Source organism: Arvicanthis niloticus, chromosome 4, assembly GCF_011762505.2.
Source record: "Arvicanthis niloticus isolate mArvNil1 chromosome 4, mArvNil1.pat.X, whole genome shotgun sequence".
NCBI lineage: Eukaryota > Metazoa > Chordata > Mammalia > Rodentia > Muridae > Arvicanthis > Arvicanthis niloticus.
In genome coordinates, this window is record NC_047661.1 from 80,403,262 (window position 1) to 80,643,124 (window position 239,863).

The following is a 239,863-nucleotide window of genomic DNA, read 5'->3' on the forward strand; positions in this document are numbered from 1 at the left end:
TCTCCCAGCTCTTCTAGGGCGTCCCCTAGGGTTGTAGCCTGTCCGCGGGTCCACAGACACAGAAACCAAAACACAGAGACATAGACAGCAGCGCTGCACTCAGACACACTCTACTCATTGTCTCCTCTCGAAACGAATGGTTTACTGCCCCTCACGAGACAGAAACAGCTGCCAGTCCAAACTGAAGTGCACTTTTCAGAAACCAAATAATCTAGACAGACGGGCACAAACAACTTAGAAATCAAATAACTTAAACAAACCTAGACAAAACAGCACGCAATTTAGGCAACCCTATCACACGAGAAAGCAGACGATTTGGACAAAAGGTCACACAACAACTAGACAGAAAAAAAACCGCGGTGTCCCTTTACCTCCCAGCGTGGTTCTTGGATTAAGGTGGTCGCATATCCTGGACGAGCCCCCAAATGAAGACCCCCATACTCGGAGACCCTTCCTCAAGCCTCCGGATCGTGACCACCCAAAAATCACAAGAAACCATACCTGGATGCAATCAGCAGAGGTTTATTAGGGGAGGAGCCGGCGGTCAAAAACGACATGCTCTTTAGCTCCAAGAGCAGGGTTTTTGGCCACGTGTGGTGGGTTAAAGGGTCTTTTATAGCATGGGGTGGGGGGAGGAAGGCATTTTCGCGCGCTTACACATGATTGGATATTTCAAACATCAGCAACTTGCAGAACTGGCAGAACTTGTAGAAACTCGGACCTCCCAGAAAAGGGAGGGAGAGAGAAGTAAACACCAGATAGCCCATTACTCAGTTGGGCTTGTTTGGACTTGTCTGGGCACGCCCTTGCATGCCTTTATTTTTTTGTCACCCTGCCCCTGCAGGAGCTTAATATTTTTATTATGACTATATTTAACAAATTGTTGGTGGTCTTTGCTGACCATGAATTTTTGTTATTGTTACAATGCTGCTTTCAAATTTTGTTCTCACACTACCCATGATGCTCCCCTGACCTAAGCCAACAGCTGGCTTCAGAAAGCACCAGAAGCACAAACAGAAATCCACTGGGTAAGGGCAGGGCTCTCAAAAGGCCTGGCTTTCCCCTCCTAGCAGAAGTCTGCACCCACAGCTGTATCCAGCTCTCCCTCCCCCACCAGTTATGAGGAACTAAATTCCAAACCGCTGGAGATGGCTGAACATGGGAGAAACAGAATATGCTGGGGTGTCATGAGGAACTCAACTAACCAGGGCTGGAGCTTTCATAGCTGGACTCCTCTCATTATAGAGCATAAGAAATGTCATTATTTTTAAGCCATTTGTAGCAGGTTTCTCTTGTAACAACCAAAGGCATGTGATGTTCCTTGGTGGCTGCCCTGCCTGGAGAGTGGATCCCACTGGTTTTGTCTGCCAGGCGTCATGTCAAGGGAAGATGAATTTGTACACTGGCTCCTTGGCATCATTCACACGTCCAGCACACATGCATCCATCGATGAATGTTCTGGCATTCATTGTAAAGAGAGACTAAAGAAGGACTCTTGCATTAGTTCTCACCTCTGATACAAAATACCTGATGAAAGCAACTTAAAGAAGGGCCTCACATTTTAGAGACACACCCCATTGATTGGCAGAGAAGCCATGGTAACAGGAGCCTGGGACAGCTGGTCACATAGCATCTGCAATCTAAATGCCCATGCTTATCTTTCACTAACCCCGCCCCCTCTTTTTTCTTTTTCTTTTCTTTCTTTCTTTTTTTTTTTTTTTTTGCTAAATCTGGAACTCCAGGCCATGGGATGGTTCCTCCCACATTCAGGGTTGGTTTTTCCTCCTCTTCCATTTAAAACCTCTCCAGACCCTCACAGACATGCCCAGAGGTATGTTCCCCAGGTGATTCCAAATCCAGTCAGCTTGTCAATGAATATTAACTCATCATAGCCCTGGAGTCCAGGGAAAGAAAGACAAGGGGCTGGCAGGGCAGAGTGGCATGCTTCGGTAGAAGGGTGCACAAGAAGCCACTGCACTGGCTGGGCATGGGTGGAGCAGACAGAGGGGAAGGGGGGTGAGGGGTAAGGGGTGAGGGGCGAGGGGCTATTTTCAGGAAACATCTTGTATCTGAGCTGAAGCTTGAATGGAAAGCAAGAATTAGGCAGGTGGATGAATTAGACACTAATCTCTCGGTTAGAGAGGAGCTGTCGAGTCCCAGAGTAAGCAGGACCTCGTTTGAAGTGGCTATGATGAGCAAGGATCTGTGAGAGGCGATTTCATCTACGTTTCCCCGGTAATTCTTACTATGTGCTTAGAAGATGAATAAGCTCACCCTGTTTATAATATGAAAGCCAAGGCTGTACGTACCAAGGGACTGGCTGCATCACAGGCTGAAAGTGGCAGAGTTGGGCTTTGAATACTCACAGTCTGGCTGGGGAGCCCATGTCCTTCCTTCATCTCAACAGGAGTATGTAGGTATGTAGGAAACACAGGGAGATTGACCCAGTGACTGACAGGTAGGAGAGAATACACCTTGTTGGGAGCAGCAGGCAATGAGTTCTGGGAGGGTCAGTGACCAGGTGACTGGGTACCAGGACAGGGGCCGAGAAGAGAAAACATGGGTGATCCCAAAACATCAGTGTCTTCTACTGTATCTGTTCCAAATTGAGTGGCCAGGCTCAGGGGTCCCCATCTCCCAAGCTTTCTCATTTAAATTGCCCTTGAAGCTAAATATTATCCTAACAATTTGCCAGCCCACAAATTTTTGTTAAACCTACTTGCCACAACTATTATCCAGATGGCAAAATAAATAAAACCCATCAGCAGTTACAACTAGCCTCCTTGAAATGATAGCGGGCCAGGTGCCCGCAGGGAATGTCTTTGAGAAGCCTGCCTTAAATTACAAAGTAGCAGATGAATCAAATGTTGGTTTGTGGCACCATGTGCCCCCCCAAAAGCAGGTGCCCCAGATCTTCGAATGCCTTTGGCTTGCAAGCTCCCCTTTCTGTGATGGGGAGGAGGCATGCAAGACACCCTCATCATAATAAAATAAGGGGACCAGCTAATTTCCTGAGGCTTCTGTCCCAGCAGGGAAGGATACAATATTGCAAGCCAGCAGAAGCCAGGAGTGGTGATGCTGTGGTTCTGTTTTACATTACATTAAATGTTACTATTTCTGCAGGGAATATCTGTGGAGCACTGGCGTAACCCATAGCAACCAGCTAATAAATTGTAACTTACACTGGCTCAGCTTATTGTAGGGGTGGAGAGCAGCACGTGGGGAGGAGGACCTCCAAAAAAAGGCAAATGCTGGCAACAACAACAACAAAAGCCATAGTTTTCTCTCTCTCCTACACACACACACACACACACACACACACACACACACACACACACACACACAGGTTGTTAGCATTCTGTAGCAAAATTACTTAAGGTGAAGGGGAACAATTAGCAGACAGGGTTTTAGAAATCATGACCTCTTTGTTGCCCTTATATAGGATGTCTCTTTTAAAACCCAGTAGGTACACTTTAAGTGTTTCTGACTTCGGGCCCAGAGTGCCCCCTCAGCATCATTTCAGAACCTCTATTGATGGTGACAGGGCTCAACATCCAGCTGCATGAGGCACTGAGCAGTTTGGCTCACCTTTTCCCTCTGTCTGCAAATAGCTCACACCTAATTGCCCCTGTATTTCAAATTCACAGCAGGCTCCAAGTCTTGGCTACACTGAGCCTACACTTTGGCCTCAACCCCAATAGATTCCTTCCTTCCATTAGCTCCTGTGCCCTGAACTGTCTTTCGCATGTTCAGTCAGCCCCTCTGAAACCTGGACATTGGATTCTTGCTTATGGGGGAATTATTCATGGGGCACCCTGTGGCCTCAGACAGACCACTCATCTGTTTGGGCTGATTAACTGGGGACACCCACTCCTTGTCCAGGTGAACCATACTGAATTTAATGAAAGGGCTTTCCATCTGTCAGAGCCCTGGCTGCTGAGTGATGCCACAGGCATCTTCCTTTTGCCCTGCCATCTCTGCTCTATGTATGGACATGGACTGCCAGGAAAAGACCTCAGCTCCCACAGGGACGCCTCCGTATGTCCCCATGAGACACCATAGTGTGCAAACAACAAAGAGAGAGTTGGAACCAACTGTCACACTGACACATATAAGCTAAGTGTCATACAGAAAAAAAAATTCATTTTACTTCAAGGGCCTTAATTCCCATGCCTTCCATGTTAGGATGCCCACCAGGTAAGGGACATTAGCTGCAGGTACCACACCCCAGTAGACAGGTCTTTAGAAAGGAGGAAATTGTTTTTTTTCTGCTCCTCCATGACCTTGCTTTACATGCATGTGTGCATTCGTGCATGTGTGTGTGTGTGATTTATTTATTTATTTATTTATTTATTATTTGGGACAGGGTCTCCCACTGTAGAGTCCTTGCTGTCCCAGAGAACTCATCATGTAGACCAGGCTGACCTCCTACTCAACAAAGATCCTTCTGCTTCTGCTTTCCCAGTGCTGGGATTAAAGGGATGCATTACCACACATGGCTTATAATTTTCTTCTCAATTATTTCTTCTCTTCCCCAGGATCTCCACACCGAGGCCTTCTCCACTCAAGTACCTGCTGAAGTTTGGAAAGAGACCTGTGCTGTTGTCTTCACCTGTGTCAGATCCGAGGGACCCCTGCTGCTAACCCAGTGCCTCCTAGGTGTACAGGATTTGACCGGTGACTGAGAATATGAATTCTCTGAATAGGCTCATTCCTATACAAGGAAGAGAAAATTAGAGGGAGGTCAAAAGCTGCAGTATGTGTGAAGATGCTCTATAAACTGTAAAATGGTATAAAAACATTAGGAAATGTTATGATTCTTAATTATTACCTTCGCAAATCTTCATGCCAGGAGAAGCAGCCCCGAATGTCATTCCATTGGGGGTGTTGAAGGGATAAGGGAAGAAAGGGACTTTCCCCAAAAAGGTGGCTGATGTTTACCCCGGAGGCTGGGGCAAACTTTAACACCCACAGTGTCAACTATTCATTACAAGGCATAAAGGTATACCCACAGAGGAGAAATCTGAGGTTGCGTTAGCCAAATAATTCAACTTTCCAGGTGTGGTGACCAGCACTCTGCAGTAGGAATCTGAGGCTGGAGGATTGGGAATTTAAGGCCAACCTGGACCACCTAGCAAGAATCTTCTCAAGCAAACAAACAGCAAAGGACAAAACACCACACACACCACACACACACACACACACACACACACACACACACACACACACAGGAGTAAGCCTCTCAAGCCTGAGGGGACATGACCTCAGGAGACCTCCAGACAGGGAGAGCTTTGCCCCTGTTTCATTTTCGTTTTCAAGTGTTTTTTGTTTGTTTGTTGTTGAGTGTTTTCCTGTCTTATTGCAGTTTTGTTCTGGGTTTTTGTGGTGCAGGGGATGGAGACCAGGGCCTTGTCCATGCTGAGCAGGCACAGTCTACCTTGGAGTATAGCCCACCTGTTTCATTCTCTTTCCTCTGCCATTTAGCTTGAATATAATCATGAAAAATCAGTGTACAAAAACCAAATTGTGGGACGTTCTGGACAGCTGCTGGACTCTTTAAATAATGGTAGTGTCATTAACCACACAGAGAACTAAAACAAAACAAAACAAAACAAAAAACCCAAACAACAAAAAACCCAGGGGTAGCTCTCCTAGATTGAAAACAAAACAAAACAAAAACTGAAATATAACAGTCAAATTGTCATGAGTAATAAAAATGAAATAAAACACATTTTTAGATAGTTGGACTCTACATCAAAGAATACTACTACATTAATGTTAAATTTATTTTTTTAGAAGTATTCTTATGCAGTCCTGGAGAGACAGCCCCATGGTTAAGGGCGCTCACTGTGTGTAAGGAGCTTCCCGAGGACCTAAGCTCCATTCCCAGCTCTGAACTGAGAGCTGAGAAATGAGTCCAGAAGATGACACAGAGGTGGCCACAGAAGCACATGGCTGAGACAGGAGCTCAGTCACAGCCTGTTTCCCAAAGGACAAAGGCCTCTTGCTGATGGCTGTTAGGATGAGCTCACAACCTCCTGTAGCTCCAGCTCACGGTGTCCAGTACCCTTTCTGGCCTCTGAGCACCTGAATGCACAGGGCATACATATATATAATAAAAAATATTATTTTAACCTTTGAGGCAGAATCTCACTATGGCTGACTAAGAACTCCATATGTAGACCAGGCTGGCCTAGAATTCACAGAGATCCACCTGCTTCTGTCTCTAGAGTGCTTGAAAAGTACATCTTAAAACATCTGTGCATTCAGGTGCTCTTAGTAGGTCAGTAGTGAAGTGTCACAATGTATGTGGCTTACTTTGAAATACTTTAGCAAAAACCACATGTATACATATGGCTACTTATGTACATGCACACATATGTATATACTGAGGTCATCTGCACACCGTGCAGGCTTTACAAACACAAAGGCTAAGGACAGTATAATGGTTTGAATAAAAATGGCATCCATTGTTCCATAAGCACTGGCACTATTAGGAGATGTGGCCTTGTTGGAGGAAGTGTGGCTTTGCTGGAGGAAGTACATCAATAGAGAGTGGGCTTTGAGGTCCCAGAAGCTCAAGCCAGCCCCAGGGGCTCACTGTCTCTTCCTGTTGCCTGCTGATTTCCTCTCAGCTACCTTTCCAGTACCATGTCTGCCTGTATGCTACCATGCTTCCCTCCATGATGAGAATGGATTAAATCTCTGAAACCGTAAGCTAGCCTCACTTTAAATGTGTTCCTTCATAAGAGTTTCATGGTCATGGTGTCTCTCTCTTCACAGCAATAGCAACCCTAAGTGAAGAACGGTAAACAATGATGCTTAAGAAGGGAATACATAATGTTTGTCCAGTCTCCATGTTTTCTGAAGCTTTGAGCCTTTTCATCCATAAGAAGTTGGAAGAGATTTAACAGTGATTGAAAAAAACTAAGCTTGCTGGCTGAGCCACGGTTATATCAGACACATTTTGCCCATTCTGATTTGCTTGACCATCTGTGGCCAAGCCACTTTGAAAGCACCTGCTCTTGTCTGACTTCACTCCGACTTCTTTTTTTTTTTTTTTTTTAAAGTATAAAGTTGTATTGATGTACACAGTAATGGGTTTCGTAAAGATGTCATTACACACATATGTTAATTCTCATGTTTCACCACCACATGACTATCTTTAGACTTTGGTGTTAGGTCAAGTAGAAAACCCAGGGCTATATATCACAAGAATTTTTGAGACTGCATAATCTTCCAGGCTCCTGCTGTGTATTTCTAGGTGTCTCCTTGCTTCCTCCTCTCCTTCTCCTGCTTCATCCTCCTCTCCACCTCCTTACCTTTATCTTCATTTCTTCTTTTCTGTCCCCTATGTCTTTTCCACCATTGATCTCCAATGCTGAACTTTTAAATGACCTTAGTTCCTGCTCTTCAGCTGCATATATCCTAGATAAGACTTGCTTTGAGCAGAAGCTGGTCTCACAGGCAACCTATTCACCACACACAGACTCCTGAAGCATGAAATTCTTAGTTATCCAGTCCTAGGCCACAGAGGGAACTGGCTTGTAAGGGAGGAGGGGATCTGGGTTGTAGCCTGGACCTGGCTGATAAAATGTAGATCAGGCCTACTCCAGAATGCCAGGCCATCTGGCAGTTTCTAGACAGCAGGTCTTTGCTGCTTTCAGTCCCCATAGCCAGAAGTGGGCAGCCTGTCCCAGCAGCCGTTGGCAAGAAGCCCTTTGCCCTGTGGACAACCAGTCCTGGCCAAGCTTGAGTCTCAGTCATGTGTATCTGTGGGTACCTCTATGGCATCTTGTTGACTTAATCCTCAGCCTTTTCTCTTGTGTTTCCCAAGTCTCTGTTCTTCTTTGTGGGCTGCACAGGGGTTGGGAGAGATTCTGCTACACAAAGCCTCTTGGGGATCCTGGCCACACCACTGACTGATGCCTAAAATTTAGAACTGTCCAGAATGACCTATATGATAGGCAGGGTCACAGACTCACATGTCAAAAACTTGGTGAGCTGAAGTTATAGTCTTTGTCTTAGTCAGGGTTTCTATTCCTGCACAAACATCATGACCAAGAAGCAAGTTGGGGAGGAAAGGGTTTATTCAGCTTTCACATTCACATTGCTGTTCATCATCAAAGGAAGTCAGAACTGGAACTCACACAGGGAAGGAAACAGGAGCTGATGCAGAGGCCATGGAGAGATGTTACTTACTGGCTTGCTTCCCCTGGCTTGCTCAGCTTGCTTTCTTATAGAACCTAAGACAGCACCACCCACAATGGACTGGGCCCTTCCCTCTTGATCACTAATTGAGAAAATGTCTTACAGCTGGATCTCATGGAGGCATTTCCACAAGGGAGACTCCTTTCTCTATGATAACTCGAGCTTGTGTCAAGTTGACACACAAAACCAGCCAGTACAGTCTTCCATAATACCAATACGGACACAATATTTTTATTAGTTTTACCCACAAAGACCCGCTCACTTCTAACACATACACACTTCAAACAAAGTATATAACCCGGGAACGGCCTGTTGGTTCCGTTCTCCTGACACTTCCTCCCAAACTTGGGGTTCCTAGAACCTTAGCAGCAGCAGCAACAGCAGCAGCAACAACAAAAATACAGAGCTGAGTATGTTGGCAAACACCTTTAATACCAGCTCTCTGGAGGTAAAAGCAATCAGAACTCTGAGTTCAAGACCACCCTGATCTACATAGCCAGTTCCAGGACAGCCAGAGCTACAAAATGAGACCCTGTCTCAAAAAACAAACAAACAAAACCCCAAACAACAACAAAACCAATACAGCCACAAAAACATGGAGGATGGGTACCTGGGCCCTCTGCCCTGACTTCCTTGTGTTTGGGACACCTCTTCTGCTCCCCTCTCAACACATGCCAGTGCATCCAAGTTAAAGGCACAGATCTGAGCTGGTGTGGTGGGTTCTGCCCAAAGCTGCATTTTAAAGGACAATTAAAGGACAGCTCTTTTTCCTGAAGTAATGTCCTTTAATATTTTGTTTCTTTTTTTCGAAATGCTGAGATATAAATGATAGGAGATGCTGTTTTGGTGTAACCTCCTGCAGAAGGTCCCGACAGACCAAGCTAAAAATAAAAACGAGTCGTTTAAAATGAAGTTCTGTGTCACCAAAGTGAGACTAAGCTGTTTATCTGACCTTGTCAGGAATCAGGGCGACAGATAGCCATGCTCGAAACAGCCAGGTTCAGGCAGCAGAATAACAAGGCTACTGTGCCCTAATCTGAATGCCCCCTCCCCCACAAAAGTACCTGAAGTTAAGGAGCCCCTTGGTTTTTTGTTGCTTTGTCTCTCGGCCCTGCCTTACAAGGCCAGGGCTTTGGTACAGCCAGTCTGCCTTCTGTTCTTTGTTTCTGCTTCCTCCTGCCTTTTCTTTCTAGGGAAACCGAGCTTGTTCCGGCTCAGTCCGTTGGAACACAGTCTACTCTGTGCAGCAAAAGTGCCTGAATCTAGAATCACAAAGCAAAGGGAAGGCTTTAGACTTGCTTCAATTTTGTCCTCAGACAATACTAAAATGCCCTTTCTTCTCTAAAGTTGTGACCCTAGCAGATGGCCATTTGAGTAAATGGTGCACAAAATGGCAAAAATTGATAACCCTGAGCTGGCCCTGACCGCCCCTCCCCCAACTCCATGGACAGTGGGCTGGTCTGTGTAATCCTGTGTGAGAAACACTGGTTTAGACAGACAGTCTTCTGACCCATCCTCTCCTAAGCTTTGTGACTCTGTCTAATCCCAACCCCTTGGCTCCTCAGGCCCCAGTATTTCTTCTTCTAGAGTACAACACTCCCTTCCTGGGTGTTCTATAGTCACTGTTGGGGACAGAACCCATGGCCTGACCCATGTGAGCAAGCACTGTCCTCCTGAGCCACATTGTCAGCTCTCTTTCCAGAATTTGTTTGTTTTGAGGCAGAGACTCACCAAGTTATCCAGGCTGGCTTTGAACTTGAGTTAGCCCAGGCAGCCACTGGAACTTACATTCTGCTTTCAGTGGGGATCATAGGCCTACACCACCAGACCGGGCTCTTCTAGTGATCTTCTGGAAGTCAGGACCGGTTCCAGACTGGTTTCTGTGTTTGGCTCGGTGTCTGGCACACGGTAACTGCTCAATCAATCTCCAAGTGAATAACAAAATATATTAATTCCCAGAAAAATTAAGTTAATGGGTAGAATTTCTTCTGCTTTTAGTGTTCTTTCTCGCTACATTTTTATTAAATCTCTGGCACCTGTTATTACTTGTCCACTGGCCAGATGACAAGGAGAATTAGCAAGTAGCAAATGAATATTAATGGGACCAGACCCAACCCATGGTGCTCAGTCTGACAGATTGGTTTGTTTTTTTAAATATAGACAGGTGTTTGGGCTTATGGTTGTGGTTTTATATTGTCTGCTAGTGTCTGTAAATTTAATTAAATTTAACATTTGTAAGCAACTTAAGCATAAAGGTGCTAAGTATATAATTTTGTGCTAATTCATAGGCTGCAGCCTGACTTGAATCTATCAGTATTTCACAGTGCTCTGCAAGGGCAGTGTAACTGATTGGACAGGCTTGTGGTGTGAAAACGCTCGAGCAAGTTGGGCTGGGAGGCAGATTCTGGTTGGAATGGGTAACCACAGGGTTACATGGAGCTGGAGCAGGTAAGATACAGAGAAAAGGGCTGAAGGGGTTTGTCTGAGGCGAAGGTGAATTCTCAGCCCCTCCCACCTCCACTTGCTCCTCCCACTGCTTGGGTCTAAAGTGTAATTCTGTCGTGTTTACCCATATGGAGGCTTTAGGTGTGTCTGTCTTCCACATCTGTGGATTCTGAGGGTGCGGTTAATGTCCAAAACAATTATTTATTAGTGGGTAACAAAGAAGTGCTTCCCATCCCCCTTCTACCATGCTCAGCTCGGCTTATATTTCTTCTCTATTTAAAAAAAAAAAAAAAAAATCCGGCCAAAGCTACATAGTAAGATCTTGTCTCAAAAATCAAAACAACAACAAAAATCTTTCCCAGCCACTGTTTCCAATCTAAGCCAAGCTTTGACTTCTTGGTGTCGTCTTTAAGGCTTCCCCAATCCTGAGCCTCCGGAGCTCTGGGCCATTATCGCCATGGCCTCTTCAGACCAAGGCTGGCGGTCGGCCAAACTGGGCTGCCCACTTGATTTCCCAGAGCACCCAGACACTTGCTCCGACACCTGTTGTTGCTATGTCCTAGTTTCTAGGGATCCCCTGTCCCCTTGATGAACACTACCCCACAGCTTCTTTGACATCTCAAATCTCTTTCAAGGTCCCTAACAGTTTCTACATTTTCAGTTTCCACATTTGGTTATCCCAACTCTCTGCTACAGACTTTTGTGTAGAATAATCATGGCCGGAAGGTTTGCTCATCTGTGTCTAGACTGTGTCTGGCATGTTGTTCCTGTTTTGTTTTGTTTTGTTTTTTCTACCAAATTCAATTTCTGTCCTCAATGATGCTAGACTGGATTCTGTGTTGGTTTTGCTGACGTTCTGCATCTTGATTTTTCCAGTTGCAAATTACACATCAGTCAATACGAAAGGGCATTGTCAGTGAGAAAAATATGTAACCGTTATCGTATAAAAACTGTCACATATAAAGAGATCTGGAGGGAGGGGGGGCTCCAGGGTTGCACCTGATGTTCAGCAACATCATTAAAGACTGCTAGGCTATTGGCCAGCCTTGGTCATACTGTAGTTGCTGCGGAGTCCTGTTTCTGTTTGTACACAGCAGTGAAAAGCAAAGAAGCCAGTACTTCTGGGACTATCTTCTTATCTTTACCAAGAACGAGCCAGGAGACTTGTATATTATTGATCAGAATTGCAATGCATTCCTGTCTCAGGAGCTGGAATCCTTTTGATAGACTCACACTAGTCAAGATCAACAGTTTTGGTCAAGAAAAAGGTTAGATTAGCCTAAGTTCATGTCCATCATGTGTCTGAACAAGATTAGGCTTGTGTGGTTTGAATGGGAACAGCAACATAGCTTCATATCTTTGCATGCTTGGTCCCCAGTTGGTGGAACTATTTGGGAAGGATTAGGAGGTGTTGCCTTATTGGAGAAGACACGTCTTTGCTGTGTGTGTGTGGTGGGGGGTCACACTGGGGGTAGCCTTGAATTTTCAAAAAGCCCATGCTATTCCCAGTTCGCTCCATCTGCCTCATGCTTGTGGATCAGATATAAGCTCTCAATTGCTGTCCCAGCACCATGTCTGCTGCCATGCTCCCTGCCATGATGGTCATGGACTCTCACCCTCTGGATCTGTGAACCCCAAATTAGATGCTTACTTTTATAAGTTATCTTGGTCCTGGTGTTTTTCTCACAGCAATTGAGAAGTAACTAAAACAGTGTTGACTCAACTTTTAGAGTCTCTTAGCAACCAACCTTCATCTACTTTCTCCAGTTCCCCAAAATCTGTTGCCCTTGTTTCTCCCATTCTTCCTTTCCTGTGGCTCATGCCTTTGGTGTTTATTGAGTTTCATGTAATGATGTGGAGCTTCAGGGGAGAGTAAAAGCTGGTGCATTGGGTGAGTTGCTAGCCTTCACTGGGAACCTGTGCCCTCTACAGGGAGGGATATAACAGCAAAGAATACTCCTGATGTTCCTATCTCCGTCTCCTGAATCCTCTAAAATATCCTCATCCATCCTTGTCTCTGCCAAGAAATCTCACACTCTTGTACTGAGATACATTAGTGACTCACTGCCTTTCCTCCAGCATTCTCTGTGACGCGCCCTTGCTCCAGCACAGGCCACTGCTTGTACTCACACCAGGAGCCCCAGTCCAGTCACTTACTCAAGGACATCTTCCATTTGATCATCTTCCTGTCTCCTGCATCACTGATATTCTCCTCCCTATTAGCCCCTTCTGTTACTAAAGTTTTAGGGTAAAAAGCCAGGTCTGTCTGACAGGCTAAGCTTGGTCACCTGTTGCATTGGGCCAATGAAAAAGAAGAGTAGCCAGCAGTGGTGGCGCATGTCTTTAATTCCAGCACTTGGGAGGCAGAGGCAGGCAGATCTCTATGAATTCATAGCCAGCCTGGTCTACAAAGAAAGTTCTAGGACAGCAAGGGGCTACACAAAGAAATCCAGTCTTGAAAAACAAGACAGACAGACAGAGAGAGAGAAAGAGAAAAGAGAGAGGGGGGAGTAACATTGAAAATCAAAGAGATTTATTCAATGTGGTCATACTGGGAAAAAAACAAATAAAGGCGTACAACCCCCACCCCCTACCCCAAACCCCAAGTCTGGGTGTGCTTTGGGTTGTGCTACCATGAGGTTTAGGCTTCATAGAGGAAGAATTAGGAAAGGGGGCAGGAAGTCTCACAATTAAGCAGTCCTGGTAAAGGTGTGGTCCTGTCCTTTGTTGTCTCAGTTCTGGTTTGGCAAGGTGACTCAAAGAAGTTCTTATCCTTGCCATTACTTGAGGGGTTGCTCCAAGATGGTCACGTCTGCTACAGGACAACCTCCCTTACACAGATGACTGCCCTCAACTGGGGATGGTCCATCCTGCCAAGTTTTCTTCTACCTGGAACTGAAGATAATTTCAAGTTTAAGGTGAATGGTTTCTGCGTTTGCAGCCTCGAAGGGGTGGGGCAGGCCTAGAAACATATTCCTTGAGTGATGAATATGCTGACCCGCAGAAATAAGTGGGTGAGCCAAAGTAAAGGAGCCAGACACCAAACAAAGGTGCCAGGCTTTCATCTGTGTTTAGTTACTTAAGCTGTGTGTGGACCTAAGTGAGGGACTCAATGTTTTTATTTGGTTGGTTTGGTTTAGGAAAGAAGTTTCTAAACACCTGTTTAAGTTCTGTCCATGGACAACATGCTCTGGGCCTTAAATGCTCTCTGAACCTTGCTCCTTCTCTTGCTATGAGCCATTTCTATAAATGGAAATGTCTAAAATTTCTCAAAGGGGTTATCCGTCATCTTAATTCTAACTCCTTCGCTCCGTTCTTTTGGTAACATCTCCTGGGCAGGCTTCCACACTTGCTCTACTGAAACTTTCAAAGCACCAAAGCATTCACTGGCCAAGTCCAGTGATCCGTTCTTGGTCCCTACCTATTTCAGTTACTCTTCTCATTGAAAGGGCAAAATACCCATCAAAGCAACTTAAGGGTTTATTTGGGCTCGAGGTCTGAAGGCATGCAGTCCATGACGGTGGGGAAAGCATGATGACAGGGGCTTGGAAGTTCACCTTGCAATCAAGAAGCAGACAGAAATGAATGCCAGTGAGTTGCTGGCTTTCTCCTTTGTATTCAGTCCAGGAACCCAGACTAGGGGAGGGGGTGGAGCCACCCACATTTAGGGTGACTCTTCTTTCTTCAGTAAAGCTTTTCTGGAGACACCCTCGTAGACACCCCAGAAATGAGTTCTAAATCTAATCAGGTTGTTGATGAAGTTTAGTCATCATAGCCTCTTACGTAATTACTTAGAGATTTTCAACACAATGAGTTCTCCTTTCTCCCAGAAGCTCGTTGGGTACTTTGTTCTCACAGGTGCCTGGTGTTTTACCTATTGGATGGCCCTTCTTGTCACATGTGCAGAGTTCCCCTTCCTTTTCAGGAGCTCCAGGTCTCTGTCCTTGGACCTCGTCCTTCCTCGATGTGTCTCATCACCCCTGTGATTAAACTATTGTCCATATGCTTGGGACTCTCAATGTGTCTTTTCAGTCTGGATAACTTTCCTGGAATCTAAACTCAGCCAACTAACTGCCCACATGGCACCTTAATTTAAACGTCCACCTAACATCTCAAATGTCACACCATTTACTCATGACTACTAAACAGTGTGAATCTTAGTGGCAAATTGTGCTTGGCTTGGCTGCATGACTCTGACCTCTCCTGGCTTTACCCATACAAAAGAAGTCCCCAGAAGCAGTACTGGGGCTAGGTGGTTCATGAGGTCCATTGGTTGGGCTTGTTGGGTGGGGCATTCCTCTTTTCCTTCAGTGGTGTTCCAGCAGAATTGCTAGAGGTTCTTATGTGACTAAGGCAACCTTCAAAGGAATGCATCAATATGTAAATCCCAGTGAGTGATTTGGGGGGTGGGGTGGGGCTGGTAAAGCTAATAATCTCTCACAAAGCCCGAGAAAAACTGATAACATTTGCCATCTTCTACTCCACCACTGTTTTAGTTAGGGTTTTGTTGCTGTGAGGAGATGCTATGACTCTTAGAAAGGAAAACATTTAATTGGGAGTATGCTTACAGTTCAGAGGTTTAGGCCATTTTCATCATGGTGGGAAGCATGTCAGCATGCAGGTAGACATGGTGCTGGAGAGGTAGCTGAATTCTAAATCTTGGTCCACAGGCAGCAGGAAGGTATTGAGATACACTGGCTTGTCTTGAGCTTCTGAGACGTCAAAGCCTGCCCCCACTGACACACTTCATCCAACAAGGCCACACCTACTCCAACAAGGCCTCCAACACCTCCTAATAGTGCCACTGCCTCTGAGTGCCACTTATGGGAGCCATTTTCTTCCAAACCACTACAACCACCAAGCCCAAATCTACTTCACTTGGTATGGGGACACCTCAAATCCTATGTTTCTGCTGAGAGGATTTCACTGGGACCCACAGAATCTGAGGAAGCAGATTATTAGAGGAAAAGCATACTCTTGTAGACAGGACCAGAAGGGGAAGGGTTAGTCCACAGGGCCTCAGGCTTCATGGATTTTTTTTCCTTTGTGTTGACATTTGTGTTTTTCAAGACAGGTTCTCATTATGTAGCCCATTTGGCCTGCAACCTGCTATATAAACTAGACTGGTTTCAGACTCAGAGATATCCAACTGCCTCTGACTCCTGAGCATTGGGATTAAAGGGGTGTGTCATCAGGCCCGATCAGTCTACATGCTTGAAACTTGTTCTGTGTCATTTAACTGTATCATCTATCCATCTCCCTTTTCGTCGGCAGCTTTAAGATGGGCGATTTTGAAGTTTATCTCCCCAGTGCAAGTCCCCACTCACAGCCAGCTTGCATCAAGAATGCTCACAATTCTGTGACCAGATCATGAAACAGAACTCTATGGTGTCCTGACACATGGAGTTCAACAACGCAATGCAAGCACACCAATACATGCATATCCTTAGCAGAGAATCCTTCATCATGTGTCCTTTCACGTGCTTGCTTTAGCAAAACATCCTTTCACCTGTGTCTGCTTCAGGACAACACATGAAGTGTTTGCCCCATCAAAACACCATCCGACACAGCTGACTTTCCAGGGCAGCCTTAAGCTTCCACTTTAGTTTAGTTTAGTTTTATTTTGTCTTTAAGCGGGTTTTTATTCTACAGTTCATGCTGGCCTGGTGAGGCCCCACACCAAGTACTATGGTATTCCTTTGTTCCCCATCGTGGCTCTTTTGAAAGTATTTTCCATTGTCTGATGTGCTTTATAGTTTAGTTTTTTCCCCTTTAATATGTCAGACATTTCAGTGATTTGCTGGCTCGTTCGTTCTTGTGGAGCGTTAGTTCCATGAGGGCAGGGTGTCTTTCTGTCTTCTCTTCTTTCAGTGGTCCCTGGAGTAGAACACCGCACTTAGCAGGCGCCTAACCACATTTGTTCAATGGCTGATTCTGAACATGTCCTGAGTGCTGTTATTTCCCATGCTAACTATATCAGTCACTCTTTTTAATATCGTGACAAAATGCCCGACAAAGGCAACTAAGGTGGATGTGCGGGTTATGCTCCTTTTATGCAGGGGCAGGCTATGACTGGTCGTAGTGTGTTTGGTCCCAGGAAGCAGGGTGGTAAGAACCCAATACTCAGCTCACTTCTTTTTCTTCAGAGCAGGACCTCAGGCCAGTGATCAGTGCCACCCATATTCAGGGTGTGTCTTCCCACCTCATATTCTCAGGAAACCCCCTGAGACACACACCTCTGAATGTCCCCTAGGCAACTCCAAGCCAAGCTGCCAGTGTAGACAAGCCATTCTCTAACCGTGCTCAGGATAAAGCAGATGTACTGGTCTCCACTCTGCAGATGAGGTAACAGGATGACTGAGATCATTCTCCCAAGGGCTGGAGAGACTGCTCTGTGGCTAAAAGTGTTCGCTGATCCTCCAGAGGATGAAGTTCTGTTTCCAGAATCCACATTGGATGATTCTCAACCTCTTCTGGCTTCTTCGGTCATACGCACAGACATATTCAAACACATAAAACAAACATAATTCTTTTTTTAAGTGAGGAAGGGGGTAGAAATGGTTCATCAGTTAAGAACATTTGCTGGGTTTTGTTTTTGCAGGACACAGGTTTGGTTCCCAGTACCCATGTGTTAGTTCTATTAATCTTAAGGAGGAAAAAGAAGAAGAGGAAGAGGAAGAGGAGGAGGAGGGGGAAGAGGAGGAGGAAGAGGAAGAGGGAGAGGGAGGAGGAGGAGGAGGAAGAGAAGGAGAAGGAGAAGGAGAAGGAGAAGGAGAAGGAGAAGGAGAAGGAGAAGGAGAAGGAGAAGGAGAAGGAGAAGGAGAAGGAGAAGGAGAAGAAGAAGAAGAAGAAGAAGAAGAAGAAGAAGAAGAAGAAGAAGAAGAAGAAGAAGAAGAAGAAGAAGAAGAAGTTGTTGTTGTTCTAGCTGGGCAGTGGTGACTCACACCTTAAACCTAGCACTGGAGGGATAAAGGCAGGCAGATCTCTGAGAATTCAAGGGCAGCCTGATCTACAGATCCAGTTCTAGGACAGCAAGGGCTGTTACAGAGAGAAACTCGGTCTCCAAAAACCAAAACCAAACCAAACAAACAAAAATTCTGAGGCCATACAACTAATGTTAAGAACCCAGAAAATGATGCTTCATGGACTGACCCTTTGACCCAGCTGAAAGGCTTAGGATTTACCTCAGAATCAAGCTCTCTTTGACCTGCCCTTTCCCAGTTTTACTACATGCAGGGAGAGATTTTCTCAGGAATTCCTCTGTATGACTGGAAAGCTTTTTCCAGAAGGAAAAAAAAAAAGGGGGGGGGGAGTGGTAATTAATTGTCTTCTGTCTGCTCTGGAAGAATCTCACTGAATAACTAGGAAAGCTTAAGCCTCCCTAGAAAGAGCAGGAAGCATCTAAGCCCTAGAATTGGTCGCCTAGATCCTGCATCTGACAGTTCTTCCCCAAGACAGGAGAGGTTACTCAGGAGACTTCATCTGCATAATAAGATGACCTTTCTTGCATCCCAGTGTTCAAGCTCTGAAGTTACTTAAGCCTTCACCATCTGGCCCTTGGGGAGATTCAGAGCTTATATGCACTGTGATTTCTTTCCACCTCCTGTTCCTGTTAATGAATTTATATTCCTTTTCTTTCTATTAATCTGTCTATTGTTGATTCATTTCAATGAACCTTTGAGAGGCAGGAGAAACTTTTTTTTTACCCCTCCAACAGTGAAATAGAATATCTTAGTTGTTTTAATTTTTTTTCCTTCCTGTTTCTGTGATAAAATATCCTGCCAAGAATGGCTTAAGGAAGAAAAGGTCTGTTCTGGGTCCCAGTTCAAGGCATTCTGGTGGGGAAGGCAAAGCCCAAGGAGCTTAAAGCAGCTGGTCACAGCATAACCACAGTCAAGTCACTGAGGGCAGCCAATGGATGCTTGTGTTCAGCTCCCTTTTCCCATTTCACACAGTTCAGGATCCCCTTCCACAGTTATGATGGGTTTTGCACACCAATTAACATAATCAGGATAATCCCAGTCAGGCATGGTGGAGGGGGCAAATGTCTTTAATTCCAGCACTTGGGAGGGAAGCAGAGCCATCTGGGTCTTTGTGAGTTAGTTCAAGGCCAACTTGGTCTACATTTAAAATTCCAGGCTAGCCAGGATTATCTAGTGAGAGAGGGGTAGGAAGGGAGGGGAGAAGGAAGGTGCCTCAGAGACCTGGCTAGAGGCTTGCCTTCCAGTTTAAGAACCTGTCAGTTTGACAGTTAACAGAGGAAGTGTCTGAGTTAACTGTTGAGCATAATGTTACCTGTCTTTCTCTGTCCCTTCATATCCTTGCAGAAGGACCACCGGCTCTGTGGCCCTCAGATTGACATAAGTGTATTTGTGACTACCTCGCTCTGATTCTGTTACTGTAAATCAGTAGCTATGAAAGAAAAGAAAGAAGAAAAAAGGGAGGGGTGGGTAAAACATGCATTTCATGCAAAAATCAGAAGAGAAAAAGATGGAGAAGCTGGTTGAAGGGATGATGTCTTAGAATCATACGGGTCCTAGTGTACAGTTGTGGAAAAAAAAAAAAAAAAAAAACACAGAGCAATCACCCTCAGGAAAGGAACCCTGGTCCCTGCTCTCTTCCTCATCCTCTGCTTACAAGGCTCCACACATATCCTGGGATCGTGTTCATCCTCATTTTCTCCTGGTGACCATGGCCAGACTCCCAGACAGAGCAAGCGTTCATCAAGCAGCAGCTGCTGGACCTTTGGCACAAATCTCCTCTTGTCTACTCCTACTCCCAGGTGGCTCTTCTCTCTTTCCCCCCATAGCAGGCCTCAGGCAAGATCAGGCCTCATTCAAAATAGCAGGCCTCATTTGTGGTGGAGCCCACAAATGCCTGTGAACCCCTCCACCATGAAGCTAAAATGGCTCTGTGGTAGGTAAGGATGAAAGGAAGGCTGGCTTGCCTGACTGACATCTGGTGGTCAGGGGTGGCTAGGGGAGTTACTGAGGAATTCCACATGGCAGCCATTGCTGTAATAAACGATACTTTTACACACACACACACACACACACACACACACACACACACACCATATGCGGAGAGAGAGAGAGAGAGAGAGAGCGAGAGAGAGAGAGAGAGAGAGAGAGAGAGAGAGAGAGAGAGAGAGAGAGAGAGAGAGAGAGAGAGAGAGAGACTCACATGTGAAGGAAAAAAATGGTTTTGAACAGCTCAGGACAAGACAGATGGCTTTAGTTGATAGAGTCTGGAAAAAAATAGCATTTCCTGCATTTGGGTTATCATATGAGCGATCGCTAAAAAAAATGGCTTTGTTCTGTGCTGGATTCTCTGGGCAATTAATTGTGGAAGATCTGCCGTGAGGTCCCTGCTGGGTTTGAAATACTTCAGACATATTTCACAGATATCCATGGTTACTTCAAGCCTGCCTCCTTCCCTCTCTCCCTCTCTCCCTCCCTCCCTCCTTCCCTCCCTCACTCCCTCTCTCTCTCCCTCCTTCCCTTGTTCTTCCTCCTCTTCTCTGGTTTTTTTTTTTTTTTTTTTTTTTTTTTTTTTTTTTTTTTTTTTTTGCTTCTGTCCCTTCTGATCCTCTGTATTGGCCCCTTCCAATTCTCCTTTGGTTTGCCCTTTTCCCAGCAATTTTCTTCCTTTTCTGTGGCTTCCCAGCCCTCATCCATAAATAGCAAATCATATGTAAGTAAAGAGAAGAGGAAGATGAGGGGATCGTTGGATGTTGTGAAAATTACAAGTGACTTTGGGGAAAGTTTGTTGGCATCCATAAGGGATAATTTGCACTGTGAACTTAAGGTCCACATGTGGGCTTCTAAGTGCCAGGCAGCACTGGAGCCTGGAGGAGGGGGAGGGTGCTGCTGCTACTGGTTGCTTCCCAAGTGCCTCTGGGACTAGGCTGGGTATGGAAGGACCAGCAGATGGTCCTTTCCAGCTCTGATAGATGAACTAAAGAGAGCAATCAGCAATTAAAGTTCTTTGTAAAAGTCAAAACAAAAAGTTTGGTCACCAGTGTCTGTGTGAATCACCTCCCACAGCTGCTAAGAAGAGAGTCAGATACTGTGGTCAAGCCATTCAACTTGAAAACTTACAAGATTTCCTCATTCCCACTACCTAAGCATCATAGAGCCCAGGGGCTAAAGGCCCACTCTGTGGTGAAAGTAACTTCAAGGACATTCCTTCATTGGATCAGTTAATTATCCTGGATCCATTCTGTAATGCTTCCGTTGCATGCCTGCATGCTTACACAGTTACAGTGGGCAGTCTCTGGCCTCGAGAACTTACTAGGAAAAACCACATATTAAACAAAGAGCCTAAGTCAATGGGAAAGCATTGCCCTGGACATCTCTACCGAGCACAGAGCTGGTGAAGACATGAACTCACTCCGGAAGAAGGGGAGGAAAGGTGGTTTGTTTGGTTTTTTTCTCTACCCATAAAAAGGGTGAGAGTTTGTCAAACTAGTGGCAGCGGCCACAGAAGGCAGCACTCACCTCACACAGTACCTGGCACACACACAGGCATGGCTGGGAAACCACAGCTTACTGGTAACTCCAGTTCATAACAGGTGGAACCAAGAACGTAGGGAAGTTGGGGAGCAATCAGGGAGACCGGAGAGATGCTCAGAACCCACTGGAGGAAGCCTGAGTCTTACCTAAGCATGTGACAGCCTCAGAAGGATCTTCTCTGTACTTTAGAAACATGTACACACTTTTTGGAATGGTTGTGTTTTGTTTTGTTTTTGTTTGAAGCAAGGTTTCAACTATGTAGCCTAGGCTAGTCTAAACTGGCACTTACAGTACTACTGCCTCAGCTGCCTCAAGTCCTGAGATAAGATGCATATTTTGGAAGGACAGATAGAAGAGAGTGAGCATTCAAACAGATATTAAGCCTTGTCACTTTACAGCTCTGAAGTATCTGATGGTCTCCCTGCCCTGATCCCCACACAGAAGAAAACCCAGAATCCCACAAGACCACACGATCTGTGTTTGCCTTCCTCCCATACCACCCTCCTGCCTTGATCATTCCCACCACTTTAACTTTCTCTAATAAGTCAAGCCTAGCCTTCCCAATTGTCCTCTTAGCCATGAAAGCGCCCCATCCACCATAGTACAGGTTTGTGTTTCTTCAAACATTATTTGATCTTCTCTTTTTAAAAAATACATGGTCTCACTGTGTAGCCCCAGATGACATGGAACTTGCTAGAGACCAGGTTGACCTTGAACTCAGATATCCCCCTGCCTCTGCCTCCTGGATGCCACCACATCCAGCTTTGGCAGCATCTCTCTTTGCTGACTTGTCATGTCTCTCACACTTCAGCTAGATTTTACTTATTCGACTTTCCTTCGACTAGTATTTTTTGAGCATGGACTGTGCATTAGCCTTGATTCTAAGTGTGTTGAGCACACCCTGGAGAACCAGGCAGGGCAGAACTAGCGACTCTGAGCTTCCATCCTCCTGGAAAAACACAATAAACAGAGAAGCATACAGAAACAGAATCTCACAGGGATAAAAATCAGGGCAGCCTTTTTTTGTTGTTGTTTTAATTAAGATTTATTTCTATTTATCTATATATGTGTCTCTGTGGTACCGATGGCAGCCAGAAGAAGGTATTGGATCTCCTAGAGCTGGAATCACAGGTAGTTGGGAATTGCCTGATGTAGGTGCTGAAAACCAAATCTAGGTCCTCTGTAAGAGCAGCAAGTGCTCCTAACCGCTGAGTGATTTCTCCAGCCCCAAGGACTACCTTCCTTAACACCCTAGGCCATAAAGCACTGCTTTCGGCTAACTGAATATTTAGTCTTTCTCCTTTTCAAAAGACCAATGCCTTGCATCCGTGTTATTTTCCAGTATTATTGAGTGCCTGGTGTTTCAACTGCATTGTTGGTTCATTGCTTCTTTTTTTCCTTTCTTCAATAGGCACCATTTTGGCGTGTGAAGGGTTAAGCACACTTGCTTGTCATTCTGGAAATATAATCGGCATCTATCATATCACTGTTATGGAAAAATATGCTCTGAGTTCCAAATAATTAACTTGCAAGTGAATTTTGAAACTGTCAGCCAGGCTCATGTATATTTGGGGGAGGTTTTGCCAAAGTCTTTGCACTCTTTTACGGGGAGGGGCAGCATGCCAGCCAAATCAGCCCAGACAGCCCTGGCGATCATGGGGTAACAGATGTCTCAGAAAAATCACCCCATTCAAAGGTTCTGCTAGGCTTTGCGCTCAATGTTGCGATTCTTAGAATCTCAGACCTGTGCTAACACATCTCCCGGTGTACAAGGACAGGCATTGTAATCCAGTGTTCTTTCTTCACCAGAGGGACCAAGATAAAATTTTTCAGAGTTCTTCACCTGGACCGCAGCATGGCTGAAAGTGGCAGCCAACCTGGGCACTCGGCCCAGCAGCCCTGCGACACGGAGCAGGAGAAAGCTTGGGGATCAGCCAGTCTAATGCTGAGAAGTCATTCTGACATGACAAGCAGCATGGCATCTAGCCTACTCGAAGCCTCCAGGGCCTCTCAGTATTTTAGCAAAGGGAGGAATCTCACAAAGGGAAGAGCTGGGTATGAGAAGGAGGTGATGTAAGGCTGTTAGGTTACAAACAAAACAAAAGAGGATGTGCTGTAGATTGTGATTCAAGAAGGGGGACCAATCAAACGCTCAGTGTTGGACGATGGGAGCAAGGATGCTCTCTAGACCGTACTTGGGATTAACACTGGCTTTTCTGATTCTTTGGCTCCAGGTGATGCTATGTAGCTGAGAGGCTCCTTAGTCAAACCAGAGACGATGCGATTGGGAATCTGTTTTTAGTCCTTCCGTTGCTGTAAAATCTCTCCTAAGACTACGAGATAAACCAGGCTAAGTGGCACACACACCTGTAGTGACAATTTTGGAATATTGGTTGCTTTCAAAAGCACAGAAACACTGTAAGAATGTGTTTTCCTTTTAATTCCAGGTGTGGGATATGGGGCTGCTTCAGATTGTCCACAGCAGCTATGATGCTTTGTGCTCCAGCAAGAGTGTGACTTGACTAGCTGCCGACAGTTTTTGCCATTATGTAACATCTGGAAAACTAGGAACTTTTCAGAGGGTATATAAATGCTACCCCGAGAGAGGGTAGTGGGTTTATAGCTGGTGGCTGTAGATCGAGGTTTAAGTAGTTGTGTGCAACGAAGAAAAAAGAAGAAATTAGAAATCCTGATGTTGAAGATCAAACTTGCCCCTAATCAGTAGGAAGTTGTCTAAATATAACACTGCCTTCTTTCCTTTTTATTCCCTGTTCTCTCCTATCTAGTGTTTGAGGATTGAAAGGATGGAGAAGGATAGAAGAAAGAACCCACAGAGTAGCAAAAGACATCCACACACCCCCTTAATCCCAGCACTCAGGAGGCAGAGCCAGTTGATCTTTGTGAGTTTGAAGCCGGTCTCGTCTGTATAGTGAAGCACATACCCCACCACCACCACTACCAGGGGATAAATAAAAAAGGACTGGGTGACTTATAAACTTTCATTAAGCTTGTGGTTTTGGGGATCTAAGACAGTGGCGTTGACATGAACTTCTGGTGAGGACCCTGTGACATACTGGCACACGTTGGCAAAGGAAAAGGGAAGCGGGGATCTGCTGGAAAGCCTGTGTGGGAGACTGAGCTAGAGGGCAAGCAGCATGCTCTGCACAGCCTGATTTCTTTCCTGTGGTGTGACCCCCTCACAGAGGTGGAGCATCACGATTTGATTACCTCTTCATGGTCCCACCATCTCTTAAGAGTATGCCATTGGCAGCCAAATACAAAGAACCACATTCAAACTGTAGCCAGCACATCCCATAGCCAGCACGTCCCAAACACTTTGGCTTTTAGGAGTCTTCCGAAGCCAAGCTTCAAGCAGGTCTTGAGAAATAGAATCTTCTAGGTTGGCCAGGGACCTATACTTGTTTTGGTTTTACCAGACAGGGTTTCTCTGTGTAGCCTTGGGTGTCCTGGAACTGACTCTGTAGACCAGGCTGGCCTTGAACTTGGCTTGCCTCTGCCTCTGAATGCTGGAATTAAAGGTGTGTGCCACCACTGTTCATCGAACCTATGGATTTAACTGTGTCTGCAGTAACTCATGCATAGCCAGTTAAAGAGCTTCTAGCTAGTATAACCAACCTCATTTTGCAGAAGTTGGGGTCCAGAGGGTTTGTAGAGCATCACTTAAGGATCAACGTTTGGATGGGAAGCTGGAATTTCTGACTCTGGGCCCATAGCGCATTGGAGATTGGTAAGTACACGTTAGTATAGAAAATAGCTCGTGAGGCATTTGGCTAGGTTCTTTCCACTTATCAGACCACTAACTCAACCTCACTTGAGGGTGGCTTCTACTGTAACTCACATTTATAAAGAGGAACCTCGGGCAACAAAGGATAAGTAGCTGAGAATGGAGGTTCACACTCAAAATCCTTGCACTTTGAGCATAAGAACTGCTTCAAGCTGGAGGCTAACATGGACCACATAGTGAGTTCCAGGAAGTCTGGGATACAGAGTAAGAACCTATCTCAACAAAACAAAACATAAAAGCTTGACGCAGAGTTAGGTGTCAACAAACACGGACCTGGGCATCTGTATTATCTTTTAGAACCACTGTTCTCTATCAGGAATGAAAGACGCAAGCCTAGTTTTGTGGCGAATGGGGAATGTTCTCTCAATAAAGTCACCCCCCCCCTCCCTCCCCGGGATAATCCAGCCATCAGAGCTCCAGGAGGCAAACCTACTCACTTCTCTAACGCTAGGTGGCGCATCCAAGGTTCTGAGCACCCACCTGTGGGCGAAGCCTTTGGGAACTACCCACTCCCTACCCTGGTCTCAAGATATTATAGTCTCTCTGTGTTTGAAGACAGATGGCAGCCAGTGTAAGCTATTCCTAGTCTCAGCTCCGGGGATCCTTGTCTGTGTAGGAGGGTAATCACTGAGGAAGGCTGGCTTTCAGGAGAATTGTTCGGCACACACTTCGAGCCTTGCTTAGGCTGAGCTGTGAGGTAGGAGGCTCTGCTCTTTTCACAGGACACTTCCTGGCTCATTGAAGAGCAGTCGGCACTAACAGTGGGGAGGGGGAAAGGGGCTTAGCCTGTGCCTGCTATCTTTAGACAAAATGCTTTGCCCCCAACTTTCTTTCAGGTGACAGAATAACTTTGGTAGACAACTGTTTATGTTTTTCCTTAAAACTTGGAACATTTTGCTGTTTTAGTTTATAATTGATTCTTTTGAGTATAAGTGTCTGGGGGGGTCTGGAAGTCTCAAACTCATAGAATCTCTTGGTCATACCTTATCCAACAATGAATTTTGTTCCTCACAGCATTTAATTTAATTACTGGGTCTGTGGTGTAGGCAAGCCTGTAACCTCAGCTACTCAGGAGGCTCAGGCGATTCCAGATCAGAGTGGGTAATTTAGTACCCCTGTCTCAAAATCAAAAGGGGGCTGTGGGTGTGCATCAGTGGTAGAATACATGCTAATGTGTAGGCAGCCCTATTCAGTCCCTAGGATTGTCAACGCAGCAATAAAGAACACGTTAATTTTCTCTTTTTTTCTTTTTCTTTTTTTTGGTTTTTCGAGACAGGGTTTCTCTGTGTAGCACTGGCTGTCCTGGAACTAACTCTGTAGACCAGGCTGGCCTCGAACTCAGAAATCCGCCTGCCTCTTCCTCCCAAGTGCTGGGATTAAAGGCGTGTGCCACCACCACCCGGCAACACGTTAATTTTCAGCTGATAAAGATAGGAAACATTTAGCTGTTGATATAGTTTTAGTAGGCAAAGGGGCTTGCTGCCAATCCTGATGACCTGAGTTTGACATCCAGAACACACATGGTAGAGAAGAAAAATGGCTCCTATACGTTGTCTGTCGATCTCCACATGTGCACACAAAATAATAAATATTTTAAAGAATTAGAAGTCAAGAAGAATTCTAGGAAAGTCTAGATTTCCTGATTCTCTTGAAGTAGGAAATTCAGAGACCAGGATCCTTCATGCCCAATGGCAGTACTTGGCTGGGATTCTTAGGACTATGTCTTCAGTGTACTTGACCCCAGCTCTCCTTATTGCTGGTTCCATCTGAGTTGAGCTCTCTGATGGAGATTAAGGGATCTTCCAAGACTCACAAAAATACTCACCTTGTTCCAGGCCAATTCGGGAGAGGATTGGAGGTTGAATTGTAAAGTGTTGTGAGGCAAGCCACTAATGTGCAGACGGGGGTGTGGTGGGTGGATGGACTGGGTGGCTGGGTGGTGGCACAGGGTGGATTTGCTGACTGGTCATCTGTACCTTCCTTTCTGTTGATGTCTTTGCTGCCCTAAGAACCCCGCCCAGCTCAGTTCTGAACCTGCTGCTGATCTCCTGGACGGGCCACCAGGTTCCAGCTCACACTGGCTTCATCTCATGGCTTCTGTGTCTGGGAAACAAAGGAATTCTTTTAGTTGTGCCTTTCTCTCCTGTCCAGCACTTAGCACAAATCTCTGCATAGTCCTTGATGTGGAATGTAGAAAGAACCCAGTGCTAGCAATCTGCTATGGTGATGCAGGCCAAAGGCTGAAAGCCAAAGTTGCCTGGCATCCAGGTGGTAGAGGATGGGCAGATCGAGAAGGGAAAACCTGGGAACAGACCAGGGATTATGGAGTGAAGAGAGTCAAGATTGGAGGTCCAGGGAGAGGACCCAAGACACTGTGAGTTTTGAGAAGGGGCAGGGCAGCTTGATAGGACCAGAGAGCTCTCAAGCTGGCTGAGATGGACCCTCAAAGAGTCCTTGATCTCTCTCTCTCTCTCTCTCTCTCTCTCTCTCTCTCTCTCTCTCTCTCTTTCTCTCTCTCTCTCTTTCTCTCTCTCTCCAGTTCTTCAGAGAGTGCGATTGAAAGGTTCTCAGACTCCATCCCTTCATTACAACCTTCACATTTACTACCCTTAGCGGAGCTATGGCGCTCACCTAACTCACCTGCCCCTGTCAGAGGCCCCTGTCCGTCTTCTGTCATCTCCCTTCCTCTTCTGTCCCATTGCTCTCCTTTCTCAATAGCCCACGACCCGAAGTGCTTCCCAGACTGCAAGGTTCTAGGGTCTTTGTCCTCTGTGGCTTCTTGGGTCACACTCCTCCCAATTCTCCTTTATGCTATGTTAGAAATACTTTTAATTTCAGAACAGGCTAACTGGCCTAGCACATGCCATCTCCTCAAGCTGGGACTCTTCCTTCAGACATTGCCATCTTCTCCTCCTCCCTAACTCTAAATCAGGTTTCTGTTCTAATACCTCTCTGAGACATCCTCCTTCACCAACCCACCTAGAACAGAGTTTCTCTCCCCACCTCACCCACTAGACACACACACACACACACACACACACACACAATTCTGTCACCTCACTTTCTTTAGAACACATGCCATTGTGTTATATATTTATTTGTTTCATTGTCTGTGTTTCTCACAAGAAGGTACTAAGAGAACAGAGACATTGCTTCACACATAGATGTTTAGGAAATAAACACAGAGATCCAGTAGGCAAGAGCTGAGAGACACCAGGGCCACTGTTGTCTTGAGGCAAAGAGGGACTATGTAACATACAAGAGGAGATTTTTAAATACAATACTTTAAATATGTGATTAATATTCAATTTGATATGATAGTCGTATTTATAGTTCAATTACACATGCAGATCAAATGCCAAGAGTTGTTTGGGGTACATGATAATTACAGGGCAGACTGCCTTCAAGAAATTTCCAGTCAAGGGGGAGGGGAGAGGACAGATAAAGACTTCTCAGTTATCTGGGCAACCCCTGTGACAAGGTCTTCATTGTCTTGTACAATAGAGGAGTTGAATTTTGAGGGGTGAGTGAGTTATCAGTATATTCGTTTTGTTTATAGATATGTGTCCATATATATGCCCAAGTGTGTAGAACCCAGAGGACAACAACCTCAGGCACGGTCCCTCAAGTACCAGCCACATTTTTGCTTTTTGTTTTTTGCATGGATTCTGAGGACCAAACTCACAGTTCCATGACAGGTGCTTTAGCAAACAAGCCCTTTCCCCAGCCCATCGATGTATTCTTTCAGTACAGTGTTTTGCTGTCAGGCAGTCCAATAGGATGGAAACACTTAGTAAGTCCCTCTCTGAGTTCTGAAACCCACTGGTTGTTTCTTTGGACATGGCTGTCAATCATATAAAGGGCTTGGACCTCTCAAACTCCAACCTTCATCCTCTGTCTCCTCTGAATCCTGATCTCAGACACTGAGTCTCTCTCACACCCACCTAGACATTCCATGGAGCCCACCTCTTGACGCCAAGGCCTCTCCGTCCCCATAGCTGCCTGTGTGGTTACTTCCATTTCCTGGATTTTTCAACCATCCTGCACCACAACATCTTCAGTCTTCCGGAAAACTCTCCCACCCTCCATCTACACCTAGGTCAAGTGGTTTTTCTAAAATGCAGCTCTGATGGCCACAGTTTTTTACTCAAACCATTTGGGGGCTTTCTCCTGGACATAAGCTTAAAGCCAGCTCTTAGCCCCTCTGGCTTCCCATTCTTTGTTGCAGTTCTTCTTGTCAGTCTTCCCTCCAGTCTCCTTAGGGCCCCACAGAGCGTTTTCTCATAGGTACTGAGTCTGTCCTCTCTGGGCAGATAAAGTTATGTTTCCAGGGCCCATGATTGTCCTCTGTACCTCCTCCCACCTTGTTCTTCGGTTTTATACTCAGTTTTCTCTAGAAGAAGGTTTCCTAGGCCTTATCTTACCTACCATTTCACCCCAGGAACACAGAGTCGAAAGCCTTCTTCCACACCATTTATGCGTGGCCTACTGTTAGTGTTCCCAAGTAGATCACAAGTTCTGCAAGGGCAGTACGATCCAACCTGCTCCTGCAATAAATCGGTTTTTGTTTGTTTGTTTGTTTGCTTTTTAAGCACCTTGTGTTTGGGAATATTGAATAAATATGGAGGCGCTTGCATGGATAGCACTGTTATAAACTAATGACAGTTCATTTTTAACTGAGTGCTTTTGACATATGAGGCATTCCGCTAAGTGCTTTACAAGTATGACCTCACACAACCCTATTAAGCAGAGTTTATTTACTCTTTGTAACAGATGAGCAAACTGAGGCACAGAGAGGTTAAGCAACTGGGCTAAGGCCCACAGCTACCAACCCAGGCTGTCTTTGGGATCCAGATTCTATGCTAGAGTGAAGCACAATGTAGAGGTTCGTTATAAAATTAGATTCAAGTCTCCAGCGAAGTGTTTTGCTATTGTTTATCGGGCAAAAGATGTGTCCCCTAGTGCCTGGGCTTTAAGAAGGGTCCTTGGTGCGCGAACCCGGGGTTAACTTTCCATCAGCTCGTCCCAGGTGGTCCGCAGCTGCTTGCCGGAGCAGCCAGAGTGCCGGGGCGGTGGGCGGGGCGTGCCGGGGGCGTGTCCCCGTGAGGCCACCGCCTTCGCTCCTGCTCGCCTGGCCTGGAGCTGCAGGCCAGGCCCGAGCTAGAGGGCGGGGCCTGGGGCGGGGCGGGAGCAGGAGGGCCTGAGCCGCTGCGGGAGGCTAGGAGGAAGCGGCGCGTCTTGGGAGGCGTGCGGGACACAGACGGGCGAACGTTCGGTTGCTGGGAGCTGCGGGGCTCCGGGCGAGGTGAGCGCGGGCGGGCAAGGATCGGGGTCGGGGGCGCGGGAGCGGTGGAGTGGCGATCGGCGTCCCGCCCCGGGCCCAAGCCCCTTTCTCCGTTGGACCCGGATCGCGCGGAGCGGGCTGAGCCTGCCGCAAGCGGAGCCCCGAGCCCCGAGCCCCCTTCTCAGAGCCTTTTCTTTGCCGATGTCTCAGACTCAACCGCCGGGGAGGTAAAACAATAGCGGGCCACCTGGGACGCGGCGCGCCCCGGCTCCCACGGCCGGCGCCCCGAGTCGCGGCCCCGCGCCAGCCCCGCGGCGACCCGCGCTGCCGAGGGTGGGGCTGCTCGCCGCGCCCCGCTCCGTAGACCGCGACGGGAAAAGCCCGCGAGTGAGAGAGGCATTTGGTGAAAGTGTTTTGAGAACAATCATAATTGCCCTGCTCTGGGCTGGGAAACTGAGGCGTAGGGCAGGAAGGTAAGATTTGTACAAGGTCAGGATGCACACATGGGCTGCCCTCGCCCAGGGAGGGGACCCAGGTGGCTCGGCTAGCCAATCGGGCGCTTTGGCCTCTCTCGGTTTTGCGGTGGTTGTGTTGGCCTTAGATAAATGTCTGTTGTGTTTGTTTTAGGAATCTGCGGGCTTTTGTGGGACCACTGTCGGGCTACCAAATGCCAGCTTACTTCGCGTGCTCTGGCAGGTTCTGGGGCAGGTGACGGCACTTTGACCTATCACTATGGAGGGAGATGGACTTTTTGATGAAGAAATCCGAAGTATCTTCACCAGTCAGGATGTTTTGGCTGTCTTGGGTTTTGACAAAACCTGCCTGGTTCCCTTTGGGGGATCCGAATGAGAGATCTCAGACACCTTCACCGCGAAGCCAAGGACATTTCTGTATAATCAGCGCATGAAAGGATTTTTTCAGACTCTTTCCTCCCATTTTCCTCGAGGATTAATCCACCAGAATCCACAGTTCCGGTGGAGACAGCAAGGCATATACAATGTGGCAGAAACCAAGAGCGCCTTCGGAATTGCTCTGGACCCTGCCTTAGGCATAGAGGACTCTATTGCACACGCCATTCCCCTCCCCTGCCCCCAACTCCCTCTGACTACTCTCTTTGACTGGCTCTCATTTTCCCGGTGAAGTTCTGTTTCCAAACTGTTCCCTGGAGCTATAAGTGGATTGGCAGTAATGAGAGATTAGGCGTTGGGAAAAGCACGGTGCCCTGTGCTGTGTCCTTTTCCTGCTGCCGCCACCGCCGACATGAAGTGCTTTTTCCCAGTGTTGAGCTGTCTGGCTGTGCTGGGTAAGTGACTGCTTATCAGTTCTATAGCTGTGAAAGTTTAACCCGATCTCATTGCTAATTCCTGTGGTTCTCTCACATCAATACTGGGTTTTGGGAGGCAGAAGAGGGCAGCCAGAGTGTGACAGAGTGGATTAAAGTACCAAGAGGGTCCGTTTGTTTCTGACCCAGGAAGAACGGTGGAATACTGGTTGTCTAAGCTGTCCTGGGCCTTTGGATGAAGCCCCTCACTGCAAGGCTGTGGCTTGGGGATGGTGTGTGGATTGAGGGCTTCCAGTGTCTTTACTTTTGTGTTGGTCTGCATCAGCTCCAGGGAAGTTACAACATGATTCTTACTGTGTTGGGAATGGTGGTTTCATGAATGGTGGTGCTTTTTTTTAATTGTTGTTTTTGGAGGAGAAAGGTGGAAGTGGGTGGGATGGGGGCTGAAGGGATGCTTTGTTTTGCCTAAGAAGTCCGTAGGCTAAGTGTGTATTGAAGACACTAGTTCTGTGTCTCCTCACCAAGGAAGCTCAGCTCATAGTCCTTGCAGGAGGTGAAGCTGAAGACAGGGAGCTGTCTGACAAGGGGGTGTGTTAGGATTGGTTTTCATGCCCTCAGAGAAAAAAAAATCTGAAGGCTCAGAGTAGGAGGGAGAAGCTGTGGTCTCAGAAGTGAGCCCTCAACTCCTCTCTGCAGGCCTCCATCCCCAGTACAGATCCTCAGACCCTTGTCTCTTCTGGTATGATGTCGAGCAATCTCCACTATGTATTTTCCAGTGCTCTGGTTTATCATAAACTCGATAGCTGGCACCTGGTGCATTCGCACCTCAGACCTCAAGAATGGACACACCCCCTACGTTCTCTGTGTGGCACTCCATCCTCTGCATTTAGAGAAGTTACTGTTGCTGGCCACTTAGCTTCTCCATTCTAGGTTTCTTGCACTTACAGAATTTATCCATGGAGATTGTCTCTGAATTATCTGCACCCTTATAAAAGTTAACTGGCATCCGGAATGAGGATGGACTTCAGTCTTGAAATTCCTATCTCAGCTTCATCTTGATTCATGTGTGAGTTTCAGTAAGACATCCAAAGTCTTCATTTAAGAGATGTAAGATGTCCTTAAAAAATAAATAAATAAAAACCTTGATTGCCTTGAAACATGTTTGAAACTCCAATCAATGTGTTCATTCGGAGGTGCTCAAACTTAGGCATGGGTTGGTATCTTTAAGGCATCTTAAAAGAAAATCTTGATATTCTGGCAACCACATCAGAGCAGTAAAACCAAATTCTCTGGATTGTGAGTTCATTAGTGCCAGCCCTTCCCTGCTCACACACATATGCATAGGCACACATGTGGCTGTACGTTTAGTGAGTTTGACCTGTTGTCAGGGTATAGAATCTCCATGTCTCCTGTGTGCTCAGGTAAAGGAAATCAGGAGCAAGGCTTCTCTTGGCCAGCCTCTTTATGAGACTATATTTATATGTGTTGTACAGTATTTGTCACTGTGTCTCAGCTTGAATCAGCAGTTGGTGAATCATGGAGATTGAAAAGGACACAAACTGGGAAAGCCCCACCCCCGCAGCACATTTCCCAGGCCTGGCTATGTGCTTGAGGGTGGGGCTTAGGGCAGAAGGAGCCACCAATGGGAAGACAGGGAACTATGACATTTGTGCCTTTTGTTTCTTTTCTTTCTTTCTTTTATTTCTTTCTTTCTTTCTTTTTTTTTTTTTTTTTTTTTTTTTGGCTGTTGAGGAAATCTGAGGTTGCCTGCTGGTCTCCCTACTGTCCCCTCTAGGTCCCTCTGTGGAGGGGAGCTGGGACCCTAGCACCTAGTGAGTGCAGTCATTTTCCCTCCACGCCACTCTACCCTCTCCAGAGAGGCCCTGGAGGAAGCTGAGTCTCCAGGTGACTGGAAAGGGTTCCTGGGGTGGAAGGACAGACCTGTGTGACACTGGAGAGATTTGGAACCATGGACAGGGGTACTCATGTACCCCATTCTGAGCCCCTTGGAGGAACTCTCAAGCTCCTGGCCTATTATCTGAGAGCTGACAACATGGTTTGGGAGGCCTGCCTTATACTAGTCTGGGAGAAGCACAGGGTGTTTGGGGAGGGAACAAAAACACTCCAGTCTGGTGGCTGCCTGGTATGGTCTGATTCATGTTGTCAGCATTCCCGCTGTGTGATGTGAATTAATGTGTAGTGTGAATTTAAAACAGTAATAAAGAAACCCAAGGTTTTGAACCCATGTGGGTCACATACCTGGAATAAAAGTGTCTAAAAGTTGAGTCAGGCTAAGCACTGTGAAAGGGAGGCAGATAGAGGAAATGACCTTCCAGATTTGAGCTAGAAAATCTTGTGACACTCTGGGAGAAGGACCACTGGGTGAATCTGCGAGATTATCTGACCTTTAGGTTTGTGTATTTCTGCTCCCTTCCTTTGCGGATGTCTGGAGTTTGGTTCAGGTTTCTCTTTTATTGCCTGTTTAGGACACTGATAATTCAAGTCTTTGTCCCTATTCTCCTGACTGCTGAGTCTCCTGTCCTTTTGGAGTCCCAGGTGGCTCCTCCAAGCTCAGTCATTGGCTGCTACCATTCCTCATTTCCATTCCAAAGGCATCTTAGGCCTGGGCTGGTGAACAGCAGAGTCTCCTCTGTCTGGAATAGATGGAGCAAGAGGGGCAGAAGAGTCGAGAGAAAAAGGGGGGGAGCCCTCATCTGAGTGTGAAGAAGGGGTGACTGGCACTGTGTCTGTGCCTGGGTGAAGCCCATGTGTGTAAATGTAGCATGGAAAGATGGCAGCAGCAGGAGAGAAGGTAAGAGTTGTGTCACCTTAAACAGTAGGAAACCACTCCACAAAGATGCTTGTAGGCTGTAGACACAGAAAGCATGGTTCAATTTTTGAGTACCATGAAGAGTTATACTCCCAGACCAGTCCAGATGTTACAAACAAGACGATGCACAGAGGAGAACCTCTGGATGGTTAGCGGGCGTTTGTGTTCTTCTCCAGTGAACCCACACACTGTTTATAGAGTTGGAGAAGCCTTGTGTTCGAACAGGATGGGATCAAGTTATCACTTCCAGTGATTAGGCAGAGAGCAGAGGGTGCTTCCAAAAGAGATGGAAGGAAACTTTGATGTCTTGATAGGCATGAACTCAGAGGCAGGATCAAGGTGATCAAAGGCAGAGGAGAAGGAGGAAGCAGATGACAGAGGAGGGGGTTTACATCATTGGGGATGGGTGGCTGGGATGAGTGGCACAATTAATGGATGAACCGGCACTACTGGTCCTAACACTGTTGAAAAGGTGGTACACTTGGCTTCGTAAGACTATCTGATGAAAGTGCTGGAAAAAGGAATTCTTGCCAGGACTGGCTAGGCTGCCTCTTGTGGTAGTCTGTTTTACACCATTATAACAAAACATCTGACATAACTAACTCAGAACAGGTTCATTTGGGCTCACAGCTTTAAGGGTTGGCTCTGTTGCTTTTGGGCAGAACATCATGAAGATGGTGGAACAGTTTTGGGGGGAGGGGCACCACTCACCTCATTGCTGAGGAATGAAAAGGAGGAGAAGGAAATGGGCTTTACTGTACTCTTTAAGGGCCTGTTCACAATGTCCCCAAGATTTCCCACTAGACCTGCCTCTGAAAGGTGCTCTCTTCTCCCAATACGACCACCCTGTGTTCCAGACCTTTGGGTGTATAAGAGTCATTTAAGATCCAAACAATAGCATCATTAGACTGTAAAATAGTTGAGTCATCTCTCTGTACCCAGGGCTATGCTCTGCCCCCACTTGCTATGGTGTCCACTGCAGCAGAGCTGCAGTTATTACTATAGCAGTGATATTATCAGCTCTCTGAACTCCAATCCTTATTGTGAACCAAGCCCATCATTCAGTCTCCAGAGCAACCCTAAGCAGTAGGCACCTTACATTTCCATCCTTTTATAGACGGTGATCCTGAAGTCCAAGGAGATTAACTTTCCTAAGATGGATTGCTGGCCAAGTTAATGTATTGCACAGTATTTGGGCCCCAGGCTCCTTCTGGCTTGTTTCCTGTGCATGGCATTTACTCCCAGTATTACCGCAGGGTTCAATATGGCCATTCTGGCTCCAGCCATCAGGAGGGAAGAAAGGATTAATGAAGGATTCATGATGAAATTTGTATATTAAGGATACTTACTGGAAGGTATGTACATTTCTTCTGCTTATATTCTCATTGACTTGAACTTGAACATAATGGCTATACTTAACTGCAAGGGAGGCTGGGAAGTATGCTCGTTCTAAGTGCTGGGGCCATGCTTAAAATCTGGGGTTGTATTGCTTTAAGGAAAGTGCAGGTTTAGCCTGACAAATATTGGCCTCTACTAGCCACAGGCTTGTAAATGGCAGAATAGAGTATTGAAACCAGGACTGTCAGTATCAAATCCTGTGTTCTTTTATTAAACAAGCAGTACCTTCTGTGAATGAGGCCCAGGCTCTGGCCAGTAAGGAGCCTTATTGGGGAGACATGAGCTAGACAAACCAACAGTTGTTGCCGAGGAAGCAACATAAGCCAGCATATAATTACAAAGAGCGTTTGTAACGTTTGAAGTGAATACTGTGTTTATAGGGTGTTCTGTGCCAACACTTCCAATACAGTGGCTTTCTGTATAAAATGCTTAAGGATGGTGTCTGTACACGAGCCGAGCCCCAGAACTGCCTTGTGCCTGCCACCAAATAAGTAGGAGTTCATTTAATTTTTGGTCAGTGAGTTCATAGTGTGCTTATGAGAGACCTGAGCTAACACTTTTCATACTATGGCCTCCGGTATAAAGTGCTTAAGGATGATCTCTGTACCTGAGCTTCAGAATTGTCTTGTTTCTGCCACCAAGTAAGTAGGGGTTCAGTTCATTTTGGTCAGTGAGTTCACAAGGTAAATATACATGCTTTTGTTTGGTTAGCTTTCCAGTGCTGGGGTTGGATTCCAGGGCCTGGGATACCCAAGGTGCTTTGATTACCACTGAGCTATGCTCCCAGCCCTCACAAAATAAATACTGTTTTTCCATTTGCTGTCACTTTCACACTGAGGAAATTCAGAGTTGGGCGAGAGGAAGTAATTTTGCTCTAGAAAGAGCTGGAAGTTGGCAGGGTCTGGATTTAAATCCAGGTGTCTTAGACTGTGAGACTCAAGCCTTCAATCTACTGAACATGGCTGCTGGATCTTTTCTGTTCTGTGAGAATCCTTTGGGCAGTCCCACCTGACCCCAAGGAAATCAGCTGTATTGAAATAGAGCTATTGAAATAGTTAAACAGAACTATGTGATATAGTAGCACGCCTACTTTTAAACTAACAACCCCTAGCAGCGGGTCTAGTAAGTGTCAGTGTTGGTATGGTGACAAGTGTTTGGTATTTTGGGGGTGTATCTACTTAACTGAGTATAAAAAGTATGTGATTTGTACTTGGAGAAACCACTGATTCTAGAAACATTACTGGGGCAATCAAAGGGATTGTTAAGGTTCACTTAGAGGCTAGTGAGAATAAAGATATGATTTCCCCACTTCAGGTTTACATACACACTGAATTCTCCCCACAGGCCTGCAGGGTTCAAAAGCAAGCCCAGCAGGGCTATGCAGTGCTGGTTAGTGGAGAAGCCAGGAGAATCTAATTCCTAAATGTTGCCTTTGCAGTTCCAGGAAATTTAGATCACCTGTGTATGAGTGCCTCCTTGGTTTTCAAAGCCTCTCTAATGCAGGACCTTTCCTAGTGTTTAGAATGGACAGGGTGTGGTGTGGTGGACAGGCGTGAGCAGTTACAGTGGCGAGTGATGGGGGTGACAGTTTAGGGCTGATGATCCAGTGACCTGAGGTTGAAGTGTAAGCTTTCCGGTTTAGGTTGGATGGTGCTAGAAAGAGGATGGCTGTGGCTTGGAATGAATTTGTGATTTGGACTTAGAATCCAGAGCCCAGCCTGCTCTCACTAAGTGGGGGGAAGAGGGCCAGCTGAGAACCGAAGTGTTCTCAGGCATCACTCCTGGGCATTACTCCCAGGCCCACAGTTTTAGCTTCCTTTGGGAATTCAGCATTTGCCACAAGCAGACACCTGTTTCTTTGCAGCTTCACAGTGAGACACAGCAATTCCTTATAAAACGTTGATTTTTCAATTTAAGGAAATTTGGGACACCTGTGTGTGAATGCCCCCCTGATTTTCAAAGAAATGAACAGTTACATAAAAATCAGGCGTGCAGTTGTTGAAAATCACATGTTGCCAAATTCCCTCACCAAGAACCGTTTATTAAGTGACTAATTGTGAACCACAGAGGTAGGTATTCAACAAAGACCTTAGCAGAGGGCTCCCTTTACCTCAGAGTGGAATTTGTTTCCGTTTTTTAACTCGGCCTTCAGAAGGGCAAAACTCACAAACTAGAGGCGTATTATGCAATTTAGTTTCCAAGCAATTGTCCACCCAGTCTGTCTTGCATCTGTAATTATAGTAGTAGGAGAGAATGATGAGCCTGGGACCCTGCAAGATCCTAAATCGAAGATTGAATTATATTAACTCTACCCGGCTCGAAGGTGGTCAGATGCATTTTTTAAAAAGCTTTATAATAGGCTTTATAATAATGAGAGTTCAGGCGAAGTTCTGCCCAGCCCTTTAATTAAGCTCACCGGCTAGTGTCTTTCCCCCATCCAGGTGAGGCTTTGCTGAGTCTGCCCAGCCCTCTAGGACATAATAATCCAAGACACTGGTTCTCAACCTTCTAACGCTGTGACCCTTTAATATACAGTTCCTCATGTTGTGGTGACCCCCAACCATAAAATCATTTTCACTGCCACTTCATAGCTTTAACTTTGCTATCGTTATGAATCGTAAATATCTGATACACAGGATATCTGATATGTGACTCAGAGGGATCTCAAGCCACAGGTTTAGAGCCACTGGTGGAAGGCCACCAGAAAAAAACGGTAAATTGATTAGCAAATAGACTGGCCAATATTGACATCACACACTCTTAGAGGACGGGTATCTTTTGTTGGGGGTGGGGAAGCAAGGCTGGTGTGTGCCTTGGAAGAGCAGCAAAGAGAATTCTTTCAGGAGAGAAAGATGCTAGAGAAGCTTATCATTGTTCCATCTGAAAATGTTTTCTGAAACAGCTTACATTTTAGACATTTTAGGGAAGGGACATTTCTGGCAGGATTATGGGAACTTCTAGGAGGGCAGGGAAGACTTGTCAGTGAGCCAGGTCCTCGTGGTGCCAGTTGGTAAGAATTGGAGCAGACAGTCGGTATGGAAACTGGGTTTTGGGGTCAGAGACAGGTGGAAGAGACCAGAAAGTTGCCAGTGGGAATCTTGATGGGTCCCTGGGAGAAGTAGTCAGGGAGTTAGTCCTCAGGTGGTCACCAGAGCTGGAGAAGTCCAGAGTTAGATGGGAAGGTACCTGCCTGTTCCTGAGCCAGACAGGTGTGGAGGAGTCCAGAGGTAGACAGGAAGGTACCTGCCCGTTCCTGAGCCAGATGGAGTTCAGTGTTCATTACCAGATAACCAGAGCAAAAGCAACCAACAGAACTGGGAATTCAGAGAAGGTAATGTCTTATTTTGCCCCCCTTGCCTGCAGGTGCTCATACATATGAACACTCTTTATTGAAACAGGGAAAAAAACAAAACCCAAAGTGATTCTGGTCTTGTGTTCTTTTCTGTGGTGATTCTCTGATGCTTTGTCCAGGCTTGTCTTAGGTTGGTGTTATTTTGCATACAGATCAGTGTTTGCCTGTAGCACCATTATCTGACACTCTAGAGTGCTGGCCGCTGCCACCTCTGCTCTCTGTAGGACCTGGATCTAGAGGCAGGCTTCCAACCTCCATATTTCTCAAGGGGCCTGTTGTGTCAATTCTTCATTCCTGAGAGCTGAAATCTTTTTCTCAGAGGCAGTGTCTATTAATAATAAATAATAATTAGTGTGCTTTTCCTATGTGATAATCAGGAGGCTAGCTCACCTTCATATGATCCTGCTATCCGGCCTTTGCTGTGGGCAGCAAAGAGGTTGAAGTCTACATACACCTATATATGGGAGTGTTGGCACCTTGGCCCTGGTCTTGGAGTGGTAGCACTCTTAAGTGTTTTGAAATCACCTTCAAGATGGCCAACCTGACCACAGTGCAGCTTGAGGCCTCTAGGACCTGGGGTAAGTCAATAGTTTGCATCCCTTATGTGCATTACTGACCTTGATTGACTTGAGCCAGGAAGCACTTTCCATGGAGAGAGGGAGAGGAACCTGGAGCTGAGTTATCACCTGGTGCTGCAGGTCAGGTTGCTCATGCCCTGCCCTGCCCTGCCCTGCCCAGCCCCGAGGACTCTCCTACTGTTTGCTAAAAGACTTCTAGAGAATGTACACATTGTGTAATCAGAAGCCAGTCACTCCATAAATAGGAGTCACTGTTCCATCAGTCCAAAGGGGAAGCAAGGAGAGAAAGAGAAAAAGACTTTCAGAGGGTGAAATGTCAGTCTCTTAGCTAGGACCCGCCCATAGGAAATGTAGAGGTTTTTTTGTTTTTTGTTTTTTTTCTTTTTAAACAGCATTTGGTTTGAATTAAGCCATAATTTAAAACAGTTAATAAAATGCTGTAGGCTAGAGTATTGTATAAAAGTAAGATGAGATACTGGTTTTAATTTAGATGATAGCATATATTTACTTTATTATTTTTTAATTTTGAGGCCTTTGTTTTTTGGCAGAGGTAACAAGAACATAACTCTGTTGTAAGATATATAGGAAGTGAGGGCTGGGGCTGGCTCAGTGGTATAGCACTCACTTTCCATTGGGGGTGGCTAAGTGCCATCCACTGAAAGAGAAGAAAGAGAACTAGAAATTAAAAATGTGTACATAGCAGTCTTCGTCCCACACCCCTTATTGGTTTTGATATATCTTCCTTATGATTAGTATATAGTCTCTCAGACACTTCTGTGTGTATACTCAAATGCACATTTTTCTGACATAAATGGAACCATACAGAACATTCTGTTCCACAACATGATTTTAAAGGGTGATTTACCTCAGTTCTTTTTTTCAGGCTTAATTTTATAGTCATATCAGAAATGATTTGCTTATTTTATAGCTAGCTGAAGCTGTAATTTGTAAAGTCACTGGGGAATCGTGAACTCATTCGGTAGCTATACAACGGAATAATTTCGTCTCCCCATCATCAGGCAACCAAGAGTCATAATAAAAACTCTGGCCTTAAACGGTAGTGTATTTAATGAGAATAATCGACTTGTTTATCCTGAATATTTTCTCTGAAAAACACATAAATTTGACAAATTAAGTACTTTCATGTTTTACTGACCAGTTTGTCATAATGTTGAAATAATGTTAGATTAAAACGAAACCCGTTGAGAATTTGTTAAGGAGACAGCAGTAAACACTGGGTTTTGAGTCTGACTCAGTCAAACGTTCTTGTTTGTTTGCGAGCTGGAAAGGAACTGAGTTTTCCATTTCCACAAGATTCCCCCAACTCACAGTGAAGGCAACTGGCCTCCAAGCTCAGGGTGGCCCCTCACTAAAGGCTCATCCAAGGAAGAGACCTTCCCCTGCTGCCTGCAGTGTGGCAGCAGAGGCAGCAGCTGCTGCTAAGATGTTACCTTCTCTGCCTCAGAGCATGGGTTACTTCTCAGGCTCACTGGTGTGACTTTGCAGAGCCTGGCTCACCTTTCTGCTGCCTTAAAAATAGCTGCTGTTTTGGAGGAATGGATGGTTGTCGGATTCACATATCCTAGTGGAAACTCTTAAACATCAGAGTCTGACCTTCTGTCACCCTTCCCGAGACCACCAGAGGAGGCCTTTTCTGTTAGAATCTACTTTAAGACTCTGAAATCTTTTATCCATTCACCCAGCAAACATTTGAGTGCCTACTCCAAGTGTTCATTGTCTCCAATGCCACAGAATTGAAGTTAGCACCGTGATGGACATTTTCAGTGGTCACCTGATAAGTATTTTTTAATTGGTAATAAATAGGAGGATTAATTTAAAACACTCTGATACAAAGAGTCTCTCTTCTCCACCTCCCCACCTTCTTTCCTTCCCCTCCCCCTCCTCCATCTCTAAAGTAAACCTGGTTTTTTGGCTGTCACTTTGACATCTTTACTTCCTGTTTGTTTGGTTTTGGTTTCTTGCCCCTCAGTGTTTTTGATGGCCATGGATTACTAATACCCAGGGCAGCCACGACAGAGGACCTTTAGGAAAAGGATTTAGAATACTGCTGATTGTTGAGAGATGGAAGTAATAGATGATACAGGGGCAATTCTTCTTGTTGCTTGCTGGGGATGCTGTTTGGATACAGGGATTGACTGTTGTTTGACTATTGAGGATGCTATCTAGATATGGACATTGTTATCTTGGCTGGGATGCTGTCCAGTATGGGGACTGACTTGTTACTGACTATTGGAGCTGTTTGGATATGGGGACTGACTTTTTTTTTTTTTTTTTTTTAAATCATTTTATTTGTTTACATTTCAAATGTTATTCCCCTTCCCGGTCTCCTCTCCATGAACTCCCCATCCCAAATTCCTCCCCTTTGCCTCTAAGAGGATGCTTCCCCACCCACCACCCACTCCCTCCTCACCCCTTTAGCATCCCCCTTTGCTGGGGCATCATGCCTCCACAGAACCAAGCACATCCCCTCCCACTGAGGCCAGATGAGGCAGTCCTCTGCTACATATGTAGTGGGAGCCATGGAGCAGCCCATGTATACTCTTTGGTTGGTGGTTTAGTCCCTGGGAGCCCTGGCTGATCTGGTTAGTTGATACTGTTGTTGTTCATATGGGCTTGCAATTCCCTTCAGCTCCTTCAGCTCTTCCCTTAACTCTTCCATGGGGGATGGGGGGATAACGTTTTATTGACTGTCAGGAATGCCATCTTTCTTTCAGGAACTGGGAGTTTCACCCTTGCCTAAGGAATTCCTAGGAAACCAGAATAAAAGAGAAGTAGAAAAAAAGACATGCTTCCCATCAGGTGGGAGACAGTGTCCACACCCGCCTTTCTCCATGACTTAGAGTTTTGGTGGTAGGGTTGCTTCCTCTTCTGTGCCTTCTATCTGTCTCAGTCTGCCATGGGACTTGTGTCCACATCACTGCTGGGCTTCACCCTTGCTGGGCATATTTACAGCCTTGGTGGCAACTCTGGGAAGGCATACTTCTGCACTTTTCCTACGTTCCTGTTGGCCTCCAGTGTAGCCAGGGTCTTCTCTCTCCTCCAGTAATCTCTAAGTCTAGAAGTTCAAGCTGTTTAAACTGTGCCTGGTGGACATGGCTGTGGCCCAGCACAGGCAGCTGTTGCCCGAGAGCCTTTGTGCCAGGTCTGCTTCCCCCTCTCCCCGCTGTGAGCAGTGCTTGCCTGAGGCCTTTCTGGTTTTCCTCATCGGCTTTCTTTGGCAGTGGAAATTCTGTTGTACAGATGCACATACACTTGTTATTTTGTTGGGGGTTGGGGCATTATGCATCTGTTCCAGGCTTACCCTCAAACTAGATAGCCCTTTTTGACTCTGCTTAGAGATGATTTGCTGGACAGTTTTGTATTGTCTTCTGATGTTTAAGAATGAAAAATTGTACACTGGACAGTCTTGTGGGCTGTCTTGCGGTATTGCATTATGAAGAACAAGCAAGATCCCATTCTGAGCACTCAGCCTGGCTCATCCTCTGTGCCTCTCTGGGAATGGATGATAGTCTCTGGCTGGGAGACTAGAACAGTGGACTTCTGGGAAGGAGAGGTAAACCATAACTAATGTGTCCCTAGAGCTGAACTTATTTCAAAAGAATCCTGGCAAATCTCCTGTGAAGTCCTCTTAATTATAGGGGTAAATTATTCTAGAGCTGAAGGAAAGGCTGGTGGTAGTCTTGAGGGAGGAGAGGGAAGGGATGGAAGTAGACCTAGAAAATTTCTCTAATGTGATCTCTGCACATCACCTTTGTTGTACTTAAAACACCACACCAGATAAACTGCCTGTCCACTCTTAGCCCCACTGTGGAGGAGTTTCCCATATTTGGTTTTTGGGGAGAACAGGGCCTCATTTGGGAACAAATCCAGATTCCATCTGTGATATCTCTGTTTTTGGGGAAAGGAAGCGAACACAAGAGCCTGGCATTGCTACTGAACATACGATTCCTATACATGCCTCCCTGTCCCTGTTACCCAGCTCCCATCCTGGAGCTGGTACTGTGCCCATCAGGAATCCGACCGACTCTTGCTTTCTTCTGCATATTTTCCCTTCTGCTAGTGCATAGGCATTTGGCTTTAATCAAGGAGGCTTTTACTCGGTGATCTGTGGCAGGGATGACTGAAGTCACGGAGAGGATTTTAAGTAACTAATCTCTTAAGACATTCAGAATGTAATCTCCCCAGCCCATGAGCATCCTGCCTGCATCTGGGAGATTTGTAAGGGCTCTGCAGAGGAGGATGGATATGGCCATTCTTTGGAAAGGCTGGGTGTCTTGCTGTTCTGGCGGCAGGTTTTTGCGTGCTACTGGCACAGGGACAAGGCCTGATGTTCATTGGCCGTGTCAAGAAAGTTCAGGATGCCCCATGAATGTGACCAGTGTGCTTCTAAACCTCTATGCCAGAATCCAGAATAATAAAAAAACAAAACTGGAGTGAAGCTCACTCATGATTCTGCCGTGTGTGTCCAGAGCTGGCTTCCAGAGAAGATGCAGTTAAATACATGAGAGGTTCTCTGCCCACAAATGAGATTGGGTTGATCAAACATCGGAGGGCAGAAGCTGACATTTCCATGCGCTTTGCTTATGGCTTGGATGTCTCCTCACAGGGATGCTGTGTGCTGGACTAAATTGGATCACAGTGGCTCTTTAAGTTGTCATGTATTGATTTTCTGTTTCCGCACACTTTGAATGTGAGCTCACGTTCCCACTACCACAGGTACCCTTTGAAAGGATTTGGTGGCCAAGACCCCGAGTGCAGCCCCAGTCATTTCTCTTGGAAGAAAGATTGAATCCCCAACAATTGAGACTAATGAGGAAGATTAGTTCAAATTAGTGAAATGCCTGAATTACCAAATATTTTTCAAGAAATTCACCGTTATTACTTGTAAGTAAATATTGTAACTCAGACTAGGCTAATGGAGTGTCTAATAAAGATCCTTGGGGGACCCGCTATAGGAGAGAAGTAGGAATGATTTGCAATTAGCAGACCCATTGTTGATGCAAATGGAGTTTCTGCAATACTAGATTGTGCCTGAGAACCGTTTGTTCTCCTAAGTATTTTAAATAGTCCCCGTGAAACTCCTGGATGCGGGTAGTTTATATGCTGTGTTAGGATCTGTATTGTGAAGACGTAACTCAGCCATATCGGCAGTATCAGAGTTTTCATGTTAGTGATGCCTCCAGTCCTTGCCTCCTAAAGATTAGGTTAGTTTTCCTTCCAAATGCCTCCACACGCCTATATTTGTCTGTCACGATATAAGCCAATGCACTTGGTGCATGTGTGGAGTGTTGTGTGTGTTTGGCAGTGTGTATGCATATGGCGGGGACCCCGCTGTCAGTGCCAGCCTATACAGAGTCCTAGCAGGCAGTCCATAGGATGCCATTTATAGATGATTGGTGTACTTGCCTTTGATGACAGCAATGAGACTCCAGTACCCAGTATTCTGTGGGTGACTTTTGTAATTAATGGTTTAACACTAGACTGTACACTCTTATTCTTACAGAGACTGTATCTGTTACTTCTTGTAATGTCTCAAGATTCTCGATCTTGCTTGGCACAATGTTGATATTAAGATGAACTGTGTTATGTTACCAGTTTCAAAGGTCAGAAAAAGAGCCAAGTATCAGCAGGGCCATAGGGTTCAACCTCGTACTTGTTCATTAATATGTATTGAAGGTTGAATGCATGATCCAGGCGTGGCCAACCTTTAGATAATTGCGACATGACCTTGTCATTTACAAAGGTGATGCCGGAAGATGGCGCAGCCAAGTTGAATAATGCTTTAGATGACTTTGTGATGTTGTGCTGGGCCATACTCATGCAGGCTGTGGGCTGTGGGTTGGACATGCCTGCTGGTTTACATCTTAATAGTTCCTGCAACTCTCTTTAGCCAAGGAAATGTCAGCTACAGTACTTAGAAAGGATCTCCAAAACCTCAAGTAGCTAGAATGCATAGTCTTCTGATGCAGCTTGGAGACATGCGGGCAAGGAGAGGTACTGGAGAACCCTGCTTCCTATGTGGCTCCCATAAAGGTTTTAGGTCCCTTTATAGCCAGCCCCATGTGGGGACATATGTGTTTGGGGTCTGGGGTGCCGTCAGTTGCCAGAGAAGCTAAGAGAGTATGCAGGAAATTTGAGCTGGAAGCAAGGGGTAGCTGGCCTGGGTGGAGAAAAGAGAAGGCATGTCTGAGGAGCTCTCTCCAGCCAGCACTCCTGCACCTGTGCATTCTCTGGCAGATTTGTGTGGCCACAGAGCTGTGGTTTGAATCTGACTGTCTCTCAAAGGCCCTGGTAATAAAAAGATTGGGTCACTAGCCTTTGATGTTACTGGGAAGCCATGGAACCTTTTAGGGGGTGTGGTTTAATGGGAGGAAGTTAGGTCTTCAGAGCCATGCTCTTCAAAAGACCACTTTCTGTCGTTATTGGCTTGCCCCTTGATTCTGCCTTTGCTCCCTGCCATGGTGTTCTGCCTTTCCACAAGCCTGGAAGCAAAAGGACCAAGCAACTATGAAATCTGAAATCTGGAGCTCAAAGTAGCCTTTCTTTCTTCAAGTTGATTGTCTCAGCCATCTTGTCATAGTAAAGGAGAACCGACAGGTACACACAGGATGCCCAGGTACTTGATGGACATTCAGGTTCCTCCCTATGAACCTCCTTTGAGCCTGGAACTTCTGTGTGGTGAGTTATGGGCTGGTGTGGGGCCCACTAGTCCATCAGAGACAAGAGTTGAACTGAGGAAAAAGCCCAGCTGGGCCTGTTGGAAGCCCAGCTTCTGGCCAGGGTCCCAGTTCCTATCTGTGGAACTGGGAGTTGGGCCCAGGCTAGAGTTGGATCAGAGCTACCCCAACCTTCTCTTATGAGAATGTCTCTGCATCTGTTAGGATTTCATGGCTGTCTTTGTAGTTTCTGTACACAAATGTCCAATTGTACCATCATGCTGTGATGCTCAGCATTTTCTCACACACATGGGGTAATTTCTAGTTCTGCTCAAGCCCACAGTTATTTGCCGAGCATCCTCCTGTGCCAGCACAGGATGGGGCTGCAGCATGAGGGGAAACGCAGATGCATGACCTGGCCTCTGCTGGTACAGAGACAACCGATGGTTCATGGAACAGCTATTCCTTCCTCTTCCTGCTGATGGGGCCTAATTTGGTTTGGATGCTGCATCTCCCTGCATTGCCACTCCAGGAAAGATGATCCTCCTTCGAGCTCTGGAGTAAGTGCTGATCCATCTAAGCTAGTCACAGCAGTCTGCCCCTCAGATTCCAGCCAATAAAATTGGCCCACGAGACTTGAGAAGTCTGCTGAGGGATTCTGGGAAAAGCATTTTCTCATAGGAATCATAGGAAAAGGAAAAGCTCCTCCCACTAGATGCTTGGAGATGAAGCAGCTCTTTTGTCACCAGGAGGAAGGCAGGTTTGTCAAGATGGGCAGAGAAGAAACTACGAGGGATTATGCTGCTTGACTGAGGTCTCTGAGACCCAGCAGTCCAGACTCCATACTTTCTGTTCTCGGTGTTTATCAGATGAGTTGATATTTTTGACTGCTCATAGTTGGAGGCAACCTATATCAGACACTCCCTGAGTGAGCATGAAATGGGATTTCTTTTCATAAAACAGTGCCATTCAGATTGTCATCAAAAAGCATATTGTTTGGAGCTAGTGCTTAGCCCTGCAGTAAGCCGGAAAGAGAAGCGGAAAATGCGCTGACAGGGAACACAGGAGCGAGGAGATTGCATCTGGAGTGGATTCTGAAGAAGGATTAGGATTTGTGTGGAAAAGGCGGGAGGGGGCATCTGAGGAGGGGGCTAGCATGAACAGACCCGTGGAGACAGGTGTGGGTGTCGAGGTGGCACGGAATGCTGGCATTAGGTCTCAATTTCATCGGGATTCTATAGTACCTCAGGTTGTGCGTGTAGACGTGGATGTTTGATTTATCCATGGAAAGTATTGTGGGCCCTTGGGCAGGGGAGCGGCTAGTGAGCAGGGACCCTGGGGTGGGAATAGGATTAAGGAGCTGTGAACAGAGGCTGCCTGGAAGGGGAGGGAGTCAAAGCTAAGTGGCCAGTGGAAGCATTCCTTTGTAGGGGTGAGTTCTGAGTTGGGAGGTGTAGGGAATGGGGGTGGTGGTGAAGCTATCCCAGGAGGATTGTAAAGGAATAGAGCCGCCATCAAACCCAAGGCTTGGCTGCTGAGGGACACTGAAACCTGCAAGCTGACTCTGGGGGGCGTGTGTGTAATGACTTGGAAAATGACATGCAATGGAAATTTGGAAGAGGTGGATTTTAGGGAGATGGTATTTGGTTTTTGCCACTGGGGCTTTGAGATTGTGATGGGCAATCCAAGTAAAGAGACCTTGAATTCAGTGAAATGATGAGTGAGACTCTGTGAATGAGAGGCCAGGAGCTACTGTGACATGACAAACCATGGATCAGAAGACACACCGGACTGTGGAGGGCACTGTTGGTGGCTGTGGGTGCAGGGTCTGACTGGCATGTGGTCTTCAGGCTGTAGTTGCTTTCCTCGGCTGTCTGGATTCCCTCAGGGTTCTGCAACAAATGGGCTAGACCTTACTGGCCAACTTCATTTTATCCTTGGGATTCTCGATGTCTTGGACAGCAGGTTTGTGCCCTGGCTTCAGGTCCCTTCAGCTATCCAGGGAGGGAATCCTTGTTCATGAGTGACGTGGCTACTGTCTCCATGGGTCAGTAGAAAGTCAAGTGTCTGCAGAGGGCACTGTGTGGTGTCTAGTGTCTATTGGTGACCATGATGGGCTTGTCAGTCAGGGAAATGTGGACTTTCAGGAAACAGCTCTAGTCCTAACTAGGCTGAATTTTTACTCACATCTTGTTTTTCCCTGCTCTGAAGACATCTAAAAGGCACCCTTTGTTAAAGGGTCTGGAGTCCAGAGCAAGTGCTGTCAGCCTACGCTCCACACTTAGTTAAGGTGAAATCTGCATGCTGTCTGGCTCCCATTACTTTCCTAAAAGCACGGGCCCATGAGTGCTGGGGGCAATGGAGGGGGGGCACTAGGCATCTGGTTTCCATCAGGCAGCAAGTGAGTGCATGTGGAGGAGTCTGGGCTCTTTCTTTAAACAAAGCCGAGGCAGAGGGGAGCCCCTCTCCTTCTCACTCTTAGCTCTGGGAGCTCCCGTTGTTGACTGCAGAAGCCCCCAGAAGAAAACCCTTTAGGCTAGGGATACAGATACCATTGCACTCTTGGAACTTTTCTCTTTGAGTTGAAAAATATAAAGAAGGGCCCAGCACTGTCTGTCTTCCTGATGGAGCGCTGTTCCCTCTGCTCTCTTGTAACCCAGAGCATCATGAGTGTTTGTCAAGGCCATTTTGCTCACTGGCAGCCACTCGTATTTTATGCCCTGGGCTTTTTTTCTTCTTTCTTCTGATAGCCCATGTCTAGGTTCAGTCCCTGAATAGGGCAATACTATCAGCCCAACTAGTCTTTCAATTGTCTGTCTGTCTGTCTAGTCATCTACCCTTTGAGCATTCAGCAAACATTTTGAGACAGAAGCATGCATTTGGGCAAATTATTGAACCCCTTTTCCTAGCCTGTAAACGAGGAGATGTGAGTATGTAGGTGAGAGGTAGCTGGAGCCCTCAGGGAAAGCACTTGGCATGGGATTTGCTGCACAGCTTTTGCCCTAGTTGGTGGTAGGCACCATTGGTGTTGGCCAGGCCAGGGTTGCCACCCTCCTCAGCTGACGAGCCACAGGTTGTCTTCAGCATGGTATGGCTATTTGGAGCTTGGATTTATGCCCTAGTACATAGTTCCAAGCCATAAAGATGTGACCTTTGATCATATTGCTACCTCCCTTGGGATTTCTTTCTTGTTTCAGTCTTGATAAGGCCATTGTGACCACACTCCAGAAGGCTGAACCCATGGAGTCCAGTGCAGAACATGACAGGTGAGTGCAGGCAGCATGGAGGCGGCTCCTCAGCATCCTTGTTAGGGTGTCACTGACTGAGTCTCTGTTGCCCTTCGGTGTGACCTTTGTGAGCACTTGTCACTTGAACATTTCTGCTTCTACTCTTTGTCTTCCCAGGCTCCTGGCAGTCTTGTCCTTAGGCCTGGTGTCGAGGATTTCTTTTGTTTGCCTTTTTCACTGAACAGGGCTGACCCCTCCTGCCCTAGGCTGTGTGTGAAGCTGGAACCAGCAGTGCCCTGTTGAGTGTAGGGCAGTGTTAGAGCACTTAGTAGAGGTGATTGGGGAAAATGCGTTGTTGATCACTGGGAGGCGAGGGCCACTCTGCTGCCTGAGGTAGAGCTGTGGTATGGCAGGCAGGTAAACAGCAGGAGGGCAGGCTGGCCTGCAGGCTGGCCTTGCTGGAGGCAGTGGCCTCAGGCAGGTTCTCTCAGGCATCTTTCACGTCTCAGTTGAGCTCCATCTTCCTCTGAGTGTCACAGATGACAACTCACTCACTTCTGCCCTTGGCCATCTGAGACACCTGGAATGTGCCTCAACACCACTTTTACCTGGTTCCCAGCTCCCTTCAGTTAATTGCGGACATTTGTCTCACCGATGGTGAGACAAGCTCTGCCGTTGTCTTCATGGTTAAGTCACGTTGTGCTAAGAGGCGTGAGCTCCGCATCTTGCTGTGTGTGAACTCGTGTGTCCTCACGTTTTCAAGTTTCTTGAAGTGTCTAGAGATGTTCTGTTGGGGGCTCATCTCCCACAAAGCCTCCGTCTTCCTAGATTAAAAAAAAGCATTCCATTCAAGGCTAGACCAAGGAGTACTCCGCCTGCACTGATGATGCCTGTGGGAGACGACAGAGAACTGCTGAAGCCGGAGTCCGTGCTACAGCCGCAGGGGTCAAACCGAACAAGGGGAGAACAAGCTGCCGGTCACAGCAAGTTATAAAGGGAACTTTGTGCTGCACTTGGGGCGGGGCAGGGCATGTGCACAACCCCTCTTAAGGGTCCAGGAAGTGAGATGCTGAAGCCAGTAGTTGACCCTGAATAGAGTGGTTGGTTGATGCCACCAAACCCCTGCTTTGTGCTGTTCCTGTACCCCACACTCCAGCAAGCAGCTCTTCCGTGTGTCTTCTGACTTCCATGCGTCTTTGGTTTCCCCACATCCATGGCTTCCCTGAGTCCAGAGATTTCCCAAGTCCATGGCTTCTGGGCCACATGTTTTCCATGCAGAAGCAGCTGGACATTTGTGTTGCTTCCAGTTTGTGGCTATTAAGAATGAAGCTGCCCTGACACTTAGGTGTTTGAGTGGACCTAGGTTTTTGTTTCTCTTGTGTAAATGCCTAGGGGTATGATTGCTGCCACCCAGTAACTTTACACTTAACTTTATAAGGAGTATCCGGGCTGTTTTCCAAAGTGGCCATACCAGCCCGCATGATTACCAGTCTGATAAGAAAAGAACCAGAAATCTGACTTAGAACCCAGAGCCTCTCCTGTTACATTACAGTGTCCCTGGCTGATGAGTGCCCCTGTGCTGTGAGCCTGCCTTTTTTTAACATAGGGTATCAGGGAGAGCATAAACCCCAGGGAGCCAGTTGATGGTAGAGATGTTTCCTTGGGGAAACCCTTAGCCAGTACAGGGGCTGCTTTCCCCAAAGGGTGCCCCACTTCTGCTGCTGGCTTTCATTTCTGTGGTGGCCTTGGCTGTCATTAAGATTCACTGGTAGAGTTCCCTCTTCTCAGATGGGGACCCACTTGCACTCTGTGGACGACACCGGAACAATCCATGCTGTGTGGCCTACTTCCCATGTTTTTGTGGACACCTAAGATGCTGGCTCCTGGCCAAAGATGGAGTTACAGACACCTGAGTGAAGAAGCTATGGGACGCTGGGGGCTGTAGCTCTCTCTCTCTCTGTCTCTCTCTGTCTCTCTCTGTCTCTCTCTGTCTCTCTCTGTCTCTGTGTGTGTGTGTGTGTGTCTGTGTGTCTGTGTCTGTCTGTCTGTGTTGCTGTTTGCTGGTGTGCAGGCTGTGAAGGACCGTCCCTGCTTTATGGCCCATTTCAGGCCTAGCTCACCCTGCTCAGGGCTCCTCTTGACTGGCAGCCAGACTGTAGTTTCCTGCATTGCTTTCCTGCTAGGTCCCCTGTGTTTTGAAAGAGCCAAAACCAGACGGGGCACTATCAGGTTACAGCTCTGCTCTGTGTGGAGTCTGAAAAGGAGAGGGAACGCAGGAACATGTGGTTGGATTTACTTTTTTTTTCTTTATTTGAGGCAGCATTTCCTGAGGGTACCCACTTATAATTAGGCTCTCTCTGATTCAGAGGCCCCATTGAAAGAAAGCACAAGTCTTGTTTTCTGAAGGACTGTTGTTGCAGCCAGTGTACCTACTGTGAAGTCCATCCTGCAGTATGTAAGGCTGGAAGCAGCCTCACCAAACTAATGCATGTTTGGGAAAGCCAGAGGCAGGCAGGTGAGCTCACCGCCTACTGGGATGAAGATCTGAGACTGAAAGTTCTTCCTGGCCCCTCCCTAGTCCTGCCAGCACCAACAATTGTGGATTGATCTGGCCTTTCCAGATAGAAGAATGAATAGAAGTTCCATTTAGTTGTACAAGGGGAGAGGGGCTATGTCACCTCAGAAGCCCTTTAACCTATGTGACAGTGTGACATCTAGAGGTGGCCCTGTCTCTGAGCATGTATGTGCTTAACTGGAGGCAAAGGCAGCACTCAGAAAGCCACCTACTGTTTCTTCCTGTAACCCATTGGTCCCTGTGACTGTCCATCCACGAGGACCATGTGCACAGGATTGATTTTGGCAGGCTGGCTCCCTCTTGCCTTTGAGCATAGGCAGGTGTGGAAATGTCAGTGGCCTGGAAGTGTTAGGGGAGATGTAGCTGTGATGCTACACAGGGGGCGGGGGGGGGGGGGCGGGGGGGGGGGGGAGGGGGGGCGCGGGCGGGCGGAGTGACTTCTAGATAGGTCTTGAGAGCAGAGACAAGAGCAGGCCAGGAAACCTAGGTTCCTGGGTCCTTAGGACAGGCAGGGGGGCCTTGCAAAGGTTGGGCTCACAGTTACTTTTCTGTAAAATGAGAGAACAGGATCAGATGATCTCATTGCACCAGGGAGTGAAGCTACAGAGAGGTGCTGCCTCCTCTGGCAGCCTCTTGGGTGGGAAGTCCCTGTGGTTAGTAGATAATTGCTTCAGGGGCAGAGCTGGGGATGGGAAGATTGCCCACCTGGGGACAGAGAGGGTCCAGGTAGGGAGATGTTCTCAGACTGGGCAGAGGTACCCAAGAAAGATGTTGCTAAGCAGTTTTGCCCATTGCTTCTTGGCAAGTGGCCCTGCTGACGGCCCTGCTGACATCTGCTACTGGGACTCCCAAGGTCTAGCACAGGGAAGTGATGGATGGTACTGCTGCAGAAGTGCTTCTGCAGAGCAGCCCTGTGCCATGATTGCTGCATGCCAGGGCCCTGGCTTCCGGACACCAGCTGATGATCTCCCGTTCCCTGTTCCAGTCCATGGGCTCAAGTTCCTGTTAAGGCTTTTCCTTGTGTACCTTCTTGCCTTGTTGAACAAGTGTGCTACTTACTGGTACGAGAAGAACTTTTGTTTCCTTCCAGGACAAATGTTTTGAATCCCACTCTGGTTGTCTTTTTTTTTTTTTTTTTTAGATAGGGTCTCATTCTGTGGCCCAGGATGGCCTGGAATTCATATTCTTGCTGTCTCAGTCTCTCTTCCCAGTCCTGGGTCACTAATGTGACTCACCATGCTATGCTGTTCTGTTTGATGTTTCTCAGCTCCTGCTGGGAGCCCTGACCAACTCCAGCTCCTGGACCCCTTTCATTAGGCAAGGGTTCCCTCCCAGATGCCAAGAGGATTCAGAATTCTGGTGTTCTTGACTATTACTGCGTTTCCATTTGGAAGAAGATAGCTTGATCTCTTATCCTTGCCAAGTGATCCCAGACTTACCCTCCTCCCTAGAACCCAGCAACCTCAAATGCCCCTCCCCCCAGGTGAAGAGTTTTGTATCTATAAGTGTGTGTGTGCCTGCATGTTTGTGCACACACTTGTGTGCATCCTTGTGCTTTTACAGGCTTGGGTGCAAATGTGGAGGTTAGAGGACAGGTTTTTGATAGTGGATTCTTTCTGTCCACTTGTTTCTGCTGCCTTGTCTTATGTTTGTGTATAGCTGGCCTGTGAGCTTCCAGGTGATTCTCCTGTCTCTGCCTGAGTGCTGGGACTACAGATGTTCCCCAGCACACTGTGGGCTCTAGGGATTGTATGTTAGGTTGCTAGGCTTGTGTGGCAAGTGCTTTTACATGTGGAGACGTTTCTCTGGCCTCTGTTTCAAATAATAATTCAGACAGATTTTTTTAAAAATGAAGACTATAAAAACAAATGAAATGGTCTGTATTTCAGATAAAACATTTTAGTGCTAAAAATTTGAGTTCTTCCTCTTTCTTTCTTTCTCTCTCTCTCTCTTTCTTTCTACAGGATTTTACTATGTAGACAATGCTAGCCTTGAACTTATGATCTTAGAGAGATCTGCCTGTGTCTGTTTCTGTTTTTGTGTCTGTATGTCACAATCCCTGGCTTTAGTGATTTTTAAAAAGATTTATTTAGTTTTCAAATTCATTCTCATTCTCTCTCTCTCTCTCTCTGTGTGTGTGTGTGTGTGTGTCTGTATGCTTGTGCATAAGAGTGCAGGTGCCCATAGAGGGCACAGGTGTCAGAGTCAGCAGAACTTTAGTTGTGAACTGCCTAATGTGGGTGCTGGAATCTGAACTCAAGAACAGCACATGCTCTTAACTACTGAACCATCTCTCCAGCCTTAGGGTTTTAAAAAACATCTCAAAACATTTTGCTGAGTGTTGCCAGGTTGTACAGGGTCACTGGGAATGTGAGTTTGCTAGTGTTAGTAACTTCTGAGTGGAAACAACACAACTCACCAACTTCTGGCCTCCTTTTCCTGTCCTGTAGCCTCACCTGCAGACATTACCTCTACTTGTAGAAGCCTCTGCCTCCGGCAGTCACTGCTGCCTTCTCTGGACATCGGGGCAGATACATCACAGCTTCCCTTCCTTTACTACTGTGAAAAAGTCAGATGGACACCAAGAGCAAGGGTAGGGTAGGGGGAGGGGGTAAGATAATGAAATGCCATGTGCCCGCTTCTCACAGTTGTCAGCTCATGGCTCAACTTGTTTTACATACACTACCCTCCCATATGATGTCCAAGAAAATACAAGGTCTGCTAGTGTATTCCCATATACTGTTCAAAACTCTTGTCTGTTAAGCTGAGTGTATTAGGCATTTATTTTTCCACTTAAAAATTCATTTTCAGAGTAACAAGAATGTAACCTTTCAATCCCACTAGATCGGTAGAAATGTCAAACAATAGCTTGAGTTGCGGAAGACACAAGTTCAGAACACTGGAATGCTGTCTGGGGACTATAAATCAGGGCAGCATAGTTGCAGAGATCTGAACAATGCCTGGTGTGGGCAAAAGGACCCTCGGGGACAGTTAGAAGACTCTAGATTGCACTGGAAAGTCGCAGGCTGGATGAAGGTTCATCAGTTGGAACATGAGTTCATTGGGCAGCACCTACTGTTAGTACAGCAGACTCTGACACCCAGCAGCACCCACTGTTAGTATAGCAGACTCTGACACCCAGCAGCACCCACTGTTACTGCAGCAGACTCTGACACCCAGCAGCACCCACTGTTAGTACAGCAGACTCTGACACCCAGCAGCACCCACTGTTAGTACAGCAGACTCTGACACTCAGCAGCACCCACTGTTAGTACACCAGACTCTGACACTCAGCAGTACCCACTGTTACTGCAGCAGACTCTGACCCCCAGCAGCACCCACTGTTACTGCAGCAGACTCTGACACCCAGAAGCACCCACTTTTAGTACACCAGACTCTGACCCCCAGCAGCACCCACTGTTACTGCAGCAGACTCTGACACCCAGAAGCACCCACTTTTAGTACACCAGACTCTGACACCCAGCAGCACCCACTGTTACTGCAGTAGACTCTGACACCCAGCAGCACCTACTGTTAGTACAGCAGACTCTGACTCCCAGCAGCACCCACTGTTAGTACGGCAAACTCTCACACCCAGCAGCACCCACTGTTAGTACACCAGACTCTGACACCCAGCAGTCGAACCAAATGCTTTGACCTGTGTCAACAGGATTACTGTAGAAAATGCTTCCTCAAGTCAAAAAAGAACGATGTAGAATGGTACCTGCAGAGGATTGCCATTTTTGATGGTTTTAAGATATGCAAAGCTCTGTGTTGTTTACGACTGTGCAGTAAAAGTGTAAGTGTGTAAGACTGATAACTATGGCTGCTCTGGGGCAGGTGGGACTGACAGGATTGGGAAAGTGGCAAGATAGGGACCTGAGCCGAATCTACAGTGCTTTCCTCCTGGGGACAAAGCTTAGAGCAGCAGTTCCCAACCTGTGGGTCATAACCCCTTTGGGAGCCTAATGACCCTTTCACAGGGGTCACCTAAGACCGTCTGCATATCAGATATATGAAGTGCTAATGAAATAATTTTTTGATTGGAGTCACCACTACATGAACTGTATATATTAAGGGGTCACAGCATTAGGAAGGTTGAGAACCACTGGCCTAGAGCAAAGGGAACAAAATGTTAGGGTTTGGCACACCATGAATGTGCATGGGTATTTGTTATTTATATTTGCTGAACGTTTAAAATTTTCCCTATTGAAAAAGTAAGCTAAGCATAGCAGCGCTTGTCTGTAGGCTCAGCTACTCAGAGGGTGGAGGAAGAAGTTTCAGACTAGCCTGGCCAACGTAGCAAAACTCTGACTCCAAATAGAGGCTGGTGAGATGGCCCAGTGGGTAAAAGTCCATGACACCAAATCTGATGGCCTAGAGTCTGACTCCCAGGAACCAGTTGATTGAAGGAGAGAACGGACTCCTGTAAGTTGTCCTCTAACACCCATGCTTTGTGACATGTGCTACATGCACACGTACACGCACGCACGCACGCACGCACGTACATAATAAAGAATTTAAAATAAGTGGCTTGAGATGGCCAGTGGGTGGGTAGGGTGCATGTGCTTGTAGTAGTCTCAGCTACTGAGGGCGGCTGAGGCGGGACAGTTGTGAATTTAAGACCAGCCTGATCAAAATCAGCAACGTAGGAGACCCATATCTCCAAAAAGGGGGGTGGGGGTGTCACTGTGTCTTCTGGCGTTTACTCTCTAGACAGGTCAGATAACTCAGCGTCTTTTGGTCTTCTGATCCCAAGGAAATGTGTTTCTTTATCACCCGAGGATAGCGCATGGCTTTGTTGGCGTGTACTGAGTTCCTAGAGGCTCATGACTCCAGGTGTTTCCTAGCCGTCTGTATGGAAGGGTAGAGAAAGCAAAGCTACACAGCCTGGTGATCCCGGGAAGCCTCATTGCTGGGCTTTCACCTTTCCTCCTGGAGAAGGTAGGAACAGTGGTGACAGAAGGCTGAGCCAGGAGTGTTTCAGGCCTCCTCTAGTCAGAAAGGCAGCTTCCCGTCTGTCACCTGAGGTTGGCTCACACCTGTCTCCACACCTGTGGTTTGCACACAAGTAGGGAGGATGGGTGTGAGAGAAATAGGATTGAGCTGAGCCTTGCTGAGGAACAGTGTCTAGACGGGTAAGAAGGAAGTGTTGAATAGATGCTACAGGAGAGAGGATCTGTCTCTAGCCAGTCACCAACAGGCCTCTCCCTGGCTGTCCACTCACCTCTGCTGCTTCCCGTGTTCAACCCCGTCCAGCAGACCCCACACCCTATCTCAGTGATTGCACTGTTGTCCCTAGCTCCACAAAGGTCCTGACTGATCACATAGAATGGAATGGTGCTCCCTGGTACCTGCTCCTGGGCTGTGAGACTTGCGTGCTCACTCCAGACTCTAGCTAAGGTGTCTCCTGAGTGAGCCACCCTCCCATCGTACATTGGCACCAACTCTGCTTTTGTCCTTAATCCCACGCTTGTCTCCTTTCCTGGGACTTCCCTGGAAAGCCGTGTGTGTGGAGATGGAATGGCTCAGGCTGCGCATGCTCTGTGGGACCCTAGGCAGATATGCTGGCCCAGCTAGACTCGTGGTATCTACAAGTATGGCTGTGGTGGAGCTGAATGCAGTCACATGGAACGCCCTTAGTGGAGGGCCTGGGCTGTCAGAGCTGGTTGCTGTCTTTCCCATTGTTCCTTCTGCTCTCTCTTCTGTACTTCATCCCTTCCTTTCTCTTCCTTGTGGTTTTCTGTTTGCTCTCAAACAACAGTATACGGGAAAACCTAGAGGTGTGAATTATAAATGGTGGGCTTGGGGGTGATGGCTTCAGCTCACCAGGTCACAAACTAGTGTTTGGAGGGGTCAGTGGGCCTCAGGCAGCAGAGCTGGAATGGGGCCAGAAAAATCAAAACCTTGAGCCAGGTGTACTAGTGCATATCTGTGATTCATCCCGGCTGCCTAGAGGCTCAGGTGCAGGATTCTCCACAGCTATATAATGAGTTTCTGGTCAGCCTGGGCTACATGAGATACTATTTTTTTTTTTTAAATGTCAAAGCCTTAAGTGTCCAGATGTAGTTTGTACTTGATGTTTGTACCAACCATATTGGACCTGCCTGGTGGTGTTTGGTGGGGTAGATTGATGGAGCGAGTGCAGTTGAGATTACCTCCAAAGTACAGTAAGACCTTGAACACTGCAGAGAAAGAATTTTTCCAGAATTCTGTCTTGGTGTGTTGAGGGAGTCTACTCTTAACTGCATTTTCCTAGTAAATTTGATGAAAGTAGGAATTGCACTAATTTGAGTGCCTGTCTGCCTGCCTGCCTGCCTGCCTGCCTGCCTGTGTCTGTTGGTCTTCATAGTCTTGGGGAGTAAGTCCAGAGTCTCCCCATGCTAGTTCAGTGCTCCACAACAGGCCATGTGCCCAGTCCTTATCTGTATGATTCTAAAGCAAGAAGGGCAGCTGGTGTTCAGATTGGCCAGAAGGGGAAGGTGGACGGTTTGGGTCTGTTGAACTCTGAATCCAGATGCACACTGTATGCGGTGGAGACTGTTGGGATAGATAGATGGAAGGTTTTACTTGGCAGGCATTGCCCGTGTAATGAAGTCCCCAAACAACACTGTCTTGTCTCCCTGGGTCTGCTTGCTCCATCCTGATCCGACCTGGAGAGAAACAGCATGTAGTTCTGACAACACACTGAGGGTCACCGACAGGTTGGAGCCTGTGTGTAAGAGGTGTGGAATGGCCCTGGCCAGTAAGAGCAGACTGTGCCCGTGATGTCCTGGAGTGTTGGTTCCAGTGCCAGCATCCTGTTGGTGGTGCGCACTCAGCTGCTACCCACTGAATAGATACATGAGATTGAGCTTGTCCCGTATCCAAGACCTCAGAGCCCTGTTGGTGTTGGCTCAAAAGCAGACTTTCTTTTCTTTCCCTTTTCCCCCTCCCCTCTTCTCCTCTTCTTTCATATTTCCCTCCCCATCCTCTCCCCTCCCCCTTTCCTTCCTCTTACCTCTTGACTTTCCCCCCTTTTCCCACCTTCTATTCCCTTTCTTTCTCTCCTCTTCCCTTCTACCCTTTCTCCCCCTCTTCTTTCTCTTCCTCTTTGCTCCCCCCACCCCCTCTCTCCCTGGTTGGAACCTGGCCTGGGTCTTACACCCAGCTTCTTACCACTGAGCAGTATCCCCAGGGTCCCAAAGGGAGAGCTCCTCACCTGGCCTGTTGTCAGTAGAGACCTCACATTCATGGAGAGATGTCTGTACAGACAGGGCATTCAAGCTTGTGGGGGTGGGGAGGTTACTTTACAACCCTACACCCTAGAAACCCATCCTCCTTTGCCTTTGGGCTTTTTGGTCAGGGGACATAAAGGAGATCGAGGGAACTCTTTGATCAGTGAAGGCAGCTGGCAAACTTACAAGTGTAATCCAACCCCCAAACAATGCTTTTTATAAAATTTCTAGATAAAATGCCCTGATTTGAAAGAGTATTAGATGGAATTTGAGCTGGTGGTGTGAATTGTAGTTCCATCTGCTCTGTACCATGGCCCAGTAGATCGGCAGCGCCATTTGTCACACTTTGTTTTAAAGCCTGGAAGATAAATAGTCCTGGATGCTGTCCAGACCCTCCCGTGGAATCCTGCACTTGGATCATGGAAGGGGTGGGCGGTGAGAAATCCAGGGCTGATCAGAGGAGGGAGCTGTGTTGCCAGGAAGATGTACCTGGCATCCCCTCGTGGGCTTGCTGGTGATCGCCGAGGTACCTGGTGCCGAGGGGACAGGGCAGACCTCATTCTCTCTAAAGCAGGCTGACTATTCATTTGTTCATTCATTCATTCAACCAATTTTTTTTTTTTTTTTGAGCTCTTATTATCTAGGACACTACACTCTAGGGACTGGGGATCTAGTACCAGTATTTCTAGCCTTTAGACCCAACATGCCACATAGATCACCCTTATTTTATTAGTGACTTAAGTGCATTTCTTCAGATGTAGGACCTGAGCTCAGAAGTCTCTAGCCTTTGCTCTTGATGCGTTTGAAGCCCAAATAGGAAAGAAGTGTTCATGACACTCGGATAGCAGGGTACACTTGTGACACAGAGAAAGGTAGAGGGGGGAGGATCTCCTGAGGCACGGAGGGGACACAGGATGAGGTAAGATAAGGCTCTGGGTGATGGTGGCCTTCTTCAACCAAGTGAGGTAGGTATGGAGGGAGATTTCAGTATAGCGTGAACTCACAGCTCTGGAGGACTTCCTGGGGGGAGGAGGTCCAGGCATTTTTCCAGCAGAGTAGATAGAAGGGCTTTAAATTCTCAACTAGCCATGAGCTGGGTGAAGCATGGAGAACAGGTCTTGTCCCAGGTGAAGGACTTCAAGTGCTTTGAGTTCCCCATCCCCTTGTGGATATGGGCCGGAGAATCCAGGTATTCATTAATTCTTGCAATGATGGATCTCTAGTTCAATGCTTCCAAAGGAGGGGCATTACAGTGTTTGAAGAGGAGAATTCTTAGTGTGTGAGCCGTTGCCTTAAGTCTTTTCTGGAACATTGTGGGTGGGAAATAAAAAAATAGTCTTTTTTTTTTTTTCCCTCTGTGTGTAGGGAGTTGGAAAGAGTGATGTTCTGGAAGGCGGCTGATGCAGCCCCAGGTGCAGGTGCCTGGGGAGGTGGCCAGGCTGTGACAGGAGGGCCATGGCTACCAGGAGTTAGAGTGAGCAGAGTTAGGGACAATTCTTGAGTGAGGGTCAACTTGGGAAATGGAGGGGGGGGGGAGCAAGGGGAAGCCATGACGAAGGACTGTCTGGGAGGTGCAGGCAGAGCAAACTGAGGTGGGGAATTTATCTAGTGTCTGGAATTGTGGCTCTAGGCTTTGAGTCCAGTAAGAGTGAGTAAAGGGAAGGGAAAGGGGCGGGGCTCCAGGCCTACTGCTTAGAGGCAGAAGGAAGGCCACAGTTACCTTAAATCTTAGTCTTTCAGGAGCTGGTTCTGGCTCAGGTTGCAGATAGGTCTGGGGACCCTGGGAACTGAAGTTGGGTGCTGGCTCAGGGTTCTTCAGAGTATGGTGGACTTAGAGCCAGAGTTTGCACAGCAGCTCCTGGCTCCAGAGTAGCATCCTAGACTACCTGCCGAAGTTGTATAACTTTTATTATCTAGACTTGAAGTCCCAGTATGTGATTTCTGCTAGAATTCTAGCTCATCCAGACTGCACGGAGCCCACCCCTCCAGTGGGAATCAGTGTCACTTATCAGCTGGGCGAGGAATTGGGCATTGTTGGGACCAGCTTGAGAAGCACACCCTTGGCTCAAGTGGGGAAATGGCGTGAACAGGTGAGCTGCCTCATTGCATGGTTAGAGGTGGAGGAATGTGCCAGGCATTGGCTGGGGATGGTGGCAGCCAGGAGACAGGAAAACAACAGAACGACCCAGGGCTGTGTGGGGGATGGAGGAAAATCAGGAGGCATTCTGGGCATGAGCCAGGGTAGGCATGGGTGTTTGATGTGGGCAAGAGGGGACTGGAAGGAGGCGGGCTGGGTTGGACCATGTTCTTGTTTTCTAGTGTTTTCTCTGCTTGTTCCAGCCACCCCCTCAACCTCTATTTTTCTCTCTTTGTTGTCCAAAGTTTTTTTAAAAGCAGTATTTTATTAGAAAAAGTTTAAAATTATTTTTGCCTGTTTTTACCCTCTTCCTGGTTGACTTTAGCTTGAATTTTTATTCATGTATTTTTGAGTAGGCAGTACATGCATATGCTCTTACTTAACAGGAGTATAAGAAAGCTGGGTGGGGTGATACAAACCTCTAACCCCATCATGTGGGAGGCAGAGGCAGGTGGATCTCTCTGAGCTTAAGGCCAGTATGGTTCATCGTGAGTTCCAGGGGCTGCATAGTGAGACCCCGTCTCCAAAAAAAAAAATGTAGTTGGCTTGGAATTAAGTCAGCTTCTCATGCCTTCCAAACCCTCCTCACATCTGGGTTCTGTGTATGTCCTCTACCAGTTTTAACTTGTACGTGAACTGCTCACACCTGAACTGAGCCCATCTTGAGCCACCTTGGCATGGAGGTCTTGCCATGGCCATGGGCATCCATCTGCTCCAGACCAGGCTACCCATCTTCAGAGAAGGCAGGACCTGCAGGCTCAGGGATAACCTCAGCTCTAGATTCTGCCCAGCCATGCCTAAACCTGCAGTTTTAAGTGCTGCTGCTTCTAATTCCAGTCAGATCCTTCCACTCTGTTCTTCATCTGGCTTTTTATGGTTTCTCAGAGTTGTTTTGATCCTGAGACCATGAGTCTGCATGCCCCCTCCCGTCATGTAAGGGAGTGTCTTTTTCTGGCAGGGAGGAGTGTGCAAGTTAGGAAACACAGGTGCTTTGAATTGCACAGTTCAGTTCTTGGAATTAACACTGTCTTGGAGCTCAGATGAGATTTTAAGGATTATGTTCCTTTTTTTAAAAATGGTATATAGAGAATTCATCCCTAGAAAGGAAATTGTAATGTCAAATCTCCACCCCTGCAACACACAATGCCCTCAAACCCAAAGGAACCCTGGGTGAATATTATGGGGTAGATTGTGACATTCTGTGAGGCTCCCTCCCCCCTCAGCCACTACCCCGGAAGAGGAGAGAAACGCTTGATTCAGCTATGAGAGGAATGCTTGAGCTCTGGGCATCCACGGTGGCAGGATTGTGGGACTGTGTGCCCTGCCTAGGCCCAGGACTGACTTCTTAGCTGGCCTTTAAGGGACAGATTGCCACTGAACTCTGGGTAATACCCAAAAGTAGCTGGAGGAAGCCGAGAGCTGGGTTTCTGCAGTGCGCACCATCAATCCATAGTATTTGAAGCTATTTTTCTCCGCAAGTGTCCACAAAATTCATTACTTTACAATGAGCCTGGCAGGGATTGTGGCAGTGGGAAACTCTACACAGGTCCCACGCTCTCTTTCTTCTGGAATTTTGCCTTGGCAAGTAAATCAAATACCCAGTAAACACACTTGTGAACTTCCCCAAAGCCCCTTCTGTCCGTGGCCTTGTCTGTTCCTCATGGTGGCCTTTCATTTTCCTGGGCTTGGCCTGCTCCCCGCCATGCACTGGGGCTGAGCCTGCGGCTGTACAGGTATGGCCAGCTAATCCTGCCAGACAAGGTCAGCCACAGTTAATGGGCATCATCACTTTTTTTACCTGCTAGAGCCCAACTTCCTTTGGTGGCTCTCCTAAATCTGGAGAAAGGAATGAGAGGAGAATTGAACTTACCCTTCAGATGCACATACCCTTTCCTTGCTCTGTGGGTCTGTGCTGCTCCCCCACCCCCGCCGGGCTGTTCATTCTGAATGCTGAAGCCTTAGGTGGCAGTTATGTTGGAGCTGGTGCCTGACGTGCTGTTAAATCATATCTCTGGTACACTGCCGATAGCAGTCTGCCTTGCTGCTGCCAAGGGATGCTGGCCCCCTCCTCAGATTCCTAATCTTACGTTGCTGTACACAAAAGAGCTCCGTTTTTTCAGCAGCAGATAGAGTGGGAGTCCTCTGGGGGAACTGATCAGTTCTGAGTTTTGGTTCTCAAAAAGGCATCGTGCAGCTCGTCAGTGTCAGCCATCACAGCTGTCAGTCACTCTTGGGTTGTTTTCTCTCCCCCTCTCTTTTTTGCATGGGGTGTGTGTGTTGCTGGAGATGGAACCCAGTCCCCTCCCCTAGGCTAAGCGCTTGGCCTGCTGCTGAGGCCAACCTCCTTCCTCCTGCCAGGGTTATTTTCCAGCATGAATGCCTCCTCTCAGTCAGTGTTCTGAGCCCTTCCTTGGTTGAATAAATTTGGAGTCCACTGCTTTCCAGGAACAGGCCCTGCCTTGGTGACTCTTCCTCTGTCTTGACCTTTGTGGCCAGCAAAGCTCTGCGGGAGCTTCAGGGTGTGCAGCTGATTTGGGACTGGGAGGGGATCGAATGACAGGTATTTTAAAGTGGCCTTGAATGGACTGTCTTCTGTCATCCTTCTGCAATCGATGGGCAGGTTAGTGTGGCCTGTGAAGGCACCTGCCGTCAGGAAGCTTGCCATCCCAGCAGCTCTGTGATTGTTGTCTCTTCTCCTTCCTCCTTGCTGAGTGCTGGCTGTAGGTGATGATTTTTAGAGCCACAAGACCAGGTGGATTTCTTCCCTGCAGAGCCGACTCTCAAGACATCCCTGTGAACTTCTGTCTCCTGTCCACACTTCTGTTACATCTCCCTGCAGACTCCCACTCCCTGCTCCCCCCATTCCAGCCCTAACTGCTCTAGCTGAGACCCCAGCAGCTCTGGACTTGATCATTCCTTGTAGAACCTTCTTCTAAGAGAGTTTGAAATGCCCCCCACCCCTTTTCCTCCTCAGTGGTCCTCTACTGTGCACAGGCTGAAGCTCACCAGCCAGCATCCTGGGGCCCCTAGATCTAGCTGCTAAGCCCTGCTGCTTCATGGTTTTCCTCTAAGCCTGTATGTACCTGCCATTCAACAATACAAGCCATTGTCCTCTGGACCTCCAGGTCCCCAGTGTGGTGCCTTTATCTTTAGGCTGCCTTGAGATCCTGTGTCCCTGTGTGGAAATAATCCCTCTTGTGAGGCCCTTTTTCACTCCACCCCTTCCCTACTTAACCCAACCCCCTCTGTGAGGCCTTTTTGACTCCGCCCCTTCCCTACTTACCCACTTCTGTGAGGCCTGACTCTGCCTCCCTTTTTGGGAAGGACTCCTCACTTAGTCTAATATGTGTCCTTCAAAGCACCATTTATATAACTTTTCTCCTTCCTCGATTGAGGATATGGTCTTGTAGTTTGACCAGGTAGCATCGTGTTCAGCAGAGAAGAGGCACCATTAAAAGTATTTGTGGGATGAATGACTTGAGCTTGGGAGTTGGGAAGGGCTGACAACAGCAGTCTGGAGTGAGAGGCGACAGTGGTGGCCCATAGGCACAGTTTATAAAGGTAAAGAGGGAACCCCGTGTTTGGATGAGGTGTTTACTTTTAATTGGACCTGTTAATTAGGGCTGCAAAGGGGGCTTTGATTCCTGGACCTTAATACTTTAATAGCTGGATCTTGGTCGTCAGCCTCAGGAAGAGGAAGTGGCTAAATAAGGGAATAGGCCTTGGCAGCTTTAGGAATGTGATCTAATGGTTTTTAGCCAGGCAGTGTCTGAGTTAAATAAAGTGTTATTGCTGTGAAGAGACACCTTGACCAAGGCAACTCTTATAAAGGACAACATTTAACTGGGGCTGGCTTACAGGTTCAAAGGTTTAGTCCATTATCATCATGGCGGGAACATGGCAGTGTGCAGGCAGGCATGGTGCTGGAGGAGCTAAGAGTTCTACATCTTGTTCTGAAGGCAAACAGGAGAAGACTGGCTTCTAGGCAGCTAGGACGAGGGTCTCAAAGCCCACACCCACAGTGACACATGTCTTCCAACAAGGCCACGCCTCCAAATAGTGCCACTTCCTGGGCCAAGCATATTCAAACCACCACACAGAGGGAATGGGGAGAGCCACATTGGGCATGCTTGGGCTGGATAGAGTCGCTTCAGTCTGTGAAGTGGGAGCAGCACACCTTTCCACACGATGCTTATGTAGTTTACATGAGGAGGCCCCTGTGGAAGTGCTGGTGTGGTTTGGGTGGTGCCTGGGATGACAGCTCCTCAGGCCCCATTTCTCCTGGTGAAAACCTTAAGCTGGGTGAGGTGGGGCTTGCCTCTGGGAAGTGGGTGAACTCTTGAAAGGCTGTGTTTGGACATGAGCACAGCCATGGGAAGGACCCCAGTGCCCTAGACCATGGTTATGGCAAAGCCTTCTCCTGTTCCCAGGAGAGCTATTGACAAGTGTGTACAGAAAATCTCACTGCAGCCTCCTCCTCCCTCTGGGATGTTTACAGCCTGAGACTTGCCCTTGCAGAGACCCCCTACCGAGATTAGCTAAGCCTGCCTCCTACTCCCTGTAGAAACCTATCTACTCAATTCAGAGTAAAACCAATGCAGTTTCTGAGTTGCTGCTGGTGTGGCTCCATGAGAGCGCCAGGCCCATCGTGTTCTAGCTTTGTTGTGTCTGAGTTTGTCTCTTCTTTGTTCCCTCATTTCCCTAGTCAGGTTTTCAGGATCCAGCTACATGGCCCATTCCTTTCATGGTAACACTCAGGAGGCTGAGGCAGGCTGATTTCTGAGAGCTGAAGGCCAGCCTGGCTTATATCTTATCTCAAAAAACAAGCCCCACTCCCAGCAAAACAAACAGAAAAACTACCACCCCTACCAAGAACAAATGAAACCCTGGCAAGGGCTGCTTGCTTCAGATAATGCTTCTCATACCTTTTGTTGTCTTCTAGAGAAGGTTTGAACTACTCTGAAACAGGAGGGTGCACATTGGGGAGTAGATTCTGAGTCTGTATCATGGTGGGTGGAGGCTTTGAACTCTCATTGCTGGGTCAGCCCCTGCTGCCCAGCCCAAATCCTGCAATCTCTGTTGCTGCAGGGCCCTCGCTGCAGGGGTTTAGAAAGAGCCCTGTAGTGTGTGTCCCATCCTTGGCCTATAGAGTCAGTCAGAGGAAGCCTGCACATAAACGCTCCAGCTTCTGCTTTCTCAGGAATCTGGGGGCCATCTTCCATCAGGTATCCTCTATGTGTCCTGAAGGGTGATCAGAATCTGGGTTCTGGCATCTGTTAATGCTGTCTGGAGGCATCCAACTGGGAGATGTCAACAGCAGAGATGTGTTTGAAGGCTCAGAGGGGATCAACATGGAATTGAAAGTTTAATAACTCAGAAAATAAGGAGTTTTCAGAAAAGTGACTGAGCTTAAAAAATATAAGTAAATGAGGTCACATCTGTCCCTCCAGGCAGCAGCTAGAATCTGAAGCAGAGGACCGCTGACACCCACACACCACAGAGGGCCACTGGCACCCACTCACCTGCCTGGCTTACCCAGCTGGCCATCTTGGCTCCAGACAGCCTTTTCTTTCTATCTCTGTTCCCAGCCCCCACCTCTCGCCTTTGGTCACAATTCCTGTCATATTTTCACAAACCTCAGAGTGGTCTGCAAATACTGCCCTGCAACTCCTTTTGTGGGCTCTACAAAGCAGGTAATTTGAGAAATTTATCCATTGCTGTGATCATAGGTGACCAGTGTGGTGGTGACCCTCGTGGTGTGTAATTGGAACACACACAGTACAGGGAAGGAATGCAGCCACCCAGTGGCATTCTCCTACAGATGCTACAAAGCCCAGTGCTTCCCCATGCACTTGGAAGGTGAGGGGTAGTTTTCTTTCAGAAAATTACTTTCAACTTCTTGTATAACTTCTTTTCCCTTTTACTTGATAATATGCTTTAAGCAATTTTAGATGTTTACATTTTTCTCTATGATTTTTTTTGGGGGGGGAGTTGGTGGGTGGACTGAACTCAGTCACTTTTCTGAAAACTCTTTATTTTCTGAGTTATTAAACTTTCAATTCCATGTTTCCCCTCTGAGCCTTCAAACACATCTCTGCAAAGCACTTAACTTCAGCGCTAACTCCCTCAGTATCTTTTCTGTGATTTTTAATGGCCAGATAATACTTTGATAGTGAGGAGATGCTGTGATTTACTTAATATGTTCTTTGGTTTGCTTCTTTTTTTTTTTTTTTTTTTTTTTTTTTTTCCTGAGGAGTTGCAACAAGGTCTCACTATACAGCCCAGGCTGGCCTCAAATTCTTGATCCTTCCAAGCCTGTCTGATCCGTTGTTTCTTAGTGAAGCTCCTCTCTCCTCTTCCTCCTCCTTCTCCTTCCCCCTCCCTTTTTAGTGAATTCCTCCCACAGTACAGTTTGCCACATCCACCCTCCTAGCCCATGCTCTCCTCTCTGGATTGCTACAGAATTTCTCTCTGCCCCAGAGTTACTTTGTGTGTCTGTGATGCTGACTACCATTGTTCCTTAGAACAAGCCAGGTGGGCCCCAGAGGTCACTCCCTATGTGTAGTCATGTTCAGTGTGTCCTCCTTGAGTTGTGCAACCCCAGAGCTTCCCACAGGTGAGGGCACTGTGCCTCAGCTTGGACCACCAACTGTGAACACTAGGGATGGAGGGAAAGAGAATGATGAATGTTCACACAAGCGATAGGTGCACAGGGAATCCCCAGGGGCCGGCTCGGAGCTGGCGGCTATTTATTTTTAGTTGAGTGCAGAGACTGCTCTCAGGAAAATGCTGGATGTGTTTCAGAGGCCTGACCACCCATGCTTAAGCATAAGGATGGATTCTATCGAGGAGGATGAAAAGTACACGGGTACGCAGTTAAGTCTGGATGGCAGACTCCAGGTGCCCATCTGACCACACACAGCTCAATCTGGGTAGAATGAATCCATGCCATAAATGGGCCCAAACCCATGATATTGAGGAGTGTTTTAAAAGAAAAAGCTGAAGGAACCCCAAAACTGAGCCATTGAGATGGCTCAGGAGTTGAGGCGCTTGCTGCACAGGCCTGATACCCACAGTGGAGGAGAGAACAGACTCACAGAGTTGCCCATGGCATCCACACATTGTACCCCTGCCCACACACATCATGAGCACATTCACACATCACTGAGAGCAGCAACGATGGCTAATGACAATGAAAGTAAGCCAAGCCCTTGGAGCTCGGACTCTGTCTGGGTGAAGGCCATGGGCCCTGCAGACTGTCACTGCCGGCAGGGAACCTACCTAGCAGCATGACATGAAGAATGAAACTTGGGTTAGCATAGCATCACCTTAGCAGACACAAGCCAAAACTTCCAGAGTCTCACCTCACGGTCTGTTTTTTTTTTTTTTTTTTTTTTTTTTTTTTGACACATTTAAGCACAGTAAAACCTTGCAAGGAGGTTTCCACATGACAATTATCACAACTAATCTTTAGGTATAGCGACATAGAAACTCCCCAGCAAAGTAGCAAAGCACCTGTGTGACCTTTACAGTAAGAATGTGTTCTGTTGATTGATAAACCTTGCTCAGGGTAAGGGCCTAAGGAGGAAGGATTTGTAATAAGCATAAAGATGGATTCTATTGAGGGGGATGCAAAGTACACGGGGCATCTCTCATAAGGAGGGGTTCTCACCGAAAGACAAAGCTCAGGGCCTAAACAATGCTCAGGAGGATCCTGGAAAGCTTGCTCAGTAGAATAGCAAAAAGATCACCAGGTTGCCAGACAACATCCACTCCAGCCTTCTGGGTGACCAGGTGTCGGTAATTTTCTGCCTTTGAAGCAAATAACCCTGAGTGTTTAACACGTCTGGTTCCTCTAAGCTGTGCCTCCTACATCAGGGGGACAAGGTGACAAACCCTTGGATGGGCAGGGGTACAGTTTTCCTTCCTCCCCCAGCTGACAAGTGACATTGATCCTTTGGGCTGCTCTCAAATCCTGCTGTGCATCAGTTCATGTGCTGGCCTGCTGTTTGTCCTCCGTGCTCCTCCCTCACCTCAGACTCTCCGTGGTGGTCATCAGTGGTGGCATCCCTGCTCACTCCACCTGACTACTGGGAGGCCCCTGCCAGCACTTCCCGGGGACCAGAGGGACTTTGTCAGGAAGACTGTGGCCCCCAGAGCCTGCCATGGAGTGAGAAGAACACTAGAGATTTGCACAGGGGCATTTGTGAGAGCAAGAGGAGGGCTTCCTGGATCAGGGAAGGCTCCACTTCTCCAACCATACCTACTGAAAGCCTGTTACTCCTCAAGGGCTGTATACACCAATTTCTAACTCCACTGCCTGGGTACTGGGAGACAGAATGAAGACAATGTGTTGATGGATATAGCAGACCGAATTTCCCAGACCAGTGGTAACTTGGAGAAGGCCTTCTCACCCTGCTGCCTCCCCCTTGCCTAGGGAAACACCCCGGCTTGTTTTCAGCAAGGGCCAGGCCTAGCAGCCTCCCTTAGAGGCCACATTGGGTATCACGCACCGAGGGCATGCAGATGACATTCTGCCTCTTTTGGGAGGACACACAGGAAGGGACTAAATGCCGGTTGATGCGGTGGAGTTAGTTTTTCTAGGCCTCCTTGTATGGGTTGGGTGGTAGGGCCAGTGAAGATGCAGAGCCCCTGCAGCCTCCTCAGAGATGGAGAATCTGGGGAGACTGGGGTTGTGTATATGTGTGTCCAGGGGCTGAAATAGTGGCAGCAGGAGTTAGGGATGCACTGTGGTGGGGAGCCTGGCCTGCACTGGTTTTCTCTGGAAGTCCTTTACAGGAACTCACACTAAGCCTGTGGTCCATTAGGCCCAGACTGTGGTGCCACGAGGCTGCCCTTTGCAGCAAGCAGCCTAAACCTTCCCTATTTTCTGTCAATTTTGAGACCAGACAGAGCAGGAGTGGGCAGGGTAATTATAAGGCGAGCGTTTACAGGCAAGTAATCTGATCCTGTCCTTTAATTTCCACCATCTAGAAAACAAAGCATTCAGATACTTACATTCTAACAGAAAGGTGGTGATTGACAGCTGCTTTGACTCCAAGTGGAATGGAGAGAAGTATCTACCCTGTGGCCGTGGGCATTGGGTTTTAGGAGAGGCTGCCAATTGCCTACTGCTGCCCATCCTTCTGGAATCTTCTTTTATGCCATCTTTAGCCTGGGCATAATAGGGAGAGAAGGAGAGGGATGAGAGGGAAGTAGGACTCTGGGCTACTTCCCCTGACTTTTCAGGAGTGGGAAAGGAGGGGCAGAATTGACAGTGAGGGAGATGTGGTCTTTGAGCTGTATGATGCTGAGCCTGCCACAGAAGGAAAGTGAGGGCCTCTGGAAGCGAGCCTGAGCAACAAAGTCCTCTTACTGGAACACATACTAATAGGTCACTGAAACAAAAATGAGGGAATCATACCAATTCAGATGAGGAAAAGGCAAAAAAAAGGAGTTTGTCAGTAATAAGAAAAAATACATTCATACATATATATGATCCAGATATCCATCAATCAGAGATGACCCTAAGATGGTATACTATATAGCTATATAAAGAAATATACATTGATAAAAAGTATATTTATTTAAACGCTTTAAGATTTTTTTTATTCATGCGTGTGTGTGCGCACACACACACACACACACGTGTGTGTGTGTACCACATGATCGTCTGGTGCCGTTGGAGGTCAGAAGAGGGTCCTGGATCACCTCAAACTATAGTCATGGCTGGTTTTGAGCTACCATGTGGATAATAGCAACCCACCTGGGGTCCTCTGCAAGAGCAACACGTGCTCCTAACTCTCGAGCCGTCTCTTCAGCCCCTAAAGTATAATAGTTACGTAAAAGTTTTGAACGATACTGTATGTTTTTACTGGTTATGTGCACACAGCCCTTTATCGAAAGTGAGAGAGTTGCCCCTGAGGTTCATTTGTGACAATCTGAGGAGCTAAAGAAGGACAGGATTAGTATTATGATCAGAAGAGTTCGTGATACTCTGATTTAAAAAAAAAAAAAGGCAAACAAAAACCCCAGGCAAAGCTGGTCTTCTAACCTAAGAGCTCAGCGTCTCCTGTGTTTCCAAGCTGTGGCTTAGCATTGGAAGCAGAGACCCACCCAGCCCATAAACAGGAGCTGAGCATCTGTGTGGACTGGCCATGTGCTAGGTCACTCAGCAGTGCAGGTGTCAGGGACATAAAGTCATCTGGGGGCAAAGTGAATCATTGGTAGTTACACCTTCTTAGATGTGACATTAATAATTTAACATTTATTCATCATCTCTAGGCCATTTCTATTTTGGGTACCCACTGGAGGAAATTCACTTTTTTTTTTTTTTAAGACTGAAAAGATGAATGGATGATACTCTTGCCCTTGAGTTTCTCAGCAGGCAGGCCTCCTGTTGGCTCCTTCTACCCTTAATTTGGTATCCTTGCTTCTAAAGCCTTGCCCTTTGCTCTGTCTTCTAGCTGCCCCTAGAGCAATGATTCAGAATTATGAATCTGATCCGTCTACCTGTTTACCTCAGTGCCTTCCTCAACTCCCCAGTCCTGGAGGAAGATCCGCCTTTACTGATATGTCTCTCAGTGCCATCTCCTGACCAAAGTGGAAGTACCCTGAAGTCACAGGCTAGATCTAGGCTGGCTTCCTGCTCAGCCTGGAACAGCAGCGATGCTGTCATGTGTCAAGTTCCGCTCCACACCCTTTGAGACATAGTTCAGATGCTGCCAGCTTCTGTGAAGCTTTTTGGACCAGGCTGGGGGTTCAATGGCAGCCACCTTGCTGCCAATCATACCTTGTTGAAGTATAGTAGTCACTGTCATTTCTATTGGGAACACCAAATTAGATGAAACCATCTTATTTATCCTCCCCTCATGTTCGTGTCTTGGCACCCATCACATGATGGGCTCTGAAACCACGGTGAGGGAGAGAGGAGCGAGTGCACTGGTTAGCTTTGCTGTGTAACAAACGGCTCCAAGACTCAGTGGCTTAGAGCAGAGTTGGTGGATTGGAAAGTTTGGGTTGAGCACAGTAGGTGTGGCTGAGGCCTCAGTTGGGCAGGGGTCTAGGCTGGGAGAGACATCGCTTACTTGGATCATACTTGTCACCCCTAATCCCAGTGCCCTTTTTTGTCTTACCTCTCCCGCTCCTGTTCTCGTCTGAAGGGACAGTTGTGAGGACGCATACAGGTCCATGTGCCTGTGGCGTTCCACAGTGATCCTCGGCTATCTCTGCACCCCACGTGTCATACCTAGAGCCTAGTTAGCCTGACACAGCACTGACCCAGCCATGACCCTCGTTTTTAATGTACTTTATTTAGTGCACATGCTGTGCCTTTAGCCCCACTTGCTCACCCTCCAGTCTTTGCCTCAGGCCCTGCCTCTGCACTGTACCACCACCAAGGGAGTGTAACTCATAACTGCAGTGAGGGTTAAGTTATCTGTGCAGAGTATGTAGAACAGTGTCACATACTGTCCAAGGCTCAGTGAGGCCAGCTAACACGAGTATGTCTGCCGGTGCTCTGACCTGGAAGGGGTTTGGTGCACTTCTGGCTCTCTCTTGGCTAAGGCTCGCAGTTGAAACTCCCCAGATGCAGTCTCCAAGGTGTTGGTTTTAACATCCTTTGTGCCTTTTGCTATCCAGAGACTGTGTCTTGAAGTTAGCCTGGTTTAGATTCCCCTAGACACCTGAGGCTCTCTGAGTGCCCCACCATTTCCTTTAAGGCCAGCAAGGCTACAGGGCAGATGGGCGCCTTGTCACTTATCTCGGAGATTCACCAAGCCATGGCGCCGGGGAAAGCCATTAGTCATGTTCGGTGTCATGGAGAAAGTTACTTAACCTTGAAGACCATTTCCTCCTCTGGTAAGTGTGGCTATAATGAAATCGACCTCATTCAGTCGAGGACGAGTCCAGGTGAGGCGATGCACGCAAAGCCGCGAGGGCAGGCCCTTCACCGGCCTCATCCATCTTCATCTTCAAGTGCTGTATACCTGCTAATTTAAAAACTGGGGGGTGGGGGAGACTAGAAAATGGAAAAGAGGAGATGTCGCTGTTCTTGTAACAAACAGGTGAGAGGCAGCCCTGCCCTTGCCACTCAGCAGCTCAGTACAATATTGTGAGTGCTTCATTACTTTCCAGGGACAGGGTTTCAACACATTTTCACTGTGTACATATGCACTGTGTATATTTTGCATCTTTAACTCAAAGTTAAATGTTAATGTTCCTTTTAATACTTCTATACTTAGAGCTTTCATGAGACCCATTTTTAGATCAATATCTCATATTGGTAGGAGATGAAATTTTAAAATGCTCATTTGTTGGTTTTCAAGTATTATTTGCTCTCTAGGGTTCCCCAGGAGACTGATACATGATACATTACATCATCCCCATATTCTATTTCTATACCTGTGTGTGTGTATGGCCAGGTGTGTGCCTGTGTGTGTGCATGCGCACACCTGGAGGTCAGAAGTCAGCCTCAGGTGTTGTCCCACAAGCACTACCAACCTTTTTGTTTTTTACTTTACGTTTTATTTTATGTGTATGGGTGTCTGTGCTCCTCCATGTGTGTGCGTGGTATCTGCGGATGTCAGAAGAAGTTGTTGGATTCCCTGGAACAAGAATTAACAGATGGTTGTGAGCCATCATGTGGATGCTGAGAATTGAACCCAAATCCTCTAGAGAGCAGCCAGTGCTCTTAATTACTGAACTAGCTCTCTGACCCCATCAGCCCTGTTGTTTTGAGATAGAGTCTCTTACTTGCTCATAGCTCACCAAGTAGGTGAGACTGGCTGGCTAGCAAGGCCTAGCAAGGCCCAGCAAGACCCAGGAAGGCCCAGCAAGGCCTAGCAAGGCCCAGCAAGACTCAGCAAGGCCCAGCCAGGCCCAGCCAGGCCCAGCCAGGCCCAGCCAGGCCCAGCCAGGCCCAGCCAGGCCCAGCCATCTGCCTATCTCTATCCCCAGAGCTGGGGTTTAAAGTGGGTGTTGCCACAGTCAGCTTTTTGTTTGATTTTGTTTTTCAAGACAGGATTTCTCTGTGTAGCCCTGGCTGTCCTGCAACTTAACTCAGTAGACCAGGCTGGCCTTGAACTCAGAAATTGAGTCCTCACACTTATGTGGGAAGCACTCTGCTGGCTGAGCCGTACCTGAGTTCTATTCCCATCTTCTAGATATTTTGGTTAATCAGTATGCCTGAGTCACGTGTAGAAAAGCATTTAGGAGCGGAGCTCAGGTCCTCATACTGCAAGCATTTCGTTGGACCTGTCACATGAGAGCCTTAGCCCCATGGCCTATGTGTTTGAATACATGCTCAGTCATTCATGTTGAACATAAAAGAAAATGGATTCTGTAATAGGAGGTGTATGTCTCTGAATCCTAAGGCATGTTTCAAGAAATGAATATGAGGTGTGTTGGCTGTTCCCTGGTCATGAACTGCTGAATCATGTCACCCTGAGCCAAGCTCACTAGGATTTTAACACAGTGAATATGGATGCATCCTTGGACAAGTAATGTCTTGATGTTTTTGGTTGTGAGCCTAACCTTTAACAGCTGAAGTATCTCTAGCCCTGGACAAGCAGACTTGAAAGCTAATTAAGTGACTGATACAGCCGAGACAAGGCAGCTTCACCTGCCCACAGACCATGGCTCTTTGGGGCCTTGAATCATTCTTTTGAGGGTCTTTTGAAACACAGGGGCTTTCCCTCTAGAATATATAAGTATGCATATGATACAGTTATACATTTAATCTTAGGCTTGGAAGGAGTCTTATATATATAAGGATGAATTAGCTCTAACTAATAAAAACAACAAATGTTGTAGTCAAAGCAGTGGCAGGGGTAGGGGTGGGGTGTCTCTGTGACTCAGGAATTCAGTAGTATTTCAGGCTTGGAGGCTCCCAGACGCCACAGCCCAGATCTTCTCTGGGTCAGCTGGCATGGGGAAGATTGATTAGGGCTGGAGAGCCACTCTTGGTGGTTCTTTCTGATGCTAACAGGTTAGTGTTGGCTGGTGGCACCAAGCCTCAGGTGGCCCCCATCTGGCTGCTTTGATGCCCTCATATAGACTATGTGGTCTGGGAAAGCAGGCAGTTTTACCTCAGAAGCCAAGTGCATGGTTTCTGCATTTCCTATGTCCCCAAAGGTCAGCCGAACTCAGCATGTTAAGCAAAGTATGGAGTCCCTAGAGCAGGGCCTTTGTGCTTGCCTTGGGTGCAGCATGAACCTGGAAGGCATCCTAACCCACCACCGAGGTGTTCTTTTTCTCCTCCTCTTCTTAATTTTTTTTAAGGTGGTCTCACTGTATAGCTCTGACTAGCCTGGAACTAGCTCTGTAGGTCAGGCTGGCCTCGAACTCATGAAGTTTCTCCTGTTTCTGCCTCTGCCTCCCAAGAGTGCTGGGTTTAAAGGTGTATATCGCCATCCTTGGCCATCACTGAAGGTTTCTGTGTAGGGTTTTGTTACATGGGCATGCCTCATTGAATCGGTGGCTATTGGTGATTAGACTTCGTCTCCACCCCCTTTCCTGTTCTATAGGTTTGAGTTGGAGCTGAAATTTTCAACCTGCAATTCATGACCAACTTTGGAAACTTTAAGGGGCCACCTTGAATCATTTTATTAGCACAAATTCTGATGGGGTTGGAAGAGGTTCTCGGGATGCAGAAGCCTCTTGTCATTAATACTGCAAAGAAGTTAGGAGCTCCGGTCTTAGGACTTAGACCAAGCATCTATGTGAGTGAAACATATGCATATGTATATTGCACACACACACACACACACACACACACACACGCACACACACACGCATGCACACATGCATACATGTATTGCATGCAAATGCTTTTTATACTATACTAGTAGCTATGGAAGAGGTTTTATACAGCAGTGAGGCCTCATTTGTATTTTGGAGTAAAGCTTTGGTTCACACGCCTTGCAGAGGAGTGCAGTATAAAAAGGGAAATAAAATTACTTGTCCTGTGGCTCAGTTTTTCTTTTCTAGTCCTTTCTACAGATGAGACTGGGTACTGGGTCTTTTCTCATTGCAGAAGTTGCATTTGCCTATCACAGAGCAACCTGAAGGGTACAGAATGTCTGAAGTTATAATTATTATTTTTTAAAGAAACAGTCTTCATGGGGAGGAACCTACTGTTGTAGACTAAGGAGGTGGTTGGGCAGCAGCCTTGGGCACAGTTGGGGACCTGGTCTGTTTGAAGGCAGCAGAGATTAGCATTGCAGAGACTTCCCAGGACATTCAAGAGTTTGATGTGAAAGGTGTGTTGAAAAGAAAAGTCACTTTATTTCTGTTAAGCTGCACTCCCTGTTGAGTATGGTGGTGCACATCTGGAATCCCAGCGTTTGAGAGGCTGAGCCAGGAGGATTGCCACAAGTTCAAAACTAACACTTTGTCTGGAAAACAAAACAAAGACCCCACTTTCTAAGAGCAGCCTTGTTTTTCAGGGATGCAGAGCTGTTTGTAGGGTGGGAGGGAAATGACAGTCAGTCAACAGGTATGGCCGGCTGTGGCTAAGATTGGACAGATTGCTTATTTGTTAGGACTGGTTGTAATCTGCTTCTGGTCTGCATGCGTTGCTTTGACCAGCTGCCCTGGTCATTCAGATCATTTAATACTGATTCCCGTGTGTAAGTGAGTGTGTGTGTGTGTGTGTGTGTGTGTGTGTGTGTATGTGTGGTATAAGATCTGTGAGCTGAATGCACTGTGGTTAAGCTCATTATCAGAATTATCAGATTGCATCAGATGGGGTTCAGCTGTTTTCTTTAGGTAAGAGGAGAATGGCACTTTGTGAAATCCTCAAAACTGGGAGCTTAAAACTGTTGAGAGCTTTCAGTTAGATGTGTCCATTCATTTGGGGACCTGACTGGTCCTCTACAAAAAGAGACATCATAAGGCTGACAGTTCTCTGTCTCTGTCTGTCTCTGTCCCTCTCCCTCTTCCTCTCTCCACTCCCCCCCCCCCGCCGTGTGTGTGTGTGTGTGTGTGTGTGTGTGTGTGTGTGTGTGTGTGTGTGTGCAGGTGCAAGTGTGCAAGTGTGCTCGTGTATACATGCACTTAAGGCCAGGATTCTACATCAAATGTCTTCTTTGATTGCTTTCAGTATTAATACCTTTGAGACATGGTCTCTTACTGAGCCTGGAGCTCACTGATTCTGCTAAACTAGTTGTACCTGTCTGCACCTTCCCAGCATTGGGGCTACAGGTCTGCACCATTGTGTCAGCTTTGTGCACGGTAATGATGATCTGAACTCAGGTCCTTATACTTGTATGGCCAAGTACGCCATCCCCCTAACCCCAACTCAGATTCTAATTCTTGAGTCTGACACACATATTTAGGACTACATGGGAACACTTAAAAGTTTTGATGCCTCTGCTGCTGGTGAGATTGTAAGGACATTTGCCGCCAAGCCTTGTGACTTGCATTTAGTCCTTGGAAACCACATACGTGGTAAGAGAGAACCAATACCTTGCACCCATCGCCCTCCCACATACACAAGGCTGCAGCCCAGATGGATGACATCATAGGAGGCACTATTATTTTCTGAGGCTTCCCTTACCTCAGTGCCTCTGTAATTCCATTGTGGGTCCAAAGATGAAAAGCAGTCCATAGAGGATGCTGCTGGAGTTCTGAGTAGCCCCCAGCCTTCTTTGCAAGGGATATGGCAAGTCTGTGGCTGTTCAGTGACAGGTCACTGGAGCACAAAGCAGACCACACGTCAAGGAGGCCTAATGTTAGGATTGCAGTTGTTTTCATAGGAGCACACACATGTTTGATGGAACTGTAACAATTTATGTGTGTATTTAAATTGTCATTAAAGTACCCCACATTCATATTAGGCTCCAAATTTTAACCTATTAACAATTACTGATAGCTTTGAGTATAGTAATGGCTGTCATTAAGCAAAATGTAACAGTGTGTGTGTGTGTGTGTGTGTGTGTGTGTGTGTGTAGGATTAGAGGGATAGGTGGCCTTTGGGTTGTGGAGTGGTGTGTGCATGCACAGATGTACAAGGACATGTGTATGGGGGAGGAGTCGATGAGTATCTTCCTTACTCACTTTTTGACATTATTGTTTGAGATAAGGTCTGTCGTTGAGCCCGGAGCACTCCTTGCTCTGCCCCTCCCCCAGAAGTTGGCTAAACAGCTGGTCAGCAAGCCCTAGGGCAACTTCCTATTGCTACCTTCCTAGTGCTGGGATTCCTGGTGTGGGTCACTGTGCCTAACCAGTGGGTGCTGGGGACTTACTTTTGCGTGTAAGAATAAATACTGACTAAGCTCTCTCCTCAACCCCTCCCTGCCTTTCGTAAAACAAGCATAAACAATTTATTTTTACTGTTCTCGTTTTTCTGCTTCGGCTGAAACCAGGATGGAGTTCCCTGTCAGACTTTGAAACAGTTCTGTCCAGGTGTAAGTGCACAGGCTCTCGCTCTGCACAGCTGGCCTTTGCAAGGCTGTGGGCCTGCAGATTAGTCCAGCTTGCTCTGAGGCCTGAGGGCCCTCTAGGTTGGACTGAGCTGCATCCTGCTAGGATTGGCGCTATCCCACTCCTTAGCTGCTGAGTCTGCAAGAGATAAGTTTCTAGTTGGTAAAGGAAAAGGTTTCACAGGAGTGGGTTGCAGCTGGGATAGATGTGGGCAGCCAAGATGTGGCACTCCTAGGAGGCTACTACAATGTCCCTGAGCAGTTACTGACCAGGATCTGTCTCCAGATCCAGATCTATTGGCTGCCTTAGCCAGTTTGAGACTTGGCATCTTTTTATTGAGTACTGGTTGTGTCTTAGTCTCTGAGTCAGGGCCTTTATAGACATCTTATTCAATCTTTTCCATCTTGTACATGGGGAAACTGCGGCTTATAGTTCCTGTCACATATCTAGAATAAGTGACAAAGCCAACATTGCTATGTTGTCTTCTCTGAAGTCCTTTCTGTAAGATGAGGCCAAGGTCTAGAGACAGAACTGTATGTCCAAGATGATGTGGCCGGCTCTAAGCTGAGCTGTGCTAACTTCTGAGGCCAAGCCTCAGATGCTCTTTCTGCCATGTATGGCTATCCCTGGCATCTGCCACACCCAACAATAAAAATTGATTAAATTTGTTTTCTATTGCTATAACAAAGTACCTAAAGCAGAGTGTTTTATTTTAAAACGAGTTGGTTTTTTTTTAGCCCATGGCCAAAGGCCAAATACTGTTGGTTGGTCCTTGTGTTCTGCTTCTGGTGAGGGCCCCTTAGACTATGTCACGTGAAGGCAGATGGTATCCTGGCAGGAAAAGGTGCCATTTTATAGTGAGGCAGGAAGCTAGGGATGGAGTATTTGGATATGTGTGTGTGTGTGTGTGTGTGTATATGTGTGTGTGTGTGTGTGTGTGTGTGTGTGTGTGTGTGTATATATATATATATAGCACATCCTGGTGGAAGCTAACTCATCCCAGCTACTAGCATTGATCCCTTCCAGTGTTCCCAATGACCTCTTGACCTTGCCCTAGGCTCCACCTCTTAAAGGTTCCATCCCTCTCACCTTACCTCACCCCACCAAGGCCTCAGCTTCCAGCATATGAACCCTTGTGACACACACATAGACCTTGCTCAAAGAAGCATTGCAAATGACATGGGATGAGAAACTTGAATCTCCATATTTACGTTTTGCCTTTGCAAGAGGATGCAGTGTAAGGGACATGGGGAGAGTAAGCAGAGGGAGAGGTGACCTTGGAAAGCTGTGTCATACCAGAAGGCAGGGGCTTGGTGGGCCAGTCAGAGCCAAGAGCCCAAGGGCACCGACCTTGTTTCGATCTTCTTGCAGACTGTCCCTCTCTGCTTTGTCAACTGGTAGGAGTCTGCGTGCCTTCACACTCCTGTTCATTCCTTGTAAACTGGCAGCCGTTGCAGGATCTTCTCGCCTCTGTTTCTACAGGAGAAAGGTGCTCTCTGGGATGAGATGGAAATAAAAAGCACCTCCTGACCCCCACCCCAATAAAAAAAAAACCTCAATAGCTTTCTTGGGCCAGCCCTGCTAATCATGGGAGAACCATTTAATTTTAGCCAGATTACAAGGTGGCTGCTTTTATTTGTTTTTGCCTGGATTTGTGCCAAGGACTCAACTTTTCCTGTTCATTTTATTAAAAAGTTTATAAACAGCATTAATAAATAGATATACAGCTGCTGTATAAATGACAGAGAGACCAAATGAAATTCACAAGGGTCAGCATTGAATAAGTAACAGCCATGTCCTTGCTTCATCAAATTCCCATATATGCAAATTAGATACAGAGCTTTACTACACTGTTTTAATTAATATTTATAAATCATAGACTGCCTTGGAAAGAGCCAGTAACCCATTTATACTGCCATCATGTCACACAAATAACAAACCCTCTGGGGACTGCTGTCTGTTTTGCATTTGGTCAGAAAAGTAAGCACGTTGTTGTGTCTGTCTCCCCTTAGGTGTGGTGTCAGCGCAGCGACAGGTCACTGTCCAGGAAGGACCCTTGTACCGCACAGAGGGCTCCCACATCACCATCTGGTGCAACGTGAGTGGCTACCAGGGTCCCTCTGAGCAGAACTTCCAGTGGTCCATTTACCTGCCCTCTGCTCCCGAGCGTGAAGTCCAGATCATCAGCACAGTGGACTCTTCCTTCCCTTACGCCATCTACACCCAGCGAGTCCGCAGTGGGAAGATCTACGTGGAGAGAGTCCAGGGCCACTCGGCCTTACTTCATATCACAGACCTGCAAGCCCGGGATGCTGGGGAGTATGAATGTCACACCCCCAACACCGATGAGCGCTACTTTGGGAGTTACAGTGCCAAGATGAACCTAGTAGGTAAGGAGACCCTGCTTCCACATGGCCAGTGTCAGGCCCAAGTCCCTTCTGTTGCCATGTGCTTTTGCTGCATACTAATGTGATTCCCCAGATATCTTAGAAAACCGCATGAGGGAGCATGAGTGTGAACACTAGACAGTTAAGGCTGACACTTGGAAAGTTCTTGTGCAAACATCAAGAACCTCAGCGGTTAAGCAGACCTTTGCTGGTAAACGGCAAATTGGGTTTATAACGCCAAGATCCAGGTGTGGTAGCTTCATACCTGTAATCCCAGCATCCCTGAGGCAGGGGACTGCCCTGTGGCAAGGACATTTGTGGGTGGTAGTTTGGAAGTGTGGCTTGGAAGGTAAAGTGGGTGAGACCATCGGGAAGAGAGGCAACTTTCCAAATACAAGAAAGGGCAAAACTCCCACCCATCCTGAGGCCAGCATGAGGCGACAGTAGACACACAGGGACAGGAGGATCATTGCAGGAGGGCAGTAATGTGTGAGGGGAATCTCAGAAGAGATAACCCAGTGAGTTCCAGATGCTCAGAGCGGAGAGAGAACAAGAAGAGGATGGGACCATTTTGAGGTGTCACAGGTGAACCACCGGGGGCATTTGTCAGACAGTGGTAATGGTTCTTTTGGGAACTGAATGGGTATCAGAGACAGGCAGAAGCTTGTGACTGAAGCTGCCCATGTACAGTTGTGTTCTTGAATTTCCTTGCTGGTAGATAGGAATTTAATAAATGAAAGCTTCTTCAGCAGCCCTGCTCTTCGGGTAGACAGGCACTAGAATGTTTCTGCTTGAAGCATCCACCACTATGCAAAGAGTCTTTCTTTAATGTGAAGTAATCAGCAAACAAGAGTCTCTATTTTGGGGCGAAATTCCCTGGATCCTATCCCTCAGAAATAAAGAACAAAAATAGAGGTTTTGGGGTTCAGGGGGAGAGTAGAGCTCCGGGTACCCAGACCTCCCTGGCTACATGCAAGAAGCTATGAACTGCCTGTCTCCCATGATGCTCTCTGTATGATGGAGAAGATGAAGCTGGAAGAGTTGTGGTGTGTGGGGGGGTGGCATTTAGTGTGAACATCCCTGGCTACCTGCTGCTGGGGAGGGAGGACAGACCACAGCCAGGGTCTTCTGGTTTATAACAAAGTCCAGATCTCTGCTTTTTATTTTCACAATTAAGCAGGGCATGTTGGTGGGTCTTTTGTCAGTAAGGATTGCTGCCCTTGTTTATTTTTCATGTTTGTAATAAGCCTGCATCCTAGTAAGAGGATGTCAGGCCTCAATCTTAGGATGAGTCCGGCAGAAAAGCAAGCCCTTGTAGTGAGTGCCCTTCTCAGACAGCAGTGGGGTAGCAGCATTTAGTCTTCAGAAGGATAAAGGTCAGAATAAAACTCCAGAGGAAGGATACAGAGCAGTGTCTTCATTTGCCTGAGTCTTCTGTGTGCCGTGGCTTCCTTCTGCTTTGATGAATCATGTGAAAAGTCCAGAGGGCAGGCCAGGCCTAGGGATGTCCATCTGTAATCCAGCCACTTGGAAGGCTGAGGCTGGAAGATCACAAGATCAAGGCCTTCTTGGGCAAGGTAGTGAGATCTGTCTCCGAATTAAAGAGGTGAGGCTTGGGATTATCGCTCAGTGGGTAGAGTACTTGCCTGCTACACATACATTCTTAGGTTCTAGCCCCAGTAACAAGGAGAGTATAAGAATTGATAACGGTATTCTCTAGTCCTGCTTCCCAGTATTTTTTTTAAATAGCCTTCTAGGGACAGTGCATTGAGGAGGAAGACTGGGAGGTGGGATGGAGAGTTGGTCAAGGAGAAGGGAAAAGGGAAGGGCTGTATAGGAACATCAGGCCAGAAGTCCCAGCGCAATTCCTGGGTCGGAAGTGAAGTTGAGCTATCTCAAAGCAATACAAACCCAACAAGGAATCTTATCAGATGTCAACAGTTATTCTTGAACAGAATTCTCAGGGAGTTCCTCTCATACATTTTCAAAATAAAATCCACCTTTTCGCTTAGTGTCATTAAAATACCAAGTAGGTGTCTGTGCTAAAAACATTATCTTAGCTACCACAGCAGAAGAGTGTATTTAGGTTTGTATGCCTTTTGGGGTTGTGTGTAGCCCTGAATCAGTTGTCAGAGGCTGCCCCTGTTGTGGTGTTAGCAGTGGTTTCTGTGTGGAGTGGGTCTCAGATTCTGTAGCACTGTAACCTTCCTCCGTGGGAACATTCTGTATTACAGTGATCCCAGATTCTCTGCAGACCACGGCTGTCCCCCAGACTCTGCACAAAGTAGAACAGGACCCTCTGGAGCTCAGCTGTGAAGTGGCCACTGAGACGGTCCAGCACACCCACCTCTCGGTATCCTGGCTGCGGCAGAGGGGTGGTGAGAACCCTGTGGAGGTCATTTCCCTGAGCCGAGACTTCATCCTGCATTCCAGCAGTGAATATACCCAGAGGCAGAGCCTGGGTGAGGTGCGGCTGGACAAGCTGGGGAGAAGCACCTTCCGCCTCACCATCTTCCACCTGCAGCCTTCCGACCAGGGCGAGTTCTACTGTGAGGCTGCGGAGTGGATCCAGGATCCAGATGGCTCTTGGTACGCCATGACCAGGAAGCGCTCTGAGGGTGCCGTGGTCAACGTCCAACCCACTGGTCAGTCTCTCTCAGCTTCTTGTCCTTTACCTGGTGGGGAGTCAGATACTAGGAGGTCATGTGGACACCTTGTTTGGTGACCATAACAATATGGTAGGTTTTGAGTGAGCTTAGAGGTGTGGTTATAACTTAGGCTGAAGAAAATGGATACATAGACCCAGCTTCCAGTGAGCTGCAGACAGCTGCCCACACTGGCCTCTGATCATTGTCATGTTTGCTTTATTAGATGGTATCATATTTTATTTTGAATAAGACATTTTTGGAAGATAATTTTGTAATTATATTTATGTACATAAAACTTAGTGTACATTTTTTAACCCATTTTAGTGGCAAGTTCTTTAGCCTTTGCCTTTACCAGCTTGGCAATGCAGGCCACAGACTTGGGACCCAGGACGTTGCCTCCTCAGTGGCGGCGGATCTCGTTAATTAAAATTGGTCCTAATGGCTTCCACCAGCTTAGCTAGAGCACTCTTGTCTTCCGAGTTAACCTGTGTGAAGGCAACAGTGGTGCATGTCCTCCTGTGGACCAGGCGCCCCAGCCTGGCCTTTCCCTTGATGATGCAGTAGGGCATCCCTATCTGTCAACACAGGGCAGGCAGGAAAACCACCAGCTCAATGGGGTCTACATCATGGGCAGTCACCACCAGCTGAGCCTTCTTGTTCTCCACCAAGGTGGTGACTGTATTGACTCCTGCTCGGAGGACAGGTGGTCTCTTAGTTGGGACGTCCCTTTTGCCAGCAGCTTTCTTCTCAGCACAGGCCAGTAGCCTTTGCTTCTTCTCTCGCTTTGTCTCTGGCCTGTACTTGTGGGCAAGCTTAAGCAGCTGAGTAGCTGTTTGCCTGTCCAGGGCCTGGGTGAACTGGTTAATGGCAGGAGGTATTTTGAGCCACTTACAGAGGATGGCTCTTTGCCGCTGCAGCCTGATGTATCGGGGCCATTTGATGAAGCGTGTTAGATCTCTTTTGGGCTGGATGTCCTGCTCAATGCCGAAGTTCTTGGGCCTTTTCTCGAACAATGGATTGACCACCTTTTGGCCTCCTGTTTCTTGGCGACAGCGGGGGCTGGGGCCGCCTTCTTCCCCTTGGCCTTCTTTCCTTTGGGCATCTTGCTCAGCTGGAGGAGAGCAAATAAGACATTTTTAAATAAGAGATTTTTGCAGAAAAACTGGGCTGCAGAAATAGCTTAGTGGTCAAGAGCATCTGTTGCTTTTGCAGAGGACCCAAGTTCAAGTTCTACCTACCTCCCACATGGTGCTTCACTACTATTCCTAACTTCAGTACCAGGGTCTCTTTTGCCCTCTTTTGTTCTCCAAGCACGCACACGATACACACATGCAGGCAAAAGGCACATAAAATAAAGTGAGTATATTTAAAAAAAAAATTTAGGGGGCTAGAGAGATGGCTCAGTGGTTAAGAGCACTGACTGCTCTTCCAGAGGTCCTGAGTTCAATTCCCAGCAATCACATAGTGGCTCACAACCATCTGTAATGGGATTCGATGCCCTCTTCTGGTGTGTCTGAAGAGAGCTGCAGTGTGCTCATATAAATAAAAAAAATTAATAAATCTTTAAAAAAAATTAAAGTGAGTGATTTTACAGATAATCTTTGTCTTGTGACTCTGAGTTCTTACTCCTGTTATGAACACCTGATGTCACCCAGTTTGATGATGCTTCAGTTACATAGGATATTTGAGATGATGAACCTTTTCTGTTGGATGCATGAAACAGTGAGCTAAGGAGATGTTAGTGTACCATTTTTATATTAATATTTCTGCCATTTTAAACAAGACTTCTAAAATGCTTTAACACATATTGTCATGTCTATGAGGCAAGTCACCATGGAGTCCTCACATTGTGGGGAGCAGGCTGAATACAGGGTGCCCTGTGGAGTATGAGGTCCTGCTGTGGAGACTTTATCAAGGGAAGACCTGAGTAGGTCTCCTGAGGGGGGAAGAATAGTATGCTTAGAGCTGAGGTAATGGTGGTTGTTGTAAACAGTTTTAATCCCAATCCGGGGTTTCTACCCTGCCTTGATTATTTACTTTGGTGGCCTGGCACACTGCAGTCCCCACAACTTCTCTTGATGTCTCCTGTGACTCTATGTTCTTCCCTGGTTCTTGTGCCTACAAGTCTCCAGTTTTGAGCTGGCTGCAGTTGTTTGATTACATTGGCTGAGCTGGGGTAGGTTCTCAGGCTAAGCTGTGGGTCTGACTTTAGTTGGATGGTAGTTATAATATGGTTACTGAGATGGCTGCTGGATGGCCTTTTCTTGTCTCTCTGATGAGAGAAGCTTTTATGTTACAGGTGGGAGTTCTGTCAGTACCTGTCTCTTGTCCTCCTTGTCCTGGTGGTCAGTTGCCTTGGATTGTGTGTCAGACTCACCAAATAGTAAACTTACTGAAACACCCCTGACGTCCCTGTTCAGAGACTCCTGGGGCCGGTCTGGGAAGCTGTGTCTGAAGTATTCCCAGGTCTTTTTCCACCTGTCTACATTTTGTCTAGCGCAGCTCTGGAGGGGGCAGGGCTTATAAGATCCTCTGGACACCTAATGGATGTGAGAGCAAAAGAAGGTTGGATTCTTGGTAAGAGGGCACACTGAGCCACACTTAGGACTCAGAGCTCCTACTGGCTTCCGAATCTTCTAATATTAAGAAATTTACCCAAGAGGCTTTAGTTCCTGTTTATCGTTTTCCTTACTGGTTGGTTTTAAGATCAGTGTCAAAAAAGTCTGGGCCTAATTTCCAGTCTTAATGCTTTTAAATTAGGTTGCATCAGCTAATCTTCTTTATTTTAATCTTACCAATTTGGAATTAGGACATTTGAATTTGCCCTGTAAATGTATCCAGACTGAGCCTAGAAAGGAAAATTTTAATGGAAAAAAAAATGCTGATAACTTCACTGTGTGTTCCAGTTCAGACTGAGGAGTTGCAACTCCACCTTTGAGTCTGTTTCTTCATGTTTATTTTAATAGACATTAGTCTTTACGGCACTGCAGGTGTTGTGCGAGGCATTCAGGGATGCCAAGATGCATGACATCTCTCCGTGCACTTAAGGTGCTAAGTGCTGTGTGAGTACGGAAGGCTGGTTTTGCTCTCTGTAGATGACTGTTACAGCAGATCTAGGAGTCGTAGCTCCTCAGATGACTTGAGCGAGTCAAGGTGATGGAGGAAGCCAGCTCTTTGGAAGTCATCTGTAGTTCCCCAACCCCTTGCTGAGAGGGCTTTGATCCATCAGGAAGTTTGGGTAATACAGGGAGGAGCTAGTCACTGGCAAGAAAAGATGTCTGGCTCAAGAGACTGGCCTGTGTGGGATAGAGGAGATAAAGAAAAGACATGTAGAAGTTGAACTGGATTGGAGAAGTGCGTACTTGGCTCACATGATCCATTTCCACAGGACTTTCACGTGCTTGAAGTGTGGGGGGGGGATGGGTTGGGGATGGCAGAGGCATAGATCCAAAGGTAGTAGTGATAGCCTGGAAATGTCACTGAGAGAGGGCTGTTGTGGTTGAGGCTGATGAATCTCTAGAAAGTTCACACACCACTGTGATGTGATTTTCCTCTCCATATTCTCTGTAAGAAACATAGTTAGAACTGGAAGGAGTTAGGGACTGGAGCCTCCTACAGCAAGAAGAGATGAGGCCAGTCTCTTCCTCCCAGTCTTAATTCCTCTTCCTGTCCCTCACTTCCACTGTGAGTGCCTCTTGACAGAGCCCTGTTAGTCTAAGTATGAGTGCTAAGCAAAACCAGACTGCCTAGATTTGTCTGGTATTCTGGTATTTAATGGGTTTGCTCAGCCTCAGATACCCTTGGCTAGAGTTGGATTTTCTCTCAAGATGAATACTGAGTCTTCTCTGTAGTTAGTGTCATGAAGGTCAGGGGAATAGCATTTTCGGAAGCAGTTTGGTAGGCTGCAGCTCTTATTTGCCCAGAATGCATCTGTTTTGTTTGTGTTCCCAGACAAAGAGTTCACCGTACGTCTGGAAACAGATAAGAGACTGCACACAGTGGGTGAGCCGGTGGAGTTCAGATGCATCCTCGAGGCTCAGAACATTCCTGACCGGTACTTTGCCGTCTCCTGGGCCTTCAACAGCTCACTCATTGCCACCATGGGGCCTAATGCTGTGCCAGTCCTCAACAGTGAATTTGCTCACCGTGAAGCCAAGGGACAGCTTAAGGTGGCCAAAGAGAGTGACGGTGTCTTTGTGCTGAAGATATACCACCTTCGCCAGGAAGATAGTGGCAAATACAACTGCCGGGTGACTGAGCGAGAGAAGACTGTCACTGGAGAGTTCATTGACAAGGAAAGCAAGCGGCCCAAGAACATCCCCATTGTCGTGCTCCCCCTCAGTAAGTAGAAGCGCCTCTTACTGATTTCTGGTGCGGTGACTAGTGACATCATGGAGAAGTGGGAGAGAGAATGGGTATAGGGAGAAGGGACAGAATATGGGGTAAAGCTGACCAGAGAGGGGGCCTCTCCACCCCCTCCAGCCCCATGTCTGCAAAGCAGCAGGGGCATGTCTTGGGCAAGAGATGGTATCTACACACTTGAGTTCAAGCAGCCTGGTGTAAAACACCAGCCTTGCCAGCTCAGTTAGAAGTAAGACCAGGAAGTCATTTGCACCTTTGAGGGCATTAAATCCCAGAAGTGGGCAGAGGCCTGCCTTGAAATCCTACTTAAGAAGAGTTCATCTCTTATGGGAGGATTTGGACATCATCAACTGCATTATTAAGAAGGCTTTGCCATCTGGGTTCTTCCAGGTATCAATCTGGGCATTTCCCTAATTGTCTTTTCTGTACTGAAATTGCATTGTTAAAAGTCAGTGGGTGTGCACAGTGTTAGGTTCATCCTAATGTGCGCACACAGCAGTCAGTGGGTGGGCGCTCTGTCTTCCTGGGATGTGCTTGGACAGTTTGGACCTCTCAAGGCTGTTCCAGGGACTCTGCCTCTGTGTGCACTGCAGGGTCTGGATGGGTGGTGCCCTTTTTTGGGAACTCCAGAGATGAACAGTGTGTATGCATGCCGTGTTTAAATATCCATAGTGTCAAGATGCTCTTATTAATCCCCTTTCTCTCACAGTTCTGTTTTTAGCAGAAAGTTAATCAAAACTTACAATGCTCTGATTTTAAACAAGATGGTCCAGTGTAAGAACTAACCTTTAACCTTTTCTTAGCTCCCAGGACTGTTCCTCCTCTTAGCCTTGTCATGGTTTCTTTACATTTTTATTTACACATTTATGTATTTGAAATGTTTTTATGTTGTGTGAAGTCTAAAATAGAGGAGCCTTGTTTTCTATCATGCTTATTATATTTTGAACACACACACACACACACACACACACACACACACACACACACACACACACACGAGTAACCTTGAACTCTTTCTTGTGCTTTCCTCGCAATGCATGGTGCTTTGCATAGAGTAGGTGCTTGCTAAATATCTGTATAGCTGAAACTATCGGATTGAATGCCCACATTCTTTATACTATTTTCCTGTGCCTGCTGTAATCACAGACTCTGTACTTTGAAACTAATTCCTCATTGTTTCATAAGGATGGCATGAGGGGCAGCCACACTGTTTGCTTCCTGTATCTTTTGTACTAAAAACATTTCCCCCAGCCCTTCCGAGAACTTGTTTGATGATCTGTGGCCTGCTATATTGCTTTTCCAGCAGATAACTGGGTAGTTAAAGTCCCCCAGCAGCACCAGATCCTGCCCCAAGGCCACTTGGGTAAGTCTACTGAAGAGCAACAATCAATGGTAATGGTGATAATGCCCTGGATTTTAATGGCACCTTTCCTCCTAAGAACCAAAAGTGCTTCTGCATACATGATCTCTTTGCTCCAATCCTACAATCCTGTACAAGCCAGTGCGACATCCATCTTGTGAATGGAGACATCAGAGCACATGCAAGGAAGTGTCTGATCCGGTTTTCCAGTTTGTGGTTGATCTTGCAGTTGCATTAGGAACATTCGCTCTAACTCCAAACCTGCTGCTCTGCGCTTAGCCTGTACCCCGCCAGCAGCCTCCTGGTTGGATGTCATTTGTGAACACACACTCAGATTTTCATTAGTTCTGTCCTAGTCTTCATTCAGTCTGGAGGATATTAACTTGTAGGCTACCTTTCTATGAGCCTGGGAACCTGTGTATATAGTTACCGTGAGCTGCACAGCACCAGATCTGTGTTTGTCCATGCTTCGGCTGCCGGTGGGCTTCTCTTCTATCTAGGTTTTCCAGGCTTTCTCTAAATAGCCATCTAGAATGTCCATAAGAGTCTGCTGGGGTGACAGGAGGGCACATAACTGATGCCTTACAGGCCACTCTTCTGTATAAGACAGAAAAGTTTTCTTCCTTGATGCTGAAATCGCCTTCTGCGTCTCTCACCTTATGGTGAAAACAGTGAGGAAGAATATTGAGTCTGAAGGCAAGCACAGACTGGGCACAGCCATAGAGTGTCTGCAGAGTATTCTGGAAGCCTTTGGTTCAGCCCTCAGTGCTGCTCCGCCTTCCAACAGGTCCCCTCTGTGTCACGACCCTAAGGAGGCACTAGCAGGATCTTAACTTTGCATATGATAAATTGAGCTTGGCTAGTAAGAAACCCAAAATTCCGCAGTCAGGAGGCAGTACAGCCAAATCCCCAAACCATTTCTGCTGTGGGCAATGGCTCTACGAGAGCCTTGTTCTGGGAAGGCTGCTCTGAAGCTCGCTGTTCCCACCTTGTCCAGATCCCCTTCCTGTGAAACAAGCATAGCATGCTCTCTATGGCAAAGTCAGTGTTGAGGCCCTGCGCTTGTCTTTCCTGTTTCTGCCTGTGGGGACAATTAAGGGGGAGAAGAATAAAGTCGATCCAAATGCTGCAGTAATCGGGTATGCTCTCGATCTGGGGTTTGACTTAATCAATTCCGAATGGTGCCTAGAAAATTGGATCCAAATTGATTATGACACTATGTATTGTGTTAATTCTTATGAGCTCATTGAACTCAATATAGGTAATTATACAGAATAACATATGCATAATTAAGAAAGTGTTAGCCATGCTGTTTATGAAAGCAGAAATATCCCAAAGTATGGTAAAAATCAATCATGACTGTGGGTACCACATTTTCAAAACATACTGTGTGCTGCACAATCTGTATGCATTGTCTCGTTTGCTATTTAATCTTTTGTGGGTTAAAAATAGCATCCTACAGAAGAAAAAGCTGAGGCTTGTAGAGTTTAAGTCATCCCCTCAACTGAGATCAGCTATCCGAAGGAGAGGCAAAGGCTAGACTAAGCTAGGAAGGGAGTGGAGGTCTTATCCCCACCTTTGTTTGGCACACTGTCAGGGCAGAAAGCCGAGGTGCCCCAGGCTGAGTGGTCTTACTGGAGAGCAGAAGATGGTGAGCCACTGGCCATGGCTCAATCTTCTCTGTTAACGAAAGCATGAAACTTTGCTCTCTTCCACGCACTCTGCGAGACGAGACCATCTGTGCCCCATTTTCCACACATACGCACATGCCATCTTCTAAATACTTCCTGACATTTTTTTTTCTACTTCCTAATATTTCCCGGAAGGTTTCAGATGGCACACTAAGAATGTGTATAGTTTCTGTTTGACTCTTGTAGCTTCAAGTGGTAGTGAAGTGCTCTAGGATTTGGGAATTCCTCACGCTAAAACTCGCAAGCCGGAAGCCCTGAGTGGCAGCTGAACAGGTCACCCATAAATAACTTTTTGTCATAAACTCCATGTCATTGTAGCATATTCTCCAGGTTCTGATTTACTTTTAGGTCTTAGTACCTCATTATCCCAATTCACTGTACAAAGCAAAGAACATTCTAGGCTACCAGATCTAGGGAGCAGTGCCCAGTTTGAACCAGCCAAACCTTACAACAGCAAGTTGTGTTTCAAAACAAATCAGAGTTTTGAGCTTCATTGTCAGAATCCTGGGATTCGGTTTGCACCCTTCTTCCTGCGTCATCCGTGAGGAGGGCGCACATGGAGACTGTAAACCCCCAGTGTGGCACTCTCTCTTCTCCCCAGAAAGCAGCATGTCCGTGGAGGTGGCCAGCAATGCCAGCGTCATCCTGGAGGGTGAGGACCTGCACTTCTCCTGTATTGTCCGAACAGTGGGCAGGTTGCAGGCCCGCTTCTCTGTCATCTGGCAGCTTGTGGATAGGCAGAACCGCCGCAGCAATGTCATGTGGCTGGACCGGGATGGCACCGTGCAGCCGGGCTCATCGTACTGGGAGCGCAGCAGCTTCGGAGGCATCCAGATGGAGCAGGTGCAGCCCAACTCCTTCAGCCTGGGCATCTTCAACAGCAGGAAGGAAGATGAGGGCCAGTACGAGTGCCACGTGACGGAGTGGGTACGGGCCGTGGATGGGGAGTGGCAGATTGTGGGAGAGCGCCGCGCCAGTACCCTGGTCTCCATCACAGCCCTTGGTGAGTGAGTAGTAGGACCATGGCAGATGCTTTCTTGTCAGACTCCTTTCCATCTTACAGGTGTTCTGGTTGGAGGGTCTGGGGAGACGTCAGTGGCTTAAGTGCATACTGGGCAAGCATGAGGATCTGGGCATGAGGCTCACAGGACCCAAGTAAAATGTTGAGTAGGCTTGACATCATGCCTGTAATTCCAGCCTCAGAGGCAGACATGGTACATATGTCCAACACACACACACACACACACACAAACGGCAAAAAAAGGCAAACACATCATGGTATGAAGGGACTGTATGGTAGTATGCGCAGGGTTGAGGGAACTAAGCAGATGGTGGGGCATGGGGTAGGGCTGTTACCACCCCAGGGTTGGTTATGTCAAGGTTCTAGACAGATTGGTGCCACCAACCAGCAGGAGCATGGCTGGGGCAAAATTGTCCTGGAAGAGGGGACTGACTGGGTACAGTGACAAGTCTCTCCTTTTCACAGGGTGTCTTACCCAGCTGCTTACAGGCCCGCCCCACCCCGTCCCTCAAAAGTGTGGCTGAACAGGATGGAAATCTCATTGCCAATGATACAGCATTTGAGTCTTAGCCCTCAGCTTGGTTGTTCCATTTAGGCCTGTTTTTTATCTCCTTCTCTGTAAAGCTCCCACTTAAGAAAAACATTTCCTCATTTGCCAGGGAGTGAAGATACCTTGAGGTTTGCTAAAACCAAGTAATGTTAGATTTGCTTCTCACAGTCTATCCAAAGAGGTTTCCGCTCGAGTTATCTGCCAGATGCAATCAGTCTATTACATTTTAAAAGACTGGCCTGCTACTTTGCTGGGAAGATAACTTATTATGTCAGGCCTTCTATTTGTCAAGAAGCTTTGTCAGTCTCCATTCGCCTAGAATATGTCACCACCTTCCCTCAGGTAGGGCTGGTGGTGCTGTCGCATACCTAATAAAGATGACAGCCCCAGGTAGATCTGCCCAAGACCTCATCCATGCTCTCCTTTCCTGGATTGGCATTGTATTTGCTTAATTCTCAAATGTCTGTTTTCAATTGCACGGTGAGAAAAACATTATCCATGTTCTGTTTAACCTCTCCCCCCATACTGGGGCTTCCCTCCAGCTGCTTCACGAAGGGGGAAGTCGCATGCCGCTGTTATAGGAATCCTTGAGTTTTTCAGGGTAACAAGGTGTCTCCCCAAGCAAGGCATGCAGTAAAAAGAAAGAAAAACAAATGTGCAAACAGGAAGAAAACAACAAGGAGCTCCAGACCCCCGGCGTCCCGTTATGGTGCCTATTTGGTCAGACTGGCTTGCTGTTTAGGACTTGGGATGGACACGGTGTCATGTAAGCCCAGACGCAGTCTCTGTATCCTCCCCCATGTCATTGCGATTACATCTGCTTCCTGAAAGCTTTGTACCAAAGAAGGGCTTGCCTTCTGCAGTCATTAGGCAGCTCGGATTCCTGTTTCTAGAAACTCCCTCCAGTGTTGATCATGGTCCCTGTGCTTGTGCTTGGCACTGCTGTGGACCCAGGCAGGGGAACTTGGGAGAAGGCTCTGGGATCTGCTACATATGGTTTTTCCCCATCCTGGGAGATTAGGGGTATCCAGGGAAGGGTGATTCGGGGCTGTTTCCCTAAAAGTAATTTTACGGTTTCAGGTTATCTGTCCTAGGGGTATTCTTAAATTCACCACATATCTGGCAGCTCCCACAGCCAGGCCGTGCTGAGTAGCACTCCTCTGGGATCCTGATGCCAGCTCTGCTCACCTGACCCCCTCTCCATTGCCTCTGGAACTAGGACCGAGGTTGTCTCACTAGTCCTAGCCTTTTGTCTAAAGTAAGCAGTGCACACTCACAAATTTCTGGATTGCTTCTATTAGGTATGGATCCCCTCAGTTGTGTATAGATGAACTAATAGGCCACAGACCACTGTGACGGTGGAGGGACACCTTGGCTGTGTGCCCTCTGGGCTGTGTCCACGTCATATATAAAGCCAGGAATACACCATGCAGGGCCTATCCCTGGCGTCCCTGATCTGTACTAAACTTGTGGCATGTGTACCACACACTACTGGCCATCGTAGCCACAGATCATAGCTCTCTCTTCATTTTTAAAATTGAAGATCCAGAGAGTTCAGCAAAATTTGCCAACTTATTCTCTAGTAATTCCCCAGGGAAATCCAGAAGATTCGGTGCCTTGTGTTTTTCCTGTAGAATTTAAAGTATTTTGTCCCCTTTGTTTCTTAAATAAACTACATATTTTCTAGATCATATATGATGTACCACACACTCATTTAACCTTCACAAGAAGCCTTTACAGAAAGGAAAACATAGGCAGAGTGGAGGTAGAGCATTTGCTTAATACAGTGGTTTTCAACCTGTGAATCACGACTCCCACAGGGGTCACATATCAGATATCCTGGGTGTCAGATAGTTACATTGTATTTTATAACAGTAGCAAAATTACAGTTATAAAGTAGCAACAAAATAATTTTCTGGTTGGGAACACCATAACAGGAGGAACTGTATTAAGGTCTTGCTGCATTAAGAAGGTTGAGAACCACTGGCTTAGTGTCACAGAGCGAGGAGGTGTCTTGAGAAGAAGATGACGGCTGTGGAATTGATGCCTTTAACCAGACTGATGGTTCCCCTGGGCAGAGCAGCCCCAGGCGGGTCCTAGAGTAGGGTGCCCATAGGTAGGTCTGTAGCCTGACTCTACCATTTGATATACTTAATATCAGGCAGTTTACCTGTCTTCTCTACATCCTGCACAAGGGATAACAAGCCTGGCTGACCTACAAGTGCTGATTAGTAAGAGGGGATGAAAGTGGAGCCTCTAACACTAGGTTTGACACGTAGCATTCACATGTACTGGCCACCATTACCTTTATGATCATAGCCAGTGTGCTCATCCACACTGAAGGAGCTGTGAACAGAGGTCAGGATGCTTCCCAGCCTGGAAGGAATAGTCTCACTGCGACTTCAGGGCCTTGAGTTTAGGGATAATGCCATACCCCACCTCAGGTATCCATCCACTAAAGACTAGACTTCCATGTTGTATGTCCCTTAAAACCTATCTGAACCTAAATTTTGTTGGGGAATTAGAGGAGAGGCTGGCAGCATTCCTCACCTGCCTATTTCAGATGCCATGCTTTTTTTTTTCTCTTATTGTTTTATTTATTTATTTATTTATTTATTTATTTTGCACAGAATTCTGGGATTGTTAGGAAAGATCCTGGCCATGTGGTATGAGTCACTGAGAGAGGGGGTGTACTGTAAACCTGCATGGGGATCTCAGGTCACACTGGGAAGGGGCAGGGCTGGGTTATTCAGAGGGACAGCCTGGACCCAGTTTGTGTGAAGTCTTAGGAACTGTTGAGTTGGACCCCAACACAATATCCAAAGTAATAGCTTATTTGTGACAAGAAGGCTTAAGAACTTACCAGCCTCTGCTCTGACTGCTGGCTTTGCCAGTAGGCCCATATTTGATAGCACATTGCCCCAGAAAAGCCAGATGCTGTCTCTGGTTCATGTTTCTGCTCTCCCTACAGAAACGGGCTTTGCGGTCACAGCTATCTCCCGGACACCAGGGGTTACCTACAGTGACTCCTTTGACTTGCAGTGCATCATCAAACCCCACTACCCAGCCAGAGTCCCCGTGTCTGTAACGTGGAGGTTCCAGCCAGTGGGCACAGTTGAGTTCCATGACCTGGTGACCTTCACACGAGATGGAGGGGTTCAGTGGGGGGACAAGTCATCCACCTTCCGAACTCGGACAGCCATTGAGAAGGCTGAGTCCAGCAACAATGTCCGCCTGAGCATCAGCCGGGCCAGTGACACGGAGGCAGGCAAGTACCAGTGCGTGGCAGAGCTGTGGCGGAGGAATTACAACAACACCTGGACAAGGCTGGCGGAGAGGACCTCCAACCTGCTGGAGATCCGGGTGCTGCAGCCAGGTGGGTGCTCAGGCTCCAGGGCCTCTCTGCTCGAGGGCCCATGTGTGTCTGCACGGTGTGGTGAGACACATGGGTGTGTGCTAACGTGATCTGGTAGACCTGGCAGCATGCATGCTTATGTAATGGGAGACAGGGTGTGTTCTTAAATGACACAGAGAGACACGAGGATGTCTGCTTATGTGATCTAATCAGACCCAGGGATGTGTGTTCATAGGACGCAATGAAGCATACAAGGACACATGCTTATGTGATATGAGACATGAAGATGTGTGTTCATATGATGTGAGATACAAGTGCTTGTTCTTACCTGACACAGTATAATATGAGGGCATGTTCTTCCGTGTCTGCTTATGCGGCATGGTAAGACATGAAGGGTGTATGCTTGCATGACTGGAAGATGTAAGGAGAGAAAGAAAAATATATTCTGAGCCCTGACCCAGCCCCTGTTTCCCAACTCAGAGAAATTCAAATCTCCTGCAACCCCTTCGTTTGGTGGACAGTTCATGTCTTACTGCTTGTATTTTCTCCCTGCTTGGATATTCTCCTTTCCTTTTTTTTGCATTCTGGAGTAGGAGTGGGTGGAGAACACTAGTTGGGGGACATTCATAAACACTCTAGCATATGACCCCCTAAGGACAGGACACTGTCCTGCCCAACCACAACACCATTGTCACACTCGGGAATTCAGCATCTACCGATAGTCTCACTACCCACAATCCCCCATTTGTCCCAGCAGTGTTCGACTCCAGTGTGCACCCCCCACACGCCACCAACAACTCCAAGGAGACTTTAATTAGAGATCACACAGCACTTTGAGTTGTACCGTCCCTTTATACCCTTTTAATCTAGAACAGTCCCTGGTCTCTCTCTCTCTCTCTCTCTCTCTCTCTCTCTCTCTCTCTCTCTGTGTGTGTGTGTGTGTGTGTGTGTGTGTGTGTGTGTGTACACACATTGATATTAAAACGTAAGTGGGCCACTCCAACCTTTAAACCTATCTCTTAATCCTGGCAGTAACCAGGTTTCCTTGTTTAGATAAAGGAACTCAGAGGAGAAGGGACAAACAGTGCCGTTTGTTAAGCTTCTTTGGCCCTCATGGGCAAGATCAGCCATTTGATTAGAATTCACATTCCCTGGAAGAATTAAAGGGTAGCCTTAGGTCATGAGGCTGGTCTTTGGAGGACCCATGGGGTCAGTGTTTTCTTGCCTCAGATCCTATCATCTGCACTGAGTTTGAATTCCTTTCTGCTGTGGAAGCCAAGTGGCCGAGAAGGTGCTAATTTGGGGAATAGTCTGCAGCGGAGGTTCCTTCTGACACCTTCATCAGGGGTTTCTACTGGCTTGAAGCGTAACTTGGACTTTTCTGTCTGTCCTAGTGGCTGGCTGTGTTGGAAGCTGATGGAGCAGAGAGCCCAGTCTTAGGTCCTGCACCCCTCTGGTTGCTCAGCCCATGCCCAGCATAGAAAAGGCACCTCCACAGCCAGTGGTGATAATTAAACCTTACAGGGAGTGTTTTTGTTTTTGTTTTTGTTCTTGTTTCTCCTGTCTCTTTCTGACCCGTCCACTTTGCAAAGATGCTTTGAACACTCTTCTCCCATACTAACTGCTATGATTAGTGCCCAGCCTGGTCACTTCCGAGGGCCACAGACAGGGAAGTTTCCAGCAGTGTCTGAGTTCATCCTTCCCCTTGCCTGACCCTGTCACAGAGGCCTCTCTTGTACCACATTTGGAACAAATGGGATTTAGAAATGTTGAGACTCTTATCTGGCCAATTAGAGCTGAATTGGGCCAACAGGATGCTGGAGAAGAGGCTGTTCTTAAGTGGGTGTTTGGGTTAATGGGGGGGTTAAGCGGAGACCCCATTTGATGTCAGCACTTGGGGAAGATGTGGCTCCCGCTGGCTGCCTTATGGAGACGATCCTCAGGATGATAACTGTGCTTTTCTATTGTCTTGTCTGTCACAAAGGTTCTGAGCAGCAGTACCTGTCACATGGTTTTACAGCTTGGAAGGTAGCAGAGACCGTGACCCCTAGCCCTTGCTTGTCATTGCCCTGCTGAGTAAGCGCCTACTGTTTGCTTGTTTCTGTTACTACTCCGGAATCTAAGATGGAAGCCCTAAAGCACGTATGCATAGCTAGTTCATTAAGGTGCTCCTTGTTTGGATTCTGATTCAAATTTATGATGACACTGTGAGCCTTGACAAAGGCTAGTTAAGTGGCAGAGCCTAGCCCGAGGTTAGAGCCCAGCTTCCGTTTATTCCACCTCTGCCCTTTCTGTCCTCTAATTGGCTTTCATACTGCAGAGTTAGGGCCATCTTCCTGTCTCATGCTCATAGGATGGAGGGGTCTGGGGAGAGACAGGTCCCACTTTGCAAACTTGGACTGCCATTGAGAAGGCTGAATCCAGCAAAACAGCGTCTGTCTGAGCGTGCCCCTGGCTCTGAGACTATTTTGTGGTTTCACTGGGAAGTGAGTGCAAGTAGTGATTAGCGCTGGGGACTTTTGAGCATCTGCCACCGTCTTCAGGAGGCTGCTGGGCCTGCTTGCAGATGATCACCACACCGGAGCTTGTTGGTTGTTGACTTTCTCTCACTGAAGGAGGGGAGGGATCAGAAGGGTCATGAAACCCTTACCTGAGTATCCCGACACCCCTCCCGACTAGTTGTATTGCAGTTGTGCATGCATTATAAGTGGTCCATGGACAGGGTAGAATATATGTGGCCCAAAGACTTAGGAGAGTGGACTCCATTTATACAGCTGTGGTAAATCCACCATCCCTGCTGGGTGCAGATCTTCCCATGTGGCTGCTCTAAAGTCATGCTCCTGCTATTGACCCCTTGCCGATTGCTCTGTCAGTAAGCTGAATAAAATCATTGGTTCTCCCAGGCAAACTTCGGTAGAATTGAATTATGGTTTGTTATTGGGACCTTAAGGGAGTGAGATGTTGCATTGTACTTCCTATGGGAAGAGTCCTGGCAGTAGCCGCCACAAGGCCTGCTCTTATAGATGGCCAGTAACACAAGACCTGGCCCCTTGGAGATTGGGAAGAGCAAAGTAAAAGCTGTATGACTCCCAGCACAGCTGAGGCACGAGGGAGAGCACACTCCCTAAGCATTACTGTCTTGTACTAATTATTTATGCACTAATAACTGAATACTTTCCAAAAAGCTTTCTCTAAAATGCACGGGCTAGTATAGGTGTTTTCATCTGGGGGAAGAAAGACTGGGTGCTGGAGACAGTATGGGTACTTGTCGTGCGTTATCTCCCTGAGTCTTTGCAGTAACCCCCAGTAGAAGAAGGAATGTAGCTTCCATCTGAGAAGCGAATAGTCAAACAGTGGCCCCCAACTCCGCCACCCTCAGCAGTGAGTGTGAGGTTGGAATTGGAACCCAGGCATTCTTTAAGGAAAAGGGCTGGTAGTAGAGAGACTTTGCCCCCCCCCCTTTTTTTTTTTTTTTGGGGAAACCATGTAATCTCATCTGATTCCTTCTGCATTTGACCCATGACATCCATTATGGAACATATTTTTCCTTGCAGGTCTCTGGTGTGCTGGAGCCTCGGCTGTGGTCAGATTTAAAATAACGGTAGCAATGTGTGGCTGTCTGCATTGTAAACGCCCTACTTCTGATAACTTGATTCTTCCTTAATCCATGCAGGGTCAATGGGTGTGTGGGTGCCTGACACAGCTTACAGATGAGGACTCTGCCACCCAGGGTGAACAAGTTGTCTGGTGATTCATGATGAGTGGCGGAGCCAAGATTCAAGTCTAAACAGGCAGCCTGGCCCCAGAGCTAAATTTTTAATTTTATTACATACTTTGTAGACAATGAGCCAAAGTTTTACTGACTTATGCTTTCGTGTGTGTGTGTGTGTGTGTGTGTGTGTGTGTGTGTGTGTGTGTGTGTTGGAACACTGGGCTTTGTATGTGCAAGCAAACATTCTCCTCCTGGGGTGCCACGCCCCAGGTATTTTCCTTGAGTGTCCTCTGGTTTGTCATCTGGATTCCCTGGGTCTTTGTTGTGTAGCATTAAGGCCACAAAGCATTTGGAGCTTTATTGAGACATAAGTTGTTAAAGACGAAACCCACTATCTACTACCTCTTTCAGGTTCCTTTATTTTTTAACTGCTGCCACAAGGTGGCTCCAGGACCAGGGGAAAACCAGGGCCGGCCTCCTTCATCCCACCCTCCCTGTGGAGCCTGCCTCTCCAAGCCTGGCTTAGCATCTTCCAAAGAGATGCCTCTGCCACCAATGAATATCTTAGTGAATGTTCTTATCTGAGGCTAATCAACAAGGAGCCCAGGCACCCGGTGACTAACTCAGTCCATTTATCATCAGCTTCCGCTGCTGCAAAGAAGGCTTTTGTCCCTGTCACGTTCTGTGCGGTCTGTACCCAGACTACTTCCTGCCAGAGCCGCTGGTGGGGACTGCAGTGCAGCTATTCACTTCATCAAGCTCTCTGGTTAGCTGGCATGGACGCTTTGCTGTCAGAAGTGACTTGCCAAGGATTTATCATTGGCTACTTGCAGTCCATCGGCATGCTACGGATCCTGTGATCCCCAAGGCGATTGATCAATCGATAGCCTCCCTTTCTGTCCTTGATTTAGTGTAGTCTTATCTGTTTGATCCTGTACTGTGACCCCATGGGGCACTGAGGCAAGACTTGGTCAGTCCAGTGTGCTCCATTCTCGTTCAGTTCTTTCCCCGCTTTTAGTTGTGAAGCATCATCTCGCTTCCTTCTGATTTTCTTCAGTTCCAAAAACACCCTCCAATTTCACGTGGCTAAATACAGAAGCAATAAGGGAAATGTCAGCACTCACTTTGCAAATGTTTATGACTATCCCTCGGTCTAGCTATTAAATATTGTGCATTAAAATTGACAAAGCAATAAACAAGCCTCCAGGCGGACAGCGTCCGGGGGTAGAAGCCTGCTTGTCAGTGGGTATATTCAGCTGGGAGCAGACTGATGGGCAGTCGGGATGAATATTTAATGCCCTCTGCATGTTGCCAAATCTGTTTTCTTTATGTTCTCTGCTGACCTGGCAGATTGGGCTAGCCGAGAGTCTGAGGTATATGAGCATGGGCTGTCCTTACCAGAGAAGTGGCCCTGCATTCTCCCTGGGTTCTCCTCCTTCTAACCCATTCAGCTTCTGCCTGCCTGTTGTCTATGCAGGACAGAGCAAGCCCAAGTGTCAGAGCCCTGAGAGAATGTCTCAGCCCTCCATTCATGCTTCAGCCTTGTTGCCATGGTGGCAGCAGGTGTCTGCCTGATGTCAGTTACTGGTGACAGTCAGTTAGGGTCACTGCTCTGCCTGTAGGCAGACTGGGCAGGGTCAGATGTGCCTGGGCTTCTCCCAATTCACTCTTTTACCTCTCAACCTTTGCTGCTTTTCCTTTGCCCACCTGCCCATGCCCCTGTGGGTGTGTTTGAGCACCTGCTGGCTCGGCAGGTGTAGGTGTGGCTCTGCAGGTGTGGCTCTGCAGGTATGGGTGTGACACTGCAGGAGTGGGTGTGGCTCTGCAGGTGTGGCTGTGGCACTCAGGACTTCACTGAAGACTGTAGATGAGAATAGGGTTAGACCTTCCAGAATGGAGGTTGAGCCAGCATCAGGAATGGATGTGTGGGAGCTGGGAAGGCCCTGGTTCATTCTTGTTAAAGGTGAGGGTGAGCCATATGGCCTGGGGGGAGTCCCAAGTCTACCAGATCACTAGCTCTGTGACTGAGAAAGAATCTCTGTAAAATTGGGAGTCATATTTACTTGATAGGAACACATACTTAATTTGTGTGAAGACCTTATGGTAGAAGATAGCCTGAGATGAATGTTTGTTAAGACAGAGCACCCTAACCTGTGGAATTGGGGCTTTGGTCATGTGTAGCTAATATACTTCTTTTAAAAGAATTTCCATTTTTAACCGTGTGTGTGTGTGTGTGTGTGTGTGTGTGTGTGTGTGTGTGTGTGTACCAATACAGGTACTTGGAGAGACTAGAGGATGGTGTCAGGCCTCCTGGAGCTGGAGTTCCGGGTGGTTGTGAGCCGCCTGACCTGTGCTGGGAACTGAATGTCTCTGCATGAGCAGTTTACAGACTTGACTGCTGAGCTGCCTCTCCAGCCTCATGTACTCCTTTTAAGTGGCAAATTAAATAACCTGAAATTAAATAAAATCCAATGCAACATTTCTAGTCACATAGTCTTTAAACACCATCAGCTCCCCTCAACCCCCTGTGGCACTTTTTTGTTTGTTTGTTTGTTTGGTTGGTTGGTTGGTTGGTTGGTTTTGTTGGCCTCAAACCCACTATCCTCCTGCCTCGGCCTTCCAAGTGCTAGAATTAGAGGCATGTAACACCACCTGGCTAGGACAGTGGCAAAGAGCACAGTCATGGCCAGAGGGGCTGTGACTGCTGCCCCTAACTGCAGAGTGACAGCCATTACAAAGAGTGACTGAAGAGGATAAGGAGAAGATCTCTCCTGGTTGGCCCTATATATTAAAAACATGAAGAAGAAAAAAAGAAGAGTGCTCTGTTTACTGGAAAAGTGAAGTAGGCTCTAGTCTCAAAGGTAGAATTCTCATCAGTGTCATTTGAAAGTCACACGGGACACAGGACAGAGAGAGAATTTGAGATATTAAATATCTCCCACTCCCTAAACCAATGTAAAAATCAAAAGACCTTCTGCCTCGGATTCCTACGATGATGTGGGATTGTATGGGTGGTGGTGGTGGCATTGTCTGCCTTGTGGAGAACTGATGTCCCAGGGACAGGCGCTCAGCTTGGAAGTGACCACTGTCTTGCTTGCCTTTTAGAAAGATCTCCCTGGCTGAGACAGAGGCAGGAAACTTGTCTTCAGGCTGAGGTCTGAGGAAGAGCTTATCAGGGACTGGGTGGGTAGGCCATGGCCATCCAGAGGGAGAACAGGAACTGGGACATGACAGGGACACAGACACTTCAAGTTCAGTGACTTTGTGAGTGACAAGTGCTTTTTCCACTTGCTTTCCAGAGTGTGCATGCATGTATGTGTACATTTTGAGGGGTGTGTGTGTCCCCAGAGCTCCCAGGTCTCCCCTAGTCTCCTGGTTGACTCGATTCCTTGCCCTCCTTGCCCTTGAAGGATCTTTTTTTTTTCTTAAAGATTTATTTATTTTATGTATGTGAGAACACTGTTGATGTCTTCAGACATATCAGAAGAGGGCATCAGATCCCATTACAGATGGTTGTGAGCCACCATGTGGTTGCTGAGAATTGAACTCAGGATCTCTGGAAGAGCAGACGGTGCGGTGCTCTTAACCACTGAGTCATCTCTCCAGCCTGCACTTGAAGGATCTTACCCGCCCCAGCCACTGGCTTCCTTCTGTCCCTGACATTCCTGTCAGATGTTTTAGAAAGAGCGGAGTCTCCCTTATCTTCATTCTTTCCTCTTCTGCTCCTCCCTTGCTGTCTTGCACAGAATCTGCCACGCACAAGATCCTGCAGGTTCACAAACCCACAGGTCCCTGGGAGTCTTATCCCCATTTCTGACCAAATAGAATTCTAACTTGCCAAGCAGCTGTGTCACCCACCAGATCCTCCCTGAGAGCCACAGTGGGCAGGGTCAAGAACTGGTCCCTCCCCAGTCTTGGCCATGCCCCCTTCTGACATCTGCCACACCGAACCACTGGTTCCTGCCAGATCAGTATACAGGGAATTTGGCCTGTCTTCTTCACCTGTTGGACCCCAGCTCATTCATTTCTCAGAGTCCAGCTCAGGATTCACAACTTTTTGCAAGGTTCTCTCTCTTTTATCACAGTCAGAATTAATGGCCCCTCTTAGAAAAGATTAATTGGGTTTTTAATTTAATCACCTATTAGTTAATGTGATTAGCAATGATTGGGTCATAGTTCTTTTGCCCAGACATTTGCAAAAAGGAGGAGTCCTTTTTAAAATGGCCCTTGAGGTAAGGCAGTTATGGTTGGGTTTAAGGAGAATCACTTACTGAAGGAACAAGTGCCTTCTGCATGAGCAGTGCACACATAAACCGGAGCCAAAGGATAGGTAGGGAAGCAACTTCTCTGCTGCTGAGTCCCTGTTTCACTGTCCCGCCTCATAGCAAAGCAGCCTTTACGGGACTGACAGATTCTCTTAGCTTTGATCCAAGAAGAAGCATTCCCTCGAATGATGGGGGCTGCTGGGAAGGCAGATGCTGTGGTATACCATATTCCAGCCTGCCTGGCCCTCCTCCTGCCTCCTGCTGCATTCTCTCTCCTGCTACATGAGTGAGGGGATTGACCAAGCCTACCTTTGCGCATCTTTACTTACTTTCAACTCTGCATTCATTGGCTTTCCCAATGCTCACTGCTGAACAGCCACACCCAGGGCAAGCAAGTCTGGATCTCCACAGACCTTGTTCTAATGGAGACTGTGATGCAGTGGGTCTGAGAGTCTGTCTCTGAGAAATCCACCCAGTGGATCTCATGCTGCTGATCCATAGTGCTTAGGATTTTTGGGGGCTTGTTTATTAATACTTTATGTATATGGGTGTTTTGCCTGCGTGTATGTCTGTATACTTTTATGTGCCTGGTGCCAGAAGAGGGTGTTGGATACTCTGGACCTGGAGTTGCAGACAGTTGTGAGTCTCCATATGGTTGCTGGCAATTGAACCTAGGTTCTCTGGAAGAACAGCCAGTGCTCTTAACCACTGAGCCACTCCTGCTGACCTAGAATTTATTTTATTCTATTTGATTTATTTATTGTGTATGTATGGTGTGGAGGAAGTAGGCACGTGACACACGTGACGTTACATGTAGAGGTTAGTGGACAACTGTTGGGAGTCAATTCTCTCCTTCCTTGGGTTCTTGGGTTTGAACTCAGGTCTCCAGGCTTGGCAGCAGGCACCTTATCCTCTGAGCCATCTTGATGGCCCTGTCTACAATACTTTTAAGAAGTTGGGGGGGAGGGGGGAGCTGAGTTCGGGATATAAAGTAAATTTAAAAATTAAGTTTAAAATAGTTTAGTTTTGTTGAGCGTGAGCCCTTGGGAGGCAGAGGCAGACAGGTCTCTGTGAGTTCAAGGCCAGCTCGGTTTACAAAGCAAGTCCAGCGATTGTTACACAGAGAAAACCTGTCTTGAAAAACCAAAAAATAAAAAATAAAAAGAAAGTTCAATTGCCACTGTGTTTGTCAGTGTCTCACTTAAGCTTTGAGCTTGGGACCACAAGTGCAAACCAAAAGGGAGTGAGGAGCCGCTAACTAAAACTTAACTATTGTTCAGAGTCCACTCAGCTTCATGCTAAACCCCGTAGCTAATGCATTTCATCTGCAGGGCACCCTGGGTGAATTAGATTCACACTTTTGCAGATGAAAACACTGGTCCTTAGGAAAGTCCAGGCTCTCCTAAGGGGGAGAGAGGGATGGATGGAAGCCTGCAGGTGCCGCTTGCCCAGGGCAGTGCTGAGGCAGGCTTGTGAATGCTTCTAATGAGCTGTGGAGCCTCCTGACTCCTCCAGGCTTCAGGATGTGTCCTCCCTCCCCCTGAGATAGAAGAGGAAATGCAGAACTTACTGTAAGAACTGACCCCTGCCCATCTGTCAGGCATGCACCAAATTTCAAAAGTATCTCTCTCTTAAGCTCCCCAACACTTCATAATATTTTGACATGGGATGCTAAAAGAGAGAGAAAGAAGAAGAAGAAGAAGAAGAAGAAGAAGAAGAAGAAGAAGAAGAAGAAGAAGAAGAAGAAGAAGAAGAAGAAGAAGAAGAAGAAGAAGAAACTGGAAATGCTTTGAAATATTTCTCTTCCTTGGCTTGTGGTTCTTTGACCATGTGATGGAATAGAAGTTGAGTCATAGGATCCCAGTTTAACATATGCAGTTACTATAGCAATTGAGGTTTCCTTAGTAACAGTTGCAAAAATAATCTGGCCCCAATTAATAATACATTTTAAAGCTCTTTCTACTCTATACTGAACAACCCAGTTCATCTGGCCAAATACCAGATAATTCAAAGGGTGTTGTCTGGACTGATGGAGAGCCATTTGCAGGTGGTGAATTGGGTTAGAAAAGGATGAACAGAGAGCAGGTTGTTTCGGGCCTCACGGGAGTCCACTCAGGAAAGTTGACCAGCAGGCCAGTGCCAGTGGAGCCTCTAGGATTCCCAGTGTGCCCTGAAGGACCTTGTGTTTGAAGAAAGGGAAAGTGGAGAGACTGGCTGGTATGAACAGATGAAACTGGAGCATGGGCCACTGCTGGTACTGATGTGTTCTCCATGGCTCGAGGTCTGTGTGTGAATTCAAAGGTTCTCCCTGAGGGGAAAGTCTGTCTAAGCAGCAGAAGACAGGTCCTCAGAGATGCTTTTGTAGTAATAGTGCTGGCTGTGGAACCCTGCTATGCCTTCTCACTAAAGCTTTAAGTCCATCCTAAAAGTTTGTCTGTGTGTTACTGGGCACACAGAGGTGCAATCTATGGCTGTCAAACACTCTGTTTCCTTACACATGAGACTCAGCCCTTTGAAGCCTCTAAACAAAGCAGGCCAGCTAAGTGGCCAGAATCCCAGGGCACAACCAAGGACCCAGTTGCACACCTGGATAGTTTCTGCACATTCCAGCGGCACACTTCAGTCTTAACAAAGCAAGGGCAGCTCACCAGGGCCTGGAGATGGGTCTGGCCAGTTGGCTGAAGCCCTGGCTGTTCCCTCGCTGTGGGACCCTGGGTTTTCCTCAGCTGGCAAAGTGACCCAGAATTAAGATGTGAAGAGAAGCCGGGCAGTGGTGGCGCACGCCTTTAATCCCAGCACTTGGGAGGCAGAGGCAGGTGGATTTCTGAGTTTGAGGCCAGCCTGGTCTACAGAGTGAATTCCAGGACAGCCAAGGGCTACAGAGAAACCCTGTCTCGAAAAACAAAACAAAACAAAACAAAACAAAACAAAAAAAAAATGTGAAGAGAAGGTTGGGTGGGCAGCTGCTCTCAATACCAGCTCGTTTAGAGAATTGCCTTCTTTCCTCTCAGGTTAGTAGGGAACACGGGTAAGTATAACGATATATAGGGGAAAATAATCTCCAACAACATACATTTTACTAGGGTTTGGCTCCTTGGCAAAATGAAGATGAACATTCGCTCTGTTACGAGCAGGGCAGCATATGGAGTTGGTTATCCCGTTATCATTGTCTGGCGTTGGCCCTCCTGTGGCTTCTGGACTGCAGTAGTAAGGGAGGGGAGCTGGTGCTGGCTCTGCTCTGTCCCTTGCTGCCCTCGCTGCGTCAGTACCTGCACTGGCCCCTGCTATACTGCCTGTTGTCACATCTCAGTATCCGAGAAAACTCTGAGGGAGACCTTTTCTGCTTTCCAAAGCCTAGGCACTGTGCTAGGCTATGCAGTACAGGAGTAAGAAAGGCTGCTGGCAGTGAATACTGTGAAGCTGGGGCAGTCCCACTCTCAGGGTGTTCCCTGAGCAGGGGATGATGGGAAATATCAGCTGACTTAATGGAAAAGTGTCATCTCGGTTCCTGGGAGCTGGGGGTCTAGGGGAGAGGAGTGGCAGGAAGGCAGCTGGGTGTCAGAGGGCACCAAGTGGGGAATGGGAGACAGACAGAGATTGAGTGGAAAGCAGGGTCTGGCAGGGACATGGGAGAGAAGACAGTACAATGGGGACGGTGGCCAGGGTTCAGGGTAAAGTGTGTGGGTCAGGGGAGCTGGAGGAGCTGAGGGGGAGTCCTAGGAGGTGAGTCAAGACAGTTGAGCAAGGGCCAGGCTCTGAGGGGCTTGTGCTGGCCAAATGAAGTTTTATTTAGATTGTACAATACAGACAGTTGGGAGCCATTAAGCATTTTAAGCAAGGTCAAGCTCTGGGCAGATTGGTGTCTTGGCTGGGTACGGGCAGTGGCACAGGGAGAGTGGACAGGGCACAGGATGTGACAGCAGGCCGGTAGATGGGCGGCTGACACTGCAGGAGGTTTGGGCTGGGGGATCTCATTCCTGCTCTGCTTCCTGATGGGCAGAACCAGTCTCCCAGCCTAGAAGTGGGCTTGGGACAGGCCCAGACTCTGTCACTCCTTCTAAGTTGCCCTCTTCTCTTTACAGTGACAAAGCTTCAGGTGAGCAAATCAAAGAGAACCCTCACACTGGTGGAAAACCGGCCAATTCAGCTGAACTGCTCAGTCAAGTCCCAGACCAGCCCGAACTCGCACTTCGCTGTGCTGTGGTATGTTCACAAACCCTCGGACGCGGATGGCAAGCTCATTCTCAAAACCACGCACAGCTCAGCCTTCGAGTATGGAACCTACGCCGAAGAGGAGGGTCTTCGAGGCCGGCTGCAGTTCGAGAGGCATGTTTCAGGGGGCCTGTTCAGCCTCACTGTACAGAGAGCTGAGGTCAGCGACAGTGGTAGCTACTACTGCCATGTGGAGGAGTGGCTGCTGAGTCCCAACTATGCCTGGTACAAGCTGGCTGAGGAGGTTTCAGGGCGCACAGAGGTCACTGTGAAGCAGCCAGGTAAGAATGAAAGATGTGGCCACTGTTGGCCTGTGGGTTTCCTGCAAACTCTATGGCTTGGGCAGCTCTGTAGCCACCCATCCCCATGCACACACACACACGCGTGCGCACACACAGACTACCCCAGAGATACCATGGGTATGATTGCAGGTGCACGGGCTGTCAACTCTGGTGCCCTACAGGCCTTCTACTGGACCTGCCACAGTCCTAATGCTGGTAGGCTCAGGAGCGTCCTCACGTCTCTTGTGGGAGCTTCTTTAGTGAGCTCCTGAGGGCAGCTGAGGTCTCCAAAATGCAGGTGACATCCGGGACACTGAGCTGCACTGCAGGCCTCAGTTCTGCTATTGGCAGCCCTGGCTAGCTTTCTCCCTGGAATGCCAGCCCCCAGAACAATGCATGACAAACCTGCTATTTGATTCCTAGTATGGAAAGGCTGCACCCCTCACACCCTCTGCTCTTAAGTTAACATGGCTTTTGAATTCTTGTAGGGGGCCTTCACTGCACTGTCCACCCGTCTTCCTTCATGTGTCCTGTGTATATTGTAACCATCTGTGCTTCCCCAAGGTCCAGCAAGCACAATCCCATCTGCTCATGGTCTCCTCCACCTGTGATGAGCCCCTCCTACCATTTCTCCTGTCCACATCCCATCCCCAAGACTTCACACAGCACCACTTCCAGGAAGCCTGTTCTGATTTCTTCTGTATCCTTGTAGGGAGAGACCCTTATAAACTCAGTATGGTAGTTATCTGCATGTCTTCTGCAGTACTTATAAACATGACATGGTCAGAGCTGTGACTTTATGTTGTCAGCCATTGGCATGGCATCCTTAGTAAGTACTGGGTGCTGAAGGAATTCATGGTGGGTTTTTTTTTCCATTTTTTATTAGATATTTTATTTACACTTCAGATGCCATCCCCTTTCCCCATTCCCCCCCCTTAGGAAACCCCTATCCCATGCCCCCTTTTCCTTTTTGCATTTATACATTTTTTAAAAATGTTAATCATAGGCTTTATAAGTTTGGTATTGTTCAATCAGAGGTGTAACCCACTACCCAACCTAGATATATCAACTATCTTTGACTGGTGGAGATACATGAACATCTGCCTCCCTTTCTCCCCCCTCTTTCTCTCTTTCATCACCTAGCTTCTCCTCTCCTTCTTCTCCTCTTCTTACTCCTTCTCTTCCTCTCAATACTCCTCCCACCTTAGCTCCTCCTACATATCACCCTTCCTGTTAAAATGAAAGTTTTCTCTCAAAATACAATTAGAGCATAATTATGCCGATTTGTACCAGTGAGGTACAAGATAGTCCTAATACCCAGTCCATCATTTTGTTGACTAACCAGCACCTCTGTCATCTATCCTAACTAAAACATTTAGTTCTGAACCTGGCTTTAGGATGAATGTCAGCTGACGACCATCCACTCAAATCTTTTCTCTCAAGGTAAATAGCCAGGATTGGCTATGAGGCTATAAGTTTTCAACCCCATCAGAAATCCGGAATGACTGAGTTAACTATAATTGTGGGAAGCACAAAGCATAGCTTCTAAACCTTAGCCAATTTATAGAGACCTCTGAACACCTGGACACTCCCTCTACTTCAAAACGTTGGAGCATCTGTTCTTCAGCCTTCTGGCCCAGGATCATCTGACAGACCTTAGTGCTGCAGAATTATTAAGGGCTGATTACTCTGTCTAGGCAGATATTCATGGTGTTTTTAAAAACAACACAGGGCCTATGCCCTGCTTATTTCATCATGGAACGTGCAAAGATACTCCATTATCTCCATCTTCCTCAGAGAGGCATTCCCATGTCATTCTGACTTCAATAACATCCTGTCACTGGTTATTCCGTTGCCTTTACAAAACATAGCCCCACCCCCCACATCCTGTCCATTTACCTATTCATATGTGAATAATTATGAAGCACTTTTCATGTTTATACTTAAAACGCACTTATCAGCTACCATTTGTTATTTATATATTCAAACACAAACACAATTATACACTCACCACATATACATGCACACACATGCTCACATGCACACACACACATGCATACACATGCGCTCACATGCACACACACACACACGCACATATGCATACACACGTACACACATGCTCACATGCGCGCGTGCGCACACACACACACACACACACACACACACACACACAGGTATATTTGTTGCCTATCTCTACAGTAGATGAAGCTCCTTCAGTGAGTACAGAGACTTCATTTCTTTGCCAGACTCCCAGCAAAGCCATGGGACTGGGCCCAGAAATCTAGATGTGGCCGGACCCAGGCTGGATGCAAGGACACCATTCCCTTCAATTAACTGTGTGTTCTAGGATTCCCCCTGGCCACACAGTGACATTTTCTGATAACCGTTCCTCCTGCATAGAGCAGAAGGCCCACCTCTGAGGGACTTCCTATGGCTGTCATTGTGACCGGGGTCCTGACTGCCTAGCAGGCCACATTATAAACCTCAAGCTGCTCTCAACTCACCACATTATCCAGACCTTGAGATCCCCCTGCCTCAGCCCCCAAGTAGCTGAGGTTGCCATCTGTGCTGCCTCAGGGCTTCTGGTTGCTGAGGGCTATGGTCTGGCCCACCCATGCTCTCTCGCCCGCCCATGCTCTCCTGCTTGCTCAGCCTCTGCCTTCCACCCCACTTTGTCTCCATTAGGATAATGCTCTTCTTGGTTCTCTGATCCCTCCTCCAAGGTCTCTACTCTCCAGCCTTTTTCCTTCCGCCTTTGTGCCAGAGTTAACATCTTACATGTATATTTTGGCCAAACTGTTGAAAAAAAGGTTTCTTTCTTCATTTTGTTTTTGGCTTTTTATTTGCAAGTGATCGTCGATGCGGTATGAAACATTCAGACAGCACTGGAGTGTAGCGAGAGCGAGCATGCCCCACAAGTCACTCAGGGATGTTGCTCTTTGGTGTGTTAACAGTATCATGGCTACAGTGTTAGTATCTACTGGTCCAGAGGAGTTCACAGGGACCTCTGTGAAGTCGCAGGCATGCTATCAGCAGGAGCTATGGTTCATGATGCTTCTTTCACAGAGGGAAACCATGTCCATGGCGGTTTAGCTCTCCCAGCCCATCAGTACTGTCTTGTCTTTGCTGATGTCACATTGTCCCCTCCACCTCGAAAAGGAAGCGATTCGGAGGCACAGTGCTAACACATACTACTCTGTTTTTCCTTGGTAATTCTTCTGTGATTCTGGTCTGCACAGTCCAGTTAATCATACAGTCAGACTTAAAAGTTTATCCTAGCCCAGGTCTGGTGGTGAGGGCCTGTAATCCTTGGTCTTCAGAGAGCTGAGGAAGGGGATCATAAGTTCAAGGCTTGCCAGGCTATAGAAGCTCAAGGCTAGCCTGGGCAAGGTTTCACTAACCTTATCTCAAAGCACAATTTTAAAAGGGTTGGTGATTGTACTACTTACTGTTCTACTGCTGTGAACAGACACTGTGACCAAGGCAACTTATAAAAGAAAGCATTTGATTAGGGGCTTGCTTCCAGGTTCAGAGGGTGAATTCATGACCATCAAGGTGGGGAGCATGGCAGCAGGCAGGCAGGTATGGGGCTGGAGAAGTAGCTGAGAGCTTACATCTGATCCACAAACCCCAGGAAGTAGGGAGGGAGAGAGAGACAGAGGCACAGAGACAAACAGAGAGAGAATGGTATAGACTTTTGAAACCCCAAAGCCTACCCCCAGTGACACACCTCCTCCAGCAAGGCCGTACCTCCTAATCCTTCTCAAATAGTTCCACCAGCTGGGAACCAAGCATTCAAATATATGAGCCTATGAGGGCCTTTCTCATTCAAATCACCACAGTAATACTTCAGTAGTACAGTGCATGCCTGGCATTTGAAGACCTCGGTTCAGCCTTGGCTTTACCCCTGCTGGGAGAGGGGCTGGCACTTTGTCCTCGCCCACCCCTTCTCCTGTTAGCTACGTCATCCATCAGACACACACTGTGGAAGCTATGTCATTAGTCTTTCATTGCTCATGTTTTTCCTCCCTCCAAACATCTGAGACCCCAAGAATTCTGAACCAGAGACAGCTGCTGCCAAAGACGAGGCTCCCACATGGCTGGGGATACATCACACTCAGAGTGCCATATTTGAGAAACATGTCTGAGACACTCTGCTGTACTCCAGGGGCACCTGTTCAGCTCCCCTCTAGGATGCTGCTCACTGCTTGCTGTCTTGCCACACTGTCTCTTTCCTCCCTGTTCAGACAGCCGCCTGAAGCTCAGCCAAGCCCAGGGGAGCCTGTCTATTCTGGAGACCCGGCAGATACAGCTGGAGTGTGTGGTCCTGAACCGCACCAGCGTGGCCTCCCAGCTGGTGGTGGAGTGGTTCGTATGGAAGCCCAACCACCCAGAGCGGGAAGTAGTGGCCCACCTGAGCCGAGATGCTACCTTCCACTATGGCGAACAGGCTGCCAAAAACAACCTGAAGGGGCGGCTGCACTTGGAGAGCCCATCTTCTGGCGTGTACAGGCTCTTCATCCAGAATGTGGCAGTGCAGGACAGTGGGACCTACAGCTGCCGAGTGGAGGAGTGGCTGCCCAGCCCTAGTGGAGTGTGGTATAAACGGGCTGAGGACACAGCTGGACAGACGGCCGTCACAGTCATGCGACCTGGTAAGACCCCTAGCCTTTGGTGTTTCTATGCTAAGAATGTTCTGGATGCTTGTATTAGGCACTGTCTCACCACAGTGACCAAAGACCTAACATGCAGCTTACGGGAGGAAGGGTTGACTTGACAGAGTGTGAGGCAGCAGCCACTAAGAAGCAGAGGGATGTGTACACTGGCACTTAGTGGCTTTCTCCTTCTCAGCCTTCTGTTCAGCCTAAGACCCCTGCCCGTAGGGTGGTGCTGCCCACATCCCAGGTAAGTGGGCCTTCTCTGGATTCTTCTCTGACATGTTCAGTGGTGTGACTCCTAGGTGATTCCAGATATAGTCAAGAATGAGATTTAACTATCACGGTCCTGAATATAATGAGTTTATTTAAGAAATTATTTGCAGTTAAGCATATGAACACTTATATTACACATTTGTATCCTAAATTCTCTCAACTTGTTTGGCCTATGAATGGAAAATTGTACATCTGGCTTTGTCCTCAGGTGATTAGATTTTTTAAATTAGAATAAAAGCCTGCAATTAGTTATTCTAGGTCCCAAGAATATTTTCTTTTTAAAGCATGCATTCTGGTCGGAGCAGGTGGCTCATGTGACAGAAGTCTTGAAGCAGTAGCTGTGTGTTGAGAAGTTATGCCGCTGGCTTTTCAGTGGAAAGGAACCAATTGTTTAAGTAGACAGAGGCAGTACCTTTAGCCTCCACTCCTCTCCTGGTAATTCCATTGGCACTAATGACTTTTCCATGCGGCCTTTTGTTCCTCTTGTCTCCATTGCTGTTTCTAAAGTGTGCAAATGCAGATAATTACTGGGTGCAATTATTGTTACATTTAACATATAATTAGGGCTAAGATGAGCAGAGTCCCCGTGTCTCCTGCAGCATAACAGTACCATTGATCCTTATCACAGCAGACAGGACAGGGAGTGGAATTGAACTTGTGACCTGTCGGTGTGAATGCTTTGCCTGGTCACTCTCATGGTTCTTGTACTGTTGCATGTTCTCCTCCTGTGTCACCGAGTCTGACTTGAGCTGCTCTTGTCCTTGATGACTCGTGGTCACTGCTGTGCTGTGTCCCATTCATCCACCTGTCTTGGGAGAGGGGCGTCGATTGCTTTCACCTGTACTTGCCCACGCTGGAGAAGGTCCTCTCCTCCCAATTGTTCTCTGTGTATATAGTTGGCTGTCTTGCTGCTGCTGCTTTAAAGCTTCCCCAGAGACTGCCTTTCTGTGGAAGTGCAGAGAAAGGCAGATAAACACACTTGCCACAACTCCCACCCATTTGGTAGATCATGGGGGAACTTCCCTAACACCCCACCTCCCATGGACTGAGAGGAGACAGACGTTTATGGAGAACCAGCTAGGTCCCTGCCAGTTAAACTGATGCTTAGTCTTCCTAAAACCCCCAGTCGTTGATTTCTCTAAAAAGGGAAATGAATCCTGGAGGGAATTTCTACACAGCTGATGAAAGGAAACGGTGGGCGCAAGTGTCTGCCATCTTGCCACCGGTATGATCCGGATGTGGCCCCAAGCCTGAGACCCTGTACATAGTCCACATCCACCCCCCCATCTTCCTCCCTCCCATCATCCCTCTTGTGTTTATTTATGCACTTATTTAATTTATTTTTGGTGGTGGTGAGAAAAGGGCTCACTATGTAGCCCTGGTTGTCCTGGAATTCTTAGACCAGGCTGGCCTTGAACTTATAGAGATATGCTTTCCTTTGCCTCCCAAGTGCTGGGATTAAAGGTGTATTTAAATTTTTAAGTTTTATGTAGATGAGGTGTGTGTGTGTGTGTGTGTGTGTGTGTGTGCACACGCGCGCGCGCACGCACACATGCCTGGTACCTGCAGAGGTCAGCAGAAGTTACAGAATCACCTGGCAGGGTGGTTATAGGCCACTATTTAGGTGCTGGAAATGGTGCCAGCCCTCTACAATATCAACAAGTGTTCCTAAGTTTGGAGCCATTTCTCCAGCACACCCCTTCCTCCTGAGAACCCAGGGTGTCTGGCTTACTGACATGGGTTCTGGGACAGCTTAAACTCAGGCTGTCAGTCCAGTGTGGCAAGCTCTTTTACCTGCTGAGCCACCTTTCTATCTTGTTTCGTTTGTTCTGAGGAAATGAATGTGCTCTTTCTCCCTTCTCTGCTCCTTGTCCCTCCCAGACGCTGCCCTCCAGGTGGACACAGTGGTCCCCAATGCCACCGTGACCGAGAAGGCAGCTTTCCAACTGGACTGCAGCATCTTGTCTCGATCAAGCCAGGACTCCCGCTTTGCCGTGGCCTGGTATTCCCTAAGGACTAAAGGTGGAGGGAAAAGAGGCAGCCTTGGCATTGATGAGCAAGAGGAGGAGGAGGTGGTATCAGAAGAGGAGGACTCCGAAGATCCAACAGAGAGGACAGTCCTGCTGAGTGTGGGACCTGATGCTGTCTTTGGTCCGGAAGGCAGCCCTTGGGAGGGCAGGCTGCGCTTCCAGAGGCTCTCGCCCCTGCTGTACCGGCTCACAGTGCTTGAGGCAAGCCCCCAGGACACAGGCAACTACTCCTGCCATGTGGAGGAATGGCTGCCCAGCCCTCAGAAGGAATGGTACCGGCTGACGGAGGAGGAGTCTGCTCCCATTGGAATCCGGGTTCTGGACACAAGTGAGTTTTCCTAGTTACAGAAGAGGGGTGTCACCATTGTCCCTGAAGTGTCTATAACATGAATGCAGAGCTTGGTCGTGGGCTAATACAGTCTTCCTAACTTCAATAGGCATTTGTTAGCAGGGGTTGAGACGTAGAATTTGACACAGTAACCCACATAGCTGACCCTCAGTTACCCTTGCCTAAAAACCAGGGCTAGGAGTTAAAGTGATGAGATGCCATATGGCTCCTGTGATCTGCCTGAGTCCATTCCAGTAAGATTTCATTGTGCAAGTTTCTCACTTAGTGTGTGTCTTTGTTATACATTAGTGTGCCAGGTCAGTCTGCTGTGAATTAGTATGGGTTTCTGGACTCGCAGGAGGGAGAAAAGGGGTAAAGCCTGTTATTCATGCTTTCTCTCATGTTTCTGGGTCACTTTTATTTTGGAGGCTGACTTAGGGCTGACTGCAGTAGAATTTTGCCTGGCTACTGGGACCAGCCTAGGAGGACAGAGCTGGGGGAGTTCAGAGGCAACAAGGGTAACCTATCCCCTCCGAATGGTCCCGAATTCAGTTTCCATCCTGTGAGGAACTTCACTCTGAACAGAGACTGGGTCTCTTTTGATTGGCCGTCTGTCAAAATGCAGAGTAGATCAGGCCAAAAACCGTGTTTGCTCTAGTAGAATTGGCTCAGAATGCAGACACCGAAGAAATCTCAAGTGTTCAACCTCTCTCCAGTCAAAACGCACTACCTCATCACGTCGGTGTGAGGGCCGGGCTGCTCGGCTCACCTTTTGCCCGTACTACCTCCTCACTACCATGTTAAGGGAAATTGAAATTTTTATGGGTCGAAAGTGGTTGACCATCAGTAATTTGATAAACATTAGCAAACTGTAAGAGTGAACTGTGTGCTGACTTTCCGTCATTCTGATGGCGTACCACTATACAACGGAAGAGAGAGTGGAGAAAGACTGAGTGGAATGTGCATTCAGTGTCAGAAATGAGAGGGACAGTGTTGAGACCTCACGTGACCTGTGACATCCCACACTGTAGACATCCGTAGTTAGCTAAGCTTCACGGACACAGGGATCACTGAGAGACCAGGGCTAATACATGAGCAGGCAGCGCTGACCTGCTGTCAGGGCCCCAGGTTTAATTCTCTTCCATACCCAGCTGTAAGTTCACCTTGTGGAGCCACAGACACTGGACACTGTCAGTGGTCCTTGAAAGAAGGCGAGTTGATAATGTTCAGCAAGTGTCTTTTCAAGGACAACCACTCCCTGAGGCAGGCAGGAAAGGAATGTGCTAGATTCCCTGAGCTGGAAGTCTAAGTAGAACTAGGCACAGAAGGACATGTCAGCTACCCACTTACCGTGTAGGAGGCTAAGAAGGAATGGGAGTGAGCTTCTTCACCACCCTAGACACCGTCATGTTCAGTCAGTAAGGTCAACTTCAGTGTGTGGCTCTCCCAGCAGACGTTATGTATCTCCATGGGAATGGAGGCACTGCATCATTTGAACTTAAGAGTCATGAGGGTTGGGGTGCTGTGAGAAAAAACAAGGCAAAATTTCCCAGTCACTGGTGGCAGGGGAGGGCTAGGAGGGCTAATTGGGGTAACTTCCTCAGGGCAGGTGAGCGCTGGGGAGCAGGGAGCAGGCGCAGAGTCCAGGCTCCGCCCTCACAGTTTCTTGCTGCCTTCCAGGTTCCACCCTGCAGTCGCTCATCTGCTCCAACGATGCCCTCTTCTACTTTGTCTTCTTCTACCCTTTCCCCATCTTTGGCATCCTCATCATCACCATTCTGCTGGTGCGCTTCAAAAGCCGGAACTCCAGCAAGAACTCAGAGGGGAAGAACGGGGTGCCCCTGTTGTGGATCAAGGAGCCGCACCTCAACTACTCCCCGACTTGTCTGGAGCCTCCTGTGCTCAGCATCCACCCAGGAGCCATAGACTAAGGAGGCTGCGGTCCCCCCCAGCAGACGTTGCCCATGGCAGGGTCGGGTCAGGGGAGCCCTGTGGGCTTTTCCTCGTTGCTTCATGCTCTGTGATTGGACAGGCGACGGCACCGAACTCTGCAGTTTCCCTGCAGGAACCAATCAGACCTGGAAGGTGTTGGAGGCTTCCGGTCACGGAGATGACCGCCTCCAGGCGGTGGTCCTGGTTAGCTATTCACACCCAGGTGTCGTGATGCCAACGTCCTAGGTTCCTAGTTTTTGGTTTTGGTAACTTAGTGCGTAGCTCCAGGTGCCGCATCTACTCGCCAGTCTATCTCATGTTCTCAGATCGGTGCTACGGGGTTTCCTGTTCTGTGTAATGTACTCTTTTAGGTCCCTTTGGTCCTCTCCATTTGGATCCCATAATGTTGTGGAAGAGTTTCTCTCACAACTGATAAGCAAGAGGAAGACGCCTTCATAGTAACAAGGAATCTCTTCCAAGACATTTTTGTTTTTGCGCATTTGAAAATGCCACCCGTGGATCAAAATACACCCAAACATTTTTTTTTTTTACTTTCTTAGCAAGACTTGAAAAATATGTGTAGCGTGGGCCCAATTTGTATCTTATCTCTTCCCTCAGCCGTAGTCGTTGGAACCACTTTATAGTCAAGATGAAAGCGTTGAATTTTGCTTCAAAGGACTGCACATGTGCAGAAGAAACCCTGCAGAACCCCATTAGGAGTAGATGGTGTCCAGCCAGCCAGTCTGTCAGGGAGGCAAAAAAGGCTTCAGTTCCATCCTTGCCAAAAAAAAAAAAAAAAAAAAAAAAAAAGCCAACTTAGAGGATGGGTCAAGGGCTCCAGATGGCACCAGTTCCTAGGGTTGCTCTGAGCATTACCGACCTCTGTATTTGTCAAAGGCAATGATTGGGGGGTGAGGGGGGGAGGGTTGGCTTGACTTTGTCGACCTCAGTCTCTTGACTTACCCCTGAGCAGGTAGCTTTCTTCTGTAGGTGCTTTGCCAAATTTTCAAGGGGACATGTTTATTGAGGCTGGAAAGGGGCTGCCCTGAGTGGAGGGAACGTTATGGCCGAAGTGGCCCTCGAGCACAGGCCCAGTGGAGCGTGCTGAGCTGTCACCCTGAGCTTAGCAGAGTGGAGGACTAGGAGGGGGTCTTAGAGCCTGATGTTGAGAGGCTGGAGGAATACTTTACCCCTCTGTCTTCCTTCCAGTGAGCCTTTTCTCAGTGAGGGCTTCCTTATCCATCACTGCTCTCCCCAAATCTCAGTGCTGTAGGGATATTGTCCTAGGCTAGGACCAGGCACAGCCCTTTGCAATTCTTGTTGTCCCCCTATTTTCAACAGACAACTGAGAACAGGAGTTGTCACTTTCCTGTGCGTGAGTGTGCGTGTGTGCACATGTGTGTGTATGTACGTGTGTGTGTGTGTGTGTGTGTGTGTGCTCTCGTGAGAGAGACACTAGAGAGACAGAGACAGACAGACAGACAGACAGACAGACAGACAGTGTTTAGGTTGTTTGGTTAAACTGGTGGCTTTTAACTTTCAGCCCACAAATCCAAACTCCACTGCCTCCACTCTGTTAAGCCAGATGCTCAGCTGCCCGGGAGCCTCATCAATGGCAAGTCCTCCCTTTGCCTTTTGCTCACTCTGCTGATCTTGTGAACCCTCCTTCCCCCACCCTTCAGCGGCCACACCTTCTCTGGGGAATTGGCATCCTGAGTCCCAAGATAGAGCCCCTTGGAAAAAGCTGCCCAAGATTGTAGAAGTAAATCTAATGAGTGATTTCTGCAAAGTCTGGTCTCGAGAATAAACAGACAACACAGAGGCTGCAGGACTTTCAGGCCATTGGGCCAGATCGTTATGGATCCTTCCAAGGGGTCTGCTAGGTGTGGGCCGTGTGCTGAGCAGAGGAAGGGAGGCAAGATGCAGCCCAACAATCCTTCCTCCCTCCTGGCCCTCTGTTCTCTGAGAAGTGTCCAGGCAGCATCACCTTAATCCCTCCTGTGCCTGCCCTGCTGATTCTCATTTCTGCTGCACGAACACATCAGAGGGACCAAATTGGCTCAGTCACGAAGAAAGAATGTCTTTTGTTCTGTTCCTTCGTTTCATGGGTGTGGGCTCCTGGTGGGTAATTGCTGACTCCTGAGTTTTGGGCCGTCAGTGAGGGAAGATTGACGCCGGAGGGCTGGCCTGAGTTAAGATTTCAGACTGGCTCTGTAGCAGCAGAAAACGCAAGTAAATATGTGAAGCAACCGCAGGACGTTTGCGAGGAGCAAAGAAATCTATGTCAGTATTTTAACAACCGATTTTTGCGTTTATTTTCTGCAGGGCTGGGGTATGCAATCAAAGGTTAAACTCTGAGCTTTCTATGAAAATAAAACAAAAAAAAGCCAAAAAAAGCAAAACAAAACAAAACAAAACAAAAAAACCCAAAACCAAAACAAAACAAAAAAAAAAAAAGAAAAAGAAAAACCCAAAACCCTCAGGACCCTCTGTGGCTGGTTCTATGGACATGTGTTGTCAGATAAATGGTGATAGCGCCCTCCAGTGGCTGGAAGGCTTCACTGCATATTGTCTGTTGGGGCGTTGGTTCTCTGAGTTGAGTTCAGAGTACTCAATAGAGACTCCTGACATCTGTCCTCTCCAGTGTCACATTTATGAGAATCTCCACTGTGCTAGGCATTGTCCCAGGACACTATTATGACCACAGCCTCTCTCATTGGGGTGTTTCTGTAGCAAATTTTCATATTTGTTTCAAACAATGGTGTCTCTGCATTCATGTTGAAGACAGAGATGGGCTAAGAAGACTATCCATGCATGAAGTAGAGAACCGTTGGGTTGTTTCGTTTTTTAAAAGGAGAAGCTATTTGTAAGCCGCTGCACAAAGACATTTTATATACACTGCAGAGACCTGTAGTAAATTATGTTGACAATACACTGTTTACATTTTCTGGAGTCTGATGTCCTCCTGCCCCTCACTGAACCAGCCGCCTCCTGCTGTAGGATGGACTGTGCTCGGTGGGTGGCCTGGAGTTTTGCTCTTGGCACTGATGTACCAGATTCGAGTTTTACAAGCTGTAGCTTTTCTATGCATGCCCTCACCCAACCTAAATTATGGTTTTTTTTGTACAAATGATAAAAAAAAAAAAAAAAAAAAAAAAAAAAAAAAAACCTTTCTCAAGACACTTTTGCCACATGCTGAAATGTATCCCAACTCTACACCTACCTGGTTAAGAGTGCAGCACTGAGCTGTGACACAAGTGCCCCTGGGGCCTGCTAGGCAGACTGGGAAGCTGACATTGCTGTGGGTTATGTGACGGTTGTTTCTTTGGTGGGAAATGTAGGGTTAGAGGACCCTAGTGAGAACAGCCTTCCAACTCACTAGGGCCTCTGCAGCGAGACCAGACCGCCCTTCCCAAGCCCCATTAATGCTCATGAATGAAAGTGGACCACAGGCCTCTTCCTGGCTAGGCATAAGGACATAGCTGGACAGTCCCAGGCAGTGAGACTTAGACAGCAGTTACTGCTGTTAGTTGCTGCCAGATGCCAGCTGAGAAGCATTGGAATATTGCAGGCCCCAGAAGTGATCACACCTAGTTGGGTCTTTGCAGTTCTTAGGACATGCAGAGGAGGGGGTCCCTCCTTCCTTCCCCTCCCCTTTGTCCACTCCCCTCCCCTCCCCTCCCTCCCCTCCCCTCCCCTCCCCTTCACCACTCATTTCCAGCCTGCCTCCCCAAGGCTTAGCCCTTCTGCTGTGTTTTCCTTATCACCTTCCTGCACCTGCTCACTCGGCCACAAGTTAAAACTGCAGCTGCTTATCCCTTAGGTGCCCACAGTAGTTCCATGTTAAGTTTTAATGCGTTATTTTTGCTTATGAGGCTGTTTATTCCTTAGGTACCCACAGAATGGCTCCCTGTTAAGTCTTACGCATTATTTTTTTTTCATGATTCCCTCCATCCCAAATGCGCTATTTCTACCAGGAGCTACATTTTAAAAAGGAAGTAGAGTATTACGTAGTCAGGTTGCCCCTATTAAGCCCTTGGTTAAGTGACCATGAACCTCCCTGTGAGGAGTATGATGAAAGTGACCATCTGTGTGTTTGGATTTAAGGGCTGTGTCGTCACTGTGTCCCAGATCCCTATACTTTATAGTTCCAAGTGTTGGGTAAAACTAAAGCCCAGGGCGACAGAAAGTGGCATGCCACAGAGTGTCATCCAAGCTCCATGGGCCATCTTTTCTTAACGTCATCCGCAGTTAGCCACAGTGCCAAGAAGGGAAAGCTGGACAACACAACACCAGTCACAGGATGAACATGCGCCAGCAATCCTTTTAGAAAGGGAAGTAGAGACAGTTCTCAGTGTGTGCAGGGAGCTCATTGGCTCTCTGCTGAATTCATTATGGGGCATTGAAAGCCACTTTTGATTCATGAAGTCTGCCAGGCAGGGCCTATCGGCACATCCATCTAGAAATGTTTGATGGGAACGTGGCCTCTCTCCTAATGAGCGAGCTGGCTCTGCTGGTCAGAGAGTACAGTCACAGGTCTAACAAGTAACCCTCAGCCAGTAATACATGGAGACCGTAACCCAAGGCACTTGCCCCCCCCATAACCCCCCTCCTGTGATGGGGCAGTCCTTTCTTCAGTGGCTCATTCCCAGAACCCCATTCATCTCAGTCCAGTCCTGTGTGGGCTGGCAGAAGAGGAGCCTTTAGGCTTGGCCCCTCACTGTGTCTCAGGTAAGTCATTTATCTTCTCCAGCCAGCTTGCTCGCTGTAAAGCCAGAGGCAACAATCCTGTTACATCCAGCCAGGTAACATCCTTACCAAGCACCCCCTAACCCCAAACATGGTCATTGTTCCTTTTCTAGCCTCCGAGGCAAAGTTCCCACAGCTGCCTGGTGCACATAGTCTGGTCTCACCTGACTTTCTGACTGTCAAGGAAAGGGGAGAGAATTGATTTTCTCACTTTCTTAGCCACACCCTGTACCTACCTGGTTCCCAGGATCTACAGGTGATATAAAGTAGGCTTCATGGGGGCAGGGCTTCAGTGAATTCCCAGGAACTCACCGATAGAAAGACCTTTAAGATTTTCAGGCTAAATTGAAATGTGGAACATAGATCACAAGTCTCTGTGACTTGGGTCCCCGCCTGACGGCAAGGAAGATGCTAGCAAGACACATGCTTCATGTTCACAACTTGACAACATGCCTTGGTGTCTGTCTGGACAGTATAGAGTCCTGCTCACAGAGTGATGAATGTTTCCTTGTTCTCTTAGCTGCACAGAGTCAAGCATGACACTTCTCTCTGCAGGAACAGGGACAGCCAGGAAGGAGAAAGGGTCTAAGGGTGTAAGTCTGAGAATAGTAATTTGGCCTGGGGGCTAGTGGGGTGGAAGAGACCAAGCCTGTGAAAGCTGGATCAACAGACTGCTTCTAGCTGGGTTGTATGGGGTACGGAGTGGGGTCCCGAGGGAGAGACTGCACCTGACAGCTGAAACACAGGTGGAGACAGAGGGCCTGGGGATGTAGCTCAGCTGGCAGAGTGCTTGGTTGCTCCGAATTCCATGGGATTACAGAGAAAACAGTCTGTAGTCCCAACACTTGGGAGGTGGAGACAGGAGGATTAGGAATTCAAGGAAGCCCTTCATGACATGTCAAGTTCTTGGCTAGCATGTGTTACCAAAGACCCTGTCTGTAAACAAAAAGCCAAGTGCTAGCGAGAGCTCTGAAGTTAAGAGTACTTGCTATTCCTACAGAGAACCAAGATCAATTCCTTATGTCTGCATGGTAGTTCATAAAGGCTTGTGATTCCAGTTCCAGGGGATCTGACGCCCTCTTCTGGTCTCTTAGGGCTACTGCATGTACATGGTGTACACACACTCATATAAATTCCCAGCAACAGGGGAATGGAAGAGAGAAACCAAGGCTACTGGTGGTGCTTGGGGGATTAAGGAAAAGAAGTTTGTAAGAGGTATTCCAGGGAACCCCCACATTCTAGCAGTTGTCTCAAAGGGCCCCTTTTAATAGTCGAGGAAGAAGTAGGGGGGATTATCTTGTGCAGGCTTAATAACAGGAAAAGAGAGCACGCACCTCTTGATGGAATGACGCTTTTGTCCTGTCATAGAGTCAGTTCAAGCCTAGCCCCATGGGCATGGCTTTCTAGGAGAAATAGTCCCAGCCTGACTCCCCCAGCCCCTCCTCCAGGTCTAGTTGCCTTTATTAGGTTCATCTGGCCAAGGATAGATGCTGGAGTTGTGGGTTCAAAGAAATAGGTTGCCAGGTTTTAAGACATGCTGTGAGGCCTGATCACAGAGCTGTGACTGAGGATGAAAGGCACCGAGGCAGGGGAGTGGACATTTGTCCACTTGGAATGGGACAGAGTGGGACAGAGTGTGAGCAGAGCAGGGACTTGAAGGTCACAGCTGGCCTAGGGCTTGGCCACACCTGCAGGCACCTTGTGATCACTTTCCTCTCGTCCTGGGCAGTGAAGTCCACCCTTGTGGAAGAGGTCCCTGGGGCTCCTGGGTGGGTGGATTTGGGTGGGCTCCGGTCTGGATGGCCATCCCTGCTGGAGGGTTAGGGAAGGTCAGTGGACAGGAGCCTTTTTTCAGAGAGGCTATTTCAGCATGGACTAAAAATCTTGACTACAGGCTTATTTATTCTGTTAGGGATGGAGAGAGCCTGGGCTCCTGCGCTGTTTGGGGACTTGCCCTATCTCAGGATCCTTCCAAGGTACCTCAACTCTCCACCAGGTGTTCCCAAGGCAGTGACTCCCAAATGACCTCACCACACCTCCAGGACATAAATGGACAGCCATCCAACTGGACAGCTCTCCAGTCTCCAGGCATTGCTCTGTGCTCGGGCTCCACCAGATGCTTTAAAACCAGCCACATGAACTCAGCCATCACCTGCCTTAGAAGTAGAGTTTGTTTGTTTGTTTCTTGTTGGAACAGCTGGTCAGAGCTGACTTCTGCTGGGATCATGTAGGGACTGTCGCTGGGACACCTGAGGGGAGCTGCAAGGCTTCCCAGGGAGATGTGAGCAAATGACCTGCACTGTTCCTTCCCATCCAGGTTCACTGTGAAACTGGTTTAACTGGGGGGAAGGGGGAAACAAGGCTAGTCCAACCTTTGGGCAACGGGTAGAGGCTTTTGGGGTGAGTGCACATCATTGGCCAGGACTAAGGTGCTGGGAATGCTTCATTTACATAAGGAGAATTTCAAGTGCTGCTGGACATGGCCTTACAAGGGAAAAGGAAGGTTAGCCTGGCTACCACTGATCTCAGGATGGATTTCTAGGGTTTGGACATTCCTCCATCCTCCTCTTGCTCCAGGCCTGCTCCACACGGCTCCACAGCTCCCCTGGCCCCACATGTACTCAAGTCAGGGCCCTGCTGTAGGCCATAGAAAGAGTTCCACTCAAGTCTAGCTTGGTAAACAAATGAGTTTATTAGGGTCACACCCAGCATATATAGGGCTTACTGAAGCATGGAGGACTCAGAGGCAAGTGCATCACCACAAAGCCTACCCTACCATGAAGGGTGATGGAGGAGAGCTGCATCCATGTGCACTGAGCCTCTTTCCTGCCAAGAAGAGATGATCCCTATTAAGGGAAATGGCTATGGGACAGTAGGAGAGGGCTCACAGGACTCTTAGAGAAGGGTTCGGGACAATAGGACAGTGCTGGGCTGAAGATACTTAATTGTTCCTTCTATTTAAAACTAAACGTCAGGTCAGGACCCTCAAAGATGGACTTCGGGGGGAGGGGGTATCACTGGACTCCTTTATCTGTTCCTCTTCCCAGTGTGACTCCATTGACTTAGTCTCCCTTTGCTTTTCATTATTTTTATTTTCTCCTTCCCTCCCTCCATCCATCCTTCCCTCCCTCCCTTCCTGCCCTCTTCATTGGCATCTTAGGATAGGTGCCTGAAACTCAGTTTTTTGTACCCTAAAAGCTTCTATAATGGTGTCTCCTTGAATTCATGAATCCATTCACAGGTCACCTCAGCCAGCAAACCTGTGTATAGGATCTGTTCTACATAGCCATAAATGAAGAGTGTTTGCAGCTGAGCACTGTGGTCCCGTTAGAGGTGTGCCCCTGGGGGCCTAGCCCGCATCCCCAGAAGGCTGAAAGCACAGTGATGGGCAGCACGAATTCTGTAGTTGGACCAAGTTGTGGACCTTGGCTCCCTATACATCTTAGTCATGAACACACACACAGAGAGAGAGAGAGAGAGAGAGAGAGAGAGAGAGAGAGAGAGAAAGAGAGAGAGAGAGAACACAAATGCACTCAAGGTAATAATTTTCCTTGGTGTTTAAACTTCATTCTAGACTTGGATGGGCTTGGAATCACCTGGGAGATTTTGTGGATGTGCTTCCGGCCTCCTGGCCCCACAGCAGGCATTTTTATATCCTGAAATAAGCAACAATAACCTCCTCGGGAAAAGGTTTCCTTTGTAGCTGCTCTCAAGGACACGATGTTTTTAATAACCTTAGCTGCTTGCTGTTTTTCCTTCTCCCCATTATACAGCCAAGTGGGCCAGCCTGAGCTGGAACAGGGTTTCTTTGGGAAAGAGACAAAGGATCCCCCTGGGCCCATCCTGCATGTTTCCAGAGTCTTTTTATCAACAGGCTGAAGGAACACATGTTGATTTATCAATGTAATATGTATTAAAGAGTGTGTGTGTGTGTGTGTGTGTGTGTGTGTGTGTGTGTTTTATACGTTTTATAATTCTATTGCTGAGTGGACACTGGCCTGTGGAGAGGAGCAGGGGCCCCAGAAGCAGTGCAAGTACAAAATGAGTGGTTGCCTGGGCTGGTATGGAGGAAGTAAGAAATGCCTGGCTTTGCCGTGAAGGCAGAACTTGCACAGGCTGGCACTGGCTGACTTCAGGGACGTGCCGACAGGACCGTGCCAACAGGACCCAGTTTGTGCTGGGCAAAAAACAAGAGCTTAAAAGTTGGGAGGGTGTGGTTTCCTGATAAATGTAGCTCTGCCCCCCCCTCCACTCATCAAAGACGCTTTCTTTGCAACAGAGACCATTGCATAAAACTATAGTTGGTCAGAGTACAGAGAAGAGCTGATCCTGGAGTGCCCAGCCACAATAGAAATACCCACAACACAAGTCCTGCATCTAAAGCTCAGGGAAGAACAGTGGACAGATCATAAAGTCCAGAGGAATGGGAAGTCTGCTTACAATGGTGTCTCCTAGAAATGGCAGGGACGCTATACTCAGGATGCTGCAATGATAAGGCTACTTACATAAGACACAGACAATTACAATACCAGTAAACATGCTAACCTAATGTGACAAGGGGAGACCTCATGGGACTCCACCCTAGACAGAGAACTACAGGCAACTTACAACTGGAAAGAAAGGGAATTAGTCTTCCCCACAGATGAATCCTCTAATTTGTTATCCAATACCTTATGTAATGAGTTTCTCCACCGATGCAATAAGCCCATTCAAGCTAAATCAAGAGTATAAAAGCAGGTTTATCGAGAGGCAGCTCTTCGGGTGAGTTCACTGATCTCACAGGAGGACATCAGTGGAGTTCCAAGCCTGGGCTAAAGCAACATCGTTTTATAAGTCTTGGCAGGGGGATGATGACGTGTAAGCGGGGAGCTATGGTTGTGCACAAAAATGGTAAAAACCTAAGCCCCTGGGCAGGTATGCTTGGGTGGGTTGCCAGAAAGGCAGAGACAAGGAGTGATGACATGCTGGCCTGGGGTTTTCTCTGTGTGGGCAGGGCTGCTGTCTTAGTCAGGGTTTCTATTCCTGCACAAATATCATAACCAAGAAGCAAGTTGGGGAGGAAAGGATTTATTCAGCTTACACTTCCACATTGCTGTTCATCACCAAAGAAAGTCAGGCCAGGAACTCACACAGGGCAGGAACCTGGAGGCAGGAACTGATGCAGAGACCATGGAGAGGTGTTGCTTACTACATTGCTTCTCCTGACTTGCTCAGTTTGCTTTCTTATAGAACCCGGGACCACCAGCCCTGGGATGGCACCACCTACAAGTCCCCCCCCCCCCCATCACTAATTGAGAAAATGCCTTACAACTGGATCTCATGGGGGCATTTCCTCAAGGGAGGCTCCTTTCTCTGTGATAACTCCAGCTTGTGTCAAGTTGACACACAAAACCAGCCAGTACAATTGGGGAGAAGATGAGCAGATGGGTTTTCTCAGCTTGTGTGGGGGTAAGCAGGGGTTCCAACCAACCAATGTGGTCAGCCCTGAAATCAGGTCTATAAAAGCAACACTAAACAGACTCAGCAGGTGGGATTCATATATTTATGCATGTATACATACATATGCATATGTGATATACATAAATAATTAAGAAAAAAGATCCCAGATTTGAGAGGGCCTAAAAGAGGAAATGTGGGCAGGGCCCCCAGGAGAAAAGGGAAGGGGTAGATGCAATTATATTTAATTTCTTTAAAACAAAGGACAGTAGGAGTCCAAATGATACTTTATATGACATACAAATCTGTTGCGTCTTTTTCCTTTTCCCTTTTCCCCTTTTCCTTTCCTTCCCTTTCTTTTCCTTTCCTTTCCTAGACAGGGTTTCTCTGTATAGCCGTCCTGGAATTTACTCAGGCTGGCCTCAAACTCAGATATTTGCCTGCCTCTGCCTCTGCCTCTGCCTCTGCCTCTGCCTCTGCCTCTGCCTCTGCCTCTGCCTCTGCCTCTGCCTCTGCCTCTGCCTCTGCCTCTGCCTCTGCCTCTGCCTCTGCCTCTGCCTCTGCCTCTGCCTCTGCCTCTGCCTCTGCCTCTGCCTCTGCCTCTGCCTCTGCCTCTGCCTCTGCCTCTGCCTCTGCCTCCTCTATCTATCTCTCAGGCACTGGGACTGAAGGCGTGCGTCACTACTGCTCGGCCATTCTTACTTTTTAAATGTGCTAAACCGTATTCTTTGAAACGTCTTATAAAGTGTGCATTATCTTCTACTCGAGTTAACCTGGCCTTGACAAATATTAGCACTTTTATTAGCATCTGCCACCTTTCGCAGACCCCGATCACTCTGCTGTGGTTGAGCCCCGACTTGCCAGTTGTCTCCCTGTCTAGAAATTGAATTCCTTGTACTGAGGAACTGATTCCTCTTTTAAAAGTTTCCTCTCGTGGACTTGCTTTGGTTTTTTTTTTTTTTCTTCCACACTCTAGAGTGTTCACTGGGAGCGTTAGAGGATAACGTTTGTCAGTATCTCTCCATCTGTGGTTAGCTCACACTCTCATAGGACACACATCCGCATGGCTTGCTGTAGACACATTCAGACAGCCTTGTGTTTTTCTTTAGAGATAGTAATTCAAGTTGAAGCAGTTATAGCAGGGTGGGCACGTAATGCTTTGTAGCAGTGAAACATTATTGTATGCTTTATATAGACATCATCTTCTGTCTTAAGTGTATTTCATTTTGTGTGTACAAGTGTTTTACCTGCATGGATGTGTGTACACCACACGCATACCTGGTGCCCGTGGAGGTCAAAAGAGGGCATCAGATCCTCTGTAATTAGAGTTACAGGTGGTTGTGGATTGCCATGTGGATGCTGGGAACCGAACTGAGGTCCTCTGGAGGACCAGCAATGCTCTTAGCTATCCATCCTTCTCTCTAACTTCCCATGCATTTCTCTTCCTTTCCTCCTCTGTTCCCATTTTCTCCAAACTCTGACCATGTTGCCCAGGCTGGCTTTGAACTTTTGATTTTAAGCTGTCTTTCTGTTTCGGCCTCCCAAGTACCTGAGGCTATAAGTGCTTGCCCTTTCACTTGAATGTAACATCAATTTTATTGGGTAAAGAGAACAAAGCTCAGACAGGTTAAGTACCTCGTCCAACTTCACACAGTACATAAATGGCATTAGTAGCTTGAGCCTACCTGTGTGTAGCTTTTCCTTTTCCTAGAGGGGAGAGCGGTTATAACATTCAATGAGCTCTCACAACTCAGAAGACTTATGAAGTGAAGGAACTCACAAAGTTTTTAAAGCCCCTCCCAAGATTATAAACTCAGAAAGGGATTACTGGGAGAGAGGGGCTACTCCATTGGAATCACTGCAGCTTGCCTGGGTGAACAAGTGTCCTTTGCAAGTATGTGGTAGACATTTCTTCCCCAAAAGTAAGTGTACATGAGTGTGGGCCTGGAGACTGTCCATCCAGATCAGGGCTCTTTCACAAGCTAGGTGTGGGCTAGAGGAAAGGCAAGAGCCACCAAGTTGGGCTGGAGCCTGTCAGATCCAGGGCCAGCACAGTGCCTGTCACGGTGGGCTAGGCTACGTAAGCAACATAAGCCAGTCCCAACAAGACCAGTAGGACTGAAGGGGAGGCACGGTAGCCCTACAAGAACAATGGCACTCAGCATAGGAAGCAGAATGCATCATGGGAAAAGACTGGATTCAGAAGGCTAGATAGGGGTAGTGTCTGTCACTCATTGTTCTTGTGATGAAACAAGGGGAGATCTGTGCAGGCTGCCCTGGACTTTTAGCCATGTAAGACCAACAGACACTTGCTCAGAGCAGACCAGTGGCCTTCCAGGGTCCTGTCCACACTCTGTGAAGGTTTTCTGTTCTATAACGCTAACACTAGAATGGACTACAGATTTGGAAAGCAGGTGAAAGAACTGCAAAAAGGGAAGCTAGAGTTTGAACGAAAGCATCCCATGTGGGTGGAAGAGGCAGTCTCAAAACCCATACATTTAGACAGAAATCCCAATGTCAAGGGTTAGTTAATCTCTCTACAAGTTTTAGCCATGGAGGCCCCCTGAAGTCCCATAAACCATTAAAGTTATTGCTGCAGTTATTGCTTTTATGCTAGGATCACTGTTGAAGAGACCGCATGTTTTGGTTGCAGGAAGTCAAGCTGGGACTGAGCTGATGGCTCCCTCCCTCCCTGTTGGATGGCATCTGCAGTAACAGAAGGTGCTGGGCATGCAGCTGGGGGAGGGTGGTCACCAGCAGTCCTGCTTGTTATGGACCCTAGCTGCTGTACTGCCATACGCCAGGAAAGATGTGTCTGACAGTGTGATAGAGCATGGTTAGGATGCAGTCAGTGGTGTTCTGCTCGGATTTAAGGGAACTTGAGTTGTAGAGTGAAAAATTATAAAGGCCATTTTATGAAATATGTGTAGATTTTTCCGCCTTACAGAACTCGGGACTGAAAATAAGATTTCAGGCCTTCACATTCCAGGTGAAGGACACTTGCTGGATTACATTCCCCAAGCCTCACCCAAGGCAGGAAGGCATTCCTGACTACAGATAAAGATGTTATCACCTAGGTGGGGCCATAGCCCTATAGCCGGAAAAAGTGACTCTAGATCGTTTGGGCTAGATTCTCTGAAATGTTCCACTGTTCTTGGTTACCCCTCCCTTGGTCTTCCCAGTGCTATGTTCAAAATTTGTAAAACAACCAATCATGTGTAAGCGCGCGAAAATGCCTTCCTCCCCCCACCCCATGCTATAAAAGACCCTTTATCCCACCACATGTGGCCAAAAACCCTGCTCTTGGAGCTAAAGAGCATGTCGTTTTTGACCGCCGGCTCCTCCCCTAATAAACCTCTGCTGATTGCATCCAGGTATGGTTTCTTGTGATTTTTGGGTGGTCACAATCCGGAGGCTTGAGGAAGGGTCTCCCGAGTATGGGGCTCTTCATTTGGGGGCTCGTCCTGGATATGCGACCACCTTAATCCAAGAACCACGCTGGGAGGTAAAGGGACACCGCGGTTTTTTTCTGTCTGGTTGTTGTTGACCTTTTGTATAAATTGCCTGGTTTTTCATGTACTGATTTCTGGTTTTTCATGTGCGGGTTTGCCTAAATCGTCTGATTTCTCGTGTGCTAGGGTTGCCTAAATCGTGTGCTGTTTTGTCTAGGTTTGTTTAAGTTATTTGGTTTCTAAGTTGTTTGTGCCCGTCTGTCTGAATTATTTGGTTTCTGAAAAGTGCACTTCGGTTTGGACTGGCAGCTGTTTCTGTCTCGTGAGGGGCAGTAAACCATTTTTGTTTCGAGAGGAGACAAATGAGTGATTAGCAGACGTGCTGGAGAGTCACTAGCTGCTGCACCCCCAGAGACGTTTGGGGGTTCATCTAGGTGCCGGGGAGGACGTGGAATCCCTCTAGGCTGGCACAGGTTTGCATCTAGGTGCCGGAGAGGACGTGGAATCCCTCTTGGCTGGCACTGGCGATTGAGACGGGTTTTTTTGTTAGTCTTTTTGTGTGTTAACAATGAAAACTAGAGAGAGAAGGTCAGAAATGGCCACCGTGGTAGTTGTGCTCTCATGGCAGTGTGTCTATTTTTGGGTTGTTCATTGCTGGTATGTTAGAAATCTGTTAGACTTGGTCCAGCATAGGCTGACCAAGTTGTCTGAATCTGTTAAATCTGAATCTGTGAAGACTGACCGCGTTGTCTGGTTATTGGAGTCTTACTTGGAAGGCGAGAGGACTTCCAGAAGGTCAGGGGATCTGACCGTTGGATTTCAGGGGGAAGGTGAGAGGCCTTCCAGAAGGTCAGGGGATCTGACTGTCAGGTTTCAAGAGACTGAGCGCTCCTACTTGGGAGAAGACGTGGAATCCTTCTCCATCTGGGGTCGTGACCAAATGTAGTTAAGTGTTATTTGTGCCACCCGTGGCAGGGGTGAGCTATCTGTGTTTTATGTACTACACGTGAGAGGGGTGAGTTATTTGTGTTGTTTTTTTATATGTGTGTGTCTTTTCTTGGCAAATCATCTGTGTGTTAGCTGTTAATCTACTGTGTTAAACATCTTGAGTTAAAAATAGGTAACATGATTGCCGGCAGAGAGAGAAATGAAGCCGCCGGTACAAGAATACAACTGCAGAAAGGCGGGCAGGTCCTTTAATAAGGGGCAGCTACCTCGGTTCGTGCTCGCGGTTCGTGTTCCTACAGCCCGCCTACCGCATGTAGGGTATGCTTCAGGTAACAGCACATGGAGGGTGCCCTCACCCAGCCCGCTCACCCAGCCCCCACTTGGCGGGCTACAACTCGTGGTTCCCCAGCACAGCAACAGCGTGCAACAGCTACCTAGTTTGGTATTCCTGGCTGTACTGGGTACCTTGAGGTCACTAGTGCAACAAATGGCGGTTTTCCACCTGCCGCCTATGAAGATAGATGAGAACCCAGGTGATAAAAGAAAAAAGAAAAAAACCTGGCAGTGGAGCCAGGACAGCTAGACAAACAGCCGCAGCAAGATTGTTCACCTGAGAGTTAATTATTATTTTTTTTTTTTAAAAAAAAAGAGAGACAAGAACTGGTTAAAACTGCTTACTTAATTTAGTTTAAAACTTACTTGTGAGGCAGTCTTGATTTACACAAGAAAAACTGATAATTCGCCCTGCTCTGTGGCTAGGAGAAGGGCACCAGCAGAAAGTAGAAAAAAAAAAGGGGGCCAGTAGTTTTTTAGCTTCTGTAATAAGGAAGTTGATAATGATTTTTCCCAGTTTTATAAGTAAAGGAGTGCTTTTTTCTAAAATTACAGCTTAAAAGTTATAGGCTGCCCTGAGTCAGAAATATATATATATATATATATATGAGTCAGGAATATATATATATCTCCTTCAGTTTTGATAAATTTTTTAGCCATTACTGTTTGAGACAATTTCATTATTTGTATGAGACTTTCATTAAGATTTGGTTCAAAGATGAGAGTTCTGACAAGATAAAATTAAAGAAGTGGTGAAGACTTGTGCTCTTATGTTAGACATAAGAATGTTTACTTTATTGTTCTTGTTGTAATCAGAAATAACTCTTCAAAAGGTTTTTATAGAACTATGACCAAAGTTTCTATTTTGTTAAAAGTTAAATTCAAATAAGTGTCAAATGTAACTCAAGTTGCCTTTTCTACAAAGAAAAGGAAATGTTTTGAAACCCCTAGTCAATAGAATAGGGCCCAAGAAGCCCTGCTAACAGATACTTAGTTCCTAAGATTGATAAATGGTGAGCTTGCAGTCAAAGATTATTGTGTACTTGTCCAGCTAGATCCCGCAGGTACTCTTGAACTGAGTTTGAGATACACCCTAGATGATTCTGCAGAGAGCCTATTTTCCTTGACTCTAGCTGTTACATTGTGACTAGGAGTGGCCATAGGTATAGAGACAGGTGTAACTACATTGATACAGACACCTCATTATTTTCATCAGCTGAGAGCTGCCACTGATGTGGATTTGAGAGCCCTAGAACAGTCAGTAACAAAGTTAAGTTGTTACTAGACTTGCTGTTTCTTAAAGGAGAAAGTCTGTGTGCTGCTCTAAGAAAAAATGTTACTATTATGTAGACCATTCAAGAGTGACCAGAGAGTAAATTCAGAGAAAGGTTACACAAGATAGAGAGGCACAGCAATGTTGATTCGAGAGTTGGTTCAATCCTCCCTTGCTGAACCCCTTGTGATTTTACTTTTGCTTTTAACCATAGGCCCCTACATTTTAAATAGATTAGTAACTTTTGTTAGAGAAAGGATAAATGCTGTTCAGCTTTTTGTATTGTGCCACCAATATAGGACTTTGGGTCAAGAAAATGGTAATTATGACACTGGAGTTTAAACTTTTCTAAAGATCCAAATCGGAAAAAGTGGGGTTGAAAATAGACTTATTAATAATTGAGTTTTTATGATTAAAAACATAACCAAATTGGAAGAGGTGGGGATGTAGAGTGAAAATTTATAAAGGCCATTTTATGAAATATGTGTAGATTTTTCCGCCTTACAGAACTCGGGACTGAAAATAAGATTTCAGGCCTTCACATTCCAGGTGAAGGACACTTGCTGGATTACATTCCCCAAGCCTCACCCAAGGCAGGAAGGCATTCCTGACTACAGATAAAGATGTTATCACCTAGGTGGGGCCATAGCCCTATAGCCGGAAAAAGTGACTCTAGATCGTTTGGGCTAGATTCTCTGAAATGTTCCACTGTTCTTGGTTACCCCTCCCTTGGTCTTCCCAGTGCTATGTTCAAAATTTGTAAAACAACCAATCATGTGTAAGCGCGCGAAAATGCCTTCCTCCCCCCACCCCATGCTATAAAAGACCCTTTATCCCACCACATGTGGCCAAAAACCCTGCTCTTGGAGCTAAAGAGCATGTCGTTTTTGACCGCCGGCTCCTCCCCTAATAAACCTCTGCTGATTGCATCCAGGTATGGTTTCTTGTGATTTTTGGGTGGTCACAATCCGGAGGCTTGAGGAAGGGTCTCCCGAGTATGGGGCTCTTCAGAGTCTTGAACAGTGAAACAAGGCAAAGCCAGGCCAGGGAAGTCCTAGGCCCCAGTGGGGAGGGCCATTACTGTTTTGTTAAGTAGATGTGATATGCCTGTCAATTTGTCTTCTGGTAATTTGTGTTCACACCGTTGATTGCTGGTTCTGTCTGCTGCCCGTTATTGTTGCACAGACTCTGTGAACTAAAAGAAAATAATCAGACATCTATATTACCCATTCCAAGCCTTCGAGTACACTGGAAAGTGGGCGGGGAGCATGTGTGAGCAGGGCTGGAGTGTTCGGTAACTGTTTCCTCTGAACTGAAACGTTCCTTCCTGGGAAGAGGGAAGACAGGAAAGTTTGAGAAGTTACAAGATTAACCTCTCCCCACCCCCCAAGCGTTAGAAAACAGTAAGCAATTGCTGCTGCTGCTGCTGCTGACAATGATGATGATGATGGTGATTGTAGCTGCCTGCAGCCACGAGTTCCGGGTTCTCCTGAGACAAAGCCTGGGAATTAATGGGAATGGAGGGCGAGAGAAACACGGAGCCAAGACAAAGTATTCTGATCAAGGCCCGAAGTTTAATAATTTGCTTTCACATATAAAGGGGAAGCCCCACCCCCCAGAGTCTCTTCTCGGTTCAGCCCAGGGGCTGGGTAAGGAGATTGCAGTCCAGAAGGTGTCAAGGCTAGCTCAGCAGGCAGTCCATTCTTCTTAGCTCAGGTAGCAGGCTCCAAGATGCCAAGGCTGGTAATGCAATGCATCTCAGGTCCTACTGTTGCTTGGTCTATTGTGATAAGAGACTTGAAGGCCTGCTCAGGCCTGGGAGAAGGGCACAGGTGATGACGATGATGATGGTGATGATAATGTTGATGTTGATGATGATAATGATGACAATGATGATGATGATTTATTTTATTAGAAAAGAAACCTTGGGGATAAATTAAAAAAAAAAAAAAAAACACCGCACACCAAAATGAAACATTAATACAACTTAATGAATTTCTGTACAGTTAGAATTGGTGTTCCGATGGCAGCTGGGGAGCTTCTATTAAACCTTACACTTTCAGTATCAAATGCATTTTATGAGCCTATTTACTACCAAAGCAAGAAGTCCACAACAGAGTTAGAACAAGAAAAGCACGTTTACACACTTCTCTCATGGGCTTCTTCCCAGGTCGTTTCTGCTCAGGTGGAGAAGACTGTCCGCCGTAGCTTCTTCTATGGGGTGACCAGAAACTTGTACTTGAGGGAGCCTCTCACATTTTATAGTCACAAATTAACCCATCCACCTCAAGCCTGTGTGTGAAATCCAGACACAACTGTTTGACTATGACGTGTGGCCATGAAAAACATCAGGAGAGAGCTGTGCAGCTTTTGTGTGTGTGTGTGTGTGTGTGTGTGTGTGTGTGTGTGTGTGTGTGTATGTGTGTATGGTCACCCAACCTGTGCTACTAACTCGGGAAGAGTGAGCCTTGTGCCCAGGTCATCTCCGACCTCATTCTTTACACACACACACACACACACACACACACACACACACACCCTGCCACCCAGACCTCTTTCCTTTCTCAGCTCTTGCTTGGGCTTGTGCTGATGATTCCTGAATCCATCGCTCTTTGGATCAAACTGAAACCAGAGCAAATAAACATCTCTGATGCCTGACTTTCCTCTGAGCTGGCTGATCTGTAGGTCTGTGTTCATTTCCCCATGCAACAATGAAAACTGAGAAGAAAGCAAGAAGTTCTGCAGATAAAGTCAGAAAATAATAAAGCGTTCAGATCACTAAGAAGGTAATGAATGATGCTGTGTGCCATGGATGAGCTGCAGCAGAGTTTCCCAACTAGGCACTGGGTATCTGGAAAATAGCAGGGATTTTATAGGATTTTAATAGAATGATCAATAATGTATTGAAATACCATGTATCAGACTTTGGAGAATAGAGTTTAAAAGCCTGCAGAGTTTTAAATAGCTCTGTAAGAGTCATTTACCCCAAACGTTTGTTAGCTCTCTGCTCCCTCCCACCCAACACAGGAAGAATCAAAGTGACCCTCAAGCAGGATGGGATTGAGCATCTAGAAAGGCCAGGCTGGAACAGAGCGAGCAAATACAGATGTAATATGGATCAGGTAAAGTTAATTTTAATGATGCATTTTCTTTAACCTCAGTTGTGATGGTTTGAATGTTTGACCCAGGGAATGGAGGTCTGGCCTTGTTGGAGTAGGTGTGTCATTGTGGGCGTGGGCTTTAAGACCCTCATCCTAGCTGCCTGGAAGCCAGTACTCTGCTAGCAGCCTTCAGCTCCTCCTGCACCATGCTTGCACTGCCATGCTCCCACTTTAATGAAACTGAACTGAACCTCTGAACCTGTAAGCCAGCCCCAATTAAATGTTGTTCTTATAAGAGTTACCTTGGTCATGGTGTCTGTTCACAGCAGTAAAACCCTAAGACAGAAGTTGGAACTAGGAACTGAGGTATTGTGCTGTGATAGGCCTGACCATGCTTTTGTTTAGAAGAATGTGGATTTGGGGACTTTGGATTTGGAAAGCAGCAGAATGCTTTAAGTGGGGCTTAATGAGCCATCCTAGTAGGATGTGGACGACTTTGTTGCTGTGAGTGATTTGAACTGTGCAGACCTGGCCCAAGAGGTTCAGAGGAGAGGAATTTCAGTATGTGGCATAGAGACTGTTTTCTGTGGTATTTAGGTGAAGAATGTGGCTGCTTTTTGTCCTTGTCTGGAGAGTCTCCCTGAGGCTAAGGTAAAGAGATTTATATTAATTGCATTGACAAAGGAAGTCTCAAAAAAAAAAAAAAAAAAAAAAAAAAACAGCAGAGACAGTTCTCTGGTTGTCTCATGAAGAGCATTTTGAACAAGTGTAGCAAGCTTAGAAAGGAAGAAGATAACTTATATGGTTCAAGTATTAAAGGGGCAGCAGGAAGTGAATTGGAGCTGAGTCTTGTGTTCAAGGATATTAAATTGAATTAAGGGAGTGGTGACTTTGGAGCAAGATCCCACCCAGGTAAGTTTAGGTCCAGGCATGGCAGAACAAGCCTTTAATCCCAGGAGACAAAGACAACAGATCTCTGAGTTCAGGGTCATCCTGGGACAGAACAAGTTCTATGTGAAGAAAAGCTTAAATCCAGGCATGATGGTACACACCTTTAATCCCAGGAGACAGAGCCATGCAGATCTCTGAGTTTGAGGTCAATCTACAGAGCAAGTTCCAGGGCAGCCAAGCTTAGGCAGTGAGGAACTTTAAAACAGCTGGTAATAGAATAAAGGGGGCAGGGTCATGTTCCAGCCCCAGCAAGCTTCTGCCTCATGGCTCTGGGTTTAGAGTCAAGAATAGAAGGGACTACCGGGACAATTGATGCTCGTTAGCTGGAGCTAAGAAATTATCAGTGACTGAGAAGAGACCAGCATCACTGAGGTGAAATCTTCTGGGTAATGTTTTCTGAGAACACAAAGAAGCTGTGTTCCAGTGATAGCCAAGGTTGTACCTCATGCTATAGCTGGACTTGGTAATGTGTAAGAGTCACCCAGATGGTGTTGGTTTTGAAGGCATAAAGTAGTCATTGAGAGCAGTTGAGGCTTGGCACTGTGAAAGGCCATGGAAGGCCACTGGTGAGGGTGCAGGCTCAGTTGCCATTGATGGCCCAGGACTGAAGGAGTCATGCAAAGAAGTTAAGGCTTGGCACCATAAAGAGAGTCTAGAAGAGGCTATTGGTGAAGCCCAATTGTAGTAGAAGATCCCAGAGTATTGGCCACGCCAGTACCATGATCACCAAGAACAGCAGCAGTGGATAGAGTCAACCAGAGCCTCGAGTGCTACAAAGGGTAGAGCTGGAAAAGTGACACAAGCTTTTGGAGGAGCCCAGAAGATCATGTGTGGATCCCAGACATTGGAACAGGAAGCAGTGAAGCTGAAGTTGCCTTGGAGACCCCAAGATGTTAAAGATGCCAGAGCCGTGGGCTATCTGCTGAGGAATGCTGCTAACAGGGAGTGGAACCAGCCCAGGAAAAGAAGTTGGTTGCAGTCAACAAAGATGAAAAAGGAGTTGGAGATCTAAAGACTGCTTTGACATCAGGCATGGAGATGCAGAGTTTGGAGTTTGCCCAGCTGGTTTCCTATCTTGCTTTGGGGGTTACAGTTAAGTGATTGGATGAATGTTAGAAGAGACTTTGAACTTCCAACTTTTAACATTATTGAGACTGCTATAGACTGTGGGGGCTTTGGAATTTGGAATACATGTGTTTTTTTTTTTATTATGCTGTAAGTAGGTATGGCCCCCATAGATTCATGTGTTTGAACAAGCCTATAGGGGCCAGGGAGTGGAATATGATGATTTGTATGCTTGGCCCAGGGAATGTGGCACTATTAGGAGGTGTGGCCTTGTTGGAGTAGGTGTGGCCTTGTTGAAGGAGGCTTGGCACTGTGGGTGAGGGCTTTAAGACCCTCATCCTAGCTGCCTGGAAGCCAGTACTCTGCTAGCAGCCTTCAGATGAAAATGAACTCTCAGCTCCTCCTGCACCATGCTTGCACTGCCATGTGCCCACTTTAATGAAACTGGACTGAACCTCTGAACCTGTAAACCAGCCCCAATTAAATGCTGTTCTTATAAGAGTTGCCTTGGAGCATTAGTGGTGCACGCCTTTAAGCCCAGCACTTGGGAGGCAGAGGCAGGCAGATTTCTGAGTTCGAGACCAGCCTGGTCTACAGAGTGAGTTCCAGGACAACCCAGGCTATATAGAGAAAACCTGATTTGAAAAACAAAACAAACAAACAAAACAAAACAAAACAAACAAACAAACAAAAAATGAATTGCCTTGGTCATGGTGTCTAGTCACAGAAGTAAAACCCTAACTAAGACATCAGTCTAAAACATTTTCTTTCAACATGTTGTTATTCTAAGAAAACATTAATGAGAGGTTCGCTTGTCTGTTCTTTCATGTTAAAGCCTTCATAGTCTGGTGTGTGCTATACATTCACACCTCATTCCAATTTGTCCTGGTGGTGAGTGGCTGGTAGCTGCTGCATTGGACCATGCAGATCTAAAGGCAAATACCTCAAAGAAGAAGAAAGACTTTAAGTGCTCAAAAGAAATGAAAAGAACCAGGTAGTGGTGGCATACACCTTTAATATCAACACTCAGGGCAGCAGAGGCAGGCAGATCTCTGAGTTTGAGGCCAGCCAGGTCTACAGAGTGACTTCCAGAAAAATCAGGGCTATACATAGAAACCCAGTCTCAAAAAAAACCCCAAAGAAACAGAAAAGAAAAAATAAATAAAAATAATAAATTTGAGTTGTATGGGAGACAGGAAAGCACAGAAGTGGGCAGGAGCAATGGCTTAGAGGTTATGTGTATGCACTGTTCTTGCAAAGGACAGGCATTCGGTTCACAGCACCCACATCATGAGGCTCACAATCACCTGTGACTCCAGCTCCAGGGGACACATCGTCTTCCTACCTCTTCAGGCACCTGGGCTCATGTGCCTTCATTATAAAATGAATCTTTTAAGTTAAATATTTTTAGAAAAAGAAGTCAAAAAAGGACACTGGTTTTCCAGCTCAACTCTGCATGAGCCATTCACAAAGTAGATTGGCTGCCAAGGGTGCACCACCGGAGCCAAGCTTCCAGGAAGTCTGAAACCTACTGGGAGGGCAGATGGCTGCAGTTAGGATCTGAAACTGGTGGAGCCGTGATGCTATAGCTGAAACAGGTATATATAGCTGATCAGATATATAGCTGATCTGCCTCTGGCCATCAGAGAGAAGTGACATCTTCAACTCCGACTGAGAGTAAAATGATAAACCAAGACACAGACACAACCAAGGTGTCACTTAGCTTCAAAGCTACTGTCAGAGCTGGGACATCTGCTGTGCCCCTGACTGGCTGAGTGCCCCCTGTCAGCTTCACAGCCCTTCTGAGCTCAGTCTTTGTGGCGGCTTGAATATGAACAGCCCCCACAGGCTCATATACTTGAATGTTCGGTCATTAGATAGTTGGTGCTACTTGGCAGAGTTTAGAAGGTGTGTCCTTGTTGGAATAGGTGTGCTCTTGTTGGAAGAAATGTGTCACTGGGAGTTGGTTTTGAGGTTTCAAAAGCTCAAACCAGACCCAGAGGCTCTCTTCCTGCTGCCTGCTGACCCAGAAGTAGAAGTCTCGGCCCCTTCTCCAGCACCATGTCTGCCTGCACGCTGTAGTGCTTTTCACCATGATAATGGACCAAACCTCTGAAACTGTAAGCCAGCCCCAATTAATTGCTTTCCTTTATGAGTTGCTGTGGTCATGGTGTCTTGTCACAGCAGTAAAACTCTAAGACAGTCTTCATCTATAGCATAATAATTCTTACCTTCTGGGTGTTCTACCCCCACCCCCATACTCTCAGATTCATCTTTTCTTTAACTGGACTCTGCTCAGGTGCCTGCAGAGGACCACCCATGCTCAGTCACACCCCTCATTTGTACTCACCGCTGCGCCCCCCCCCATATTCTTCTTGGTTTTTTTTTTGTTTGTTTGTTTGTTTGTTTGTTTTTTTGTTTTTTCTCACCAGCACTTAACACCACCCATCACAGGAGATTCTGGTGTTGTGTGTTCTGTACCCCCTGTAACACAGACTCCAAGAGCACAGGGGGTTTGTCCTCCTTGCTCACTAGTGTGCCTCAGGCACTTATTTTAGTGCCTGCAAATATGAGGGACTCCACAAACATTTGATTAATGAATAAAGGAATAAGGCTGACTCTCAGAGTTTTGAGGATTAAATTAGTTGGTAAGTAAGTCTCTTAGAACAAGTGCTTGGCACATAGTCAGCTCTCTGCAAATGTTTGTGCAGCTTCCATGGTTAAACATTCCTTCTGAAGGGACTCAGCCTAAGTCTTACTGCAGTGGATTTCTACAGAGCTGGGTGGAAGAAACGGGCTACTCAGACTTGTATGAATATAAAGACAGTGGCCATCTTCTTTACCGTCTACATACGCAGGGAGCATGCTCACCCCCAAACTGGGAATGACTCACTTGAGAATTTCTGGACTTAATAGGGCCAATTATTTGATAACCCAAGCAGGCCTAGAAATGTGAAGAATGGCTGTTGCCATTCTGTGGGTAAGCAGATCCATGGAGGAAGTCGTTGCTTCCCAGGTGGCCATTGCTTTGATTGTCCAAGAGAGCTTCTCATGGAAGTGCGTTGTGATATGCAGAGTAAGGAGGAGCCACTGTGTGATCCCAAAGCCACAGCGAGAAGTTCTGGGAGAACAAAGCACCCCCCCACCCCCCACCCCCCCCCCCACCCCCCCGCTTTGTCTCAGGGCTGGGACGAGTCTTTAGCCTGTGATGTCAATCTCCAGAAGGGAATGGCAAGATCTGCAGAGTTGAGTGCCAACACTCAGGGAGACTTCTTGTTGTCAGATTATTATTATTATTATTATTATTATTATTATTATTATTATTATTTTTAAGAAATAACTCAGGAAAGAAAGGGTTATTCTATCTCACAGTTCAAGGTTACAGACCACCATAGCAGAAAAGGCAGGGGAAACATAAAAACAACTACTCAGATGGCCTCCGTCATGAAGAGCAGAGATAACATGCACGCATGCGCGCCAGTGCTAGCTAGCTCACTCGCTCCTTTTCATTCCTTCTGGGGGTCCAGTCCGTGAGTGATGCCGTCCACATTCAGGGAGGGTCTTTGCACTTCCAAAACCACGTTAATAACCCTCCTTCCTTCCACAGGAGCTTCCACAGGACAACACAATCCTCATTAAGAGTCCGTTCCTGGGTGATTCTATTTTAACATTTTAAAAAATTTATGTATGTGAGTGTTCCATCTGCATGTATACCTGCGTGCCAGAAGAGGGCAACAGACCCCATTATAGATAGTTGTGAGCCGCCATGTGGTTAATGAGAATTGAACTCAGGACCTCTGGAAGAGTAGGCAGTGCTCTTAACTGCTGAGCCATCTCTCCAGTCCCCATAGGTGATTGTGTCACATTGACAGTTAAAATTAAGTATCACAACTGCTTAACTCTATACGCCACAAGGAGCATGAAAATAGTTTTAATAGTTACATCATTTATTTCTAAGAACAAACTCAAAGAAATCCTGCCCTCCAAATTCTGTAAGACCCATTAGCCTGCCCCTAAGGAAGTACCGTTCAGTATCAGATTAAAGCAATGGAAAGAGCCATCAGGTACAACCTCAAGACCCAGGTGAAAATTGCCGGAGGAGTCTGTGGCTGGGGCTGAGGGGTTCTCACCCATTAACTGCATAGATAAAAACACAGCAATCATATTTTCTAAACAAAAAGGTTAAAAATTGAATTGCAGATGTACTACAAGTCCTTATAAGATGAACTATCATAATGGGGGTGTTGTAGAGACATTTTTCTCTGAGGCAGGGTTTTACTATGTATCCCAACTGACCTACTGACTGGCCTCTCAATCTCTCATCTTGCTCCTCCCACGATCTCCCACACCAAGACAGAACAGATAGGCATTTTGATTGTTTAGAAAGTTTATGCAGAAGACATCCATTTGTTAAAGTCATCTGGCAAATCTGAATTTAAAAACATTTTAAGACTGATAACAACAAAAAAAATCATAATCTTCCAGGAGCTCTTAAACTTTGATGAGAAAAAGACAAGCAATCTGACGGGAGACAGCAAAGGATGTGAAGAGATTGATCTCGGGGAAAGGTAATGTAAGCCATCACCAGGGAAGATGCTTCCAGCCCAAAGGTCAGAGGAGCGTATCTTCAAATAGCAACGAAAGGTTGCCAGTGGCCAGTAGCTAAGTGTGAGATGCAAACCAAAGGGCACAGGGAAAATATGTCTCAGTCATCACTAATGGAAATGGAACGGCAGCATCTCTTTTGCAGCTGTATTAAAACACAGCATTGATTTGCTCTTTGATTCAGCAACCCTAGCGCCACTCCTGGATCATCATCCTATACATACAGAATTCAAGCATCCGTGAGGAACATTATGTCAGAGTTACTTCAGTGAACAAAGCCAGAGACAAAAGGGGAATTTCAGAGGCTGGAGAGACAGCTCAGTGGTGAGGAGCATGGGCGCTCTTGCAGAGCACCCAGGTTCAATTCTCAGCACTCACAGGGTGGTCTGAAACTCTGGGTCCAGAGGAACCAATGCCTCTTCTGTCCTCAGAAACCAGGTATACAAGTGGTGCACAGACACACATACAGGCACACACACACACACACACACACACACATTAAGGGAGGGGGTTGCATTTCACCAAGGCAAGCCAATCAGTTATGATCCATGAATACCTTAGAAGATTATATAGCTAGAGAGGTTGACTGGCTGGGTGGTAATCATAACATTATTAATGAAAATAGAGTATGCAGGTTTGTACCTTTAGCCGTAGCACTCAAGAGGCAAAGGTAAGCAGAACTCTGAGTTCAAGGCTAGTCTGGTCTACATAGTGAGTTCCAGGACAATTAGGGCTGCATAATGAGATCCTTTCTTTGAAAACACAGGATACCTGGGCAGCACAGTAGTGCTGGCTTTGGTCAAGGGGGCACTAGGGAGCCAACCCTGAGGGTAAGAGCTGGCCCTGCCACTTGTCAGCAGTGAGGTGGTGCAGGTGTGTGTGTGTGTGTGTGTGTGTGTGTGTGTGTGTGTGTGTGATGTGCTCCACCACCTCACTCCTCACCACTTGCAGCAGTCAGGAGAGCTGGCCCTAGAGTCATGACAGCAGGTGAGTGCCCCTATTCTATGACTGTAGCACTCAGGAGAGCAGAGCCTGCACCTCCACACAGTAGACCCCTGGTGGAAGGGGCACAGGTGAGCCGGCTGGTGGGCATAAGCACAGTAGAGCTGGCCCTGCCATTCATCCCCCATGAGGTGGCTCAGGTGCAAGAATGATGCCACCCCCCAGCACCTGTGGTAATCAGGACAGCTGGCCCCAAGGACATGAGAATGGGAAAGCTATCACTGTGCCCTTACTGGCTGAAGCATTAGGGAGAGCTGGCTCTCCATCTTGCCCGCACAACTCAGTGAATCTGGCCCTGATGGCAGAGCCAGTCCTGAGGATGTAAATGTGGAGAGTTGACCCAGCCCTTCACAGGCTGTAGCACTAGGGAGTGGGCCCTGCACCTTGACTGGGCAGCATAGTGGAGCTGGCCCTGGAGGCATGAGGACACAGGAGCAGGAGAGCTGACCATGCCTCCTGTCTATGGTAGCATTGGGTTGCCTGGATGGAGCAGGGCTGGAGAGCTTGTCCTGGTGGTGTGGCTAAGAGAGAGCTGACATAGCTCAGCTGCCACTGAAGTGGAAACTTAAGGGTTCTTTGGAAAGTCAGTTGGATGGTGTTTTGCTGGGGCAAGCACATGAAGGAACTTTTTGTTAAGGTGGACACAGGTGTGAAAAGCTAAGGAAGACTTGTGAAGGAACATTTTGCTGAAGCAGACACAGGAGAGAGGATGTTTTGCTAAAGCAAGCATGTGAAAGGACACGTGATGAAGGAATCTTTGCTAACAACGACATGTATTAGTCCACCTTACATTGTGTAGTTAAGCTCCATTTGTCAGGACTCCGTGGAGAGAAACACACCAAAAAAACCACAGTTTGTTACTGCTTCCATGGACTTGGGTTGATTGGATGCACGAGCTGAGGCAAGCCCAGTGCTGAGGCAAGACCCATGGAGATCACGCAATGTTTGGAGGGCGTAAATAGGACTCTACGGAGTGACAGAGACAAAGCGTGGCTTTCTGGTACAGCTAGCTGTGCAATGCTGGTTGGTCTCTCTCTCTCTCTCTCTCTCTTTTTTTTTTTTTTTTTTTTTTTTTGAGACAGGGTTTCTCTGTATAGCCCTGGCTGTCCTGGAACTCACTCTGTAGACCAGGCTGGCCTCGAACTCAGAAATCCGCCTGCCTCTGCCTCCCAAGTGCTGGGATTAAAGGCGTGCGCCACCACCACCTGGCGCTGGTTGGTCTCATATCTGCGCTGATCTTCCCTGAGAGGCACAGCAAAGGACTTCTCCTGATTATTCTTGTTGGTCCTTCTTGCTGACTCAAGCAAGGGCTAAGGCCTGGCTATCTCTGCTAAGTCGTATCACCGCTGTTGTTAACCTGACTTCGGAATTGGACTGCTAGTGTATCTATGAGGTGTTTGTGAGTGGATCGAGCTGCCGCTGCCTGCTAACCTGTGAATTGAACTGTGGATTTCCAGAGAACACAGATGGGAGTTGCTCCAAAGAACCTTTCTAAACAGGTCCACTTCCCTGTATCCTTTCTTGTCCACTGTTGGGAGCCGCCTAGCAGAAAGTGGCTGTCATCTTTACAGCCATCTCAAGCCATATGTCCTGACAAAAGACTTGTTTTCAACAGCCTACAACAGCTAAGCACACTCTGATAACATCTTGTTTATCTCACATATCTTGTCTTGTTGTTTAGTGCCCCCAGCTGAAAGGTGCACGTGGTAAAGTGTCATCAACTGTGTTCCCCTGCTTGTGCTTATAAATACCCAAGATTTCCTTTCAATAATCGAGACTAGAGACTTGATCAGACCCTCTGTCTTGTCTCCATTCTTCACGTCTCTTTCCCCTCCATCCCCACTCTGTCTTTTGCTAGACCCTGATCCGCAGACCAGAGCAGCAGCTCTAGCCGGGACACAGTGGCCCCCAAGGCAGGCAGTGTGGGCCTCAACAGTTCACTACCTCTGGAGGGTGGTGGATTACAAGGGAGGTTAAAGTGTTTAAGAACTGTACTGGCTGATTTTGTGTCAACTTGACACAAGCTGGAGTTACCACAGAGAAGAGAACTTCAGCTGAGAAAATGCTTCCATGAGATCCAGCTGTAAGGCATTTTCTCAATTAGTGATCAAGGTGGGAGGGCCCCTTGTGGGTGGTACCATCCCTGGGCTGGTAGTCTTGGGTTCTATAAGAAAGCAAGCTGAGCAAGCCAGAAGAAGCAAGACAATAAGTAACATCCCTCCATGGCCTCTGCATCAGCTCCTGCTTCCTGACCTGTTTGAGTTCTGTCCTGACTTCTTTTGGTGATGAACAGCAATGTGGAAGTATAAGCTGAATAAACCCTTTCCTCCCCAGCTTGCTTCTTGGTCATGATGTTTGTGTAGAAATAGAAACCCTGACTAAGACAAGAACCATCATTAAAAATAAGGTTTGAAAAAATTAAAGTTACATGCCACCCAGTTCCCCTTTTCTCCTCAGGTTTCTTTGGTCATGGTGTTTCATCACAGCAATAGTAACTTGAACTAAGACAGGTTTGTTCTGTCTCAGCTGTGTTCTATAAAGTCACAATGAACACAGAATTAGCACAGAACCACTGCTCCTAAGGGTTAGATTCCCAGGAACCTCTGATCAAACCATATTCATTAGCCACACCCCCTGAACCCCAACAGTTGTTTCATGCTTCTGTTTAAAGAAGCATGAATAATCTTGATTATCAACTTGATGGGAATTCAGTCATTGTAGGTAGTTGTGGCTGGGAAACTCAGAGTTCCTCACGTCAGGCTGTGGGTAGTTGGCTGGGAATGCTCTGGGTTCCTCCAGGCTGGAAGTTGGGCATGGTTACTGTGGCTCCACGGTTCCTCACAGCGCAGTCCCAAACACGAGAAAGTCCATGGGGGGTTTTTACAGGCTTTAATGTCACAGAGGATGGTGGATGGATCTGGATGCATACCTCCTCCCCCCCCCCCCAAAAAAAAAAACCAGGGCAGTCCTGAGTTAAATAGGGAGGGAAAGAGGGGGGAGGGGCTGGGGAAGAATGCTTAATTGGCTCCCTCTGCCTTCAGGTACCTCATTACTATGTAAATCTCTCTAGGGCCTGAGGCCTGTTCCTCTGACTGTTGGCCATAGACCTCTCTTTGGGAGTAGTTGTTGGAGGACTGAAGCTAAATGAAAAGAACCAGGGCCTGGGAGCAGAGCTGAACTCCTGCCGTCCAATTAAGATCCCAGGGTTCCAAGCTTGTTCTCAACCAAGTACCCAGCTGCTTCTCACAGCCCACTGCCCTACAAGTCACCATGGAAACAAACTCTGGGTATGTCTAAGGCAGTATATCCATAAAGGCTTATGAGAAAATCTACTCTGAAGATGGCACCATCCTGAGGACTGGGGGGTGGGGGCTCAGAATGAGTTAAAAGGAGAGAGCAAGTTAAGCATCTCTGCCTGCTTCCTGGCTGTCTGAGGTTGCTAAGTAACCAGCTGTTTCACCCTGTCACCATGCCTTCCTCACCATGACAGACTGCATCCTTAAACTGTCAGTCAAAGCAAACCCCTCCTCCTCCTGGAAGTGACTCTTGTCAAGTATTTTGTCATAGCAATGAGAAAAGCAACCCAAATACACATATTGTCCATTTACTAGTAATGAGCTCACAACCAATCACACTACAGCTAGCACCTGGATAAAGCTTGGCTAGCACATGCTTTCTTAGTAACACGTCATAGCCTTCTTGCAGTTAGGGACTAGCCACACCTAGGAACGTTTTAAAGCCACAAAGTCAACACAAAAATCATGAACATCATAAAAAAAATCATAAAAAGTCTAGCACTAAATAAATTGACTGTAACCTTAATACTTGTTAAGACAACAGCTAAGGGGGCTAGGGAGATGGCTCAGATGTTAAGAGCACTAACTGCTCTTTCAGGTCCTGAGTTCAATTCCCAGAAACCACATGGTGGCTCACACCCATCCATAATAGGATCTGATGTCCTCTTCTGGTGTGTCTGAAGACAGCTACAGTGTACTCATATACATAAAATAAATCTAAAAAAAAAAAAAAAAGCACACACAAATCTTATCAAGGGGGCAAATTTCAAGTAGGAACCCTGCTGGTTGTGTGTGTGTGTGTGTGTGTGTGTGTGTGTGTGTGTGTGCATGTGAATGCAAGTACTTGAATGGGCCAGAAGAGGGCAACAGATCCCCTGAGGTTGGAGTTAACAGTTGTGAGCTGCATGATATGGGTACTGGGAGCCAAACTCAGGTCCTCAGTAAGACTGTGCTCTTAATGCTGTGTCATCTCTCTGGCCCCCAGTATATGTGGCTTGTTTGTTTTGTTTTGCAACAAGGTCTTGCTGTGATGCCCAGGCTGTTTTCAGTAGTAGCGCCCCTGCCTCAGTCTCTCCAGTGTTGGGATAGCTGCATGCCTGGTTTTGACAGTCTCTATTCTGATGAGTCTGGCTAATTCCACTTCTTTCTTTGTGCTGTTTATTCAGGGCACAGGCTGCTGTTCACAACAGCTCTGTTACTTGTCATTGTGACCAGTGTTTTTCTGTTTTTAAAAGGTGCAAACGCTTCTAAGAAAATTAATTTCAAACTTAAGTTAACTTGACTTTTCAAAGGCTAGAAAATAAACGTCTCAAAGAAGAATTCAAAGTTTGACGTTCCAGGCAGTTGAAAAGAAACAAAAGCTTTTTTGTCTTTGTTGTTTGGAGTTGCCAGGTCCCTCCGCTTTGAGTCACAGAGTACTTGGTAGGCTTGGGAACACAGCCTAGTGATCCCGGGACTGCTTCCCATGCCTCCCTGTGGCTGCAGTCTGTTTCAAGACTCTGCCAAGGACCCCTCTCTCCTGCCTGCCACTTGCTGCACTTCCATTTGATGGTGAAGGATGGTGACGGTCAAGGGATGATGGGCGTTGTGCCGAGTTGGACGCTGACTTGAAGCGTGTGGTAATTATGCTGCTGTTGCTTCCCCAGCGTCTCCATCCCCTTGGAACACTAGAGGCAGCCATGCACTGGGAACAACCAGTGACCTGGTCTCAGTTCACCCTTCCCTGCTGGCCAGGAACCCCCTAAGTCTTAGAGGACATCAACCAGGATAAAAATGGGAGGGGCAGGTCATTGACACCAGATGTCACCAAAGAGAAATTGCCTGCCTGCCCAATCCTCCTCCACAGGAAACACTTCAAAGTAGATTCTCCATGAAGTAGTGCGTGGCATCTAAGACCCATGTCACTTCACTTCGGGATCCTACAATCAGATTTACAAACCAGATTTCAACTTCCCTGAGCATACTGTTTCTATATAGTGGCCACATGTGGTGACTTAATACAATCCTGTGTTTATATTTTAAGTCTACATTTTTATTAGACTGGCATGGTATCACATGCTTTTAATCTTAGCACTCAGGAGGCAGAGGCAGGTGAATTTCTATGAGTTTGAGGCCAGCTAAGACTACATAGTAAGATATTGCCTCAAGAACAAAATAACAACAAATACACACACACACACACACACACACACATTTGAAGTTAAATTTCAGTCCTCGGTCTCATGATAGACACATTTCAAGTACCATGGTGCATGGTACATGGTGGTACATTGTGGCTGGTGTTTGGTCCGTCATTGTGGAAATCTCTGCTTGCCAGTTTGAACAGGGGCTATTTGGGGGCATGAGTACTTGAATGTAATTTCCCAAGGTACTGTTTCCATATTACAAGCTATAAAAAGCACAAAGAGCCCCCTTGGTAATGCAGTATCAGCCTGTTGGCTCTCAACTAAACAATGTTAGAGAAGGCAGTTGAAAAAGATTTTATCCAAGGAGTAAAATGTTTTGGGAGAACAAATTTCTAAATGTATTTTTTAAAGATGTTATTTTTATGTGTATGAGTGTTTAGCTTGCATGTATGTAAGTAGGCCATATGCATGCAGTGCCTGCAGAGGCCAAAAAAGGGCACTGGGTCCTTTGGAACTGGAGTTAGAGGCAGCTTTGAGCCACCATGTGTGTTCTGGGAACTAAACCTTGGTCTTCTGAAAGAGCAGCCAAGAGCACTTAACCAGCAAGCCAGAGAAAGGCTAGAGAGCCCATCAGAGCTGGCCTTCATGGCTGGATGTAGAGACTGCTGAAAAATGCCCTAATCCTCAAGGTCTCTTTCACCAGCCTCTGGTGTCCCCTCAACTCTCCTTAGGTTGTGTGTTACGTCTGTGATGTAACGTTGAGCTTCACGGGCATCTTTCTGGGAGGGACAGCTCATTAAACTACTTCATCAGCCCGTGTCTCCTGAGATCTGGCATCCAAGCGGCACAGACAGCGGCTGGTGCCTGGAGCAAAAGAAAAATATGCATGCCCTCACAGGCATCTCTTTACGCTTCTTATAAATAGTTAATTGTTTTAGAATATTAAGGTAGCTTTAAAATATTGAAATGTAAGTATATTAAAACTCTTCATTGTTTTAAGTTTAAATATTTTATTTATTAAAAAAATCAAAACCAGGATACATTAAAACACTACTTTCCTGGCATTAGTGGAAGAAAAGTCATTAATAAAAACTTCAATATCTACTTCTTTGCTTATCTTGTTTTAATTAATTTAATCAATTAAGAACATTGCCATCTTTGGGGATTTCTCCTGACCGAGTACTGATGTTTAATGGTCTTTAATTAACTTTCGCTCCACTGCAAGTTTTCTGAATGATATTTTATTTTATTTTGTTCTTCAGCTTTCATTGCAATCATGGTGGCCTTTTAAAAAGTGGTGCATTATGACCAAGTATTGTACAGCCCTACTTTCTGAACCAAACAGCAGCCATCTTTGTGAGTTCAGCTGTGTCTGCTTGCAAAAGACTACTATAGCTCAGCTTGCTGATGATTGAGGGTCCCTCATAGAAAGTGTGAGTAGGAAGTGTCCTTGGACCGTTACTTGAGTCTCCAGCCACCTTTCCCAGCTGTTTTTATTCGATTTTTCCCTAATTTCACATGTTCTTGGGGTCTTGGGGAGAGGCTAGAGTATATAGGTTGGGGAGTGGAGAGGCTGAAGGAAGGGGCTCCACCAGTGCAGCCACAGGAAACAACAACGCAAAGGTCCACAGGGAAGAAGGAGTTAGTGAAACCAGTGAGGAGGCCTAGAGGAGCAGAGAAAGACTTACTGGTGACTGCAGGGAACTCTAGAGTTTAAGAGATGGGCTGGGCGGTGGTGGCGCACGCCTTTAATCCCAGCACTTGGGAGCCAGAGGCAGGCGGATTTCTGAGTTCGAGGCCAGCCTGGTCTATAGAGTGAGTTCCAGGACAGCCAGGACTACACAGAGAAACCTGTCTCAAAAAACAAAACAAAACAAAACAAAACAAAACAAAACAAAACAAAACAAAACAAAAGAGATGAATGAACACTCCCAGCAGAGCCCCGCAGAGGGCGCAGTCCTGGCATGTTCGCAGAGCACAGAGGAGGCTCTCTGCCTACCATGTTGGGTTTGCCCTCACCTCCACCTTCCCCAGTGCTAAACATTCCTTATTACTTGTCTTTAGACAAGTGTGGTGGTTAATAGCAATTGTTATCAACCGGGCAGGTTCTAGATTCACCAAAGAGACAAGCCTCTGATCGTGCCTGTGAGGGGATTACCTGTAGTAGGTTCATTGAGGTAGGAAGAAACAACCTGAACATGGGTGGTACTATTCCATGGGCTGGAATTCTGGCTGAACACAAAAAAGTAGAAATTGACCTGGGCACAAGAATTCCTCCCTCTCTGCTTCTTGACTGTGGGTGTAGTGTAACCAGCTGGCCTCTCATTCCTGCTGCCGTCTCGTCCACCATGATGGACTGTCTCTCTTTGAACTGTAAGTGAAACTAAACCCTTCCTCTCTTGAGTTGTCTCGGTCAGGCATTTGATCACAGCAATGAGAGAAGTATCTAATACAGTGGGCATCTCCCTGCAGTGCCCAACAAGGCCTGCTCTGTGTCCGTGAGCTCATTTTCTTCTTGGTTCCTAATATTTGAAGATGTGTGTTCTTCAAATATAGCCTGGGGGCAATAGAGACTGGTAGGAGGTATGGGCAGGGCAAGGAACCTGAAGCTCCTTCATAATGTGAGAGCTTTATCCACTATGCCAGAATGGGGATGGGGTGGGGCAGAAAGGCCTGGGCTGATAGAAATATGAACTTGGGTCAGAAATAGTTATGGAAGCTAGGGGGTGTCAGATTTATTTAGATCTTAGTGTGTAGACCTAGAACAGGAAGCCCCCACAAAAACAATATGCAGAGCCTTGTCCCTGCCCATTCAGTGGGTTCTTCCCAGGAGTATGGCAACTTTTGGCAGGGTAGAGTCCCTGGTTCCCTCTCATGGCCTCAGGTGGATCCAGGTATGAAATAACCCAGATGCTATTGCTGCTGTGGCATATCCCTTTAAGAACATTTGTCTCACTGGAGTCTCAGAACAACTTGGTGGGTCACATTGTCATTCCATCCTGTAGACAAGGGGACAAATATGATGACGTGTGAAAGACAATCCAAAGCCACCCAGCATTAACCTGGGATCTGAGTCTTGTCTCTAAACTGTATAACGCCTGTCCCAAGACAGGATGGCAAGCAGTTTGTCTGCCCTAGCCACTGGAGGCCACCTACCCCAAAGGTATCTCATCAGCAAAGTGCTATGCAATATGTTGCAAAAAGAAGACTGGAATTTCCAGGCCCCACACCCGTGTGATTGACAGCTATCCATTACTATGACAAAATACCTAAGAGAAATTAACTTAAAGGGAGGACAGGAGGACTGGGGATGTAACCATGTGCATGCTTGCCTAGCACGCAAGGCCTTTGGTTTGAGCGGCAGCACCACATAAACCAGGCATGGAGGCACACATCTGTGAGTCCACCATTTATGAGGGGGAGGGAAGAAGCCCATAGTCACTCTTGCCTATATAAGGCTAATATCTACTTCAAGGGCACACCTCCAATGGCACAACTTCTTTCCCCTAGACACTACCTCCTAAGGGTTCCATTATTTCTAATAGTGTCTGTACTGGCTGGTTTTTGTGTGTCAAGCTAGAGTGATCACAGAGAAAGGAAGCCTCTCTTGAGAAAATGCCCCCATGAGATCCAGCTGTAAGAACGGAATGACTCTATCTGACCCCACCAAGTTGTTCTGAGACTCAAGTGAGACAAATGTTCTTAAAGGGATATGCCGCAGCAGTAATAGCATCTGGGTTCTCTTAATTAATAATCGGGGGTAGGGGTAGGGGGTAGGGCCAGCCCATTGTGGGTGATGCCATCCCTGGGCATGTCCTAGGTTGTATAAGAAAGCAAACTGAGCAAGCCAGGGGAGGCAATTCAGTAAGCAGCATCCCTCCATGGCCTCTGCATCAGCTCCTGTTTCCTGCCCTGTATGAGTTCCTGTCCTGACTTCCTCTGGTGATGAACAGCAATGTGGAAGTGTACGCTGAATAAACCCTTTCCTCCCCAACTTGCTTCTTGGTCATGATGTTTTGTGCAGTGCCATAGGCTGTTCTGCTCAATACTTTCTACCCAGGGGCCTTTGGAGGATGGATAGTCAAGATCCAGCAACAGTGTGAGGTTGTGCACTACAACTACAGAGGCAATGACATTGTGACAGTATGGGAGGACTAGGAGTTACTCACCTTCTAGCACACAGGGTTTCCAGGCAAAGTTCTGCTTCTAGTGTTGGCTCACAAGGTCACATGACCTTCCTCTCTATGCTGTACACTCCCTGCTGCCTGCTGTGGGTGCACTGGATGTTCAGGTAGAGGTGAGCCCACATCAGCACCACAGGCAGCTGAGACATCTTCCTGTTGCTGTGCTGCCGAGCCTCTTTTGTACCACCTCTATTTTCATCCGTGTCAGGTAACCGGTGAGATATGATTGTAAAAGAAAGGGAGGCATTGTTTCTGCAAAAAAATGAGCTGACAGCTTCACAAAGACTTACTAGAGGAGAGATGCCAAAAAGATTATTGTTGAATGGGGTGTGGGCAAGATGACTGAAGAGAGGAAGCAAGCCAGCACACTTTAAAATGCACCCATGCTAAAGTCCTACGCCCTCCACGTTTTCACCCCCTCTATGAAAGCTAAATCAGAAATGGTACACAGGCACAGGGCATGGTATTATATGAAAGGAGAGATGCTTGCAAGTATCTCCAAAAGAGACTTGCTGTCAGTGAAGATCTGGGCTCTGTGTTGAGATCACGGTGAAGGAATGGGAAGCTAAAGCCAGGCATGGTGGTGCACACCTTTAATCCCAGCTCTGGAGAGGCAGAGTCAGGGGAATCTCTTAGTTGAGGCCAGCCTGGTTTACAGAGTGAGTTTCAGGACAGCTAGGGCTACACAGCAAAACTCCTGTCTAGAAAAACAAACAAAGAGACAGACAGACAGACAGACAGACAGACAGACATGTGAACCTTCCTGTACCTGTCATTGTACGTTATTCGTAAATGAGATTAGAGCTCACATTTTGCATCTGTTTCAGTGCTCTATTTTCTCCTTTCCTTCTCCCCTCCTCCGCCCAAGCCTGTCCCCTAGCAAAGCTGATGACAGCAACGTGGCCTGGATCCCAACATTCTTTCCCTACCCGTGTATCAGCCACACATGAGGAAGGTACCATGACTTCATAAATGCAGTAAATTTATACTCAAGTTTTTTGTGCTTGGTCTGATCTCAATTATTCATGAAGTCCCCAAATCATCTGATGACATTGCCAAATTATCCTTTTAAATATCTGAAGAGCAGTCCTAAGTACTCTGCTTTTGAAGGTCATTTACCTTTTGTCCAGAGTTTGCCTCCCACCATAAACAAGAAGGCAGAATGCACTCCGTGCATGTAGCCACCGGTTTTTTTTTTTTTTTTTTTTTTTTTACTTCTGTGGAAATACTTAGTCAGGAGGTATGTGCAGTTTATATTTTAAATAGCAAAGTAGTAAAACATATACCTAGCACACAACCCTAGGTTTTGTCCTCAGCACTGAAGATAAAGCAGAAAGGGAAACTTGATATGCATAGAATCATAACTTTTAGTTATGTGCTGATGGGTAAGACTTAGGTAGTAATAAATATTAATCTGTTGCTGTCAGAAACCATTAAAAACAAACAGAAAACAAAGGCTTGACAGGCCCGTATACAATGTAGAAGAGGCTAGAAAGTAAAAGAAGTGTAAAATATGGGCAAAGATAGAAATTATGAGCCATATGGGACACAGACTAGTATGGCATGAAAATGTAAAGTCAGTTCAAAAGTGACACACAGACAGACAGATACACACACATGTGCACATACACACACACACATACACACACACTGCTATTCACTGCAAATTTGCTGTGTTAGACAGACAGACAGACAGACAGACACACACACACACACACACACACACACACACACATACACACACACACAGAGCCATTTCCTGAAAGTTTGCTGTGTGCTATGTTCCATGCTAAGTGTACTGGTTGCCTCTCAGCCCTTCTGAAGCCTTGGCAGTAGCAGTCTTTGGTACTGATGGGAAAGCAGAATTACAGATGTGAGGCAGCAGGGCAAAGGTCAGATTCAGCCAGTGTAGAAACATCATTTAGCTCCAGTGTGCCTGGCTCCATGCTCCTAGTCTGAGAGCCACCCAGAAGGGCTGTTCCCGGTGGGAACTAAGCTGGCACCATAAGAGCTCTGATTGAGGCTAAGTTCTAAGCTGGGCCTGTGTGGGAGTTGAAAGGGAAATGGGAAGGCCCAGAAGTGCTGACATTGGGTGTGGGCACTTTCCTGAGGCTGCTCAGGGAACCAGAGGGCTGGTTTCAGCCATATAAGGCTTCCCAGGGCCTGAGGTGGGGTGGGAGGGGTAATACATACTGTTAGCAAGGGTCACTGTATCAAGTGACATCCGGTCAGCTGAAGTGAACAGCCTGCCCAGATGTTGCCTCACACCCTCAGCTGGTCATCACAGGGAGGTAACTGTCATAGCAAGTTTAAGGGTGGGTGTATTTAAGAGACTGTCACTATTATTGGCTCAGGCCCCAGAGAGAGGGCGGAGCCTTGGAATCAATGCTTCTGCTCTTGCTGACATTCTTTCCCCGCCCCCATCAGCTTTCCCATGACAAGAACCTCTTAGGACAAAATGCGGAGAGATCTGGGATGGCCACTGGCTGTGACCCACAGATGAAGGGGAAAGGGCCTCTCACTGCCGTGAGTGCAGAAGCTGGAGCAGCCCTACAGACCACATGCCTGCTGCCATCAAGTCAGGAGGCCACTTGAGGCCATCACAGCAACCCCACCTGCCTCACAGGGGCCAGTGGACATCCCAAAAAGCCTTGAGGAGTTAGTAAGCAGAAATGTCTCTGAGGACTCAGTGTGACAGTAAGCTAAAAATCCTGCTGACCAAGGGGGCAACAGGGAATACCGCTTGCCCTGCAGGATGGTGGTGCTACCCATTCTGGCACATAGTTCTCTTCCTCCAAGAACACGATGATGAGTTAGGTAGACTAACACATACCTGTAATTCCAGCACTCTGGAGGCTGAGACAGGAAGATTGCTGTGAATTCGAGTTTGATACAAGTCCATTCCCCATAGCAGGACTCTTAAAGAACTAACCAAATGAGCTGGAGGGATGGCTCAGTGGTTAAGAGCACTGGCTGTTCTTCTAGAGGACTCAAGTTCAATTCCCAGCACCCACATAGTAGTTCACAACTGTCTGTAACTCCAGTTCCAGGGGATCTGATACCCTCATACAGACAGACAGACAGACATGCAGGCAAAACAATGCACATAAAATAAATAATCATTAAAAACCAAGAACAATAATCAATAATAAACAACAATAATCAGCCAAGCAACAACAAAAACCATAGTGTGTGGTGTGTGTGTGTGAAGTACACTACATAAAAGCATGGGGCTTCCCAGAGCAGCCCCAAGCAGGGAGTGGCCCAGGACATTTCCCTGGCTCCAGGTCAGTTCCTGATCTGTGGCTGTGAGGCTGTGAGAAGCCTCTATGGGGCTGCATCAACAGGCCGAGATTCAAGTCTCAATTATTCCATGTCTAAGGATGCGACCCTTCCCTGAGCCTTGGTCTCGACATCTGTATAGTAGAACCTTAGTGCCCGCTTCCATGTGATTCCTGAGATTTCAATATCAAATGTGAAGGAGTTGAGGTAATCCCTGGGCACATCACAGTGTCTACTCCACAGACCCAGCACACGCCTGATCCATGTGCGACTCAGCGACACTGCAACCTCCACTTTGGTTGTCTGTCCCACCATTTTTCTCTCAGGTGACACCCAACCCTCTTCTTTATCTCTGGGCCTCTACCCTCTAGGCTTGCACTAGAGGTTGTCAGGTGGTGACACACTTCGATCCCAGCAACCAGCAAGTGGAGGCAAGAGGATTTAAAAATTTAAGGTCATTTTTGGCTACATAGTGTGTTAGATGCCAGCTTGGGCTACATCAGTCCTTCTCACCCTTCCTAACCTGTGACCCTTTAATACAGTTCCTCATGCTGTGGTGACTCCCAGCCATAACATTATTTTGTTATTACTTCATAACTGCAATTTTGCTACTGTTATGAATCATAATGTAAATATCTGATATGCAGGAGATCAGATATTCGACCCACAGGTTGAGAACAGCTAGGCTACATGAAAACTTGCCACAGAACAAAGCAGAGCAAAAACAGATTATGGATCTGGTCCTCTATGGTTAAGGACATTCAGTGCCAAAGTCACCCGCCCCGAAAGAGGCCCCTGGTGGGTGCTTTCTCTTGGAGAGGACACTGACAATACTCTCCACCTCCCACCCCGCTGTCTACTTCCAGTACCAGGTGGCAAAGCCTCAGCACTCATACCAACAGAGTGGCACTGCATCTTCCTTTGAGCTGAACAGCTGCCCCCATGCTAACTTCTCACTGAGTCTGGGCTATATGATTGCAAAAGAACTCATGTTTCCTTAGAAAGTGGTTTGCCGAGAAAGAATTAAGGAAGGAAAGAAGGTCTCTTACTATTTTCAGCTGTCAACTTGACACAGGCCAGAGTTATGCTAGGGAGTCTGTCTCCCGGCCTTGCCTCCATCAGATTGGCCCATTTTCTTAATTGTTAACTGGTGCAGGAGGGCCCAGCTTACTGTGTGTAGTGCTGTGTCTAAGGTGGAGGTTCTGGGCTGTATGAGAAAGAGAACCAAGTAGAGCCAGAGAGAACAACCCAGTGTGCAGTGCCCCTCCATAGTCTCTGCTTGGATCTCTGCCCTGATTTCCCTCAGGGATGGGCTGTGCACTGGAAACTTAAACCAAAGAAACTTTTCCCTCCCAAGATGCTCTGGGTCATGGTGTTTATTCGTGCAACAGAAAGCAACGGAGGGCAGAAGGATTGGGGTTAGATAAATCACAAGACTATAAATTAAGACAGCACCCTGAATTTGTGTAGTGGTTAACTGAAGGCCCTTTGTTTCTCCCCCGACTTACTGTTTTCCGGGTTGGCCTTCAATTCATGATCCTCCTGACTCAGCCTCCCCGGTGCTGAGATCACAAGGTATACAGCACCATGTCTGGCTAGTGGGAGCCGTTTTACCCTGGATTTTGGTCTGTCCCTCTTCTCTTCTGCCATCTGGTATCATTCAGCCCCCTGGGTCAGCGGCTTCCGGTGAACTTCCAGCTCATTCTGGCTCTATCTGGTTCTTTCTTCTTGTTCTGGTTCTCACATTCCTGGGGAAGCATGTGGACATTATGTTCTGTTTTGAGGCTATATTGCCTATTGCCTCATGGAATAAGACTTTTCTCAGAATCTGAACCAGCCATGGTGGTAATCATCTGAAATCTTAGCACTTGGGAGGTAGAGGCAGAAGGATTATAAATTCAAAGCCAGCTTTGGCCACATAGCAAGCTCAAGGCTAGCCTGAGCTATATGAGACCAGGTAAAGAAAAAGAAAATTGTGCAGAACCTGCAACCAGTTATTGTATTAACTTCTATGTGACTCTGGCTAACTCAGCCTTTGGATTCAGTTTTAATGTCTGTAAAATGGGGAACTTACCAGATAGTAGTTTTCTTAGTGGTTTCTCTTTACTTTCTTCTTCCCTTCTTCTTCTTCTTTCTCTTCCTCCTCTTTCTCCTCCTCCTCTTCCTCCTTTTCCTCTTCCTTCTTTCAGTCTGGAAACCCAGCTAGCAAATTTCAGCTAGCAAATCCAGCCACAGTACTGCCAGGGAAGGCAGGGTCATTTTCTCATCATGGAAAGTCCTGCCTGGTATGCCCATGGCAGAATTCCCTGCTGCTACTCAAACATTCTGCACCATCTCCATGTGTGGTGGGAGGGGGAACAGACTGGGTGAATCTCTGAAGGCATCACTCAGGGGAGGGAGGGAATCATTCACCCCAGCTCAGAAAGGCCAGCCTGGGCCTCAGCTAGAGATGAGTTCAGGGTGGGAAACAAAACAAACAAACAAACAAAAAAACCAAAACAAACAAAAAAAAAAATGGACCTGCTTGGAAGCTTGGGCAACCTGCTTGGATGTGAGGCAGTGGACTGTGAAAGGTAGCCTGGTCCTTGGTTGAGCTAAGGTTAGAAGCTCTGGAGATCCTGAAGGGATGGTAGGAGCTTCGCCTGCTCCCAGGCACCAGGCCCTCCATAGATTTGTGGCCATCAGTCACATAAGAGCAACACCCCAAGCCCTTCCACATGTAGATGAGGCATCCCTAACATCTCAGACCAAGACAATAGAAAAAGAGACATGACCTGTGGCTCAAGACAGAAATGTCCATGCTAATGAGGTATCTAGAGGTCTGGAGGGCATAGACATTAAGCTTTCCTTCCCAGACATTCCTCCCTGCAAAAGGTAGTTAATCTCAGGCACACCCTAAAAAAGGGGTTATGGTTTTATGCATCCACTTTCCACCATGACAATAAATGATTCAGAACCATGACTGTCTCTTTTTATTGGGATCCACTGTGGGGAACCATAGAGAAGGCCTTTGCCTGCAGGGCCACTGTCTAGTCTTCAGTAGAAGGCCTCTCTGTGTTCCCAGCCACAATCACCACCAAGTCTATCAAGCCAAGCACTCTCCAGAGGGACCAGCCGGAACTCCCCTTCCCCACTCCCCACCCCCTGGCTAGACCCAGCCCTGGCCCAGACTCTGTTCTCAGCTATTCTGGTGTCCAAAGGTCTGAGAACCCCATGGCTCTGGTCTTGTCACAAGCTGGGGATCCCCAAACCAGCTCCAGCCTTCCCACATCTCAGACTGCACTTTCCCACTCCGAGCATGTAGGGTAAGTACTCCCGGTGTCCTGCCTCCCTAAGCGGCTATGTCTTGTGGCAGAGTGGACACAGGACCCACAATCGTACTTAGAAGCTTGGGCCCAGCCTTCTGTTATGTCATACACCAGCTGGCAGCCACGAGTAAATTTCTTAGGTTGGCTCGATGTCATCTGGAGAACTATGGATGCCCCAGCAGACAGTGGAATTGTGTTAAACAATAACAACAAAACACCGTCAGCTGGTAAAACCCTGAACGCATCTAACCTCAGGGCTATCTGAGTGTAGCAGTGTACTCGCTTGAATAACACTCCATCTCCCTTTCCATCATGGGCAGGGACTGTGGCCCTACAGTGCACTTTGGACTACTGTGTATCACTAGCCCAGAAAGGAGCAAACCTCCCGAGACCAGCTTCTACTCAGTAACAGTGTTCATACCATGGTGAGTGGAAAGTCCTGGGCTGAATCATCATAAGTTAGGGACCATGTCAATGAAGTTTCTTCCCATCTCCTGCCATGTCTACTCCCTGTCTACAAACCTGAATTATGCCCTGCACTAGGGGTACAAGAGTGAGTAGAGGCAGATACATCTCTCTGAGGACATCTTGGACCCCGTGGTCTGGTAAGGTAGAATATGGTCATTGAATAAACGAGTGCAGGCTTGCAGGGCTGAGGAGAGGCCTGGAGTGCCAGTGTGGCGGCTGGGGACTGAGCTGGGGTGTGAGGCCCATGGGATCCACAACTGTGAGGTGATGGCTGACCAGAGCTGCAGGTCAGAAGAACAGCTACAGGCTAAAAGGGTGGGAGGTGGGGGAGGGAAGGTTTCCTGGCCGAGGACAGGGCCTTAGTAGATGGGGACAAGAGTGTCACAAGAACTAGAAGACAGGCAGGCAAATACTGGAAGAATGTGGAGTAAGAGAAGGCTGGAGGTCCTGGAAAAGGCCTGGAAGCCTTTTGGTTTTGTTAAAGAGATGGGCCTTTAGTCTCCTAGGAGTACATGCTTACTCCCACAGGGGGATGAAACCTCTCAAATAGCTCATCAGGCAAGCTGTTAACTGCATAGGGCACAGCAGTGGCAGACAAAGGTGTGATAAGGAGAAATCTGGAAGGTGCACTGCTCAGAGCTCAGAGCTAGACCTCATGTCAAAGCTATGCCCCATGGGGCCCTTCGAAGGACCTCAGAGCACCAGACACCCAGCATCAGAAAGCTCTTCAGGAAAATGTTCAGCAGAAAGCAAAGGGAACATGGCCGTCCTGCGTGGCTAAGGTGAAGAAGGTTAGCCATTCTCAAATCCATTATGTACAGAGACAGAGGGAAACCTAGTGACTGGAAACTTCTTCCTGAGTCAGTCTCCATTCTTCAACAGGGAAGATGTTCAGGTCCATAGCTGGACTTCAGAGCAACCCTGGGTACTGAGGGAGATGTGGTCTGACCGCTGCTGTTTTCTGGGTTAAACCCAGGCCTCTCTGGCCACAGCACTTTGACACATAGATCTGATGCTGGTTGTTGGGTCATGGGCAAGCTGCTTGAAGCTTCAGGCTCTGAGTCACATCGGCAAGTTGGGAATCACGGTGCCTGCCTCAGCCCGTGAAATGAGAGCACACAGGGGTTCAGCATGGCGCCTGTCCCCCCTCCTCCCAGGTCAGCAGCTCTCCTAAGGATGATTTTCTGTGATTAAGTGGGAAGCAATCAGCAACAGGAAGTTGTGAGCATTTACCTCTACAGAATCCTCGACTGGCAGATGGGACAGCAGCTCCTGGGCCTCGGCTACTGCTTCTCAGTACTTTTGAGCACAAGGACTCAAAACAAGTGTCACCTGGTCCTTTCAGCCACGCTGACAATCCCAATGTATATAATATTGATAAACAATTAAAATAGAGTTAAATGACAGCTTGGGTGGTGATTCACACAAGTTATCCCAGTACAAAGGGGGTAGAGGCAGTAAGAGAGGGAGTTCGAGACCAGTCGAAGATACATAGCAAGACCCTATCTCAAACAAACATCCCCCTCCCCAGAAGAGAGGACAGTAAGGTGTGTCAGCAAGTTAAAGACACTTGGCACCAAGCCAGAATTTGATCCCTGGGACACATATTGAGAACTGACTACTTCAGGTTGTCCTCTGTCCTCCACACAAGCATGGTAGCACATGTGCATCCCCCCCCCAACACAAAATAAATTAATAAAAGGCAATAAAAATATTTTAAAATCTCCTCAAAAATTAACCATCCCAAGCTGACAACACAAAATACTTTCTGAAACAAAGCTTGGCTGGAGGCAACTGAGACAGTTTCCCAAATGTCAAGTTGTTGTGGAAGGTCAAATCTGTCTGCAGACTGAACTCCAAAGCCTATGGAGCCGGGGCTGACGGGAAACATTACAAACAGGCTATGTGCAATGGGAGTGTTGTTAGGCTATGCATGTAACAGCCTCTTCAGGGAGCTTTGAAGACAGTAACACCTTTAAGTCTTTCCTACTAGGGAAGTTCCTCAAAGACAATAGCCCTTTAAAAACAGCTTAGGAAATTAGTGTCCTGGCTGGCTACAGAGCTGAAGGCAAGGGAGGCAATACTAGAAGTGGACACTAGAGGGCGCTCTTACACAAGTGATGTGGCAGCAGTTCAGGTTCTAGAGCAGCCTGAGAAAGACCAGTCCAAGCCTGGGTGGGAAGACTGCTGCGGCTTGATCAGCTGTGTGATTAACTGTTATAGATTTACAGAAGCCACACTTGGCTTTTAGTGGACAGCCTCCTGTCAGCCAGCGTTCTTTACTATGCACAGAGAGCTCCTGGCTACATCCTCTGCTAGATGAGATTACTCATGGGCATCTACACAATGCACAGTTGCTTCCTGGGCCTGTGTCCCTCTCACATTCCACAGAGAGCTGCTGCTGCTCTGCTGCTGAGCGGATGAGAAGCACATTCAGCTCCAGCAACAGCTCAATCGTTCACTAAGCCCTCTTCAGAGCGCTGATGTCTGGGCTCGGTTTCTGGTTTTGCCTCTTGCTGGCTGTGTAACGTTGGGCAAGCCATCTCCTTTCTGGGCCTCAGTTTCCTCATCTGAAAAACAGTTGGTACTAATTTCAAAATGACTTCCAGTAGAAATGGAGATGAATGGTGTCTTAGTCAGGGGTCACTATTGCTGTGATGAAACTCCATGACCAAAAGCAAGCAGGCAAGGAAAGGGTTTATTTCCTTACATTTCACTATCCATCATTGAAGAATTCAGTATAGGACCTCAAACAGGGCAGGAACCTGGAGGCTGGAGCGGATACAGAGGCCATGCTCCCCATGGCTTGCTCAGCCTGCTGTCTCGTAGAACCCAGAACCAGCAGCCCAGGAATGGCACCACCTACAATGGGTTAGGCCTTCTCCCATTGATCAATAATTAAGAAAATGCCCTACATGCTTGGTTACAGCCCAATCTTATAACATTTTCTCAATGGAGGCTCTATCTGCTCTGATAACTCTAGTTTGTGTCAAGTTGGCGTGAAACTACCCAGCACAAATGGGAAACACCTTTAAACAGTAGTACTTCGAGATAGTTACATTGTTACTTGGAGCAGGGCTTGGCAAACATTTTCTATAAAGGGCCAGACAGTGAATGATCTAACAATATATAAACAGACTAGTATGGCTGTGTTTCAATAAAACTTTATTTTAGTATAATGGACAACTCAATGGGCAGTGAGTTGTGAGCTGGTTTTGGCCTAGGGGCTTTGTTTCACCAACTCTCGCTGCCTGTTTTGGAAAGGCCTGTGAGCCTGGAGTGGGTTCTTTGTCTAAAAGGCAATAGAAAAACAAAAGAGCGGTGCCTGGTGTGGTGTGTTTATCATCTCAGCTACTTGAGAAGCCTAATCAAGAAGATTACAAGTTCAAAGCTTGCCTGTCTTTAGTACAGAGTTCAAGACCAGCCTGGGCAACTTAGCTCAGTGATAGAACACTTGCCTAACATATGTGAGGCAAGTACTTTGGACAGAAGGAAGAGGAAGCATCTGGGAGGTGGGTAGGAGCCTGCTTGATTGCTTTGGGCTGACTCATTTGGAGGAGCAGGCAGGGTCTCCATTAGCCAGGTCTCTGAAACCTGGACTGGTTTCAGGGTCTGAGGAGGGAATGGATTTTGAAGATTAACTCTGCTCCCACAAACTGCATGTGGCGCCTGTGTGGGGATTACAGTGTGAAGTGAGACCGGAGAGGCTCACTTGCGGGGTGAGAACTAGGAAGTCACATCAACGGCCACGCCCCATATCTGAGGCATCCCTGGCCATCCTTGCCTTGCATTTCTTCCCTGTGGCCCTGAGCAAGTGGTCTCCAAACCAGGCTGGCCATGATGTCATCCAAGGAGCTTCAGGGTATGCAGACTCTCATGCTGCTCCTGGCTAGATTCTGATTTAGTTGGCCTACAAATCTGCAAGTGAAAAATCTCACAGGGAAAATGAAAGATCTACAGGACTTATCTTTCCTGTCTCCTCGGCTGCCCAAGCTGCTTCCCTGTCTTTGTGTTAACTCCCAAATCTCTCCTGGGCTGAGCTATTGATGTGAGAAACCATTTGTTGTCTTGATCTATCCCAAGAATATATCTACCACAAAGATGCAGGGCAACACAGATCACATTGAGGGAGAACCCTTCCGGGGGATCCAATATGGATAGGATCTCCTGTCTAAAACCCAAGGAAAACAAGACATTTCCAAGCCGTAGAGGAAGGGCAGAGAGGGAACAGGTATTATACATGAGTATGTTTTCCCCCTTTGTTAGCAGGAAGAGAGACATATCAACAGGAACAGACCCAGAGCTATCAACTAAAATGATTTGAGTCAGACTTCTATCCTGGAAGCTGTGAACTTTATCCTCACAGCGACTAATCTAATATTAAGCCCCTTAACCTTCTTAATTGTTCTCTTTGGGTATCAGCTGGCTTCACATTAACCTTTCAGTCTTTCCTGTAATGCAGTTACCTCCGAGTCCAGCTGGACCTGATTTAGAAGCTTCGGCAGATCTAGAACTTTTTTCTTGCTGCCTTCCCTTCCTTCTCACAATCTGTTCGGTTTTCCTCAGCACGCTGTAAAGAGACCACTTGGCTATAGAAGAACCCCAAGAACATACAGCATGCTCTGGGGTCCCCAGCTGCCTCTTATTTGGCACAGAGACTTTCAGTGAGAGGCAGCTGCGGCCTGTCAGAGCTGATGGGCCTCTGGTTGAAGCTAGCGTTCTGGTGTTGGGATCTCGTTCTCTCTCTCCCAGAAGAAACCCACTGAACTCCCGGGTTTGGAAAGTGCCCCTGGCCCAGATGTTGAGGGAGGAAACATTGGCTCCTGCCTGTCTCAGGCTCTTATTGGGCATGGAAAGGCTCTTCCTTCATTTCAAACACCAGCCTGTGGCTCTGTCCCTAAGCTGGTGAACCTGTCTTGTGGTGAGCTATATATCCTGAACTGAATGCTGGACTTTGCAATTTTGTGGAGAGAGCCTATGGCTCCTTATGAAATTGCTAATCAGACATAACAACGTCAGAGCCGGAAAGGTCTTTCGCTCCCTTTGGAAGGCCCTGGAGGTGCTACCTTTCTCTTGTACACTCAGGCTAGAAAGCTAATAAGAACTTAAAAGTCACTACTCTGACACCCACTTCATGAACTGGAGCTATGGAGTCCAGTATGGAGAGATGCATGCAAGGGCTTCATCAGCTTCGCCTGCTCTTCCTGAGACAGCTCGGGACAGCTTTCCATCAGGGTTCTGGGTAACAAGGTAGAGGAAAAGAGTGGGAGAAACTTGATCTTGACCTGTCCTGAACAGAGGCCTCCCAGGTCTACTCACCATAGGCTAGAGTAGACCCCATGCATTCCACAGTTCCTAGGCCTGGCTTACGCTTTGGAGCCTTTGCATGGTGAGGGCACCTTCAGGTTTCAGCAAGATATCTAACCTCCTCCCTCATTGAAAGAGCACTTTGGGTGGGCAAAAGCTACCTATCATGTGTTGCTGCCTTAAGCAGACCTCATAGACACACTAAACCCACCCCTTATCCCCATGCCCTGTCCTGTCCTCTGTCCTCTCAGTTCTCTGGCTTGCTGGATCGAATGCTCGTCTGCTGACATCCTGAGGAGTCCTGGCATGAACAGACAGCTGTGGGATAGGTTGCCCTGCCCCTGTGTGTTCTCCTATACTTCCTTCCCAGCAGCAGCCAGGCCCTTGGGATCATGTCTGGGCTGGTTAGTTGTGCATGTCAGAACCCAGGCTAGAATAACCATGGTGTCAAAATAGATGCTTCTCCCTGACACAATGAACTCTGTGCACACATCAGGACACACACTGAGCCTTAGGTAGGAAGTGGTTATGCAAACTAGGATGCCAAGATGGACTGGTCACTTGTGTAGAAAGCCACACTCAATGGAACCATTATGAATGGGAGGGGCTCGTAAGGCCCCCCCCCCCCCCGTTCCTGAAGAGCATGGGTGGGTTAATGGTTGCTGGGGAAGGGCCAATCATACTCCTCAGTGGTGTAGCCACTGTTGTCCTTGATCAAGTAAATTCACTTCCATCCCATGCACATGTAGCCAGCAAGGGGCCCCAAACACATGAAAGCATGAGGGGGTGTTTGATGGGAAGAAGGGGGTTGGGGTGAGTGGGAAGAGGTAAAGAGGAAAACAGGAAGATCATGGCCAAAATACAGTGAGTGTGGTGTGTGTGTGAGTGTAAATAAATACTTTCTAAAAGCCACACTCAGGCTGGGGTTATAGTTCAGTGATGGGTAGCTCACTGATGGTGGGCATGCAACAGGCCCCAAGCCATGCTTAGGGTCCCTGAAGCCCCACCCCACACTGCCCTGCCCCCATGTACACACTATTGTTTCTCTCAGGCTCATGCCTTGGGTGATGTAGGCATTTCCATAGCAACCAATTGTTCTGCCACTGAGACAGGATTCCAACTCCAGGTGGGTTATAACAGAAGCGACACAGGAAACTGCTAGTGACAGAGACCTGGTTTTCCAGGGAGCCTCTGCTCAGTACCAAAGATGAATAGAATAGGATGAGCAAGTACTAAATTTTCCATGAGGTCTCAGCTGTTTGCTCAGACAGCAATAAGGATTTAATAGGCTCAGAAGGACAGTGCTGGCAGGGGTGCCTCCAAATAGTGCCTTGGGTTCTTAAGATAGAAGAGGAGGTGCACTGACTGCATCCTTTCAAGCTGGCTTTCATTCCCAGCTGGAGGAGGCACCTTGTTGATCTTGAATACAGGCACGCTAATCACCTACCTGTTCTGCTTCTCTTCTTGTCATGAGGTGGTTTAACTGTTCTATGCTCTGGTTCTGTCTGGTGCAGAGGCCTGTTTAAACAGTGAGATTAAAATGTGTCACACTGAATTGACTGACACGCAGAATGTTTTATTTCTTTTAAGCTATGCTTGTGTGTGTGTGTGTGTGTGTGTGTGTGTGGTGTGTCCACCATGCCTGCTCCCATCAGTGTGCCTCTATAGCACTCGTTGTTTTTAACTTATTTTGGCCAGTACTCAGGAATGAACCCAGGGCCTCAAACAAGCAGCTAGTCTATCATACTACACTGAGCTATGGCCTCAGCCCACACATTATTGTTTTGAGGCAGAGTCTCTCATTGGACCTGGAACTCACTCCTGTCTCCTACTCGGCTTTACATGGGTGCTGGGATCTGAACTCAGGTCTTCATGCTTGTGCAATGAGCACTCTCCCAGCTCCAAATGTTTTCAGAGCAGAGCCAAGGTCATTTATCATCCATCATTTCTACATTTGATTAATACTGACTGGCCACCTGTGTGACAATATTAGGCCCCAGGAATAAAAGTAGAAAGAAATGGTACCTTTAGGGCCCTCACAGCAGGATGAGGAGAGGGCAGGAAGGCACATAGATCTATGGGGCCCAGGGTGACATTCAGGTGTGAACAGAGATACCCAGGTAGTAGCCAGAGAGGTGGCTCTATACACCAGGTGGACCTAGGACTGAAGTGGAAACTTATAGTTTCTTTGGAAAGTTAGTTATGTCAAATGAGGTTTTGCTGGGGCACACGGTTCAAAGGATGTTTTGCTAAAACAGATACGTGAAGAAAAAAAAAATGTTTTCCTGAAGCAGACACAGGTGAAAGACTGCTTTGATACAGCAAACACATGAAAGAAGTCTAACTATGACCCCACAGACAGTGGGAGATGAGCACTGAGCATTGGTTTGGTTTGTCCCGCTGCACTCTTCTTCGCTAACGACACGGATGTATTGGTTTGCCTTACATAGTGTTGTTGAGCGCACTGCGTGGCAACATTGCCATTGAGAGAAACTTGCCCAAGAACTGCTTGTGAGGCCCCTGTTGCAGCCTGTTACTTCCGTGGCCTCACCTTATACTGGTTGGTGTCCACACCTGATATCTGCCTCCTAAAAGGACTGGACTGTAGCTGCGGGTTCATGTGTGCTGTCTGCCTGCCTAGAGGCCTGGTCTGCAGCTGCTGAATTGTATTTGGTGTTTGCTATGGGACTGAACTGCTGACAAAGATAGAGCTTGCTCCCAAAGAATTATAGTTGAACAGGTCCACTTCCCCATCTCCTAATAACATTTCTATCCCACTACCTCTGTTGGGTGATGGGCTAAAGAAGAGGTTGATCCCTTCTTAAAACTAGGATGTAAAAAAAAAAAAAAAAAAAAAAAAAAAAAAAAAAATGTATGCCTACATAGGCCTAAAAGCAGAAAAGTGGCAGATCTGCATGACAGGTGGTGCTGGGCAGAAACAAATGTCTCCAGGATCTCAGAGTGGAAGACAGAATGCTGGGGACAGCACTCTGGAATCTGTGTTGTTCCCTAAGATTGACCACACAGAAAGGAAGAGGATGAAATGGCTGAGGGGAGGCTGCAGGTGCTTTTGCCACCAAAAGAGATTTGAGGCCATAGTCATCACTGAGGTCTGAGGTGAGGCTAAGATGGATGCTGGGGAAGAGCTGTGAATACTAAGCAAAGAGATAAAACTGCTCAAGGTGTGGAAGACGTGGTTGGCCCCTGCTTCATCCTCCTAAAGCTGGCAAGGGGCAAGGGACAGTTCTAGGGCAGGGCAATATCAACACCCTCACCCAGGAAGGACTGGGAAGAGGATTATGTCCTATGGCCAAAGGTGAGTTAGCCAGCCATCCCTGTGCCTTCTGGGTCTTGATAACAGAGTCAAGGGGCCATTCTATGGTCTCTCCAGTAATCTCTCAGTATGCATTTACCAACAATTCCTTGGTATTTTCCATTATGGTAAGAATTCTAGGGTTCAAAAAAGCATTGTTTATGCCTTTAGGTGTTTTGGAGTATGGCTTGTAGTTGCATATGCTTACGAAAGCTTATATGAATTGTACACTATTTTAGGTGAAGTCAGGAGTGTAAGCAGAGAGGGTTATAGAGGCGGAGGTGGGGAAACAGAAATTCTCTTGAGACTGGCTGGTCAAGAAGTCTTTGATTAAAAAAAGTGGGATTCAAGTGGGGCCCAAAGGGCAGATGAATAAAAGAGGTCAAAGAGAAGATGTGTTGGGGAGAGACAGACTCAAAAATACAGGCATTCAGCAATGGCTAGGTCAGCACTCTCGGAGGAAGCCAGGCACCAGCAGGGAAGGGCAGAGCTTTCCTGACATTGGGAGAGTATTTTCCTGTCAACATGAACCCAGGATGGCATCTTCAGTGGCCAGATGGCCTGGATGAATGCTCTCACTTCTGGGTATTTAAATTTCCTCAGCTACAAAATAAGATCTGGTGATAAGCATTTATCTCAAGGGCTGTTGGGAGGATAGACTCTCAAGTGACATCAGGCAAAACACCTTCAAGGTTAATGGTCCCTTCTACCTGTCTTAGTACATTGGAAACTTCACACTTGAGACCTAAGGGAATAAATATCCATGTGCCCTTTACAAGTAAATACACAGATTGGTCAACGGAGAGGAGAACCTGTTCCTCTCCCAGCCTGTGGGAGAGTTGACTGTGCATACTGTCTCCGGATGTCTGATTTCCTGAGCCTCCCCTGAACAATGCCACCACTGTCCTGGCACTCCTGGCAAGCGGTCCCATGACAGCCAGGTTCTTGTCACATGTCATTTTCCTGGAGTGAGTCACTGGAGAACCAAGCTGTAGTCATAACCTTCAGCAGAGGGAGGTGAAAGTGGCCCAGGATGAATGCAGAGTCCAATTTGGCTTCCTGTTCCCTTCCATGGACATTTTGCTCCTGGCCTTGACCTTGCAACTCAAGAGGGTAGGACCCAATGATGGGTGATTCAAACTAGTGACCTGCCTCTGACCTCCACACAAAGGGCCTTTCAACCCTGAAGATTTTATCTCTTCCCTTCCAATCCAGCCCTTGCAAGTCTGAGAGAGACTGAAGCTGTTAGTCCTTGGTTCTCTCCCCAGAGCAAGCAGGAGTAATCAGAAGAGGCAAAAGCTCAACTCTGTGGACTGACTGCGTGTCTTCCTTCTTCTAGCGTGAAAACATGCCATTTCATCACCACAGACACAAAGCAGAGCTTAGAAGCATGCACATCTGTGTGTGACCTTCGTGATCTAGTTCCCAGGATGAGATGTGATCTCCGGTGGGATGATGCCTTCCTGGATAGCTGTGTAGCAGGGCAAGAAGAGGTCAGGTGGTAATTGGGACATTCAAGTCCACACTCCTCTCTGTCTGTGTGACCTTGAGGTGTGACCTTGTACAATCTTCCTTCTCTAAGGCTGAGTGAGGTTCCACATCTGAAAAATGATTTGTCTTGATCACTTAATTTGAATATTTCCACTATTCCAAGCTCTAATTTTCTTCGCTGCTCAAACACAGAGCCTTAGAGAGAAATACAGAAAAGGATAACTACATAGCTGTGAACTCTGCATGTGGAAACAGAGTCAGGCTACCTAGTGAGACCTCCTCCTTCCCTTTCTCCTGTTCTCCCACTCCTCTTCTTATTCCCTCCCTCCTTCCCTCCATCCTTTCTTTCTTTCTTTCTTTCTTTCTTTCTTTCTTTCTTTCTTCCTTCCTTCCTTCCTTCCTTCCTTCCTTCTTTCCTTCTTTCCTCTCTTTGTTTCAAGACAGCCTCTTGTGTAGCCCAAGGCTGACCTTTGACTCACCCAGTAAGTAACTCGGAGGATGATATTAAGTTTCTGGTCTTCCTGACTCCATCTCCTACATTCTGGAATTACAGGCACATGCCACCTCGCCTTTGTGCTGCTGGAGTTTGAACCCAAGGCTACACTTGTGTAAGTTAAGTATGCTATTAACTGAGCTATAATCCCAACCTGGTTCCTTTGCAAAAAGGAAAACAAGATTTAAAATATAAGTATGGAGAAATGACAACAATCTTAACCAGTACCAACCTCACACCTCTCAGCTTCCCATCATCTCCCCCCAAACACAAGCCCAGAAGGGGCTACATGTTGGCAGACCCTACATTTATATATTCAAATAGAGCCCCAATGCTTGTTCCTTGTTCCCAGAGTGATGTAAACAGTCTCACCAACTTTGTGAGTTTCAGCATACCCAGCAGGTCATTCCACGAGCCATGCACATACAAGGCTGTTTGACATTTTTTTTTTCTGTTTTTTTTTTCCCTTTATGGCGCCCTAGCTTGACTCTGCCACTCAGTTCTTCAAATGTTCTCTGAGCCCCCTGAGGAGGCTGGCGCTAACAGTACTATTACAGATGCTGTGTACAAGCCAGCGCAGCCTGCTCTGGGGAACAAAGAAGTTCTTGCCATCCAGCCCCAAGAAAAACAAAATGCAGCTTCCGGGAGGAGGAAGCTTTGCTGCTGAGCCTTGTGAGGTGAGTAGAGTTCTTCGGAGGTTTGGCCAAAGGAAGAGAGTGTGCCAAGCCCAGGAGTAGAGATGCAGCGAAAGTCACTGGTAAGTTACAAGAGTTCCTTTGGCTGAGCTTCAAGTGGAGCTGAGCTGAGCCGTGGACCTTGGGCTGGGGCTGAGTTAGAATCTCCAGAATGCCAAGACCTTGGACTTGGGGGCATGAACTGGGAGTCTCCCTCAGAGCCAAGCAAGGATGGGATTTGGATCTTGGGAGAGTTACACTTGAAGAACTGTGTGTGGAGTTGGAAAACTCCAGGGGATAGCGCTACAGAAAATCCAGGCCTCCAATCCATAAGCCTTTTTTTTAAAGAGGCCATCAAATTCAGTGGAAAGACCAGTTAGTTTAGATATGAATCGACCACTCAAAATGGTATGCATACACATGTGCGTGGGCTTGTGTGTGTGTGTGTGTGTGTGTGTGTGTGTGTGTGTTGGTCTCGGTTGTTAAGGCAAGCACTGCTCTTGCAGATGACCTAAGTTTAGTTCTCAGCACCCATATTAGGCAGCTCACAGACACCTGTAACCCCAGCTCCCATGCCATTTTCTGGCCTTACTGGGTATTTGCAGGCACACATGCATAACACACACACACACACACACACACACACACACACACACACATAAAATCCTTAAAAAAGGATCATGAATTGGAGGCTTAATCCCTAGCTTGTGGCAATACTATGAGGTAATCAGATCTTTTGGGTACAATCTTATCAATTAGTTAATTAATCTCTTGATGAGTCATAGCTAAATAGACTATTGGGAGGTGGAGCCTAGTTGGAGGAAGTGGGTCTCTGGGGGTGAGCCTTTGTAGAGTATAGCATTTCCCTGAATGAGCCCTTGGCCTCCCCCCACCCCCAGTCCCTCTCCCCTCTCATTTTCCTCTCTCATTCTCTACCTTCCCCACACAGCCCTTCTTCTGTCTCCCTCCCTCTTCCCCTGGTTGGATCTTTGTGTGTTTCTTCCTGGCAACTATGAAGTGAGCAGTTTTCCTCTACCATGGCCTTGCCACAGACCTAAAGCAACAGGTCAGCTGTCCACAGCTGAATGTTAAGTTCTGAATATTAAGTTGTTTACCACAGTATTTTGCCAATCATGGAAGGTGGCAAGAATTGGAAGGAAGGGGTAACAGACTGGTCAGCCTGAGGCAGGAAAGATGCTGCAGTTGGGACCTAGCAACCTTCCCACATTGGGCTTGGAGGATGGCTTATCTTGCTTTGAGGTGGGACATTGTTGTACAAAGGTCCCTGGGGCTGTGAGCTGGCTTAGGGAAACTGACCTCCTACTATCTGCTTTGCTCTGTTAAAAACAGAACCCTTAAATTTTGGCCAGACATATATATCCTTCCTGTATTCTTATACCTACATGAAGACACATAACTACATATGGCCCATGACCTGACTTCTAAAAATGAATATTCCTATAGACAAGAAGGCAGGTGCTGATGGCTGGAGCTCCGTAGCTGTCTTGAACCATGAGGTAAAACTTCATGTCTAGAAGGATGGAGCCATAGGATGCTGGTTCACAATGAATGAAGCTTTCCTATACCTGGTTCATACTGTTGAGCTCTGGACTTTACTGACATGGGAGAGAAATAAATGTAAATGCTGTTCTTGCTTCTGTCTTCTTTCTGCAACCAAATTAATCCCGTCTTAAGTTTATTTAACAAAGCACAAAGAAATGGGGCAGACACTCATCCAAACTGTCTCAGAAGAGAAATGTTTGTGTCCAGAAGACATGTCTTCCACAGGTCTCAGGACCTGAAAGTCCCAATTACTCATCCAAAGACAGGTGTGAGAGTCTTGGGGGTGGCAGAGTTACAGATACTAGGCCTCTGTGGCCTATAGACAGTTTTCCAGTGTTCTTCAGTGCACAATAAAGTCATCCTTTCTTGTGGGGAAGCTCATGTCCTTTATATTCCCTTAGCTCATTCTCCTGGATGGACACTCCTCTCTGTTTCCCTGGATCCTAGGCAAACTGCTCCTAGCTGATGTAATCTCTTTTCCAACTGCTGCAATAGAATCTAAGGCAAAGATGGGTGTTGTACATGCCTGTAATCAAGGCGGAAACACTGTGAGTTCAAGGTGAGCTTGGACTACATAGTGACACTCCCTGTCTCTAACCAAAGTGGGGACACTGGTTCTTGAAGTTGAAATTGGATGTATGTACTGCCCTTTGTGAACTGGACCTTGTAAATGACCAATGGCTTCTATACAGAAAATCTTTAGGGTTTCCTCTGTGGTTTGTACTATGTAGCTCCTTAATGCTTTTTTAATTCATGATGTGACATAGTGTGTGCTCTGTGCTCTGAAGGATGCCTTGTTCTAAGTCCCCACTGAGGACATGGGGGTTGATGGCTACAGAAGGAATAGCCAAGTGTGAGGCTAGGGCAAACATTTATAGGTGACAACTGGCTTGATTTTTGTTTTTGTTTTGTTTTTGAGACAGGGTCTCACAGTGTAGTCTTGGCTGTCCTGGAACTTTCTATGAAGACCAGGCTGGCCTCAGACTCTGAGTTCTGTCTGCCTTTGTTTCTGGGGTGCTGGGATTAAAGGCATGGGCCACTACACCAGGCACTGGTTTTAGGAGGGAGTTGGCAGACTCTGTTTACAGAGCTTCTGAGGCTCCAGTCAATGACTGATAATATCTAACAGGTGCTAAGTGTTCGAGTTGGGCCTGGTAATGTCCTAGCACTTCAATGCATCACTTTGCTGCTAGCAGACACAGTGGGAGACCTGGGCACTGGAAGGGTAAGGCCATCTGCCCAGTGGCACAGCTGGTATGAGGGAGAACTGTCACTCCACTTCCCCCGTTCCACAGCCCTCAACTACACAGGAGTTTATTCTTAAGGACCCTGGAGCAGTCCCTTCCTTGTGAACTCCCTTTTATCAGGACAGATGTTGCCCTCCTATCAGAATGTATCTCTGTGTTTCCCGATACGAGTCCCTTGCTTGGCTGTTGTTTAAGATCACCCCTGCCAACAGGGATGTCATTTTCTGTTTTGTCCTGGGATCAGCTGAGGGCCTTGTGCATGCAAGCCCTTCTACCACAGTGCCTCCCCCAGTCCTCAGCCTGTTTGAAGGTTGGCAGGGCCTCTTGCAGTGTTGACGAGTGAGCTGGAGTGGTTTGGGAGTTTGTGGAAGGCTCTAACTTGGGGCATTTGCCAATTTCCATCATGTAAATACTGCTGCTGAGACCCATTTCAAGCTGACAGGGCAACCTGTAAAACTCCTGAATACTTAATAATTGACAGTGGTGCAGCTGTGGTGAACCTGGCCCAGAGACTTCACAGCAGCGAAGAGTACTGGTCTGGGTCCAAATTCTGGGACCCCCCAAGGCCTTGACAAGCAGTGTTCTGGCCCCAGACTGCCAACCTTCCAGGGCTCCAGGAAGGGGCACAGCCATGCGGACAGCAGGTGGCAGCACTCTCGTGGTCAAAGATGTGCATCTCCGCCTAATGAGGGGCCTTTGTTCTGAGCCAGAGGCTGTGTCACCAAGAGAAAGGCCCCACAGGGCAAGCTAATCAGCCTGTCCTTAGCTGACCTTCACCTCCTAGAGCCTGATAGACAGGTCCCAGAAGCCTGACAGAATGAGATCCGCTGAAGCAAATAGCGGGGACAACACACACACACACACACACACACACACACACACACACACACCATCACAGGCACCCAGTGTGGTCTAGAAGGGAGCTGAATGTAGCAGGGGATGCCAGGCTCCAGGAAGGCAGTTCTCTTTTTCACCTGCTGTCATGGCCACACCTCATGTATCCTCTGGGGTACATTTTCTGCTAGGGTAACCAGTTGTTCCAGTTTGTCCTGGACTGTCTGGACTAAATAAGCAAAATCCTTTCTCCTGCTCTGTGCGTGTGCGTGTGTGTTTCAATCCTTGTATTGCACCTGATAGGGATATTTCTGGCCATGGAGGAGAGGTGTCTCGCGAGGTCAGAGACAGGATTGGATGTCATTCTATTTTCAAAACTTGTCCCCACTCCCCCTGTTTTCCTCAGAGATCAGGGCCCAGATGTACATACGAGAGGGAGTCCATAATAGTATGTTCCCCCTTTTCTATCTTTGACTCCCTCTCCTTCCCACACATGCAGCCTGGATTTTGCACAAAGTCCATTGGCCATTCAGCCCTCCCAGAGTCTAGCCACAGAGGACTCTATGTTCCAGGAGAGAGTGCCACTCACAGAGGCAAGGTACTGGGAGGTGGAAGGGCAGGCTGGAGACCTCCTCAGCCACTGAGGAACAGAGGAGCGGGACTCAGGCCTGGTGTGGTGTGGCATGTCAGCTTCTGTCACTCTGGTACCCTCTTCCCTCTGCCTACCACTTCCTTTTCCTCTCAGTGGCTCCCTTGTTCTGGAGACACTACAGCTGTGACCTACAGCTGTGAGGTTGCATGAAGGCAGACAGCTTTTCTTAAACCAAAACCCTAGCAAAGGATGTCGGGAGAAAGGACAGCCGTGCTGCCAGGGCTCGTGTTCTGTACAGACTGTCCTTATCTAGTCTCCCAGCTTATCTCATTTAGCTTTTCCTGGCACTCACTCTGGTGGCCATCCTGGTTTTGTGCCAGTCCCTAGGAGCTCAGGTTCCCTCCCATCAAGAGTGTTTGCTCAGTCCTGCTGATCCCTTTGCTTGCTTGAGAGTAGCAGGTGGTTGGAGAAGACACTGAAATGGTGCCCCTGAAACTTTGAAAGATGAAAAGAGGGTCATATCGTGCAGGGGCAGACGTGACACATTCCAAATGGGGTGTCATATCTGTCACCCACCAGGAAAGAGTTGATAAGTATTTAGAAACAGACTTTCCATGGGCTTTTGGCTTCAAACTTCTGTACAACCAGCTTCTTCACATCCAACTTTGTAGTGCTCACTGGGTCATATTTCATTCCACTGGAGACAAGTTAACGCAGGCAAAGCCCTATTCTGGATAAAAATTGACCATGCAGGTAACATCCTGCTGAGTCTAGTTTCCTGACCAACACTGGGTTTGCTGGAGCCTGCCTTGGAGAGTAAGGGCTCTGTGATTTTTAAATAAGAAGTATAAAGGCCCAGGGGACTGGGGACATGACTCAGGCAGTGCTCACCGAGCAAGCATGAGAACCTGAGTTTGATCCTCTACCATCCACATAAACAGCCAGGCATGGAGACACACACCTAGACTCCCAGCACTGAGGAGGGTTCCTGAAGCTCATGTGACAGTGTAGTCAAATCAGTGAGCTTTGGGTTCAGTAAGAGACTCTGTCCCCACAAAGAAGGTGGAGAATAATGGAGCAAAATACCCAACATTGATCTCTGGCTCCACATGCACCCTGTCACACCCACATCCAACCTGTGCCACCCCAGATCCCAGAAGCATAGAATATTTTGTCTACAAGATCGTGGCCTATGGATATTGAACATGTTGAAGAAAAGCTGGGTGTGCGAGAAGGACTTTGCCAACTACACCAAACTTTAAGTTGAATATCTGGATAATTCGGCTAGGATACAATCTTCAAAGTCTTGATGGGACAATGACAGCCCTTACTGGTGCTAGAGGTCTTCTGCTCCATCTCCATATTGTCTGATGCTCCACCAAAGCGTCATGAAGGACACCTGGAAGGTGCCACATAGGTATGGTGACATCGCTGATACCAACCCCTGCATCTACCCTTATGGACCCCCAGAAACACAAGCATCTCAGGTTTTCCATAGCAAATCCACAAGTTGGGAAGCTAATGCATGGTGGTGGGGAGGAGGATGGAAGGAAAGATCCTAAAAACCTCTGGGGTTTTCTTGTTTGATTTGTTTTGAAACAAGGTCTCTTTACACATCCCTGGCTGTTCTAGAACTCTCTATGTAGACCAGGCTGGCCTTGAGTTCAGAGATCTGCCTATCTCTGCCTCCCAAGTGCTGTGATTAAAGGTACATGTCACCATGACCAGTGTTCCATCATTTTAAAATATTTTTTTAATTGTATGTATATGTGTCTATCTATGTGCACATGTGAGTGCAGGTACCCATGGAGTTCAGAAGAGGTTGTCAGACCGCTGGAGCTGGAGATACAAGTGGTTATAAGCACCCAATGCTGGGAATGGAACTCAGGTCCTCCTGATGAGCTATACAAGTTCTTAACTGATGAGCCATCTCTCCAGCCCCTCTTCTGATTGGGGGGAGAGTAATTTAAATTAATTTATTATTATTTTTGTTGTTGTTGTTGTTCAGACAGGATTTCACTCTGTAGCCTACGCTGGCCTGGAACTTACCATGATCCTGGAATGTTCAATCTCTCTCTCTCTCTCTTCCCCTCCCTCACTCTCTTCCTCCCTCCCTCCCTTGTCTATCTGTCTTGGGTAGACAGGATCTAGCTAATGAATTCAGGCTATTTCATTTCAATCCTGTTGTCTCAGCGCCCTGCACTGGGGTTGCAGGTGTGTACCACCATGGCCTGTGGGCCTTAATTCTGCTGCTGCACTTCTAGGTGGCTGAAGGTTCTTTGAACCACCTCTCTCCACCTTTGTTCCTGCCCCAACCCAGCCTGGCCTTTTTCCCTGTCCTGCTACCTGCTTTGCAATAAGAAACCCCACACTACTCAGAACATGGGATTCTCTGGGTCTGGGGGGAGAGCTGTGCAGGCAGGGGCAGGAGGGAAAGGCTGCATTGCTCCTGTCCTGAGGACTCCAGGCTCCAGACTGTTGTCCACGAGTGAGGGAACAGGTTTTAAACTGATAGGAAGTAAAGTCTTGCTGGCTGGATTTACTCATCTTTCTAAGCCCTGCCCCCTTGACTTGACCTGCCTGTTTCAATACCACTCCCCCTTGTAGCAGAGTTCACTGGGTGCTGGGCACACAGAGGACACAGTAAGGGATGCAGCTAAGTCCTACTACAATGAAACTCGAACTGAAATGAGTGGTGGGAATATACAAACTCCCTTCTGAGAATTAGAACGTGTCTTGTTCCAAATACAAATGCTGGGAATTGAACCCAGGGGCCATTCTGTGCTTACTAGACAGTTGCTCTACCTTTGAGTACTGGGGGGTGACATGGGGTCATCAGGATAGTAGAAACCGTTGCCTAAACAGGTTCCCGTCCTATCACGCTGCCTGTCCATGGGATCCTCACAGGTGAAAGTCTGCAGTCAGGACTGCTTGCCCCTTATCACTCTTTTCTTCAAGGAAACAACCAGAGGCCCAGACAAAGGTTGTGTGGGTGGGAGCCAGGACATGCTGGAGGCTCTCTGGGACAGTTACTCCTGCAGAGGCCATGTGGAATCAAATTTCTTTACCAGTGGCCTTAATGTGGGCAGAAAATTACATTTTGAAGCTAATTTTGGATATAATAATATAATTAAAAATTTGCATCCATCTCATTGAATATAATTTAACAATAAAAAGACAAAATATTGACTTATAATTATATTCGGCAACATGGCAATTCTGTTGAGCAAGGAAAGCCAGCCTTAAAAAGTCACATACTTTATGGCCTCGTTCTGTTATATTTTTGAAGTGCTCAAATTCTAGAAATGAAGAACAATAATCCTCTTAGCAATTAGGGATTGTGAAGAGGGGCCAGGTGTGGCTACAGGGCAGCTGGACCTGTGACAGTCCGAGCAGCTGTGGATCTTGAATGTGTTCACCCACTGGTAAATGGGTGATAAAGTCTCAGAAAACTGCACATTCAGAGAGAGGAATGTGATTTCTTAGTGTGCACATGGGAGTGTGTATGAGTAAGACTGGCCAGGTCGGAGTGAGCTGTGGATTACAGCAACATCTTCTCCTGATTTGCATAGCATGCTATTGTTTTGCATTTGTATTTGTATATTTGTATTTGAGGGGTTGGGTGAAGAATGTACAGGGACTTCTCTGTACTTTTGCATGTCTATAGTAAATATATAGAATATAAAACTTACCTTTTTAGTCGGCTCTGCATGCATAGCACCATTGATTAAATCTTGAACATTCCCCTAAAGGTCTATGTGACAAGGCTTGATCCCCAGCCTGTGACACTACTGGGACTTGGAAAAATCTTTGTGGGTGTGTGGAGCTTAATGTAAGGAAGTTGGGTTACTGAGGTGTGCCATTAGAAGGAATACTGGAACCCTGACCCTCTCCTGTTTCTCTCTGTTTCCTGGTCACTATGAGGAGAACAGGTTTTTTCTTTCTTTATTTTTTATGTGTGTGGGTGTTTTGCCTGTATGTATGCCTGATGCCCATGGAGGCCAGAGAATATAGCAGATCCCCTGGAACTGGAGAGGATTGTGAGTCACCACATGAGTGTTGGGGATGGAACTTAGGTTCTCTGGAAGAGCAGTCAGTGCTATTAACTACTGAGCCATCTCTCTAGCATCGTGAGCAGCCGCTTGTCATACACTCTCATGTTCTACCTCTCCACAGGCCCAAAGCCATGGGGCAAAGTGGGCTGGTCTCATGAAGGAAGCTCTGATGCCCTGCATTGTGTCCAGCCTGCCTTGGTCCTGGAAACCTGAGGTGGTAGTGAAGAAATGAAGGAAGGACAGACACACACACACATACATGTACAGAAAAGCTGGGATCAGATGGGCCATGTTCAATCTGATGAACCAGGCCCAACATCGCAGAACCTTAGTGTTTTTATTATGTACAGCACAGGAAGAGGGATCAGTTGGCCTGGGAGGAGGTCTCTGTGTGGGGCGCAGCCTGAGGCTGCAGTCATTGGGAGGAGGGAGCTGCTGTTCTACTTTTCACACACAGGTCACTGGGTTGTATGCACTCACACTTGGACCAGAGGAGAACTCGCCTGGTCTCATGCATCTGAGACAGAGTGTCCTTGGCATGGCTGTGCCTATGTCCATGATACACATTTACTAGGGCATCCTTGGCTCCCCACAGTCATGGACCAAAACTAACCTTCCCTTCTTATGATTCTCTCGGGTAGTTTGTTACAGTAGCGGGGAGCTGACTGACATGGGTGACAATAATATCTTCAGATTATTTTGAAATAAAGACTACCAACCATCCCCAGAACCTTTTAATCCCCCCCAAATTGAAAGTTCATAATCATTAAATCCTGTTTCTCTGTCTAACTCCTGACCGTTTTCTCTCTGCCTTCGATCTTTTTTTGATCTTGCCTGTTCTAGGAACCTCATGGCTGGCGGTTTTTGCCTATGTTAATGTCTTTATGTTGTGGCATGTGTCAGAACATGTCATCACAGGGAAACCTGAGCCATTGTGAACCTACCTCGTTCCTTTCACCCGTCTCTCGATTGATGCTCATTTCATTTTTCTCTTCAGCTCTTATGATCCTTGTAAATCTTTTGCAATCTTTTGTGTACTTAAAATTATTTCAAGATGAAATGCTAAAAATACTATAATCAGAAATAAATTTCATGAACTGGCCAACCCTTTTCTCTGCTCATCACATAAACTAGAGAGTGTTAATGATCTTTGTGCAATTTCCCATGACAGGTCATTTAAGGGTATGTGGAACTTGAATTTTTCTTTTGATTTAGAGAGGCATATGTCCACAGGTGAGCTTGTAGAGTTCAGGTAACCTCGATCATCCCTGCTCATGACTAGAGGCTTAGAGTAAGGGGAAGAGGAAATCCAGGGCCCTTGAATTTCAGTAGGATGGAGAGATTCACATGGACCCAGTTGTTAGTTGCATAGAACGTGAAATGTAACATAGCCAGATAATAACATTTAGCAGGAAAGGGAAGCCTAGGTTGGAAGACTTGGTTACATCAGTAGTGTCTTTCCTACTGGCAGTTTGACATCAGTCACTCAGTACACGGATGTCTTGTGTCTCTATTGTACCTTCACACACAGCATGGAGAGTGCCGCATATGGGCACAGGAATATCCTGGAGTGACTGAGGGGACCTCCTCCTCTTCAGCCTAAGGGAGGACTGGGCTCCACAGGGCTCATCAGAGGACGCCATTGCCACCTCCCCAAACTTGTCACTGGAAAGTGTTACAGAGGGGTTACGGACAGAGGAGACATGGCCGAAGACTCACCAGCTTGGAGCAGCTTTGTCTTTGGTTTGGGAAAGCTAGGGCCTTTGAACCTCAACGCTTGAAGCAAAACTTCTGTTTGTGCATTTTCTGCCCTCCTTGGGAGAAGAGAAAACCCAACCTCAAGGACTCTACATCTCTCACACCCCAGTATGTGGAAGATTAAGCTAAGAAGTGTTCCAGACTCTTCAATAGCAGAAGACCCCTTTCCCTTTTCTCAGCATGGGGCTCAGCCTGGTGATGCCAGCCAGAACACAGTGCCCTCCCCACCCCTGCTGCTTCTTTTTCTCCTTTTGTTTCTTCTTCAGCTCTGCCAGTCCTCCTCCTCAGTTCAAACTTCACTTTCCTGCTTGCGTCTCCCGTGAAACCGAGTTGACATATTAATCATTACAAAGCAGCTGAATGCTCCACTATGCTTCATTAATCCAGGAGAAAATACCGTCAGCTGGTAAGTGCCGTGAGTACGCTCATGTGCTCCCCAGGGCCCGGAGTCCTGGAACTGTCTCCGTTTCCATGAGTAACAAAACAGAAGGCCTTTATGGAAGGCCACGGTGACCCTGGTGCTGGATGGACATGGGAGGCTGAGAATGTGGGTGGGCTCCCATCCCTGAAGGTGGAGGCCATCCATCATGGACCCTGGCAGACCTTGGGCTGGTCAAGGACTCTCGTGGAGGCCAACTCGTAAAATCCCATTAGGGTTGCCAAGACCAGAACAATGTGACTTTAATAAGGTTAAAGTTTGGCGGTTTTACAACTTTTAGACGATAAGGCTTTTAGTCACATGGGAGAAAGAGCTAGAGAGGATAGAGAGGATCTGTCTGAATTCTCCTGGTCAGATGCTGGGGTGTGGTCGGGTCTGGCCTGGGGCCACACTCCTGAGGCTGTCTGCTGAGCCCGGGCCAAGCTTCCCAGCTATACCTTCTGCCCTGCACGTGGACAAAGCCTGTTCTCACATCTCTGGCCTCTGGAACTGATAGAGAAATGAATCTGGGTGGCTATTTTCAGACACAGAGAGTCTTGGGACAAACTGACTTAGATGGAAGCAAATGGCCTGGTCAAAGGTGTCACCCTGCCTGGGACTTCCACAGGCCACTCACCACAGGAATGGCACGAGGAGGGGTTGTTTCATTACCAAGCGAATCTTTTCATTACTGCCTTCCAGTATGGGCTACTTTATTGCCTCCCTGGGTCTGTCCATCCTTCTACTGTCTTCTTTGGAAAAGCACTCCTAACCATGCTCTTCTTTCTTACCCGAGAGAGATTTCAACTGCTCCAGTTTCAGCCCTAGAGAGAGTGGGACAAGCTTCTCGAGCAGTGAGCACCTCTTCAGGTGGCCCGGTAAGAAAGCAGAACACCGGAGACAATTGGCTTATAGGGAAGAAAGCTTGGTTCATGGCATCTGAAGTTTCACTCATGCCTCATGGTTTTGGGCCTGTCGTGAGGTAGAATGGGGCAAGAGCATGCTATAAAGATGCTGATGGTGACCAAGAAACAGAAACAGGAAGAAGGCAAGCTCCCAGCATCTCTCTGAGGACACACCCCAGTGATTTGATTTATTTACACTAGGCTTTACCTCCCAAAGGTTCTACTGTGTCCCAGTAGTGTCCCAGGCTGAGGACTAAGGTTTCAACATATGATTCTGGAACTTATCCCAGCTGTTCTCTGTCTAAGTCCCTCCTCTAAGGATGGCACCACCATGTGCACCGGCTGTGCAGATGCCTCTCTGTGGATGAGATGCAGCTGGTGGCACAGGCCTATGACCCCACCACTTAGGAGGCTGAAGAGGAAGACTGAGAGTTTAAGGCCTGTCTGTGCTACAGAGTGAGTTCATGTCTAGCCTGGGCAACTTACTAGACCCTATCTTAAGACTGTAGGATTCCATGCATGGTCACTCAGGCCTTGTTTGACTGCTTAAGTATGGAGTTGAGTGCTGAGCTCACACTGAGATCTGTGAGCTTAGATTGAAACAGTGATTTGCCAAACTCAGAAGAGAACTTTAATGAAATGGCCTCAAATCAATGGATCATCTTTTTTTTTTTTTTTTTTTTTTTTTATTTTTCAAGACAGGGTTTCTCTGTGTAGCCTTGGCTGTCCTGGAACTCACTTTGTAGACCAGGCTGGCCTCAAACTCAGAAATCCGCCTGCCTCTGCCTCCCAAGTGCTGGAATTAAAGGCATGTGCCACCACTGCCCAGCAATGTATCATCTTTTACTGGTGAAAAATATCATTTCTAAATGGGTCACTTGCTTCCTGTGGGTGAAATTGTTGTCGGCTTTTATATCACAGCATATGTCATAGTGTGTCCATTTATGTCAATTTCAGATACAGCAGATGGTCACATCTATGTCTATGACACCATTAGATCGACTTGTTTAGAAAGTTTACAGAGAGATCAATAGCTTCAGGGACATGTTTAGTCTGTTGTCACAGGCAGCACAACGCCCTTCAGAAGTGCAGAGATTCAAGGTCTCCCGCCCTGGAGAAGCACTCTAGCGGTCAGACACATGTTCAAGAGCAGAGAACACATAGAATCCTTGCTCACACGCTGGCTGTGCACTAACACAAGGAGCCATGAAACCACAGGCAGGGCATATTTCCAATAGAGACTACAGCCCATCTGTAGATGTAACAGGAAACCACAGCTGAGGGATACAGGGATGTATGAGACTGTGGCTCTAGCATCATGGTACACAGGTCACTCTGGACTCACAGGTTAGTGAGGGTTAGTGAAGCAGGCAGTTCAGAGAAAGAGTGGCCCTCAAGAGACCAACCTTGGCTATGCTGGTGCGCAGGTCTCAGGGACTTCCTTTCTTTTGGGCACAGAGTTGGTGTTCATTTTCTGGGCCCAAGATGGACCTGAACCATCAAGTTTCTATGGAGTGGAGCTGGGTCTTTAGTTAGACCCTGGGACCACACTCTCCAAGGATCCTTGTGTGATAGACTTAAATTCAGTTGTTTTCAACCTGTGGGTTGTGACCCCTTCAGAGGTTGAATGACCCTTTCTTTCATGGTGGTCACAGTGCAAATAACCTGTATTTACATTTCAATTCATAACAGTAGCCAAATTACAGTTATGAAGCAGCAACAAAAATAATGTTTTGATTGGGGTTAGCACAGCATGAGGAACTGTATCAAAGGGGCTCAGTTTTGGGAAGGGTGAGAGCCACTGCCCGAGCCACTTTGGACTACTGTGGCTCCAGACTCTCACCTGCCCTCAGCTCAGGACCACACTAGGACCTCTGTGACTCTCCAGGTAGCAGCATTGTGGGTAGAGGGCTGATCATGAATGGTCACATGTGACCTCAGCCCCTCAGAGTTCAGCATATGAACTCAGCAATCTGTATTGGGGAACAGGAAATTCTGGGGTAGTGGAGTGGAAGGGAGGTCCATGTCACTACTGGGGAGGGTTGTGGATCCTCCCCCATGCTTGTCAAAAACCTGGACTGGGAGTATCATTCAGAAGGGCCCAGAGAGGCACCTGAATGGGGATCAGCTGCTTTTACTCTTAGAAGAAAGGATCAAAGGCTCTCCTTGCCAGGGGGAAGGAAACATTCTTGTGCATGGCCTTCCTGACCCCTACGTTTCCCTCAGCACGCCCAGATAAGCATTCTCCTTTGCCCCCCCCACCCCCACCTCTCCTCACTTGTGAAAGAGGAGCGTGACTCACATCTGTGGGGAAGGCAGTTAGGTGAGCCTAATTCAAATGCCAGGCAGATGCAAATAGCAAGCTTTTCTATGAATAGCAGCCCAGTTGTTCCCGGGAGGCTGAGCCGGTGCCTTCTCATCCAAAGTACATTTGCGCCTTTCCAATTTATGAGCTGAACCCTGGGCTGCCTACCTTTGGCCCCTCAAGGCCAGCTCCGTGTTCTTTGTTCCCTAAAGTCTCCCCAGAGTGAAATATTAACAGGTGGTGGGGCTAAAGGACCTGGGAACCTCTGAAGGCAGGGCTGGAGAGGAAAGGATACCTGGAGGGTGTGTTGTTCACTAACCTGGAATTTTCCATTCCTCTTAGGCTCACATGACCAGGGCAGTGTTTCCTTGAAGTCACAAAACTAAGATGGCTGCAGGGTGGCTTGTGCTAAATAGCTGGACGCTGACCACAGCCTTTTACAGCCTTGTGGTTACTAAGGAGACAAAAGCTCTGTGGTGTAGTGTAGTGGAAATAATTAGACCTGCGTGTTAGGAGGCCAGGGACTGGCTGCTGATGGCTCCCACAATAGCTTGAGGAATCCCGGAGATGCCACAAATTGTCTCTCGTGTTTCCTTGGCTGATGGCAGCACGGGATCCTGTTCTGGTCTGACCGTAGTGGCTGAGCTGCATTTATTCCAGGGCAGGGGCTGCATTTCTTTGTCACCTCCAGGAGGTGACTCTGATCAGCCTCCTTCACTTTGTCTTCTTGCCTTCCCTACTCCTGACTCAACGTTCTTGCTTCCTGTTCTTACTCACTTCCTTTATTTTAAGGCAGAGGACTAAGCCAGGCTACAAGTTGGTCACGTGTCTTTGAACATCAGCGACTCACCTTTGGCACTCTCTAGGGCTGCCTCTTTTTAGCCATGTGACTCAGGTCTAATTATTTGGTTTCTTTGGAGATCGATGTCCTCACATGTCATGAGGGAACTATAGTAGGACTTTTATGAGATTTATAAATTAGGACCTCTTCCATGAGGTCTGTGGGAATATGTCAGTATCCTTTTAAACTTGAGGGCCGGCATGCACAAAGAACTTGTTCCTCTGCCAAGGAGCTTCCTCAGGACTCTTCCTATGAGTGGGGGGACTTTGGTTCCTTTTCCTTGTCTCAGGACAGGGCATCTTCTAACTAAGGACACCTGGTATAAGAGGTGCCTGAGTGCACTGATGAATAGTTAAGAAGTGTTTGGAGCAGGGTGGTGGTGCCATGTTCCTTTAGTTTCAGCACATGGGAGGAGAAGCTGGTAGATCTCGAGTTCAAGGACAGCCTAGTCTACACGAGTAAGTTCCAGGACTGGCTGCCCAGAGAAACTCTGTCTTGAAAAAGCAAACAAGTAATGATACTAAATATATACAACTTAAAAAAGAAGACATGCTTTGGAAGCAGATAAAACTGACTTTTGAATTTGTCCTACCTCCTAGCATGTGGTTCTCAGCCTTCCTAATGCTGGGACCCTTTAATAGAGTTCATCGCGTTGTGCTGACCCCCAACCATAAAATTATTCTTGTTGCTACAACATAACTGTAGTTTTGCTATGGTTCTAAATGGTAAGTTAAAAACCATGTTTTCCCACAGTCTTAGGCGACTCCTGTGGAAGGGTCATTTGACCCACAAAGAGTTTCGACCCACAGGTTGTGACACCCCCCCCCCCCACTGTCTTAGTAGATGCATGATCTTCCCTTCCCTCTGTCTCACTCTCCATGTGTGTAACACAGGGGTGTAACAAACCCTACTCCGTTAGTGTGTGGCGATGATTCATTGTGAGGATGTGTGTAGGCACCTGTCTCAGTGTTTAATAGCAAGATGTATACAGTAAATACAGCCTCCCGGGCACCACTGAGGCTGGATGTCCTCAGAACCTCCCAGGTAACAATCATCAGGCTTGTCCAGGAGAGCTTGACATGGATCGAGTGGCTTGTGGCTGCAATGGTTTGTTTGTTCCTGGCTCTCATCCACAGACACTCACTGGGGCCTCAAAACCCATTAGGCACTCAAGCGTTCAGTACTCTATGCATTTCCCAGAAAAAGCAGGCCTTCTGCTGGTTACATTACAGATTCCTCCTACAGTTTACTGCTTCCCGATACCTAGTGCTTTCTTGCCCCTGTTGCTTGGTCTTGGAGGCCTGCCATGTCCTATAGCTGATCTCATGCTATCAGCAAAGGCAAGAAAAACAATGGCCTTTTCACGGGACTTTGCCCTCCATAAGCTCAAGGACCACAAGTGCTACCAGCTGGGCTGGAAAAGTAATGCCTGTAGCTTCTAAGAGTACTCAGCTGAGAAATGTAGGACATACATGTGGATGCGCACACAAGTGTGTGTGTGTGTGTGTGTGTGTACACACGCGTGCACGCGAGGGTTCAAGTACGTGCATTTGCTGGTCTCAATCAATGAAATCAATTTGTAGTCTACACAGGCCCTGAGTCTATGATCATTCTGCCCCAGTTTCCTGTTACTGGAATTATAGGCCTTTGTAGGCATTAGCAGGTCGCCTGAGGGTGTGTCTGCAACACTCCATTGTTAGCAGCATCCTCAAGAATGGGGATTTATGAGAGCCTCTCTCAGATGAATGGGAGAGAAGTTCTGGAGTAAATTCAGACTGAAGGGGGAAGGGAGAGTGAGTTGTGGCCTGTGCCTTCGTGATCTTATCTTGACTTCCTGGAGCCTTCCATTTTCTACTTTAAAGCGTTGATGTTGGCCCATGTCCCATTTCTTTGCAGCAGTGGATAGAGTGGACATAATGGTATGGACACAGACATAACAGTCAAACCTAAGGTCTAACCCCAGATTTGTCCACGATTGGCTATTTGATTGGTCAGTGTGACAATTCACCAAGGCGTTCATCATATGTGAACAGTATGCAATTGTGCAATTCTGCAGTTGCTCACTGGAATTGTGCAATTGTGAATGGAAGGAGTGGCACACAGTGGTAGCCCCAGCAACTCCGGAGGCTGGACAGGAAGATCATTTAAACCCGGAAATTTGAGGCCAGTTTGGGCAACACAGTCAGGCCCCATCTCTTAAAGGAAAAGGGGAAACTTAGAGAGGATGCTCAGAGGGTATTCTTGGCTCTCTTGGCTTTTGTAGGCTCCTTCATGTATGTGGTATGCATAAACTCATACGCACTCACACACAAACATAAGAATAGTTGAATGTATATATAACCCAAAGGAAAACCCAAACCAAACCAAACCAAACCAAACCAAACCAAAACAGGTCAGGGATTAGAGTATGGACATTGTACCTGGTGGATGTGTCCTCTGTAGTCATGCAGGCAAACGTCTCATATTCTGGTTCTACAGCCTGTTTGTGAGGTTGACACTTGAGGGAGGAGTCAGAAAGCATCTCTAGAAGATTAAAATCTGTTTCCCACAGGATAACAGCCAGGGGGCCTGTCCTTTCCTGCCCAGGTTACAGAACTCCATGGCAAGCCTTGAAAAGTTTCTCCCACTGTAAAGCAGGCTTGTCATGGGTGGAAGGGTAAGGAGGCTTAGAAAGCCCAGCCTGTAGAGAACTCAAAGCCAGGTTAGACAAGACACAGCATAAAAAAGCAAAAGCGGAATACAGAAAGTTCAACTGCCAAGGGGAGAGGAAGCCAGGCTGGGAAGGGAAGAGACTCAGCAAGCAGAGACCCCTCCAGCTGGGCATCTTGACCCCCAAGTGATGCCGACATGGAGCATCCTCCCTACAGAGGGAGCTGAGTGCCCCTTGGGATGTGTGTGCTAACACCTAGACCCCTCAGAGCTATCAAGGCTAGGGGTGGGGAATGCAGGGCAAGCTTCGGGATCTAAACAAATAATTGTATTTTAAGGTAATTTAGGTAGATGTCCCTTGACTTATGATGGGGTTGTACTTTCCTCGCCTCCTCCCCCAAAGCAAGCAAACAAAAAATCACATAGTATGTTGAAAATATACATCAATACCTCACCACACTTACCCTTCCCTGTTCTGGCTTAGCTGGTCACTGCACTGTGGTCTTACTTGTGATCTTTGGACTAGCTGGTGACTCTAGTGTGTTGTTTCTGCCCACTATTGCAGACTACAGTGGTGTTAGCCAGTCACACAGCAAAAGATCAAAAGGTCAAGAATTCCAGAGTTGTTTCCCCTGAGTGGGTCTCACTTCCACATCAACCGTGAAGTTGAAAGATCGCAAATCAGACTGGACAAGGCTGCTTTGTGGTAAAATAACTTTTCAAGCCTGCCATGAAGTCCTGTAGCCTGGGCAGGAAAGGACTTCTGGCTGGCTGTTACCCTGTGGGGAACAGATTTTAATCTTCTACAGATGATTTCTGCCTCCTCCCTCAAGTGTCAAATAAATCATCTGGAGAGACCATGTGCATTTAAAACAAAATGTAAGTAATGTGTTATAAGCAAACAAAAGAGACCCAAGGGCTGAAGAAATGGCCAAGTGGTGGCTAAAGGCATATGCTGCTCTTGCAGAGGGTCTGGGTTCAATTCCCAGCACACATGCGGCAATTCACAACCATCTGTAACTACGGTTCCAGGGGACCCAACACCTTCTTCTGACCTTTTCCAACATCAGGCATGCCCGTGATGCACAGGCATCCATACAGGCAGAACACTCATACATATAAAAAGAAATGAATAAAACCACACATAAAGTTAGCATCCGATTCCCATTTGCTTGGCGTAAGGCTGCCCTCCCTCACACCAGACTCACCAGAGCCCTGTTGGATGTTAGCTTGGCAATTGAAGGCTTTGTTTTGGTTTCATCTTTTTGTTTTTTTAAGATTTATTTATTGTATTTATGTGTGCCCATTGTCTCTGTCTTCAGACACACAGAAGAGGCCATTGCTTTGGATCACATTATAGAGGGTCATGAGGGTTTCTTTGCATTGCTGTAAAGAGACACAATGATCAAGGCAACTCTTTTAAGGACAGCATTTAATTGAGGCTTACAGATTCAGAGGTTCAGTCCATTATCATCAAGGCAGGAGTATGGCAGCAGGCAGGCAGGCATGGAGCAGGAGGAGCTGAGAATTCTACATCTTCATCTGAAGACTGATAGAAGCCTGGTTTCCAGGAAACTAGTACAAGGGTCTTAAGCCCTCATCCACAGTGACAAACTTCCTCCAATAAGGCCGCACTTCCCAATAGTGCCACTTCCTGGGCCAAGCATATTCAAACCACCACGAGATTGTGTGTGTGTGTGTGTGTGTGTGTGTGTGTGTGTGTGTGTGTAAAATCAGCTTCCTCTTTCTTTTCAGCCAGGTATTAAAGGTTGGATATTCACTTATTTGAGCAACTAGTAAATATTCATCCTGCTCTTATGGTATCACAGGCCTTTGCTTGGTGCAGAGAAAACAGGTCATTTAAACAGGCCCTAACCTGAAAGTGCTCCAAACCTGAAGGACATATTAGAACAAAAGTGTGGGTTGGATATTAGGGGTTATCAGGGGTGCAGCAGGCAGTGTACTCTGGAGTCTCTGAGGGGCCAGCAATACAGTGAACGCCAGGGTGAGACAAGGCTGCTGAATCCAGCTGAGAATGGAAGGAAGATATTTCATGCAGAGGCAAGTGTATGAGTTAAGCAATGGCTCCCTAATGTTCTCCGTGTGCCAAGGGCTAATGGGGCCATGCCCTCAACCTCCTTATAGGCTATCTGAATACATCTGCTGTCCATGCCAAAACAATGGGCCTTAGGTCCAGGTTGAGCTTCCTGGCAAGGGCTTCTGAGTCCTGGTTGGCTGGATGCCCATGGGGAGTGTGTGTCTAGTAGCCTGCTTTCCCTCCTATAGCCTTTATCACATGTCTGTCATCTCCAGGGTCTTATTTGTACCCCCACAAGACAAAAGCTCTGTGATGTAGGGATGGGTCTGTGTTGTCCACTGCTGGGCCCCAGGGCCCAGCACAAAGTGGTTCATGGTAAGTGCTCAGTAAAATATTTATTCAAAGGATGAATAATGAATAAGTGGAGGTAAAAGCAGTCAGGCCAAGGACTGGCAAGTCACTTAGACTCTAGAACAGTTTGCTTTATATTCCTTTATCATTAACTATCTGTGGCTTTAGATATAACCAAAGCCCACTGAAGGCTTTAACGTTTTATTTTTAATTGGCAGAGAACAAATTCTATTCTGTGTGATAATCTGATGCACAGGATAAAAAACAATCAATTCTGGGTAATCAGCATTTCCGTCTTCTAGAAAATTCCTCATTTCTTTGTGTTTGGAAGCCTTCCTTAAGGTATGTTAAGTCACCTTGCCTTGCTATAGAACATTAGAGCCAATTCTTCCCATCTGCTTGCATCTTGGTACCCACTCTCCAACACCCGGCTTCAACCCTACCCGCTTCCACTTCTGGCCTTTAGTAACTACATCCTAAGTTCTTCCTTCCAGGAGATGTATGGATATAGCTTCCATGCATGGATGAGAGCAATAGCATTTATCTTTCTGCCTTTTTTCACTTAACACAATGTCCTCTGGTGCTATCCGTTTTAATGCAAATGCCAGGGTTTCAACAGATCAAAGCCACAGTGGGACAGTGTTACCTCCCAGATGGCATAGCTATCACAAAAGCAAAATATAACACATGTAGGCAAGAAGGCAGAAAAAAGGGAGCTCATAGCTGATGGGAATGTAAATTAATCTAATCGTTTATCAAAACAAGCATGGAGGTTCCTGGAAAAAAAATTAAAAATAAAAATGGCCCAACAACCTCTACTGGAGATATATCCAAAGGAAATGCAATTATCATAGCAAGAAGGTCCTTGTGCTCCCATGTTTATTGCCCCACCATCTACAACACCCAGGATATCAAACAAGGTTCCTTTCAACAGATGAAGGGATAAAGAAAATGTTGGCTGTAAACATAATACACACGTTTACTCATTACTTTCCTGCCACTGTGGCCATAACACTTGACAGAAGCAATTTTAAAAAAAAGAAAGGCTTAGCTGGGCAGTGGTGGCACACGCCTTTAATCCCAGCACTTGGGAGGCAGAGGCAGGCGGATTTCTGAGTTCAAGGCCAGCCTGGTCTACAGAGTTCCAGGACAGCCAGGGCTACACAGAGAAACCCTGTCTCGAAAAACCAAAAAAAAAAAAAAAAAAAAGAAAGGTTTAATTTTCTTGTAGTTTTCAAAGAGTCTTAATCTGTCACGGCAGAGAAAGCGTAGTGAATAGCTTGATTCATGATGACAGGAGTGTGTGGTGCAAGACTATACGGCCACCGTAGCACACGAGGCTGGAACAGCATCGCCGGAAGAGCTAGAAGTCCTGGCAAGGAACAGATCCTGTGCATGATCTTAGGAAAAAGCAAGTAAGATAGCTCCTTACTTTTGATACACCCTGGTCAAGTTATTTACTCTCTCTAGGCCTGTTTTCAGTGCCAATAGTAAGACCTGGTATGCTTACCTCAAGAGAGAGACTTGAAGATCAGACAACATTAAAACCACAAACACCACAGAAGTGTAAGGAATTATCTTCATTGTTATTAACTGGCTCCTACAAAAGAGGTAAGAACAGTAATCAATCAAGGTGCTAACTATGTCTAAGCACATATGGGTGGCAGAGCAACTGGTCCCTTCACAACTTTGTTCCTCTGCCAGAACCAGAAGCCTGAAGAGCCGGGAAATGGGACAGCCTCCGGTAGCAAACAGGCAGTCCTGTCTCTGGTGGGTGTGCTTAGTTGTCTTTAGTGCATATTTCACTGAAGGCTCTGTTATCGGGATTCCTGATGCCATCACAGGAAGAAGCCTGAATACGATGGAAGCCTAGGAAACAGAAGTCCTGAAGCTCCAGATGAGCATCCTCGTGCCAGCTGTGCCTCTAAAACCTGAGGGTGGGAGCTTCTCAGGCACAGTCCCTGGGTCCCTGTACCATAGAATCCAGAGTCTGGATCACACATGCTGCAGGTTACAGAACAAAGACCTTTTGCATGCTCTCGGGTCACAAGCCGTTTTAAAAAAAAGAACTTTTTCATCTCAAGGCTACTTCCAGTTGGAAAGATTAGAATAAATAGGTGATTTAAATAGGATCAGATCCACGTCGCTGCCAGAGGCCACGCTGACATCTGTGGTCCGGAAGGCCTGTTGATGGCTATGATCTAAGAAACCATATGGAAATCCATGATCCGTGATTCCACCAGCTGCTATGTATGGGCAAGGGGGCTTCTTTTGAAGTGGTATCGATGACTGCAGACTCATAACTGAGAATGAGACATTGAAGCCTTCTGTGACACACACCCCAAAAGAAACAGTCCACACAAGAAGCTATTTTGAGGTGCTTCGTTAAGCATTGTGATAAGGATGCTGACATGTAGCTCTTCACAGCTGATGGCTTCTGGTAGGGTGGGAAGGACAGTTTTCTTTAAGGGGATGACCTACTGGGAGTTTGACCATGCTCCAGTGAGTATGTGGGCAACATAAATTAGACTTGGTGGAGTTTTTTGGTTTGTGGGGGGGGGGGGGGGGGGGGGGGGGGGGGGGGGGGGGCGGGGGGATGTGCAAGGATGGGATGGTGGACCTGGAAGGAATAGGAAGTGAGTGTGGTCGAGGCACATTGTACAAAATTCCCAAATAATTAATAAAAATGAGTAGGACCTGTATATAAAGGAAATGTACTATGCGTTTGAATTACTATGTGAAGGCATGACTATGGTCTATACATATTGGAGCAGACCAAATCCAAGTAGCAGAATCTAGATGTTTTCAGGTACCAGACAACATACATGGAGATGACAGATTAGCATAAGAAAGAACTGGGGCCATAGCAAACAAACAAACAAGTAAGCAAACCAACAATGAACCACTCTGACAGTCTAAAAAAGTTATGGAATCATTTTACATGATGAAGTCCACCAGAATATCTATCCACGGGAAAACAACCAATTGAGCGCTCTCTCTCTCTCTCTCTCTCTCTCTCTCTCTCTCTCTCTCTCTTCCTCTCAGTTCCTCTCATACCTAAAGCTTTGTTATATTAAGTGCTGAGAATCATAAAACTTTTTTTTTAAAAAGATATACTTTTATTATTGACTGATTGTGTGTGTGTGTGTGTGTGTGTGTGTGTGTGTGTGTACCTGTGTGAACCTATGGAGACCAAAAAAGGGGGTTGGATCTCATGGAGCTAGAATTATAGGTGGCTGCTAGCTTCCTGACCTGGGTGCTAGAAACCAAACTCAAGTGCTCATCACCATTGAACCATCTGTCCGCTTCCCCATGAGATTCTTTAATTTTTTCTTTTCTGCGTGTGAGTGTGTGTCGGTGTGTGTGTATATGTATGAGGAGGTCAAAAGGGAGTCAGCTCCCTTGGAAATGGAGTTTCAAGCAATTGTGAGCTGACTTCTTTGGGTGCTGGGAATCGAACCCTGTTCCTTTTCGGTAACAATATGCTCTCCTAACCTCTGAGCCATCTCTCCAGCCTGCAAAATGTGTTCTGATAAGCAATCCCAGGACTCATAAAAAGTTCTCAGGGCAAGAAGTGACCAGTGGAGACATGAATATTTGAAACTGCCCCAGGTAGCATAGTCTCCCTGGACCTTGTGCTGGGAGTGGTACAAGTTCCAAAGAAGCTGGCGTTCCTTTAGAATAGCCCGTGCACCAGGCTCTCTGACCTGCCCCAGCTGCTCAAGTCAAGGTAATATTCTCCTCTTGAAGATGAGGAACAGCAGACTCCAGGAGTCCAGGTTACCAGGAAATAAAAGCCTGAAATTTGATCTGCCATTCACGTGATTTTTCCTCCCAAGCAGCTTCTGGGTACAACCTGCAATTCTCATTGTGTTGTTTTGTTTTGTATTCCCCTGCCCCGCCCCCATGTAAAGCATGCCAAGGTGAGCTAAAAACACCCGACAGGTACAAACCTGTACAGGTATGTTATCCTAAAGCTCTGTGAGAAGGCTCGGCACATTTTCTCAGTTCAGACCCCCCACCAAAAACCTGGGGGGGGGGGTTCCAAGGCTTCTAAAGTATGTTCGTGGGGCAGTCAGTGGAAGGAGGGGTTATGTGGTGGAACTTTCAAGCTGATAAGGACTACTGACCAAAAAGAGCACTATAATGGCAGCATGCTCCTCCCCTTAAACTCCTCTTTCTTCCTCCTCCTACTCATCTTTGTCGGGTTCTTCCCTACCATCGCACCCCACCACCTCAGACATCGCAGCGTCATCACAGGTACTATAGACACCCCATCATTGCTGTCACCATCGCCATCTTCATCCCTATCGCCACCATCACCATCACCATATGGAGAATCTTTAATGTTATATAAGAGTTGTTTATGAGCATTGCACACACCCGTCTTCACCCCAAGAATACTCTGTGCTAGACTGTTTTCCCTTAACATGAAGAAGGTACCAGATGATGCAGCATAAAACAGAAACAGCTTGACATGGTGGTGCACACCTGGTATCCCAGTCCTTGGGAGGCTGAGACAGGAGGATTGCAAATTCTATGCCAACCTGAGCTATATAATAAGACCAGAGAGAGAGAGAGAGAGAGAGAACAGAACCATAATTGTGTTCAGCCTTTGAAAATGAATAGCCTTGTGTCACACAATTAAGGGTCCAGAGTCCCTGAAAAACAAAACAAACACAGATATGAGGTTCAACTTTATTCCCACACCAGGATAAGAAAAAGAGGGGCCTGGTAGAGACGCAGGCTTTGTGATTTGGGCATGCATGTCACTGGGCTTGGCCTGAGACCATGGCTAATGGGACCACTCTAGACTGTGCCATCTACACAAAAACCGGAGCAACTACTGGAGACCTCAGACTTGGGAGTCCAGAGACCGTCAAGGGCTCTGAAGCTTGGTAGTAAGCCGGAAGACTTGTTTTTGGAAGCTATAAAACTACTTAAGCAACAACTGTCCTCAGTTCCTAATTATACCCTTGCTGAGGAGGTCTGGAAGGGCTCTAGGGGCCTCTGGGCTTGTAACCAGCTCCACTTAGGTAAGTGCCCTGTGCAAACAAGCCTCTGGGGGCCACAGACATGTAAACAGCTCTCCAGCTGACACTCAGACACAAGCTAGGGAATAAAACAAGTGCCTGCAGATCCCAGAGTTAGGAGCCAGTGCGCGAGGCCTTGTGCCAGGGCAAGGGATCCCAGGAAGTTTGCTCGTTCACAGGGGAACAAGCCTTGTGAAAGGAGAGAGGCCAGTAGGGAGAAAGGGTGTGGGAGCGGCCAGTGGGACTTGGAAAGGGGTGTGACTTCCTCCCTGAAGAAGAGTGTTGCTTACAGAGCAGAGAGTGAGGAGGCAGAACCCCTACCGTGTGCAGTGGAGCTGTGGCAGCAGCTCAGTCTCCCTAAGGAGCTGGTATTGTAAGAGGCAGGGGGTGAACGGTGATGAGCACTGCACTCCCCTTTGTGTTCCTCTATAATTTCAGCTGGCTACGGCTGGTGAGGATCACTCCTGTGATTTAGGACCTTTGCCCTGTACCATAAAAATGGCTAAGTGGCAAATGTTACGTTTTATCTATTTTACCACAAACCATGGGAGTGGTTAACGGGTCTAGGTTGGATTACCCCAATAATAGGGTATCAGTTTAAAGGATTTATTTATTTTTAGTTTAGGTGTGCCAGTACCTGTCTGTACACATGTATAATATGCACCACATTCACGGGTGGTGCTCATGGAGGTCAGAAGAGGGGTCGGATCTCCCGGAACTGGAGTTACAGACTGTTATAAGCCACCATGTGGATACTGGAAGTTGAATCTGGGTTCTCTGCAAGAGCAGTCAGTACTCTAAACTACTAAGCCATCGCTCCAGCCTCTAGAGTACCATTTTAATCCGTAAAAAATTGAAAGTAAAGTCTTGCTAGGAGTATTCCTAGCACATGAATTTGAGGATGAATGAGGTGCTTTGGTTGTTTTGATTTGGATTGTTTTCTGTTTGCCGGCTTGTTCGTTTCCTTGGCAGCGCTGGGGATTGACTCCAGGGCTTTGTGCAGGAGAGGCAGGCACTCCACCACTGAGCTGCAGCCCAAACTCTGAATATAGGGATTAGGTTTTTAACATATGAACTTTGGGGGCACGTAGCCAGACCGTAGCACTTCCTAAGTGCAGCCTCCATGGGAGCTTCTTGCACTGCTTGGCAGCCTTCCTGCCTCCCTTTTATCTTCGGTCCTTGCTGGTTCCGCCCTTATGGGAAAACAACAGGGCTCTTCTGGTTCAGCAAAGAAAACCTCTGTCAACGCTGCAATGACTGAGACAAGACCGTTCTAGAGCATCCACGTGTCCCACTCACCTCCTTGCCCTGTTTTCTAAAGGGAGTGTGTATTAGTTTTCTTTAAAAATTTTTCCAGTGATCTGTTGTTTTATGTAAAACTGAATATCCTGGGGTTGATCATAAAGGGAGTTTCCAGGCTACAAAACCCATCTTCTACTGACTTCATCATGACCGCAGCTATGTTTCTGCAAGAAAAGAAAAATCTCCAGTAATCACAGATGAGGCTTTCTATATACCACAAGAGGAGGCTCAGCAGAGACCAGTCCTGTGACAAATGGGATCACCTGCAGTTCTGGCAAGAGTCTACCTGCCTAGAATCAAATGACAGGCAGGGAGAGAATGAAACCCTGCACAAGCCTTAGTATCATGCTAGGCAAACTAGTTGACCTCTGACCTTCAGTTTCCCTACCCACAAGAAGACACTAATCATGCCTGTTTGGAAGGGATACAGTTGAGGCTTCCGTGTGACTTCGTTGTGAAGTGCTTGGCATATAGTAGGTCCTTCTGATAGTGATTACTACTGGCTCTCTTCTGTTTGCAGAAAAGAATTAAAGAGCCTGCTGTGTGTCCTTTGTTCCCTATGGGCCCTCTTCATTACCAATAATGGCTGCCATATCTGCAGCATAGAGCCAGAGACTGACAATCCCGCGCTTTATGACTTTACTAGTAACCTCCCCCCCCAAATCAGCTCTGCCCCGCCCTGTGGAGCTAAAAAATCTCACAGGCTTGAATTTCCATGTAACCTCTCTTCATACCAGAAACACCACAGGACAGCATTCTGGTTTTTGAGACCTGGACTCACATATTGCAGGCTTGCCAGCAAGTCACCTACAGGGCTGCATAAGATCTTGAACTCCTGATCTTCCTGTTCTCACCTGCTGGGTACTGATTCTAGTTGTGTCCCTGTACTCTATGCCTGGCAGCAAACCTAGAGTCGGGCATACTGGGCAAGCACTCCCCCCTCAACTGAGCTTTACTCCCAGCCCTGAGGACTCTCTTCTGCTTGTCATCTCTCCACTCCTGTGTGATGGGGGTTCTTTATCCATCTTGAATTCAAGGTCACTGTTTAGCAACAAAGACCACAACATGCCCAGTTATATTTGAATTTCAGATAAAAGGATAACATTTTGATACATATTTTCTATGTAATATTTGGAGTGTAAATACACCCAGAAGAAGCTCATCGTCTTCTTCCTGGATCCCACGGCCATTCTCTGTTCCTTCAGGGATGTAGCTAGGCAGGCAGGCCAGCTGCTGCTTGCTTTTTCCCCTCACAAAGCTTTCTTCTCTGCATTCGGTGCCCGAGCACTGTCCAGCTCAGAGGCAGCGCACATTCACTGGGCGGGTGGGTTTCAAACAGCCACGTGTGCATTTTCTTTAAAAACTGAAAATCCATACATTTATTTCTGCTGAGGTCTGTAAAGATTTCATCCGCTGTGCCTGTTCAATCAAACCTCCCAGTTCCATCCTGTTGCAGCTGGCAAGTGTTTGAAGCGTCTGCTTTTAAAGCACATATTTATTTAACTTAATTGGCTGCTAGCCCATCGTTTGGAGAGACTTGTCACCTCCATGAGAGTGACAAAGGAACATTTGTGCAAAACTAGCCCACTGGTCACCTCTGGCTTTTAGAGGCTCCTTGGCTCATTGTCCTTCTTAATATTACCAATGTCGATTTTCTGAAAGTTAAATGCCACCTCCCCCCCCCCCCCCCCCCCGTGCTAAAAGATGTTAATCTGACGAGTCTCCATCTTCATTTGGGGGATGGAGACAGCAGAAACACTGGAGATGAGAAGCAGGGGGCACTAAAGGGCATGAAATTAGGGCAGTCTGAGGCCAGGTGCAGAGTTTGGACTTGAACCCACTGATAGTGGAGCAGCTGTGTGGGTTGTCCTGGAATGTAAGAGGCTGGGGAGAAGGGTTAGGCTGGTTCCTTGCTTGTGCAGGGGGGGGGGGGGGGGGGGGAGGGGCGGAGAGGAGGCTGGCTCAAGAAGGATTAGAACAGTTCTTTCCATGGGGAGACCTTTGCTGGGTCTGGAGCAGCGTTTGCTTGCTTCCTTCCCTGGAAAAACAAAGATGGAATCACACCTGTATTCAGGCTTGCTACCACCTGCCAAGATCCCTTCTGTGCCCAGTATTTTACATTAGACCCTGCATTGTGGTCTAATTTGATCCTGGCTCTGCTACTTATTAGCTGGAAAAGTTACTTTGTCTCTCTGTGGCTCAGTGTTCTCCTGTATAAATACAGATGTGTCTAGTGTCTGCCTCTTGCAAACGTGTAGATATGCCTGGAGTTGCTAGGACGAGAAGGGCTCACGTTTGTCAAGTGCTTAAGAGCAGAGCCTGTATGTAGTCCCTAGATTAGATGTGTGTGCCTCCCGTGTATATGTATGAAATATGTATTTATCACCTATAGATGCTTGCGTGCATGAGTCTGTGAATGTGCATGGTCCGTTGGTTCAGTCACAGCTGTGAAAGTGTAAGCTATTTTGTAAAGCTACCTTTAAAGAGAACTCAGGAAGGGCCTAGTGGATGTCTTTTATGAATCGTTAACAGTTTTGTGTTGATTTCTGTCCTTTCTCAAACTGGCATCAGCCATGAACTTGTTGGTTTGAGACTCAGAAGCCAAGTTAGCTCCTCAGTAAGTAAGGGGCCATGACACCCGCTGAGTAGCTTAAGTTTACATACTGTAGACATCCCCAGTCTCTGGAGTCTCTGAAATGCAGCTGTGTCCAGCGTGGAGTAGATGGAGACACCATCAGGGTTGGAGGTGCCTGAAGGGACTAGACTGGGGAGGAGCATCTCTTCTGGGCAGGGTCTGGAAGGCAGCACCGTCATGAAAGCTGGGTTGGTGTTGTATGCAGAGATTCTAGGCTGCCTCAGTTCTTCAGGCCTTTGGAACTGACTGCCAGCCATACTTCTGTGTGTGATGGGTTAGCAAGCCCAACTCTCTGGGCTGGCTGCAGCAATGCCCGATTCCCCCCTGTTCCCTGTGTGGCCTAGCAGGTTGGCATTGCAATACCCAGATGCCTCTCAAACAGTACATGTGAGGGGGATTTTCCTCTCCTGTTTAAGACTGTTTAGTTCTTGTCCCTGGGACAAGGGATTGAGGGCCATATTTACCTACCAAAGCAGACCTATCTTCCAGGTTCTCCCAGCATCCCTCAGTCCCTACCTGGCATATCCTGCCCCCAACCTTGAACTTTCCAGTCTAGGGACTGGGCAGCCCTTACCCCAGAGGCTCCTCCCTATATCATCCAGACATTTTTGCTCTCTCTCTCTCTCTCTCTCTCTTCCTCCCCCTCCCCCTCCCCCTCCCCCTCCCCCTCTCCCTCTCCCTCTCCTTTCCCCTCCCCCCTCTCCCTTCCCCTCCCCGTCTTCATCTCCACCTCGATCCCCTCTCCCTCCATCTTTCTCTTCTCTCTCTTTGTGCATGCCTTTTCTTTTTCTCTTCATGGTGTCTCCCCTGGCCTCAATCCTTGGACCCAGTGAACTCAACTGAGTGCAACTTCCCAATAAACCTGCCTTTAATATAACCTAATCTGGCTTGAACTGGCTCATTTCATGGGCAGCAGAGACATAACCTATCAAAGACCAGGTGTTGAAGTGGAGAACTATTCTTTATCAAAAGGGCCCAGAGTGGATTTTGAAGGCTAGGATCTTTTAAATCCAAAAAAGCTAGAACTGGGTGACTTGCTAAATCCAAGAAGCCAATTCAAAAAGGGTCCTAAATGTGGGGCTGAGGTGGGGTGGGGGGGTCACTTTCTTAGAGTTCTTTCTTAGAGTGCATGGAGCCCTGAGTTCAGCCATCTATACTTAGATACCAGGAGTGATGGTACACACCTGTGGTCCCAGCACTAGGGAGGCAGAAGCAGGAAGACCAGAAGTTTAAGGCCAGCCTTGCACTTGAACACTTGTCCCCCAGCTAGGGGTGCTGTTTTGATGGGCTCCAAAGCCTTTGGGAGGTAGGGTCTGGTTGGTCACTAAGGCAGCCTTTGAAGCTGTTAGCCCCACCACTAGCTCTGGTACCTTCTGTTTTCCTGGCTCACCACCATCATGGTGCCTCTGTATCTTACTTGCCATGATGAGTTATGTCCAATGTCCTTTTTAAAGACTGAACAATATTTCACGATGTGTGGGTTCATTCATATATCAATAGCCTGAAGGTGGCTAATATAAATGACATCAGCATAGGCACAAGTGTACAGACAGAGGATGGGGTTCAGAAAGCACCCCCTTTCCTTGAGCTGTGGGATACAATGGCATCTGGTGGGGAAGCTGCCACTGTTCGGCCATGTTTTGCATGAAGTGATGGTTCCTTCTGTCCCTTTCTTGTCAAAGACAACTGAGTCCCTTTGGGCTGGCACAAAAAAAAAAAAAAAAAATTGTGAGGGACCTAGAGTTAGGAGGAAGGGAGTATTGACCTAAAGTTTGCCCTCTAAAATTTCCAGGTGGTAGGATCTGGTTTTTTTTGTCTTATTAGATTTGTTTAATTATGCATATTTGTTATATTTTAAAATTATAAAACCATCCAGGTGTGGTGGCACACACCTTTAATCCCAGCACCTGGGAAGCATAATCAGGCAGCTCTCTGTGAGTTCAAGGCCAGTCTGGGCTACATAAGGAATTCCAGGACAGCCAGGGCTGTATAATGAGATTCTGTCTCAAAAAAATAAAACAAACAAGCAAACAAATAAAAAAAACCTAAAAACCATACTTTATGTATAGCAGTATAGTTTACTTAATAACATGATAATAGAAGAATCTGATACAGTTTTAAACAGAAGAAAAAAAAGTGGGAGAATTTTGCTGTTACAAAACCCTGACCCCAAAACAAACAAACAAACAAACCTTTCTTAAGTGGGTCAATGGGACAAATGGACACAAGGACCAGTAGTGTCTAATTTCTTTTTGCATTAATGATCTATGGCAGTGATTTTCAACCTTCCTAATGCTGCACCCCTTTAATATCTTTAATATCTTCATGTTGTAGTTGACTCCCAAACATAAAATTATTTCATTGCTACATCATAATTGTAATTTTGCTACTGTTGTGAATTGTAGTATAAATATTTGATAGTCAGGATATATGATTTGTGGTCCCCTGTGGGGGTCACAACCCACAGTTTGAGAACTGCTGGTCTATGGCATTAGGAATTGGCTTTCTTTTAATCTCATTGTCCATTAGAGACGCTTGTTTGAAGGAGGGACCTGTGATGGCTATTCTCAGTTGTCAAGTTGACTATATTTGGCATGAACCATAATCCAGAAATGGAAGGCACACTTGTGAACAGATCTTGAGGCAGGAAGACACAAGCTTTTGATTCAGATCTTGGGGTGGGATGACACAGGCTGTTGATCCAGATAGACACTCGCCTTTTTAATCCAGGCCTTGAGGCACAACTTTAATCTGTGCCATACCTACTGCTGGAGGCCTATATAAGGGAAATGGAAGAAGGAAGAGTTGCTCATTCTTCATCTGCTTGAATTCACTTTCCCAGCATCCACTGGAGCCTACTTCTTCAGGACTCCAGCTTATACAGAAGGCCAGCTGAAACACCCAGCCAGCCTCATGGGACTGAGTAAGTACTAGATCAATTCTTGGACTTTCCATTCACAGCCGGCCATTGTTGGATTAGTTGGATGCAGCCTGTGAGGCCTGCTGGGGATGTAGGGCCATGTACTCTCTCCATAGGCCACTAGTGCTTAGATCATGGGATGTCCTTAATGTTCTCAGGAACATGCAGCGTGACAACATCCCCAGGCTGTCCTATTGTTGGGCTGTACATAAGAGGGATAAGGTGACAGAACACTAGTATTCCACTGGGCCTGCCCAGTTGTATCCTACGCCGTCAGCTCCTGTGCCCCACAGCCTGGAGAGTCACAGATGACAGACAGCTGGGAGACATCTGTTGTGGAAACAGTATCAACTGGCATCTCATAAGCCTTCTGGGATGTTTGCCTTAAAGTTCCATGAGGTTGAGGGTTGGGTGTGAATGGGGCATAATTATAGTTTGTGCTATAAATAAGTCATCTTGGGCAGCTGCTGTCCAACTGACTTTTTGAACGTGAACATAATGGTTGAGAGGGTTAGGTGATCTCTTGGAAAGGCTAAGGCCTCTTTATCTGGCCCTGAGTTCTGCTGGCACTGTTCCTCACTCCTGTGGCATGTGGAAGTCCCCAATAGCACACACCTACCTGCCCCCCCCCTTCTCGTGTACATCTTATTTGTCAAATAGTTAATATTATCACTCTTACAGGACATGTCCCAACTTTGAGCTACCCACTAAAAGCTTTTTGACATGTGGCTCCTTGAATGGAGGCAGTTTGGGAAGAGAGGTGGAGTCCCAACCTGCTATGGAAGGTTCTGGAATGCTCATCTTCCCAGAGTGGTCTTTGGCACTGGTAATGCCACAGATATTTAAGAGTGACATTTGCAACAGTGCATGAAGAAATAGCAGGGACCCGGGTGGAACTGAGATCTGAGCTGCTCCCTCGGGTTAGGGGAAATAGCAGCAGGTAACACAACCACAGCATTGTCCTTTGGAATGGGAATACATGTGGGGACCTGTCTGACAACACTCAATCATGTTTGGAGAGTAAAAGATTGGAAACTAATCAAAATTACATCAACTTGAGAGATGTCTCAGTGGTTAGGGCACTTACTGTTCTTGTAGAAGATGGGGATTCAGCTCCCAGAACTCATATGGGGCTACCTTCATAGGTGGACAAATAGCTGGTGGGTTCATAATTTGATGGCATTGTTGAGAGGTGGTGAAGGGTGAATAGAGCCTAGTTGAAGACACTCCCAGGAGAGATATCTTGTTCCCAGCCCCCCACCCCCTCCCTCAGATACCTAACTAACCTCTCCCCCATAGGTGCCTGTACATGAACTCCCCAGCCTTGAGTTTTGGCTTAAGCCTCTTGCCCTGTCTGTCAGGATCTGGAGCTTTGGTCCATGCCTGCTAGTTCCATTTCTGCCTCTATTAAAGTCTTACTTTCTGAAATTTTCTTCAGTTTTTATGCCTAAACTGCTTTTACTCATTCTCATGTCCATCTTGAGATCCAGAGATACAGGGCAGAACCTAGACTTGGTCCTGTTTATGCAGGGACACTAACCATCTGCACATGACTACTTGTGTACTTGCTGTCTGGCCCTCTCTCCTCTTCTGATGTTCTACTGAAGGCCTGAACCAAGAAAGACACCACACAGGGTAAGGGAAAAGATATGGACACAAGGTCCACTTTGTGCCTGGCTAGCAACTGTCCTTGAGATGTCTGGGCCAGAGGTCAGCAGAATAAAGCCTTACCACAAAGTCATGTGGAGTGGCAGGAATCTGCTGAAGAAAGAGTCTGCCTGAGAGAAAGATGTCCTGCTTCCAGGGGCCTCCCTGCCTACAGTATCTGCTCAGGCTGACTCCTTTCTCCCAAACCTCCTTGGAGAAAACAGTTGATCTTCCTTTTCTCCTATTCTTCGACGACGCCTCTTCCTAACCCCACTGAGGCTGGATCTAGGTCTGTCTCAAGGCAATGTGAAGAGATTAACCCTTAGAGTTCTCACTGGCTATGGCCATTGGCAGCAGGGGCTTCCTGGGCAGTATTTACTCCTCCATCACTGGCTTTTGTCTGGGCTTGCCGGTCAGGTGGGGGCTGTTTCAGAGCAGGACAGATGGAGTGACTGAGGTGAGGGTCAAACCCTGAACCAGGGGAGTATGCTAGTCCACTGAAGCCATCACTTCCATAAGGGTCTGCTCATCTCTGTGAATCACTGATGGGATGGAAACCAGAAGCAGGAGCTCCATTTTCTCTTCACTCCTCTGACTAGGGTCCCAGGAAGTAGCCAGGAAAGGAGGGATGATGGCAGTCTGTCCTTTAGGGCCTAGGAAGCCATGCTGGCTCGCAGTAAGCCAGCCTCCAGGCCTGTCCAGATCTGCCTCTGGACAGCTCACCTGCCTCTGACTCAGAGGACCTTTCCCTCTGACCCTTTTCATCTGTAAAATTCCTGACCCACAGGAGAGCTAATACCTGTGAGAGGCTGACGCAGGGCTGGCTGGCACATAGCAAGTGCAGACACTGCTTATTATAATAATAGTTAATTGTCGTTTCAGTGAGCCAGAGGTCTTAAGAGATGAACACAATCCACCCTTGAAAAGGATAGAAAGATTGAAGAAAAAAAAAAAAGTCTTAAAAGTGCCTAGGCTTGTGGTCCATGTGTGTAATTTTAGGACTTAAGGGGTAGAGGCAGGATTAGGTGGAGTTCAGGGCCAGCTGTAGCCACAGTGAGTTTGAGATCAGCTTGGACTACATAAAACCTTGTCTCTCACATACACAAAAGAATTACTTTGTATGTGTGATGTGTGTGTGTGATATGTACGTGTGATATGTTGTGTGTATATGTGTGTGCATGATGTGCTGATGTGGTGTCTGTGGTGTGTATGTGTGTATGTGAGATGTGATGTGTATTGTGTGGTGTGTATGTAGTGTGTGCAAGTGTGGTATGTGTGTGGTGTGTGTGGTGTGTATGTATGGTCTGTATGTGTGTGATATGTTGGTGTCATATATTGTATGTGTATTGTATGTATACACGTGTGTGTGTGTGTGTGTGTGTGTGTGTGTATGTATGAAGGTCAGAGGCAAACGTTGGGTGTCAGGTATATTCTTGATCACTCTTCACCTTAATCTTTTGAGATAAGGTCTCTCTCTTAACTTGGAGATCACCGGTTTGACTAGGCCACCTGGGTCAGTAAGCCTCGGGGATCCTCCTGCCTCCACCTCCCCAGTGCTGGATTGTAATCGATGGCCACCAAACCTGGCTCTCCACTCCCACACATGTGTGTGTACCCAGGATCACTCAGTTCCTCGTGTTTATGAAAACACTTCCCTAATAAGCCATCTTCCCAGCTCTGGCATCAGTGTCTTTATGCGTAGTCCTGTATTCTAGACTTTTATTTCTCTGAGCTGTAAGTCAGTAAGCTCTCCTTGAAATCCTTTTATTTATTTATTTATTTTTAATGGAATAAAGTTCACAAGTGTTTAAGTCTCTACCTTCCCTACCTCTGCCACACTTTTGAAGCAAGGCTTTTACTGTGTAGCTCAGGCTAGCCTCAGATTCATGATCCTCATGGCTCAGCCTCCGGAACACTGGAATAACAGGCAGACACCTCCATATTTTTAATTTTTTACTTAATGACATTTAAATTTGTGATTTGTAATAATAAATTTAATTTAATAACATTTTGATTTGTTACTCATATTTTAAAAATGAGACAACAAAACTCACTACGGTAGAGGCTGCTTGTCCCAGGCTTTTCATTCAGCTCTGCAGGGAGTCAGGCTCAGCAAAGGTCCACCCTTCCTATACCTTGTTGCCATAGTGCCTCACAGCTGCTCCTTCCAACATCCCTGGGGCCTCTGTCACACTCCTATGACCCAGTGCCACCCACGGCTGATGAGATCATGTCTTCCAAAGGCATCACCTTGGTTCCACTTTGCAGTTAGACTATCATTTCAGGAACCTCAAAGTGACAAGTCCCAGACACCAAGATTGTGAAAAATCACCAAGTCTCATTGGGATCTTAATTGCATTAAGTCACCAGGCAGCTGATGCTGGGCACAGTTATGCTTCTAGACAGGACTCCTGATGCTGACACCAATGTCATTGCTTTATCTCTTGTCCCTCTGTCTGTTTTGTGTCTGTTCTCTGCCAACCCGATCCAATTCTTAGGTAGGACAACAAAAACCTTCAAATGAACAAGATCATCACAGAATGTGGATTCATCACAAGAAATGTCAGAACAAAATAGTTTTCCTACAGGCTGAGTGAGCCTCCTGCCTAGTTCCAGGGCTGTTAGTGGAACAACAGGATGCAAAATCTCAGGATGTGTCTTTGCAATGCAGGAAGACTAGTGCGGGGCCTGATTTCAGCTGAGAGAATGGAGCTATGAGCACGGGAAGAAAGCGGTTCTTGGGTCCAGCTGCTGAGAGCATAACCCACCACAGAGCCTCCAGAGAGAAGCTGAGGGGCATAGGTATGTATGTGGTGGGCCAGGAGGGGCTCTCCTGCAGAGTGTCTTGGCTTAGCATTTCCCACTATCCATCTGTTCACATGTCACTTAGCAGCTTGTTCTAGAGCATCCCTCCTGTGCTGGTTCTGCGTTCTCACAATACTCTGCTGTCAGTGCATGCAGCCCCTGGGTCCATTCACCCCTACAGAGGGAGTCAGCATTGCTATACTCTCCCACTGGCTCCTGATGCTTCTTTAGATTGAGGACTGCGTCTCCATCACCTCTGGCCTTTCAGCCAGTCAGGCACTTGTTCAACATGTGAATCAACGAATCTCTCATGAATATGAAAGTGGCCAATGCAGAGATACTAGATTTGGTGGTTAGGGAGCAAGTGCCTATGTTGACCAAGATGTGAGGACTGGTTCTCTTTCTCTGAACATTTTTGTTTGTTTTTCATTGCTATTATTGTTGCACAGGGTGTCATATAGCTCAGGCCTCAAACTTATTACGCAGATCTTGAACTTCTGATCCTCTTCCCTCCACCTCCCAAGTGTTGGGATTATAGACGTGTGCCACCAGGTTCAGATTTAAGTGGGATGGGAGCTCAAGTACAGGATTTTATAAATGCCAGCAAGCAATTTAACAACTAAGCCACATTCCCAGGCCCCTAGGCAACTTTGAAAGCTTGGGGAGTTGTTTATGCATAGGCAACTTAGACCTCAAATGATTAACCATTCTCACCAAAGATCAAGTGGGTAGGTACCCCATTGTCCTTCCAGGAGAGCCAAGTAGGTAGATGTATCGTGTAACAGGCTGGAGCTTTATGCACCCCTCCACCTTGTGTAGGGTGCTGATGTGGGGTTATCTTTGGATGCTACTCCCAATCTAGAATGATAAAATTTTCTTAGGGAGAACAAACAAGACATCAAACAGACTCTCTAGACATATCTTCCTCTACAGCTTGTCTCCTGCTCTCAGTAGAAAAATGAGAAAACATAACCTTGAATAGATCTTTGTACTGGAATCTTCCCTTTCTTTCTCAATGATGATGAGAGGAGGAAAGGATACCCCTGGCTCACTGGTTAGCCAGGCCAGCTGAATCAGTGAGCTACAGGTTCAGTGAGAGACCTCTGTCACAAAATGTAAAGTGGTTGAGGGATACATCTGTAGTGCTTTGAATGGGAAAAGTCCCCATAAACTCATATGTTTGAATACTTGGCTCCCAGTTGGTGGAACTGTTTGGGAAGAATTAATGGGTGTGGCCTTACTGAAGGAGGTATGTCATGGGGGTGGGCTTTGATGCTTTAAAATCCCAGCCATTTCCAGTTAGCTCTCTGATCTCTCTGCTTTGTATTTATGGATGTAGATGTGAACTTTTGGCTATTGTCCCCAGTGGCATGCCTGTTGGCCTGCTACCCGATTCAAACCTTCTGAAACTGTAAGCCCCAAACAAAGTCTTTCTTTCACAAGTTGCCATGGCCACAATGACTTATCACAGCAATAGAAAAGCAACTAAGACAATATCCAGTGTTGACCACTGACCTCCAAACACACATGATGTACACACATGAGTGCATATCTGCACACGCAGAGAGAGGGACTTTCAGAGCATTCTGTGTCACAAGTACACAGTTGGTGATGGGTTTTCTTGAAGTTTGCTTTCAGTCTTTGATGAGCTGAAGGTCTGTAGCTAGGAATTAACTCCCAACTCATCTTCAATACTTGAGCCTCATGATATGTCATGTTTTCAGAAGTGTGGGCGTTTCTGTGTTCCTCAGACTTTACAGGAACCCCTGTGATACAGAAGTCTGAAGGATAGTTTTAGCCTTTCCCCCTCCAAAGGTCAGTAGGCAGAGCTAGCCATTAGTGGTGGCCACAGAATGTGGCAGGGGCCTCAGTGAAGATTTGAAATACAACCATCCTGCATATTAAGGAGTCCTGGGATGGGGATTCCAGAGAGGGACTTGCTGAGAACCAGTGAGAAAAGATGTTCAAGATGTAGACTCCAACTCCTGGGAGAAGATGAACGACCTTCCATATATATGGAAGTCATATACATATACTGGAAGTCATATACATATACTGGTTCATGCTGGCCAGGAAGTCATTGTCCTCCTAGCTTCCCCAGTGACATCTGAAATTCCTTTAAAAGATACAAAGTTTAAAATGTGCCTGCCACTCGCAAAGCTGGCCTTCTGATGTTGCTGATGTGATACCTATATCTGTATGGAAGTTTCTCGTAGCACTAAGTCACTTGTACAAACTTAACTTATCATGAATGCTCACAACAATCCATGAAGAACACTGTACTGGCTGGTCTTATATGTCAACTTGACACAAGCTAGAGTCATCAGTGAGAAAGGAGCCTCAGTTGAGGAAATCCTGCCCCTCTCTCACCATGAGATCCACCTATAAAGGCATTTTTTTTTTCAATTAGTGATCAATAGGGGAGGGTCCCTACCTTTGTGGATAATGCCATCCCTAGGCTGGTAGTCCAGGATTCTATAAGAAAGCAGGCTGAGCAAGCCATGTGAAGCAAACCAGTGAATAGCACTCCTCCATGGCCTCTGCATCAGCACCTGCCTCCAGGCTCTAGCCCTGCTTGAGTTCCTGTCCTGACTTCCTCCAGTGATGGACTATGATCTGGACGTGTAAACTGAACAAGCTCTTTCCTTACCAACTTGCTTTTTGGACATGACGTTTTTGTTGCAGCAATAGAAACCCTAACTAGGATCCGCTGGTACCAGAGTAATGGGGTATTGCTGTGACAAACATGACCATGTTTTGGGGAGGATTGTGGAAGGACTATTGAAACTTTGGGCAAAAATAATATTGCTAAATGTTTACAACAATCCATATAGTATGCCCTGTTCATACTTCAGTTTACATAAAAAGAAAATGAAGATCCAGAGCCATTCAGAGCATACACACACATACACACACACACACACACACACACACACACACACACACACATACACACACACACATACACACACACACATACATACATACATACACACACACACACACACACATGATATACATGCCATTTCAGTCTTAGACCCTGGGTGTCCCAAGGGGACATACACACAGGGGAGGTAGCAAAGGTGAAGAAGTACAAGGTCCATTTTAGCTTATAACTAGCCACGGGAAACACTTCTGGTCCTTAAAGCCCTTTGTAAAAAACTGATGTCTAGCTTGCCTGGAGCCGTGGAATGTTTTCTCTCCAGCTGAGCAATAACGAAAGATGATGAACTCAGGCCGACTTGATGCTCCCTCAGGAGCCCTTCTTGGCTGTGGTGTTTACACAGGATGAGATCAGAGGCTCTGCTACTGGCCCGGGTGGACAGAGAGTCCAGCAGAGCACCGCAGGGTCTGTGGCAATGGCGACAGAGCCTGGAGGTGGGAATGTGGTCCATTTGGCTCAGGCTTGGAAGAATGGTGGGAGAGATGGCTCAGAGTTCCTGCCTCAGTGCCTAAGAGCAACTCTGTGTACAGTGCCATCTGTTCTCAAAAGGGAGGAAACTAGATGCAGTTGTGTGTGGGCTCACTTCCCTCCCTTCATCTGCTCCATTCACACATATCTGTGGAGCCTTAAGTAAAATGCTGGCATGTCTCAGATCTTGTCCTTGAAGAGAACTAGTCCAGGTGGGAGAAATAGAAATGTCGGCAACTGGATTACAGATCTGAGGGCAAAGAGCCACGGAGAAGGACTAGGTGAGGTATACAGCTGAGGTAAAGTTGGAAAGACACAAGGTTGCCTCAAAGGAAGGGAATTCACAAAGGCTCCCTGGAGGAAGGGCTGTCTGAGACGTCCGAGTATATAAAACAACTGCACAAATCATGGCATACAGCTTGAGGAATCCTCACAAATCAAAGTATACCTGGGTAGTCAGCACCCATGGCAGAAAAGGAGACTTGCCAAGCATGATGATGGCACATGCCTTTAGTCATCCTAGCACGTGGGATGTGCTAGAAGAGGGCATCAGATCCCATTACACATGGTTGTGAGCCACCATGTGGTTGCTGGGAATTGAATGAACTCAAGACCTCTGGAAAAACAGTCAGTGCTCTTAACTCTGAGTCATCTCTCTAACCCTGCATATGGATTTCTTGGTGGCTGAGGTGGAGCTGGAAGGAGTCCACCAGACGGCATGGGGGATGAGGCAGAGTATCTTAACAGAGATAGAATCGAGGCACATGGGTGACACTCAGCTATCAGCACTGATAGAGGGAAACACTCAAGGTGGAGAAAGAGCCAGGAGCTTATGGAGAGAAGGAGGTGGGAGGCAGGCTGAGGAGAGCTTTCCACACCCTGCAGAGGAGCTGGCCTGCCAACCCAGAAATCCAATCTGGCTGGGTACCAGTTACTTGTTTATTTGTTATTAATTACTTGCTTCTTTGCTGTGGCCAGATGCTTGAAAAGAAGCAACTTAATGGGGGAAGGATTTGTTTTGGGTGGTAATTTAAGAGGGAGAACACTTGGTGATGACAGGAGGGTGTGGCAGCAAAACCATGAGGTGGCTGGTCACATTGCATCTGCATTCAGGAAGTGAGGAGAGATGAATGTTGGTGTCAGTACTTTCTCCTGTTTGCCTTTTTATTCAGGCCAGGACCCTAGTCCATGGAATGGTATTGTCCACACTCAGGATGGGGCTTCCACCCCCAGTTAAACCTCTCTGGAAACTCTTGCAATGACTCATTTCTGCTGGTGTCTCCTGGGTAATTCCAATTCAAGTTTACAATGGTTGGTTAACCATTGGTCCTTCACCTAAGGATCATAGGACCCACATCAGAGATTCCAGTTTCAGACATCCTTGGATGACTCTAACAGTAAGCTCAGTTTAAAGCGGGTTCCTGGGGCCACAGGGAACCCTGAGGGCTTTCAGCAAGAGTGATGACTCATATTGACTGTCAGTTTGTCAGGATCTAGGGTCACTTAGGAGACAAATCTCTAGGCATGTCTATAAGAGAGCTTCTAGATTAGGGTATCTGAGATGGGAAGACCCATCCTAACTATGGGCAGCTTCCTGGGATGGCCTGGGGCCCAGACTAAATAAAAAGGAGAAAGTGACCAGATTAGTATTCATCCCTTTGCTGCCTGATCTGAGGTTACATTGTAGATACAATGTTACCAGCCACCTAAATCTCTTGCTGTCAGGCTTTCCCTACTGTGGTCGACTGTGTATCCTTAAACTGCAAGCCAAAACAAACCCTTCCTTAAGGTGGTTTTGTCAGGCAGTTTGTCACAGCAACAAGAGGAGTAACTAATCCTAGAAGGCAGTGACAGAGTTTTGAAAGATGATGTTGGCCTGTCTATCTTCACAATGTCAACAGGGAGGGATTTTAGTTAGGATGTTGTGGTGGTAGTCCAGAGATGCCCTGGCCTGAAGCAGAGAGAACATCAAAGGATGCTTAGGAAATAAATTAGCTAGATGTGCTGGTTACTAATCAGATATGGATGATGAGAATGTAGAATAACTCAAAGAAGATTCCCTGGGCTTCTAGATTGAGTGGATTTCATCGAGATGAGCAAACTTTGCAGGCAGAAAAAGCAAGGTCAGATTTTTGTCTGATTCACTTATCTGTAATGATACCATGCAGCCATCCCCCCCCCCATATCTTTGTGAGAACATTTAATCACTCAGCAAACATTTTTGAAGTGCTGCCTATATATATGGCACTGTTCCAAGCATCAAACCCAAGAGGATAAAATATAGAAAATATACTGTGTTTCTTAAGAATATTGACCTTTTGCTTCTTCCAGTTCACTACATATATTCAAGGAAACAGTCCTTGTTAGGTTACCTCTCAAAGAGGCAGACATGGGTGGGTCATGTGGAAAAGAAGAGAAAAGGATGGAAAAAAACCTTTTAGTAATGGGTAGTGGTCTTTGTTATTATTAGAGTCAGACCATGCTTCTCGAAGCCCATTTATACACCCATTGTCTACTTTTGTCAGAAGCATGCTGAGGCATGATGCTAATATGTAGCCCTGACTGTCCTAGAGCTCACCATAAGGACAAGGATAGCCTATAAATCACCGAGATCCACCAGCCTCTGCCTTGGCCTCCAGAGTGCTGGGATAAAAGGTCTCTTCCACCACACCCAGCACCTTAACTTCATTTTCATAGAAAAGAAAAGGAATCCTCTCAGGAACCAAGCATTTCACCCTGAGGTTCACAAGTATTAAGTCTCATTGTGTAAGACTAAAACTATGTCTCTCTGCAAACTAGAGGAAGGAGTATCAATCCATTATCCTCGTATGAGGAAGACAAGGCTATGGGTAGTTGATTGGGGCCCAAGGTTGACTAGCAAGACAAAGACAAAGGTGTTGGATAGGTGTTTGTGGTTTGTTTGCCTGCGGCTCTGCTCCAATGACACACTTGCAGCCATAGCCACCTGGGAAGATCCTGTTGTTGGGATGAGGTTCGAAGAGGTCAGCCTCAGGGTCAAGTATAGCTATGGACTGTTATTTAGCTGAAGAGCCAAGGATAAGACACAACAGGAGAAAAAAGAATGAACTGGCTGTTCTATATTTTGCCCAGTTAGACCTTGGAGTGTTTAAAGCACAGCCTTGACCTTGAATGCTGGATTTACCTTCTTAGGAGCTGGTTGGGGAAAATCTGCAAGTGAAGTAAAGATAAGCACAGATGTCTTAAGCAACGGGTGATCAACAAAGTAACAGAGATTTGCTTTGAGAAGGGAGGAATAAAACATCAAGGAAGGGCTGAAGGCTCATATTATATCCAGAGAAATCGTTAGCCTGAGTTTCACTCCTAAGGCCTCCAGAGCCCTTCCCTGGAAGAATTAATTGAGCTCCCAAAGGATCCTATTACAGGGGTTGTCAGAGCCTGTGCTAAGGAGAACATGAGTGATTGGATTGTCCAAAGTATGGGAAGTGAAGTCAGAAAGGATGGAGGGCACACAGAATGAGACTTAATAACCGCAGTGCTGACACCTGCTCTCAGAGGGCCTGGGGCTCCTTGTCTAAACATACGTACTGGACCGACCAGCAGGGCAGGAGGAGGGCATACCCCATCCCACCTCCCTTTCTAAGGTACTGGTACTGTGTCTTTGCTTTGCCCTTCTGTGACTGGGGCTTCCTGTTGGTCACTGATGCAGCAGGTCCCTGTGCTAATGCTAATCTCTCCCTCCCAAACCCACTGCCAACTGAGGGCAGTTGGGATCCTTAAAGGGAATGTGTCCCTAAAACAAAGCCTAAGAAAAGGCTACAGGTTGAAATGCAGCAGTGTATTGTACATATCGGACAGCCAGTCAGGAAGTTGGCCTGGAGTGGCTGGTGTGAGCAGGAACCAGAGAAGACAACGGAGGGAGAAGGAGCTAAGCTGGCTGAGCCTGCTGTGGGGGTACCTTGCTTCCCTCATCTGTGTAAACCTAGTTTCTCACAGCATCAAAGCTCCTGGGGCAAAAGCTAAAAGTCATGTGTATCTCTGAGACTTGAGAATGGCATTCCCAGCCTTCCTGCTGGCCAAATGAGCCTCTTTTGTGTGAGCAGCGTCCTTTGGCTCTGTTCCTTCTCTCACAGAGCTTTCTGGTGGCAGCCCCTGGGTTTAGCTGATGGAAGCTATGTTCCTTTCTCTTTTAGTGCTGCCTGGACTATAGAGTAAACAGATGGTCGGGTTGTACAAACTGAAATGCTTCTTGGGATCCCACAACTCCAGCTCCGTATCCATATAGGGTACCTGAGTAGAATCTTGGAGGAATGTGACCAGGGAGGGTCCCGTGGTCTCTGTTTTCATCACCTTCATCACCACCACAATCAGAAAGGCACATTTCTGTATTCTTTATCTGTTATTTTTTTCATTCTTGAACTAGAGGGATGGTGGATGAAAACCTTCATCAGAGTTTACCATCATAGACATGTGACTCTCAATAAGAAGGAAAAGATAGCAAAATAAATAACTTACTGGCATTCTAAGGTTTTTGTTTTTGAGATGGGATCTCACCTTGTATCCCTGACTAGCTTGGAACTCTATGTAGACCAGGTTGGCCTCAAAGTTACAGAGAAATGCTTATCTCTACCTCCCAAGTACTGGGATTAAAGGCATATGCCACTATACCTGACTCAATTCTAAGTATTTTTAAAGCCCAGACTTACATATCACTTCTTCTGGAGCACCTACTTGATTCCCAGATCTGGTCAGGGGTCCCCATACCAGTCCAAAAGTGCTCTCTGTTTCCTTTCAACAGGAACTACTGTCATCTAGAATAGTTACCTATTCAGTTGTGCTTTCTGCTTGCTAGACACTCAGTGAGCTCATGAGGGGCAGGATCACTGCCCACCTCACTCATGTGTCACCCCAGCACCCAACCAAACCTCAGTTCAGCTCATTAAATGAGCCAACAGCCGATATTAACATCCACTCTCTCCCAAATATTGATCACAGGCAACATGACTGGGTAATTTTGTGGATCTGATCAGGAAAGATGTTTCTAGAGAGCAGCAAGAGTCAAAGCTGTGGTACAAGTAGACATTAAACACTCATTACATGCTTGTACGATGTCAGCCCTTTGTTAGCATGCAGAATATACTTGATGAGAGGACGTATGTCCTGCATTGATTTAGCTTACGAGATGATTCGAATTAAAATCAGGGGGCTGGGGAGATGGCTCAGTGGGCAAAATACTTGCTGAGCACATATAAGGACCTGAGTTTGGGTCCCTAGCACTCAGTAGATACCAGGCATGGCAGCACAGACCCATAACCCCAGTACTAATGGTCAGAGACAGGCAGATCCCAGGGAGGCTAGCAGGTCATCCAGTCTATCCACAATAGGAAGCTCTAGGTTAGTAAAAAACTCTACTCCGAGAATAATGAATAAGGTAGAGAAGCAATTGTGGGAGATATGTGGTCTAAGCCCCTGACTTCCACATGTACCTGCCCCAGTGAATACACTTGCACATGCTTATGTTCACACATGTATATAATACACACACACACACCCCTAAACTCATAAAGATCCTCAGTGTAGGAAGGCCTCAGGGAATGTGAAATATTATTGAAGAAACTAGCAAACAATCACTAAAGGACAAGCTAAGAGTGATGAAGGAAGAGTGGGTCATGCTAAGGAGAATCGAATGGCTTGGAAGTGTGGGTGAAGTACTTACCCACAGAATGAGTTGGAGCAGGAAGACAGAGGGGATTGTGGGACAACCCTCCTTCAGAGTCACTTCCAAGCAGCCAAGACAGTCATGTTGATGCTCAGGAAACCTGAGCAATGTCTGGAGTCCTAGGCCATCCAGGGCCATCCAGAGAGGCTCTGTCTCAGACATCAAAAAACAGATTCTACATACCAGTGTTTATAACAGCCATATTGATAGCAGCCCAAACCTAGGGACATCCGAGATGTCCTTCAATGAGTGGTTAAAAACAAGCTGGGGCACATCGATGGCACTGAGCAACACTCAGCAGGGAGTTCTGGGGTGATGGAATATTCTGAATATTTCTTTTGGCCATAGTTACTTGAATGGCCAATTCATACACACAATGACCTGGGCGCATCTCCAAAGATTTGCACTGGGTCAAAGAAAAACAAAAAACGAAACCCCAAACAAAACACTAAATAGAGAGCACATTAGTGTTTGCTTGGAGCTAAGGAACAGCAGCGGAGTGTGGAAACAGAGGAGGCATGAGGGGAAAGTGGGCTCCTTGTAATTTGCAACAGTCTGTTTCTTGGTTGTTTTATAAGATTACCATTGGGGACATGGGGTAGAGGCACACTCTCTAGCATTCTTACTATGGTGTGAAATACATATTATCTCCAAATACAAGTTTAAAAGACTACATGTAGAGTCGCTTCGTTTGTGAGGTGTTCCGGACAAACACCTTGAAGATGGAGCATGGGTCCAGACTTAGGAGTGGCTTCAGGTGTGACTGCAAAGACATAGTGTGAGGAGACTTTTCTGTGCCGATGGGACATCCTGAGTCTCTCTTAAGTCTACACATGTATTTAAACTTCGTAGACCTGAATACCAAACAGAGGAAGCTTTAATATACAGTCATTAAAAATGGAGAGAAATTTAATGACATATGTATCTCCTTGATATTTTATATAGCTCAGTTGTACAGTAACCAAACACAGCAGTTGTAACAGCAGGAACAGCTGTCACTATCGTCATCGTCATCATGCTTCACTGATTATTTTATTATTCGATCTTCACAGTAGCCCGTGAGGCAGTGGTTCTCACCTGTCCCAACGCTGTGACCCTTTAACACAGATCCTCATACTGTGATGACCCCCAACCATAAAATTATTTTCATTGCTACTGTATAACTGTAATTTTTCTACTGTTATGAATCATAATGTAACTGTCTGATATGTAGGATATCTGGTATAAAACCCCCATGGGGTAGCAACCCACAGGTAGAGGGGATTAGAGCAGGGACTATGAACCCCATCTTATCCTGTGATCAACTCAAGCCTTCAGACTTGGCTACTAGTTTGTTACCTGCTGAGCTGTCTCACTGGCTCCATAAGCCTCATCTTCCGGTGAGAACACGAAGGGTTAGAGAGGATACTCTCTCTTTCAAGATCTTACAGTGTGAAGTTGTCTTCCTTGGAAGGAGAAGAAGCAAGTTTTCCAACCGTGAGCAGCAGCGGATAAGCCTAGGAGGCCAGGGGAAGTGGTCATTGTGCTATTCAAAGGATGTTTTTGTTACATTTAGAGAAAGATGCACTTCCCAAAGTAGCTGAGCCATCAGTGGTCCTGCTGTGTCACTAAGCAGGATAGCAGGCAACACCCTGGGGTGCTTTATCTGTTGCATTTGGCTTTGGCACATAAAACCATTTGCTTTGGAAACCATCAGTAAGGGTTAGGAGTCAGTCTAGTGACAAGTCTTTCTCTCAAGAAGCTGCCTGTCTCCCTCTGGCTCCTCTGGGATGTGGTCTTTGGTGTGAGACTGGGAATCACAGGGGACCGGTCTTAGGATAGGTCTTCTCCTGTTCTGCAGACACACTGGCAGCTTGGGACAGTGTCAGAATATCCTCTCTGCCTTGAAGTGCTGTCCCCAGAAATCCAACTGGCACCACCTCCACCTCCTTCAGATACTATCACCTCAGTAAGCAGAAAGTTCACTGAGTTTGGGGATATGCTTTTCATGGCCCCTGCCCCTGATTCTGTCACTTCACTGAAGTGCGGACTGGCTTTCAGAGCCCCTCAAGCGCCTGAGTTCTGAAATTCTGACCTCTGAGGGGCCAGGTCTGTAGCTATCAGAGACCCCTGTGAGCCTCATGCGCGGGGCTGGGGGCCAGCTATCCACTCTGTGCACAGTGACAAGGGGAGCCACAGCCTGAGCAGACTAGGTACTAGAGGGTCTGCCATATCATCTGATCCATAGCTGCTTAATCTTTTGACAATGTGCGCTGGAGACATGTCCACGAAGGACGTCACTGAGGTGGGGGAAGAATGCGGTCCGTTGTCTGGGCCCAGAACACAAAGGCGGGTCTGTGCACACGTGGGCACTCCCGGCCCCGGCTGGATCAGCTGCTCTGGTTTCCTCCTTCGCCATCACAATACAACTACAGAGAGATACAGCCTGCCCTTCAAGCCCCGCCCCAGGAGAACCAGGCAATGGGATTTCTGCCCACTGGGTGCCTGCTGAGCAGAGCCAGCAACTCCAACCTCCAGCCCCCTTGGCTCCTGGTGAGTCTAGAATTTCCATTGCCTGCCTCTCCCTGACCTCATTGGCTGTGCCCTCTCAGCTTCCTTTTCTCTTGTCCTCCCAGGCACGCGTGAGGGGCAGATCCAGGGTGATCTGGACTCTGTTGATTACCGGGAGCCAAGCCTGGAAGCTGAGTCCTTATCTGCTGGGTGGTAGCCAGCTGTGGTGCAGGGTTACTCAAGTGCTGGGGAACAGCAGCTGTCCTGGCTTACCACCCTCATCCTAGGACACTAGACAAGGGACAGTCTAGTCACAGTCCCTACCATTGCCCAGCATGGGGACAAAGTGGGACCAGGGTGAGATGCCTGAGATGTGATGACAGGGACTCAGCATTCCAAGCAACAGAAGTAGTACAGGCCAGGTCCTTTAGCCCTGTGTGTCTCAGTTTCCTGTTGATAGACATCTAGGAGAATGCTCTTATATGGAGGGCTGTTGAGGGCTGTCTACGGACCTTGAAGCAATCTTCAGCATGGTTAACTGAGAGTAAGCCCTGAAGCAATAATACATGCACCAAGCATCAACACAATGCCCTTCATTTGTTCAACTGCTGAGTACCTTCTACTTGTCAGACTCTTCAGTGTGCTTGATAAGTCAGTGAAGGAAAAAGACAAAAATCCCTCCAGCATGTAGGTAATCTCTGTTCCTCCCTTCCTTCCTTTCTCCCTTCTTTCCTTCCCTTCCTCCCTTTCTTCCTCCCTACCTCCCCTTTTCCCTCCTTCCCTCCCTCCCTTCCTTCATCCCTCCTTCCTTTCTTCCTTCCTCCTTCCTCACTTCCTCCTCCTCTTCCTGTTTCTCCTTCTGCTTTTCACAGGTTCTCATTTCTAAATGGAGAAAAGTGAAAACTGTGAGCCATATTAAATGAAAGGGCACAGAGTACATGAGACGGTAGTTGGAGCTCAGGGCTGGGAAAGAGGGCTCCAGCAACAGGAGTTGGAGAAGGCCAGGGTTTAAGCCTGGGACAGTCTTTGGTGATGATGTAAAGGTCTAAAGGAAATAAAGGAGGGCACCAAGTGGGTTTCTAGGGGAAGACCCTTCGAGGCAGAAAGATATCTTGTTACTCCTTGGGGGAGCAGCTTACCTGTTGTGTCTATGGATAGGGAGAAGGGCCATTTCACTGCATAGAATGCAAGAGAAAGAGGATCAGGATAAGGGTATAAAGGGATCTGATAACATGAGACATTTGAAATAATATGTTATGTCTGCACTGAACATCCAACAGAGTGGCTTACATAACAGTGTGCTGGGTGCCAGCAGCTAGGCTTCCTTACAAGGTGTCAAGGTCCTTGACTCCCCCAACAGGTTCTTCTAATTATTCTTGGTGTGTGTGTGTGTGTGTGTGTGTGTGTGTGTGTGTATGTGTGTGTGTGTGTGTGTACTGGGTACCCTCCCTCTTCCCACCCTTCCTATCACCAAGTTAGATCTCAGCAATCTCTTGTCATTTGCTTGCTGGCTTACCTGTAGCATTCCTGGCGGGCCACTGTGAACTGGCAGCCCTGCCCCTTCCCGCACCAACACTGAGAACATGCTGGCTTCCTTATCTCTACCCTCCTCCTTGACCCCAGAGGCCCTTTTCCTGACTGGGGTTTGTTTCTCCTCTCTCACTTGGCTCTGCCCTGAATTCAGCAAAAACCCAACCCACTCCTTCTCTTGATGGGTATGTAGAAGGTTCATCCCTAAAAACCCAATTCTTGCAAAAAAACCAATAGCAACTCCCAGGGCTAGTGATGGTCCTCCTGTTTCCCGTCCTGCTACGTATCATAATTATTTGGAAAAATAACTTGACAGGGTGGATAGTATACAAAGAGTTATAAGGTTATAGATACCCTTTGATTTGGGAATTTCATGTTTCATGTTTCAGCTAAAGAAAATGAATCTGATTAGAGAAATACCCCACATAGGTCTGCAGATGTTCAGTTGGTAGAGGCTTGCCCAGCGTGCAGGGAGCCCCAGAGGATCAACCCCCTCACTCTGGGATCACTCAGGAGGTAGAGGCAGGATGATCAGGAGTTCAAGGTTATTCTTCGCTACTTAGGGAGTTAGAGGCCAGCCTGAGCTATGAAAGAGAGAGAGAGAGAGAGAGAGAGAGAGAGAGAGAGAGAGAGAGAGGAAGAAGAAGAAGAAGAAGAAGAAGAAGAAGAAGAAGAAGAAGAAGAAGAAGAAGAAGAAGAAGAAGAAGAAGAAGAAGAAGAAAGAGAAGGAGAAGGAGAAGGAGAAGGAGAAGGAGAAGGAGAAGGAGAAGAAGAAGAAAGAAGAGAGAGTGGATATTTAGAAAAGAAAAAAGAGTAGAAAGCAAGTGTGAATTCATTCATGTAATTAGAAATGTTTATAATATGGAACACAAAATGGCAGCAATGACTATTTAAGTATTTGCTAAAAACCAGGCATTATTATGTTTTTACTAGTATTATTATTTTATCCAATTCTCTCCCTGTCTCTTTAAGAAAGGAACAATGATTATCCAACAGAGAGCTACAACTGCCATGTGTCCAAGTGACAGGCCCCTAGAGGAACAGATCAATGTATTTTAATATATTAAAAAGGATCTGTTGGACTTGTGGCTATAGGTGAAGTGGTGCCATATATTAGATTCAAAGCATATGCAGCCTTCTGGAAATGCCTGCCCAAACCCTGCAGGCCTATTTGGTGCTGTAACTGTATCTTTCAAAGGCCATTCCATCATTCTATCAAACCATCTGCTTCAGGATGGTGGAGAACACAGTAGGGCAAATGAATTTCATAAGAATGAGCACACTGATGCACAACCATAGCTGTAAAGCGGGTTCCCTGGTCAGAAGCAAAGCCATGTGGAATATTGTGACAGGAGATAAGGCATTCATTAAACCCAAGGATCTTGCATCATGGAAGATTAGAGTGTGTGTGTGTGTGTGTGTGTGTGTGTGTGTGTGTGTGTGTGTGTGTGTGTGTGTGTGTGTGTGTCTGTGTCTGTGTCTGTGTGTGTCTGTGTGTGTATGTGTGTGTATGTGTGTATATATGTGTGTATGTATGTGTATGTGTGAGTCTCTGTGTGTGTGCATGTGTGTGTGTGTGTGTGTGTGTGTATATGTGTGTGTCTGTGTGTATATGTGTGTGTCTGTGTATGTGTGTGTATATGTGTGTGTATGTGTGTATGTTCGTGTGTATGTGTGTGTATATATGTGTATGTATGTGTATGTGTGAGTCTGTGTATGTGCATGCATGTGTGTGTGTGTATAATTTTTATTTTATATATTTGTTTAAACACCTTTACTGCTACCCAGGACAAAAGCAAAGATCACCCTCTGTAGAAACTTGGAAGCACAGACATTTACAGAACTTCAGCTGAAGCTTCCTTCTGACCAGGGATGGCATTCAGACAGAGGAAGGAAGAAGACAGTGGCCATCTTAGTCAAACTTAGCTGCTCTCCAGACATTATTTTGTAGTGGTTACAGATTGTAGCTATTTTTTGGAGAGTTTGTGGCCAGTGCAGGAACTTCATGTATTTGGCTATATCCCTGGGTGACTTACCACCAGATCAATGTCAGTCAACTTCCTGGCCACCCAAACTCTTAAGCTCCTCTGGAAATCATTCCTAACTGGGGCAAAGTGGTAGACACTGTAAAACTAAGAGAGTGATAGTGGTTGGTTCGGAAAAAGAGCTGACATGAAATTATGCTTCAGAAGTGACCGCCATTAAGGGAGAAGATCTCACAACCACAGGAGACATGATCCAGCCTTGAGGTGAGAGAATATGATAAAGGAGTAGTACATTATATCTGTGACAACGTGGTGGGACTTGAAAAGGGGGAGGGAGAGAAGGACAGAAAGAGAAAGAGAGGCTTCCCTTTAAAACCTGAGAGAAGCCATATTAAGAGAATAGCTTAAAATAAAAGAAGTGGCTGCCACACATGGGATGATGGGACGTACTCAGAGGGAGCCTGAGAGAACATAGGAAAACACCTGACCCTGTCCTTTCAGGGTGGACAGGACAGCCTGTGACACAGGGGCAAGGAGAGCAGAGCTATAAATAGGGGCTGTGAGACACAGCATGTCATAGATTCCTTATGCCTCAGAGAGAAAACTGCAGAGGGGCATGGCCTGATTCCTTCAGGTTTGGGGATCTGGCTTCTTATACTGAGACATTGTGAAGCTGGTCTCCCCCATAAGTCATGGAGGTGGCCTTTGCCGAACTGTCCCACTCACTGACCCACTGAAAGCAATAACAGCATCTTTACTGAGGATTTGGTTTGAACAGCAAATCTACTTAAGTATTCCTAGTCCCCTGAGCCTTTGAGTCTCTTCATCAAAACTAAGCTGGGGGTATTAGACATCTCCAACTGAACAGCAGGTCATCTTTTGACCTGTATATCAAAATCAACAACCAGCCGCTTAAATAAACTCTTGGCACCTTCTCTTTTTAACAAAAAAATTATTTGTTTATTATTGTTTATTATTTGTTTAATGTACATTCATGTGTTATCTGCAATATGTCTGCATCATGTGCTTGTCTGGTACCTGTGGAGGCCAGAAGAGGGTGTTGGATCCTTTGGGACTGGAGTTACAGACAGTTGTGAGCTGCCAGGTGGTGTTGAGAATTAAACCTGGGTCCTCTGGAAAAGCAGCCAGTGTTCTTAACCACGGAGCCATCTCTCCAGCCCCTGGGCACCTTCTTTTCATTTCATGAGTGACTACACTAAATCTAGGATCTCTGCTAAATGAGCCCATGTTGATAAACTCCTCCTGGTCTAGTTTTATGTTCTTTCCAACATAATTCCACTTCCTCAAACCCATTCCCACCCATATTCTCCAGGTTTCTATTTGAGCGGATTAGGAAACTCATTAGGGTATAGTGCACCTCCTCATGGACCACACTTCCTATATAGGTTTAGGGGCAAATACAGGTGGACACTGTTTAGAATCATAGATTAGTGCTACTTTCAATGCTGGTCAGCGGCGCTTCACTTTGCAGTGGGCGCCAGTTAGTGCGGAGACTCATAACTGACCAAAGTACTGAGAATAAGTGGCCGTTGAGTGCTCAACCCTAAAGGAGACATTCGAGTCATTTACTCACCAAACATTCAGGGAACACTGTGGAAGAGGAGGCAAAAGAGTGTAACAGGAGTCCTAGAAGATGCTGGGCCAGCATGGACCATGTCTCATGAAGTCACAGGTGCAGTGGTTACCTGCAGGAGACCGAAGCAAGATGGAACCCATCAACATTCCAGCATGGATGGGGGCGAGGCAAGGTGGCCCCACTTCTAGAGGCTGTTTGTAATAGGTGCTGGGGTTCTTCAGGTATGTCGTCACTGGAAGGCACCTATAGTCCCACATCCATAGGGGGATAATAGAACCAAGAAGAGCTGGGGATATAGCTCAGTGGTAGAGGACATGCCAAGCTTTTATAAGGTTCTAGGTTCAGTACTCAATTAGTTAATAAATAAATATGTTATATCCACAGTGGACATTAGTCACAAAAAGGGAACGTGATCTCTATACCTACTGTACTCGAGGAACCTTGAAAACATGCTAAGTGCCAGAAGCTGGGCGGGAAAGTCTTATTGTGTGCTCTCACCTAAGTGAGATGCGATCTCTAAGATTTCTATAGAGAAATACATTTGTGGTCACCTTGAGTTAAGGAGGTGATAGGATGAGCTGAGGAGCTAAGGGACACCTGATAGGGTGTCTCTAGTTTCCAGGTGTTCTGCCTCCTTCCTCCAACAGAGTAGCGTCCAATTGCCCAGTGGACCCAGCCCCTCTCCCAGCACTATTTTTCAAGTGATTCACCCTTTTGCAAAACGACCAGGCAATTTCCCCGCCTCCATCTTTTCTCTTATTGTGTTCTCTGCTCCGAATAGCTGTTCTTCATTTCCTGATAAAATGGCTCTTTTCTTTCCATATCTAAGCCTAATTCGCCTTCCTTCCCTTCCTACCTGCTCCTCTCCCCTCTGTTCCTCTGACCATCCAGTATCAGAATGTGACTCCTGTCCTCAGTGACTCCCACTGTACCGTTATCTTTGTAGCTGGTTTACAGTGTTATCCACTCAGCTCACTGTAGGCAGTTTTACCTCTCCGAGGCATGATGACTTTTTAAAGACACAATATAATTACCAGAGGTCTTAGGATCAACACCTTAGGCCAATGGTTCTTAACCTGTGGGTCACAACCCCTTTGGGGGTCACATCCCAGATATTTACACTAAGATTCCTATCAGTAGCAAGATTACAGTTATGAAGTAGTAACAAAATAATTTTATAGTTGGGGGTCACCACAACACAAAGAACTGTATTAAAGGGTTGCAGTTTTAGGAAGGTTGAAGACCACTGCCTTAAGCCCAACAAGCTAGACTCTGCCACCCATCCCCAATAAACCGACTGAAGAGAGATGAAAAGCAAAGCAAAGAGATTTAGTCCATGTGGACACATTGGGAAGAGGAGCAAATTAAAGGGGTCCTCAAGTCTATCTTCTAGATTCTGACATAAGGTTCCACTCTATTTATAGCGGCCAGAGGATTGGGTTAACAAGCAATGGTGTGTGTGTGTGTGTGTGCGCGCGCGAGAGAGAGAGAGAGCGCGTGCGTGTGGTGGTCTGTGCAGCAAAGGGCAGGAGGAGGGACAGACAACACCAAGGATGTCAAAATTAATTTAAAGAATTAAACAATGGCATCCTGCCCACCATTGCCTCAGCGCTCTGTCAGCTCTGGTCTGGCTGGCGAGGTGCTCTGATAAGCAGTCAGACTGTACAATCCCTTCCTGGGAGGCAAGGTCCTCTCTGACTGTCATCAGGGCTTCAGCCTTTCCCTTTGGGTTCCTGGCTACCCCATTCTTTGGGCCTGTTTTTTTCAGTAGTCTGCTAACAGAAGGGAGAGACACCTACCTCTTTACACCACCACCCCCTTTTTTCCCCCTGCCAGGAGGATTACAATGTAACAATCTGCATCATCTCAGGGGGTCCATGGAACACCTGCTTGTAGAGAACCTCTGAAGTGTCTGTCAACCATGGCCTGGGCATTTTCCTCATTTGTTGGGCTGTACTTCCCAGAATTCCACTGGACAAGTTTGAAACTCCAGATGTGGTTGTAAAGACAGTGTGCAGCTCCAGACACATATGCGGCAAAGGATGGGCTTGTCTGACATCAATGGGAGGGGAGGCCCTTGGTCCTGTGGAAGTTTGATGCCTCAGTGTAGGGGGATGCTGAGGGGTGGGGTGGGAGTGAGTGTGTGGATGAGAGAGCACCCTTATAGAGGCAAAGGGGAGTGGGGAGAGGGTGAATGGGATGGGAGGCTTGTGGAGGGGTAACTGGGAAGGGAGATATCATTTGAGATATAAATGAATGGAATGATTAATTAAAAAAAAAAAAAGATAGTGTGCCTCTTTACAGTCAACCCCACCCCCACCCCTGCAAAGCCTTTCAGCCCTTTTGTTTGTGTGGGGTTGCTGTGTTTACTGTCACATGTGCATTTGAGTCTCCCTCTATATTTCCTCAGGTCAGCTCCAACACTATTAAATGGCAGCAAAACTGCCCACTACCCTGAGAGCAAGTTAAGTCTGTTCCTCAGTGCCTAAGGACTGTGGAGCGGGTAAGAGGAGGCCAGAGAGCCCTCAGCTCCTATGTTCTGTTCAGCTGAGTCCCGGTGAGCTTTCTTCTTTAGCCCTTCTTGCTTTTCTGCTCAATGTAAAAACCCTCCAGCCCTTAATAGCTATATTGGCAAATTGCAGAGAGTAAAGATGGATTTTTGAGCAGAAACCTGTTTTTCTTGTGTGTGACTTTCAAAGGTCTGCTGTCCTTTTGCCCAGAGTTCTGTACAGACAGTGGCGGTTTGTTTTCCAGAGGGACACATCTCCACATTTATAATGACAGGCATACGGAGTGGGACTCCAGGCCCTTGGCTGGACACCAGGTGATAGCCAATTTTTGTAGAAGGGAAGATGAAATAAGAAGTCCTTAGACTGTGGACCATTTGTCTGCCTGTTCACAAATAAGATTGAATGAAGAATTCCTGTCTTATTTATGGGTTAGTGAAATCGTTCCTATATTTTGAAGAAATCGCGTCATCTTTTAGATCTTCAGTGTCATCCCAAAGTTGTCAAATCCCTTGCAATTGTTTACCTTTGCTTGGGGCTGATAGGATGACTCAGTGGGTAAGCACACTTGCTGCCAAGCCTGTTGACCTGAGTTCAATCCCCGGGCCCTACCTGATAGAAGAAGAGAACCGACTCCACCTCAGTTGGTTACTTGTTACTTTATGTCTCTCCTTAGCTGCCATCTGATCCTTTGCTGGCACACAGAGGTGATAAGTGTATCCATTTTGTAAAGTGAAGCTGTGTTTGTGCTTGAAACTATGTATTTTATATGTTTACCTGATTAATTTTTCTGACTCTGCAATGAAGATCGTCATTATAAAATAAATAAGTCTGTGAAACTTCTTGGATTCTCATTTGCCTCAGAAACCAAATAAAGATCTTAATTCAATTTTTAGGCCAGAATGTAAACTTTGTAAGGCCCCAGTACCATCCTTCCATGTCCTGACCCTTTCTCCTCTTAGGCTTGTTGTGGGCTGCCTCTCTTCCTCTCTCTCTCTCTCTCTCTCTCTCTCTCTCTCTCTCTCTCTCTGTCTCTTTGTCTCTGTCTCTCTCTCTTCCTTTCCTATTTGCAAACCTCCCCTGCTATTTCCTCTCTCTTTACAAAGTATTAAATGGAGATTTATTTTTAGTTGATGTGTATAGTGTTTTGCCTGCCTGTATGTCCGTACACAGTGTGTAGCTGTGCCCCAAAGGCCAGAGGAGGGTGTCATGTCTTCTGGAACTGGAATTACAGACAGTTGTAAGCCACCCTGTGGGTGCTAACAATTGACTCAGGATCGTCTGCAAGAGCAGCCAGTGCTCTTAACCTCTAAGCCATCTGTCTTTTCTCCCCTCTCTCCTCTTTGAACTAAGGCTCCTTTGAAGTTTTCTGGTCCTTGTGGTATCTGATCTCTGCTCCAGTCTCCAAGGGTGCTGATGAGTTAACTGACTTCTGTTACAATCCGTATTTCTTCTAATCTAAGATGTACATGATTGCAAGAGTCTACATGCCTTAGAGAGGATCGAGTGAGGATACAGGATTGCAAGAATGCGGAGTGTTTGTTCGGGCTTGATTTTAAGGACATTTTCAGAATGACACAATGTGCATCTCAGAATCATGAACTGTATTTGAATTTTGAAGGGAGTCTTCTCCTGGCGATGCTGTGGTAGCTCCCCTGGTAGAATGATACACATCATGGTGGGGAGAAAGGCTTAAAATCACAGGGGGCTTTGACTGTATATGAGTTTCCCATTATGGCTGTAGCAAATGGTCACATATTTAATGACTTCAAACAACACAAACATATCAGTTTACAGCCTTGTAGGCTGGAACTCCGCCATGTGTCTCTTTGGGCTAAAGTGGAGGTGCCGGCAGGCTTGCTTTTTTTTTTTTTTAATTGGAAAAGGATTAGATTCCCTGTCTTCTCCAGTGTTGGAAAGCCATCTGTGTGGTGTGTGTGTGTGTGTGTGTGTGTGTGTGTGTGTGTGTGTATGGTCTCTTTCTCTACTTTCAAGGCAGTGTTGCTTCTCCATGACCCTCCATAATCATGTCTCTCTCTAACTCTCTGCCTCCCTCCTCCCATCTAAGGATCCTCACAGTGACCTTGACGTCTTTATAGCCTGTATTACCTTCCCATTTGAGGATCATCTGATTATTAACTTTAATACCTTAATCCCCATAGCTATGTAATCCTCATATTCACAGGGTCTGTTAGAACACAGACATCTTTGGATGTTATCACTGTGTCTGTCAATCCTAAAAATAGAAGTCCCCGTGTGGCAGGGCTTGTGAAAATCAGGGGTGGGAGGAACACCAGAGAAAACAGTCATAAACTAGCTTCTGAGTTGTGGCCTTTTCATGGTGTTTATAAGATAGACAACAGGGCCGGAGAGCAGCGAGTGTTTGCTGTAGGGCTGATATCATGGGCATCCAGAAGTGTGTACAGAGAAGGCACTGTCTGTATGGTCCACGAAAAACATCCCTCAGGGCACCCCCTTGGGCTCAACACAATTGGAAAGAAAGTTAAGCTGGAAATAGTTGGGAAGAAAGGGAGAGAGGGAGGGAAGGAGGGAAAGAGAGAGAAAAAAATGAAGAGAGAGAGAGAGAGAGAGAGAGAGAGAGAGAGAGAGAGAGAGAGAATGGGCTAGAGCAGTCTCAGGGAAGACTTCATTTGAAGCTTTGAAGTGGGATAAGGAACCAAACCTTTGTTGAAAAGGATTGGTGTCTGGAAGCATTACTACAGTAGATGGTGGTTCCTTTACCCAGGACTTGGGTGATGGTATCCATTCCTCCTTTTCCAGGATAATACATAGGTTGCACTGGAGTTGACAGTATTTTTTCCAGCTGCTTTTTATAAATGGAAGGAAACAGAAGGCCGACATCGTGAGCAGGGAGCAGAAAGGAGCCAACCAAGCCAGGCATCCAGCAAACACAGTCAGGAGTTTGCCAAGGCCTCTTGGGTGCACCTACCCTCTGCCCTGTCTATGGTTTGCGATTGTGCACTCCTAAGATGCTATACCCAAGAAGCTACACATGCAAATCTAGATACTGCTCAGATAATGCAAAAGAAGCCTAGCACAAGCTTGCAACAGTCTTTGAAAGCCAGCCCTGCTAGCCAAGGGAGCCCTGCAGTTTCTAGGTAAGGGGTGGGGAATGGGGACAGAGCTCTGAGTTAGCTTCCTATAAACAGCTGACTTTTGAACCTGCTTAGGCCAGTTGCTCCCTTCTCCAGTAAACCAGACTTTAGAGTAGGAGAAGGAATCACTGACACACATCTATTCTGCTGTGTAGAAGAAGAATGTTGGCCTTGCGTTTGTTTAAAGGGCACCGAAGTACCTGCCAGCCACATGCAGAAAGCCCTTTATGCGGTAGCCATGGTGCCTGCCCTGTAATCTCACTTAATCCTTATTTAACCCTCAGGGTTCTGACCACTTTATATATTGGGAAAGAAAGATGCAGAAGTGAAGAGAAGGTGGTTGTAGGTCACAGGGAGTAAGCAGCGAGGCCCAGTGAGCCTGGCTTGATCTGGACAGTGTGCTCCCAACAGCGGCGCTTCTCTGTAAACGTAGTTTCTTCTTTCAGTAAAATGCTTTCAGAACCTTCATTTCCAGAGTCTATAAGCAGACTTTGGGGGAGCATATGTATTCTAGATCCACCCATTCTTCCTGAGTAAAGCTTTTGCCTAGCCTTTTTATGTTCTCCATTTCCCGCCCTAGAACAGAAGGGAAGGAATTCTGTTCTTTAAGAATATTATTTGTTTATGGGGGCGGGTAAGAATATTATTTGTTTATGGGGGCGGGGGTGCTTGTTTGCCTTCACTTGTGCCATAAGATGTACGTGGACACCAGAGGCCAGCTTACTGGAATCAGTTCTTTTCTTCTCTCTTAAGGCAGAGTTTCTCTTTGGTGTTTCTGCCATGCTACGTTCTCCAAGCTAGCTAGACAGTCTCCTGCCTCTGTATTCCATCTCACTGTACAACTGCTAGAACTACAGAGGTGCACCACCTTATCTGGCTTTGTCCCAGGTCACCAGGCTTTATTCATTACATGTACAAAATAGATGCTGTTATGTGCACAGAACTGTGTTTGATTGGCTTTGATAAGTAAATTCAAGGATATGTCTCACACTACCCAAACCCTCAAAGCCAAAGCTGGAAGCACAAGAAGGTGTGGCTCTGCAGTGGTATAGTACCCACACCAGTGTCTTGCTCCACAGGCTGGCCCAGCCTAAAGAACGCACTGATTCTTGTCTATGCTTTTCCCCTTCTGTGGCTCCAGATGTTGTATTTAACTTTAAGAGGCGAAACATTGCAGTATAAATGTGTCCCTACGTCATGCGGGCATGTGTGCATATGCATGTGCACCCATGTATTTATGTGTAAAAGTCGTCTCTCAGCGACAGCTAAAAATACCGAGCACTTTATCTGTGCTGGAAATCAAGGGCACCATATGCTTGCGTTTCTAGGTCCTCCTAAGAATTATATAACTGCCCCCGAAGCCAAGAGGGCAGGATCAGGGCCAGCCGTGGGACATATTTCTAATGGGAAATGCCAAGGAAGGCCTGACCTTGAGGGGAACTACCTTGCCAGCCCATGGAATGTTCCCAGCCTTGGGCTTTAAACAACGGTATTCAGAGGTTGAGTGCTCTGTTGAAAACAATCTGTCCCCTTGCTTTGTCTTGGGGACTTATCAAGGTGAGCCCTGGCCCTAAGAGGCATTGAATATCAGTTTAGAGCTGAGCACTGCTGTCAGAAATCTTCCCAGCCATCTCTAATTAGCAGGCTCTGGGGCCCCCCAGGGTCACACCGTCTAGGCAGAGTGGAGATAAGCAAGAGTTCTAGTCTCTCCACTCCCTGAATCGTACCCCAGAAAGGCATCCTGGGAGAAGAGAAACAGAAAGGTTTTCTGGGAGGAGAGCCATGGGAGGCAACATAGCCAGTGCACAAAGCTTATCAAGGGCTCCCTCTGTGCTGGCCCTCCACAGAAGGAAGTATCTGATTGCTGCAGACCCATTGTGGGCCTCTGCAGCATTCCTCCCTAGAAAACCCTCCCTCGTTAGTCTCCATTTCTGCTCTCTTACTTGACTAAGGCCCCAGCACAGAGACCTGGGACTTACTGTTTAATTTTCAAACAATGGATCATGAATCGCTAGTCGCATAGGTATTTGTTTTAGTGGGTGATATTCATCATGTTAAAAATACAGAGAGAAATTAGATTAAACTAGACTTGAATGGGGTGTAACTGAGGGCGCGGAAGATAAATGAAAGTAAGCGTGGTTCCTGTTATAGTCCTGTGAAGGCGGCATCATGATCTAAAATGTAATTTTTTGTCTTTCCTTTCAGGACTAGGGATTGAACCCAGGGGCTCGGGCACGCTAGGCAAGCACTCTACTATGTGAATGAATGAAGCATATGGAAGGTGAAATGAGAAAGTCAGAAAGAAGTCATGATAGAAAGACATAAATAGATGAATCAATATAGATGTGGTGCCAGCAATCTTTCAGCATAGACGATAACCTCTGCATATCTGTTATCTAACCATCTGTGTTTCTGTGTCCCATCAAAAATGTTTTTAATTAAAAACATTTTAAACCTCACACAAACACAGAAAAAATGTTCATGTTGCAAAAATACATCAAAAAAAAAAAAAAAAAACCATCAAAGGAGCTAGAGAGATGGATTAGTGGTTAAAAGTGGAAGTGTTTACTGATCTTACAGAGGACTCAGCTGAACTCTCAGACCCCACATGGCATTCACAACCATCTATAACTCAGGTTTCAGAGGATTCAGTGTTGTTGGGCGGTGGTGGCACACGCCTTTAATCCCAGCACTTGGGAGGCAGAGGCAGGCGGATTTCTGAGTTCAAGGCCAGCCTGGTCTACAGAGTGAGTTCCAGGACAACCAGGGCTACACAGAGAAACCCTGTCTTGAAAAACAAAACAAAACAAAACAAAACAAAACAAAACAAAACAAAACACAGAGGATTCAATGTTCTTTTCTGGCCTTAGTGACTCTGCACGCAAGTGGAGCACAGATATCCATTCAGGCAAGACACTCATCTACAGAGAGAGAGAGAGAGAGAGAGAGAGAGAGAGAGAGAGAGAGAGAGAGAGAGAGAGAGAGAGAGAGAACAGTAAACCACTTGTGCCGATAAGTCCAGGAGATCTGATGCCCTCTTCTGGCCACCATGGGCATCTGCACACATGTGGTGCATATAACCTCATATGGGCACAAGCATATGTTATGTACATAATTTTTTAAAAGATAACTATCAAACCAAATTGGCTACCAGTTAAGATAGAGTGCATAGCACAGCACCAGAGTGCTTGCTTAACGTGTGTACAGTCCTGGATTTGATCCCTAGCAAAACTCAACCCCTCTCCCTGTGGGGGTGACGAAGATTACCTATAAGTTATAAGAAAAGAGTAGGAGCTTGGCAAGATAGAGAAAAATAGCAAAAAGAACTGGAGAAAGATCTGGCCTTCCTACATTCTTTCAACACCCCCCACCCCAATCACTTCAGTCTAGCACACATCCAGGGGGACACTGGTCAGCTCAAGGGACTAAGGTACATTTGGCAGGCAGCCAGCAGGGGCTTCCCAGAATCCACTTTTTTTTTTTTTTTTTCTCAAGAAGCCTCCTTCCAGTCCCAGGGCATGGTCCAGCCCTTCCTTTAGGAGCAACCTTTCATGCCCTTACCACACATCACCTTGAGGCATGATCATGGCTCTGTCTTCCCCACCATATTGAGTGGCAGGGTTTGTGCCTCTGTGTCCACAGCCTATGACACAAGTGTACTCTGTAAGAGCTGTTTAGAGGGAGACAGTCTGTGCTGGTCACTTGTTATCTTATATGTTGCCTTGTAGTGCTCAAAAGGGTGGGTGGGGGGAGGAAAAATGCTTTCTCCATTTGACCAACAAGAGAATGGAGGCCCAGGGAGGCAGACTATCTTAAAGTTACACTAGCAAATGGAAGTAGAGCTAGGATCCTGTCCATTCATAGAGCCATTATTCTCAGTCACTGCATCGTATTGTCTTGAGGGAGGGATGGAAGCCACTAGAGTTGAGAAGTCCTGGATCCTCCCAAGCCAAGTGATGAGCTTGATGGTGTCGGTTTTGGGTGTTGTGTGACTGCGAAGGGAGGGCATGATCAGAGACATTGAGAACAAAAGAGATGAGTGTAGGGCAAATGGCCACAGGTGGCCTCCAAGTGACTGTGGTCCAACCCAGACAGCTTCCCTAAACTGTTAAGGGGCTGACTGGCTGAGGTTCAATCCTCTCTCAGGAGAATCATAAAGATCTCTTCCTTTCAATCTCACCACTAATTTCTTTTCCATTTTGTGACAGGCTCTCAGGTAGCCCAGTTTGGCCTCTAACTTTCAAGGATGACCTTGAACTCCAGATGTCTCTACCTCTGTGTCTCAAGTGCTTCCATCACAGATGTACACCAGCACTTGCAGCTTCTAAATTCTTCTTAATCACTGGTTCTCAGTTAAGGATGATTGGGTGATTTTGTTCTTTAACACACATCTGGTGATGCTAACACATCTAGAGATAATTTTCACAGTCACAGTGGGGATGAGGTTATGTGCTGGTCAGCCTTAACTTGAGCGTCTTGAATCATGGGTAGATGATCATTAATAAGACACCTCTGGGTGTCTGTAAGGATGTTACCAGTGGGTTAGGGGAACTGCTTTGAATATGGGTGGCATCATCCCCTAGGCTGGGGGCCCAGGTGGAATAAAAGAGGAAGGAGGAAGAGGCCTCATAGCTCTCGATGACTTGGCCGCCATGAGGCCACGAGTGGGAAAGCTTTGTTCTCTCATGTTCTTTTATCACAAAACACTGCTTGCTACAGCTGAGGAGCATGGAGCCGGCTTAATGAAGGGGGCCAGAGCCAGAGTGAATCTCCCTCCCCTCATATCCTCTCTCTCTCTCTCTCTCTCTCTCTCTCTCTCTCTCTCTCTCTCACACACACACACACACACACACACACACACACACACACACACACGATCAGGGATGCTGGTAAACATGGCACAGGATACAAGAGGATAATCCTGCACAAAGAATGTTCCTCAAATCGTTAGCAAGGGTAAAACTGAAACAAAACAAAACAAACAAACAAACAAAAAACCATCCTCAAACCACTCTTTCTTGTTTGTTTATTTGGTCTTATGTTTTGTTTGTTTGTTTAACTTTGGAAAACATGCCTATTGAAAATAGAACTTTAACTGTAGCATGAGAAAGACACTGCCAGTATTTATTGCATATTAATCTTTATTTACTGAGTGTGTTATGATCAATGTGACTAATTCTTAAATGAAGGATATCACATTAGGTACCACTGGGTTTGAGAAATGGCAGTAATGTAAAATATAGTAAACACAGTTAACACACATGATAATGAAATGAAACAAATGATTATACCTTTTCATTTCATACACATTTACTTTGTTAAGACAATATCTTAATGGGGCCATTTTCATGGTATAAAAATATCCTGCCTTCTAAATCACTTGATGAATAATTGGTAAAGGTCCCAGTGGTATAGATTTAAACAAGACCAGCAGACCCTTTTTTCTTTGTGGAGAAATACTTACATAGAACTCAGGTAGTTAATTATGTTTTAAGGTAGCTTAGATTGCCATATGTTAAAATTCTGGGTAGTGCATTACCATACAATCATACCCATCTTAGTAAGCATGTTGGTTTATTCATAGCTGGCTTGCTATGTCTTCTCTCTTTATTTCTTACCTTCTTCATTTACAATACAGTAACTTAAACCATTTACGAGACTGCAAAATGCCAAGTCCAGTTGATAATGGAATGGGAAATTTTCACAAGACCCATTGTAGGCATAAATCTTTTGCAACCTACTTTTAATAAACATTCAACCTTTCCTTTTGTCCACTACCCAGCAGAGGTAGTGGAAAAGTTATTAGAATATGGGGGAAGTAGACCTGTTTAGCAAAAGTTCTTTGGGGACAAGGTTGATCCTGTTTCTCAGCAGTTCAGACCCATAACAAACACCAAATATGACTCAACAGTTGCAGACCAGTCCTCTAGGCAGGCAGACACCACACACGAACCAGTAGCTATAGTTCAATCCTAAGGAAACCACAAGGCTCTCCAACTGAGGCGAGGCTGTGGAAGCAGCAAGCTGCCACAGTAACCTCACAAGCAGTCCTTGAGGGAGTTTCTCTCAATGGCGACATTACCACAAATGGAGCTCAACAACACTATATGAGGTGAACCAATACATGCATGCATGACATTATTAGTGAAGAATAGCAAGATGTAACAAACCAAACAGATGCTTAGTGCCCCACTAACCGATGCTTAGTCTCCCACTGTCTGTGGGGTCATAGTTATACTCCTTCATCACAGGTCCTCCCACGTGTCTGCTTCAGCAAAACATCCTTTCTCCTGTTTCTGCTTCAGCAAAACATCCTTTTGCCTGTGTGCCTCAGCAAAACATAGTTTGTCATAACCAACTTTCCAAAGAAACTAGGAATTTCCACTTCAATCCACATAACAAGCTATGGGCTACCAATGGCTGCAAAGAGAGGGAGAATCAGTATTCTCCAGAGATGAGCTCCATCATACGTGGTCAGCACTAAGGACATATGAAGACAGACACAGGCAACAACAAGCAGATTCAGCATGTTGTGCGCATGCGCACCCCCATGTTCCATATGCATATACATGTCAAAATAATAATTATAGAAGGAGAGGTCATGGATTTGGGATGATGCAACATGACTGTCCTGAAACTCATGTAGACCAATCTGAACTCAAACTCATTAAGATTTGCCTTTGTCTGTCTTCCAAGTGCTGGGATTAAAGGCATGTGCTACCATGCCCAGAAAAAAGTCTAATTTTTTAAAAATACATTTACTTATTTATGAGTGGTTGTGCATGCACATTTGCCACAGCACATGGTGTGCATGCCAGAGGCTAGAGGTGTCCAGATGTTAGAAGGGGACATCAGATCTGAAACCAAAGTTACAGGTGATTGAGACCTATCCTATGAGTGCTGGGAACTGAACCTGGGTCCTCTGCAAGGGCCACCAGTGCTCTTAATGGCTGAGTCATCTCTCCAGCTCCCCTTACACCATTCACTACATAGAATATGCATCTGAAATTTCATCCACTCTGCTTCCCCAAGTGCCAGTCTTGCTCAGTTTCCAGAGACTCTGAATACCAGGACTTGGCACACACAGGATGCTGTCGAGTGGTTCCTGAGTGCTGGGCTGGGCAGTCTCATACAATGGCATTTATTTGATAGCTTATTGCAGCCGCCCCACTGCATTTCCACTTTCTGGTGCTCAGTCTCATCGGTGTGCTAGGTGGTATTTTACAGCTGCTCTAGGGGAAAGCCCATTTTGCCTAGTCTGTGGTATTTGACAATTTCCATGGTGAAACTATTCCAACCTTTGCCAGTTTTGCAAAGGTTACCAAGGTGAAGTTTGCTGGCTTGCAAAATTCATAGAACCAAATAAAATAAAGGAGCTGCTGCCGGTGCAAGCTAGCTCCCCCACCCCACTGTTTAGTCCTGAGTGTTTAATCTTCTACACTCTCTCTTCAGCCACACGAAAGTTTCATCTACTGAGTCGATGGTTTGGTGAAATCAAAGTTGACTCTTCACCCACTCAATAGCACAGCACCCTGAGTATTCCTACTCTGGGAAGTCTCATATGCCCAGCACAACCTCACTCCCATCCTGTAGCAGCTCAGGACTCAGCTACCTTCTGTTCTGTGGTTTCCCCTCCTCCTGAGGCAGACTTTGGAGAAGTCCAGGACTGCTGGAATCACTTGGAGAGCTTGAAAGAAGTCCCGGCCTCATCACCCCACACCTCACTGCCTCCCTCTGCACTCCCTTAGACCCTCCCCTCTCCCTTCCTATCTCCCACCCCGTCCTGTCCTTCACCCCCTTCTTTCTTTCCTAGCTGTGGTCTCAGTATGTAGCACAGGCTGCATCTTTAATTTCCGATGTAGCCCCTGATAGAGAGCCTTGAACATGCAATCCTCCTGCCTCAGCTGCCTAAGTTCTGGAATTGCAGGTGTTCCCCATCACACATGGCTAAGAATGTACATTTTCTAGCAAGTCCACAGGTGTTGCTGATACTGGCAGACTAGACACAGTTTTGAGAGCATTACCGTAAGGCAAAGGCTGTTAGCATTGGCTCCCCATCGGCTGAAGTCGGCTGGGAGTTTTAATGGGTTCTAATGCCTGGCTTCCACTTTCCATGGCTAAATTTCTCCATGTGGTTTCAGGGTGCAGTCAGAGGAACCTGTGCTAAGGAGCACAGCTGTTTTGTGATGTAAGCATCTCGCTCTAAAAGGCACAGGTGTTGAAGATGAGGTCCCTAGCTGATAGGTCCAGTCATTGAGGGGATCGGATCTAGTCCCAAGGACTCTGCCTTCACCAGTGAGCTAATCTGTAGATAGACTTGGAATATGGTGGTGTTATAGAGAGGTGGTGAAAATGGAAGACATGGGACCTAATTGAAGAAACAGGTGACAGAGGGTGTATTCTCAGGGGCTGTAGGTTGCCTTGCGTCTTCTTCAATCCGTATCTTGTCAGCTGAGGAAGGCTGATTTGGTATTAAGTGTTTTCCTCTGTGTGACAAGAACACACCTTGACCTCTCTGGTCCACAGCAATGGAGTCAGTTGGGAATTGGAACCATGAAACCATGAGCCACAATAAACCCTCCCTCTGTCATGTAAGCTGTTTTGTCACAGGCACGTGCAAAGATGAGACGATCCTTCCGAAGACAGAGGGAGACGATCGTCTTGTGTGAAAGGGTGTCTTAGGTAGGGTTTCTATTGCTGTGAAAAGACACCATGACCATAGCAACTCTTATAAAGAAAGGCACTTATTTCG

The 239,863-nt window shown here is 46.9% G+C and overlaps 1 protein-coding gene and 1 long non-coding RNA gene across 4 annotated transcripts; both read left to right on the forward strand.

Moving 5' to 3' along the window:
- The first annotated feature begins 30,153 nt into the window (after positions 1 to 30,153).
- Igsf3 (immunoglobulin superfamily member 3) lies at positions 30,154 to 120,953 on the forward strand. Of its 3 annotated transcripts, none has more exons than XM_076933031.1 (12): positions 30,154 to 30,280; positions 30,887 to 31,562; positions 80,969 to 81,346; positions 83,578 to 83,988; positions 87,943 to 88,332; positions 89,657 to 89,716; positions 92,006 to 92,407; positions 95,947 to 96,351; positions 108,390 to 108,800; positions 113,048 to 113,455; positions 115,613 to 116,089; positions 117,770 to 120,953. In XM_076933031.1, exons 2-12 carry the CDS (start codon positions 31,520 to 31,522, stop codon positions 118,018 to 118,020), a joined length of 3,636 nt encoding a protein of 1,211 aa, XP_076789146.1. In that variant the 5' UTR covers positions 30,154 to 30,280; positions 30,887 to 31,519; the 3' UTR covers positions 118,021 to 120,953. The 3 variants fall into 3 exon arrangements, with proteins under 3 accessions (XP_076789146.1, XP_034355732.1, XP_076789147.1); XM_076933032.1 differs by lacking the exon at positions 30,154 to 30,280 and adding an exon at positions 30,583 to 30,732; XM_034499841.2 differs by lacking the exon at positions 89,657 to 89,716.
- A 784-nt stretch (positions 120,954 to 121,737) lies between these two features.
- Positions 121,738 to 135,145, forward strand: LOC143442080 (uncharacterized). The gene is made up of 2 exons (XR_013109991.1): positions 121,738 to 132,453; positions 132,508 to 135,145. It is a non-coding gene; the product is annotated as an uncharacterized LOC143442080 (long non-coding RNA).
- The last annotated feature ends 104,718 nt before the right edge of the window (positions 135,146 to 239,863 follow it).

What these genes read in the sequence shown, in the direction of transcription:
- Igsf3 (XM_076933031.1), top strand. Translation starts at nt 31,520, where the DNA reads ATGAAGTGCTTTTTCCCAGTGTTGAGCTGTCTGGCTGTGCTGG. An exon ending in GGTCTCCATCACAGCCCTTG is followed by an intron (nt 92,408 to 95,946) that starts GTGAGTGAGTAG and finishes CTCTCCCTACAG; the next exon opens with AAACGGGCTTTGCGGTCACA. An exon ending in GGTCACTGTGAAGCAGCCAG is followed by an intron (nt 108,801 to 113,047) that starts GTAAGAATGAAA and finishes CTCCCTGTTCAG; the next exon opens with ACAGCCGCCTGAAGCTCAGC.